Source organism: Amblyomma mixtum, chromosome 2 (assembly GCF_055824585.1).
Source record: "Amblyomma mixtum isolate Tamu chromosome 2, ASM5582458v1, whole genome shotgun sequence".
NCBI lineage: Eukaryota > Metazoa > Arthropoda > Arachnida > Ixodida > Ixodidae > Amblyomma > Amblyomma mixtum.
Genome location: NC_143013.1, coordinates 89,929,093 through 90,217,450, shown reverse-complemented (window position 1 = coordinate 90,217,450; position 288,358 = coordinate 89,929,093). Strand labels below are relative to the sequence as shown.

Sequence of the window (288,358 nt, the reverse complement as noted above, 5' to 3'; positions counted from 1 at the left end):
AAAGTTACCTTTTTGCATTTCTCTAATTATTCTTTCATAACTGCGTGTAGATTGGGTGCTATGGGCAATACTTTTAATAATGGGGTAATTAATTATCATTTTTCTTAGCAAGCAAAAAACGTCCTAGCTACGTCGCAGTCTTCGAGCTTTGCTCCAAGTGAAGAAAACACTTTTGCCAGTAAACCTACTCTTGCGGCATTAGTGTTCCCTCTGGTTGCTATTATACGTGTGCAAGTTGCTAGACAACGTATTTTCTCAATCTTTCATAGCTTACAGCTAGTTTTAAAATGTCAACAAGCGGGCTGAATCACCACAACACACCAAGCATTATTGCTACCACGAGAACTCAATATTTCCTCAGATTGCGCCCTCCCCTTCCAGAACTGTGTCTGTATCCATGACCTTTTTGTAGTGCCTTTACTTTAAAGATGAATCAAGGAGCCCTGACAGAGAGAGATTTTTCAGGACTGCTGAACCTTGTACACATTCATTTCAAATCAACATCTCACTCCAGCTAGAGTATACTATATACATACATATATGTTCACAGTGCGACTGGGTGGGTAAAAAGGACGGGTACGACTAGTGATCGTACTGTTGTGACAAAGAACCATCTTTTTCGCAGTGCTTTTATCAAAAACAAGAAATCTGTATCAACACGCCCCTTCGGAGGACAATAAATTGAGTTTTATATCGACACACCTTATAGCGCGGCAAGCGCTGAAGAACGCGAAAGAATTCCCTGTGATTGGGCAACCAGCACGGTCTTCACCTTGTCAAGCAATACGCGTTGACAAAGCGCTTTTCCAGCAAATCATTAATGCTATCGATTTATGCACGAGTAGCGTCAGAATGGCAGAGATCACTGTTGTTAAATCCTTTCGCGTAACTTTCCAGCGCAGATTTTGCGTGCATGTTTGCGCATTTCAGTGCAACTAAGTTGCAATATAATAATACCTCGAACACATATTGCAGGGTGCCACAGGACTTCGATGAAAGCACTGCGTCTTGTTGAGTACAGTTCCCCTGCACAGAAATAACTCGCGTTCTGATGTTGAAGGTGTACCTCGAAATATTAAAACACTGGTTATGCATGCACGCTTCAGTAGAGCATCCACAACCTGGCATCAGTCAAATCCACGCTGGCATTAAGAATTAAGGCAACGAAGTATTGTTATATCAGTTCTGTTGAAAGCCGTGGCATGTGGTCAAATTCTGGAGCTAAGCGAGACATTTTGTGGCGACTTTGAGTTGATCTGCAAGGAAAAAACTTTGCTTCGCTCGTGTAATAGCTTTCTGCCCCCCAGCTGATTCTGGTGTCTCGACAGCAAAGCCTTATTGCTTTTCTCGCTGAAAATTGGTTTATGGTGCATGCTAAAGCAGTTCAGGCACTAAAATATTACTTGCTTGTTTATTTGTTTGTTTTTGTAATAGCGTAAAATTTACATGCATGGATAGACGTCGTTGAATTCGCATTTGCCCAGTAAATAATCGGTAATCGAATACCCTTCCTGGAGTTATTTTTTGTGTCAATTTAAACAGCAGAACAGTGGTTGTTACGTCACATGAGTTGACGCAACGTAAAACTGCGATATTACAGTTGCGTCACCGTTACTTTTGCGCCAGCCATGCACAGGATCCAGAAAGACGACAAATAAGCAAGCGGCTAATAAATCGCTATTTTTGTAAGCCTTACGTCGGCTCTGTGTTTCGTAACGTCACGGCCGTCGTTCGACTCTTAAACTCAAACAAAAAACATAGGGGAAGAAATTCAATTCCAAAATTTGTACCGAGCAGAGGCGCAGTAATCGTGGCAACCTAAGTGTTTTTCATGCCTTGCACATCGTTGACAACAAACAACACGGAACCGTGCCTTATATTCAATTAAGTAACGCGACAACCCTGCTCCCTGTGGCTAACCTTGTCTTCTCACGATGCATTATCGATGTTTCCTCCCCTGTGCAGAGAGTTCACTGGCCCTGGGCTCGGCTGGGCCCTCACCTGCCGACCAAATGTGACTCCACAATGGAAAAGCGTGAGCCTCATTTCCTCTTTCTTTTGCCCCGCCGCGGTATTTCAGTGGTTACGGCGCTCGGCTGGTGACACGAAAGCCGTGAGTTCGATCCCGGCCGCGGCGGCGGGTTCGATCCCGGCCGAATTTCTATGAAGGCGAAATTCTAGAAGCCCGTGTACTGTGCGATGTCAGTGCACGTTAAAGAACCCCATGTGGTAGAAATTTCCGGAGCCCTTCACTACGGCGTCCCTCTTAGCCTGAGTTGCTTTGGGACGTTAAACCCCAATAAAGAACCAACCAATTTACACTTTTTTGTCATCGCTGGCGCATACTTTTCTGCATACATCATGGCACGGATTGGAACTATGCGAAAAGCAGGACTCAGCTCCTTTCCGGACAACGGAATGGGGCTCCGTTGGCTGCCAGCGATCTTGTCAGATTACACAATATCATAACGTAAATGGCAAAAAATGTTTGAAAACCATATCATCATATATTGTTCATTGTTTTTCAAGAAATCGCGAGTTTCTAAATAAATTATGCCATAACTTTGCTCACAAAAAGTAAAGACCTTCCATAAGAAGTGGTAAAGGGCCATGTCATGTAAGCTTCTGTTTTTCTATGCGCTTCTCTTGCCCCTTCACTGTTGGCAGCACTGTGTGAAGTCAGAGCACGATAGCCGGCAGATAACGTCGCCCTGTGCTATCAAAGCCGGGCCTGCATAAGAGATGGCAGAATTTCAGAAAACTGGAAAAATGCAAGGAAGCTTATCGAACACGAGTCGTGGTCACCACTGCTACTGCTATATCGGATTTCTCTGTTGCACTGTAGCAACAAATTATGGGCGTCAGAGACTATGGCGAGCATATGGTTCACCCGAGCTCTCTTCTGACACTGATGAGGCAAACCCAGTGTCGTACATTCTGAAAAGCTCTTTCAGTCTTGTTAAGACTAAACAATTTTAGATTCGTGAACGTTAGGGTCGCCCGAAGGTATCACGCCGGCAGCTCGAATGTCGGTGTCTATGACATCTTGTATGCAGCGCTGAACAGACTTGTAGATTCGGGGCCAGTGGCACGGCTCGCACCAGCGCACACACCATCACTCGTCAACTTTTGCAACTTCGCTAGCTTGCCGGCTCAGGCTTACCGCGCTTCGTTCATGCTTTCGACGCAGGCGACCCGAGAAATGAGGCAGCAAAGCTTCTGAGTGAACAAAAAGCAAGAGTGGCGCATTTCAAGAAAGCTAATTTCGAAATATATTTTTCTTTCGCTGCCAGAGCAGTACTCCGAAGAAAATCAGAACGTTGCTGAGCTGCAAGCCAACTAAAATAATTTATTGCTTTAAAGACACTCAAAGTAAATGAAGTACTTGAATTATGCAAAGTAAATGAGTGATGCAAAGAATAAATCTATCGTAAAATCCCATATTACAAGATTTCGAAAGTTTGCTTCCAATGTCGAGATTTTTTCAGTATTAATTTATTTACAGTCCTCCCCCATGTAATAACACACCAGAGCTTAGAACATATAAATAAATAAAAACAAAACAGAAATACGCTCCTAGCTCGCACGACTGTCGCTTGAATATATACGACCACATGCATGCCATATATTATATTTCGTTTTCTTTTGCTCTGCATATTTAGTTGCTTGCAAAAACGAGAAAGAGGCATATCAGAACAAGAAACTATGGCTATGAAGCTGAAGTGAAAATTTCTCAACGCACAACAGCGGCAGATGCATTTTAACAGCTGTCTAATTGTTGTTTATTGTTCAAAATGTAAGTGTATAAGCAATGAACAAAAACGAGAAATTGTCATATATGAAACACATGCTACGCATACGATGCTGTCACAGAGACGCTCGTTAGAATTAGCGAACGAGAGGCGAGTTCAGACTGCACGATAGAGGCACACACTGAGCAAAGAGTTCCAACCCTCACGGCCCTTATAAAAATGGTCTATAGACAGTCTATAGACTTCTGATTGACTCTATTGACTTCCTATAGATATTGCTTTTTGTCTATTCATAGTCGATAGATAGTCTATAGACAAAAACGTACTAAAAGTGCATGGCCATAAATCCATAGATTGTTTATAGACTGTCTATGTCATTTGTATTGCCTATAAACTGTTCTCTAGCATCTGTCTATAGACAGTCTATAGACTTTATGGACAGAAGTCTATAGACTTTCTATACTGTCTAAAACTTCTTTTGTAAGGAGGGGTCCCCCTTTAAAATCCTATTCGACTTTCTGCAGCGTTTCCTGCGAATTAAAATGATCAACCAAAAGTACTAAAAATAAAAGCACATGTCGAAGTTTGGAATGAATTTTTTTAGTAGGACAGGTGGTGGGGCGTATTGTTTTTATATACAAAGTTATGTTCACAGAATCGCCGTACAAGTCTTAAAATTTACCGCCCAAAACGTTTTCTTCGCTTTGCTCAGGCTGCATACATGTTTCAGGGCTGAACAGTAAAGCCCACCATTCATTTTCAAACTGCGCGGAACAACGAGGACGGAGGAAGAAAGACACACATACACACACGCGCTCGCACGCACACACGCTCCCAGGAACGTACACAAAAATACTAGTAAAGAGCTGGCAAAAAAAGAACTCAGGTAATCCTTTCGATATCGTCTGGCGCTGTGGGAAGTATTTCCAACGTGGGTTTTTATTTTTTGTGCATTACGTATCCAGCCCGTTTTCTCATTCCAGCTTCAGGGAGGGCAATATGAACTAAGGCTGATATATGTTTGTAAACAACAAAGAATTGAACGTCAGGAAGCGTGTAGGGTAGTCAGAATACCTTTCGACGAACAAAATTTGTGCAATGAGATCAATTTTACAAAATATGCGTCTCATCGATTATGACCATTGTCGTGTTCGTCGACCAAGCGACGCCAGGCCGCTCCAAGAGCCCTTGCCTCCTCCGCGCATACTCGCCGCCCGCTTCCAAGAAACAAGCGCGGGCCGGCCGCTCCCACAAAAGCAAGCAGGCGTCTGTCTCCCCCGACGACGTCTGATCCCCACAGCCCCGTCGACTGGCGCATTCCCCATTTCCTTGCCGTGACCGTCTGCATTCCCACAGCGGCGAAAGTGCTTTCTTGTACACTCGCCCTCCCTCTCTCTCTCTCTCTACAGTAATAAACCACCAGTCTCCACCCAGCAACTGCCTTGAGAGGTTCCTCGCATGCGGGGCTCCCACGCCCCGCACCAACGCCACATTAATAACCATGACTACTCGAGATGAGAAAGAGGGGTGACGTGCACGGGCTGTTCACGTGATTGCGAATGCGCGCCGCATCCGGAGGCGAGTAAGGTATAGCGAGGCACATGCGCGTGGCCGCGTAGTCGACCGCTTCCATAGCTTTGGCAGCGCTTCCCCCCCCCCCCCCTTCCTGTGTCAAACTTCATTCCCCTCTCCTTGACTTCATTCCTAAGCTGGCGTTACTCTGCCTCCTTACTCGTTGCGTTGGCCATGCTTTGCCTCGCCTGTCCGCAAAACAATCTACTGCAGGGCACTGCCGATAGGCAATTACGGATTCCTTTTGAGTGTCGCAGATGCAGGTACTGTCGTAAAAGAGAATGAGACACAGCCAACGCTTGTCATCCGCGAAGCCGTTAGGAACGCATTCGGTCGGCCATGGGAATTCCCCAGCCACTTGCACTTTCTTTGTGCAGCAAAAGAGTATGCTGTCTGTATAACCGAGTGTCCATGAAATGGCGGCATTCTTGACTCGTCCATTTCGGTGCGTCCCATAGTGCGGCGGTAAAGGCCGATTCACACGACGGACCGTTCGCCCGCGGCCCGCGCACTACGTGTGCATGCGTCAGCACATTGAGGGGCGCGCTGTCGGCCGCCATCCATCCATGCATCCAGCGCGCCTCTCAAAGTGCTGACGCATGCACACGTAGTGCGCGGGCCGCGGGCGAACAGTCCGTCGTGTGAATCGGCCTTAACGGGGAAGAAACGGGAGTCCGCGCATTGGCAGCAGCAGCCGCACGGTGGGTGGGGCAGCCGCAGGCGTTGCCCACCCCTCCGTCCTGCCCAGCGCGTTGTTCTTTGTTCACGGAGAGTCCCCGTCGCTCACTTGCTGACTTCCCGCCCTCGCCCGGACGGCGGCACCGGTCGCTCAGGCGACGGCCACTGGCGAAGGCGGGAAGTCAACGAAGGCGTGTCCCCGCGCGGGCAGCGGACACACCCTTTTGCGCCGGCCGCTGCGGAGCCGCCATTGGCGGGAAACTCGAGCCATGACTCGAGCTGATGCTACACCTGCGCTTTGGTGAGACGAGGCCTAGTTTCTGCAGGGGGCGCTATCACTTTCACTTGGATAATTATGTAGTATGGACAGAGAAAGAACACAAGAGGGCGTTTGCAGCAACGCAGAATTATTATCCCCTTGAGCTTTGCAAAAGAGTAATCTATAATTATTTCTACAGGGCAACTTGGGAGGCGGCAGCACTAAGGCGTTAGTTTTTTATGACACTTGTTTTAAGCCAGATGGCTTCGCCGTCATACTGGGTTCATATATCCGTATAGCTTTCCTACCTGGGCAGCACTGCCTCTAAACAACAAGTGAAAAACAATGGGGGGGAGGGGGGGGGGGACACTTTTTGCGTTTTTGAGGTAAACTCAGAAAGAAAGTCTCGGGAGAGCAGCCTTTAAATGTATTACGCATTAAATGTGTGATGCAGAACAAAGCAGTGAAGACTACACGACGGCATTTTATCCCATTGTGTTTTGTTTGGTCTCATGCTGGATGTCCAGCAGGGAGCACGTCAGGGCGCGCAAGTTCCGGTTATTGCGCTGGGCAGGGTGTGGCCTTTCAGCTTCATGTGAGCTGCAGCGATGGTGATCCAGGATGCTGAAAAAAAGATTTTCTTTGCAATTCCGGCGGAAGTCCGTACTAATTCCTCTAGATTGGCTTATATGTTGGCTTTTTTTTTCAATGCCATATCGAGGAATTTCTGTCGAAACCGTGCATAGCCTGGCGGCTTCATAACAAGATCGCATTAATTAGGTCCCACCGTAACCCCCTCCCAAGTACGCTCTCTCATAATCCTGGAAGTCAAACACATAAATTCAGGAGGAGCAAGCAATCAGGGCGGTCCAGAGGTGTCGGCAACCTTTGAAGAAATACAGAGGTAGTGGAAGCATAGCGCGTCCAGCTCTCCACAGGAAACTTACTAAGGCAGGAACTTGGGCTAGCTGGAAATGTTGCCTTGAATGCATAACGTCCAGGGCTTTATAAGAACACGACGGAGAGAACAGAACACAACTTGACGGGACTATCGGTGACCTACATTATGTACTGTTTTATCCTTTGTGCTTTTCTAAAGCGCTGGACGTTATGAGCTTCAAAAGAAATTCTGCGGTTCGGTTCCCCCCTCCAGTGCCACTTTTGTTAAACGCTGATATTGGGAAAAAAATCGAGCCACCTATATCCGTATCTGAACTCTCGTAGATGTACAGTCGGGGACAAAAGTAGCCGGACCACGTGCCCTGTAAACGAAGCCGACACCTCTATTATTAGCTGCAGGCTGGAGACTGCTATTCTGAAGGAGAGAGACAAGATTTTGACTTCGACCACACAAGTGTGGTCTCCTGCCGGAAGTTAATAATATACCTGTCGGCTTCGTTTACAGAGAACGCTCTGCATAGACTTTTCTCATTCACTGTATACCCAATTTACATTTATACTGTGCGTATTGTAGGACGCTATGATTTTCCTGGGTTGAAATATTAGCATTTTTTAATTTGCTCTCGCCATTGATAAAATATATCTAGTATACATGATCTGAAATCACCAGCCTCACTACACCCACTGCAGGACAAAGGACTCTCCCACATCACTCCAATCAACCCTGTCCTTCGCCAGTTGCGGTCACCGTATCCCCCCAAACTTCTTAATCTAATCCGCCCACCTAACTTTCTGCCGCCCCCTGCTACGTTTGCCTTCTCCATGATCTGGCAGCCTGTGGCAATTCTGCTCGCTGCTTGGTATTGTATGTTTATGGGATGGTATTTTGCAATAAAAAAATGAACTTCGAAAATGGGAAACTCGAAGCATCTATCAGTGGAGTTCTGACAGTCGGCCTTATGAATACAAATAACATTAAGATATAGGCAGCTTAAAGCCGATGCTTTCCTTTATTCAGGGTAATGCGGTAAGTTGGTCTTTTTCACCGTGCTGTTCCCTTTCTTTATCCCTCGTTCGCATCGCAGGGGATCGCCTCCTGGACATTCCTTGTAGAGTCTGTGGCGACAGGAGTTCAGGAAAGCACTACGGAATATACAGCTGCGACGGTAGGTATAATTTTTCGCCTGTTATTTGATGCGGCGGGCAACGGTGCGTATGTTGCCAATGGCAATGTATGCATTTTACATGCGAAAGGATCGCCACTAACTCGCACTCAAAGTGTGCATCCAGCAATAAATGTACTCCGCAGCATTGGTAACGCTTTTTATTCACTGTGACGAGTGATATCACAAAAAAACGTGGAACAAAGCACGGCTATTCAAAATGACACTTTGCTGTAACTGCAGTGAGAGCATACACTATGCAATAGAACAATTTTTAGTTTGTCACCAACGGTGCCTCACTGGCAATAGGGTTCGACTCCTAGAGCGTCGGCTCAATTTTGGTCGTTGCTGCCCCATCTGGTTGAAGGAAAGATAGTTATAAATATGATCATTCATGTGCGCAAATTTTGGGGGCTAGGAAAAGGACCCCATGTGTTAGAATTGGCTTAGAGGCCTGCACTACAGCTTGTCTTGCAGCCCGAAGGCAAATTTCAACGTTTAAAAATTCCATCGGATACCATTAACAATTTCTAAACGATCCATACCTGTAGCAAATCACAAGCAAATTGGGCTGTAGTAGCAGACGTGCTGCCAAAGACAGCCGGAGTTCTTTAACGCGAACACGTCGAGGACCGCGAGTGTGAGGATTATAACCAAAATTTCCAATTCCCTGCAGTACACCACAAGAACACAAAGACGGCAGAGCATGAATTAGAGTGATCAGGATTGCTGGTCACTGGCCAAAGTCAATAAAGATGGAAAGACGTTTCGGGAGCGCTACGGCTCCCTTGTTCACTATTGTTGTGAACAAGGGAGCCGTAGCGCTCCCGAAACGTCTTTCCATCTTTATTGACTTTGGCCAGTGACCAGCAATCCTGATCACTATGATTCCTGACCAGACGGTACACTCTTAGAAAAAAAGGTAGTGAAAACGTAGTAACGGCTGCTGTTACAACCTTTTTTTAACCCTTACTACCTATGTACTATGTTGCTACGACCTTGTTACTACCTCGAAAGAAAATTAAGTAGTAACAAGGTAGTAACTTCTGCTGTTACTACGTTTTTTAGCAGTTACTACACTTGTACTACCTCATTATAACCCTGGTAGTATCCATTACTACCTTGATCTGGAAATGGATGATCGGAATATGCACATGTACGTATACTAACATTCCCGGTGACATTGCTACTCAATGCCCCATGTTTTTATATAATGAAAAGGGTTTCCTAATTGGCAGCAAATCTAACAAAATTTCCAGTGCTGTTTTTTGTTTTCAATACAATATACGCAGCGCGTATGAGTTCCATTCTTTAGTTTGATTTCTTAATTGCACTTTTTCACCAACCCCAAGCTATTGTGCCTGACTTGTGCTCATTTTTCCTTCTGGTTTACTACAAGATGCACAAAAATGGGCGTTGAGTTTCTGATGTCATGTTCATGCACTCCTTGTGACACATTAGAAAGTCACCACGAAGTCAGGTATTCATGTCTTTCGACAATAAAAACTCAGCAGAGACTCTTTTTCGTTAACACAGAAGATTTCCTTATGTCATTGGCCATCAGCCACTGAAAGGTCCTTCTCAACAGCATTGTTGTCCCGTGCGAGAATGTAGATGCTGCTGCTACATTTACACGCAATGAAAAGAACAAGAAACAACTGTGGCTGCACATATCACGGCACATAGGTTGACAAGTTAACATCTGGTGGCGTGGCGTAGTGGTTAGCGTGGTGGGATAAAAAGTATAGAAACAGGTTAGAAACAGCTTGACGATAGAAAGTCAAAGGTCAGCGGTTCGAATCCTCCTGAAAGCAGGTGTTTTTTTTTCATTTTTGTTTTTGCTCGTTTTTTTTTTATTTTGGCTCTTATTGTGCACTATTACTATCTTATATGCATAAGATTCTAATGTCAAAAGTCATTAGATTATTTCTTAAGGTGTTTTCTCTCGAGAGGTAGTAAATGTTACTACCTCGCAGTTACTACGTACAGTTACTGAGAGGTAGTAAATGTTACTACCTTGCAGTTACTACGTACAGTTACTACCTAGGTAGTCATATATGTGACAGTCCCTTACAAAAATGCTTCTTGAGACAGTGTTGAAGTTCTCATGAGCAGACTCAACACGGTATGTTGAATTTTTGTTGTGACCAGGATGGGCTAGTGTTGGTGAATTGTTGGGGCCGAGTTGAAACTCATTGGAAAAGTGGCCACTGTGCTAGAGTTGAGCATTCTCAATGAAATTTCTGCTTTGCGTTCATGTTGAATTCATGTTGGAATTACGGGAGTGAATCAACACGCCATTCTGAATCTTGGCTGGGGTAAAAAAGCAAAAAAATCCTGGGAATACATTCGTATTGCGCCAGATGGACCGACTACCAATGCAATTTTCGGCGGTATATTGATATTTATTGCTGCAATTTCTCGTTAACGTGAAGCCGCTCATCCCCTGTGACGTAGTGCTCCACACATACGCACAAACAGGTATGTATATCAATATATATATATATATATATATATATATATATATATATATACATACATACACCTTAGCCCTACACATCCATCAGATAAAGAGCATGGGACAGTACTGCACACGAGGCTATAGAAAGAACTGAGAGAGTTCATCTTACGATCTTAAGTGCAACCTCGGCTTCGCCCTTATATAGTCCTACTCAGGGGTGTCCGGACCTGCGCAAGTTGTAGACTGCCGATCAGCAAAGTTATGTCAGTTACTACTATTCATATTTATTTATTTTATGTGTAGTAGAAGTAATGAAGTTTATATGCAACGGTCTATTATTTGACAACCTTGATTCATTCATAAACAACTTAAATAAAGCATAAATAAGCGCCCTTTTTTATGAGAGCACATACGAATCATCCAAAGTAGGTATGCCTGAATGAGCATATTGTACTTTTTTCTATGCAAGAAAATGACTTTGAGCGGTTTATGAGAGTTTTAACGGGTGCTGCGTGCGTTCTTAATATGTGTAATGTGATCAGGTTCTGTTTACACGATGCATGTCGAAATGATTTCATTTAGTTAGGCTTAGAAACGGCTGCCTTGAGATGATTCAACTTAAGTTCAACAGAAATTGCTCAACAGTAAATCTTTTGACTGCGCTCAACAAAAATTCCGTGTAGCAGGTGTTGAGTAGGCTCAACATACATTGAGTTCATGTGGGCTTCCAGTTGATTCAACAGGAGCTCAACAAGGCGTCAACTGAAGCTCAAAAGTCATTTTTGTAAGGGGTCGTTACTACCCCAAAATGTAGTAACCTCAACTACCTTTTTTTTTAGAGTGTATGCCGTCAAACCCTCGACTATAGCATGAATTAGAGTGGCTTCTCTTCCCGACAAGAGTATCGTGCGGAGAATGCGCACACCTGAAAGCACCGCCGTATGTTGATAGGTCACAGCCGTGCACGCCACTGTCATGGTGTTGTCGGCGGAGCAGTAGTAAATGGGAGAGCCGCGACTGGCGCGAATGCTTGCAGTCCACTTGGCTAACAAGCCTACACCGCACTAACTTCTGTACCGGTGTCGGGGCGTGCAAAATAAAGTTGCGAACCATGCCACTGACACTCACCGCATCACCGCCAGGCTTTAGTAAAGTGCGGCAAAGCCTGCCAACGTCACCTGTGTGGGCTGAGTTCAGGGCTGCGGTATTCGATAATACCATTTCGATTAACACAAAGTAAAATTTCTGCGTATTTATAAGAAAGTGTTGAAATAATTTCTTGTATCCGCGTTCGACGCATACTGGTTCGAGAGTACAAATGCGGTGCATGCAACGCTGGAGTGCGCATGGGTGCTATAAATAAATGAGAGTTTTCACCTTTAGAGCCCCCGTTGCATGCTTTGTTGGCGCAGGCTGTTCGGGCTTCTTCAAGCGCAGCATCCACCGCAACCGGGTGTACACGTGCAAGGCCCAGGGCGAGCTCAAGGGCAAGTGCCCCATCGACAAGACGCACCGGAACCAGTGCCGGGCCTGCCGCCTGCGGCGCTGCTTCGAGGCCAGCATGAACAAGGACGGTGAGGACGTTTCCCTCCGTTTGCACTAGTTGAATACCTCATCATTCGCTCTTATCGGTTCCCGTATCTCATCCATCATCTCTTTCGCCGTGTGTGGAGCTTGTTGAAATGCTGGCCACAATCTTGCTTTCCGTGTGGCATAAAGCCTTCTTTTGCCAAGTGCCTAGTTGCCCCTTCTTCTTACTATTCCGTCCTATCTCCTTCAAGTACGAAGACCCGCGCGTGGCCATGTCACCTCATGATTATTGTTGTAGTGATACTCTCATGAGCACGCCCTTTATATCCCAAGAATGGTAGCACTTTCATGCACTCTGAGCAGAAAAGAGTAAAAAGGCAGTAAGTTGTCCTGCAGTGCACACCTTTTAATAATGGGGTGTGCGCTAGAAAACAGCTTACTTTCTCTTTACTCCCATATAGGCGGATTCTTGTTAAGAGTGTACGATACTTGGCATACATCCTTGTAGTAAAATATTCATCCTTCCTGGAAAGTTTCTAAACTGAAAAGCTGTATATGAGGATATTTTTTGGAGAGAAGAAATCCAGCGTATGACGACACGTATTCTTCGACGAGACCTGCATTCGGAAAGATAGTGAACATGACCCAGAGATGGGCCGGCCTGGAAAAGCTTCTGTGATTTAAAGGAATTTGCAGGCCACGCTGCGGAAGCCCATTGCAGGTTGCTGCAGATTTCATTGCCTATACAACCATCCTTCTCAAACCTTCAAAGGCCAACGTCCTCTCAGCGTCCTACAAGGCCAATGTATTGTACGAGTGCCTTTCCGGCGGTATAGGAGCGGGATGTCTTTCTGATTCATAGCGTTCGGCTTGAGGGCACTATATATTAGAATGACCGGATCCCACCCTTGTGGCCGAATTTCAATGTCCTGGCCAGTGACCACGACGCAGACGCTGAACTTTTTAAACAGACTTATTAGAAATTACAATGACCTCAGTGTTTATATTTGGAAACTCACAGTCTGATACAGGGTACTTTCGGTCGGAATACTTTAGTCTATGGAGGCATCTAAAAGCTGCTGGCACTGAATTTGAAAATGCCAATCATCTGGCAGCATTGCAAGCTATCATATTCTGCACTCGGAGTAATGTTATTGTTTAGGCAGCCCGTTACAGGATCTGTAATTATTCCTGTCTGCATGCTAGGCTGCGGCATCATGAGATGGTCAGGGCAGGGTGTCCTAATTTAAAGTCTTCAAAAACTGCTTCATTTCGTCAATCACATTATAAAGTCTCATGCCTGGTAGTATAATTTTTTGAAAGGGAACTAGACAAAAACGTCGAATTTAAAGAAATCAGCACGTCCTAACAGTCCTAAAGGAAAAATTTCAGGTTTATGTTTTGTTTCTGCACTACAAACTCTCCGCGTGAGGGTCTGTTTTTAAAATAAGCTTAATTTTTTATATCTTAAGTCATATGAAGGAAGGTGCTTTTTCACCAAGTGCCTCTGTAAATCTGTTATATCCATACCCAGCCATTCTGGACAAAAGCAATTTTGAGCGGGAAACCGTTTGCGAACTCAATTTTTTTAGATAATGCAAGATTTAAATATAAAAATCAATACATCCGCAGATCACCTGAAGGTAGTCATACATTTTTTTTCCTATTAACGTTTTGGTGTCACCAAATGTGTTTCCCATAGGTTTTCTATGGCAGTCTTAACTTTTTAATGCGATAGATGCAAATACTTTAAAAGAAAGATATGGCTACCTACCAGAAGATTCGACCATTACTTTCAATATTTCCATAACAGTACCTTACAGTTTTCCACTTTTCTAAAATTTTCCCCAACAAAGGTGCACTTGCTAGAGGTTGGAGTTTTCGATTTAAAGAAAAACGAACAGTAAGCATACACCGAAATAATTCTTTAAAATTTGGTTTTAACCGAAAAAGGTTAGCACCTCTCAGATACCCATAGCTTGCTGGCTCCTGAGTACGAGTTGCAATCGATAGAAAAGAGAAAATTAACAGTATTAGGCAGCCAAGAGCGGGATGAGACAACGGTGTCGTGCAAGTTTTGAAGCTTGGCTTCACTACGTTAAACAAATTCCGGTAGCGGACCGCGACACTCCACTATTTCGTCAAGCTTCGTCTAGCGCTTACTGCTCACAGACTCACCAGCTTATGAGTGGTTTTACTTGTTCAAGAAGTTTTCGCATGGCATGTAAAGACAGTGACAATGTTCGTAACGGTAGCTTGCCACCGTAAACTAGCAACCATGCACAAGCGTAACGGAACAGTGCTATGATCCAGCTTCCGAGACGGTTCAGCGGCCTCCATCGCTACCATCACTTGGACCCCGTGATCAGAGGCCCTCTGTTTTCTGCTGGAATTTTGTTCTTATGAAGCATTTTCTGCTTTCTGAGTTCGTATCGTGAGTGAAAGAGTGAACAGTGTGGCGTAAGCAGCATCAATGTTTGCATTTATCGCTATCTGTTTTTCAAGGCTTCTCTCATATCTATAACGAGCCCCTCATTCCCCTTCTCTTGTTTGCTTAATTGCTTAGCGAGGGCCTCGGTTCTGGCAGCCTTGACGCCATAGGAAGCATAGGAGAGCTCTCACGCAGCTTCCACCCTCGCCGTTCGATGACGTTCTACGTCACACCAGCGGTAACCCAGGGAGTGCCACGTCCGCCGCTTAAGAACGTGGGTGGCGCTGGTGAACACTCCCAAGGATAGGCTATTTGTAAACATATATACCCCCGAAAGCAGAAGATTTGACAGACGTCGCCGTAGCTCAGCGGTAGAGCGCCGGACGCGTAATTCGGAGGTCGTGGGTTCGGATCCCACCGGCGGCATGTCGTTGTTTTTTCTTCTGCTTTTCTAAACAATTAGCATTAAGCGGTAACAGATTCAATAATATTATAAATTGATCAACACCACAAAATAAATAAATTAATTAAATATCCCCTGTACCCCTTGGTTTCTGTGGCTGTTGGCTTCTCTCACATGCCATCCTAGACAGTTTTTCGCATGAAGCACTAATGTTCCTGCTTTAATTATTAAGCACATACCGAAAACCCGAGCTTCGTAATCTTTGTGAACAGGAGCCCCAAGTGTGTGCGTTACTAAAATAGCAATTGCATTTTGCTTAACCTTCAAAACCGGCTACATTCGCATGTGATTTTTTTTTAACTTTGATGTCATTCATTGCAGCATTGCGAACAAATACATACGTAGTCACTATACAGATCCTTAGTAATTGACTGTTTTTAGGTAGTTCACAAATGTGCACAATCCCTACGCAGCATTTCAAAGAGAGGACTTCACACTGGACTCGTAGGAGTGAACTGAGCGTTGTGAATACCTGTGGCGTGGCAGCATATGTAAGAAGGACTATAAAACACGAAGTCATCCCTGAATTTTACCTGATAAATCAGAATGTAGAATGCCTCCTACTTCGCTTAAACCGTACCTTAGCCGCAGTGTTGTACAGACCGCCATGCGGGAGCAAAATCCAGTTCTTTTCTTTTCTTGAGGACCTGTTGACGTATCTGAATAACTCCGGCAAAGCGTTTGCAATTCTAGGTGACATGAATATAGATATGTTGATCGACGACACGTGTTCAAGGCAGCTTAACCTCTTAATAAACTCTTACGCATGTTCAAACGGTATCACTATACCCACACGTAACACCCAGCATAGTTCCACTCTGATAGACTTGTGTATCACAAATGTACATCCCCCAAACTCGTCAGCCGGCGTTATGTCTGTAGACATTAGTGACCATTTACCATTTTTTTTCTTCATTCCGCACCATAATAGCATAAGTAGAAGGGGTGTTTATTATTACCGCCGCATAAATTCAAGTTCACTGGAACATTTTCGCATCCTTATTGAAAATGTTAATTGGGTATCGGTAATAAATGAGACAAACCCAAATGATGCTTACAATAAATTTTTTAGTTATTTTATTACGTGCTACGAAAGAGCTTTCCCTGTGCAAACAACGGCTAGCCAGCATAAAAGAGTAAGGAAACCATGGATAAATGTCACACTGTACAAGAAAATACAAGAGAGGAATAAAATGTTTCATTCATTTATAAAGAGTCGCGATGCGAGTGAACTTGTTCGGTACAAGAAATTTCGCAATAAGGTTAATATGGAAATAAAAACGGCCAAACTTAAATACTATGAGGAACTATTTACGCGTATTTTTAATGATCCCAGGAAAATTTGGCATGAAATGAGAAACTTAACTGGTAAAAATGGGCAGGAACACACATTGAGTGTTACTCAAAATGACCATAGTCTGAATGTTAAAGATTCATTGGTAGCGCTGAATGAACATTTTATCAGTTCTGGAAATTATGTTTGCAGCCTCCATCAGCATACTCTTTCTACTGTCCCGCCGAGAGAAAGCGTGGTAAACTCGCTTATATTGTCCCCTACCTCTCCTCATGAAGTCAGCAAAATTATTGATAAACTAAAAAATGATTCTGCCTCTGGTTTTGATGATATAAAAGCTGTCCCCATCAAACATGTATCCGACATTATTTCACCAGTTTTAACTCACATTATCAATTGTATGCTTGAGACAGAAATATTTCCCGAAAGCCTTAAGATAGCTAGAGTATGTCCTATTCATAAAGGTGGGAATGATAGCTCAGTAAATAACTTCAGGCCCATATCTGTCCTCCCAATTTTTTCAAAAGTGTTCGAAACTATCATAAATTTAAGATTAATAAGCTTCATAGATAAATACAGTATAATGAGCGATGCTCAGTACGGTTTCCAGAAGAACAAATCATGTGAACTCGGACTACTCAACGTCAAGCAAGAAATAATAAAGAACATCGAAAATCGTTTATACACAATAGGCTTATTTCTAGATCTTCGTAAAGCATTCGACTCCGTTAATCATGACATTCTTTTATGTAAACTGCAGAGGTATGGAATACGGGGGAATGCGCACAAACTCTTAGAGAGCTACTTGACCAAACGGTATCAATATGTTTCTTTCAACAAACTGTCCTCGCCACGATCAGCAATTTTAAATGGTATTCCTCAAGGATCGATACTAGGGCCTTTGTTATTTAATCTGTACATAAATGATCTTCCATTAATACCTTCTTCACCTCGAATAGTCATGTATGCAGATGACACTAACCTATTCTTTTCAAATGCGTCACTGCCTCACTTAGATAAAACAGTAAATGATTACTTAGAAAACCTCTCTTACTGGTTGGACACAAATAAGTTACAGTTAAATGTAAGTAAAACCAAATATGTGATATTTAAACCTATAAATAAACAGTCTTTTGAAAATATTGTAATATTATTTCGTAATACGCGACTGCATGAGGTGACAGTTCAAAAGTTCTTAGGCGTATGGTTTCAAAACGATATGTCCTGGAACACGCATGTGAATAAATTAGCTGCAGAGTTAGGAAAAACCGTGGGCTGTATGTATAAAATTGGTAAGCTCATTCCTTTGTGGTTGAAGAAAACATTGTATTCCTCTCTTTTCCTCTCCAAGTTATCATATTGTAGTCTAGTGTGGGGTACTACTACAGCTCATAACTATAACAAACTAACGATCCTCCAAAAAAAGGTGTTGCGAATATTTGAAAATTATCAAGGAAAACCATCTGATCTTCCAACAGACAAGCTATTTATTAAACATGAAATGCTTCCAGCTGCGCAAATATATTATTTGAAGTTATTACAATGCATAAAAAACAATAAATTGTACCTCTCTGAAGCAAACCTCCAAGAACCAAAATACACCTTACGTAAACACACAAGAAGAATACCGCTCACTAGGACCAATTATGGCAGACAGATCTTACATTTCCAAGTTCCTTATTTGCTGAATTACATAGGAGAAGAAATTAAATTCGAAAAACCGGAGTTTAAGAAATGTGTCAAATCGTATTTGTTAAAAAAAACCATTTCTTTTCTTCAATAAGACATTGTTGCATTCATTAATTTCCGGTGTAATCAAGGTGTGTATATATTGTCAGTGTACGGTGTGCTATGTGTATGTAATCTGAGTGTGTGTGTTTGCAATTACATGAGTTGTTGCAGAGTGCCGAGATGTGCATTTAGCGTTTCTTTTTTTCCTTAAATTCTACTAAGTGTTGTCTAATCCCGTATATATATGTGCACTTTTATGTGTTGAAATATTTATATGTTCAAATGTGTTTTTTGTAATTGAGAGCTCTTTCCCTGTCTGTCTTTTCTTTTTATTAAGTGTGCACTGAAATGCCGAATTGTGCTACCTGGGGCAGGAGCCTCTGTCAGGCTATGAGCCTTTAGCTCCTGCTCCTTTTTTCTCTGTTGTGAGAAAATAAAATGAAAGAAAGAAAGAAAGAAAGGAAGAAAGGAAGAAGGAAAGAAAGAAAGAAAGTAGGAAAGAAAGGAAGAAAGAAAGAAAGAAAGAAAGAGAGAAAGAAGGAAAGAAAGAAAGAAAGAAAGAAAGAAGGAAAGAAAGAAAGAAAGAAAGAAAGAAGGAAAGAAGGAAAGAAAGAAAGAAAGAAAGAAAGGAAGAAAGAAAGAAAGAAAGAAAGAAAGAAAGAAAGAAAGAAAGAAAGAAAGAAAGAAAGAAAGAAAGAAAGAAAGAAAGAAAGAAAGAAAGAAGGCGAAGGGTGTCTGTGAGAAGTTTATGTACGGAAGTGAGAAGCAGAGTTGGCCCCGGAAGAAAGTGTCGATGCGCAAGTTTTAGATCGTGTTGAAGAAGAGCACACTAAAGTATTTACAACAAGGTGCTGTTTACGTAGATCTTTCTACTGGCCTGCCGCCGCGGTCGCTCAGTGGTTATGGTGCTTGGCTGCTGACCCGAAAGACGCGGGCTCGATCCCGGCCGCGTCGGTTGAATTTCTTAGGAGGAGAAATTCTAGAGGCCCGTGTACTGTGCGATGTCGGTGCACGTTAAAGAATCCCAAGTGGTCTAAATTTCCGGAGCCCTCCACTACGGCGTCTCCATAACCTGAGTCGCTTTGGGACATTAAACCCCATAAACCAAACCAAACCAAATCAAACCAAACCTTTCTACTGGCCTAAAAGAAAGTCCGCAAATTACAACTGCCACGCGATAGCGGTGTTATACTTTAGCTCCTCTTCATAACGAAATTGGCCCACCTCCAGAGGTCTCCCTAGAGGCAGCTTCGTGTTTACAGAGGCTGTATGATATGCGCCAGCAAGTGCTAACTTGTTGTGGAGCTTTCTTCTTGGGCCGGTAAGAAATAACATCGTAAACTTTACCTTCGTGTAAACGATTTCGCCTGCTGTCGTTCGAGACGATCTGTGCAAGACGAAAAACAACTTGTGAACTGATATTTTTTCTTGAAGGCAGTATTTAAAAAGTTAATTACTTATATTAGTTTATATTATTTAAATAACTTTGAAAAATAAAAACAAGCGGTGCAGACTTGGCTGTACGACTCCTCCGTTCGTTTCAGCACTCAGTTGATTTCACTCCCATTGGACATTCCGCATATTTTACACTTGGTTAAATTTAGCTGGAGAGCCGCCGTGGTATGGCTCAGCGGTTATGGCGCCCGGCTGTTAATCCGAAACACACAGGTGGCCGGCTGCGGCGGCCACATTTAGATGGAGGCGAAATGCTAGAGGCCTATGTACGGGCGATGTCAGTGTGCGTTAAGAACCCCAGGCGTTCGAAATCATCCGGGGCCCTTGAGTACGGCGTCGCTCATAGCCGGAGTCGCTTTCAGGCGTTTAACTCCAAAAGACCAAACAAAACAATTAGCTGGGACACCGCATTTATCATTAATTTCTCTACCATTGCATAATCGGTCCGAAGTCTTAATTGTATCGAATTGTATTCCTAACCATCGCGAGCATAATAAGTTAACTTTTGACAACATAAACATTTCTTGGGGAGGGTGGATAAAACTGCCCAGTGTTTTGTTATCTACTCTATGAGACTAGCATAAGAAGACAAAAAAAAGGACGGTTCTTTTTCGGAATGCTTATGAGACAGACATGAGATTGATTATGAGACAGGAAAATTGTATTTTTGAATAAGGGTTAGAGGTCAGCCGGAAATAATGTTATTCCTCATGAAACGAAGGGGCGTAAAGGAATAAAATGAAAGCAAATGAAACTATAGCCCAGAAGTGGTATTAAGTAAAGGATCGAGGGAAGAGGTCATCACTGGCGTTTTGATTTTCGCCCGGAGCGGGCTAAACTTTTATGAGCTTCCTTGTTGGCTACGTTTTGATATTGTTTTGCTCTGCCGCAGCGATCAGTAAATGCTTCAGTGCGGATCGCTATCTAAAGAAAAACAGTTAATCTTACACAATGACAACAGGCACAATAATTATTGTATCATGTGCTAAGTCAACCAGTTTTGAAAGAGATCCGAATAAATTCGAACAGCGAGGACAAGCAGAATACAAGGTTAGAAACACCAAAAAAAAATCAGGGGCACTTTGGTTCTCTAAAGTGCTGCAAGGCGAAAGCCTTTCCTTGCGCACTGTTTGGAATTGACTGCGAGACTCTTTGTGCTGTACAAGTGCTTTATTTGACTACACACTTAGACTACACATTACAACTACACACAACGACTGCCGACTTTGAGTGCTTCTTTAGCACGACTATCTCTCTCTGCTTTGATGAGTTCGGTTGTATAGATGGCTCTGTTCGCAGTAATGGGGTATGTAATGAGGTCACCCACGGATGCCTTACGCCCCCTGTAGGAGCGGACGACAACTATTTCATTAGTTTCCATGTGCTCCAAAAGGGGGCGTCAGGCATCCGTGGGTGACCTCATTACTTCCAATCCGCGCACTCTGATGTCATAACCATTTCGACCAACCGAAAAGCGTGACACCTCTGCTGACAACCTTCTGTCGACAACGATGAGGCATTAAAGGCTTTCGCCTTAATATTCAAGCGAAATGCGACTTCGCGGGACATGCTTCCTAAATTTTTCAGAGAGACAAACGAGCACGTCAACTTGCCTATGTTTACGCTGCATTCTATTGAACAAAAAAAAAAAGAAAACGCTGTGACGACAAGGGAGCAGCAAGAAGGGAAAGGGGTCGCGTTGTATATGCAGCTGGAAATTGTGCGTGCAGATTAGTTCAGCTAATTTTCAGCGCCCGAAATTGGCATAGGCATCCTCCCGGAGCCACCTATGTTTGTCCACTTTTACTCTTGTGCTTGTTTAGACTACCACAGGCTGGCGACGGGAGTGAAAGCGCCACCCGCGTGAGAGCTCAAGCGCGTTCGTTATTTGCTTAAGCGCGGTTTGTTTGGCAACGCGCAAATGCGGGTGCATGGGTCACGCAGCAGTAAGTGAAATGACGCGTCCCGTTTTCGGTTTTCGATTAGCCGAAACTTAACGCTTCTTTTTCTTTTCTTTTTTCCATGGCGCTTTTCTTTCGTGATTTCGTTTGCACCCGCAGAAATGTTGTAACCACTCGCCCACTTGTCTGAGGTGGCACCACTTTTTAGAGTATTACTTTTTTACACTGTGGTAGACGTTAGATTTTCTCAGGACTAGCTCAGAAACACTGCTAGCGGTGTATGTCCCAGTCTGAGGAAGCAGAGATAATGTCTCTATTTAAAATGTGTTAATTTGGCCCATTTTGGTGGTCCTGGTGTCTGTAGGTCAAACGCATCCCATGTTTGCCGAGCGTAATACACCGGTGAACGTTAGTGGAGGCCGATGAATTTAAGGCACGGCAGTACTTTGAGAATGTTTGAACTTTTATACTTTTTTTCTCGAATGCGGTCGTGTAGAATTCGTGCAATTATAAAAGAAGTATGTTCCTCGTCTGTATATACTTCAGGGAAATTCGCGGTTTCCTGCTTAAGTTGTTGCCTTGTGACGCTGTGTGCACCTCATAACTGCGGAGGAAGCACGATGCGAAGGTTCCCTGCTCACCCGCGTCATATATTTTCTTAGAAGTAGGCTTCTTGAAGCATACCGTTGGCTTTTAGCCATTTTAATATCCCTGTTAGTCGATGTTAGAAGTGAATCGTGTTAAAGGGAAACTGAAACGGTTTTTTGAGAATTCGAGGTTATTCAAAAATTCGAATTTATCAAGCATGCAAGGTATTTTTGCACTAACATTTAAAACGGTGACATACATAAAACCACGACAATGTTTAGGCTGCTCCTCACTACGCTGGAGGAGTGCGAGGAAACTCGGCAGTGACGTCATTTGTTGCCGAAATTTCAGATGTCCGCTGCTTACGCCTGCATGCTGCTGTGTGTCGTCAGGTGGCGCCGAACAATGCATCGTAAGCTTCACCTTCGATTGCGTCGGTTTTCTTTCATGGAATAACCGTTTCTTTGCTGGAAACGCAGTGCCGTCATACGTGACGTCATTATCGGGGCCTCTGCCCGCCGCTGTGCACTTCAGAGAAGCCTGAACACCGTCGACGACTTTATTCGGCGATTACGCCACCATTTGAAATGCTAGAGCAAAACGGTTTCGCAGGCTTTACCTGCACATTTCGCACATTCGGCAACCTTAAACCCATCGAATTCTAAAACCACTTCAATTGCCCTTTAATTACTGAACTGGTTAACTAAATTCCAATAGTTAACATCCTTACAATTAAGGAATAACCATCTTATCAGTTTTTTATAATTACGAAAACAGGGTTACACCTTCACCCTCTTAAAAGCAAGTTTTGAAATTTTCATGCGCCATTTTAAAATTCAGCGCCGGCGATGAGCCTACAGCGACACCTACACATGCACGTCACTACATGTAGCTCGGGCCATGTCACCTTCTCTGGCCCTCCGCGGTTGAAGGAGCGATCACCGCTGCGCAGGTGGTACAGAGGTGGTCACGTTGCATGGCTTGCAGTAACAAGAAGCCAAACATTTAGGACCTCTAAGTGCGCCTCCAGCAACGCTGAAGAATTTTCTACGAGTTTGCTGTCATGTCGGACGCTTACATTGCCGATCAAATTTTTGGCCGCAGGAACGGCCAAGAGACACGCAAATGTTTTCGGAACGCGACAAAAGGTGCTCACTGCTATCAAGGAAGGAAAAAGAAACGGTGTTCTTCTGGCATTACATTACATGATTGTCTTAAGGCGCCGTTCCTGTAGCGTTATGTTAGTGATTTCCTATCTAAGGGGTAGGCCTTACTTGCCCTATTGAGCAAAAACCGCCGCGCGCGCGCGCGCGTGTGAGTGTGCGGGGGGGGGGGGGGGGGGGGGGGGGGCGTGTGTGTGCGTGCGTGTGTGTGTGTGTTAACATTTCATGGTATCCATAAAAGATGGCGCTCCCATGCGTCTTCTCAGGTTGTGGTTAAATTAATGATTCGTCGCGCGAGGTTCAGGAAGAGCAACCTAGACAGCAGTAATTCCACCGGTGGCAGAATCTGCCATCGCAGGGCAGTGGTGCACCACTTAACCGCTGCACCTCTGCACTAGGAGTGGTATGAGGACGCCCTGGGATCTATGAATGTTACGTCAAAAATGACCAATTTTGCATATATGATTATCAAGCCATTGGCTATCGCGTCATATCGTTAAGGCGGAGCGCGGGCCATTGTACGACGGCGACTGCCTCCATGAAACTAGCGCGCAGAGGGAAGGGCTGCGGCGGCGTCTCGGCGGTGGCAGCAGAGCCGTGCGGAGGGAGAAATTCCAGCTGCATGGCATCGGGTTACGTCACGCCGCAGCACGCGGCGACGTAAGCAGTCTTAAGTGTCTCTGCGGACATTTGTTTTTGCTTCTGAACCGCAGTATGCGTATTGCGTTATTTTTTAGAACTCATTGAGCATGCAACGCTTGTTCAAGGTACAGGATAAAAGGAGATGGCGCACACCATTTCTCCATCTATCGCCCCAAATGTTATTTTCTAATTACGCACCTTAACGCCTCGGTAATCATAAAGTGTAATGAATTTAATAAATTGAACGGCAATATCAGTTATAAAAAAAACCCACTGATTTTGGCAGTTCAGTGATAAAGCCATGAGCCCTGTTTGCTTATTTTGTATCCGCGGACCATAAAGTACTATGTTGTGTCCGAACTTATTGCGCATCTAAAGCAACGAAAGTTCCTCTACCTGGCAGCCTTCTGAAGCTAGAGAAAGTGTTGACAAGCGCAATGCGACTCATTTCTCTGCCGGGCGAGCGTCGAAGACACGCCGAGACGTGCAACAGAGCTCAGGAGCAGCCACTGCAGCCGCCGAGCCCGGGTGATGAGACGAACCTCACAAATTCTGCGTCCTGCCCGGCACTTGCAAAATGTCTAAGCCCGGTGGTGACGAGAGCCTGCCGCAGACTGTAAAATGCGAAGGCTGCGGCATAACCTATCAGTTTCTCACAGCTGGCGGTAAAAATAAAGGTTACAGCGTAACCTGTAAATTCAGTTCTGGACGAATGTACTTTCAACGGAAAATTGTTTATGAACGTTATTTTTCATGTCTTGTAAACACTATAAAAGTCAATATATATGCAAATGTATCCTCGGCAGGCTTGCATATTTTGCCATTGAAGTTTTGCCATCGTCAAAAACACCCTATTTGTTTTCTGTGAGAGTCTAACTGCTCGATGTGAGTGAAGGAAACATCTTTTAAAGAAATATTTTTGTACGCATCGGAAGAATGAACCATTACCTTCTATATTTCTACAGAGCACCTTCAAATATTCCAATATCCAGAATTTTTGTCCAAGAATGCTGCGTATGGTACAGGGCAGATGATAAAAGTGAAGGTTGCAAGGTAACCTCTAAGTTAACCACACCTGACGGTCAAAAAGAAAATTGCACTGAAACACGTAAAAAGGTCTCAGGTACAATGTACTTTCCAAGAATAATGCTGCACAAAGCTGAAGCTTTACGCCTCAGGTAAGGGTTACCAGAATAAGAGTGCGGCGATTTTCTTCAAAGGTACACCGTATACGGTAAGGCTTCTAGTTTAAAGTTCGCTATGCACATCACTATTGAGCGTGGCATGTTTCTAACTCACGAAAGAACTTTACAATGTTCGAGCTTGCACGCTCCATATTTTGCAGTTTTAATAAGCGCAATTTATAAGGCGCCTTCGAACTCCCGAAAAACTATTTCCAAATCTTGTTGTTCCACGTAGTACTCGCCTGATCTCCCCTGTTTTGAGTGCATGCCTACTGTGTGCAAGGACATCCTTTTCCGACGACACTTTTAGTCCGCCAACGCAGGCTTGAACGCGCCAGTGGCACGCACCATGCGCCTCGCTTTCGAGCGCGATGCTTTCCTCTCGCCTCCCCTGTCTCCCCTTTCCTCCTTTCCCTTTCTCCCCACAGCCTTTTCGCGTCCCTTCTTGGCGTCGCGATAGCGCGCTAAAGCCTTCCGAACTCGCCCAGCACCGTCCCTGTTGACACAAGCGTCGTCGACAACGAGCACCGAGGGCTTCGCGCTCCGGGTCGCGGCGCGGCTTCGGGAGCGCTAAGTGCCGTTGCCATGGTTTCCTGGCCTCGCCGAGGCGAGAAGCCTCGTCACCGCCGGCGCTCGCCTCGCTTGAGTCCAAGTCAAACAACGTGCGGGCGGAAAGCTCGCTTTTTCACTCTGCTGTCGCCGTCGTCTTCGCCTGCCCTCTCCTCTCTCGTCGTGTCTCGCCAGACTTTCCCTCCACTCTTCGTCACTGCACCTCTTGCTCTCCGAGTCCTTGTCTGCAATACACCGGCTCCTTACCAATCCCATCTAACCTCGGCGTTCTGAGCAGATATCCTTCTCTCCCACATCCCTAGCTCCCCACTCCGTCGCTTCCTTCCCCGTTTGCCTCAGCACTTTGTCGAAATGGTATACGCCTTCAATTGCACGGCAGTTTTTCTCAGGAATGGAAGGCTCAGTTATTTTGAGACAATTTGGGTCCAGAAGCTGCGTCAGCTTGCTTTACGTGTCGGGCGCCATGACAGTTGCGGCTCTGGAAAAACAAACAAGCATGTTCGGCGCTTTCGCGTTTCGTGAGTACACTCTAAACACGGTAACCTTTAGGTAACCTTTGTAAAGGTGCACATTTTCACATTGAAGTATACCTATAATTTAAAAGTTACACAATGTAACCTTTCCACTTTTAACCTTTGTGAAAGTTACAAATGGTAAAGGTTACTTCTTTTTACGCATAGGTTACGTAAATTTTTTAGCGCTGTAACCTTTACAAAGGTATCCTTCATTGAGTTAGCCATAGGTTACGTGCTCCAAAATGTGTAACCTTTGTGCGCCACAATGGCTGGCCTAAAAATGGCAAAAATGTCGTTGCAACTTGCTGAAGGTGATGAAATACAGAGCTCTGCTGGATTTCACTTTGAACAGAACAAAAATTGGCCAAAGAAGAGAATGGTTTAGAAAAGGAGAAAAATGACAATCACCAGCATATGATAGGCAAATTTTTCATTGACTCCAACATCTTCAAGACTACAGGAAACACAAAACAACAAAACTTCCCAAATATTGTCTACATTTAAAAAAAAACTAAGGAATGTAACAGATGCAGGTATGTTCAAGGAACCAATTTTGCAAACTTTTTGCAAACAAATATATCACAATAAATGGGCATGCAAGGCACTGAAATATGGGCCCATATTACAGCATTACTGTTGGCATGCCAAACAGAAACACGTTGAACAAGCAACTCAATTAAGCATGCTCAGATGAAGTCTCGCTTCGAGTAGAGCTTGGCTACAGCATATCACTCGTATTGTAATGGAAATTAAAAAATAGGCATTGTAATTCTAATACCAAAAAGAACAAAATAAAAACTCTATTATTCAAGACCAAGTGCCAAGTCAACTTGTCATTGTGTAAGGGATACAACAGACACAAAATATAAACGGCAAAAATATCAGAGAAGGCAATATTTTGTTCACATATCTTAATTATCACACTTCTAATCACACAATCAGACTTCTAATTATCACAAGATTAAAATGACTATACAATTAGAGATCAAGAAAGGTGGTCCAAGCAGTGCAGATAACACGAGTTCTTTTAAAACATGCGGCCGCATACAAACGTAAACAACAATCAATCGATCTAAACATCTTGGCTAAACAGCAACCACATATATACATGTACCTAACAGCTTTCAGAGGTACGTAACATCAGCAAATTCAGCACAACTTGCCTAGATTATATAAACAAAATCCCTTTGTGACTCCTCCAGTCACTTCATTAACAAAGATGCACAATGACGTGACCAATAACTTGTAACATTAACAGTGCTATAAACCTGACAACACTCGCATAAGTACATCAACTTGTATACTGCAGTTAAAAAAAAACTTGCTCAATTTAGCTGTAGAAAATATACTTAAACATATCAGAAAGTGAACAGTTGAAACACATATCTTTCCAGAAAATTAGAACAAATTATTCTTTTTTAAGAGCATGAACAAGCTCTTAAGTCGGTTCGTCAGTAGTCCACGTGGCACTGAAGTGTCTGGCAGGGCAATCTTCTACAGCAGGATGAGTTTGGCGGAAAATGCCGGTGGATAGTTGAGGTTTTTTATGTAATATGTCACAGGCAGAAGATGAGGGCACGCTCTAGGTTGCCGTTCCTGATGGAGATCACTTCATTACTACTTCCAGCGTAAACATTCAGCACAGGTATATATATGAGGTGCAGTCACTTGCAACTCTTCAGGCAGTGGGATCTGTGGAATGTTAAATTAGAGCCAGTGAGCAACCATTCATACTTAAAACATGGCTGATATTCTCACCAGAGTGAAACATGGTATACAAAGAACATCGCAGTGCCTAACTGATCGCAGCGCCGCTGCTGCGATTGCTGCGCTGTTGCTTCCGCAATTCTACACGGGATGGCCATTGGTCAAACCACAGCCAACTCGCCCAAATCGCATCCTTAATTAAAAAAGTACCGCCGTGCGTTTTAAGCGTGCTATCTTGTACGTATGCAAAAAAAAAAAAAAACGAGCGCACACGCATGCAAACGATCAAGAATTAGCGCTGGATTGCCCCCGTATTATCGCACCTAATGACCCCAAATGACATACGGCAACAATAGTCTAAAACCAATACTCTGGATAACCAAACTTATAGGCACGAAACCCCGCGCAATAGGTGAATGAGGCACTCAAACTACTGAACCAGGTCTCGCTTCGAAGTGGACTCAACGAGGCTCAGAAATGAAGCTGCTTTGGCAAACAAAGAAAATACGCACTTTGACAAGCATGAAATAAATGACTTCGCAGGTCCTTACTGTGCATATCTTAAAAAAAAGGACACTCACCCAGGTCCGTTATTCTTCCATGAACCCCTGGAACGTGATTGCAGTAGTCGCAACGAATAGCGCTGGGCGCGGAGCTGTCTGTCGAGCACACAACGACGTAGCGTCTACAGTCACATTGAGGTTCGTTGCAGCTGCCGCGCAGCGTACCCCACAGGTCCGTGCTGCTTAGCGACATTACTCCAAACAAACCACTGCAGAAACGCCATCAAAAGACGGCGTGGTTCACGAACGGTTCCAACTCTCGGTTCCAAGAACAAAGCAGCCTCCGCAACGCTGCAACGTCCGAGCCTTCCCGCCGTCCAGACTTGCCGGCGTGCCTGCCGGCGTTCAACGATGCCAAGCGTTTTGAAACAGAAGCGCTGCTTTTCATTGGGTGAAGCGCCGGCCGTCTGCGCATGCGCGTCTCACGCATACTGGAGCGGCCGTCATGCCATGTTTTGAGCAGTTCTTTGCCAATTACTCGTTTCTTATAGGCGCCGCCGTTCGTACTGTGGGAGCATTACGTTTTGATTTGTGATATATATTTGCCACCTGAAATGATACAATGGAGGCGTATGTAGAGAGCCACATGAAGAGAAGTCGAATCGCGCACTCGGCGGCCTGCAAATGCGGTTACGTCCGCTGTCGCCTTCCCAGGTGCTGCCCTTCCATATCTCTGCTTTTTTACTATTAATTGCGACTGTTGTTATCGCGTATCGGTTCGAGAAAGATGAGAAATAAGCTCTATGAGAGTCATCGAGAAATTACATGTAATTTGAAATATTTGTTTATTAACGTTTATTCGCGCAATAAAATCGGTAGAGACCATGCTTAGAGAAGTAGCACGTTGGGTTTCTTTGCAAAGCTCATCGATAGGAATCGAACATTCAAGATGTGTTCTCATATATATTCAGCCACAAAATACTGCATTTGCATTGCATTCGCAGCCTTCTTTGGTAAATGTGAAGACAGATATCTGATAAGACGCGATTCAATGTGGCTGCGACCCGAAACAGCAGTATCGGGCTCATGCGATAGCTTACGTTGATGTCTCCGGCATATTAAAGCATCTCCCTTGCGGTCGAAACCGCAGCCCCATTGCATCCGAACAGCACATTCCCGCACATAAAGCAGCATACGTCCTCTATATGTGTATATCTCCTGGCTTGACGACGCATATAGGTTACCGTGCTGACCAAAAGTTAACTGCGCAAAGGTTACTTGGCAATTTTTTCATCGTAACCTTTGAAACGGTTGACTTCTGGCCGTTGTAACCTTTGGGCTCCACAAAAATAAAGAAAACGTAATGAAAACATCAAAAAACATCAATTGTAACCTTTGTGACAAAAGTTACTCACGTCCAAAAGTTACTTTGTAGGTTACTGTGTTTAGAGTGTATAGCTTTAGGCATGCATGGTTGTTTTCTTTGGTCCGTTCGTGGATATGTCATCTTCGCATTCACTAGTACTGAGTATGAAGCCTTGGCAAGGATTTCAGATGGTATTAAACCCAATACCTCTGCCCCCCTTCCCCGCACTGAGCAGTGTGTGTCATTTGTGCCCTCCATGAAGAAGGCGCGTCTGATTTTTGCCGAATTAAAATGCCCTTGTTTGGTGGTAGGCTGTAAATGAAATATTTCATAGATGGTTACTTAAGTGGAGTAAGAGGGGCACCGCTGTCTATAACCTTGCGATAAATATAAATAACTGCATATTTTCGCCTATTGGAAGCATTAAAGCATGAATCAATTAATAAAAGAAACTCTTTAAAGGTTGGTGATTTTCGAAGTATGTTACTGCTGATCATTACATATGCCAAGAGTCTTCGCACAGGTAGAGGTTTTTGCACAGCTATGATTTCGTTTTGTAGCACTGTGCGTACTACATTTTTTATACATGAGCCGGCGAAAGCAGGCTGATCGATATGCTTTTATGAACACCAAAATGCCTGAGGCACAACGCTCATAATCTTCAATTCGTTGCAGTGCGATTATTTTTAGCTTTGAGCATTTCAAATTTCCTAGAATTTCCAACTTTTGTTTTGCTTATCGTAGGAGTGACCCATACGGCTTCTAGTTGCGAGTATACACTAGCGGTTTAAAAGCTGTTGTCTCTGCATTGCTCAACAAATCCCCAAGTATTAAAGGTAATATTACATTTACCGTCTAACCAGACGTTAGCGGTCGATAACAGCACAGTGGTCTCTAGCAGCCTGGAGACGAATCAGATAAAGTGTTCTGATCAGCCGAGAACAACTGTGTAGAACGCATATGAGGAAAAAAACGGTTTTTGAAATGATTCACAGTGGCGTCTTTTACAAAAGAAGGAAACAAAATGTCGAAACAGTTGTTACTCTGAGCCTCGTTTGCACTCCAGTAAAGGTTGATTCTTTAAATGGTACTGTTTTTGTTAGCTACGTATGCATTACTTCACAATATGACTACCTGCCAACAATTTCATATGCGAACTTGGTGCACTACATTTAAATGAAGAAAGCCGTTTTAGTTTTTGCCTACAATACTGCGCTCTTTCATGTTGAATCTCGAAACAATCTTATGCTTGTTATTATTTTTTTTATTAATCGTTTAGCGGCCTAAACACAGTTTTCGAGTTCGAGGCTTTCAATTTACCGAGCTTCGTAACGGTGGCACTTTTCCGTTGCTCGTGTATCTACACACACATAGTACAGGTCAGTGGAGAAATCACAATTATTCCTATTACTGTGAAGGTAACGAAGAAGCTTCTGCCTTTTGTAACAAAAAGATCAATTCGGAAATGCCCACGAACCTGTACTTTTCGTTAGTATCTCCGAGGTAAGCAGCAGGTTAAGTGAATGTCAATGGAAGAAATAACAGCGGCGGCAGTGTAGGTTACTGGAGGAGTATCTTAGCCGCCGCGGTGGCTCAGTGGTTATGATCCTCGGCTGCTTACCCCAAAGACACGGGTTCGATGCCGGCCGCGGCGGTCGAATTTCGATGGAGGCGAAATTCTGGAGGCCCGTGTACTGTGTGATGTCAGTGCACGTTAAAAAACCCCAGGTTCTTTAACGTTAAAGAACCCCAGGTTCTACCACCAGGTGGTCGAAATTTCCGGAGCCCTTCACTACGCCGTCTCTCATAGCCGCTTTGGGACGTTAAACCCCCAAAACCAAACCAAGCCAAACCAAACCAGAGGAGTATCTTATTTCTTGTTTCCTCTTCGTGACGTACTCTCAAGCACATTTGGTCGCCTGTATAGGGTTTCAGAACCTGCACAGTACAACAACCTTCGGGATGAAAGTTACTATATGCGCGCTGCCGCTGCCTAGGCTTAACAAGGCGCTGCGATCCAAGACTCCAACGAGGATTTGCGATGTGAAGACGTCTTTCCCCTCCTCCGGCAAGCCGCGTTGCCATGGTTCCCGTGTGCTTTCGCTGAGGGCCGAGTCAGCGCTGCAGAGTCTCGAACGTCGCTCGCGGGTGAACGGTGAGATTTCGCGCTAAGTCCAGGTCAAACAGACCGCGCTCGCTTCCCGTCGTCAATCCCGCGCGCCTTGAGTGGGACGCGAGCCAAGAGCGTGCCCTGACATCACTCCCGCGGGCTTATGCGCTCGTCGAAAGGGCGGGATTCCGCGATCTTTCAAGTGGCGCGCATAGAAACGTGCCTGCGTAGTCGGGGATCTGTTGCGAGCGACGGCTAACGCATGTTGACACGTCGTGCACGTAGTGAGTTTCGTCTTACGCAATAGAGGCCCAGCAGATGTGCTCTCCCTTCCAACGAGACTGGAAACTAAGCCAGCACAAGCGGCAGAACTACCAAGGCTGCTTTCATAGTAAATCAGCTTTCGGCACCCAATGTTCAGTCAGTTCGATGCATCTAAGGCTTCATCATCTTCAGCTTAGCACAGACAGAGCTTCAGTTTCTGGTTCTTGCATAATGGCTAGGGGTATGAAAATATTCGTTATTTTGAAATAACGAATCAAATATCCTCCGATTCAATTTGCTGAACGAATGAAATATTGCATCAGCAAAGCTTTAAAAGGGACTAATTGGTAGAACGTCTTATCATGTGGGTGCGCTGACTATATTACAGAAGGGACGACGCGACTACAATGGTACCTCTATGTGCTTGTCGTCTCGTGTAGTCCTTTCTGTAATATAGTTACGCCATCCCTATGCTAAAAATACTCCAGGCTCAAAATTATTCCAAACGATCTAATATGTTCTCGATGGTTTGTGCTTTTACGGCGGTTAGCGTCACAAAGTTACTCAGGCTATGAGGGACGTCGTAGTGGAGGGCTAGGGATAATTTCGCCCACCTGTTGTTATCTAACGCGCACTGACATCACGCTGCACAAGGTCCTTTAGCATTTCGCCTCCATATAAATGCGACTGCCGCCGCCGGGATCGAACCTGCCTATTTCGAGTCAGCAGCCCAACACCATAACCACTGAGCCACAGCGGCGTGTCCAGTTATTATATTTATTCTCCAAGGTCCTCCGAGGTCCATATTATTCTCCACGTTTGCGTGGCGCCGCCGTCAAGGCTTCGAGCTGCCCGGTCACTGTTCCGTGGTTCCTGTCGGAATATGCCCGGCGTGCGGGTGGGGACTCTCCCGTACATTTCGGTATTTAGGAGGCGGCTCGTGACATCTATCTTTCTCTTGAATCTTGAATAAACAGCGCGAACAAAGACGAGCACAAAAGACAAGAAAACGGACGACACAGTATACCCCCGTCTTCTTGCAGCAGATCTACAGTCAGTTGATCGCTGGCGCCATACGAACGAAGCAAATATTCGCGCCAAAAATTTATTCCGAGATAAAAATAGGCGACAGCATCCAGCTATCATGAACCCTGGGTATCTTCAGGTGACGGGGACACCGGCAAAGAGCACAGAGGCTCCTTGGAGCCTCTGTGCGCGCCAGATGGAGGCCAGTCGGGCACGCGCTGGACTTAGGGGCCCACCTGCGAAGGATTTTTTATTTGAATAAAGATGATACCCATACTATCCCGTTAAAGCGGGAGCCACTCCCTTTCCGATGAATCTACTTTCGTTTGCTGTGGGTACCTCATGCTGACAAAGCACATACTTTCACTAAACTTTCTGCCATATTTCGTACGCCAGATAGTATAGGGTTGGTTTAAGTCTTGCATGCCAATTTCACCCACTTCCAAAACCATAATCACTCCACTCTAGTCGTTATGGAACTCTGATGTCAAAAGAAGCAGGAAATTTAGTAGAAAAAAATACTGTGTGAAGAAAACAAAGTATAATTGCCGCACACCGCTTCAGCATGGCATGAAGTCAGGGATGATGAAGCGAGTGGGGGCTGACAGAGAAATAGGCGCCGTAAAGGAAAGGGCTACGAATTATTTTCGACCTGCTGGAATCCTATAGCTTCAACATCGCACACTACACGGGGCCTTTTCCATTTCACCTGCATCGAAGCCGGGCCTCCGCGGCCGTATTCCGACCCCACGATTTCATGTTTAGCGACTTCATCCGCAATCATATCTGGCGAGAAGCTTACTTTCATTCCTATTGGAGGTAGTAGCGTTTTCGAATTGCACAATGGTTCTCCCAACTCCAACCATAACGCTGAGAAGGAGGCCACCGGTCGGCTCACCGCTGGCGCGCCACCCTTCTCTTCAGCAGTGCAACACGAGCGTGGGCCCAGGAAGCCCAAGCTCAAGGAGGCCGGGGGCCCCGGCGACCAGGGCACGCACGGGCCCAAGGCGCCGCACCCGACAGCCGGTGGACTCCTCCTGTCCGGACTGTCCTTCCCGCCACCGGGAAAGCCGCCGCCCCAGCCACCCATGTCAGGACACTTCGATCCCTCGGCGGCTGCCATGGCGGCTGCACTGTCCTCTTCGCCGAACGACGGCGGGCCGCCTTCTTCGCCGCTCTTCCCCAAGGACGGACTCATCGGCTCCGCGGGACTCCTGCAGATGCTACTGAACGCGGAACGCTCCCAGGAGATAATATGGAACAGCGTGAGGTGAGCGCCAGTGCCTTTTGTTTGCCTCTTCCCTATGAAGCAATCTTGTAATGCTTCCTGACGTATGTTCCTTGGACAGAACTATACAGTGTCATATGGGTGTCTTTCATAACTGGGGGCTCGTGGCTTATTTATTTATTTATTTATTTATTTATTTATTTATTTATTCAAGTTACTCAGCAGGCTCATTTTACATAAGAGCATTATGTGAGTGGGGCAGCATACGCATAAATTCAGAAAGCGTTAGAACAAAACAACGATTGAAGAGAAACATTATACAATAGTTAGCAAGAGATATTCAACAGGACACAAGTAAATTAAAAAAGGCGTTATACAAGTTTCAAAATGCTCAAAAGTGGAAATGGAACATGATTTTTCACTGAAGATGCAAAACTTTTTTTGCATTTAGTTTGCAGCGACCTTTTTTGAAAGCATTGTTACGACGCAGTTAGTGATACGTGTCTATCCTCTTATATTGTCTACGGTCCTTCTAACACAATAAAAGGAAGACAAGAAATCAAACCGGTGGCAAAATAGCCTATCGCTGCCTCTTCCCGGAGTGAGCTGCTGTCAGTGTATACCTGTTTCTCTCTCAATAAAATGTGACCGCGTTTTAGCAGTATGACTGATGATGATGATGAAAACTTTATTTGAACAAGGGAGTTTTGGACACGTCGGTCCTTGGGCCCCCGCACGGCCCCACTGCACTCAAACGTTCATGTCCTGGAGGCTCATGACGCTGGCAGCCCGGCATGTGGCGATGGTTTGCTTGACTAACGTCTTGAAATTGGAGGTCAAATTCGCCGGGAAAAAGCACGGTTCGTTATTTCTAATTCTTATGACTTCGACAACAGCGATGCCTCTGAGTAAGATACCAACGACATCAGTCGCGGGTATAGTTGCAACCAGCGTACTGCGCTGGCTACTCAGCCCCTTCTCGCAAGGTAACTCCTGCAAAATTTTACTGAGAGCTCTGTCCTGGCTTTGTACAGCGTGCTGCGGAACATGGATTATGAGATACAGCGCAGGGTTGCCCGACGTGTGCTGCCATGGTTATGAACTTCGAACGCGTTATAATTATAGTTGTCTAGTCTTGTATTCAACACAATGCCTGCTGATATGGCAGTAAAGGTCGTACAAGATATTTTAGTGCGTAAGCAGTGAACCGATGAGTACCAACCGCGTACAAAATCGTCCGCTGTCTGTTCAGCTGCCTGTGGTAGCGCGAGCACTACCTCCAGCGGCATTGCCCACTCATCGTCATCTTCTACGTAGCGAAAATCTGTGCTTCCATACTGATTCGAATGTAGTAAACATTCCTTGTAGTTTCCATTTTGGTGCCAGCCACTGGCTCATTTATTGCGCGCGCAGCAGTAGCCACTAGTCACCCTCTGGATACGCCACCACGATGGTGGTCATGGCGCTCGGCTGCTGACCCAAAAGACGCTTGTTCAATCCTGGCCGCGGTGGTCGAATTTCGAAGGAGGCGAAATTCAAGAGGCCCACGTACTGTTCGATATCAGTGAAAATTGAAGAACCGCAGGTGGTCGAAATTATCCGGAGCCTTTCACTATTTCATCCCTCATAGCCTGAGTCGCTTTGGGACGTTAAACCCCCATAAACTATAACCCTCAGGGTACACTAAAACAAAACGCTTCTCTTGTCATTAAGCATTCAGTATTGCCTCAAGGCCCAAAAAATATGTAGTAGTATGCGAGTGGGTAAATATCAACCGAGTGAACATAGTTCTCATGAACAGGGTGCGAAGGTGACGGATTGCTGCCGACAACCTGCGCAACGCCGCGCCCTAAATAGCTGGCCATGAAGTTATCCTCACGTGATGTGTGACTCCTGCTTTGTTTCCACCATTGTCTGTTTTTCTACGGCAGGACTGCCACGCATTAATTTCGGCGGCTCTACAAAACTCAAAACACCTGCGTCAGCGCACGCTGGCGTGGTGTGACGCCTTGCCACGCACTTCCGGTGAACGCGTATGCAAACAGCTACCACGGGTAAAACACTCTGAAGCACAATGTCGAACCTGCGCAGGATGGGACAGGGCAGTGGTGGCGGCGGAGGGAACAACGCTTTCGGCCCACCGTCCGGCCTGTCGGCCAAACTCGGCGCCGAGGGCGGTCTGTCGGCCTTCTCGCTGCTGTCGTCCAGCCCGCACCCGTTCGGGTCGCTGGAGGAGGCCACTCTGCGGCAGCGGCTGCAGGCGTCCGGGAGTGCGCAGTCGTGTCTCTGGGGCAGCACCGGCGGAGGCTCCGTGCAGGAGGTCACGGCCAGGCTGCTCTTCATGGTCATCCGCTGGGTGAAGTGCTTGCCCACCTTCCAGACTCTGTCCAAGGGCGATCAGGTTTGTACGCTTCTGGGCTGATTCCCGCTGTATCCTGGCGTCAGGTTTCGTCGTTCATATTCTAACCAAGCATATAATGTTGTTGTTGTTGTTGTAGCCTACGACAGAATGGCACATACCCACTCTGGGGGATCGGCCAAGAATCGGGTGGTAAAGGTTGGTATTCACCTGTACGTAGTAAAGGCAAAAGGAAAGCACACGGGAGAGGAACACCGGGGGAGTCTACCACAAGAATGCGAAAGCTTTTATGCCTCATCGTTGTCGACAGAAGGTTGTCAGCAGAAGCTTGTCAGAAGAGGTGTCACGCATTTGGCGGGCGTCCACCTAGATATGCGAGAAATTACTGCGTAATTTTCTTTCCTCAAATACGATTTTCATTATCTTCATTACGGCCCCTCTTTCTTCTTTCTCTCCCACTTTCTCCCTTCCTGTACGGCGCGGTTCAGGTGTCAACCGTTGTTGTTGCGACTGAGGGAAGGATGAAAAGGAAACTGCACGGTCTGCCGACTGGCTCAAGCCAAGCCACCACCCCTGCCACGTGCAGCTAGAAGAGAGTTGAAAGATAAGAGGAAAGAGAGAGAGAGAGAGAAAAGACGCGCGTCGCAACAACCGCGTCCGCCGAAATGGATGATGGCTGAAAAAGCAGATAAGCGGCCGTAGCCTCTCCAGGTGTCCACCGCCGAGATGACAGAGAATTACTGTGCCATTTCCCTTCCTCAAAAAGCGTTGCGTTCAAAGGGCAAGGCACCGCGCCGAACGGGTGGTGGCGTTCCGTGGGCTCCCCGGCAGCGCTACAACACGCTGTCGCGTTCCACTCCTAAAGGCGAAGCTTAAGCGTTATTAATTAGTAGTTAATCAGTATTTCGTAATTAATAATTAATTAGCCTTAATGAAGAATTCGTCATTACTTGGTGATGAGTCATTACATACAAGTGACGTCATCCAGTCGTGACGTCACCAGTGCCACAGAGGCAGTCAGAAAGGTGCGGAAAACGCTTTCACCTCTACGCACTTTAGACAGTCAAAGTGCTCCCTGAATTTTTTCGTGGATGAACATGTGAGCTGTGACGCAAACAAAGCGCGGGCGTGATATCAGAGCGCTGAAAGCAAGATATCGGCACTAGCTTTGGGGGATGGCTTCAGAAACGAAACCGGTTGAAGCAATAACGCACATATTCAATTTTTCTTCTTAAAAGTTTCCAGCCAAAACTATTACATTTGGTGCTCTTTTCTGCTACGAAGAAGCCACGCTGAAGATCAATAGGGAGAAATGGAATTGGTCCAGATGAGTAAACGTCATATGTTTCAAATGGGGATGCAGGGAATAAACAGAGGATTACACCTTGCCCCGAGTAATATCACGACAAAGAACAAGACCACACGAGATGCGGTTTCCTCGTCAGAATCAAAATCAGATATTAAAATATATTAGTTTCACCTGCGGTGCATCAGGTGATGCAATATGAGCAAAAATTTCTTGCGTGCGTGGGCGCGCCTAACAGAATGTCACCAATAAACATTGGTTCTTACGGAAGAAGCAGAGTCGGCACGGAAGCAAAAGAATAGTTCGAGACGATCGCTCGCTGCCTAGGAGTATTATGATGACAAGTACAGTGACAATGGCGAGGACAAAGCGAGTAGAAGCGGATAAATTTATGTCCTTCTGTGAGCTCGAAAATATTTATGTATACACAATAGCAACCTTAAACTTTCACTCACCCGAGCAGCTCGTGGATGACTTATCAATGCTGAACTTCTTCAACACATGTGGGACATGTAAGGAATATGGCCGGTTATTGTTCATACGATATATCTTCCACTGTGCTGACGCCACCTATAGAGCACGGGTGAAGTCTAATTTACCAGGTGCTTAAACGAGCACTTTCTAAAAGTCCTAAACTAGGACGGTCGAATTACTCCGAAATTAGGACGGCGCTATAACAACTCAGGTGTGGTTGCTAGAGCACCGGACACGAAATTCTTCATGGGTTCGGATCCAACCTGCGGCATGTGCGTGGCTGTTTTTCTTCTACTTTTAACGATCTTCCATTGATAAAAACTGCACAATTAAAAAAAGAAATCCCCTATGCTCCTTTGGTTCGGTGACTGTTAGCTTCGGTCATTTATGTCATAACGAGTTCTTCTTTCCATTCCCTGGTCCATTTATGCAGTTTTTTGTTCTTCTAGTGTGGTTAAAATGTTCGCTTACTTGCTACGAAACAGCTCGTGACAGTTTGGAGCGATGGTTCATGGTAACAAAAGAGCAGGCAGTTCGTATTTGGTGCCGACGTAATTTCCACACGTCACCAGCGGATGCTGCGCTTGCAGTGAGCTTCCTGTGCACCTCATGCACTCAGTGCCTCATGTAAAAAAAATAAAAAAAAAGATTTCCTCGCTACACTGTTTTAGAGATTGACTTTTTTCTCTTTTCAATGACTGATATATGACGCCGCCTTGTCTGTGGCTACGAATATGCCAGTTGCACAAACCCCCCAGACTGTTATTTAGGAATTTAAAGAATTAATTTATTTATTTTGTCTCCAAATCAAGCTTGTTTTCAAATAAACTGATGTCCGACGCGGCAGACAGTAAATTCCTGAAAATATTCTCTTTCTGTTTCAAGCGTCCAATTTTTAAAAGTTCTTAAAAGTACTCGCTAAACACCCGGCGTACCTGTCACTGCAAAACTGGCCAATAGTGACGCCATCTTTTCTTGAATTGTCAGATGTTTGCACTTGATGGGGAGGGGAATGAGTGAGCAAATCGGCTCCGATTTCGTGAGCGCATTGACTCGTGGAGCCCTCTATGTGCAGTCACGCGAACTGGCGCGTGCGCCGGGCATTTCTACCACCCTCTGTGCGCAGCTGCACCAACAAGTGCCCCAACGCACAATGCACAATGCGTGCTGCACATTTCCAATATTCGCTGCACAGCATGACTTCTCATTGTTCTGAGGTGCAGCACATTCCACGAAAAGTTATCGATAGCATTAACCATTATGGAAGGTATAATTTGCTTCAGGGGACGTGTTCGCGCAGTCTAAAACATTAGCTGTTTTCTGCAGATTCTTTTTATTTTTTATTTATGTATGTTTTGTGCATAGCGCACAATATGGTTTCTATTACTCCTGATCGCTACCTTTGATATTGATTCTATCGCTAATCTAATCTTAAAAGTCTAATCTTAAAACGTACGCATGCTTCTTGTGCTGGGAAATACGCTACAAGCTGGCAGTGGGGACAAGGCTCAAAAGGTGGCTTGGTTCAATTGCGTCGAGCTGCTATAGCTGCTAACTTCCAGACAATTGCCCTGCATGTGGTTCTTTTCTTGAACAGATTCTATCATTTTGCTCTCAATTCCGCACCAGCCTTTATGCTTTTCGTTTTCTTTCTCTTAATTTGCTGAGGTACCCCAACGGACCACGTGTTTTCCGCTATTCGCATTATCTACCACACCTAAGGGGGATTTGCACGTCACAGAAAAAAAACAGACAAATGGTTATCGTGCCGCCTCTGACAGCGAAAGGCGAAAACTACGAGGCATTCCATCAAAGACCACCAACAACAACACGAGGCAAAGCGCTGTGTATTCTTTGTCCTTTTAGTGCGCTGTCGCGCCGTGCGCTTCATGATGCTTCCGAATCAACCATTTGCCCGCCGGAATGTCTCTGCGCAGGTGACCCTCCTGGAGGAGTCGTGGAAGGACCTGTTCCTCCTCTACATGGCCCAGTGGTCGGTGGCAGCGGACATCGTATCCTCGCTGCCTGGCCTCAAGGGTGCTCCGTCGCCGCCCACCGCGCTGCGGCTGCAGCAGTCGCCCGCGGACGCCCTGGACGGGGGTCCGTCTCCCCAACACGCGGCCGAGCTCCACTACATCCAAGACGTGATGCGCCGGCTGAGGCAGCTGTCGCCGGACGACACCGAATGCAGCTGCCTCAAGGCGGTGGTGCTCTTCAAACCAGGTGACTGCAGTCGTTGCTTCTGTACTCAACGCTGCATGAGATCTGGCTTGGCAGCTTAAAGTTACATTCGCGAATATTTTCGCGCGCACATTGATCGCGGCAACCTGAAAATCTCTCTCATTCCTCTCCCCAGTGCAGGGTAGACAACAGGGACATGCTGATGTTGTTGTTGTTGTTAGCCTTTGAAAGGATGGCACATACCCACACTGGGGGATCGGCCAAGAATCGGGAGGTAAGGGTTGCTATTCACCTGTACATAGTAAAGGCAAAAGAAAAGCATATGAGAGAGCAACATCGGGGGAGTCTACCACAAGGAGGGCAGGGAGTGAAAAAAGGTAGGAGTTTGGACTGGAGAGAGAGATAAAGGGAGAGAAAAAAAAGAGAGATTAATTCGAAATATAATAAAGCATAAAAAAGAAAATACTGTAAGCTCTAGCAGGGTAGTCGATAAGATTCCAGCAAGAAATTTTGAACAGCGTCACAAACAAACCTGTGGCTGAACCCAAGCGTGGTGGTGCCAAATGATAGCAAGCTCATACTAAGACCAAGATGCTGTAAGGGCAACTCCAGCAGTGTTCTTCTCAAAGAGGTGACACGACGACAATGGAGCCAAAAATTATCGATCGATTCAGGCTCACGGCAAAATGCACAGAGGGGAGATAACGTTAAACCAGACCTGTGCAGATAGAAATTGATACGGCAGCGCAACCTCGTCAGAGATACTTCTAGCTGCCTTCCTTCTCTCTCCCTCTTTATCTCTCTCTTAAACTCCGTAAAGGTCAGGCGTGCAGAACATCAATATTATTAAAACATAAAGACCTAAGCTGTCACCTGCGACAGGCATTACATCTGTACCGTGGATAAATAGGACGGGACAACGACCCCGGACATGAGGTCTTCATGGAACCAGCTGCCAGTCTTCAGATTTTGATGATGATGACTTTGACACATAATGGCCAGTAAGGCTGGACTTGTGCCTCAGTTACTCCACTTTTTAGAACGTCCGCTGCTGTCTCCATTTTCAGCCTCCTAGGCAACACAGCAATGTCTTAGTGTGATTCCAGTCATCGGAAACATGTGGGCAGACAATCTTAGCGCATAGCCATGCCGATGAAGTCACAGTGTCTGCCTGCCTATGCAGCAACTGCCACATTTGCCTACGTTTTTGTGCAGTGTCCCGAATGTGCCTCCGCCACGTACAGTGACTAAGGCTACATGATCAGCAGAAGCACGTAAGCTCTGCGCACATAAGCTCAGTGTTAAAGAGCTAGAGTTTTGCGTTGTACGCCTCGCATGTGTAACCCTGGACTTTGCAACCAGTTAGCATAGCGACAGCCAGGAAGCGTCCCGGCTGCTTACAACAGTTCTCATATTAACAAAAAGGTGCAAACCATTCAGGATATACTCTCCGTTGGATAATGTAGATAAGTTATCTGTTCTTTGTAGCTTGGCAGAAAAGCGTTGAGTATACTGCCGCCGCAACCAGACGATTTGTCATCTTGTCAAGCGAGACCTTTCAATATACCGTTGCATGCTAGAGCTGAGCAAGTTCCACGAATGATGTTAAAAGGAGTCTTTATTGTGAGGAAATGTTTACTCGCACTTTGTTCTGTTAATTGGCTCAACGTGCGCCATATTGAGAAGATTTCAAACCTCCCTAGCAGACAAGTTTCTTTGACTGCTGCTGCTGCACAGTCGCGAGTCGCGAAAGTTCGCTTCCATAGGCGGCGGTTCCCAGTTGCCATTCAGCGGAACTTAACAGAGGGTAGCGCCCTCTATGAACAGGGCCTTAAGCTATCGGCGACGCTCTGCAACTTTTTTCTCTCTGCTTATAGGATCCAGCAGCACTGAACTGGACACCACTAGTAGCGCTTAAACTCAGCTGTCATCCCAGTTTTGTCCCACTCATGCAGCCGGGTTTCAATATACATGCAACCGCCGGCACATTTTGCATGGTATTATCAAGAAGGTTAGGCAGCTTTGACAGACGCGGGGCAACGGTTTCGAAACCGATGTGCTTGGTGTATGGGAGCGTTAGAACACCGTTCTTTTGGAATCCCACTATTCGCGATTCTAAGTTCCATTAAATGCAAGTCCAGCATTCTTTGACATCACTTTTAATTGTGAGGAACCTGTGAAATATTGTTACGATGGGAATGTCTGTGGGAATGTATTGCAATCTACTCGAATGTCTGACAATGTGGGAATGTATTGATTTGGATAATGGTCCAATCGTCTGATGCATAGCAAAATGTTACTTTTAAAGTTCGTCCTAGGTTTTCACTGAGTATTTGCGACTTTTATAGAAAACCAATGGAGCGCTTTTTTGAAAATAAATAGCACATAACTCGAAGCGTCCCGAGGGAGCATGTTTGGATATACAGATTGTTATTTCGCCATACTGTTACGTGCGAAAAATGGCATTCATAAACAACTTCCTGTTCAATAGTGTTCTCCTCCTGAGTTCCTCGGTACGGTTCTCTCTCAGAATAGATGACCTCTAATTGTTATAAAATATAGAGGCGAAATTCTAGAGGCCCGTGTACTGTGCGGTGTCAGTGCACGAAATTTCCGGAGCCCTTCACTACGGCGTCTCTCATAGCCTCAGTCGATTTGGGACGTTAAATCCCGTAAACCAAACCAAACCTAATTGTTATAAACGCAGGCAGCTTTAACGGTGAGTTCCCCTTTTCCGCCGCGCAGAGACGATCGGACTGTGCGACGTCCACCCGGTGGAGATGCTGCAGGACCAGGCCCAGTGCGTGCTGGGAGACTACATCCGCCACAAGCACCCGCGCCAGCCGACCCGATTCGGCCGCCTTTTGCTGCTGCTGCCTAGCCTCCGAGCCGTCTCGGCCGCCACCGTGGAGCGGCTCTTCTTCCGGGACACCATTGGCAACATCCCCATCGAGCGCATACTCGGAGACATGTACAACATGGAGAAGGTCGACTGAAACCTGACAATTCGAAGAGCTTGACAGGTGCCGCTAGTTGTGGCGCCGACAGGAAGGAGTGCTTCCGACCACGGCGACATTCAAAGGGCAAACATGTCGCATGTCCAACATATCCGTGCCCTGTCGATAAAGGTCTAGAGCTCGCAAGTCATAGGCATTATGACCAGGTGATTGTCGCCAAAAAGAAAACACCATTTGCATGAAGTGCAAACAAGTCAACATGAAGAACCAATCTCTTCCTGGTTTCTCCTCTCCCCGAAGAGGACAGAAAGGACAATGAAAACACATATTATATTAGTGGGGTGAATGACAACGCTAACGAGGACATAAGGGCGGCATCTTCAGTGACAGCAATGAAGACGATATGTTTCCGTGTTTTACTATCTCCGCTTCACGTTTAGTGTTGTGCGCCGCCGTGGCAGCCTGTAATTCTGACGCAGGATGAATGCGAAGAGTTGCTGGCATTTACGGTCGAAAAAAAAGAAACGGATTGCGCGCTCAGACGCGCGGAAGCTGTGGCGCATCACCGGCGCCAAAATAAAGAATGAGTGGTCCGTGTCTGGTCATTACACTTGTTCGCGAACTGTGAGACGTCGAGAAAAAAGCGTCCAAATATAACCGAGCGCCTCTCGAGGCCCCATCTCGCAATCGCTGCTGTTTTAGAGGGTAACGTTCCTTATTGACAAAATAGCAGTCATTTAAACCGTGCTCTATGTTTTCACCCACATTTGTGATGAACATATGTGCACACTAACGTGAACAGATATAGGCGGGAGTGTCCATTAAATGTTACGACTGCACCTTACTGCTGACGAGACGCCACTGCAACTAGAGCTTTCTGCTCGTGACCTATTTAGCATAGCGTTGATCCAACGACTACAAACTAATCCAGTTAAGGAAGACGTACCTGAAGGATAGCACGAAGGCTAAAAGGAGAAATGAAAAATTTACAAGTGAACATCTTATGTAAGAGCAAGTTGTTTAGATGCATAGGTGCCAACGGTCATCAATAAAGCTGCGGAGGTCCCGACGGGAAATTTTAGGTCATTTGATGAGTTGACGCGGTTGGCGAAGATACTTCAGCGAAGGTGTTGGCCCGTTCACGAAGAGCGGCTTTCATATATAATTGTGCGCACGAGGACTTCTAGATTCACTGAATCCCAATACCCCATGGCCTCGCAGGACACCTGCAGGAGTTAGTGTCAGCTCCGTGCGTAGTGCGAAGTGACATCCTAGATTATTCCTTTTCCTGGCACGCCAGAGAATCGGCCAGGTGGCCACCCTTGAAAAACGAATGCTGCCGTGGAACACTTGCCTCCACTGGAGCTGTAGCGTCCCAGTCGGGTGTCGCGGTGAGGTGCGAGGTAACGTTGTAAACACATATTTCCAGATGGCTCGGACTGTCCGTTCCTCAGTTCGTCTATTGGCGACGCTGGGTTGCGATTCCGTCTGCTGCGCAAGGCTATGCGCTGATGCTACTTCACGAGTCAGTTTGCATGGTTTACGTTAGGTCGCACTTTTTTTTCCATGAAACATTTTTCCGAAAGACAGTACTCTTAAACCACGCCTCCTCGCCTCCATCAGCCCACGTGAACCGAGAAATGAAATCAAGACTACCCGCCACTGCTGCTTGTATACAAGACTTGAGTTTTCGGCAGCTGGACTTTGAGAAAAATTCCTCTGCAGAACCTACGGGCCTATTTGGTAGCAAACATCGCACATAAAGCAGCAAATTACTGTCTGCGTTCTTTGAAAAAGACCATGCATTGTCCGTAATTAATGTGAAAGCGCTGTCGGCTGTAAGTACTATCAGCAACGAATGAAACGCGAACAAGAAAACTGAGGTGGTAGGACAAAAGCAGCAATGTATTAGCTCCTCTATTAGAAATACAAGCAGGGTTGAATAGCACTTCTAAAGAACAGTCTTCGTGCCTTCGAAATTAAAGAAGCAGGAGCTAGTATCCAGCTCCCCCTGGCTAAGAGCTGCTTATTTTGCAGTCCATGGTTCAGTTGTCGTGTTCGCGTTTCATTTCTTGCTGATGGTACAGTTTCTAGATAGACCAGTCGAGCAGCTTATCTAAATGCCTGAGCCACATGCCGCACGAAGCAACCGATGACCCGGCTTTGTCGACGTGCGTGTTGCGCAGTTGCTTTGAAGGTTCCTGCGGTGGTTTCGTGGCGTTTTCTACGAAGAGAAGCTATTGTCGTCCTCGTGAACTTCATTGATTGTAAAACATTTTATTCGCCGGGAAGAGCTTGGCAAGAGGTCGCGTTAAGTGGTCGAGAGTACATAGCCCTCGACGATATTGTCAGCCCACTCCACCGCCAAAACTTGCGTTCTGAGGTCAGAGCTAGCCAGCACGGTCTCCCACCGCTCGAGAGAAGGAGCTGTAACTAGATCACCCGGAGGTGGCTCTATTTTGCAGTCCCACAGGATGTGATCGTAGGAAGCACGTTGGCCACAGTGTTTGCAGTTTGGGTTGTAAAGATCTGGATAAATGTGCGCGAGGAGTGATGGGGTGCGTATCGATCTCGTCTGTAGACGACGCCACGTAACCTCTTGTTCTTTAGTAAGTCTTTTGTCTGGAGGGGGGAAAATTCTCCTCTCTAATTTAAAATGATTGGTGAGATCATGATATGTGATCATTGAGTCCTTCGTGAAATTCAGGGAGCCAGACTCATCCACTGCCCGGTCGACGAAACCTCGGGCTTTATTGTGGGCTGCCTCGTTCCCCGGATTCCCCGAATGGGCTGGGACCCATATCAATTCGGAATAATTTGGTGAGAATTTGGTTGCGTTACGGATTCTAAGGGAGGTGTTTGTAATTCGCCCTTTAGCGAAATTATTGATACCCATTTTGGAATCGTTGAGGATGATGCTCCCTTGGGTATGTGCTAGGGCGGGGGCTATAGCCGCCTCTTCTGCCGTTTCAGAGGATTTCGTTTTGATTGTCGCCGAGACGATGTGGTCACCATTCTCGTTCACAACCACAATTGCAAAGGCATTGGTTGAAGGTGAACTTCAAAAGGCAGACGCAAAAATATTTCAAAAGCAGCCGCACAAATCGCCCGTTTACAACGCTGAATCGTTGGTTTCTTCTCCGTCAAGTAGGTGGCGCAGCCTGTTAGATCAGCTTAGGGCAATGGACCAGCGCCGGAGGTGCGGGTCGGCGTCGAGGCACCCTATATCAGTTGCTCGGCTAGCCTGTTTAGAAACTGTGCTGGAAGCCAGCAGCAGTTTATAATTAATTACAGAGGATCCTACCAAGTGCCGATCCTCACATCTCAGCGAACGTAGATCACAATTTTCTGCCTTTTGTATGATGTTTGCGCTGCAACAGGCCAGTAGTTTTCGAACTGTAAATTTTTGTACATCGGGCGCCACATGAGCCGGTCTTTGAATACTTAGCCGTTGCACTAGGCATATCTAGACTGGCGAATTAAAAAAAAATTCGGGGGGCACTTTGGCTCTCTAAAGTGCTGCAAGGCGAAAGCTTTTCCTGGCGCACTGTCTTCTATTTATTTTCTTACTTTTCATATTTTATTTTGTCATTTTTTCATCTTTGTTTCTTTCTATTTTTATTGTTGTTTATTTTTCTTTTATTATTTTCATTTTTTATTCCTTCTACTTTATTTATGAATTCCATGCATTCACTAGATGCGCCTTCATTCATGCTCAAACCTTGAGCCTTTGTGGCGGAGTGGTAGCGTCTCCGCTGCAAATGTCAAATGCCCTGGTTCGATTCCCAGCCTGTACGCAATTTCTTTTTAAGCAGCGACGCCGAAACGCGGACAACTATGCTGACACGGCTGCTAACGACAGTATGAGGCATTATAAAGGCTTTCGCCTTAAAAAATGACGGGCGAGTGGGCCGATTCTGCGTTTCGCGGCGTCGCCGTCGCCGTTGTCCGTTGTAACCAGCAGTTGACACCTTAGTCCCGCTTTAAACTGCGAAACCAATGGAGCGTGAGCTTGCAAAGCAGAGGGAAGGCGCAGAACTGAACCGCGCCGTAGGGAAGGGAGAGAGTTGGGAGTGAAAGAAGAGAGAAAGAGGTGCCGTAGTGGAGGTCTCCGTAATAATTTAGACCAATGGGGATCCGTACGCTGACATCGCACAGCACCCGGGTGCCTCTTGCGTTCCGCCTCCAAAGAAAACCGGCCGCCGCATAACTGCCCCCTTCGAAAAGTGGGCACCTCAATCGTGCTTTAAGCTACGTTGCGATAGTGACAGATGTGCGCTGCATGCGTTGGCATTGACAACATTGTGCCAGAAACGCGGCGCTGAAGCCATAGTGCGCATAAATGGCTCCCTGGATCAATGGACGCCTGAATTGCGCTTATAGGTACGTGGGGTGATGAGAGAGAGATGTGGGCTGCAATTGATTGATTGATTAAAAACATCTTTATTTGTTCAATATTCTTAGAACATGTGGGTGGGCCGCCTAGTCCGGTAGTCCACTGGCTGCTGCTGCTGCGCTGGCCCTCCCCACCAGCCAGTGCTGAAGAATTGACAACGTTGTGCCAGAAACGAGGCGCTGAAGCCATAGGCCGTCGCGTTCATTGTGTTCATTCACGTTGGCGTTGACAACGTTTTACACTACGATCATTTTAAGGAAATTATAGTGAACCAGAATACTATCGTTCACTATAAAGGAAATGAAGCGCGCATAATGGCTCCCTGCATCAGTGGGCGTCTGAATCGCGCTTATAGGTACGTGGGGTGATGAGAGGGAAATGTGGGCTGCATGCGTTAGCGCTGACAACGATGAGCGAACTCTCCCTATCAACCATTAACTGCCGCCTGCCTGGGTGGCAGGGTGGGTGGGGACTTTAATGTACATATAAAGACAAACAGGAACTTCTTAACACTTATGCGGGACAACATCCCGTTCCTCTCGCTCGTACCGCTTCCCACGGCTGTGACAACATTGCGAAATACTTGCACAGACCTCGTCTTTTAGCACCAGGCATTGGTGCAGTAAATCGAGCATATTTCCATGAATTTCTCCGTCCACAAAGCTTCCTTCATGGCAATCAAGAACAGTTAGCGGAGTGTTTCTTGAAGAAGGAATATGCGTTAAAAATAAGTTGTCTGCAATTGTACACACGTCTTGCTCGTATTCTTTGCCTCAATCTGTCGAAAAGCTGAAACAGCTGATGAGCTGTGCACAAATTTCGTATTAAAAAGTAACGTAATCATCGGCAATTTCTTAATTTTTTTTGAAGTAGGTAAAAAAAACCGCTTCTTATCTATAACTCCGGCGGCGATCCTTTATTTCAGACGCCAGACGTTTGCTAAGTAGCCACTAATATTTAAGTTTCCATAAAAGAAAAACACTTCAGTAGCTATGCAACATAACTCACAACAGCACAACAGCAACCAGGAGACACAGTCCTTTTAGATGCTATTATTTGCAGCTGGGACGAACGTCACATTCTACATACTTCAGGGCCCCACCACCGTCTTTGGCATTACGAGGGGGTACCCAAAAGAAACCGGACTTATTTTTGTTTGAACTTATTTGTTCACATTTTAAGCACAGACATTCAATCTCTTTCAAAGTATTCCCCACTTGCAATGATACGCTTGTCGAATCTTTCATTCCATTTTTCAAAACATTGTTTAAATTCATCTTTTGTGATGCTTGACAGTGCCTCCGTCGTTTTTTTTCTTCACCTCAGCAACATCAGCGAAACGCTTTCCATTCACCTATTTTTTCATTCTAGGAAACAAAGAAAGTAGCACGGGGCAAGGTCGGGAGAGTATGAGGGTTGAGGAATAGGGGTCATGCCATTTTTGGTCCAAAATTGTCGTAGAGACAGGGCTGTGTGAGCATGGGCATTGTCATGATGGAAAAATCAGTCACCCGACCGCCACAAATCTGGCCGGTTCCACCGCACACTGTTGCCCAATCTTTTCAGAACATCCAAGTAGAAAGCCTGGCTAACTGTCTGACCCTGCGGAACAAATTCTTAACGGACGATTCCTCTCACGTCGAAAAAACAAATCAGCATTGTTTTGACGTTTGGTTCCACCTGACGAGCTTTCTTGAGGCGAGGTGAGTTTGAAGTTTTCCATTGGCATGATTGTTGCTTTGATTCAGGATTCGATTCAGGAACACTTGAGTTGTCCCCATAGCATCGTCCTTGTACGTCTTTCTTAATATTTCAAGAGTTTCTATTCAACTTTTTTCCGAGCAAAAATCAGAATTTCACCGCCGCACGCTGTTCGCGAAAATCAGCCATTGCAAAAACGACATTCACACAAAACAGTAGTCACTCTAAAACTCTGCCTAAACTAGTCTGACCTCCTTCAACGACGGCACTCCGCTTACTGACTCTGGAATGTTCGTTCTATGCGCTCCTAGTGGCAAAACGCGGTACCACAGAAGTTTTGCCGAGCAAAAAATTTAGTCCGGTTTCTTTTGGGTACCCCCTCGTATACTGTTGCACTTCACAACATTAATTTATAATACCTTTGATTCTAAATTGCATTTTACATAAGAGAGCATGTATGGAATCAGTGTTTTACAGCCGTAAAGGCTGAGAAAGAATTTTTGCCCATAACTAATTTACCCTTGCATTGTTTTCTCAATTCCGTGAAGACTCCAGCTGAAACGATACGTGAAGCGCGTAAAAATGTTTAACGTTTTAAGCACTAATACTCAACAGACAGGATAAAAAGCGTTCCAGCGGAATGGTTAACTTCACCCGCTGGTGGTAGGTGGCACAACGATTATTGGAAATATCCAGAAATTTCTTCAGGGCATAAATTTCATTTAGGTGAAGTAAATACCTGCGCCGCGCCCGTGGATAATAAATTCGCCAGCTCATTTGCGTGTTATAGCGTAGAAGCATACGGGAGCAGTTTCAACGAGAACAAAGCTATAAAGCGACGACAGAGCGTCCTTGGCATGCAGTGGTGCAACCGCTGGCAAGCTGTCAGAATGTGTGTTTTTTAATTTTGAAAACGAACAACCCACCGGGTGCTCTTTCCTAAAGCCATGTGCACACTCTGGAGACCGGTAATAGTTGTGCTTCGATTAAAGGAACATTTGTCTAGAATTGTGTCCCGCAGGCCAACTGGACGGGTAGCTCAACAATACGAACCACTCGACCGCGCTTACGTACTGTACATATATAGATTAGCCCTTTTGCGATGTTAGGCTCTTAAGGAAGGCACAGTACGAGCACAACGACTGATGTCTCGATACGGATGGAGGGCCATGTCTCCTCTGTTGGTTCCAGGTCGAACGAAATCGCATTCACGTCCAAGGCCAGTGAGCACGCGGTACCTAACATGGCAACAGCTCCACTGAACACGGTGTGTACCACTTCGGCCACGGTTGCCTTGAGCTCTTCCTCCTGGAATAAGAGCACCACAGCACCGCTAATGTCACCGAAGGCTTCTCGAACTTTGTTCAGGTGCTTCCACATCTGCAGGACCGTTGTCCATCCTGCGTACTTGGCGACTGTGGCGCGGACGCCCTCTCCGAATGACATTGCACCCCAGTAAGCAGGCGCAGGGAGATGGTACTGGCCGGTGCCCCGTAGAACCCTGAGGCGCGGTGTCCACAGTATGCAGCTGGTCACGTTGTATAAGCTCGGTGGCCTCTTAAACATCGCCCTGGAGAAGGCAGTGGTGGCGTAAATGGCGAACCGAGCGGGGAACCCAGTTGCCCTGTGTCGGTACTCGTCCTGGACAGGAAATGAGAACAAAGTTAAAAGCAGCAGACTTGAAGGGAACTGAAAGGTAGTGTGCAAATCGGTAAGAGAATGTACTATTTGGAGGAAAGAATGCGGTAAGTTTAAAACTAAATTAACCAAAAATGACCACTCACAGTTACTGTCTACGGCGACAACCACACGCCCAAAGCAAAAATAATTGACCTGTGCGAACATCTGCAGGATTACAGAAAGGTTAACCAGTTGTTCAGTGTGCCAAATGTCCAGAAAAATAAGTTATAAGTAAAAGTGTTACAGTACTTCGTTATAAGTTTGCTCATTACGAAGCTCTGAAGAGTATCGCTAATTTTTTTTTCGAGAGAGACCGAAGTCAAGGTAACATTGGGCGAATTTTGTCAGCCGAATTTCATTGTCTTCCGGTATTCCTAAATTAGATGACGACTTAATTCTAGTCTTGCCACGCACTAAGGAAATCGAGGTCTATGACGAGTGCTTCCCCATTTCGTTCCGGCACAGCTTGCACCCAATTTACCCAATTTGTGGCTTGTCCTCAGAAGAACCACCTGTCCTTAACAATAAGTGCGTCCCTCATAGCCTTAGTCGCTGTGGGACGTTAAACCCCATAAACCAACTAACCTTAACAACAAGTATTGCCAAATAGCCTGGTGTAAGCTTCAAGAAAGAGAGCCTTTAGGACGGGCTGGTAGTTTGGACACAGTGTGCTTACATTTACAAACGAAAGCGCGAAAAGAGGTTCTCTAGGGCGTCTTGAAGAACAACATCAGCCGGCCAGGTGATACTTCTCGAGTTCCGCAAAAGACGGGAACCATTCCGGCTATTATAGTACATGCGCGTATATAGTAGCTTGAGGCTATTCTTGAGTCTTACCTCACCGCCGCATTCCAGAAGCGTGCGTTTTAGATGGTCGTAGAGCGCGACAGGAGCGGCTGGGAGTCCGCAGAATGCGTACGGTGACCACTCGCATTCGAACTGGGTATCGGGGGACCCGAAGACCACCAGAAGGCATAGAGAAGACACCCTTCGTTCCTTTTGTCCGCGGCATTGGGCGATGATCTCGTGTCGCACGTCGATCTGAACCACGCTGGTGACTTCGGAGAAGCACGAGGCGACATCGTGAGCTTCTGCAGAGTGAGGGTGGTAAGGCGGAATGCCATATATAAATAGTATACGCGTCTGACCGTCCTCACCTGAAGAGGACAAACATTTACGGTTTACGAAGGAGCTCGGATGTAGCAGGTGATGCATATAATATTGTAGGCGTGGCGTCGAGAGAATAAACGCTGGTTCATTCATGTACCAGCTGAAATTGAAGCAAGTGAGCTGACTGCGGAGCGAATAACCATGTGTTTTTTTTCTTGAGTGACAGACTGCACGCAGAAGAGTGGAGAAGTAGTCGAGAGCGGCAGAAGCTCTGTGTAGTAGCGAGGCTAAGTCGTTTGCTAGAAAGTATATGTCCATTGACTGGAGCAAATGAAAGACAACCGGAGATTACTACTGCAGGCTGTCGCTTTTTGCTGCAGACCGAATTTAGTTGATAATGACGTAGTAGTAGTAGCATATAGGATTATAGGAGGTACGGACACAGGGGCGGCAATCTGCCAAATTCAAAGTGGTGATGCTGTACTGTTGAGGCTATAAGCAGTGTATATAGGATGAAAATGAAGAGCTTAAAAATGGCAAACAGAATGAGGAATAGAGAGATGAGAGGTATTACAGGCAGTTGTGTAGAATGATTGCTCTGTGTACCATGTAGCTTTACTGCACTGCCCGGGTGAAATGTTGTTATTCTAATCTCGCAAACATATAAAAGTAAGGTTGATTAATCTGCTGTTTTCTGCAAAACTTCATACCGGTCTTCTTGAGCTGTGTGCTCTGTTGTTCTCTTTATTATACTAAATCTCTATATGCCCACAACTGCCGCGCACTGCCACTGAAGCATTTCTTTGCTCTTTGCAGAACAGTAACATGTACTTTGCTGACGTGATAAATAATGCCATGATCATGGGTAAATCAAACTGCTTGAACGGCGCCATTGTAGCTGACCACCTTAAAATTTGTAGTCAGTTTGTTAGTAGTAAGCATAGGCGGAAGCACGAAATGCTTTTGCAGGACCGGCCAGCGCCACCAGGTCAATGTTTTTCACGGCTTCTTTGATGACGACAAGCGCAAACATCTGACCTGGGAGGCCGCTGGTTGCATACCTTCGCGAGGCCACGAACAGGCAGTCATAATTGCATTGCCATAACTAAAGGCAAAAAGCAAAGCAGCATGACTGTCTGGGCACATTCAGACCCTCGAACCACACACGCAGCGCGAGTGATTTCGGCTGATTCGATAAGGTTACGAAAGCCCAGAGAATTATAGCAAATGAGCAAAGCGAAATGACATATGCGAATTGGTATAATTTGTCGCCTGTTTTGTCTCGTCGTTCCTTTCATGGTCATATTCCTGGCCTTTCATCGCCTACATTGCCTGATATACATTTGTTGTTGATGTAGTTTAGTGGATTCAGCGCTTTTTCCAGTTAACTGTGAAGTGTGATTTGTTTCAACGTTTTTTTGCTGTTCCTATTTTTCTGCTGCTTTCTGCTAATCTTAGTTTGTAAAGCGCCGCACGCGACTTGCCGCTGCCATACAAGCCCAATGAGGCTTCGGCAGGCCTGAATCTGTAAAACGTCGTTGCAGTGCAGAATAAACTGATTGATTGATTGATTGATTGATTGATTGATTGATTGATTGATTGATTGATTGATTGATTGATTGATTGATTGATTGATTGATTGATTGATTGATTGATTGATTGATTGACTGACTGACTGACTGACTGACTGACTGACTGACTGACTGACTGACTGACTGACTGACTGACTGACTGACTGACTGACTGACTGACTGACTGACTGACTGACTGACTGACTGACTGACTTACTGACTGACTGACTGACTGACTGACTGACTGACTGACTGACTGACTGACTGACTGACTGACTGACTGACTGACTGACTGACAACAGTCGTGCGACACCCGTGACTCGCACGTGGAACGCGCCTTTAAGGAAACGAAAGCCCATGGGCAGAGTACGAGAAGTTGAAGTGAGGTCCAAGCATTGCTAGTGAAAGCTCTAAACGACTTGCGTAAAAGCTTTTAGGAGGAAATATACAAAAGACCACGGAAGGGAGTTTTTGAATGAGCGAAATGCACAGCGAACAGAGTCGTGCACAACAGGGTAATAATTATGTGGCCCATCGGTGTCATATACGTACTCTCAACATAGATTCGCGATCAGCTGTCTATGACCTCGGAGAAATCAGCCCAAGGAAAATGTGCGTTTGGTTTCTTAAACTGTTAACATGACGTTAAAAAAATGTTCGAGAATGAAGACAAATCAATAAAATCATTTACAATCTCTTTTCACTGGCACCTCTATTTGTGGGCTGCAAGCACAGGCAAACATTTTTTTTCTTTAAGCCCAAAACAATTCCGCAGTTACAGTCAACAGTAACGCCAGTCACACGAGGAGATCGAGCAAGAAGTAGCCATACTCAAATGTTTTCGAGTCAGTTCTATTCACTACTATCCAGTTTTGAGGCAAAATTTGGTTGCCTACATCTCACACTTGAAAAACTCAACTAAACCTGCCAAGTATAGGGAAGTAGTACCAGTAGGAGACACTTATGACTGCTTACGTGTGAGAAGGCGTAAGCCCGCCGCTCACGTTATGAAAGCAGTCACAGCGGACTGCGGCAGGATGTAACGCACGCAGCTGGCAATCCTATCTCATCATGGTTCGACGAAGCTGCCGCCGCACCCCTTCTGACTTGCGAGCTAACTTCGTGAAGACACCCGTCGACGTATCGCGGCCCGCACGCCTCCTTAAGGGTAGGATGCGTTAGCTAATGGGTTAATGGCCATATGCGCAGAATTTGTTTTTCTCTACTTAACATGCATAGATACATGGAAGTCCTCGCAGCACTTCTGGTGCAGTGGCGCAGCGGTTAAGCGGTGCGCCACTGCCCTGCGATGAAAGGTGCTGCCACCGGTGGCGCCAGCAACCTCGCGAGAGCAATCATTAATTTAACCTCCACATGCCAGGTTGCACCATATTTTACGTGTGCCATCAAGTGTTAACACACGCACACGCACGCACGCACGCACGCACGCGCGCACACACACACACACACACGCACACACACACACGCACGCACGCACGCACGCACACACACACACACAAGCACGCACGCACACACACACACACTCGCACACGCGCGCGCACACACACACACACAAGCACGCACATACACACACACGCACACGCACGCACACAAACACGCACACACACAAGCACGCGCGCGCACACACACACACACACCAGACTAGTTTTCGCTCAATGGGGCAAGTAAGGCGTACGGCTTAAAAAGAAGTAAAGGATAAGTGGCTTTGCCGTGCTTTTCCCGCCATGTGTGATAAGCTACATCTTTCCGCTTTTTGGGCACCTACAAGTGAACTCAAAATCTGAATCGATCACAAAGTCATCCGAACGGCTGCTTGTGGCGCCAGCTGTTGAGCATCAAAGAACCCGGGGTTCGCGAGTGCGGCACTTGAGCTCATGATTGTACCGCTTGGTGGCGGTACTGTATGCGAAAAGGCGCGCTTCGAACAACTTGATCGCCTTTCAGCAGTCGATGTCAGATATTGTGCCACATACCTGCCACATTCGCATCTGCACAGAGAGGAAATTTCGTGACTGTTTTGAACCCACAAAAAAAAAATGCGTTACAACGTTTGCATAGTCTTTTAAATTTTAGCAAAACTTGCGAATGCCTCAGGAAAAAATAATGAGATTTAAAAGACAATTCTTCTTTCCATAGCTGTTTTGTTATCTGTGCGAAAATTATCAGTTATTGATAATTATCGATGAGCGCAAGTGTTGGGATGACCCATTTATGTTACCTATGGCAGCTGCGCTTATGTGTGTATTTATTGTGTAGGTTGCTCCTTCAGAATGTTTTTGTGTGTAATAGGTTGTTTCTTATGAACGTGTTAAATGTGCGGTTTATGCTATTTCCTGCACGAAGGGGGCTGGGTCTTTCATCAGGCATTCATGTGCCTTTAGTCCGGGTTCTCCTCGTACCTTAGTGATGAAGAAAATGCATTCAAAAACAAATAAGTAAAAATACTGCCAGAACGTAGGCCCTCCCTATGCTATTAAACACACAAGTGAAATGAGGTGCTCGTATGCCGTAGAAAAGAAGGAAGACAGCAGTTGCCGAAACCAAGGTTGTTGCGGTGGTTGTGGTTGTTTCTTCTTCTACTTTCTGATAAAATTTCTTTCAGGGATAAAATCATTGCACTATTAATTTGCCATTTATCCACACCATAAATAAAAAAATAGAAATATTCCCTCTGCTTCTTAAACAGGTGCATGATAAGACTGATTCGTGACAACATTTTGTTGATTGCACAGCTTGATCTGTTTGCAACGTACGTTGTGATCATTACTGCTTTGTTCGCGCAATGCCGTCGTGGCTGCATGAAAGCGTAGGCACTACTCATAAGTTAGTGTGGGCATCCATAACAATGGATCATGCATATAATGCCTTTTAATGCCAGAGCATTAGGAGGGTTCAGGAAGGCGAAAACTGTCCGGCATCGGCGCCTCTGTGCAACCTCATCCTGCCAACCACAGCAGGTGGAGGTGGATTTCCCTCTCCGCTTGTACGGGATGGTGTGCCGGACTAAGAGTGACACAGTAAAAATGAATAAACAAGCGGTAACGAGCAGCATTGGAATAAAGAGAGAATCGGCATGGAATAGAATTAGAATATAATTAGAATTGGAAAAGAACCCCAATAAAATGAGGATCAGAATTTAAACACGCGTTTAGTGACAGACAGTGCAATCCTATTTTCAATACATTGGTGAGTGAAAGAAATACCATCGCATTATCCCCGCATCTATTCAAGTGATGGCTGCTAAATTTCCTTTCATGCGAGAAGTAACATAGTTTCGTTTGTTGAAAGACAAATATTGAACAATAAATTGATTGCATTCCAGCGAAATGAAAACAGGCGCCGTGCACTCACCGTAATTTTTATCTGCGCAGAAGACAATCGCGAATGCTGGATGCTTATTCGCTTTTTCCGCAACCCGCAAGCGTGAACGCAGTTCTTCGGCGAACTTCCTGTTACACTCGGGGTCGTTGATTTTGTCCTACGAAAAAAAAAAGGGACAGAGGTAAGGAGAAACAAGAAAAGGTCATGCAGGTTACCGAAAGCCATGGCATGTTGTGCAATATTTCTTTTTCTCGTTCTTTGTGACCAAAATGTTTTCATTGATCCCTATATTGGTGATTTACTTGAAGAAACAAACGTTCAAGCAGAAAGATGACACATTAAAATCCCTGCTTGACTTGATCCTACTTGACATACGGGGTGGATTAACGATCACGCAGTCAACGACCAATGAAATGCGAAAGAAAAACTTGACAGCGGGGAACTCCATTACGACTAAGACATTATTCTCAGACATTATTCTCAGACATACTTTATGTTGTGTCCCCTTATTGCTTTTGTGTGTGTGCGCCCCCGCGTCCTCCTCCTAACGACAGTTCGCATCCTCCTCCTAACGACCACTCATCCTCCTCCTAACGACCGCTTGCCCCTCGTCGCACGCTGTCGCCGGATGCCCCCCCACGGTGCGCCCCCGCACCCTCCTCCTGTTCTGGGAAGCCACTCCCTGCCGTGGACGCTTCTCCACTCCCTCCTTTCTTCGGGCGGCCAGTTCGGCTCCTGCCTCGGTCGACGCTGGTCGCACCCTCATCGGCTTTAAATAAACGAAGTCTAAAAGTACCGTGTGCGTCTTTCGCTGCATTCAACACAGCGACCGGACACGACAGTGGCGACGAGAAAGTGGATTCGACCCGCGCTACGCAACGCTATTGACAAGCCATGGCTACGCGAGGGTTTCCCAATCAGATACCAGAATTCAACGGCTCATCGTGGTCATCGTGGGTTGGACGCCTTCAGTTCTACTTTGAAGCTAACAACATCACAGACCCAGCCTTGAAGAGGGCCAACCTGCTGACGCTGTGCGGGGAGCAGACCTACGATACTGTCTGCGCCCTTATTCAGCCAAGCACACCAGCGGCAGTGTCTTACGACGACATCGTAAAAGCGCTGCAAAAGCACTACGACCCAAGACCATCCGAGGTCTACAGCCGGGCTCGCTTCCAACGACGAGATCAACTGGGAGGAGAAACTGTGAGCGCCTACGTAGCCGCGCTCAAGAAGCTCGCTGCCGACTGCAATTTTGGAACGCTGTCGACAACAGCTACCGGGCAGGAGGGAGACGCAGCTTCTTCTGCTAACACCACCATGCTTCCCTTGGACGTGATGTTACGCGACAGATTTGTGTGCGGACTGAGTGACGAGTCACTGCAGCAGCGCCTGTTCGCTGAGAAGGACCTCACATTCAGCAAAGCTTACGACATCGCCGTTCGAGCGGAGAGCGCCGGTCACCAGCAGAGAGGGATTCGCCGGAACACCGAGCCGGTACACCAGACAAGCAACCAGGTGCGCAAGCCTTCTGTTGTTGTAAAATCGGTCAAAAAGGCACAACGCTGCTGGCGGTGTGACGACCAACACAACCCCCAGGGATGTCGATTCCAGTCAGCCACGTGTAATTTTTGCCACAAGCGAGGGCATATCGAAAGAGCATGCATTACGAAACGGAGACTTGCCAAGATAAAGTCACCTTCCCAGCCTAATCACAGCGTCAACGCCTCAGAGAATACGCCGCTATCTGATCTCCATGGAACAACATCAGCAACACCATCTGTGTTGTACGACCTGAACACCATGAATCTCGGCACGCGACCGAAGATTTTTACAGAAGTAAGCGTACATCACCAGCTGATTAAGTTCGAGGTGGACTCCGGCGCAGCCTGTACTCTGATCAGTGAGGACACGTTCCGAACTTCATGGCCATCTGACGCACCCGCCCTGCAACAAGACGACACGCACCTGCGAACGTGGTCAGGACAGAATCTGCCACTATTGGGCTCTGCCAACGTGCAGGTTAACTACAACGGCCAGACCCATACGCTACCTCTGCTTGTTGTGAAGGGCACAGGATCAAGCCTTCTAGGGAGAAACTGGTTTTCTCCACTAGGCGTGATGATATGCGGCATACACCAGACGCCGAGCCAGAACATGGTTGAGCAACTGCAAGAGAAATACGAAAGAGTATTCTCGGAAGACATTCCAGGAAACGAAGGGCCCCCGGTCACACTGGAGTTGTTGGACAACGCGCAACCCAAATTTCTGAAGGCCAGGCCGGTGCCGTTTGCTCTCCGAGATTCAGTTGAAAAAGAGTTGGACAAACTGGAGCAGCAAGGTGTCATCGAGCCGACGCAGCATTCAGAATGGGCCACACCACTTGTCGTAGTTCGCAAGAAGAACGGAACCATACGCCTCTGCGGAGACTACCGGAGCACCGTCAATCTTGCGACTAAAGCGTCCTCTTACCCGCTACCGACACCTGAAGAAGTATTCAGTGTACTGCGTGGCGCAAGAGTCTTCAGCACATTGGACCTCACCCAGGCGTATCAGCAGCTGAAGGTGAGCGAGTCAACTGCTGAATTATTGGCAATTAACACACTGAAAGGCTTGTACAAAGTCAAGCGACTGCCTTTTGGCGTAGCTGCAGCCCCGGCCATATTTCAAAAATTCATGGAGACAGTGCTTCAGGGCATCCCAGGAGTTTGTGTCTACCTTGACGATGTCATCATCAGTGGCACTTCCACTGAAGAGCATGCAGTGCGCCTAGAGCTCGTTCTCGAAAGGCTAGCAAACGCTAATTTGTGCATAAGCAAATCGAAGTGCTGTTTTGCGGTGCCAGAGGTGCAATTTCTGGGACACCGAATTGATGCGGAAGGCATTCACCCTACCGAGGACAAAGTGCGAGCGATCACAGAAGCACGAGCTCCAACAAACAAGCAGGAGCTACAGGCTTTTCTCGGACTCTTGACGTTCTACGACCGGTTCTTGGAACAAAGAGCTACCGTGGCCAACGACTTATACCAACTCCTTCGGAAAGATGTGACATGGACATGGTCGCCACGCCATCAGCAGTCATTCGATGCCCTAAAAGACCTGATTCGAAGATGTACAGTCCTCCGCCACTACGACGAAAGGAAGCCTCTGCTTTTGGCTTGCGACGCATCACCGTACGGAGTCGGCGCGGTTCTATCGCAAACTGACGAGCAAGGAAGGGAAGCTCCCATCGCCTTCGCCTCACGTACGTTGTCGCAAGCAGAACGCAACTACGCGCAACTTGACAAAGAAGGGCTAGCCATCGTCTACGCGGCGACACATTTTCACCAGTACATTGCCGGCCGGAAGGTGACCTTTATAACCGATCACCGACCGCTATTGGGCATTCTGGGACCACAAAGGCCTATGCCACCAACTTTGTCTCCGCGAATGACACGTTGGTGCATCAAACTCTCAGCGTACGACTACGCTCTGGTCTACCGCAATGGGAGTAAACATCAAAACGCCGGTGCGCTAAGCCGTCTGCCACTAGACGCAACTGTTGACGAACCATTTCCACCAGGAGACGTTCTGATGTTCGAAGCACTGCCAGAACCTCCGCTTACATCAGGCACAGTTGCAGCATCTACGCAGAAGTGCGCAGCTCTCCGGCTAGTTTACACAGCTGTTCAACAAGGCAACGTGCATAAACTCAAAGGGGACAACTTCGACGCTTACCGCAGGCGAGCTACAGAGTTGAGCACCCATCGCGGCTGCATCATATTTGGGTCCCGAGTTGTGATGCCGAGAGAACTACGCGCACAAGCTATGTCTCTCATCCACGCCGGACATCGGGGCATCGTTGCAATGAAAAAGTGTGCCAGAAGCTACATGTGGTGGCCTGGAATTGACAACGACATCGAAACAGTGGTGCGAGAATGCAAGCCTTGCCAGAGCAGCCGGAGCGCCCCGCCGAAAGCTCCTGTCCCAGAATGGGAAAAGCCAGACACACCATGGCACACACTGCACATTGATTTTGCAGGACCAATTGAGGGCTGCACTTTCCTTGTGGTCGTAGATGCCTACACAAAGTGGCTTGAGATAAGGCAAATGGGACAGACGACTTCGGCAGCAGTCATTGACAACCTCCGATCACTATTTGCAACGTTCGGCCTGCCGCGCAAGGTAGTGTCGGACAACGGAACACCGTTTGTGTCTGCGGAGATCCTCAAATTTTATCGCGACAACGGGATCTCATCAGTTACATCGGCCCCCTACCACCCAGCGACAAACGGACAAGCCGAGCGCTACGTAGCCGAGCTAAAACGCGCCCTTGAAAGAGATCAGACAGGCTCGCTGCAGCGCCGCCTTGCGCGCTTTCTCTTCAAGCAGCACACGACGGTTCAGAGCACAACAGGCGAGACCCCCTCGAAAATGATGTTCGAGCGTGAAATGCGAACCCAGCTCACAGCCATCCTCCCCGAGCCAAAGGCAGAGACGTTCCGGGAAGAAAAAGCAATTCCGCGCTGCGGCACGCTTAATGAGGGGCAGCGCGTCCTCGCCCGACAGTTTCTGAAAAAGCCACGCTGGGAGGAAGCTACAATTGTCAGACGCATAGGCCTGCGCTCTTGGCTCGTCAACATACATGGCACAGTAGCACGCCGACATCTCAACCAGCTGCGTAGATTTACGACGCCGTCTGAGAGCTGTCCGCCAGCGGAGAGAACACGTGCACCATGTTCCCACATAGCCTGGCACCTCTTCCCGGAAGAAGAGACTTCGCCCAGGACAGACCTAGGAGACACAGCGAACAACAGCCAGCCTACAAGTGTTTCTCCCCCGAGCGCACAAAGCCAGCGCGCCTCCACGCGTGAGCGCCGACCCCCTGCACGATACCAGGCAACTTTCTAAGGGGGAAGGAAGTGTTGTGTCCCCTTATTGCTTTTGTGTGTGTGCGCCCCCGCGTCCTCCTCCTAACGACAGTTCGCATCCTCCTCCTAACGACCACTCATCCTCCTCCTAACGACCGCTTGCCCCTCGTCGCACGCTGTCGCCGGATGCCCCCCCACGGTGCGCCCCCGCACCCTCCTCCTGTTCTGGGAAGCCACTCCCTGCCGTGGACGCTTCTCCACTCCCTCCTTTCTTCGGGCGGCCAGTTCGGCTCCTGCCTCGGTCGACGCTGGTCGCACCCTCATCGGCTTTAAATAAACGAAGTCTAAAAGTACCGTGTGCGTCTTTCGCTGCATTCAACACAGCGACCGGACACGACACATCGGCTTTAAATAAACGAAGTCTAAAAGTACCGTGTGCGTCTTTCGCTGCATTCAACACAGCGACCGGACACGACACTTTACGATTCAACTGCACCCAGTGATCGCCCAAATTGCGAATGTGCATGAGGCTAGCGCGAGTTCCGTGGGTGGAAGTGTAGTATGTTACAGATCGTCCGTGTAACCTGAACGAGTTCGGTCACCAGACTTACGCCTTGCAAACTTTCTTCTGTCAAGATTTTTCGGTCAGATGTATTTACGAGGAAACCTTTTAGGATTGAGTATATCTTCACTGTTGTAAATTTTGCCAGAATTGCACTACAATAAAACCACTCTACACAAAGGTCTAGATAAATTCGCCCTCCGCACCATTATTTTGTATGGAAAAAATCTCTGAACTAAGTCGTTTCCATCAACTTGTACCAAGCAGCCAGACCAAGCCATCTTCTTATTAAATTAACGGCGTTTTTCTTCGTCTCGCCCGTCCTCCACATAACTTCCTCCAAATGGTATTTATTGATGTGCGCCGTTCACTGAGCGACTGCACCGAAAAGATCGAGCTCCAAAAAACGACAAACCTCTCTTGAACTAAAAATACTTAGAACGGTGCATTGCTTTTCTTTCTAGACGGGTGGCCAAGTTCAGGTGAATGTAAATGGTAATTACTCCTTTTGTAGATACAAACATTGGCTGGCTTCTTTGTTTGCTTTCACTTCCATCTTATTGAAAACTAGGGACACAAATATGCTATAAACGCTCAAAGGCGCCTAAGACAGTTGCGATGAACAACTGCAAGACGATTTGAACCAGGAAACATGGCGACCTGCGTTTCTGTGCTTGCTGTATGAAATGCTCTTACATTTATTCTCAGACATTCAAAGAACAGTACACTTTAGTAAGATATCGATCTACATTCCCTTGGGATACGCATGATGTTTCACTATCGAGAGAAATCTGAAAATTTGTGTGCGTATATACGAATTCCCTTTTCACAAAAGTAACATGGATTGACGAAAAAATTTGCGAAGTCAAGCACGGCGCACACTTACACGCGCTCGGATTTTAATTTCAGCCTATTATGTCTTTTAGTCAAACACTCCACCGCGTGAAGAGAAGAAAAAAGTTACGTATCCAACATCACTTCTTAGGTGCACTGTGGGGCTTCGTGACGTTTATATTTATTTTTTGTTTTGCAAAAGCAATATAGTATTTCCTAGGCACCACATAGCTCTACAAATCTGTCAAGCAGGTATTTCAAATGACAGAAGCCAGATGTGCCGGAGGCCGTCAGAATAGCCCGCAGGGAACTTTGCCGACAGTTTGACCGCATTGGCTGATTCCGGTCACACCATGGCACGCAGTGAATGAAACTAAACTACCGAAATTTTCCTTTATCAGCTGCTTTGATTGTTAAATATCTACCAGAAAAAGCTTCCGGCAGTCAAACCTAGCCCAATGAATCTCAGAATGCTACTAAAAAGGTGACACGCTCCCAGGGGAAACAAATCATGATTTGTCCCTTTTTTTCTATTTACAATAACAAAAACAAAACATTCCTTCTCAAGAGGGGGGGGGGGATGAGGAGCTTCGCGCATCACGTGACTACAGAGAGCCAATAAATTTTCATTGCCGGAATCCTAGCCTGACTGCTGCGCTGACGGGTGAAGGTGGTGGTGTAGCCACTTTCTCTTTCAAATGTAGCCGTCATCGCTGACTTCGTGAAAACAACTCTAGACGCCTCTAGATGCCATGTCGCAAACAGTTATGCACCGAGAGCAACATTACCTGCAAAAGCACGAAGAATCGCAGCCCCTTGCTGAGAAGCGGTAGCGCCGCCTCTTCCCATTGCGCGAAGCGCGCACCGTTGAAGAGGTCATCGACGTTAGTTCCCGCGACGACATCCCCTTCCGCCAGGCCCCGGCGCACCAGCCCCTCGCCCAAAGTCCCCATCCCCGCTCGGCCCACCCTCGTTTTTTACTTCTTCGAACAGAGTGCCAGCCAGTTCAAAGCTTCACGCGGTTAGCTCGGCCACCGTTGTATAATTATCTCCAGTGCCGCATCAAGTGAAGTCGAGTGTTTATTTAGCCATATTTGCCATATGCCTCCAATTAGAAGCAAAATGAGTGAAGCAAATTATGTTACAAACCAGTAAAACAGGACGCATTCCCACGGCGAAGAAATACACATGGACAGTGCTGGAACACAACTGAATATTTTATTTCCTGAAAGTCTCGAGCAGAGCAGGGCGCACATGCGCAAAAGTAGACAAAGAAAAAGATAAAAATCAAGTTACTGGTTGATCAAGTTTTCTTGCACGTGAAAACAAAGTCCCACTCATATACTGAAACTCTCTAGATGAAAATTTTACCGAAGTGTCACTGACGCAATCAAAGCCTAACTTCTTAATCTTAAATGCTTTCTGCATTTCTGCGGCCGATTTCTGCGGCCGTCTTTCTGCGGCCGATGACTCTCACCTTACTGAACAAGGGAGTGAAGTTCTGGCACTTGTTACAATGCTTTTGTGATTAGCAAAGCAAAACATGCCTCCAGATGAGGCCTACATCCCGCCTTAGATATCAGGACACAGGCGACTAACGGCAGCGCATATGTACTACTCCAAAAAAGACACCTTGCAAAAGAAGTGCCTTCTCTATTGAAAGAAAACTAAAAAACAGGGAGAAAATAGAGTGGTGACATTCAAATTTGAAGAAAACCAAGACTACAGATCGTCCTAACCGAAATGCCTAAGCAGAAAAACGCATGCACAACTAATCAGTAGCCAAACAAAGTGATTTGCAAATTGGAAACGATCACTAGAAAATAAAACATGGAAAGCATGGAGTGAAAGTCCACAACATTCATAAAATCGACGCAGTATCACGGAACTAAAAGAAACGAAAAATCGCCAAACGTAAACGAATGACTTCATTTTTTTTTTCTTAAAGGCAACAACGTTGACAGTTTCTTGAGCTATTTTTGTTAAAAATGGGCCCGGATTGCACAATGCTTAATTTGATAAATTGTACTTTGTGCTCCAAAATTAGTTCTGCACCATGTAGCGGATAGGAAAACTACCCGCAAATCATGTTTCTAGAAAGAAATGTGTTGGGAAAAGAACTGAAATCCTACTTCGTTTTATGGAACATATGAAGAGCTAAGCTGAGTCGTATGAGTCGAGGAAGTTGCGAACATGACAAATTTTGAAAACATTTGTTTCCCCAGTTGTACTTGCATATGAAGCATGCAGGACTGTTTTCTGGACGGAAAATAATTTACGTAAATCAATTTCATTGCTGACGCCCTATACAAGATTACAATACACTAGGTGACAGTTAAACAGAATAAGATATAATTGCTTTTTAGCCTGCTATGGCAGCTAGGAGGTGACTTATTCCATAAATCACGCATAAAATCCTGCCCATTTTTAATCTGCTGTTATTCACGTGAACTGTCGATCCCAAATCGCTTTGGAAATGCACACCAAGACGCCGTCAGCTATGCACTTCTTCATTTTAAAGTTATTGAATACTAGTGTAGTGTGGACATCTATTGGCTTATTTTTGGGTGGAAAAGCATAAAATTCGTATTTAGAGCATCAAACTCATGTTCACTAATAGAGAGCCAAATCAATAACTCTTGAAGCCAAGCATTTGATTGTTTTGAAAGAAAATATTGCCACGCGCCTAACGCGCCGCGCGGCCTCCGCGCTGAATCGAAGACGACGACGAAGCGGCGGTGGACTCTCGCGGCGCGCTTGTTCTGTTTGGTGTCGTGGAAGCTGGCTCTATAATTAAAAGAAGGCTCCCAGTCTTGGGTTCTTGCCGACGCCTACCTTCGCGGCTCCTCTGGTCGTGACAATATTTTCATCATCAGAATACAACACAATGTTAGTAGTTAATAAAATATTAGCAATATAATCAATATATCAAGTTAGCAAAAGAGGTCAGACAAAATTGAGACTTTGGGCGACGTCAAAGTTCACCATAACCGAATCAGATTTTGTATCATGTGTTCTTGTGTACTGTCGCCGTGCATTTAAATAACTCTAACAATTCATTTGCAACTCCACGAATTTCGTATGTCTGATTTTTTACTTATATGGAATGCTGAACCAGCAAATCTTAGTTTCTCAAGACAAGCTCCTGTGAGTAGCATTCTATTGCAGATAGGTTCGAGAGGGTCGGTATTACTACTAAGAACACATCTGACTAAACCGACTTGTCATCACGAGGTGAACAAATGCTCCTAAGAGCATTTGAGTGTGGTACACTCGACTTCATCTAGTAGGTGACCAAAAATATATTAAATCATAAGTTCTTTAAAGCAAATATAAATCTAACGTTCTGGTAGTATGACAAAGAGCTGACCCATGATGAGTTGAAACTACTTTGAACAGATCATTGACTTTATTTTGCAAGTGAAACACCAAGTATACTTGTCCTCATTGACCCTAGAGCTTTTTGTCGCTGTTGTCCATGGAAGAATCCCGACCGCTGCGGCTGCTTTTTTATGGAGGTGAATTGATTGCAAAAGACCGCCGCGTGCTGTGCGGTGCTACTAGATGTTAAAAAAAAAATTCCAGGTTGTCCGAGTTAAACTGGAGCCCTCTATTACGGCGTCTGTCATAGCAAACGCACAGCTTTATGATGACACTAACTGCAACAGCAGAGCGAAACAAAAATGCCACAGAATAGGAGACATGTAGCAACAAAAACGTATCATTCCACCGTGCAGAACAAATATGTCTGCCATTATCTTACATTAGAAACCATACCATACCATACCATACCATACCATACCATACCATACCATACCATACCATACCATACCATACCATACGCTACACTCCACTGCGCGCTCACATCGATGGTGCCGCCATCTTTCGCTCAGGTCAGCACTGTGCCCTTTACTGTAGTGAAGAGAGCAGAACGAAGAGGGCGCCACATACCCGTCATCTGGTGGCTCGAGATCATAATTACAGGAAATACTCGCGCAACGGATCAATCGAAGCAGTGATTGTGGGAAATTTCTCATATAGTGGGAAAATCGGAACTACGAAAAGAAAAAGGAAAATGAATGCAAAAAATGTGGAAAATAGTTGCGAACCCAGTAAAACTGTCGGTTTGGATGGTGCTACCAAATCAAGGTAGTGAAGCCTATCATCTTCGACAAGGTGCGGCGTGTACGATCAGTCGTACTGGTCTCCATATCATTATAGCTGTTGAATAGAAAAATATGCCACTGCATTGCCGTAAGCCGAGAGTTCGGTCTCCATTTTCATGTGCCTCGATGAGGTGCGGTTTCATACCTCACAAAGCAGGAACTTCGAAGACGTACCGATGTGCCCTGACCTAAGCAAGTTGAAAAAGTACTTTTTAACTACCCACACTCAAACGCCGACTCTAAACAAATTTTTCCTCTAATTACTGATGTGAAATTTCAGAAGAGAATTCAGACCAGCACCGATGGCATTACTGTTAAGGCGGCTCTGCGCCTGTCACACACGAACCATGGGCTCTTGAGCAGAGCTGCTCAGCTAACTTTACGGTAACAAGAAAGCGCATGCAGTTCTCCATAAAAGATACAATTCTAGTTCGAAAAGATTGTTTCAGCGCAAAGTGCATCGCAATAAAAGGGACGTCAGAAATCGTTTTATTTTCTTCTTCTGCTTCATTGAAAATTTTGCCCAGTTTTTGTCTATTTGTGGTAAAAAACAGAAGTCTGAATCACAAAATTTTCAAAAGCAACGCCAAGTGATAATTCCATTCATTTTGTAATACTAACAGTTACAGTAGAAACAAAATCTCCGCAAAAGGTTTGTGCGGATGAACATGGATGCAGGCCATTTGAACAGCCGTAAGCTAAAGTTTTGGGTTCATATAATGGTTTTATATAATGGGTTTATATAATGGGTTTATATAATGGGTTCGGGGTTATATAATGACAGCTCCTCAAGTTGAGTGATAGAGTTGAGCATGTAGGCGCCGGAGCGGCGCCTAATCGTTGATATACTGTGCATTTATAATGTTTTTTTTTATGCATTCGTTGGCGTTACTCACTCTAAAATTATCTTTTGTTTAAAAAATATTTTCTGGAAACAAAATTGAAATTGTGTGTCGAGAAGGGGGAAAAGCAAAGTGGGCAATACGGCAACACTCAATCAAAACCGCGGCATTCCGGCTCTGTCCCACTATATAGGGACTACATAGTGTGATAAGTTATAGTTATTTGCCTTATAAACTGCCTAAAAAGTAATGGCTGTGGAGCGATCCTATTGGAAGAAGCAAAACATTATTTTACCAACTTGCTATCATTTACGCAATCGCTCGTGAAACCGGTTACAACGCAGATAATAGAATTTTCTAAAGAAAGTAAGCGTCGCTGTCTACCGCAGGATGCAAAGCATGCGGGCTTCGGGTGAGTCACAAATGCGGAAGACAAAGAAAACGAGTGTACAAGTAACGATGATGGCGGCAGCTTGCAAGCACTGGGCTTCCTTCTCAATATACACGCTCACATTAAGGGTAGTTCGCCTTAGATGTTCCGCAATTTTAAATGCAGCCTGAGTTAGAAAAGCGGTGTTGTCGGCGCTGTGTTTTCAGCCGTGTAGCGCATCAGAACACAACAGAGAAGTGCCAACTATTGTCGGATAGAGATCTAGAACGAAGAGGGCAATGACCTTCAAGGCAGTCTCTCCTGCCAATAGCATCGACGAATTCTCCCGCTTGAACGACTTTCCCCTCTCCGCCTTGACCGATCCCCATGACAGGTGGGGGTAGATGGATGGGGAACAAACACAGCTTAATCAGATTAACGGCGCCATCTTGAAAAATCGGTCGACGCCATTGGGTGGAGGGGCTCCTTTGAGGGGCATCTGCCGCTTCGTTCTTGAGTTGTAACCGACTACAGTAACTTGGTGAACTAATACTGAATGATAAACTTTTTGCAATTACTATTATTCTCCTTACTTATTAAGAGGTGTGTGTAGCACAGCTTTAGTCTTCATATCTTTTTTCTTTTGAATTCCGAAAACGCAGCTACCCTCGGCCGGCGCAATGACCCAAAATATCTGCCCATATCGAGCAAAAATGCACGCGTTTTCACAGTACTTGCAGTGAAAGAAACCCCTCCATCCCATGCAACTCGTCGAAATAGCCAATATTTGGCGAGGAGCAGGGAAGCCCCGAAGTGCGGGTTGGCAGGGAATGTTACGCGAAATGTGAGTCTGAGAGTGGCGCGATTTCACGGACGAGGCTTTGTACTCCCCGAGGGGCGGGTGGTTTCGAAATGGCGCTGGAAAGCCGCTGTTATGAGTTTTACTAGCTGCTGGTTAGAAGTGAATCAACCAAGCAATCAAGCGCCTAAGGGCAATAGTAAAAAGTGAACTATCAAAATTTAGTTAATGACTTCACTAGGTAACATGATTAGCCTGTTTTTTGACGCCCGCAAACACTGGTCACGCCCCGTTAATAAGACCCCCGTTAACATGAACGACTGTAATTATGAACAGTTTTCTTCTTTTTCTATTTATTTCTATCTATCTATGTCATAATCATCATCACCAACCTGACTACACCCAGTCAAGGACAAAGGCCTCTCCCATGTGTCTCCAATTAACCCTGCCCTGTGCCATCTGCAGCCACTGTATCCCCGCAAAATTCTTTATCTCCTCCGCCCACCTAATTTTCTGTCGCCCCTGCTGCGCTTGCCTTCTTTTGGAATCCATTCCGCCGCCGCGGTGGCTCAGTGGCTATGGTGCTCGGCTGCTGGCCCAAAAGACGCGGGTTCGATCCCGGCCGCGGCGGCTAGAATTTCTTTGGAGGAGAAATTCTAGAGGCCCGTGTGCTGTGCGATGTCAGTGCACGTTAAAGAACCCCAGGTGGTCGAAATTTCCGGAGCCCTTCACTACGGCGTCTCTCATAGCCTTAGTCGCTTTGGGACGTTAAACCCCACAAAACCAAACCAAACCAATCCATTCCGTAAGGACAAGCGGATACCTTTCTTTCCCGCTGCATGGCGTGCCCTAGCCCATTTCTTGCTCGTTAAAATGAAACCTCGCAGTCCGGATAATGGACATGGCGAAAATGCACGGAGCTCAGTGGTACTGATGCATCTTGTCCCACTCATATGAAGAGAAGTGAGAATAATATCCTGAGTTCCTCTAACAAATACTCCTCCTCTTGTATTTTGAGAGCAGAGTACCAGAGAGAGGCAGCTCAAAAGTGCAAATTCCGTAGTAATGGCTTTTTGCGTGCGTGTGTGTGCGCGTATGCGTGCGCGTGCGCACACGCGCGTGTTTGTGTGCATGTGTGTTTGTGTGCTTCCTCAGTGTTTATCGCGTTAGTAAACGCGCCTTACATTTCCTGCATTGCAAGAGTGGCTGCAGAAAAAAAGTTATTGCTTGCACTACGCTGAAAATCATGAGCAATCAGCAGCTGTAAGCCCAGTGAGAACAGAGTTCTCGGAACTTTACAAGTCGTAGTATAGGAGCTGCTCCCTCGCACCAAGTGGTGCCACAAAACGCCTTGTGGACCACTACGCGCTTCAAGCCTGCTGGAACCTGCACCGCCTGATTTTAAAGATATTGGCGATCAGTATAATACACCCGGAGCTTCCAAGACTCCCCTTTCCGCTTCAATGCCCGCCACTACGCACAGGAACATTCCTTAATTATACAGCATTTTTTTTCTCGGAAGATTTTTTCTTCACGATTGCGACTCTGTGGACAGTTTTGTTCGGTTACCAGTGCGCCCATATTAACGAGACGCGACTCTTACTGTGGAGAAAAAGCGTCTCGCCCTCAAAAGCCCTATTTTTTTAAAAACTAGTGGTACGCTTTCTTGCAATAGCTGCTGTGTGTGTGCTTCTTCTGCTTTTCTAATCAATTAGCTTTAAGCGATAACATATTCAGTAATATTCTAAATCGAACAACAGCACAAAATAAACAAATAAAAAATCCCCTGTGTCCCTTGGTTTCTGTGGCTGTTGGCTTCTCACATTTATAACGAGCCCCTCATTCCCCTTCCCTTGTTTGCTTAATTCCTTAGCGAGGGCCTCGGTTCTGGCAGCTTTGACGCCATAGGAAGCATAATAGGGTTCTCACAGCTTCCACCCTCGCCGTTCGATGACGTTCTACGTCACATCAGCGGTAACCCAGGACGTGCTACGTCCGCCGTTTAAGAACGTGGGTGGCGCTGGTGAACATTCTAAAGGTTAGGTTATTTGTAAACATAAATACCCCTGAAAGCAGAATATTTGACAGCCGTCGCCGTAGCTCAGCGGTAGAGCACCGGACGCGTAATTCGGAGGTCGTGGGTTCGGATCCCACCGGCGGCATGTGGTTGTTTTTTCTTCTGCTTTTCTAATCAATTAGCTTTAACCGATAACATATTCAGTAGTATTATAAATTGATCAACGCAACAAAAAATAAATAAGCTAAAAAAAACCCCTGTGCCCCTTGGTTTCTGTGGCTGTTGGCTTCTCTCATATATATATAAAACGCTGTGTACGTTTATGTAACGCTGTGACGTTTATATATATATATATATATATATATATATATATATATATATATATATGTGGAGATCAGATGGACCTGGTAGGCAGAACATAAAATTGTGTTGACACACGGTGACAAAACAACTTTATTCCAACGTTTCGGCCAGGGTCTGGCCCTCGTCAAAGTCGGTTTCCCGAAGCCGGTTTCCCTGGCCGAAACGGTATATACATACGGAATTTTCCACCAGCAAAAAAATTCCCGAGGATGGCTTTGCCCATGGATATATATATATATATATATATATATATATATATATATATATATATATATATATATATATATATATATATATATATATATATATAGGAAGAGCTTGCATTTTATTCATACTTTTTTGCAAAAGAGTGTTTCTCCTAAAAGGAAGCAACATTCCATATGCCAACACATTTTTTCGAGAAGATATAAAAATTTTATTGCGAACAATTACCGGACGATCACATATCTGATCCAGTTCTAAGAAAGCAGTTGGATTTACTCCCACTGATTATTTCGATTTTTTTACCGAATGCGTTCACTCTTGGGCGAGGCTTGACACACGCGACAGGTCTTTAGCCGATGCGGTGGAAGGTAGGGAGGCGTCTGTTGGGTGGACATTTTGGAGGGGAAGGAGGATGGTGGAGCTCTTCGCTTGAGCTGTATGCTTTAATTCAACCGACAAATGATCTCCCAGGCGAGGGGGGGGGGTTCAGGAGCTCTTGTTAGCACTAAAAATAGTCATGGGACGTTCAATGACATTCTTTTTCAACACATCCGTATGAATGATAATTATAGAAACTTTCCACGTGCAGGATAAACCGTTCTAAAAGCTCCGCTGTGCACGTAACACCGGTCATGAAATTTTCCACCAGCAATTAAATTCCCGAGGCTGGCTTTGCCCATGGATTAGCTTGAGGAGGGAAAGCGATGCACAAGAGAACAGAACACGGCTCTGTGTCCAGATACACATTTATGCGTAAAGTTGTTTCCCCCTACGAAGTGTGGATTAATACGTGTAGTGAAAGTTATACATAAAGAACAAATAAACAAATATGTGGACAAATAAATAATAAGTGTGCGAAGTGTTCCTGATGATGGCTTCTTTGTCACCATGCCAAAGTGGTGATTCGTTGTGCAATGGAAGACGCCCCTGGTGGCGTCTGAAGATGACGTCGGTTCTGGCACCCCGGAGAGGCATCAGTCCCCGGTGAGCTTCCCCGCACTCACAAGTGACGTGGGCCAGTTCATTCACCCAAACTCCCGGCCGTCAGTCCCGAGAGGTCTCCGCTGTACCAGGAAATAAAATGTTTAAGTAAATGGGGATATAAGAAAGAAATGCCCATAAAACCGCATTGCTGCAGTTGCGGTGCTATACAACTTTTTATGTAGTCATTTGAGCAACAGGAAAGTTATATTGTTGATCCTTAGAGAGAGAGAAAGGAATTTTAATGAGGGAAAGGTGCAGAGGTCGGCCGGTGGTAACATGGCCCTGGCCTGCTCGCTGGTTTCTTCGTTACAGCTGTAGCTTATTTATATCCCATGTTGATCGAGCATCCAAGGGTATTGTCATTTATTCGTTATATCCCGTATTTCCTTATAAATCGTTCCGTTATAACGAATATGGACTGTACTAAGATACAATTCAAGAACGAAGCTGGAAATCAAACTGAACTGAGGGCCCCAGTGAACATCATCAACAGACTGCGACGGTGTCGCGGTTAAACCCCTTGCTACAGCTAGCCTGACATCACAGGGGGCTGGGAGGTGCGAGAGGATTAACTACGAATTAAACGCCCCTTTCTTTTCGAGTTGCTCTAATTACACTGTTAAGGCAACATCTCTACTGAGTGGTTTGACACAGATAAATGTTTGTTTACTCCACTGCACTGGCGTCTAGAACGCTCTCGTGCTCTTTTGACGGTTTAGGCGTCAGTTTAGGCATTTTGCCGCGCTACATCATTTGGGTATTGGCGACAGGACTTAGTTTGAATTACTTAAGTTGGTTTGGTTTGGTTCGGTTTATGGGGTTTAACGTCCCAAAGCGACTAAGGCTATGAGAGACGCCGTAGTGGAGGGCTCCGGAAATTTCGACGACCTGGGGTTCTTTAAGTTGGATTTCTCTGTTCTGTACATCATTTCGAATTTTAGTGGATCTATGGGTAGACGGCATGTTTGGCTAAAACCAATCACAAGACACCACTTGGACCTTCCCATCGTTAAGACCTAAAAGACCATCATCTTTAAGACCAACAATTTCCAGTGTGTTACATAAAGTTGGTACAGGTATAAACAAACTTATCTACAAAAATATCATCGGTAATAATGGATGTTATGCAATTCGAAAATAAACTGCGAATATAATAACAACAAAATTTCGGGACCAGGTCCAGTAAAGTAATTTGCACTCTCTTTGTCTTGTTGATTGAGTCACTGTGACGTAGAGGCGTAACTCCTTCCGGCCCAGTAGCAGAAGACAACAATAAATAGAAGTAAAGATGGTTTGGTTTAAAGAAAATAATGAAGAAAGCTATGAGGTGGAGTCCAAAATGATATACTGCCATTGGTTCGCTAACGGATTTCCACCAATTTGGACAGCACACGCAGTATGCTTGCGATTGGCAACACTCGGGGCCATGCGAGGCCTGATCTGACTTTTTTGATGCTTTTCAAGGTTGATGAATTCACACCCAGCAATTCTGGACGAAAGCACTTTTGAGCGGAAAACTGTTTATGAAGAAAATTTTTTCATGTGATGTAAGATATCACGATAACAATCAATATATCCACAGATCACCCGACCGCAATCTTGCTTTTCTTTCATTAACGTTTTTTGTTCATCATCAAAAGCGTCCCTCATTGGTTTTTTATTGCAGTCTTAACTGTTCGCTGCGAACTCCGAAAAGGCTTTAAAAGAAAGATTTCGCAACATATCAGAGCAACGGACCATTACCTTTAATATTTAAATGACAGTGTCTTACAACTTTCCAATTTTGAAAATTTTTTGTTCGAGAATGTCGGACACAAATATTTCACATCGAAGAACTGGCGCTTATGTTTCTAGTTCATCAACTGACATCTATGTTGACAGCTAGATGGCTAGCCGAAGCGCGATCGACTATATTGTTTGGTTAACTCCCTTAGTAATGGACTTTAATATCGTGTTCCTACGCGGGGGTTTATCCGCCCACCCGAGCTGGTATCGCTGCTGTCGCTTACCGCTGGTTGGCTGCCAGGCCCTCGAACTTTGTCTCCGGTAGCGCGAGCAGTAGCCAGCCGCACGTGAGACTCGTCACTCCCAGCACGAACAGGGGTCCGTACTCGCCACCAGTGACCAAGGCCTGCAGTGTCCCAGACGGTTCTTGTGTCCAATATCCTCCCGCACATAGGCTGTGGAACACATCTGCCAGGAAAGGCTTAGCGGTACATAAGCGAAAGGCGTGACCTAATATGCCGAGGAGCGCTTGCAAAGTTTGCACGGTAGTATCTCGTTTAAGACGGTTTGCCTCCGTAGATTTTTAACATATTAAAAATAACTTTTTAATCTCATCAATACATAATTTCAAGGAGTTTTCGATTTCATCGCCAGTAATTTTGAGGTTGCTTACATGAGTTTTTTTTTTGCCGTTCCTTTACCAGCTGGAAATAAAAATCAACGACGTGCTGCCAGCCATGAATAAAACGCCTAAAGCTCAGCTATTCAACTGAAGTATCGGTTGTAGATCGTGTGCAGAGGATTTTAATGTGATAGTATTCTGCAAAAAATGACAGCGTGTGACACGCAATTCGCTGATTGGTCGAGAGAGGTAATGTGGCCTTGTGATGCCATCAAAACCTGCCTAGCGTGACAGGTAGTAGCCGGCCCACCGGATTGTGAGCAAGCTGTCCATTTTCTCAGGTGGGAATTAAATTAATTATTAGCAGTGAGTGGCCACGTGACCTGGTAGCCTCACCACAATCTGCTCACGAAGAAGAAAGAGGCGGCAGAAAGAGCAACAAAGGGAAGATCAGCATCTAGCCAATCTAATCTCATCGGCTGATTATGCTGTGTGATCGCAGTGAACCTGTCGAGGGCTGAACTGTGTCTCTAGCAACCCGGAGCACATAAAACATTACAGAAACAGCAAAGCAGCAACAATGGTAATTTATAATGGAGTTGCAGTCCATTCTTAACGTGGATAAAGTGTCCCCCAAGATTTTAAGACCAGAACCGCTGCTTGGACCCTGGGGTATTTAAGGGCTTTAGAGAGTGGGAGGGAGAGGAATGTTGCTTCCGTGTTCAAATAGCGTCCTAAGGACAATTGCGTGGACGAGCCTCCGCCGCACAACTGTACAGGAAGGACACCATTGGCTCCGTTGTGTCCGTGCCCGTACCTGTGCGGACACCATACCCATACCCATGGGTACGCGCACCCAGGTACGAATACCGATACCCGTACCCACACCCGTACCCACAAAAAACGTTTTAGACAGTCTATAGAGTGTCTATAGACTTCTGTCTCCAAAGTCTATAGATTGTCTATAGACAAATCCTAGAGAACAGTCTATAGGCAATACAAATGCCATACAGTCTATAGACAATCTATAGATTTATGGCCATACACTTTTAGTAACTGTTGTCTATAGACAGTCTATAAAATATGAATAGACAAAAAGCAATATCTACAAGAAGTCAATAGAGTCAATAAGTCTATAGACTGCCTATAGACGCGTGTCCACGGATACAAAACAACTATCACCTAAACTTCTTAGGCCAGAGGAAGGTGAATAGTCAGCCGGTGAATCTATGATATAGTTGATTGCATAGTACCCTAATTGACGGACTCGGGTCACCATGGCGCAACGCACCTGCTTCCTCACGAAGGGTGCAGCGAGCGCACCCAGCTGTCCCGCCAGCAGTCCGCAGCTGATGCTGGGCGCTCGCAGCGGCGTCGGGTACTGCTCGAGGGTGAGGAGGGGAAGCTGCGCGGAGGAGACGGTGATCGACGACAGGCCCACCAGTGACAGCACCGTCATCAGGTCCGGACGGTCTGCGCAATCCATTTAGAGTTTCTTTCGGAAATGGTACCACTCCGAGCACAGAGTACTTAATAAACTGGTAGGGGTGGCTCAATTATGAAAGGGAACAATCAGGTTGCGCATAAGAGCGAATGCTGTTACTTCGACACCGCAGTTTAAAAGTTGTCATGGGCATTAATCGCCGAGAAGTAAATAGTGAAAAAAATCTTGCTTTCCATTAATACTCAGGGAATAATCATTGATTGAGTCATTGATTGAATGCGGATAGTCTGTTCCCGTTAATAATACAGCTAGCGGTGCGTTGCGTCGTGAACGAAATTTCGCAGGCCAATGAGTGAATTTCTTGAATCTGTGCAGCCGACAGCACTGTATAACTCTCCTTGAAAGCACAAAAAGTCTAGACGGGCTACACTGTCAATAGCACAGAACTTGGCAATCTGCTAAACTTTCAAAAAGGCCGTGAATGTTACACCAAACTCTGATGGCCACTTGAAGGTTTTTGAGAGAAAAAGAAACCATTTAAGACTGAGGAACACTCAGATATGCAGTCATGGACGATGTGCTGCGATGAAGACTTGCAAATCAGCTATCGAAAGCTTAGCCTGCTTGTTAGCAGAGAATTAATGCCTGAAGGCGACCGTCCCACACACCCTAAGATTCAGTGAATTCGCTTCACCTGGTAAAGGGTCACTCTGAGAGTTTTATGCTATGTCGAAAACACGCTTGTCACTTGAAACTGGTCGATGGCAGCAGGCAATACAGATACTACGTGCACTCGAAGTATTTCGTTTGGGTGACGAGCTTTCGAATAATAATATTTTTTCGTCAGAATATAGTTTCTGAAATTTAAATTTTCTATGCAAAAAGATACTTACCACGGTAGTTAGAGATTACGACCCAACACAATCGTGAATCATATATAGCACCCAAGCGAGGGAAATGAACAGGTTCATTGTTTTCTTTTGGGCACGCTCACTCATAAATGCATACGTGCCCCTTTACCGTAGCAGCGCCCAACATGTGTTTAAATAAAGCAATATCCTTAAAGGGCAACTGCTCCACTTTTTGAGAATATCGCGATATTCGGGGATACAAATCTATATAGGCTGCGGGTAAAGCATGACAAGTGTTCTTGCACTAGCGTTTATAATAGTAACAATAGTAACTTAAAGGTAAGCTGAAGAGTTTTTAGAATTCATTAAAATGCTCACGTGTGGATGTGGGAACTTTATAAATCATGCGGGTGAAATTTTTTTACAGATTCATAACCTAGGAGCAACGTAATCGCCGTTTAAAATTACGCGGTAGCTCCGCCCCCCGCGGTCCGCCGAGCGCTGCTGATGACCCTGACGATGCGAGCCAAAACCGGAAACCGCGGAGTGGTGACGTAAACACCGGTGATCCGTCGCTTCACAGCCTCCGCGGCCGTGCTTGTTTCTGCGTGCGTGCCATCATGAGCTGTTTCGAGCTGCCGTCTGTTTATTTATTTGTGCGTTTTATGTTTGTGGTGAGGTACAGAAAGGTGTGCAGCATCGAATGAAGAGGTGGACAGGAGTGCAAACTGCTGGGCTAGTTGGTTCATATTGCATATAAAGGGAACCAGCGAAAATAGACGCAAGACAAGAACAAAGAAGGCACACACCACAACGCTGGACTTACAACTGATTTATTGCGATGAAGAAGTGCACTCAATTTAAAAGAATTTCCTTCCTGCGCACACACCCTACAGACAATACACTTCGCGCACCACATGGTGACATGGCTGTTATAATGATAAAAACTTGCACTCTTTTTCGGTGATAATCACAGACGGCTCACTGATGCATTTCTGCTTATTCTTTCTGATCAGGAATGCCTCCAATAGCTCACGCTCACGTTTAGATTTCCCCCGCCCGATAATGCTGGTAGTGTGAAAACTAGGAGAACATTGGCAGTCCTTTACATGCAGGGCTAGATTGCTGCCTGTGCCAGTGCCCAAAGTTTTGCGATGTTGCCTCAGGCGCTCATTCAAGCATGCTCCGGTTTGGCCTATGTAGATTTTCCCGCATGACAATGGGATTGAATACACCACGCCCACTGCGCATGTGGTGAACATAGTCTGGTGTTTGGTCTTGCAAACACCAGACTATGTTCACCACATGCGCAGTGGGCGTGGTGTATTCAATCCCATTGTCATGCGGGAAAATCTACATAGGCCAAACCGGAGCATGCTTGAATGAGCGCCTGAGGCAACATCGCACAACTTTGGGCACTGGCACAGGCAGCAATCTAGCCTTGCATGTAAAGGACTGCCAATGTTCTCCTAGTTTTCACACTACCAGCATTATCGGGCGGGGGAAATCTAAACGTGAGCGTGAGCTATTGGAGGCATTCCTGATCAGAAATAATAAGCAGAAATGCGTCAGTGAGTCGTCTGTGATTATCACCGAAAAAGAGTGCAAGTTTTTATCATTACAGTAGCCATGTCACCATGTGGTGCGCGAAGGGTATTGTCTGTAGGGTGTGTGCGCAGGAAGGAAATTCTTTTAAATTGAGCAATTCTTCATCGCAATAAATCAGTTGTAAGTCCAGCGTTGTGGTGTGTGCCATCTTTGTTCTTGTCTTGCGTCTATTTTCGCTGGTTCCCTTTATATGGAAGAGGTGGACCGATCATGCCGGCATTCTGCGCAGCCCTCGGCTGCACGAACATACGCTGCCGCGACGATGTGGTCTTTCATTATTTCCCTCAAAAAAAGAAGCTCTCCGCGAAGTGAGTCGCTGCTGTGAAGCGAAGGGATTTCAAGCCGTCAAAGGCAACAGTGCTATGCTCTGGCCGCTTTCGTGATTAGAACTATCACCAGAGCCTGTCGACAATGCATTCACTGCGCCTGTAAACAGTCAGCTTGACTGAAACCCGGTGAAATACCGTCTGTTTTCTGATAATTTCATTAATTTCTTGGCAGCATCAGCAGTCTTCTTCATTCCCCTCAGGAATTCAGCGGACGGAGGAACACCTGTTTATGAAGAAGAATGTTTACAATGACATCACTCAACTGCCAGGAATACATTTCTAATAACGCATGTAGTCGTAAAGAATTGCCGACTGCTGCATGGCTTCATACATTAATAATAATATTATATAACTGTGCACCAAGTGTGCTACAGCCAGCCTTGCGATTCGTCCTGCTCGGTTGCAGCACGAGCCCATCTAGTTAGTGAAAAAATCCCTGTCGGCTAGATCTGAGAACAAGCACGATAAAGGCGGCGCAAACGGATGAAAGTATTCTTACAAGGACTTGTAACATGAACCAAATCGCCTAAACAAGGATTTTAATTTACTGCTAGCTCCCATCTTGGCACGCAAAGCGGAAGGCGCACGTTTGTCACCTAGACGAGTTTTGTCGCAAAGCGCTCGAACTGGTATGTTATGAATCGAGCCGGCATGCAGCTACTATGAAGTGGTGCAAGCATAAAATTTGCGTGCAAAAAGAGCCTGATAACTTCTTGCGCATGCCAATGATCTTTGTGGATTACAAGTAGATTTGCGGCAGCACTGACAAGCGGCAAGACAAAAATGCCGATGATCGCATCCTGTTTACATTGTATTAGGAAAATTACGTCGAGCAGTGCTATACTGCATTTGCGCGCCTCAAAATTCATCCATTGTATCTCTGAATGCAGTTTGGCAAGAAAAGAATACTTACCAAAGTCATTTCCAACACGTGGAGATGCTGACACTTCGATTTCGTTCGAGTAAAAATCACGGCTTGCGCCAGCATCGTTTCTTTCCTGCAGAGGTTTGCTCTTTGCAATCGGTTCCAACATGTAGGGGATGACGCCAAGATACTCCGGGTAATCTTCGATGTGTTCCATCGTCGTATAAGCAAAATAACAACCTCGAACCGCCGAGCCGCGGTTCAAGTGCAGCGGCGGCGGCCGAGCCGACCGAGCCAGCGCCATTGTTGACGTCACGAGGCGCCCAACCAATCACAGGTGGCAACGAGGCGCGCCAGCTCGCCCGAGGCTGCTGCTGCACTTCTCGCCAAAATAAAATAGGTTTGCGCTCTCCTTCGCCTAATTTCGACAAGAAATTCGAATTCCGAGGGTGGAAAACTGTAAAGTACATCTCTCCACTTAATTTTTCTGGGAAACCTTTCAGCATCCCTTTAATTGGCCATTGAATTTCGCGCTTCTCCTCAATTCACCAGGGGAGTGCGGGGAAATTCAGTGTAACGTCACTGAAAGTATGATTTCAAATTACCTGTGTCGTCAGCCACACCCTACTGTGCCACATTGGACGCTGCAAAAAAAAAAAAAAAAAACTCGCGGCAGGATTTCTCTTCAGTGGCATTGTTTTTTTTCCTTCAAAGCTAGCGTTTATGCGTTGGCAATGTACCGATACCTTCTATGACATCATGTGCCCCCTACTTGGCGTTGTGCGCTGTACAGAAGCTTGAAGGATGTCGCGATTGTAATCGGCGATTGCGTCACCATTTCAAATGCTAGCACAAAAAGACTTCGCATGCTTTACGTGCAAGTTTTGCACATTCGGCTCTTTTAAGCTAGTTGATTTCTGAAGCCTATGCAGTTTCCCTTTAAACATTTTAACATCTGCACTCGCAATGCCAATATCGACGCTACGCACGTGAACAGTATTAAGTGTGTTAGCTCCAAACGAAGCGACTTCGCCCGTTCTCTCCTAGACGCGTGCGGTATTCTAGCAATTATCAAAAGATACTTATAACGTGTTCCAACTGTCCCGAACCTCGAGTGGCACAAGTTCAAGTCACACTTTCGACACATGGAATAATTACCCACATTTTCCGCACACAAATGAACAAACACTATGTGCCCACCAGAAACCGAACCAACTACCATAAGCAGCATGCCTAAGAACTTCCAAATTCCAATTAGCCCACAAGTATGAGGTTTAGTTTTTTTTATCGAAACAAACAAGTATAAGGTGTTGCAAGGCAAAGTGTGCTGTGTTTACTTCTGTCCACGCCTATAAGTGGACCTCAAGCGGGGATGCAGACCATTCGCTAGAAACTAGGAGACGGAGCTTGCTTCTTTAGAGCTGTTTATGGGACACCTTCCGCGAGTGGCAGGTACTAACCCAGTCCCGCGCGTGTGAGCAAACGTAAGCGAGGATAGAAGCTTAAAGGGCAAACACGGCGCTTTCGCGCTCTGCTCTCTTAGCATGGATGTGCAGCGAACGCACAGTGGAAGCTGGAAGGAGAAGGCGAGGTTCGGTATCCTTCATTCTGCAGAAGCTGGCGTTTGCAAAATGTCACGCGAGGCCGAAAAAACCATCACAGCGCACATACACAGCTCACACCTAGCTGAGTTTAGCGAATTATGAGACATAGCGTAAAGCTTGCAAATTCTTCAACTCACGCGCCAGGAAGCTGACCAGGATGGCCATGACTCCAGTCGCTGACAGTGCCAGGGCCACTGAGCTCCGGCGACCCAGCGTCTCGACCAGCAGGTAGGCCAACACAAGCGTTGGTGGGCCCCAGGCCCCACGCACGTCGAAGTTGAATATGATGTTGGTCACTCTTATGTAAGAAATCACCACCGAGTAGTACACGAACCCGTTCGTGAACCTGCAGTGAGTGAAAAAGCCGTCGCCTAGGCGTTCCTTCTGATTGAATTAAGGATACAGCGAGCCCGTTTGGTACCTCCTACTTCTGACCTGTTTTTCATAAACGACGGGACTCGACTCGTGGTTGTGATTGGCATCAATTGTGCGTGAGCATATTCTCATTTCTCTCCTCAAAACATCGTCACCCATAACAACCCTCTTTCTTCTCTTTCCCCTTCCCCGGTGCAGAGTATTCATCTTTCCCGCCGACCTCTTTGCCATTGCATCATTAAACGTCTCTATTAGGCATGTCTAAGTATTCTTTGACATAGTTTTGCTCCTATTTCAAATCAGTCGCCTTCCACCGGTTAAATTTTTTTACTGCCTTGTACTTTCCGTCATTTCTGTACTCACGACTTCATCCGCCCTGCACCGCATTTGATATTTAATGTTGTTTGAAATTTTGAATGAGTTAAGTTTTTTTTCTTTGTAGCGTCGCTGACTGCTGTTCGTCGAGTTGTATGCGAAAGGCTCAACCACTATCAAGCTAAGTGCGTGTATGTTTTCGCCTCAGGCTGTTACTTTTTGGTACCGAAAAGCACATTTTTCTCCACACATCCATGTACGCACGAATGCACCTCACCAGGTGGTGAGTAGAATGATCGTGGTCCAGCGCCAGGTAGCCCAGAGAAGCCAGTACAACGATCGGGACATGATGTTTCTCTCCCCGTTGTCCTGAAAGCAAAAAAGAAAATGTCCTGACGGCCGGTCTTCTGGTCGAAAGCACGCATAAAACCTGAGCCTTACAGGGAAAAATATCGGCGTCTGGGCAGGTGTGCTCCTAATAAGGGCGTCTACTCAATTTTGTCCGCGAATTTCAGCAGCCTGTTTTCTGAGCTGAATCCTGTAGACGGCGAGAGTACGCAGCTTTCCCCCGCCAGCCAGAAGTACTGCTGTTATACTTAGTGGCACGGGCCGAGACTTGCGTTTTTTAAGTGTCGCACCGTAGTTATTCCTGAGGGGTTTGTGCGGGTGCATGAAAATCTGCCGGATGTTTCCATCCGTCTGCCAACAATATTTCTTAAAAGCAGACCGCTGTACTTGTTGGTTGATGGACTTGGAAGTTACACAGCGCCTGTACACTCTGTCCTTATCTCATTTTAATTGTGCTGTAAACTTATCTTTGAAAGTTTTTTTTATCCAGATACACACAGTTTTCGTTGATTAGGCACAATTGCTAAAACCGGGCTTTAGGTATGGCGATATTAGAAAGCTAGACGCACCAAGGTACGCTACATATCTCAAAACCATCATAAACGCAAGAGATTCCTTGCTAAATTATCATTGCAATATGAGACAGAAGATTGATAGGATAAAGCGTCGCTTCTAGGCGGCCTCTCGTGAATGTAGTGATCAGATGTTTAAGATTACAGGCGTTGAATACTTTCAAAGATATACATTGTCACTCATTTATCCCCAACACTGTAAGCGAAACGAACGGAATCGTACGCATAGAAATTAGGGCCGGTCCCGAACTTATGACCGGAATCCTTAGTTTCGAATCCACCACCACCACCACACAGTTCATCCACGGTTTTTAGCCGAGCAGCCATGAAAAGCATTACGACAAGCAGAAAGCTTCCCCTTCCTTAATAGAAACCATCAACAGTTCCGGCACACTTGTTCATTAGCGACACATTGGAAGATGCAACATGTTCCAGGCCTTCATAAAGTCGAAAATGATTTGCTTTCTCTCCGCTGCTACAAGGACTATTCAAGGACTACAGGGACTTTGCTGCTACAAAGTATTCCCTGCGAACAAAGGCCATTAATTCCATGGTCTATGTACTGTATCTCTTTCCTAGCAAGATACACAACGAACGTTTCATTAAATAATCTGAAAGCGTGAAAAAGAAAGTTACAATAAAGTCCCTGTTTTGGCTTACCATTTTTGACTTTCTTGGGAGCTAGTGCTCTATAGGTGAAAGGTGGAAAAAAATACGCACTTTCCTGACTCGCTTTGGATTGGATTGACTCGCTTTGGTCGGCTCCTGGTGGCCTGAGCACTTCTGTGAATTTTGTTGGTCTGTTTTGTATTAATTGAAATCTCAATGACTTCCTGCGAAATCTAGCAGATCTGTTAGGTTGCGGCTGGATCGTTTGGGCTGTGCGAAAATCACTGCTAAAAGTATATGACTTGGTGTTGTCACCTTTACATATATACAGGCTGCAGTCTGTGCAGGTGGATTTCAGTGCAAGGCGAGCATTATGTAGATGATATGGATCAATAATTAGACGAACAATTAAGTTATGTTAGCCATTCGGCATTTTTATTTTTCATTTTAGTAGCCAAGGTTATATTGAAAATATAAGGTGGAGAACGTCAAAGGAGAGCCATGTTGATATATTTTCTTAATTGGCAAGGTTGATCGAAATATCGAAAGCTTAAGATACGCATTTGAAAGCTCGTTGAGTTCGCTTTTTTTGTATTGTATATATGTAAGCTGGTGTTTATCGCATTATTTATGCACAAAAAAACAGATGTTTGTGTATTCTATGATGTATAAGACGCTAACTTGATTGTCGTGGCAATACCCTGCACAGAGACGTGAATTTATAAGTACGCAAAGTGAGAAAAATGCGTTTTTTTTAATTTCGCTGTTTCTAACTGCCTTGCCGATAACTAAAATTTCAAAACCGGTTTCACTGTCAATTTGGTGGCCTTTAATTTTGCGCATAGTTTGCAGTCTTACAGTATAAAATAAAAAGGTAATTTTAGGTAAATATTCGTCCAAATCTCGACCTCCAGTACGCACATATAATGTCCAAATTTTTATTTTTATATAGTCTACCTGCACAAAAAAAACTGTAAACGTCAAACAAAAAATGACCAGGTATATGGAAGCTGGAAGAATGCAGCAAAGACAACAGAGGAACAAGCAAAAAGGACCACAAAAAGGGCGTCGGGGCGTTACGCTAGTTTCAAATAATATTCTTTCACTCGAAAGTAACCCAAACTTCCTTTCAGCACCAAACTGCTGCTGTCTTCGAGTGGTGCTTATGAACAACTTTGCAAATCACTAGAAAGTAATACAAAACTCCACAACATTTTAAAATATTTCACTGTGGGACTACGATGCGTGTAGGCGGTTCCACGCGAGATTGACGCAGAAAACATGCGTGAAAAATTACAAAGTACACAAAAACGCCACAAGAAATATATAAATTTCAACGGCATCGCTTAGCTGTAAGATGGAGTAGCCAAAATCTTTTTTACGTGAGTTACTGCGAAAAGGCTAGTTTCGATCATGCTCACCAGCATTTCGAGCTTGGCTCGTGTCCTGGTCCAGAGGTTCAGCGCCGTGATGGGATTGAGGCCGTTCTTGCGCGCTGCGGCCAGCAAAACCCGCTGGGCCCGGTTGTACTCCCGTATTCTCAGCAGCCAGCGGGGTGACTCGGTCGTGAAGCTGCGAAGGCAAAGTGCCATTACGGCTAGTCTAAGGCTCAAAGACGGCGACAATGGCCAGAAATCTGCCCAATGGTGATCAGAACTGTTGTGCATTAGAATGTATGGTATCAATGGTATGGAAATGTAATTGTTTGGTTTAACGTCCCTAAGCGACCCATGGGCTATGAGGGATTGCATGGTATGGTATGGTAGGGTATGGTATGGTATGGTATGGTATGATAGGTATGGCATTGTATAGAAAGATGTGGTGCCGTATTACATAAAATTGTATAGTATTGCGCTGTGTCTTAGTGTATTGCACGCTATGGCATACAGCGACAAATGCTAATTGCATCCAGTGTTGCACCTCTGATGGATTTTAAGTAGAGAAATTTTTTTTACTGTTTATAGTGCACTCTCCGTAATGGGCGGACGCTTATGAGAAGGGCACAGAGCGAACAGTGCATGTGTAAGAGCTTCTGCCTAAACATTCACCACTCGAGTGAACCTGTGAAGCGTGGAAAGCCAGTGAGCTGCACCTGTGGTTCTCTAATCTGGTGGACTGCTTGTAACTGGTGCCCCTCTACACCCCCTTCCTCCCCGAAACCCTTCCCGCTTTCCTCCAGGGTTGAGCGGACATGGCGTGCGAATTTACCACCATACAGGTGCGGCAGAGGGCATCTGGGTGTGACACTACTGCACATGAGCGGCACGTCCACCAGTCGATTGTGGCGCGTTATGTGCATGCCACTTAAGCAAGTAGACTAGCGGAAGGGCGGGAAATCGCCCATCGGGGATAACTGAGCGCTGAGCGAAGCCTCTACACATCATGGCTCCACCGGATCGTACTACGAGCGCTGTGTATGCCGTACAATAGCAGGTTACAAGCTCAGTCTGTGTGACAAGTACTGCTCATGTAGCTGACGTTTAGCTACCCGTGTAAATTAAAAGAGAAATTTGTGCCCACACTGAGAATTGTAAGACCTCAGAGCGCTAGTGTGGACCCATGACGGAAGTAAATTTTGGGGGGAGAGTTAAGCTCCGCCTTTAAGGGGATGACTCGACAGTGGTTCCTATAGCCCACGCGGATGCGGACTCTGTTTGCTCGTTCACAATCACAATCATTACGGGAAGGACCGCACGACATACTTTATTATGAAGCCCCGCTGTAACAAAGCTGTACGAACGTGCCTGTGTGGTGTAGCGGAAGCGTGTCTGACACGCAACACGAGTAAAAAGTTTAATTTAAATCTCGCTTGACAAGTTTTAGATTAGGGTTGAAATTTTTTTTGTGCCTCCTGTCGTTAGAATAGATGGCGCCACCCAACCACTCGAAGAGTGGTGATAACTTGCACAGCTAGATTTTAGTCCAGCTGGCGCACAAAAAACAGGCTGTTTCACCGACTGAGGCAGCACTTTCGTTATGATAACGCGAGTTTAGCAATAATAACACGATTGAGATGGCACCCGCTCTATAAGCTGGACCAACGGAAGTGCCTGAATTCATGCGTGGCGGCTCTTTCTCACAGCTTGCATGTTTGTTTTTTAGAGGAAGACGGCTGACCTTCACGCAACTGAGTGGATAATAGGCCTTTGTTCAGGCGTGTTTTTGCCGACAATACTTTTGCTTTGTAGGTGGCTGTGCAGCGTAACTGCAACAGGAAGTTTTGTTAGTATGCATGTAGATGCATTTTAGCGAATAGCGACATGCGTCTGCGGTACGATTCCCAACATACGGTTGTTGTCGCTCCCACTTCCCCCAACCTCGCTTTTTATGCCATTAGCCAAGAGCTGGACTTTTCGTTCGGCGCGGAATGCTGTCAACCTCAGCGCACTTAGGTCCAGCGCGGAAGTGAGGAATGCGCGATTTATTTGCGGTACAGTTCAGAGTGCTTCAGTGAATGTGGAGGTAGACGCATTTAAAAGGGCGCGTACCCGAACTGGAAGATTAGCAGTCCGACGGGTGCCATGGCGGTGAGCGTGACGAGCCTCCAGCCGGTTTTGGCGCGGTACAGCCACCCCAGCGCCAGGCTGCCGACGCTGTGTCCCAGCTGCATAGCCATGCAGTACACGGCCAGGTCGCGAGCGGTCACCATCTCGGACACTGTGCGCGAGGAGAACGGCATAACACATCACTCTAATCGCCTTGTTGAGAAAAGGCTTATCAGAGAACCGATCAACCGAAAGAAAAAAGCCAGTGAACATTAGCATAACCTTAATTTCATCCGCCCTACTGATCAGAAAAAATTGTGGATCGTTTCCGTTATCGTGTTTTGCATAAATACGTAGAATAAATTATCACATAATTGCGTCCGCTGAACTTTTATTTTTCCACCTTCAAGTGGCAAAAGTTAAAATTGCTCTAGGGCTTCCTCTTCCATTTTATAATTAGTTAAACCTGTTTTATGTACGTATGTGGTGCAGGCAGGGGCTATTATTTCTCATTCTTTTTTCTTGACCCAACCTACTGAATGTTTAGTCATGAAAACAAGCGCCTCGAACCCTTCAGCTACAAGCATAATAATAAAAACCATGCGAAGTTGTGCACATTGTTCTGTTTTTACTGCCCTTGTGGTTGTGTAAAGTTTTATGTGCTGATTTTGTATATGCAAGGATCATATCTGAAGTACTGAATTCCTTTAGTTTGCGAACCATCGCGCAAATCTTGTACTGAGTTCTGGGGCTTCTTCTATTTTGAAACTTGAAGTACAAAACCATGGACTAACGCAAAATAATTCTGATTATGATTCAGAAGGGAATGCTCGCCTCAGGCGTTGTGGTCCATGTGATAACTAGACTATAGTGACATAGGGCTTCGGGAATTAATTGCAGGAAGCTTTGTGCAAAAGTGGTCGGACAGCGCAAAGCGCGTCCGGGTCCTACCAAATTTCCCCGTTCTTCAAACTCAGAAAGCTAACTGCATCTCTGCTATAGTTGCAGGGGAGTTCGTTTAACGATGTTTTCATCGGTGTTTCTAGAACTAGATGCCCCTCAGGAAAGAAGACGAAGAAACGAAAATGGAAAGGACATGTTCTCAGAAGAGAAGATAGCCCATAGTTTCTTAGGTTAACGAGGCCGATTTCATGAAAAGGCAAATTGGTAGAAGGGAACAGCAGAGAACCAAGTAGGCGGATGAGACTTGGAAGCCTGCAGGATAGGATGGCGCTGCACGGCACTGGACCGGGTCGATTGGAGGGATATGAGAGAGGTATTATTCCTGCATTGAACCTATGTTGTCAATGATGGTGAGCAGTCTTTTAACACGCCGTTTATTTTGAGGAAGGACAGCAGCTTGGGCATGTTGGTGCTTGTCTTGTCTTGGTATTTTTTGGGCTGTTCCATCACAAATCTTGCAGAAGTCAGTACGATCGAACAATGCAGACTACCAGGGTTCTACCATGGACTAATCCAGAAAAGACAGTTTTGCACTATGTTCCCCGCAGTCTTGGGCGGCTCACACGGGCCTTCGTTCGCTCGACCTTGTTGCCCGCACCCGTGATGACACGAACTGGCCGACTCGTAAAAGCTAGCCAGCAATGTGGCTCCCTTATCCTCGTGTGGTTCATGGCATCCTCGCAGTGTGTTTTGTTTGTAAGGAGCAGTATGCCTCTTTAAACTGCTTAAAACGCATGACTTTCTACCTATACGGCATTACCGAGCACAGAGCCAAACGTTTGCAACGCAAAAAAAAAGGTATTTTATTCATGCTGTGGAACTAAAATGGTCCGATCGTAATTTGAACAAAATGGCGGTACAACTTTCAACTGCGCACAAACTTTCGACTGCACGTCCCAGGCCGCTATGCGATGCATAATTTGCCGCGTTGCTGATGGAAAGGGCCCTTTTACGAAGCCATATCGTTTTAACTCCGCCACAAGCCGCTGACATCCCACCTGTAGCATACAACAACTCTACAACTCAACAAGCAGCTGACATCAATTTTCCGGTTCTTCGAATGAAGAATGACACGCATTCTTAATAAGATGATGACAATGACAACGATTTCATGTTGACACTCCGTGGCGGCGTAAATGCTTTGTATGGCTATGCCGTGACAAGGTTACTGACAGCACAGTCAGAGGGCGCTGTGCTTTCTGAGCCTGCGACGCAGCAGCGGTGGGGTTTCCCTCACCGAGGACGTACGAGACGAGGGCGACAGGCGTGACGCAGACGGCGACGGAGAAGCGCAGAGCGATGTAGGCGGCCGGCGACGAGCTGGTGGGTAGCGCTAGGCCTACTGCGGCCAACATGAGCAGGCTGATCAGCAGTGAGGAGCGACGGCCCAACCTGCGCGCAGGCAGGCACTACTGTTAATCTCTATAGCGATAGATCTATAATGATGGTCCTGCTATCTCACCAGTTCTATGCTATAAATCAGGGTTCTCAACATCATCTTGCTACGTGGTCAGCGTTGGCAGACTTGTCTGCCACAGACCAGTTGCCGAAAATGAGAGGAAGAAAGGTAGGAAATCATCCAGGAAAAAAAAAAGTTAAACGGGGCAAAGTAAGCAACAGTACGAAAAAATGAAGTAAACTTCAGAGATGAGAGCGAATAAGGCAAAAGCTCTGACAAAAAAAGGGCACTCGATAAAAAAAAAAGGTTTGGTTTGGTTTGGTTTATGGGGTTTAACGTCCCAAAGCGACAGAGGCTATGAGAGACGCCGTAGTGGAGGGCTCCGGAAATTTCGACCACCTGGGGTTCTTTAACGTGCACTGACATCGCACAGTGCACGGGCCTCGAATTTCTCCTCCAAAGAAATTCAACCGCCGATAAAAAAAAAAAGGAATATGTTGCGTGTTATCAGTCGTTTTAATGTCTACTAACATTCAAAATTTATAGGTCCTTCTCATAGAGCTAACTATTCACGCAGGCATGATTCCGAATGCGGTGGAAATGTTACTTCCAGTTCAGCCCGTCAGAAAGAGGAAACGCGGAAAACCGCACACGAGGCGGAATGACTTGTCTCGCGTCTCGCTGTGCTTAATGATTTAGCCTCTGTACTTGAAACGTCGCTACTTTTTGTTGTTTTTTGTGTTTTTTCAGGCAGTTGTTACCGATGAACCATTCTGCCGCCTAATGTAGAGTCTATTATGATGGGACCTGTTAGCAGGTGCCGTCATATACTAGGGTCATCGGTACCATGCAGGTCGTGGAGAGGCTATCGACCAACACATGGCCTTTGGTACATCTCTCGCTGGCCATTAATTGGGTTAGAAATTTATTGCTTACGACTAGCGTTAATACATCGTTGATAGAAATAAAGAAGTACAAGATAGCTCTTCCAAATCAGGCTGTACACACTATTCACACCACGTTTTGTACTCACTCCCAGCCTTTGTAAGCAACGGGAAACCATCCTCAGGAGCTGCAGTTGCTGAAGGCCCGTGCAGCAATAAAAAAATTCTGGTGTTGCAACTTCATCGAATAAGCCGCTGTGGTGGCTCAGTGGTTATGGCGCTCGGCTGCTGACCCGAAAGACGCAGATTCGATCCGGGCCAGGGCGGTTGAATTTCGATGGAGACGATATGCTAGAGGCCCGTGTACTGTGCGATGTCAGTGCACCTTGAAGAACCCCAAGAGCTCGAAATTTCCGTAGCCCTTCAATACGACGTCCATCATAGCCTTAGTCGCTTTGGGTCGTCAAACCTCAATAAACCATAAAGTAAACTTCACCTAATGTTGAAAAAACAACAGCGCTGTATTTCCAGAGAATATGCAGCATTGTCGCGCGCAGGCGGGGAGCCTCCGTTGTATGGTGCCCCATGGGTCCTCTTCAGAGACACCATGACAGTACACCGCGAATAACTACCACCAAGCTTCGCTAAGGCAGATGGTACGCCGTAGTGCCTTGCAGCGGTGAAGCGATATTCCACTGCCTGTGATGGCAGGTGCTCCCGGCTGTGGGCGTTGTGCTGCCCGGGTTGCTCTTCCCAAACGACCAATCATTAATTCAACAGCCACCTTCTACGGTGCGCAGTTTGCTCACTATCCCATGGGCAGTTTGTAACGACGCCACAAGGTCACGTGACATAAATTGGTGGCCCACCTGCCTGCTAGGTTTCTCCCTGAGGATCACCTGCCAGAGGCATGCTCGTGGTTATTCCCTCACAACGCCGACGCCGACCAGCCTGACACTGGATTTTGTGGAGGACCGGGCCTTTAACACTATCGCGTTAAAAAGGCTTTTCTCAAGCTCGCAGGCACCCAGTATGGAGGTCAGTATGAGGCCATTGTAAGGTATCTTTTTTTACCATGCTAACCAGGGGGCACAACAAAGTCATGCGGTCATCATCGCATCCACTCCGAGGCCACTGTAGAGAGTTGTTACCCAGGTCTGAAGTAAAGAGCATTGCTAACAAATTCCGCGCGAGAAGAACGCCCTTTCCCGTGCTTCGCAATGTCGCTTTAAATTGCCGCTGGTGAGCGCGAAACGTAGTAACTGAGCAGCCTGACTCATTCGTACAAGGAAAGCGGTGTCAGGTACACGATTTCGCTGCGTGCTGCTTCAACAGAAGAAAACACTTTCATTTTGTCTATAGCGGTATCTTCCAGCCTTTCAGGTGATAGGAACACAGTAAATTTTCTGGCTTACAAGAAACAATTTCCTTTGCTGTGGAAGGAACAAAATCTACTGCGAACTTAAAAACGCGTAGAAACACATTAAGGGAAGGAAGCAAGATGCACGAAGGATACTGTTTAGGGATTAATTTATGGTAGCTATGACACGGCTCCAGTGAGTTGGTGTTTTCATTTTATTGCTGAGTAAGGATGAGTGAGGTAAAGTGTCTAAAAGCGCTGATTTGTTTACAGACGGCTTCATGACACAGGAACAAGTAAAAAAATTAGGTACAATTGACACCTTGAAAGCAGATTCGAGTTGCAACGTGATATATGAGTTTTTGGTAGAAATTCCACAACGAATCATGGAACAAGGCGGGACTCTTTTTATGAAGACTATTAGCATGCTTTTTATATTATCTAACATTCGATAATTCCTCCTCCCCACAATATGATAGCGCCTCGAGAGTTTAGAGCAGCGAATTTTGACAGGATGCGTTCATCCGTTTTTTTTAAATGCGGAATTAATCGTCGCCACTCGGGAGAGGCGGGCCGGTCACTTTCCAGCCAGCAACCAAGGCTGTTCCGGTCGCTAAAGTTGTTCATGCTTACTACTGACCCGACCTTCACACACCTCAAAACTATTTTCTTCTAGGAGTTGCAATGCCAAAGGAGAATTCACTATGCATGTCCAACGAAATGAGCTTAACTATATACAAGCATGTCACCGCGAGCTGCGCCTCACCTATCGCAGAGTGGAGCTGCCATGATGATGCCCACGATAGAACCAAAGGTGTAGGCGGTCGACGCAGCATCGAGGAGCCAGTCCCGACGGCACACCAGCTCCCACTGCGTGCAGCGTAGAAAAGAAATACGTACTGAGGCATTTGGATGACGAAGGCTGACACTTGAGGACATTGCTTCGGAAGCAACGGCAGGGGTCTCGCATGGTCTTCACAGCAGCTCAAACCTCGTGACAATAAAACAAAAGAGGAAAATCAAAAGAAAATTTTCATCCGCCCATCCTCAGACTGCGACAAGTGACCAGCCCTAGTAAGTTCGGAAAAGGATTCGCACAATGATGACGCCGCACCTGACTACCACTGCCATTGACAGAACACATGTAGCAGCAGTCGCCATGAACGACTATGCGGAATCGTGGCTGAAGGAGAATGTACTCTGCACGACTGTCCTGGTTAGGAACTTCGGTCAGAATCCGGTTTCCAATGTTGGTCTTTGCGAGAGGATGGATACCAAGCTAAAGTTGCCGTGCTGCTTTGCCGGCAGGTTTGCATATCCATGTATTGCTGCCGATATAGTTCCTCTGAGTCTTCCGATGATGGTGCATCCAAACAAAGGCGGAGAATGAGGTATGCGCACTGGACGATGACATTGACGATGACGCGAAACTAAGTCAAGCATAGACACCCCAGCTAAGGCTGTAAAACGGCGAAAAATAACAATAAAATAAACCCAACGAAACTAATTGGCACACACCACCGATTTGCCTCGTATTGGTTAGGGGTGCATGCGATTTCTACGATTTGCAACATATATGTTTTTCTTTCTCTTATTGATTTTTTGCCTTTATTCACATTTTTTGTAAAAAAGTGGTAGCGTTTTAACGTACCTAGTTAACTGAGCAGACTTGCAAAAGCATGTGTTTATCATGGTTGGCTCATGGTTTTGCTTTGCTGGGTTGTCGCCGCGTCTGGCGACGATAATAGTTCGACAGTAGTATTAGTTTATGAAGACCATGATGTGCAATGCACAGTAGAGGAGTGTGTTCCAGTTTAAGACGTGGTGTGATCGGCTGCAGTGATAGCAGAGTGCGCACGTGCCAGCAAAGCTGATATATTCGCTCCGTCGCGGGTTCGAAACCCAGTCGCAGCAATATTTATTTTACTTCTACATAGGCTGTCGCTATTTAAGGTTTGACCAAGGTCATCTTCAAGGTCAAGCTTCGCACAAACTCGGTGCGCCTGTTAGGCCTGGTGAAGTAGTGCTTTCGCACAATAACTGGGATGCGGAAGTAATCGAGTAGCCACACTGGGTCGGGAACCGGCTGCGCAGGTAACATTTTCTATCAGACGAGGCGAGCACGGTAAAAAAAAAGGAAAAAGACTAAACATATCGAGATGCTTACGGGACGCACACTATACCCTACCGAACACGAGAAAGCGCCACCATGCCGTCCGGATGGTATGCCCCATTCAGGAGCAGTTACTGCTCAGGAAAGTGGCGCTGCGTGTACGAGCAGTTTCTTTAATCGCTCTTGACGCAAATCGTGCATAGTTAGCGCGTGACATATCGATATTGCAGCTTTTGCAATTAACTGAACAAATTATAAACATATTGCAATGAGCTGCTCTACAGAGAATAAAATTTATAACACCAAGGCCATACACACAGAAGCAGCGGATTTTGGTGATTTATTTGGATGTCTCTATTTAAGGGAACCGTGAGTTAAAAGTGATGTTTCTCTGCATCAATAACAAGGACACTTACTCAAAACTCTCTTTAGCAGTTAGGAAAGCTCAAAAAATGAAAATCAGGTGCCTCCAACACCCGTCGTTTTTATTTGTAAGATGTGTCAAGAGAGGCTTTCTAGCGCATATCCCTTAGTCTAGGCAGCAGCAATCTTCACTTGGAAACAGATGAGTAGTTTTTGGTCTTGACGTCGCAACTTCGAACTGAGTGGCGAAAAATTTTTAAATCCAGTTTACTCACCAAAAAATGCGTCTTTACATGCTGGCTAAACACCAACATAACCAGAAACGGTCCGTGAATTGTTTTCGCTACGATCAAAAATTGGATGGAGTTGCCCTTAGTGACCTTTAAGAACCATCGTGCATAAATTACGATATAACGGAATGAAGGAACAAAAATGTTACCTGCGCATTATGCTCGCTAATGATCGACATTCCAAATTCAATGTCAAAACCTTGTTAGCGTCGGTGAAGCTTGAAGAATCGCTATGTCGTCATTTAGTAAATATTAGCATTCGGTAAAATTTAAATGCGTCGTCCAAGTAGTGTGAAATACCTTAAAGATTGTGTAAAGCCAGCTCGAAAGTCCAGAGACAATAGACACTGTTTTACCGTGCAAATCTCTTAGTGTTTACCCCGTAACATAGGTCAGAAACTGAGACGAGAAATTGCTGGACTTTGGCTGTTAGTCGATCATTCGAGCTCTTTTAAGGGCACATCATGCAATGCCTCATAGGTGAAAAAAAAAAAAAGCGGCGACGCCCGGCAGCATCCCGGTCCGTCTGTATCTGTTTCCACCCTGTAACGGCCTACGGCTGACAGTATCAATAAATAAATAAATAATAAATAAATAAAATACGCTAATTGGTCGATGCGGTCTGCGATCTCATGAGACTACCTGCCATGGCAGAGTAGGGAGATCCGCTGGCAGGTGCGCGAGCAGTTGGCAGATGGCAGGTGCCTTGGCAACGCGACATGGCCGAGCGTGGTACGCATTTCGGCGTCAGTTGGCCGGTGCGCTTGGTTGTGGGCAAGAGGTTCGAGTCTACCTTAATAATAGACCTCTACAAGCAGAGAGAGCAACTACGGAAGTATGTCCCTGTAGATGGTGTCTGCACAGCTTGCAACAAGCAGCAATGATGAAGGAGGACAGGCAGGCCGACCTGACTTCAGACATTTATCTTCATTTCATCTGATTTATTGAAATTTCGGTAAAAACAGTTAGGCAGTGAAACCGAGGTTAAAGACGACATACAAGTCATGTGACGGCTTTTGGCACAACTGATAGACATTAGCAATGCGTAGTTATTTTATGCATCCCTAAATTTTTCGTTCACACAACTTGCTGATAAGAATTCCAAGCCCACTGACCGGAAGGCGCTGCCTAATTAGTGCATGCTGACATCAGTCTTGGTATGAAAGCTCCATGTTGTAATCAGCACAGAGCGTGCAAACGGGATGTCGTGAATTCCCGACTTTGGGCATTACAGGTCTGAGACAATGACAGACATCCACTGAGGCAACCTTAATGGCTGAGCAGCGGGAAAAAAAAACTGCCGTCTGAACGTCCAAAGGTTGCTTGGCTAATTGCTTTCAGTGCCCTGAAGTTAGATCGTAAGGGAAGCTTCTCGCTGGGGAGGAAAACCATGCAGTTGCATAAAAAGAAAAGTTGTAATCTGCCCTCACTAGCGGATTCGTATAGACCCACCTCGGTGACAATAGAGATGCTCCTGTCCGCCACATCGAACTCGAAGGAGGCACAGCTGGCATTGCCACCAGGTTCGAGGCACGGGTTTTCGTAGTTGGTCTCATTGGTACCCCTGCACCGAAACCCGGTCTTCTGCTCCGTCACCTCGGGGAGAAAGCGTTGCAGCTCCTGCGTCGTTCAACGCCGCCACTCAGCTTCCGTGCCAACAGGAAGCAGAGCTGCCTGAGGGTCTGTTCGGTAGCACGAGTATCGGGTAAAATTTCATTGGCTTAATGCCAGCCCCTAACGTTTTTAATGATATGGCCGCTGCACTGCGAAGCGACGAAAATGATATAAAAAGCACTCAATACAATGATTCCAAGCGGATGCTTTAAGCGTGCACGATGCACGCGCTTGCGTTCGGCAGTGATCTCAGAATTAAAATTAAAATTAAAATCATAAAAATGTTAAATAATAATATAAATTAAAATTGAAACAAAAATTTTAAAATTAAATTTGGAATTACGACGTCAGTGGCTCTTACAAATGCCACTGACGTCATAGAATGAGCTGAACGGCGTGATGGATCAGATAAGCTTGATCATTGCGTCGTATTTTCGTGTTTGAAGACGAGTTCCCGAACGTGTGAGGATATAAATTGGTGTCTACAATAAGCGTGATATAAATGCAACGCAAACGCTCGATGCACGGAGAAGAGTAATAAAAGTTAGTCAGATCAGTGCGGAATGTGAATACTGCTATTTAGGGTTCCGGCTCACAAAAATTTCAGGCAGCCGATGCCGAGATATCTTCTACCCGCTTTTGTGCAGGGTACCTACGGCGCCTTCGATGGCGATTGTAGCTGCTCACAGGAAAGACGAAAAAATGTGACGATGGTCCTTAAGTGTGGCGACGCATTCTAAGCTGCAGACTATCTCAAGACAGGTGTTATCGGCAGACGTACAAGCAGCCCAAAGGACGCAGTCGGAGCGCTCCGTCAGCATTTGTGCTTACAACTGTCTCCGCAGTTGCTTCATCTGAAGCTACAAGGAGGTCCGCTCATGCTTCTGTTACCTGGGTGAACAAGGCGAGCACGCCGAAGAGCAGGCAAGCGTTCTGGTAGGGTCCCACGCCCAAGGCACGCAGGTAGACGTCCTCGGCTTCGTCCACCTGAGACATCAGGGGCGAGCGCTCGACCACGGCCAAGCTTATCCGCTGCGACTGAAGCGCTTGCTCCCGCCCGCAGAGCTCCGCGTTCTTTTCGGCGTTTGTGGCGCGGGGCGTCTTGCTCCCCGGATGATGGCTGACCGCCGCCATACCTCTCCCGGGCGCTGGCGGAAGTCGAAAACACGAGGGGCGTACTGGCTTACGCAGGCTTGCTGCAGGAAAACGAGAAATGCTTTCCCGTCGGAGCACTTTCAACTACCTTGAACGCAAGAAAAACTGGTGGCACGGAAGCAGGCAATAGAAGGGGCGCTCATAAGCGCTCTCTTCAATTTTGTATGCCTAATGCTTCAGCATATCAGGCTAACTTGCCAAACAATGAGTGGTTTTCAAGAATTGGGAGAGAGTGAATGTAACACTTAAAGCGCTGAATTTATATTTTCCTACTTTTTTACGAAAAAATTGCTCGTCTCCTTTCCATCCGTAATTTCAAGTTCATATGTGCAAATACAATTTCGCATTTCAGTTGTCCAACTTCGAATGACATTTAAAGAAAGAATCATCTCGTGTAGATCAGAACTCAGTCCTTTTTCGATTTCTTTTTTCTCCCTAGGAGAGTGGAATGTGAGATTCCTTTTGAGAAGTCGCGTAGCATCTGGAAGAGTCCATTTACGCGATAGTAAGCCGAACAAAGAAGACGAAAATACACATACTCCTTTGGTACGATTATCTGAAGTACTCTATTGCTAAGGAAGTAAATACTCATTGACATCCACCCGAGCGCGGCCATACGGCTTGGAGGATTCCCCTAGACATTTTACCAGTACTCTATTGCTGTTTATGAGTTCTAACATACCAAAGCGACTCAGGCTATGAGGGTCGTCACAGTGGAGGTCTCCAGGTAATTTCGACCACCTGGGGTTCGTTTACGTGCGTTGATATCGCACAGCACACGGGCTCCCAGCATTTCACCTCAATCGAAATGTTACCGCTGCGGCCGGGACAGAACCCGCGTGTTCCGGACCAGCAGCCGAGCAACATGACCACTAAGCTAACGCCGCGGCTCCTAATGTACACTGATACGCAAATTTAAACGAAGGTAGCTTCAGGAAACAACGTCGCCGGGAAGCACAGCCCAGTCGGAAGGCTGCGCACACGGCCGCCAGCGACTTCATCGGAAATGCGAGGCACGGCAATGTCTGCACGCCAGTTCTTTTTGTATCACTACGAATGGGAGCCATTGCTGACGGCATGGCTAAACGACAGTAATGGAAGCTGCAGGAAGGGATGATCAACTCATCGTATGGGCTATGTTTCAGCATAATGTATATCGATTAACGACTGCAGCATCAACACACTGGAGCTCTCGCGCTTGTGACCGGTTTCAAAGAAAACAGTAGAAAATATAGAGACGATACTTATGATCTTAGACCTCTTTCTAGCCCAGAAGCAGGACAGACGTCGGCACTGATCCTTCTTTTTCTTCTTCCGTGACCGCACGCGGGCGCGGGACTGAAGAGCGACCGGCATTTCCTCTCTCTGTCGCTAGGGGCGCTGATAAATTGACTAACCTAAAAAATATGCTTTGTGCGTAAAATATGAATAGCTGTCGGAAGTTTTTTTTTTTCCCCGCTTGTGGTCTGAACGAACATGCTACTGCAAAAGAAATATTTCGGGACGTCAAAATAAAAATGGGCTTTATAATTTGAAGTAAACGTTTTATTTAGACGCAAGGTATCAACACAAAGATGTGGCTTTATCTCTTGCCGTGTGCGATCAAATAAACAGACTGGTTTAACAAGCACTGAGCTATCATTATAAATGTCCCCGACAATAAATTATTGGGGTCAAGGGACCTCGAGATGTGTTTACTTGTTGGCTGACTCTTCTGACTGAAAATCTTGGCCTACTAAGCAAGCCTTGGCCCTAATCGATGTCAGTAGAGTGATTAAGCGCATGAACTACGTAACATCGCTTTAGCCATACCCACATTTCTGTACATGCCGAGAAATTTGCATTCGAGGCGGGCATTTACCGTCACATATAAGCTCCTTTGTCTGCACACTCTAAACATTAATTAGCCCGAACAGGGCTATATATGGCTGCCCTCTCTAAATGGCTGCCCTATATATTTAAAATTTTCATAGCATAGTGCAACCAGCAGCAAGAGATGAAAATCAGGAAATCACCCTGTTTTACTGCCACCACGAAAACAAAGAGTAAAATAGAGCACTCACATGATTTTGCTACATTTCCGAACAGGTGTACGTCCGATTGAATACTTCTTTGGACCGTTAAGAATTTTATGACCTGCTCTCTTAGCGCCTGCGCGCCGCCTAGCGGCAGCTGCTGGTTCGCCGCGCTTGCAAGTGACGACGCCGGCTTCTTCGTCGCTGCTTGACTGCATCTCACCTGCGCTCTTGCTGCTTCATACACGTTTGTCGTGATACAAGACCCGGATTTCGGCTGCCTTGCGCACCAATGCGATGCGCTCATTCTGCTTCTGAAGCCGCCAGCGTGTTCGCGGAACGCATGGTGTTGCTTCGCCTGCGCCGACAGTTCGCGAGAGGCCTAGGGCCTTGCTTCGCCGGGCCAACATGGCGGTGTGTGACACGTCGGCCTCCCCACAGCCGCCAGCTTACTGACCTCTGCTTTACGCACGCTTGTCTTGGTCTAAGAGACTAGAGAACATCGACCTTGGCAGTAACGTACTGCACTAAGCGTCTCACTCGAGGCTGCAATACGCTCGGAAGCAGCGAGCGGCCATTCATTGTCCGCACAGCAATTTTGGAAGCTACCGTTTCGCCGCGACGACATGGCGGTGTGTGTGTGTTACGCAGCAGTTTCCTTCGGGGCCCTCGTTGATTCGCCGCTGCTTCGCGTGCACCTTGTCATGCCGGGAAACCCGCCCGGATTCCAATTCTGCCGGCCCCTAACTTTCTCCTACGAGCGTCCCTTTTCACAAGCCCTGGTGCTGCGCCGCAAGGCACGCGCCCTAACGCTCCCTTGACAGGCCACGATGCTGCGCCGTACGTCAGCAGAGTCCTAAGGAGAAGCATCTGCAAGCAACACGCCTGGACCTGTCGCAAGAGGCCAGACAGCGAGGCGCCAGTTTTCCTTCTCCCCGGACGCCACCGCGCGCGGCAAAATTTGAAACGGTTGGCCCGCGCGATCGCCGATTGGTCCTTTCGGACTGCCGTCGAGTGCTGCCTTTGTATTGGCCAGTTCTGAGGGGCCACCGTTCCTCAGGCTATATAAGCCCCAAAGCTGCAGCTTGGAAGTGGGAGTATCTGTTCTCGCTTCGGCGAGCGCGGCTTCGGCCGCTTCTTTTTGAGCAGCGTCCGTTCCGGCGGACGCAGTTGTTGCTGCGACGCGCGTCTTTTCTTTCCTTTTTCTCTTTCCTCTGATCTTTTAGCTCTCCTCTATCTGCACGTGGCAGCGGTGGTGGCTTGGCTCGAGCCAGTAGCAGGCCCGTGCAATTTCCTTTTCATCCTTCTCTCAGTCACAACAACAACAACAGCTTGGAAGTGGTAAAGGCTAGTCCGAGGAGTATCTGTTCTCGCTTCGGCGAGCGCGGCTTCGGCCGCTTCTTTTTGAGCAGCGTCCGCTCCGGCGGACGCAGTTGTTGCTGCGACGCGCGTCTTTTCTTTCCTTTTTCTCTTTCCTCTGATCTTTTAACTCTCCTCTATCTGCACGTGGCAGCGGTGGTGGCTTGGCTCGAGCCAGTAGCAGGCCCGTGCAATTTCCTCTTCATCCTTCTCTCAGTCACAACAACAGCTTGGAAGTGTGTGACGGAGTGACCGAGTGACCGACCCACCGTGAGTCGAGTGCTGCTCACGAGTGGAGTCGGATGGTGTGACGTGCTGGTGTCTCGCTGATCGTCGCTGTGCGAGAACAGTCGCGTTGTGTAGCTCTCGGCCTCCGTGCCGATGTTGAACTATATTATGCCCTGTACATAATGTATAAAGCGTTTTCTTAGTCTCACCGACGCCTGACTCGGAGTCTTCGCTACCGCTAAGAAAGCTGGCAACGCTCAGTCACGAAACGGGTGGCGGGCGCAACGGGACCACCTCTAGGGCACAACATTGGATGGCAGCTATGGGATCGACCGACATCAGCTACCTCGGCGCGGTGAGTGCCTGAAGTTTTCCTCAAACGCCAGACTTTCTTTAACACAGGTTATAGTAGCTTAGAGAAAGATTTGGTGTGGCATTGTGTTAACCTTGTGTATTTCAAGCCTAGCAAGAATGTTTTGAAAACCAAGGGATGCTGAAGGGGTAAACAAGGCAGTGTGTGAAATTCTTGCGCGTGCCTAACTAGTAGCGATATAGTAGTGTACGGCAAGTAGTGTCTAAAAGGGCAAACAGCAAGAGGCAGTGTGAACGATGGAGAGTTACAAGGTTAAAGAACTTTTCCAAATTTGTGAGGAGTTGGGCATTGATTTGGGCTCAACAAAAAGAAAGAATGCGATCCTTGAGGTCACGAGGACTTCGGACGTGACGGCTGAGGAAGCCGAAGAGGCCTGGGCTGATATCAATGAAAGGCGTGAACGTGTGAGGGGGGAAAGGAACGTCGCGAGGAGGAAATGAAAGAAAAGGAGATGCGAGAGCGCCAGGCGCTTAGAGAGCACGAGGTTAAAATGAAAGAGCTGGAGCTCCGAAAAACCTCGCCAGCGCCTAGTCTTGCTTCGACGACGGTTCCCTCTAACGCTCCAAAAATACGCGACCAACTGCCGCCCTTTGTAGTCGGCGAGGATATGGCTAAATACCTCGTTAAATTTGAGCATGTGTGCGAACGGAATGACATTGAGAGATCCCTCTGGGCACAGAATCTGTTAGCCTTGCTTCCCGGGGAGGCATCAGACGTGATAACTTGCTTATCGAAAGAGGCGTTTGAGAGCTACAGTGATGTGAAGGAAGCGCTATTGCGAAAGTACAAACTGTCTCCCGAAGCTTTCCGGCAGAGGTTCCGGTATGCACAGAAGGGAAGGGAGTCACATGTTGACTTCGCGTTTCGTCTAAAAGCCGACCTGGTTGAATGGCTGAAAGGCGAAGAGGTTTACGACGACCGCGATAAAGTCGTCGAATGCATCGCGTTAGAACAATTCTACCGTTGCATTGATGAGGATGTCAAACTCTGGCTGCAAGATAGGCTAAAGGAGGTTAAGCTAGACAAGGCAGCAGAATTAGCTGAAGAGTATTACCTCCGCCGCATCTTGCACAGCAGGGCAGTGCGTGTAGAAAAAGCAGATAAGAGAGACGGGTTTTCAAGGAAGCCCGACGAACGGAAGCAAATCACGCGTCGCGAGTTTCGGAAAGACGAGTCCCTTACCAAAGAAAAGGTAAAGGAAGGGCAGAATGCATCTCAGAATGCTAACGATGGTCCCAAGCAGCGAAACGATGCGACGCGTTCTTTTGAAAAACGGAAGCCGTTAATCTGCTACAACTGCAAAAAGCAAGGGCACATCGCGGCGAACTGCCAAGAGAAAGTTGCTTTTGCAACGATACGGGAAACAAACAAAAACATGCGACTGTTGGAGCCATACATGCAGGAAATTTAAGTAAACGGCAAGAAGTGCAGAGCACTTCGGGACTCGGCAGCAACTATGGACGTCGTCCACCCGTCTTTCGTCTCCTCTGGTGACTTTACAGGATAATGCGCTTGGATACGGCAAGTGGCCGAGGATGAGAGTGTCTGCTTACCGATCGCAGCGGTCATCATTGAAGGAGAGTTTGGAAAACTTAACACAGAAGCCGCTGTGTCTGCCGCCCTTCCGGGGCACTTTCCTTACCTGTTCTCAAATAGCTCGGAGCAGATGCTGAAGCATCAGGGCAAATCATTCTTTGCCGACGTGGCGTACATGGCCCTCACGCGATCCAAAGCGCGCCAACTGTCGAGGGAACTGGACTTTGAGTCGGTGAACGAACAGCCGTGCGGCACGCGGAGCGATCAAGGTAACTTGAGTGGCGGGCAGACACGGGAGATGCAGAGCTCGGAGACTGGCTTGGGAGAGCGTGGTTTGGACGGGACTGAGAGTGATACGTGCGCTGCTAGCCGCGATCTAGACACGACGCCGCAGTTAGGCGACGCGGGCTCCATACTCGCTTCGGTTTCCGCCAGCTGGCAGAAGCTGGCCGCAGTTCAATTCAATTCAATTCAAAACTTTATTTCCAACGACTCGTTGGGGGTCATGGGGCAAAAAAGCTGCCATTGGCAGCTTGAGGGTGCCTGATGCCCGTACAAGGCAGCAGCATATAGCCAACACAAAATCTGAACACTTTCACATAAATTGACTCATCGAAACACATTCCAAACACATCAAAACACAGCACAAGAAAGTATACAGTACGAAAAACATAAATGCAATGAAAATACATTGAATACGATTAGCTGCACAAAAACTGGGATGAGAAAAAAATTTCACGTGTCTGTTTTCTATTACATGCGCTTAAGTCAAAATTTGCTGACAGTAATTTGTTAAGCAAGCACGGCAAGTTGTGCGTGAGCGACTGTAGCATATAATTTGTACGTCTGCGTGGTATCAGCCATGTCTCAGATCCACGGGTGCGACAATCACTTTTCTGTTTCTGCAAATGCGAAAGGAATTTTATGAGGCTCTTAAACTTTTCATCGGAAAATAAGTGTGAGTACAGTAGACGGAACTCGTAAATTTTTTCGACGCTTATTATGTTATACCGTGTGAACAATGGTGCAGATGAATGTAAATAGGACACATTTGCAATGCAACGAAGTGCTTTCTTTTGAAGAAGGAGCAGTGTTTGAATATTTGTTTGTGTGGTTGTGGCCCAAACAAGTGTACAGTAATTTATGTGAGAGGAAAACAGTGCATGATAAATTTGAAGCTTTGCTCTATCTGGAAGAAAATGACGGCACCGTGCTAGTGCTCCGACTGACGTAGATAGTGTCCTTGATAATGATTGAATGTGATGATTCCACGACATGTCAGCAGCAAAGGTCACGCCAAGAATTTTATGTTTCTTAACAATTTCTATGGGTGCACCCCCAAGGACCAACCTTTCTTCTATCTGTGCTTGCTTCCCTCTAGCCATGAATAATATGGCCTTAGATTTATTGCCATTTATTTTTAAACAGTTCTTACTTGACCAATCCCAAATTATTGCAAGCTCTTTTTTGGCTTCTATTAATAGTTCGTCTACATTTTTACAGGTGAAAAAGATGCTCGTGTCATCTGCGTAGAGCACGTATATTGCATTGCTTTCCTTTTGCACGATATCGCTCACATAGATGTTGAAAAGAAACGGCCCTAAAATACTTCCTTGTGGCACGCCGGAAGTTAGTAATCTGTGTGATGAGTCACTTTCAGCGATAGAGACGCGCTGCTGACGATTCAAAAGAAAGGATTTAAGTAAAGCGAAACCAACTCCTCGGACACCATAACTGAACAGTTTGTCTAGTAATATTTCGTGGTTTAGGCGATCAAATGCTTTGCTGTAGTCAATGAAAATTCCGAGGGTAAGTCTGCCTTCATCAATATTAGAGATTATTAATTCCTTCTGAGTTAATAGTGCTGTTTCCGTTGACCTGCCTTTCCGAAAGCCATGTTGAGCATCTGAAAGCATGTTATGTTTAACGAAAAAGCTGTTCATGCGCAAAAGAATAATCTTCTCTAAACCCTTAGAAAATACAGGAAGCACTGAGACGGGTCTATAGTTGTTAACATCGTTTTTATCGCCCCCCTTAAAAAGAACTGAAACTTTAGCGATTTTCATCCTGTCCGGGAAACATCCAGATGTAAGAGCCAGATTGAATATGTATACTAGATGCGGCGCAATAATATCGATAACGTATTTCATTGCCTTTATTTGAAAGCCGTCAATACCGCTGGCATTGGTGTTTTTCAAATTTATAAATGTGCGATAGATTTCTGTTTCATCCGTTGAGTAAAGAAATAGTGTCTCCTTACACTGGTAGTGAAGCAAAGCGCTAGTCGAGTTGTCGACTGCTGGCTTCGCCACATTGACGAAGTGTTCATTGAAATACTCGGCTAGAGGGATTCCGGATAATTTTTTACCATCTATTGTCAATTCAGAAGTGTTTTCTCGTGTTGTTTGTCTATTTAGGGCTTCGTTGAATATTTTCCAAACTTTGTCCGGACGCTCTTTTCTTGCAGTACTGAAAAGGTGGTTGTAGTAGTATTTCTTTGCTCTTCGCAATTCCGCGTTTAGTTTGTTCCGATACTTCTTAAATATTTCAAGTTTAGCTAGGTCTTTTGTCCTGAGGAAGGCTTGAAAAAGAAGGTTTTTTTCACTTATCATTTTTATGTGTTCTGGTCCTAGCCAAGGTTTCCTTATTTTTTTCTTAAGTTTAACATTCTGATAGGGAAACGACAACTCATACAGCTGGCGGAATATTGACAAAAAGTCAGCGTAGGCGTCACTGCTGGAGACCTTGTAAAAAATGGATGACCAGTCCGCATGGATTATTCGTCTGCGAAATGTTTCAAGGTTCTGACTTGACAAGCATCTGTACTTTAGCTTGTTTGAGCACTGTTTTTGTCGGACTAAATTGGTGGAATAACTTATATATATAGGACAATGGTCACTGATGTCAGTACTGATGTCAGTTGAAAAGGAAACGCTCATTCGCGAGCAGCAGCAAGATTGCTCAATAGCCGATCTGATGAAGAGCGTCAAACTGGGAGTGGAGAAAAAGAGGGTTTCATTTTACCAGAGATCTGGCTTATTGTATCGCTGCTACACCGATAAGCAGGGTCGCAAATGTGAGCAGATTTTGATCCCTCGAAAATATCGCTGTCAGTTACTGGAACTCGCGCACGAAAATGCGTGGGCAGGGCATCTTGGCTTAAAAAAGACCAAGGCTAGATTGGCTCAGGAGTTTTATTGGCCGTATTGTTGGAAGGATGTCGACCAATTCGTGCGATCTTGCGAGACCTGCCAGAGAGTGGGCAAATCCACTGACAAGTGGAAGGCGCCGATGAAGTTAGTGCCAGTCATAACAGAACCTTTTCGGCGACTGGTAATTGATATTGTAGGTCCTCTGCCAGAATCAACGAACGGGTGTAGGTATGTTCTGACCGCCCTGTGTGTCGCGACCAAGTTCCCAGAGGCGGTACCACTTAAGGAGCTAAATTCTTCCCAGGTCGTGGACGCTCTGCTCTCAATGTTCGCACGCGTCGGGTTCCCTTCTGAGATCCAGTGCGACAATGGCAGCGTCTTCACCAGCTGCCTAACTTCTACCTTTTTGGAAAGATGCGGCATTAAAGTGGTGCACAGTTCTATCCATCACCCGCAATCTAATCCAGTAGAGCGAATGCATTCGGTGCTGAAGCGCATATTGAGAGCCCTGTGCTTTGAGCGTCACTGTTACTGGGAGGCCTGCATTCCCGCCGCTATGTTCGCCTTGAGGTCTGCTCCCCATGAGAGCACAGGCTTTAGCCCCGCGGAGCTCGTGTATGGCCGAAGCCTTAGAACTCCGCTGCGTATGTTTCGAGAGTCTTGCGAAGGCAGTGATGACGACCCAAATGTAGTCTCCTACGTCCTCGACCTTCTTCAGAGGCTCGGGAAAACAAAAGATATTGTAGAGAGGCACATGAAGGCGGCGCAAATCTTGTCAAAGGGATATTACGACAAGTCAGCAAAAAAACGCACCTTCGAAGTAGGTAGTGAAGTGATGTTGCTGCGTCCGTCGAAGAAAAACAAGCTCGAGGTTCACTGGGAAGGACCCGCGAAGGTTGTATCGAAGCTTTCCGCTACCAACTACGAAGTGAAAATAGGGAGACGGCCCAACAAAATTTATCACAGCAACTTCATGAAGCCCTACATTCAGCGTCACGCGATTGTAAGCATGATGAAAAATGCTGCCGATGAGGAAGGGGCGGAAATCCTGACGACAGCTGACATGAAAGATTGTGGTTTAGAGCTAATGTTGGAACAGCTGACTTTGGACGCGCGTCTAAGTACCACCCAAAAGGAGGATTTAAAGGGAATAGTTTCCGAGTTTAAGGAGGTTTTTTCGAACCGTCCCGGAAAGACCACGGTCTTAGAGCACGACATCGAGCTAACATCTGAGCAACCGATCCGCAGTAAACCGTATCGTTGTTCACCCGTGCAGAAAAAAATCATGGCTGAGGAGATTCAGCGCATGCGTGACTTGGGGGTTATAGTGCCAAGTGAGAGCGACTACACATCGCCCCTGATACTTGTCCAGGTTCCGGGAAAGGATCCGAGGCCATGCGTCGATTATCGGCGTCTGAACGCGATCACCCGAGATCAGACATATCCGATACCGAACCTGGAAGAAAGAGTGGAGACGGTGTCGAAGTCAAATTATATATCTACGCTAGACCTCGTGCGAGGCTATTGGCAAGTACCCCTTACGCAACGGGCTAGCCGTTGCGCCGCGTTCGTTTCCCCTTTCAGAACCTTCCGCCCACTCATGCTGAGCTTCGGACTTAAAAACGCGCCGTATTGTTTCTCTAGCCTGATGGACAGAGTGCTTCATGGTTTGGGCGAGTTTGCATTGCCATACCTCGACAATGTTGCCAGCTTTTCGGACACTTGGGAAGAACATCTCGAGCACTTGCGAGTCGTATTGTGCAGGTTGAAAGAGGCAGGCCTCACTGTGAAACCAGCTAAATGTCACCTAGGTTGCGGTGAAGTGACTTATTTGGGCCATGTGGTGGGGCGCGGCCGGCGTAGACCTTCCGACATCAAGATAGCCGCTATTGTAAACTATCCCCGGCCAACCACTAAGACGGATATAACGGCTTTTTTAGGTTTAGCTGGATATTACCAACACTATGTGAGAGACTACTCTGACCTTGCCAGCCCGCTAACAGACGCGCTTCGAAAATCAGAGCCCGTTAAGGTGACGTGGGACTCGAAGAAAGAAAATGCATTCCAAATGTTGAAACAAGCATTGAGCCATAAGCTGGTTCTAACGGCGCCAGACTTTTCGAAAGGTTTCATCATTCAATGTGACGCGAGTGATCGCGGAATGGGAGCGGTGCTATGCCAAGAAGATGCTAGTGGTCATGAACGACCAATTTTGTATTTGAGTCGCAAACTAAGCTGTAGGGAAGAGGCATACAGCACCTCTGAAAAAGAGTGCGCCTGCCTTGTGTGGGCAGTTCAGAAGCTGGCTTGTTATGTCTCCGGTTCTAAGTTTGTTGTGGAAACGGACCATTTCCCTCTAACCTGGTTAAGTAACATGTCGTCTAAAAGCGGCCGTTTGCTGAGGTGGAGCATGACCCTCCAGCAGCACAATCTGGTTGTCCGCTATAAGAAGGGAAGGTTGAACACGAACGCCGATGCTCTAAGTCGTGCATTCTAGGCCTCGCTTCTTTCAGTGACCTCCTCGTTACTTACCTTCTTTCGCTTTGCAACAAACTATCATGCTCGAAGGAAGAAAGGGGCAAAAATGAATGACCTCATTTGCTTTCTCAGTAGTGTTTTCGGTCCAAATGATTTCAAGTGGACCATTCTGATTTTCATTATTATTGCTGATTATTAATTTCTCCTGCTATATTGATGTGTTGATACTTTGTAAAATGGTTGTTTGAACCTTGTGTACCAGATCGTACACATGCCTCTTGTTGCAGTGGGAATAAATGGGGACAGCAATTTATTAGGTTCATTTGGATTATGGCTTCGTCTGGTGTTTGATGGGAGACACTTGCTTGTGTTGGGTGTTGCCTTTTGCCGGTCGGTTTTGTAATCTGCAGAAGCAAGGGGATCAGAACGACCACAGCGAAGCTGGTCGAGGTGCCTAGGCGACAACGACGTCAACAGAGCTCCTGGCCTGCGAGTGGGACCTGGTGCTCGTGAAGTTACCTGGACGTGAACTTGGAAGAAGAGCCTGACGAAGATGCGCGCCTGGCATTCGAGCCACGTGGAAGCAGCTCGTCTTCCCGGCGCCTTATCTGATGGCGGGGATGCTTTCATGCCGGGAAACCCGCCCGGATTCCAATTCTGCCGGCCGCTAACTTTCTCCTACGAGCGTCCCTTTTCACAAGCCCTGGTGCTGCGCCGCAAGGCACGCGCCCTAACGCTCCCTTGACAGGCCACGATGCTGCGCCGTACGTCAGCAGAGTCCTAAGGAGAAGCATCTGCAAGCAACACGCCTGGACCTGTCGCAAGAGGCCAGACAGCGAGGCGCCAGTTTTCCTTCTCCCCGGACGCCACCGCGCGCGGCAAAATTTGAAGCGGTTGGCCCGCGCGATCGCTGATTGGTCCTTTCGGACTGCCGTCGAGTGCTGCCTTTGGATTGGCCAGTTCTGAGGGGCCACCGTTCCTCAGGCTATATAAGCCCCAACGGTGCAGCTTGGAAGTGTGTGACGGAGTGACCGAGTGACCGACCCACCGTGAGTCGAGTGCTGCTCACGAGTGGAGTCGGATGGTGTGACGTGCTGGTGTCTCGCTGATCGTCGCTGTGCGAGAACAGTCGCGTTGTGTAGCTCTCGGCCTCCGTGCCGATGTTGAACTATATTATGCCCTGTACATAATGTATAAAGCGTTTTCTTAGTCTCACCGACGCCTGACTCGGAGTCTTCGCTACCGCTAAGAGAGCTGGCAACGCTCAGTCACGAAACGGGTGGCGGGCGCAACGGGACCACCGCTAGGGCACAACAACCTACGGGAATACAAGAGACCGGATTATCATCGTCATTTATGAGCTCAATCACCAAAGCACTCTCCTTTGATGTCTTGACGCTTATGTACTAAACACCTCTCCCTATTCAGTGTGCGGCAATGTGCAGTGAATCCCGCAAGCAATTTCGGTGCGCCGAGACGAAAGGCTTCATTGTCGCCCCAAGGAGCAAATTCACACAGTGGTGACTAAAAAAATCAGAGAAATTTCTAGTTTGGTGCGGCCAAAAAAAGTCAATGGAAGTACAGTCGTGCTTGTTTATTATATACAACTGTAAGTATGGGCTCTTTTTCTGAGGACCAAACTTTCTCCATGTACTTACGCCCCATGATATGGAGAAAGCTGCCCAACCAATGAGCGGGGTGAAGTCCCTTGGTGTCCATTAATTTTTGTCACGTTGCATGCTCCGATTAAAAATGATTACTTTTGATCTTGTGTTTAAAAAGGGCCCTGCGATGAAAACATAGCAAACGGTTTTGTTCTTTGTATTCTTAGCCTAGGACAATGCGATGCCTTAGTGCGCATGGAGACTGACTAAATTGCAACGTATTTTACAAGTCGTTGGCGTCGAGACAAATTTGCAGCAGCGGACATAAGGTGGCAACTATACTGAGTGCTGCCCTTCTGGTTCGTTAGGCGTCTAGTTTCAAAATGTATCTTGAAAGTTCGTTGCATTGAAAAAAAAAAGTGAAAATAAGCATTTCTCTAAGCTACCACTTTCCGAACACCTTCTATTTTTGTGAAACTATCACAGAGGCAAGCCGCCGGACAGTCGAATGGAATGTTTTGTGCCCAATAAAAGTATTGTTTGAAATCAGTCACTGTAATTTCATTGAAGCATTTATTCTGGTACATTAAGCTCTAAAATGAGTATTTCATACGAGTGCTGCATTCAAATGGGCTCCCTTATGTAGTGAAATATACTCATCTGGGCATCATAAATGCTAACTTATAGTAAGAAAAATTGCTTCAAAAATTTCCCGTGATAATTACTTGAAAAGAACAAACACGTACTTCTCAAAAATGTATTATAAATTAATCTCCAAATAATACTTCTATCAACTGCCGTGCTAACTCCTTTGTGAGGTTAACATTTAGTCAAAATAAACTGTTGGCTAGACAGCGGTAACACTTAACTCCTCCTACCAATCTTTGAATACCTCTTCAGAGGAATAGACCAGGTACGCCTTTTCTGAGGCGTATCTGAAACGCCCCTCTAGAAGTGTGCTATTATCCTAAAAAAATTATCTTAAACATGGCACGGTGTGAAGCCGCTCGGCTTGCAGTTGAACACCGCTGCGAAATCCGGCACATTCTGCACAGCGTGGTTGACTTGTAGGCGCCTCGCACGCGACGCATTGGTTCCGCAGTTGGTCAACGCGAACCGCTGGAAGAAGAGGCGGTTGCGTTCTCGGTGCCTGCCATCCTGGCTGGAAGCGGCACCGAAGGCCACGCTGAGTCGCAGCGCAGCGTCGTAGTCCAACTCCTCCTCGCCATCAGCTGCACCTTCCCAGCCCAGCAGCTTTGCGTTGGCTTTGTGGCAGGCCTGAATCTGGAAGTGTGAATTTGGAATTCAAATAATTGCCTTAATTCTAACTTCCTGGAGCACGCAACCCCCCCCCCCCCACACACACACACACCTGCACAAACGCGGGAACGAATATGCACACATAGTAAGGCGTTTCACGTAACTAGAACGAGTTATCAAAACGGGAAATTAGAGTCGTACATGAAAAGGCAATCCTATGTAGCAGCGCTAGCGTTTGCCTGGTATACTAGGTGGAATAGTTATTTTGCGAATGGCTAATCATGAAATGCTGGATGCAAAAGAAAAAAAAACTGGGCAGAAATGCACCGGAACGAGAGTAGCAACTGTTAACAAAGAGCCTTGCCACCGATTGCTTCTTGAAATCCACGCAATATACCGGGTGTTTTACGTAAGATGCTGATCGATATTTAAAAATAGGCTCTCAGGTAGACGATCCCTTTTTGCGCTACAGCTTTGTTAGCGGAGTAGCACCTGAGAGTACATTTCAGGTTTCCTTACTCTAGGGCGGTTAATTATTGCTGAAGAGTTAGCTTTTAACGTTTGCTCTTAGGTTCTTTATTTACGGAGAGGAGTGTAGCCCAGAGTAAGTAATATCCATATGATTCCTGGAATTTCGAAAATGCAGTTACCGGAGGCAGTCTAGCTCACCAATATTTGGCTACTTCGAAAAATTGTATGCACTGCAGGGGTTGCTTTGCCTGCAAGCTTCTCGAAAGGGAATGTATTTTGGCGTGATGTAGGGAAAAGTGTGTGTGTGTGTGTGTGTGTGTGCGTGTGTGTGTGTGTGTGCGTGCGCGCGTGTGTGTGTGTGTGTGCGTGTGTGTGTGCGTGTGCGTGTGCGTGTGAGCACGCGCGTGTGCGTGTGCATCTTGCCAACGACCAACTTGAAAAGCCTGTCCTACGCCCTTTCGAAATCCATCAGCTGCTTTCTTGACTTTCGTTTTAGAGCGAAAAATGATTTGCTTGTCCTTGGAAAAATGAATCCTCGCAGATATAGGGAGGAGGAGGAGGAGAAAAGCATTTATTTGGTAATGTACAGAGAGGTGCTCGGGGAGAGGCCCCTAGTGGGTCTCACCCCTTACAATACTAGTCGGAGTCCCTCATTCCGGGATCCCGTTGGTCGAGACCGCTACACAAGTCCGCCGAACCAGGGCCTGCTGGGCCGATAGTTCCTGGCAGCTGAGTAGGGCCGCCTCCCAGTCCTCTCGGGTAGGGGAAGGGGTGATTGGGGGGAGAGAAGAATTTTTTCTGCATGCCCAAACCATGTGGAAGGTGTCGGCCACCTCCCCACAGAATGAGCAGCGGCCGTCAAAAGAAGGATTAAAGTGCTTGAGAACCGCCGGGCACAGCAGGGTGTTTGTAAAGAGCCTGAGGAGAATTCGTTCGCCAGCTTTACCCAGTCCTTTCATAGGAACTGGGTATCGCCGGTGTTCGGCACGATAGTGCTCAGTAATTTCTTTAAAAGAAAGGAGAGGGCTGTGATCTGGGTTAAGCTCCTCCCAAGGGACGCCTGGTGCCCGGTGAGTGAGTGCGCGGGCTGCCTCATGGGCGGCTTCGTTACCTGGCATGCCTTGGTGGCCGGGGACCCATATGATTGAGCGATGAGTTGGATCGCCGTCGCGAGTACTGCGGTGCAAAATTTGGTGAGCGAGTGGAGTGATCCAACCGAACTCAAAGTTACGACAGGCTCCTCGAGAGTCTGTGAGGATGAATTTAGAGTCGGGATGGGAGGCTGCGAGGGCGAGCGCCACCTCCTCCGCATGCGTTGAGTTGGGCGCTCTGAACGAGAGGCCGTCCACCTGTTTTCCCTCGTGTATGACTGCAGCCGTGTACCATTCCCCCCTGGAGCGGTAGGGGCCTGCAATGTCGACGTAGAAGACGTGTTTCTTTGAGCCATAGTGGCGGTGCAGGGCATTCGCCCGCGCCTGGCGCCGGCCATTATGGTCCTCCTTGTTCATCTTAGTCGGAAGGGGTCGAACGTAGAGGGCGCTTCTCCACAGTTCTGGCACTCGAACCCGTTCCATGGTATGGTGATCATGTCTGATATGTAACCGGTCCAAGAGGCGGCGACCGGACACGGTCTGGGCGAGACGCGTGTATTGGTTAACGAGATGCGCCTCGCGGAGTTCTCGATAGGTGTTCACCACCCCCACCGCGAGAAGTCGCGCGTTGGAAGTGGATATCGGGAGGTCGAGGGCGCTCTTGAAAATTTTGCGGAGTACAATTTCCAAGTGATCTTCGTCATGTTTCCGTAAGCGGAGGTAAGGAGTCGAGTACAGTACTCGACTTGTTACGAAGGCATGCGCGAGCCGCATCGCATCCTTACTTCGCAACCCTCCTCGCTTGTTGGAAACGCGGCGAACCATTCGGCCCACCTGGTCGCCGACTTTGCGGAGTTTGGCAAGAGTTGTGTCTGCCTTACGATGTTGATTAATGAAGAGACCGAGTATTCGTAGCTCCTTCGCTTCACGGATGGGGCCGCTTGCGAGAGAAAGCTGAACGGAGATTTTGCATTTCGGAGAAGATCGAATATGCACAAATTCAGACTTGGACGGGGAGCACTGGAGGCCGCAGTACGTGGCATAGTGGTCAACTATGCTCGCCGCTGCTTGCAGGCATTCCTCCATCTCTTCTATATTTCCCGTAGTGGCCCAGATGGTGATGTCATCGGCGTACAGCGCATGCTGAACACCGCCGACAGCCGCCAGCTGTGCCGGGAGATACATCATAGCAATGTTAAAGAGAAGCGGGGACAACACAGCGCCTTGTGGTGTGCCCCGCGTTCCCATCTCAAACGGGCCGTACTCGGTCTCTTGTATACGTATATAGGCCAAGCGGTCTGTTAAGAAATCTTTGATGTAATTGAATGTACGAGGACCACAGTTAATCTCGCTAAGGTGTTTTAGTATGACGCCGTGTTTAACATTGTCAAACGCACCCTTGAGATCAAGTGCTAGGACTATTTTGTCGTTGTGTGGGTGTTCTATGGGTTCGAGAACCTCGTGATGAAGCTGTAAAAGGATGTCTTGTGCGGACTTACTGGGTCGGAAACCGAACATGGTGTCGGCAAACGAGTTCTTGCTCTCGAGATATTCTGAGAGGCGGTCACGGACCATCGTTTCCATCAGTTTTCCTACACATGAAGTGAGGGAGATGGGCCGGAGGTTGTCTGTGTTTACCGGTTTCCCCGCCTTTGGGATAAAGGTTACCAATGATGTCTTCCAATCCGGTGGCAACGAAGTGTCCCCGGTCCAAATGGCGTTAATATATTCGAGTAGGGTTTCGTATGCCCGATCAGGAAGGTTCGCCAATAATTTGACTGTGACCTTATCCCTCCCGAGCGCCGTCCCCCTGCGCATTTTGGCAAGAGCCGCGCGAAGGTCGTGAAGCTGGAAAAGTTGATCCAGTTCCGGATTATCGCAGCCTGCATACGAATAATCCTGCTCACGCGGGTCTTGATCCTGACTGAGGTATTGTGAGCGCAAGGTGTTCGCTAGCTGCTTCGTGTTTCCTTGAAAGTTGTGTATCGCGCGATTGATGTGTTTCTGTGTTTCCGAGCGTGTTTTTGTGGGGTCTATGAGAGTCCTGAAGAGCCGCCAAGTGTTGCGGCTGGACATATGTCTTGCTGCGCTGTTGCATCGATCTACCCAGTTAGTGTCTGCGAGCTGGGCAGCATACTCGGCAGCTTGCTGGGTGAGGTCAGAGATGCGAGCGCGGAGTTTACGGTTGTGTTTCTGCCGCCACCATCGCTTAGTGAGGCTGCGGCGAGCTTCCCAGAGGTGCATCAGGTGGTTATCCACGTCAGGTGCACGCTCCGTAAGCTGGATATGGTTTTCGTGCAAACGGAGTGTTTGCATGAGTCCTTGTGCCCAAGTGTAGTAGTCCTGTTCCATGAGAGAAGTTACTGGGAGGGCCTGGCGGAAAGCGTTCCAGTCGGGAAGTTTGGCTTGCGCAAGGGGGCGACGTAAGGGCCGAGTGTAGTTGACAGTGTTCAGTATGCAGTGGTCGCTACCGAGGGTGTCCTCGGTGTTGATCCACTCTGCGTGTTGGATGTGTTTCACGAGGGTAAGGTCGGGGCAAGTGTCCCGAGTGACAGAGTTCCCTACACGTGTTGGGTGGACCGGGTCGGTTAGAAGAGTGATGCCCAGCGTAGATATAAGTTCCGCCAACTTACGACCACGCGTCTCTTCCTTGCAATAGCCCCACATGGGACAGGGCGCGTTAAAATCGCCCACTATCATGAGGGGGTCGCGACCCGCGATCCTTAGCGCTGCGCTAAAGATGTTAGAAAAAGTGATGTTTTTGAGTTTCGGGGGGCAGTAGATATTAAGTATGTGTGCGGGGCTATCTGTTCGCCGCAGGGGGAGGACAGAGACCATCACGTACGAATATTCCAAATTTAGATCGAGATCAACCTCCTGCGCTGTGTAACCCTTATGGACTAGGATACAGGTGAACGGGTCTCGTTGAAAAGCGTTATAGCCCGTGAGCTTAACCGCATCTCCGGTTTCTTGCAACGCAAGGACTGCGGCGGGGTGTTCAAGGTTGTCAATGTACGCACTTAAGTGGGCGCGTTTGGTCCTGTTTTTGAAACCCCGACAATTCCATTGCACAAGGGAAAAAACTTGCTGTCTTTGCGGGGGGCGGCGCCCTTTAGGGTGTTGGTTGGGAGGGGACGCAGCCATGTTGATTTGAAGGGAGACTGCCTTGGAGAGCCGGCACACCTTCCGTCACCTGCGGCTGGATCGGTTCCGGCTCTTCCTTGAGTTCGGTTAGATCGATGGGGCGGTTGAATATTGATGGGCGGTTTGCGTCTTTGAGGGGCCCCATTCGGCGTAGAAGCCTGGGGTTTGACTCCAGCCACGTCTTAATATTGGCCGTCACGGTGGCCGTAACCGTGGCCGTGACTGACTTGAACAGGTTTTCTTGAATTTGGCCGAAATTTGACATCTGAGTCGCTAATGCGGCAAAGGCGTTTTCGAGGGCGGTGAAACGCGCGTCAGAGCTAGATGATGTCGGGTCCACCGGCACTTGTTGCATCGGTTCCGGAGCTGCCTGGGCAATAGGCGGGGAGGACCGAGCCGTTTCTAGCGCATGAATTTTGGCCTGGAGTTGAGCATTTTGAGCCCGGAGAGTCTCGAGCTGACGGCGGAGGTCCGCAACCTCAGAGTTAAGGGGGGGGAGGAGGAGGAAGGGTTGGTGGGGAAGAAGGTAGGGGAGTGCGGGGGGACGGAGGAGGCCCGTCTCGGCTGCCTACCTTTGGCTGTGATCTCTTCTTTGGTGTGCCAAGCGGACGGCCCTCGAGAGGCGGAAAATCTCCGTTCTGGAATACGGGTGCGCCTGGACCACGTGACGACTTTTGGCTTGTTGATGGAGGGGACTTGGAGACACGCCCGGGCAACGCGCCCGCTGGTGGCGCTGGTCCGGGTGTGCCTTGCACCAGCTTGTTGCCAGGCGGGGGAACTTTTGGAGTGGTGTCAGCTCCTGGGGGCACTGCACACTGACGCTGCTTTCGTTGACCGGTTGGTTTCCCGGTCGTTGCAGCCTCCGGAATTTCGCTTTGCAGTCTTGCGAGCCCGTAATGTGGCCGCCACCGCAGACGATGCAGGAAGGGGTGCACTCGTGGGTCTCCAAGTTGCCGTCTTCGAGGACTGCGACCGTTTGGCCGCAGTGTCCGCAGCGATTGCGTTGAGGATCCGGGCATAAGTCCACACGGTGGCCGATGGTGCCGCATCGGAAACACGCGGGAATAGTCCGCTTGTATTCGCGTACCAAGGTCACCACACTGTTATAGTGCACGTAACGTGGCACTTTATGCCCCACGAAGGTAAGCAGGGCAATCGTCGACTTCCCCAGCTTGCGGATGAAGGCTATCTCTCCTCCGCGCCACTGGACTTTCGATTTCAGGGTGGTAGAAGTTTCCTGCTCATGGACGGTAATGATCCCCCTGCAGACTTCACCGTTGACTTTGGCGTGACCGACCATCGGGATGGAGCCTTTGGAAGCTTTCAGAGTAAATTCACGAGCGAGCGCGTTCGCCGCATTCACGTCTTGAGTGGTGGCGATAACGATATTCTGGTCCCAGATGGGCCAGATACTTTTGCTTTTGAAGCTGCTCAACCTGTGGGTATGTTAGTAATGTGGGCTTTTGGTAGTGGTACCCTGGTGTTCGGAGCGAATTTTTTTTTGCCTTCTGCTCGGGTGCTACCGGTACTAATCTTGCATTACAATCTCAGCCAAAAATAGGAAAAATTTACCCATTGATCCGGTTTTTAGCACCGTCCCACTTCGATGTTGCGGTTTTGAGGTGTTCACTGATATTTTACAACGAAGCTTCGGGTGTCAGATTTCAGATACATTGAGCAGCGTAAAATGTGTACTCTCTGTCAAACGCTTTAATTCGGTATCTGTAGGGTATTCCGTGTCCTCGATACCCTTCAGTTCGTCGAGTAATGCCGCCTGACGCTCCTCAGGTGTGCGCACACCGTCAAGTACCAAGGCTAGCATGTCACCACCAGGCTTAGTTCGAGCTCTTGGGTTCATTTAAACTTTCCCCGAGAGTAGAACTAACAAGTGAGCCACCGCATGGGCACACAGAACACAAGCTGGTCATCCATATGGTAGTTTTTTCCTCACAGACTCACACCACTCAGCAGGGCTCGACACCACGATGAAACAAGATTCATTACTCTTGACACAAGACGCACACTCCACTTTTTGAAAAACTCTACAAGCTTAATATTGAAAACTACTTCCTGAGATGTACGCGGTTATTTATGTATTGCATGCAGTAGTTCCTGCTCATGTTTTCGAAATCTTATACGCATACGCATGCCTTACCTTTCGAACCCACTCCAGTAGGCGAGATGCGTCAAAATCGTGCATGGTTTTCCTGATCTCTGAGGCCACGTATACTCCCAGCGTGGCAAGGTTGAGGCTGTTCTCGGTGGCGTCCGCGTAGAAGAAATCTTCCATCAGATACATTGGTCCAACCACCGTGTACACGCGCCTGTCACGCACCACGCTGCCCAACGGCGCCAGCGTGCCGAAATGCCCGAAGGGCGACCACAGCGCACTGTCCCTCGTTTGACTGCGCGCATGCAGCACCAGGTTCTGCAGGAAGTTGTCTCGCGTGTATGGCGTGTTGATTTTGGCTGCCTGCGAGTAGGTCTCACTCAAGGGGTCCGCTGCAACGACAATTCATATCGAGTGATGCTCCCGTGAGACATGAGCAAAAGGTAAGTTTGATAGAAATAAGAGAGTACTTACTCATTGACATTCACCCGAGCGCAGCCATAAGACCACTAAGGAAAGCTTGCCGTCCCGGTTAGCGCAATTGGTAGAGCGAATGCTCCGGTGAAGCGATGGTCCCGGGTTCGAGCCCCGGACTAATACGAATTTTTCTTTAACTACGAAGTTTGTGAAAAAGCTGTATAGCATTCCTCTGTAGCCGTATGGATGCGCTGGGGTGATGTCAGTTAGTAATTACTCCCTTATTACAAATCTACTCCACCTTGGGGGATTCCCCTAAACACCTGACCAACACAGTTCCCACTTCGAGTTATTGATCAATTCGCTCTCGCCCTACCATAAGCTTTCCGTCCCGGTTAGCTCATTTGGTATAGCGACTGCTCCGGTGAAGCGGTGGTCCCGGGTTCGAGCCCCGGACCAGGACGAATTTTTCTTGAACTACGAAGTTTCTGAGAAAGCTGTATAGCTTTCCTTTGTAGCCGTATGGCTGCGCTCGGGTGGATGTCAATGAGTAATTACTCCCTTATTACAAATCTACTCCACCTTGGGGGATTCCCCTAAACATTTGACTAAGTTTGATAGCATTAGTGAAAAATTGCCGACGATTACGTTACTTCCTAGCGCGAAATTTGAGCGCAGCCGATAGGTGGCGGTAGGTTTTCGCAGTGGGGAACAGCGGTGGCTATGCGTGTTGGCTTCGGCGCGCGGGAGATGGCGCCAGGAGCGCGCGCAACTTGAGGCGCCCGCTGCCCCGGCTGCGGAGCTGGTTACGAGGGACAACGGCGACGGCAATGCCGCGCGAACGCAGGAACGGTCGCCAAAGAGCTGCGCTCTAAAAAGTAGTCCTCATGGCTGGGTGTCAACATGAAAAGAGCAAAATGCTGAGATAGCGTCTGAGTATCGAGCGTTAGCAATATCGAACGAATAGTGCGTCATTAGCCACCTTCGCTACATTCTATACCAATTTTGGGTAACATCCGGATGTCTACTTTCTTGATACCAAAGTTTCAAGAATGCTTTTCAAAGCTATTACGATAGGCATACTACTTGAGACGGTGAATTCTCTACAGCAGGAACAAAGGAGCACTAATTCCTGCGCCTCAACATTTCAAACGAGACGCTTGTAGCGAAACGATTATTTACTCGGCATTCGAAAAAGACTACTCGCTAAATGCTCTCTGGGTGAAGACTGTTAGGTGAAAGATGTTATTGTAACATATATGTTGGAACAGTTTGAAGCAAAATGGGCGGTTGGTTAAGTATGTCCGGTTTTTCTTACTAGAGCGCTTTTTAAAGCAGCATTCTTAAGCATGGGGATAGCCGAATGCTTGAACGGAAAACTGGAGCACTGAAGAATAGTCAACTGTCGTCATTCAAAAAACACTCCACGAATGACTCTCAAGAGGAAATAAATTTTTTCGACAACAATTCGCTTCTTTGCCAATGGTTACTGAGTTAACTCTCTTCTACTGGGTTTTGTTGCAAATTTAAATTGAGGTACCGTACGTTTACGGCGACATGCAACACGCCAAAACGGAAAGCAACCGCGAGTTACTCGCAAAGTCTCATTAAATTTCCGTGGCCCAATAAATTTCATCTCTTCGTGCACTAAGGTCCGCAGGAGGCTGAAGAATGAGAGCTGTCGGACTGATCTTGCCTGTGGTTTTGGATTTTACGGCGCTTAAGCAGCTATCGCTATCATTTTTCAAACACAGGGTAAATTTCTTGCAGTGTTCAAGATTAAAAATTATAAAAACAAGCAAATAATTTCAGTCCCTTTTTCTACTAACCAAAATACACAGTTATTTTTATTTTATTTGTGTAATCTATGGCCAAGGGGATGTGTTGGGCATGAAAATGCTTGGAATGTTTCTTAGCATCTCAGGTTTAGTGTATGAAAACAAGATTTGTTTCAAAGAGAGGTTTCTGCTGCCCTGAAAGTAAGAAGTTCGCTTTTAGGCGTGTGTGCCAAGTGGAAGAACGAAAATTGGTTACCGGTACGAAAGTTCTTCACTAAAAAGCGCCTTTCTTTTGGGCACTCTCTCACGAAAGATTCACCCTATCGCCGTAAAAATAAAATTCATCAAAAAACACATTTGGTGTTTGCACGACCTCTGCTTTCCAAAAAATTGCTTTTAAGAAGTGCAGCTTGTTGACGTCGTTATACTTTGAAGCCTTCCATTTATTCTTGGATTGACAGCGTAATGTGCCGCCACGGTGGCTCAGTGGTTATGGTGCTCGGCTGCTGACCCGAAAGACGTGGGTTTGATCCCGGCCGCGGCGGTTGAATTTCATTGGAGGAGAAATTCTAGAGGCCCGTGTACTGTGCGATGTCAGTGCACGTTAAATAACCCCAGGTGGTCGAAATTTCCGGAGCCCTCCACTACGGCGTCTTTCATAGCCTCAGTCGCTTTGGGACGTTAAACACCATAAACCAAACCAAACCAGCGTAATGTGAAACGGAGACGGTATTAGGCTTAAGGAGAGACATCATAGGGGAGGAAGGAAATGAGATGGCTCGAAAATAGAGTCGAATACGATGTAAGATTACGGCTCTCTGCGGTTGCATGGGTCCGTTGGGCCGCAGTGCTTTAAGCGTCTTCAGACTACAGAACTCTCAACAGGGATATCCATAGAGCAGCATTAGGTTTAGGTAAGAATACCGATGCGCGAACTGCAAGAACTACGGATGGATCGATTGCGCCAGCCGCAGAAGTGGCAAACTCAACTCGAGACCCTTCAGCCGTTGGCTGCCCAGCTTCTGCACATATGTTTGATTGCATTTCGGCCATTAGACCTCATGACTCTGCCGAAAGTAAGACCGAAAAGTAGGAAGCGTCTTGCGTGATCAAAAGAGGGAATTTCGCTCGAATATTCTCTTTCTTCGGGGAGACGAGTGCATCAGCTTTACTAAATTCAGGGAAGAATGTCATTTACAAAGATTTTTGTTTTTGTTTTGGGGGATTTAAAGTCCCATAGCTACTAACGCTGCATTTATAAAGGAAATATTTGTGATATGAGCCGAGTACGGCAGACAGATTTCATAACCACGACGTCAAAAATGAAATGTGTTGAAGTAATCATCGTTTTGATTAAATTGACATGTGTAACCTAACTGAAACATTGATCTTTTACGCCCACTTTTACGTGCACTGAACGGCCGTCGTGCCTGGAATCTCCCAATAACAAAGTGCTAGTACTGAGGCACAGAGTAGACTGAGCGCCACCAGTTTGTGACAGGTATTGTCCTGAAGCTTTGTACTGTTTGTTTCTTCATGCCTCAAGCCGCCAGCACGCAGCTTGTTCACTTCGTGTGCAGCGCGAGGTGCGACCAGATTTATCTAATGAACGCAGCTATACGCAACTGCTAATGCACAGTTCAAGATGATTGGTACTGCTTTTGGTGCCATCTCTAAGCGGTTCTTAGCTTTTGTCTGAGCGCGGCCTAGATTGGCGGTTATTCTTTTCTTCAACGAGCACCGAGACGTCTGGTGCTATCGTCGCCACAGAGTTCTTCGGTTGCTCAATAAAGAATTCGTATAACCGGCTCTTCTGTCTGCTAGTCCATTCTCCACAGTGTCGTCCCCACCCACGTGTCGCCACCTCGTGACATGTTCTGTCACCACCGCGTCACAATGCGCGATATGCTTGTTACGCATAGACGCATACAAATTTGCGGTGTGTTACATATACTGGGCTTCCAAGGGATATGAGTGGTTGTCGTGAGTTCAAACATATATGACTGTCTAAGTTTTATTGCGAAAGCAATACTACTTGCAATTTCACGCCGTTGCGTGCCGCGGCCGGTGGCCACCATCGTGCCGCGGCCGGTGGCCACCATCGCGCCGCGGCGGTGACCACCATTGACCTTCATTTGACCTTGATTGCATTACATTAGATTAGATTGGATTAGATTAGATTGGATTTTATTGTATTGGACTGGACAGGATTGGATTGGATTGGATTAGATCAGATTACATTGGATTGGATTGGATACGAGTGGATTGGATTGGATTGGAGTGGAATGAATTGGATTGCAATGGATTGCATTGGATTGGATTCAATGAGATTGGATTGGTTTGGATTGCATTGGATTGAATTGGATTGGATTGTATAACCGATGCATCACCACAAGTCTAACCACAAGCACCACCACCAGCTACACTACGAGCTGTACCATGGCGTACGTACGGATATTGCTTTCGCAATTACCGGGCTTAACCAAGCTAAGCCACAGATTTTTTTTCTCCAAACTTCGAGACTGTAAATGCGTCTAAAGTTATTATGCTTTCATAGCGTTATACGACGACGCTTTAGAGCACGTACCGTAAAAGTGGAATGCAGTTGCGTTGAATACCGCTCGAAAATCGTTCGCCACACTGGGTGGTGCCATCCTTATGTACTGGTTCTCGATATAGCTTAAAACGGCCCGCGCCGCGTAAACTGCATACCTGCGAGAGAGCAACAGCCGTTGTTGAAACATAACTCAAACGGAATGCAAAAAAAAAAAACAAGATGACAAAGTTCGGACAAAGTTCATTTCGGGCCAAGATGAAAACGTTGACATAACCAGGATAGTGCTATGGGTAGATAAGATAATACATGTCCTTTTGCTGTTATGGAAGTTGCACTAAGAGATCGACTCTCCAGGCTATCTAAAGTATACAGAGAGCATAGAAACAGTGGCAGGAGAGACAGCGAAAGCGCAGTGTTCGTCTGCTCTTTCTTGCGCCTGTCTTTGTGAGTGCTGTTCGCCCTAAGTACACATAGAGAGGAAAAACGCGTGCAAATGTCGCACAGTAACTGCCAGCCAAATAATGAGGTTCAAAAACATGTATAAAGATTGTTTAATCTCTCGCGATCATTCGAGTTAATGAAAATTGCTGAGAAAGGCATTCCACTGCACTTTACAAGCCTAACGTCGCAAAAAAACTGGAGTAAAGATGGGCTCCACTTCCTACAATAACTGATGGGCACGTTGGTCAGACATGATTTCTTGTGAAACCGCGCAACGGCACAAGGCCAGAGGAAAGGAAGGGACTGTGTATCGCTGTGATCGCAGCGCTGTGTATCGTCCCTTCCTTTCCTCTGGTCTTGTGCCGTTGCGCTCTATCACAAAGACTTCACTTCCTGCACTTATGCCCTTTCGCGGCTCTCCCCTTCCGCCTTGTCTTATACTCGGGAGGAAGAAAAAAAATAGCTGCGGTTCAACTACTGCTGAACGTCGTTAGAGAGCGAAAGCTATGGCGTATCGGGCAACTATAAGCAGCATGGCGACTGCAACGTTGAGTGCGTTCCAGACACTGGATAGACGTTGCACCCACCCTGCCACCCTGGCAGGTGGCAGCTTGGTTGATCGCGAGAGTTTGCTCACACAATGAACGCTGCGACCTATTGCAGCAGATAATGTTTACTACATTCCAATCGGACCACGGCTTTGTGCTGCGTAGAAGACGACGGTGAACAGGCAGTGCCGCGGTATGGAGCAGATGGCAGTTGAGGAAGACGACACCCTCCAATGCACAGCGCAAGAGTGTGGCGCAGCTTAACACGAGGCGTGTTGGCTGCGGCGATAGCCTAGAGGCCTCGCTGAGCGGACCTTAAAGGAGACCTGTTCGCGCAGCCGCGGGTTCGACTCCCAGTTATTCACATTGATTCAATTTATTTTTCCCTTTTTCATGGCTTGACCTCTAACTCAGCTGAAGGCCAAAACTAGGCACACGGCGATCGAAGCACGAGGTCCCGTATAGAAGCTTTCGCTTCAAAAGGTATGCCCATGCCGTGGACCTGAGTGGGGCGCTCAGAACAGACAAAAAAGGCTACAAATTATGACATGTTAGGAAACTACTGGTCGCTTACTAGAAACTGCAGCTTCGTCTGCGCACCGTTAGGTCAACGATGTATGTACAGTCTTTGTCAAAAGTTTAGAGCCCAGGGTGTTTGCTTCTAAGCCTCGCAGTGGGACTCCTGTAATATTCATGGTAGTCCTACCCATTGGAGGAGGCAGGACCAGAAATCTTCTTACCTTCAGCAAATTTGGAGCGCTGGAGATGCATTACGAACCAGACAGTGTGGCTCAGAAGCAAACCCCCTGGGCTCCAAACTTTTGACAAAGGCTGTACATTCTCCGATTAGCCAGTCACATCGTTCAGCTTCACTTCAACGACTGACGATGACTTCTACAACGGCAGCGATGATAATGATGATACTTTTGCAAAGATTGGTGATGTTCTCATAAGACAGGGCGTTGAAGCTATCTTCGACGGGTTTAACGAATTACGCGTGTGCGATTCGAATATTACGCTCCTGCGGTTAAAGAAGCCACGGAGCTAATTATGGAACGCAAATGCTATGGAAAGGAAATCCCAGAACTTCGAATAGACTTCATGAGAATCATACTTGCACATTTCACGGAAAGTGTTCTTTACCGCTCTGCTTAGACGTGAATTTTTGTCCATGTAAGTGTGCATCAGGGCCTACCGATTTTCACACTTGTCTATATAGGTGCGTGATGTGTCTACCCATCCTGCATTCTTTTTTTAATATCCTCCCAGTAAATGACTTCGTTATGCCCGGTGAGTATTTCGTGCACTTGCATCAACAGCTGTCTAATTACGTCTTGTGCTCCGCGCCAATTATTTTATTCTTCTAGCAGAGGAGTTTCCCCTAAGCCCCGTAGCCGTTGTCTGTTCGGTCCCTCTGTGATCTTGTAGAGTTGTGTGCCTAGGTGCCACCCGTGCGGGTAGCAGGAGGGACACCTAGGTCACGTGACCTTGAGACGTCATCACAACCTCTCCAACGGATTGGGAGCAAACTGACCGCCGTGGCAGATGGAAGTTGATTTAATTATTAATATGATTAATCGAGAGGGGATGTTCGGGAAGAGCAAGCTTCTCAGTAGCCTCGCTGCCACACTCAGGGGAGTGGCGCCTTGCTTAACCGCTACATCTGCACACCTGCACCTTTGCGTCAGGAGTGATATCAAGACTTGCAGTGATCTGTGAATGCAAAGAAAAGAATGAACAATTCAGGATGTAGGGGCAATAAACCATTAAAGTTATTCCTCCATGACCTTAAGGCGGAGCCTGAGTGTTCCCGCCACTTATTGGGCACTAACCCGAAGAGCACATAGTACAGTTCAGTTTTGTCGATCATTGTCTCATGCCTGCTCGACCTTGTAAACTAGGCTTCAACTCGAACCCAAGACCGAAGTGAGAACCCAAGTGCTAGCGCACGTAATTCGAATTTGGCCTAGGCACGCTAAATCGTCAGTCAATTTAATTTTTGGTTTCTCATTCTTTACGATTCGTCGATTTTTCATTCTTGACATCCTCATTCGACTTCTTCCTAAAATACGGTGGTGGAAACTCGGCAAGCAGTACATGACCTAGGTTTTTCTCGTATCCCTTATGTCGTTCAAAGCATCAAATTAAAAAAAAAATGACACCTGATCTCGGCAATTAGGCCAAATGCGGATATGTGCGCTATCATGGCGTAAATTGTCGGTTGGAGCTGCCATCTACTATGCGATACCACGGTATCACCAAATTACCACCCCAACTTCTTCCGTTCAGCTACTGTGCGAGCATCATTCGAATCACGTTCTCCTCCTAACCTAACCGCTGCTGCTCATTCCGCTTAGCTCGGTGCGCTTAGGGGCGGTGCCACCTAATTAGCGATCAAGGTTATCACCGGCTACACCTTGGCAAGTAAGACACCGGGTGGGCAGGTGAACAGTGGCGCAGTGGCACAAGGCAGGTGCTATGGCAGGTGTTGCCAACGGTGGTGGGACTTGGGTTGCGACCCACGTTGCCCTTCCCGAGCAGCCTCTCACCGTATCCCCCCCCGCCACCGGATAAGGGGCGGTGTAGTTTCGGCTACTAGGCTTTGTTTCGGTGCAATGCCAGCAGTGGGGATGGGATAGCCGGGACCCATCCTCTGGGGATGCAAACCCCCAATGGGAGTGGCAGCGACTCCCAGACGACTGTGAGGGCCAGTCGTGCACGTGAGGTCCGATGCCTGAGCGGAGGCAGGCCTGGGTTTATACTCAGGTTGGACCCACGAAATCCGGCCCGGAAGGCATGTCAAAACGCCAAAAGGTTTTCAAATACATGCTACCTTCCTCTGCGCGCGGGGGCGTGCAAGTCTGGCTACCGACGCGTCGGTTTCTGGTTACGGAGAAACCAGGTCCGCGCGGGGGTTCGTAGTGGCCAGGCTCTGAGGACCGCCGCCTCGGGGAAGCGGCCTTACGGCCGGCCGCAGGCTTAACCGCCTGCGGGATGCCGGGGGATGAGGGCTTAGTACAGCCTCGTAAGAGTCTGGCGAAAACCGAAGATGTGTGGAGTACCGGTGGAGTAGGCCCGGGTCATCTCATCCTAAGCCACGTTCTTGGTTAGTGGCCCGGTCGCCCAGCCTTGAACACTCTCTCCTCAGTAGGAGAAGAGTAAGCTAGGAGAGGAAATAAGTGCATGGATGGTTGGAGGAAGCACAGATGGGTCCCCCTGGAGCGACCAGTTCTGAGGCCGCGAGGCCGTTGACGTTCTGGACCTCCACTGGCCGGGACTATCACACATACTTCCGGTGTCCGAAAAACCGCGAAAAACCTTCGACGGCTAGTAGCCGGCAGGTGGGAAAAGCCCTCTAGTGAGCAAGAGGAGCCCCAGGTAGCTACTGACCCCGTGTTAGGTTTTCCTGTCTCCGACGGTCGGAGCCCGTTGCGTATGGTGGGTGGTCGGGCATCCCGTGAGTGGGGCCGCACCATTGGGCAATCTCGATGCTCTCCCTGTCCTGGCCAGGCGGGCCAGTAATGGAGTCGAGATAATTGAAGGATCAGAGCAAAAAACTCGCTGTCCCCATTCCCTTCCCACGTCCCACTTCCCTTTCCGCTACTTCCCAGGGGAGGTCAGGGGAGCCTCCCCGGGCCCGCTGTCTCGGCTGTGGGTCGCTAATGTAGCATTTCCCTATTATTTTATTTTTCCACCCACGGGTGGTTAAATTACAACTTGCCTACGGGCCTCCTCTTTTATTTTTCAATTGGGTTAAGCCTGTTGTGTGTAAGCGGTGCAGGCAGGGGTCTATTATTTTTATTTCCTTTTGGTTGCCCCAACCTATTCAATGTTACATTGGCTGCATGTCGCCTGACACGGTGGGAAAGTGAGCAGCACCCAAATGCAGGGGATGACCACCATAAGTGTTAGCGCACTAAAAAAAGTCTTAGGCAATCGTTGGTGGGTCGTGTGAATGCGTTAGCTTTTTCTGTTCCCGCTGATTCAGTTCTAGCTTCGCCTAAAGAGCATGAGGCGATGGCTTTAATAGGTTAATGCCCCAATATTCGGAATTTGTCTTTGCCTACTTTACATTCATAGATCGCTGGGAGTCCTTCGAACACTCCCGGTGCAGAAATGCAGCGGAGAATCATTGCGCCACTGCCCCGGCAGGTGCATGTTTTTAACAATGTCACCGCAGGCGTTTGTGCGACCCAGGTTGCTCTTACCGAGCAACGTCTCTCAATCAATCATTATTTCAACTGCCGCGTGACAAAGTGGACAGTTTGCTCACAATCTGGTAGGCAGGGTGCCTTCCACGGTGGGCGGATTGTGATGACGTCACAAGGTTCGCACCACGCCACGCGCGCCGGCGGTCAGCATTTCCGCTTGTGCAAACAAAGTTGGAGTGTCGATATACCATAAGGGTGACCAGACTCGAACGCCAACTATATTCACACGATGGAGGCTTACCTCTTTCAAGCTGTGCATAAATGCGGACAAGGCGCGGTGGTGGTCTTACAATGCTTCAAAAGTGTCCCAAGAAATCCCAAGACTACGGGACCCCCTTCTGTATAAATTTGTCCACCATTTTCTTTTTCATTAAAATAAACCTATTCTGAAAGTGGTTCTGAAGTTGGAGCCCCACCTGGACTGCAGGGACTGGGCAGCCCAGTGAATGAAGCCGCTGCCGTAGTGGTCGAGCACAGCTTGCAGGCAGCGACTGCTGGTGTTTTCGTGCGACGGATCCGGCTGCTGACGCTGGAATTCGTAGCCGAGCATTTCGGACGCTGCCACCATGTAGCTGTAGACGGCTGCTACGCTGGGCGACTCACCGGCGAGTGCGTAGTACATTTTGTTGAGGAGTTCCATGCCACGGACCAGGATGGTTCCCTCCATTACTTTGAGCTCCGCACCTTGCGAGTGGCTCATGGCTTGCTTGTACAAAAGGTCCAGCTGCGGGAAAAAAGCATTTGAGCGAGGTGGTCAGTTCATGATCTCGAGGACTGAGTACTAGAGCAAGCAAATGACGAGTTAAACACGAGCAGTGAAGCGCTTCACGTGTAGTCAGGTGAGTTCGGTTTGTTTCTTCACGATTGCGCTGGCAATAGTATGGTTCGAGTTGTTATTCGCCGCGCCAGCTGCCAATAATATGCTCCCTTGCTTAATTACAGCCTCCTCATTAAGAGATATTTCAGCCGGAATGCGCGGAAATTTAGGAAGTATCAAAAAGAAAGGTTAAAGTTGTGCCAGCGGACTGTGTTTAACAATTCTTCCGAGAGAAATTGCATTTCATGCCCATTACAGTCACGTTATGCACAGAACCGAGATATAACCGTTCTTTTACTGTTGTTTGTTTACTGCCTGTTTACCCTTGTTTTCTTGTTTTTAGCAGTTGAGCAGCTTCAACCTTATTCTTATATGAGCAGGGCACATGCCTTTCACTTTGCCTTATCATGCTGTGCACCTTGAACCTGTTTGTGTTGTTTGTTATGGGGATACAATATATATTTTCGTGTCTTTCCGGATTGAAAATGGCAAATGACTGTCAACGCTTTTATTTTGCATTTATCTGTTCGTCCAGTCTTCGCGCTGTTACTGACACGATCATGAATACAGGTCCGGTCAAGGCACTTGCTGTTCGTTTCCATGTCCAGGTGGATTGCTTTGAAGGGCACTGGCAGTCGGCAAACGCCGGAGAAGCGTATTGGCTAGCTTGCACGGTATTTTAATGCAGAAGGCCAGGTCACTCGGACATAGTGCTGTCGCTTAGCAACAACAGAAAAAAACAGCTCATATCAAATTACAAGTGCAGCACCCAGTTAACTACATCCCCTGATATCCTGGCAATTTTACGGAAATTGACACCACGCTGCGGCAGCGCCGTGAAATATAGTCTAAGCAGGATCGGAGCGGTTGGTACCATGGAGTTTGCTCCGTTGTGTAAGTGGTTCGTCGGCACATTCAGACAATTTTCTTAGAGCTTCGCTGTAAAACTGTAACTTAGGGGAGCTGTTACGTGCATGCTCGCACGATAACTGGGTAAGAGCCGGTAAGAGCAACCATAAATTTTCGGGTGCCAGGAATACACATAGAGCTTTGCAATAAAAAGTTTGAGTGATGTACTGGAGCACCTGCGGAACAATGACAGCGCTGTTTTGTCGAGAACCGAGTCTAGATTTATAAAGAGACTGTTAATCCGCATTTCAAAGGCCAGTGTAAATTGCGAGATACTATTTGTTAATACCGACGTGCACACATATTTAACGGTAACATTTGTGCACACCTGCGGAAAGGATACAGAGGCGGGGCTCTCCGCACGAAAATCACACAGACCCGTGTCTCGGTGGGCCGTGAATGCCGCAACATCAGCACACGTGGCTCTTTCGACCCGGCTATTTAGAACCTATCGACTGTCCCCAGGAGCCGCGCAAGGAGGTCGAGTACCCGTCGGACCCCTCTAGACAAGTGTGATCGACTATCTTCATCTTTGCACAAAGCACATCAAAGCGATGCAGAGGAAAGCGCTTATATTAGCCAAATTTGCGCCACAGTACGTAATCTACAACATTACCCAGAATATGAGCTAATTTTAAGGAGCAGAGGGAAGGGGAGTGGGTACCCTTCCCTGCAAACTGGAAAAAATTTGCGCAGAACACGAGGACTCGTCCTCCAGTTCTGAGCCCAACTTTCTGCTCTCCCTTCCCTGCAACGCGCCCACTCTGTTATTGAACAGAAAACGCTGTTTATACAGGCATACTGTTGCCAAAAGATTCTGTAGAAAGGATCGCGGGGCATAGGCCGAAAGGGAGAAGAAGTTGTAATGAAATGAGTCGGGGCAGGGTGAGCTAGGAAACAAGCACACTGTTGCATGCGTTGCGACTCCAGGCCTTGTTTGCTTTTAAATATATTACTTGAATACCTTAAGGGCTCCCTGAAAAGGCAATAAATGAAGGATAGCTATAAAAAAGATCACCAGTTCATACTTATAGCACACTCGACAACGCAAAGGGAAGCCAAAAGTGAACCAGAAATAACAGATTTACCGCGTCAAGGGGAGATTTCGTAATTCATCTACAATGAAGTAAAGAAAGTGTCTAATGGTTGTATTACCAGATATCAACGTGTGAAACGGTAAATGACTGAGCAATGTTAAATTTAAGCTAATATAGGACGGCAGGCGCGCTGATTTGGCGAGACTCAACCTCTGGGCTGTTGTTCTTGAATTTCGAAGCAAAGAAAGGGGTTGCACGGTCGAACTGTTTCCGATAGCCCTCCATGTGGGCGTCCAGAGCCACCAACTGCGCCTCGGAGTAGTTGAACGTGGGCTTGAGCTTGCGGCAGATGTAGGAAACGGCCTCGGTCACCGTCACGTCAAAAGGCGCGAGCGATGCGGCCAGCGTAGTGCCGACGTCTATCTGTAGTATGGCGTTTCGCGTGGTCACGTTCACGAACGACGGAAGGCCCGTGTGCATACACAGTTTGATGACGAAATCGACCTGTGCAAGGAGGACGTCGTGTGTTAGCAAGAAATTAATTATTAGATACGCTTACTAAAGTGAATATCAGCGCCGAATAAAACACAAAGAAGAGAAGTGAAGCCTAGGCTGCACAATTGGAAGATAATACATGAGGATGGCAAAGTACTACGGCGGTTTATTTTGGCATCAGAGGCGTATAGATACCTGTTTGGAAGTTTAGGAAAGAACGCCTGTATTTTCCCCGCAGGCGAAATTGTGTTTGATTTTATGTGCTCGCGTTTCAGTTGTTTTGTTAACTTATTCATTTAACGCTGATGATACACTCTGTTCTCTCTTATTCTCGACTAACGTAGATTTCACTGGTTCAGCTTAGATCTTTGTTCCGCATATTGTATTTGCAACTACATCCGTTTAGAGATCGGTCAGGTTGTTTTATGAGGAATACAAGGTTCTTTAGCTTCAGTTTTACCAGGATTAAGTGGAACGTGTTTGTTTAGTGTGGAACAACCACCTTTTCATTTCTTTCCGGTTACACGTGCCATCATCAGCCAGAAGTTTTGGTCACTGAAGAAGCTACTGGCCAGCCGGAGGAAAGCCGGAATGATTAAGCGTGTCACTAATTCAGTGTAAGATGGTTAAGCATGCCGTCCTTTGTTCTACTTATGATATCCGTCTGCCAACACCTGCCAGCTTCTTCGATCACAGACAAGAACCTCGACAAAACATCGATTCAAAATATGTTTCAAACTAGGTCGTATGGGAAGCATTGCCTTATTCAGACGACATGACCTCTCACACAGTACGGAAGAGCTGTTGCGCATTACACTTTCAGCTAAATATAATTCTCCTCCAGACACCACTCTTTTGATAGCCATCATTTGGGCTTGAGACTACCGTCAAAAACATGTGGCTTTCCTCCTTGGCACGCCAGATCGTGAACACTACCTAATGCGAGAAGAAAGGCATACATGAAAGACACGTGGAAGCGCGGGCATGAAAATATTTAAAGCCAGAAAACAAAGTGGCATCTGGAGTCGAGCCCACTCATAACAAACCTGATGGTCAAGCGGGTCTGTTTGTTATATCAAATCTTCGTAGTAAGTCGATCCCCCTTAAAGTTACAAAGTACGTATACGTGGTATGTGGCCTTTTTTTTGTGAAAACTGCATTCTGCGCGGCTACTTGAAAGCGGAAACTACCGCTGCGCTTACTAGGGTCTCCAGGGCGGTCATGATCTCCTTGCCGAGACCCTTGCTGCGAAAAGTCTCTCTTTAGGGACGGAATATAACTAATCGTTGGTCAAGCATCCACGGCAGGTGTCGGCAGGTCGGCCGGATTAATCAGATTCCTTTGTTGTTGGGGAGTGGTTGTAAAGTCAACCCACTTGCATAGAGGCCTCGGACGACGCGCTCTATTGTGGATTTATGACAATCGGGGATGCTTGGTGGGCTCGGTACCGCTTTGAAAAAAGTGGTGATTTAAACATCGTACATGGGATTGTGCATGCGGGATAATATCATAAACGGAGCCCTAGGCCACTCGAAAATTATAGAAGCGTACTCCCCGGTACTTCTGCGTCCCCTTCGGATGCCTTGACCAGTTTGGGCACATGCTGGCAAGGACCGACATTGTAGGTGATAGGCGAGTGCTTGACCGGCTGTTACCGACAGCTTTAAGGCCGCCTTTTTTGTTTTGTTTTTTTTTCGCGGGGCAGTGTCGGAGGGCCTGTGAGACGCCTCTTGATCTCCGTGCTTGCTGGGATTGCGAGTTTTCCAACTTCTAGAGCAAATTTACGACGCCTGCTCGTTCACTGTAACACATTTTTACGACAAGAGATGTTCGCCGTATCTGAGACGAATTGCCATGGTCGTAAAGCATATTTTGACGATAACACCGCAAAAGTTTGTAATAGAAGAGCGTGAGTTTGTATCTGCCGTCGCAATAAGTGGGATCGGCTGTATAGCCAAACTATGAGAGCAGAAATAAGCGCGATCACAAGAATAATAAAATAATTATCCTCGTTACCAAATTAAGGTGAACAATTGGGAGAGGTGGCGCGAATTCATCTTAGAAAGTTTTACGAGGTTACCAACCCTCCATGTGGCTCATACATACGTTGGGCTGCAGTATGTGCAGATAAAGAAAATATGCGATGTTACATTGAACAAAACAACTGAATTTCCGAAAATCCTCTGCAACGTCCACATTTTCACTTCTGTACCAAGGTAAGCTATAAAAATTTAGTTAATGCACTTCTTTGCGCTAACAAAAGAAGTGCATTTAAAAATAAGATTACTTTTTGAAAACGATTGTGTAACCCCGCTACAGACGATCCTTCGCACAGCGCGTTTTTTTTTCTTTAAACCTTATTATTTTTTTCTTTATACCTCCGAGCAACCCACAAAAATGTCCTCATTAGGAGACTCTGCTAAACTACGTATCCTGTAGAAAATTCGTAGCCAACTGCACTTTATTATACACTCACATGGGAGGAAAAAGGGAATCACGTGTCCTCTACTTCTCTTCCTTTTTACTCATTTCTGTTTGGAGTATGGTCCCCACGACACATAGAAACGCATTTCAACTGCTATGCGGCTGCTGCAAGGTAAAGTATTAGTTCTTAAAATAAACTAACCAAGGCTTCGAGAGAGTCGACGTGTTCCCAGAATCCAAACTCTAGGTTCAGTTGCGTGAGAGTGTCGGAGAAGAACGAAGAGTTGGAGCCAATCATGAAGGCGTAGCAGCTCTGGTAGAAGTTACGAATGCTCTGGCTGGTCCAGCGCAGCGCGCCATCCTCCTCTCCTTCCATCAGTCGAAAGAGACGGTTGGAGTAGTTCCGGTACAGCTCGTTCACGTAGTCCGTGGCGCGGGCCTCCGAGTCCAGTGGCGTCCAGCGACCACACGCGTACTCGTAGAAGTCGGAGCACGGGTCAGCCGACTGCAGCAGTCACACGGTAACAAAAAAATCCGAAACGTGAGTTAACTGGAACGAATTCGCCTGCTAATGAAGGACCGGTAAAATGCAGCCTATCATTGCAAAAACTCGCAGAATCATGGAACAATGATGCCGGAAGTTCCGATCAGAACTACGTGAGTGAAAAAATTAGAGAGAAAGTTTAATACAGGCTGAAGAGAATGACGGGATAGCGTCAGTAGCGATAGCGAGTAATGCCTGTGTAGGTTTAGTTTGGTTTATGGGGTTTAACGTCCAAAGCGAATGAGGCTATGAGAGAGGCCGTAGTGGAGGGCTCCGGAAGTGTCGACCACCTGGGGTTCTTTAACGTGCACTGACATCGCACAGTACACGGGCCTCGAATTTCTCCTCCAAAGAAATTCAACCGCCGCGGCCGGGATCGAACCCGCGTCTTTCGGGCCAGCAGCCGAGCACCATAGCCACTGAGCCACCGCGGCGGCTAATGCCTGTACGTGCGGAATTAGCCATTCTTTTCTTTAGATTCATAGATCGCTGGGAGTAATGGAGGAAGGAAAGAACTCAGGAGAGTAAGTTACGTCACATTTTTTGAAGCCGCTACCCTTGCTGCCCTCCCTGCTTAGCCGCCGACTCGGCGAGCTTGCGCATGCGCAGCAGGCATTGTAGCAGACGACACCGCTGCGCTCCGCGTTACTTTTGGCTGCGCCGTCGGCCAAAGTCTCCCAGAAATCCTTGCGGAAGCGCGTCACTTCCGGAATACTTTTTGGCGTGCAGCTCGTATAGCGAGGGCGCCTCCTGAGTTTTCCTTCCTCAATGCTGGAAGTCCTCATACCACTCCTGTCACAGTGGCGCAGCGGTTCAGCGATGCGCCACTAACCTGCGATGGCAAGTGCCGCCGTCGGTGGGACCTGTGCGACACAGTTTGTCCTTTCCAAGCAGCCTCCAGCGACAATCATTTTTTTCAACTGCCACTTTGCCACGGTTAGTTTTCTCATAATCTGGTAGGCAGATTTCTCATAATCTGGTAACATTAATTCATTAATTAACACTTTAGAATCAATTCAGAATAGTTCAGCCTGTTTTATTTTGTCTAACTACTCGCGTTCGTCTAGCGCCACACTCATGAAGAGAACTCTAGACCTTCCAGATCTTTCACTGCGGCGTCATCTTTCTAGACTTTTCACTTTCCAAAAAATATATTACACAAATCAATCGCTAAAACGAAGTGTTTCCACTGCTCCAAGTTATGTATAATTTCGTATTGATCACCGACTCAAAGTGAGTGTTCCAAGTTGCAGAACTGACCAGTATTTTTATTCTTTCCTGCCCAAGACCAGCTCAGACTGGAACCACCTGCCCGCCAGCATCGTCTCCATCTCTGAACCGGAAGCTTTTAAACCTGCTCTTCTTAATCACCTATGTTAACAACTCTCCTAATTGTATTTGATTTTGTATAAATATACTTACCACTCCTATCTGTAACGCCTCAACGGCCCTGATTGTAACGAAATAAATAAATAAATAAATCTGGTGGGCAGATTGTGATGACGCGCCTAGCTTGCTTTTCTGAGGACTTTATGTTCACAACTCCGCCGACGGCGACGACGCCAGATTTTGGGCAGAACTGGAGCATCAATGCAATCGTGTTAAAAACTTCCCGCTACGATCACCGCACCAAGCATGCGCTGAGCGTTCTCCTTTCTTTCCTTCTTCAGAATTCTATTTTTAGTTCGGAGGTGAAAAGAAAAGCTGAAGTCAATTTGGTTTACACGGAGAACGGCTCTGGTTAACGCCTATTAGATTGGCACGCATGAAAACATTCATCACCAAACCTACTAGATTTGCACGTAGAAACACACCCATGATCAAATTGAGGCACGCCATTGTTGACAGCGCCGGAAAAAAATATTTTCAACCATTTTTCATACTGTGGGAGCGGCTCACCGTCAGCTCTGTTCCAGTTTGCTGTCGGAGCCTCAGAGAAACATCAGCTGTGGAACCAAAACCTGCCTCTGCGACACATGTTTTGCAATTCAATGAGAAGGCAGGGCCGCCTCCTTGCCCGGCAATGTAGCTTGTCTTGAAGAAACTGCGTCTTTAAAATATGCTCCTAGTTGAAAGCCGCAGTTAAGTTTCTTTCCTGTACCGATGTGTTTCGTTTTCGGTTCATAAAATCTGGGAACATTCTTATTTTAATTTTAAATTCTTAGTTTGCGGAGATGCCCCACGGGAGCACAAACTTCTCCATTGTTTTCAACACATCCGCCTTCATCATTTTCAACGCTACTCGAAGACGCAAACCATTTTTTATGTGTTTGTGACGAGAGACGTCAACATCAGCAGACCTCAGTCTGGCGATCAGTTCCCTAACTTACTCACTTTAAATTATTCTCCAGGTTAAAGAACCACAGGTGGACGAAATTATCCGCAACCTGCTACTGTACGGCATCGGTCATAGCTTGAGTCGCTTTAGGACGTTAAACCCATTAGAATCATTATAAAAATTTCACTTTTGTATTGCTGTTTGCTTTTCTTTGTGGTTTCAGCAGTGCCCAAATTTATTCACTGTTCCGGGTTTTTTATTGCTGAAGTTTGCTCAGTAATCATAGCGATGTTTCTATGAACTTCAAGACGGCCCCTCTTAATTCTATCTCCTACTGAAATGAATTTAATTGCGTTTATCTTCCTCGTGGCGCTTGGGGAGGGCCAAAGATAAAAGCTGCGAGAGCAGCTTGACGAGTCCATCGACCCCTACAGTGCGTGGCAGCAGACAGCAATGATGGAAAATAAGTAGTACAAAGATCCAAGCAAGTCAAGTGTGTGTTGGATAGCTAAATAATGAAAAAAAAAGATAGAGATACATATGTACACACACACACACACGAAAAAGAATCATCAGTGATGGAGAAGTTTCAATGTAATTAGTGGATTACTGGATGGAGATCAGTTCTAAAAGGGTTTTGCTCGAAATTTCAGCACTGTCCACATTAATAGCATTAACTACGATCAAAGTACGTGTAAATGTGTTTTTACTAGTTTGTGGGCTATATGTAGTACGACATGTTTCAACATACCAGGGTTCAGGACGTCTGCTGTGAAATAGGCGAGTGTTAGTACTGAGGCCTGCTAAGTGGAGAAGGTGGTTGGTATTTTTAACTAGGTCAGTTCTGCATGCCGTGGATGGCATGGCTTGCCCCCGTTTTACTTTTCCAGAAAAAGCAGGAAAAATATCCATTCCTCCTTCGCTTCCGTTACCTATAAATATTTACTCTTAAAAGTGGCAGAACTTACTCTGAGTTGCGAGCTGAGTATCCTCGACATGGCCTTCTCGCAATCCTGCGATGCGCAAAAATGTCGCGCGAGGTCGTCCTCCTGTGCCTCCGTCCTCCAGATGAAAGAACTCCGCCAGATGAGGAACACGGCCATTGCGAGGGCAGCCGACACGACTGCCACGGTGCCTACCAGCCGTGCTGCCTTTTTAGCGAGCGCGAGTTCCTCGTCGTAGGTACCTGCGCACGGATGCGCCAGGTATAATATCATAAGTTACTGGAACGTAACGGATGGCGGCTCCCTGCATTTCTTGTGAAATTAGACCCAGCGATTCCGGTTACGTGCGTCCTAGAACGCAACATAGCAAGCTCCACTATCGAAAGAACTTTCCGTTGGCTTTCCGGCTCGTTTGTGTTTACACTCGGTAACGCCGCTTACAACTCTTCAGGGTTTCTATGCCTGGCCGAAAGTAAGAGGGCTGTTCAATACGTTGAGCCTCCGGGACTAAGCAGCTGTAGTAAAGTGACTTCACGCAGTGACTCTGGACGAAACGTGGAGGCTATTGAAAAGGCTTCCGCTTAGGTTAAGGATTACGTTGTGAGATATGTAAAAAAATGCGAGGACACAATGGCAACTGAAGTTTTGAGAGGCAGCCGAGGACACTATGCCGTGACGACTTCCGGTGGATGTGACATCACACCCTTCCCGTGACTATATCGATAAACAAACTATAATCTTTAGGGGATCTTAAGTGTTAATTGCGCTTAATTACACATTTTTCCATCTAATTTGACACAAATTCGACGTTTTTCCGACCATTCTGTGACAATTTTGACTATGCCGTGACGACTTCCGGTGGATGTGACGTCACACCATTCCCGTCCGCGCTATTTCGACGCAATTTCGACATTTTCGCCTATAATTAATTAACCAATTAATCTACAGTCATCAAACTTGGCTTCTAGGTTCATTTTTTTCCTCCTTTATCTGAGGCAACCATTGGTTTTCTATGTTTATTAGCTCCCTAATGAAACGCGTGTGAAACGCTTTGTTAACGGACGACAGTATGAGCCATTAAAGGATTTCACCTTAAAAATGGCAATGGCTTAGTTCAGCTAGGCCAGAATATACGCAGCGAAAGCAGTTTCGTCTATTGACATTTCCTCTCGTTTTTCGGGCGTCTCGGCCGCCCGCTTAGCCCTTCTCGCCTGGTTTTCACCCTGTCGGCCGGCCTTGTACCATGTGACGACTCCTGGATCGGAAGACTCAAGTTCACGCAGCCTGTACTACTGCTGTCGTGACGAGCGCGGCCGCTCTCCTTCTCCCATGGTGCGCGTCTGAGGAGCGAGCGCATCGCTTCGGCTTATATCCCAGCTGCGCGGCGCGGCTCCTCGCATGCGCAGTGCAGCACAGCGGCTGCGGCACCATGGTTGCCATGGTACTGGTCGCCATGGTAATGGCGCATGCGCAGTAGCGGCCTATGGCATGCTCCGTGAAATGCGCTTCTGCCAGCCTGGTGTAGCTTTCGCTACAAAAAGTGCTAGGTGCCGGAAGCAGGCAGAGTGGGTGCATACATTCTCCGACAGCAGCGATGCTCTTTGTCACTAGACTCTGCCCACCTATGAGTTTCTGTGTGCCTTCGAAGCATGGCTCAACACCAATGACGCGGTGAATTGGCGAGCTTTTCTTAGGACGCCAAGCGCATATTCCTGAGAGGCTCAATCTTTGAACAAAACAAGAGGTGCGGTGCATGATGTCCGTGCTGTATGCAGGCAGAGATGAAACAGCCGTTCTGATTCATCAACGAAGACATTAAAATATAGTGCACCTGGCATGGATCGAAGAAAAGAAGTCATTGAAAAATTTCATCACAATACATAAAATATAGTTCCAATCCTTCATAATTAAAAATGTTATTAGTAGGTAGAGTAGAGCTTTTGACAAATCTGAGAAGCCCGGGATTTACTACGTACAGTACATACCTTCTACCGGCGTCTGATTAGGCGCCTTGTGCGCTGTTGCAGTTTACTTGCGTATGCAACAGTAGCTTGGTTTGGGCTAGTTGGTAACAGTTCTCAGAAAACATAGCGCAAAAAGGACACGGACGACACAGAAGTGGACAGGACGGGCGCTAACTTGCAACTTTATTTTTCGAAAAGCCACCACGTCTAATATATAGGAGCCGATCACCACCATCAAGCGCTGAGCATGCGCAAAGAAGAGCACAATCAGCATTACAGCGGTTGAAAAATAAGCAAAAAATTACGATAAAATAACAAAATGAAAGCACGGTGCCGGGGGAACACTGAAAGAAAAGAGACATCGTGTACTGAAACTTACTGCAAAAAGCGCTTTACAAGCTTGTCAAGGTTAAGAGCCGGCCGGTGTGCGTATGCACACCAGCCGGTCACAAAGCATTACTAACGTGTAACAGAACATCTATGTGAAACCGATGAAATTCTTCATCACATACTTCTAATCTTACGCAGGGCACCTAATGCCAGGTGACGAAAGCGAGTCATATGCGTGGCTCTTGATGCAGACACGCGCGCGAACAGGGGTCCTTGCGGGCGCGCTCTTTAGAAACACGATCAAAGGAAAAACGAGTTCACTACAATTCCTGAATATGCTCAAATAAGCATATATTCACTATTAAAGAAATTGGAATTATATGGCATACGGGGAATCTCATTATCATTAATGACATCATATTTGCAAAATCGAAACCAATGTGTAGCAATAGGCAAACATTTATCGACCTATAAAAGAGTTTCGATAGGTGTACCTCAAAGAAGCATCCTAGGACCTTTACTATTTAATTTTTACATTAATGATATCATAAATATCACCTCGGATGCCAAGTTTATCACATATGCAGATGATGCAACCTTGTTGTTTCGTAGTCAAAGTTATGATTGCCTAGAAAGAGACATGAACAGAACTCTCAAGGACTTAAGTTTTTGGAGCACGTTAAATTCATTACAACTAAATAGGAAAAAAACAAAGGCAGTAATTTTCACCCCAAGACAGTCTACCTTTACAAAAAGTATCAATTTATCTATTGGTCACACAGCAATAGAACTTGTCGATACAGTTAAAACTCTTGGTGTATATTTTCATAAACATATGCTCTGGGATGTGCATGTAAGTAACGTCGTTTCTCGAATTTCAAGGATCGTAGGTATACTAGCTAAATTCAAAAATTTCTTACCTCCTGCTGTTAAACTTCATTTGTTTAATGCGTTATTTATGTCTTATGTGAACTACTGTTTTCTTGTTTGGGGCGAACACTACATTTACAAACTTAAATCAAATTCAAATTCTACAAAAGAAAGCCGTTCGACTAATCGCAGGTGTGGAGGCAAATACACACACCAGAAGCCTTTTCACGAAATTCCAAATACTTTCCATACATATCCTTTATTATTTCACCTTGGCCAGAAGATATAAGCAAGATCCTCATAGCGAGGAGGCTCTTATTCCATCCATAGCAAACTTAAAATTGATTGGGCACGGTGGCACCGCTACTGGCATGTGGATCACGAACCCTTTCGTTTTTTTGCTACAGGCTCTCCCTGTCTGCCTGCTGAATCCTGGGAACAACCTATGTAGCGTCAACTGCACAGCCGAAAGCGCTCCGTTTCTGCCGAACGAGTCGAGTGCTACCTGCAATGCCGTCAGCACGCATTATCAGTGCCTTGACCCACCGCCCGTTCAACTGAATCGCATCGCTCTCGGCCCACTTGGTGACACTCCGGCATCCGCAACATCATCGACAGCAAGCCCTTTGAAAGCAAGGAGTGCGCCCGAACCAGCCATTGAGCACGGTGGCACCGCTACTGGCATGTGGATCACGAACCCTTTCGTTTTTTTTGCTACAGGTGAGCAAACGTTTCGGTCAGTGTTACCGTTGTGATGACGTGTTTTTGGTGGTCTGGCGCAAGATGTTAATTCCATCAGAAATGACACCAAAGAAATCAATGAGTCGTTGGCTGCTATTCAAGCGAAACTTGACACCCTCCCGCAACTTGAAAAAAGGACGTCCGATGTCGAGGAAAAACTATCACTTATCGAGCGCTCATTGTGTGACCTTGCACGCCAGGTCGATGACCTCGAAAACAGAAGTAGGCGATCGAACCTAATTGTTTATGGCGTAAAGGAGGACGAGGATGAATCAATAGACAGCCTGGAAAAGCAAGTGATAGAAGATGTAATAAATACTAAACTCCGTGTGACCATCTCAGGCGTAGAAAGAATCCATCGCATAGGCGCAAAGAAAGAAGACAAGACTCGACCCGTAATATTCAAACTCCTTGACTACAGAGACAAAACCAAGATCTTATCGAACTGCCGGAAAAGATTCCTCGATATCGGTCAGTGAAGATTTCTCGTTGAGGGTGAGGAGCATACGGAAAAAGTTGTGGGATAGCTGCAAGACAAATCGAGATAACAAAGAAAAAGTTTCATTATTGTATGACAAGATCAAGGTGAACGGCGAAGTTTTTGTCTGGGATGATAGTAAAACTGACAAAGTAGCCATAACAAAAAAGTCCGTCAGCCAGTTTCAAGAACGGTACAACTTGAGACAATAGCAAATATAAATGCTCGCAGTATAGTTAACAAAGGACTTGGAGGCCTTCGTTATAGAACACGAACCCGATGTGATTACGCTCACGGAAACCTGGTTGTCTTCATGCATTCCCAACAATCATATCTTCCCCCCGGGCTACATAGTACTACGCAAAGACAGGCCTACACGTGGCGGAGGTGTTGTAATTCTAGTCAAAGATAACCTATCGTGTACACTGCTGCCTGCCGTTGATGGTATAGAGGCACTTTGGTGGAAAGTAGCGCCGGACTAAGCCGCATTCTTCGTTGGCACTTTATACCGTCCACCCGACGCAAGCGCAGACACTCTAAACCTGCTTGTGCAGTATATGCAACACCACGTGCCGGCATTTAAAAAGACTATCCTAACTGGCGACTTCAATTTGCCTGGCATATCTTGGGAAACGCTTGACTGTGGGCCCGCAGATAGGAATAGCGCTGATGCACTTCTTGCTTTGATGTTTAATTTTCCGTTGAGCCAAATCATAACTGAACCAACACGGGTTACTTCGACTAGTAGCAGCATCCTTGACCTGACGTTCAAAAGTGACGCTATTCCCTCAGAAAATATTTTATGGGAAATTGCTGAGGGCATCAGTGACCACAAAGCAACTATATGCTCTATCAAACTCTCTACGTGTCGCAAACCGAAAGAAACACAATCCTTGATTTACGATTGGAAAGGTACCGACGATGCGTCTATTCTAGATCATGTAGCCTATGAGTATACAGAATTTTCGATCCTCTCTGCCGACGTCTCAGTTACTGTAAACGACCCATGGAACCGGCTTAAGCTTACAATAGAACAATGCTTGTCGCTCTATGTGCCCAAAAAACTAAAAAAGTTCGAAAAACAAACCCGTGGATCACCCGACCAATTATTCACCTGAAGCGCAAAATATCGCGATTGAGGAAATCTAAAAACAAGCACCCAGCAATTGCCTACAATAACAAAATGCATGAACTATCACGAGCCCTAAAAAGTGCTGTTAAAACTGCTAAGTATAAATACGTAAACGTCACTTTAAACAACTTTATACGATCAGCTCCTAGTAAGTTCTGGCGCTACCTAAACCCACGCAAGCCCAGACAGAGTGACACACCTGAAATAGAATCGTTACAAAAAGCGAACAGGTTCTCTCATTACTTTAAATCCATTTTTACAGTGGATAATAGCATAAGGCCTCAATTTTCAAGCCGGCAAAATGGCAACAGTCATTTAGGCGAATTGTTGATAACTGAACCAGGCATACTGTCTTTACTGTTAAACATTGATGGAAAGAAATCTAGTGGCCCCGACAATATCCCCAACCAGTTCCTGAAAAGGTACGCAGAGTGGATGTCCAAATATCTTCTCCTTCTCTACAATAAATCCTTGGATACTGGCGATGTACCCAGTGAATGGAAAGTTGCAAAAGTAATTCCAATTCATAAAACTGGAGACGTTAATAACCCTGCAAACTACCGCCCAATTTCCCTTACCTGTACAGTATGCAAAATCCTAGAGCATATTATACTTAAACACATTGTAACCTATTGTGAACAGAATGAATTACTGAACAATAACCAGCATGGCTTCAGAAAGGGTCTGTCCACAACAACGCAGCTATTGGAAACCATACATGACTTGGCATCGACAATTGACATGCGCGGACAAATCGATATGCTTTTCCTCGACTTTTCAAAGGCTTTTGATCGCGTGTCCCATCCCAAACTCATCTACAAAATCGAAAACGTTCTCGGTACTAATACGACTACTGCCTGGATAACAGCATATCTTTCTGACCGCAAACAGTTTGTTCAGTTTGAAGGATGTTCATCCGAGTGCGTAAAAGTTACTTCAGGGGTCCCGCAAGGCACGGTATTAGCGCCGATTCTATTTCTAATATATATAAACGACATAACAAATGGTATTGACGCTACTCTTCGCATGTTTGCGGATGATTGCATAATATATAAAAACATTAACAGTAAAGAAGACCAGATCACATTAAACGCCGATCTCGAAGTAATATCAAAGTGGTGCCAGGAATGGCATATGACACTAAATCTAGAAAAAACAGTTGGGATGACCGTGTCAAGGAAAAAAAGAACACTCACTTTCCCGTATGAAATTGGAGATAACATAGTAACATTTGTCGATAAATATAAGTACCTTGGCATAATCATTTCGTCAGACTTAAAATGGGACAAGCATATAGCATACGTAACATTCAAAGCATTTTCCGCTCTTTGCTCATTAAGGCGCTCCATCAATTTCGCCTCACCCGACACAAAATTGCTTGCTTATACATCCCTCGTGGGACCAATTTTAGAATACAGCATAATATGCTGGTTCCCACACACAAATAATTTAATTACCAAATTAGAAAACATACAACGCAAGGCAGTTAGGTTCATCTGTAACAAATATCGCCGCCACGAGTCACCATCCGAACTTCTCACCCAGGCTGGTCTCAGCACTATTAGTAGTCGCGCCAAGCATACGCGCATCAAATATATGTATCTTCTCTTGTCTGGAGCCTTTAAGGTCAACAGTGAGAGTTACATCTCCCGCTCAGCTCACCGCAGCACTAGAACACAACACTCCAAGCATTTAATCGAATTCCGGGCACACAGCAACACTTTTAAGTACTCATTTTTCCCCCATGCGGTCCGTGAATGGAATGCCTTACCTGATGACGTGGTCAAGTGCCCGTCCCTGGAAAGTTTTATTTCAAAGCTGTCAACTGTGGCCTGGCTGCAGAAAGTTGTCGGTTCGTTACTTTTGCCCTCCTGCAATTTGTTTTTTTTTTTTGTGACTTATGATCTCTGACTGTAGCTTTTTTTTCTTTGTTCCACTGTGCCAACTAGAACTGTATAACAATAATTTAAGTGTACTTTTCTTACTGTTGTTTTCTCCCTTTGTATAATATGCCCCAATCCTGCAACAGCCTCGGCTTGAGGCTAGCAGTATGTACTAAATAAATAAAATAAATAAATAAAATTAAGAGAAAGCAGGCTGACGTCTCGGTCTCCAGAAATTTGGAAGGTTCCTTTTTTGCGTACAAATTTTAGCCGTCAAATGTTAGAGTATTCCCTTCCATCGTTACTTAACTATCTGCACAGTCATAACACCAATTTAGAAGATATTAGCATGTCAATGTTGAAGACTTTTTTTTCGTCATAATAGAGATGGTACCTTCAATAAGAATTGTATAATGATGATGTATTTTTTTCTGCTCTTCATATATGTATTGTGCTTATGCTATCTTCCGACATGAAAATGCAATATTCTTATTTTGTTATTTTGCTTCAGTTCGTGCAGTGGCTTTGCACATTTATTTTTTTTGTGTAAAGTGTGTCCGGAAAATTAATCACTACATATGTCAATACGTTGCGCAACCGTTGTATGCCTTGTAAAGAGGGGCTTGAACCTCGTCAAGTGAACTATTTTTCACTCTTGTTCGAGCCCCTACCGCTTGGACGGAAATAAATCATATCATATATCATATATCATATATCATATATCATATATCATATATCATATATCATATATCATATATCATATATCATATCATATCATGTCATATCATATCATATCATATCATATCATATCATACAGAGACGGGCTGCGACTGGCTCACCCAGCTGCGAGGAACTGCCGCCGGCCTGTTCTTTCTGGAGACTCCGCTGGTAGGGCAAATGCGGACTCAAGGTTGCGTCGCTCCCCTTCCCGTCTTGCCGGGTGGGCTCGCTCCAAATCGGGGCTCCGGAGCTGAGCAGCTGCTCGGGGCGCGGAGACGTCAGCCGAGGGCTGGTGATTCGTGGAGAACCACTCCTGGTGCCGGACATGGGGCTGCGGCGCCGGCGAGTGGGCTGCTGGTTGATCACGCGTTCGTCGATGGCAAGCAGCGACCCTTCTCGGCTGGTCGGAGACTGGGGTCGCACCTGGTGGAAGTGCAGCGGTTAGAAGCGCGAACGCAGTGGCCACAGCACTGCCTCTGCAATACTCATATGGATCGGTGCTGGTCCACTTTCGCTTGCCCATACGAAGCCGAACGACCCGAAAATCAAATGAGACTAGAGTTAAACAAGAACTGCAGGTTGGTTAAAGTATATACCCATGATGTGCAGTGCAGGACAAAAAAGTTGTGGGGCTGCGGCTTCGCAGAAAAAGTTTAGTTCTCGGGCGGTCACGCAAAGCTCAAGGAAGAGCAAAGAGCCATGAGCGTAAGTGCGTAGCCCACCCGCTAGAACCAATCCGACTTGGTGGCTAGCAAGGCAACGAAGAAATAAATTCTGCGTGACTCCCCATCCAGCAGATTTGTCCGTGGCTGTACCTGATATATAACGGTGCGCCAATCTGACGAACGCGGAGGGCAAAAAACAGCGAATTTTTTTTTTCTTTGCCATACTGTCGTGTGGCGAAAGGAGGGGCTCAATTTCTTCACCAAGTTTGGTGTACACCTGAAAAACATCGTTCGGCAAGGTACGAATAAGGAGTCAAAGAAAGGGAGTGTCACCTTAGTGTGTGTTCCGGATAAACTTCGACCTCCGTGGAGAAGTGCTGACACGCCCAGAAAAACGGCGTCTTCTTGTATTTGGCCCCCATCGAAAGTCGCCGCGGCGGCCGATGTTCCATTCCCTGACCTCCCCCTATCTAGCTGAACGCCCCTCAGACCTCAGCCTTAAAAAAAAAAGTTTTCTGTAGAGAATGAAACGTTGGTCTCACCGCCAGCCGCTTCTCATGCCTTTTCCTTGTCCTCCTGTTGCCACCTCGGTTGCCTTCGGGTGGGGGCTTGCCCGTGGGGGAAACAGGGTTCCGAGATCCAGAGCCCACAGCTGTCACGCTTTTTCCAGGCATACCGGAAAATCTAGGATCCCAAAGCTTGCAGGATCGTCCGACGCAGCCAGAGGCCCAGGTGTCTTCTTCGACTTCTTCTGATGACCAGCTTGCATTCGCGTTCCAGCCACGCGAGTACGCTGAAAAAGAACAAGCGCTAGCACAGATGCGAAACGGAAAACCATCTGAGGCGCCATTTAGGCTCTCATAAACGTTGTAATATGCAATTTGTGGCAAATGACTCTGTGTCTCAAACTAAAATGTTCAGGCTTAATTTGAGTTTCGCGTTTGCGACTTTGGGGTTGGTTTGTGTTCAGTCCAGCCTGCGGATTTGCTGACCATACCAAATGCAGCCGCTAGCCTTGGAACATAAAATTTTGCGTGCAGGATAGCAAACCGGTTTTCGGTTAACCTCCCTGCTTTTCCTTTTCCTCTTCCTCCTCCTCTTTCTGCAGGCCTCTGGCATTCAAGCACTGCAAGAACTAACCTGCATAAAGCTCGAAAAGTCTAACAAGTGTGCGAAAACCAATAGATTTTTTCTTTTACATTGCGAACAAAAGATGACCAGTGTCTCACTGCAGATTATAAAACACCTACCCTAACGCATAAAAAGAAACCAATAGATTTTTTCTTTTACATTGCGAACAAAAGATGACCAGTGTCTTACTGCAGGTTATAAAACACATACCCTAACGCATAAAAAGACTAAGAATCGAACCTGCGAACTACCTGCCCAAATCCGGGCGCCGTTTCATTGCGCCACAGTATTTTTTTGCGTGTGTGAACATGCCTAGTATTTCTTACAGTGAAATACTGTTCCGTGTACAAGTAATATTCACAAGTCCTTTAGCAAGCGGTGGCAAAGCGTCTAAAAACGTGGAGGCAATACAGCACCAAAAGGGAGGCAATAAGCCTGAGAACGCCACCAGGAGGGAGGAATACTGTGTTCTCGAGTTCGTCTGGAGAAGTGCATTTCTAAGATGAATAATCATTGGATTGAAATGGGATTTGTTTGAAAAAAAAAGTAACAATGTCGTCTCATTATGCGAGTTTTCCATAAGCTAAGCAAGTAAATACCAAAATAACAAGTATTAGGGTTCGCAAACGTTTTGCAGACCGATGTGGTACAGTACCGTACATTACTGCCCTTCTTGAAGGTCAGCTGTAGAATATCGGAAATTAGTATTTCATGCTCAGAATTTATGAGACAGAGTTTATTTTCAACCAACCGCAGAGTGGTTGATGCTCCGTGGATATTATTAAAAAATTACGGGGACGCTTTAGTCACCTTAAGGGTGGGATGCGACAGCATTAGAAGCAATGGTCATGCTACACCTATCTGTGTATGGGTCGGTTCTTGCGCCACGCACACAATGCGGTAACTGTCATCGTATTTTTAATGCGGTGTCGTATCATGCTGCAAGTATATGTTCGCCCAGTTCCCCTTCACACGTCTCTTCTGTTTCCTCGTCCATGTTGGTGGCACAGATGCCGTCTAAACCTTTCACCCTGCGGGTTCCAACCTGCTTGTCTTGCCCCTCGTCGATTGCATGGGAAGGGGCGAGACTCAGTGACGTCATAAGTCTCGAGAGCAATCATGACTTTTGTTATAACGCAGGGCGCGGAATTGATTTTGTAAGGTGTCATGATGGCGACGTGCCACCTGAATTTAATTTAGTTGGTTACTTGTCATCTTTCACGGCGGGCAGGTTGTGATGACGTCTCCAGGTAACGAGACCTTTTGACATCATCGCTCCCTCGACCTATTAGGAACTTTTATGACTATTGGACACGAAATCACAGAATGTGTAGTCTAATCTTATAGCTTAAAATAATTTAAAGGTGGTGCATGAACTATTGTGTGCTGCCCTTTGGCACCACACAGTCGGAAAGTGGAGTTCACGACGAGCTTGACATACCTGGTTGGGCTAGACTCGCTAGCTCAAATGGTGGCTCTTCGATCCGTGGCTTTGCTTAAGGTGGTTGCTAATTGCTCATTCCGACGCAGCATACCATTCCGTTTTGAAGTGGTTTAATCCGGTTCGTACGGGTTTGGAGCTCCCCTCGTAAGAGAAAACTAAAGAAAAACATATAGCTGAAGCGATGGAACAAAGACCAAGGCAATGGTAATTTTTGAACAGTACAGAGGTTGCACCCTTGGGAGCTTCACGCATTTGCGTTAGCACGCTCCAGCCTCTTCGGTACGTAGGGCCTCTAAAATAAAAGGGCGATTTCGATACCGCTGGTCCCCGTCCTTCTGTCATCATGTAATTATTCATTGTGATACCACCCCCTGAAAGCGAGCAGCACACACAGATCGAGCGACGCCTATTTCTTGCAGTTGGGAGGAAGCAGAAAGTTGTGCGATTCTGGCCCCTGAGCTTGTACTGCCACAGGTAAAAGAAAAGGCTGAGAGGCTGGGGATCTGCGATAAATATCTTCCTTCACTGTTCCATGTACAGTTCCCTTCTTTCGTGTCCGTCGGGAACGGCTGTTAGTTCTTACAGCATCCACATACGCGAGGCCATGCATCGTTAGTTTTCCCCCCCCATTAGTGCGGATTCCTCACGTCACCCCAAATGTTTGACGTGTTAACAAAGTTTCGCTTGTATTTTTCTTCGTTTTGCGAGTCTTCCATGCCACCATCTGTTCGTTGCTTCTGCAATGAAAAATGACCAGCCAGTATAACCGAAATTTAGCCTTGTTTTCATAATCCCACATTTGTCATATCCGCTTCACCCATTGTGAACAATTGCCCCGCCAGGCACGCAATGAACAGAGCATCACATCGCAATCGCCATCGCCACAGGTCTGTTAAGGGTGTCTGTGTGCCAAACATGCTCGCCTTGACGCTCGCTTCTCTGCTGCTGCTCACGGCGCTGGGTGCTCACAGTGCAGCGGAGATCTACGATGGCACGAATTTGGACCACCTTGAACGAGGTATCGTGAAGGTTCTGCATCGCAGTAGCAGCGCTGTTCGGTATGCCTGTCTCGTGCGTGGGCAAGAGCTTGCTTCGTTGCGATCGGACTGCAATGCATATCCACGGCAGCTCAATAGAAAGGCTTGCTGATGCCAGTAAAGAGGCGGCGGTTGGTCACAAAACGCTTAGATTTCAATTTGTGTTCGGAGGTAGAGGGGTTCTCACGACGGATTCTCACTGGGGTCAACTTCGTTGACCTTATAGTGTGTCAGAAGCAAAAGATGCCGCTGGTGCAGCGGCACCTGTCATTCTGTCACTTCTTTCTAGCATGCACAAGTTACCAGGCGTGTGTTCCTCCACCCTCAATTCTAAGGAACCCTCTGTAGCAAGCTCCATTTAATGTTCGCGTCCATTTGCTTTTTCTTTTTAGCTACTTTTTGGTTCTCTCCTTTGGACGCACCAGGTTTCTTGCTTTCTGAATTTTCTCACCTTCTCAAGCTACTGAAGAGGCCGTTCTCACTTAAGCCTTCTCACTGCGAAGTATGTCATGAAAGATACATACCTATATGAATGTTTGGTGCCTTCAGGAACCACTAGATTGCGAAATGCCTGTCAGCGATTTTTGGTGTGCTCAGTAATAGATTCTGAACGGTTACAACTGCTTCATCTATACGCAGGACGGCGGGCGCCATTCAACCTGAGGGACATGGAAGAAGACGGTAATAATCTACTTCTCAACCCAGTTCACGTCTAGAAGGAATGAAACACCCATTTGTCATTATTGCTGCGTGCCTGTCGATGCTGCCACACGCGCAACACCTTCGGATCCATAACTAATACAAATTTCGTCAAGCGGAGCAGCCGGCACCGCCTATATGTAATCAAAGCCTCATCGGAGAAAAAATACCGGCGGTGACTGGTGGTGTCCGACGCCGTCTATCACAAAATGCGCTGATCGGCCGACATGGCGTGTGATGTCATGGGATCACACAACATGGCCGAGCGCTGATTGGGCCACGTCATGAAACCATGTGACAAGGCCGAGTTGGCAGGTGCAATGGAAGATGCGCGGGCAGGTAGAATTTGGCAGATATGCAAGGCCATGTGATATAGCCGAGCGCGGTGGCTGGCTCGGCATCAGTTTGCAGGTGCGCTTTGTGTGCGGACGTGTCTGTCAGCTCCGCATATCAGATTAGAATGGAGCCAGAATAAATGCCGCGTATATATGCTGCAAATGAAGACCCCCTCAAGCATACAGGGCTAGCACGGACGCATGTCACTGAAGATTGAGTATCGGCAGCTCCACACGTTCAGCGGATGCGGCGAGAAACCATAACAGAAAAGAAGCATAGCATACAAACAGAGTGAACTTGAGACTGCAGTACTGTCGCATTTGGAACGTCTCAAGTAATTACTTGACCCCTAAATTTTGTATTAACATTTTCTGTCAGTGCGATCCTTTCGCATCGTATTTGCAAAGTTACTTTAACCATCACTCCTATTAGCATGTTTGCTTCTGACCTAATTGTCTGCAGAAGATTTGAAATAATTTATGCAGTCGATGAAGCCTTCATGACGCCTGCGCAGACCTTGTGCAGTCCGTCATTTTTTTCCACCGCTTGAGTCGGCGGTTACATGTTCTGTACTCTTCTTGTGCTCAAGGCTTCCGCAAGGTGCAAGTCTACCGAAGGCCGCGGAAGAAGGGGACGTACTCTGAAGTGGCTGCAAACCTGGTCATCGACGGCCTCACCTACGTCAAAGGCAGACGCCTGTAACCGAAGTCTTCTAACAGCGAAAGACAGCTGTGCGTTTCAGACTTGTGCACCTGAGAACGGAGACTTCACAGCTCAAGATTTTCTAGCGCTGTTCTATGATTATACGTCAGCGTAACCACTGGTTACTTGGGCCCGCATCAGTTCACTGTTTGACTTAAAAATTATAATAAAATAACAAATCATGTGTCTATCCCGCATCACCTTATTACCGCAGGCTGCCAAATCGAGAGCTAAATGAATGTAACTGAAGAAAAATCTTAGTTTTAGCACCTGGAAACTATAAGCCATATCACCGAAATATTTATGGAGCAAAAAAATTTAAGCAAGTGAGGTGCTGGTTCCTCCACACATATGCAAAGACCCAAAATCCAATGAAACCGAGGAAAGCAAAGGGGAATATTGATTGAATGTGATCAAAGAAAAATACATTTTGTGGTCATTATTTATAACAATGATAGCTTATTAAAAACAAAAAAAAAGCACGCATCCGATGACCCTTTCTAAGGTGTCCTTGAGGCAAAAAAAATATTACACTATTAAATTTATATTTATCGACAACATACAAAAAATTACCTGTGGTTCAACCTAGCTGACCCTAGTTAGACGAAAGAAATCTTTTTTAAGGTAAGCACACGCCACATACTTGTATATAGTGAATGGCGCGTCACACGATTTCCGGCAGTTTCGCGAGTGCCATCCGCTCTGTATACGCAGCCACATGATTCGATAGGTGAGCGAGCAACGTCGGCTCAACGCGCGCAGCTTTGGCGAGGCATGGCCAGTCACGTGGCATGACGTCAAAGCCAAGCCTCCGCTCCTTTTGGTTTGAAGGTCAAATATAATACTCGCATAACCTTCAGCTTTGTGCGAATGGAGGACAGCTTTCGCTCCAAAACGTATGCCTTTTCTGGTTTCAATGAGCGTTGTCTTCATTCATATCAAAGCTATGTGATAAAGACAATATCTACTTTCACAACCTTTTCGTCACGCTATTTGCGGTTTCCTGCAAGATCGGAAGTTCCTTCCACTGGATTAAGACCAAACTAGCACATAGCCGAAGCCACTGACCATCCTATTAGGGAGCCTTCCTCTTCGGCCATAGGACGTCAGTTTGAAGGCCCACAAAATCTTTTTAATAAGGTAACAGTTTTTATTTTTAGTGTTTTACCAAACTATCTTTTCTCCCCTAAATCAAAAAGTTAAAAAAAAAATAGCGAGCCGTCTTGCAACGCATGTTCGGAAGGAGTATTGCGCGTTCATTTTCAGCGTGACACCCCACATCACGTGCCTTGTACGCTATCGCAAATAGCCATGAATGCCAATGTCGTTTCACAAGGCAGAATCCATGAACCAAGTTTGAGCAGTGCTCTGCGTGAAAGATATCGGCGGGAATGACGCTAACGCAGCAGCAGCCGTTGATAAGGGCTTGCTTCACTTCGAAGAAAAACCGGCAAAGCACGGGCTTTTATATCGAAAACTTTACACCGAAAACTACCAGACCGCACGTTCAGTTCAGCAATTCGTGTTGTTGTTTTGATCTTACAAAATGCATACTGATTTGCCCTTTTGAATCTCCCGCACCGCATAGTTTGGCGTGTCGTTCGTTGAGCTTCGCATAATTAGTCGGGCCTGCTTCTGACCACCAGGCCGCTGCACAAGTCAGAAGCATTCATTGTGGAGCGCCTGACGCTTTATTTCAGTGTATGTCAGTAGCCGAGCGGGCAGCATGGATAGTGACCAGCAAGAGCAGCGCCGGACTACATGATAATTGTGGAAGGAGGGTGCGAGTTCTCTGGAGATTCCTGGTGACTTGTGGCAGTGCGCTGCGAGCAGGCAGCATCTCGAAGAACCATCATTTACTTGGTAGAAGGTTGGAAAGCAGGCCGCAGGTGAACAGCGAACTGGGTCAGCCTTTGACGGCCGCCGACTGCGGTGAGGCCCAACCACATCGCGCGGGCTGCTAGACTTCCATCCTGTATAGGAGACGGTGTTTCAGGGTGGTGCCTGTTCGCCACCCACTGCCACACTGCCACACCCTCCCGCCACAACCTCGCCGTCCAGCGGTACCCTGGACGTTCCCAGTCGAGGTTACCCTCTGGACTAGTCACATGCGCAGGAGGAAAGTTCACTGGTAACCACAAAATGGATGCCTCCGATTAGTGATGCCGTCTGGTGGTGAAACATAGTCGCAACTACTAATGATAGGCCCCAAGCAGCACAAATTGATTGGTCCAACAGTGGCAAAAGAGTGGCGGAAATTGGCATGAATAATGGTCCTACACTGGCATTTGAGCAATCCGAGACTTTTTCCAACAATGGCCCTTCATTCATGCCAAGATTGTGCCTATACTCAGCCAGTCTAGCTACCAGCATTGACCAAACATTCAGCCAGTCTATCCACAAATGGCCAACGTTCGTGCCAAGACTATGCCCATGTTCAGCCAATCTATTAATTATGGCCCGACATTCGTGCCAATACTATGCCCATATTCATCCAATCTCACGCCAATAGTATGCCCACATTCAGTCGATCTGTCAATAATGGCCCGAAATTCGCGCCAATAGTATGCCCACATTCCGCCAGTATCAATAATAGCCCCAGGTTCGCTCCGACTTGTGCCCACTTTTCCACCCTTGATCTAACTTTTATAGGTGGCATATCAATTGCAAGGCCAGTGGGAAATTGTATGCGATCGGGGGTCCCACCTAGTTTTGTACCACACCTCTTGCTGGCCAGCAACAATGCAGACATATACCGCTTGTTTTCCACCAGCCGGAGCTTGTATGTGTAACATTTTACATATAAGCAGTCAGCAGACATACAAAAAAGAAAGAACGGATTCAAAGAACGAAATTTATTGCATCTACGGTGCCAGTACATCGCGAAATGCACTGGGCCGGAGCCGCTGAATCGATGAGTCATATCGGCACTAATCGTTGCACTCCTCTTGTAAGAGAACTTTTGCAGTGCCTTGAAACAAATTCCTCGCCAAGCTCTTGCACGATGACGTGGTTGTACATCGCAGCTGCAAAGAGGTGCATGATGTGATCATGAGTGTAAGTACCACCATTGCAGAAAAAAGACAAGAAATAAAATAACACATTGATCTTAGTGGCGCGCAGTGTGCGAGAAGGTACTCGCAACATATGTTGAAAGTATTATTTCTAAATGACTCTTAATATAAATCCCCACACTAATACCAAAATGTTGAATTGAATTTAACAATTTTTTCCCACCGTATTGCTAATTTCTAATCCCAATTTGCCGTGTCACACCCTCAAATACATATTAAAAGTCACAAAAAGATATAAATATAGTATTTAATACAAATCAATCTATTTTTTATATTTCCTGTCAAAATTATATGTCTATTGCGAGCTGGTTGTTTGCCTTTTTGTTCCAGCAAAGTATGGCACAGGTGGTAGCAGCTCCTCCCTATTGAACAGCTGTGAGCAATTTTTTTTTTTTCGCTATGAAATATAATATTCCGTGCAAAGACGGCTTGCACAGTTTTGCGAAATGCGCTGAACGCAGGAGACCGAATACACTTTTTTAAAGTAAGCAGATTATCGATGCCGCTTGGCATGCATGTAACGGGGCAGACGGAAATCTTACTTGAAAACCACACGAAATCACTCTTCCCGATAGTCCATGGGTGATTAATTCCGAGACAACATGGACAAAGTTCGCTGGGACCAGGAATTCCGCTTTTTCTCGTACGCCTGCAACTGGCCAAGACAAAGGCACCCGGCACGGGAATATTACACGCGGCCAGAAAACTGCTGCAGTGGAAGAATAAGCGCTTCTGGTACTCATCTTGCCCAAACGATAGACGACCAATGTCGTAATGAACGCAACATGAGTCGGGCCACACAACACTCCGCCACGGTGATTGAAGAGATAGTCAACGTTCGGTAAATCCAGTTTATTAAAGCTGAAAAATAAAGTTCTCACCATTCTGTGCATGCCTTTGCGCTAGACATTTCGCTGTGAAAGTTGGCATTCAGAAGTTGGCGCCAGTGCTTTGTCGCTTTCTCTTTTCCTGCTGGAGAAAAAAAAGGTGGGCGCTGATTCAAAGCGGCAATTACGCCAAGAACCATATTCATTTCCGAACACATTTCAATATAAAAGTATACGAGGGGGTACCCAAAAGAAACCGGACTAAATTTTTTGGTCGGTAAAGCTTCTGTGGTACCGCGTTTTGCCGCTAGGAGCGCATAGAACGAACATTCCAGAGTCAGTAAGCCGAGTGCCGTCGCTGAAGGAGGTCAGACTAGTTTAGGCAGAGCTTTAGAGTGACGACTGTTTTTTGTGAATGTCGTTTTTGCAATGGCTGATTTTCGTGAACAGCGTGCGCCGGTGAAATTCTGATTTTTGCTCGAAAAAAGTTGAATGGAAACTCTTGAAATATTAAGAAAGACGCACAAGGACGATGCTATGGGGACAACTCAAGTGTTCCTGAATCGAATCCTGAATCAAAGCAACAATCATGCCAATGGAAAACTTCAAATTCACCTCGCCTCAAGAAAGCTCGTCAGGTGAAACCAAACCTCAAAACAATGCTGATTTGTTTTTTCGATGTGAGAGGAGTCGTCCATTGAGAATTTGTTCCGCAGGGTCAGACAGTTAGCCAGGCTTTCTACTTGGATGTTTTGAAAAGATTGGGCGACAGTGTGCGGTGGAAGCGGCCAGATTTGTGGCGGTCGGGTGACTGATTTTTCCATCATGGCAATGCCCCTGCTCACACAGCCCTGTCTCTACGACAATTTTGGACCAAAAATGGCATGACCCCTATTCCTCAACCCTCATACTCTCCCGACCTTGCCCCGTGCTACTTTCTTTGTTTCCTAGAATGAAAAGACAGGTGAATGGAAAGCGTTTCGCTGATGTTGCTGAGGTGAAGAAAAAAACGACGGAGGCACTGTCAAGCATCACAAAAGATGAATTTAAACAATGTTTTGAAAAATGGAATGAAAGATTCAACAAGCGTATCTTTGCAAGTGGGGAATAGTTTGAAGGAGATTGAAGGTCTGTGCTTAAAATGTGAACAAATAAGTTCAAACAAAAATAAGTCCGGTTTCTTTTGGGTACCCCCTCGTAGTGGTACTTACAAATAGAATCTTGCAGGCCAGGCAACTGAATTCCGTCATAATTGTCAAATTGTATCGGGTGCGGATTCTCGACAACGAACGGCGTCAGCTTGAGCGCGCATGCTTCGTCGGCACGCTGGTTGTGTGGCTTTTCGCCGCCTTGCTAGCTACAGGCGATACTCGTTGGGCGAGTGTTCGGGAAACGAGGAGACGACGATGGGACAGGTTTCTTATATTTTTCGGAGAATTTGCTGCAGCAAGAGAAACGGCAGCTGTAAAAGGGGTAGAAGAAAATCTAGGGAGGGTGGATGAGCGGCCTTGCGCTTTGTTGGGCGCGAGGGGAAAACAGGTTAGAGAAGGTCAGTGTACCTAAAATCACAAAGAAAAAAATAACTCCTAGCATGGTGAGGGCCAGCGCTCTTCCAACAAAGAGGCTCGGCCCGGCAAAAGGCGGCTGTATGGGACTTCAAAAAGGGGGTGGAGAGGGGGGGGGGTGAAATGAGTGAAAGAATTCTGGAATGTCCGGAGGATGCGCCATAGGCAGTTGAGCACGTGAAAAGCGGCAAGGAAACGACGATGCGGAGATGTTGGAAGTGGAAACGTGGAGCTTGGGCATGAATTTCGTCAAAACGGCTCCAAACATTAGCGTAATCTCTGCGGTCGTGTGCCTCTTTGGTTGAAGCTGAGATAAATGTGTTACTATGAAAATACCGGAAATATAAAACAATAAATAAAATTAGCGGGAACAATGCGTGTTCTTTGAGTGTTTCATATATGATACTTGTGGCGGACAAAGTAGGATGACATACTTCCAAGCAACACCATTCATCAATATAATCCAATGATTCGCTTCTAGAGCGACGAATACCCTACATTTTATACACACCAGTGTAGGCCGGTCGGTCTAAGCCATAGTCATGCGGCCCACCCGTGCGTGTCTGCGCTAGCTCGAAATGACGCGGCGCGCTACTCAGCAATATACCTGTTATGGCTCATTGGTATTAAGGATACGCGCAAAGAAAAGGGAAAAAAAAACTAGTGAAAATGCGACCGGGAAAAAGTTCCGATCTTTAACTTGATAAACGTGATAATTTAAAGCAAAAAAGTATGCTAGACCCGTCGTTATAGAATACCCAAAAAGCACAGCAGAATAACAAAACAATTTGCGACATTAAAAAAACCTAGCCACCTTAGCTTCGCGGCTTCAGGAAGCAGAGCCGTTTGTTCGCTTATTTTTTTTTTAATTTAACATACATCTACATTTTCTTTCCCGTCTGCTGCTTCTTCACGCAGTGAATGCGCAGCAAGTTGTTCACGTCAACTGTTTATTTGCGATAAAACCAAAATCCCGTTTTACTCAGATCGTTTCTTCTCTCCAAATGCGCCACGCAATAATTTGTGACCTAGTGGAAAAAGCGATTTATTTGTTTTTTTCTAGGCTGAGCATCCTGTGGGTGAGGCATTGTGTTCCGGATTGTGTCATACGATTCAGCGTTTCGTGCAGCGTAAACTTAATTGTTAAGTTGAGCCTATATCTTGAGACACGAATATGAACCGGCAACCTATAATCGGGGGCTGTGGTATATGCGAGGTATGCGAGATATATGCGAGGCAGCACGTTAATTAGTGCGTTATTATACCATTCCTCGAATCGAAATTTCATTTTCTTGATTGTGGCACCTCTTTCTCTCTTTCTTTTTTTCTTTGCATACCATAATTACAAAAGACGCCGCTTTCAAAATTCGTATACCTTCGTGAATGAATCTGACCTCTGCTCACTTTCGCGCGATCAATTACATCGCGCTTTTTATTGTAATTTCGCGTCAGAGTTCGACGCTAGCGCTGTTGTTGGTCATAAAAAATAAATAAATAAACAAGTCCGAATATTGAAAAAAAAAACGGACTGAGAGAAATAACCACAGATAATCACAGGGACATCCTTTGGTGTGTCGTGGAGCGGCACTGCCAATACAGGGAAAACAGCGGACAAGTAGGGCCATCGTTGCGGGTGTAATGAGGCGGCACTGCCAATATGGGGACGACAGCGGACATTTAGGGCCATCGTTGGAGGTGTAACTAAGTGGCATTGCCAATATGGGGAAAACATCGGACAAGTAGGGCCAATGTTGGAAATGGCACATTGTGGCAGTGCCAATATGGGGACAATGAAGGCAACATTGGCCCTGTATAGGGCCACACATAGCCAACAGACTCCCAATATTGGGCCAACGGTTTGTGCTGCCTGGGGCGCAACGAACAATACGGCAGATTATGCGCTGCGGGAGGCAGTAAAGTGCTAATATGACACTCTACTCTTAGATCCCCTCATTTTTCTTTTTTTTTTAGAAAACGCACAAGAAGGCGAAGCCTTTGTATGCCAAAATGACAATGCTTGCTGGCTTGTCATTCTGCTGGCTGCGCAATTTCCCCGGCATGCATTCGCATGAGAGAGGGACACACTTTATTGGAAATACAGAATTAAGCCGGCGGTTCAAAATCGCTGGCTTGCTACTATGCATGGGGGAAGAGAATTTAGTAGGACGGTGCAGAAAATGTAATTTAAAAGAAATAAAACGGGGAGATGTACTCATTCATCACTGTTCGAGCATGGACAAGCATTATTACAAATGAGTTAGCTTATAAAAGTTATTTCTAAAATATTTCCAGACGAACCGCTACCGGATAAGTATCTTCGCCAGCGGTGTTTACATCTCGCTGTAAAATTTGTGACCTTTAATAACGTTGTTATGGTCCTTGCATCGAATAAGGCAATGCGACAAATTATAAGGGCGTAGTTATTCATCCAAAATCATGAAACAACATATAGGCGTGCACGTTCATCTAAAATCACAACGCATCTTCATTGAACAATTTGGTAAACCAGATATCTCGTGCCTGGGGTAAACACTTATTAAACACTATTTATCGGAACATATACTTGCCCGACACCAATGTACGAGCGTTGGCCCGGCCTACATTGTATGATTGTTGGCCAGGAACCCTCCAAAACAGAGCGATGGGTTGAAGGCTCCTGCAACCCGTCATGCCAAACCACGCAAACGCAGAATTAAAGGTAACAATATAATACCGCAGACACCGAAGTAAAGGTAACAACAATATGAAAAAAGAAGAAAACTCAGGCTCATAGGATGCCAACGCGCTGTCCACTTTTGTCTTCATAATATCGTTGGATTTCACATCACGGAATTATTACAATCTGGCGATTAGGCACTAAAACAGTGTGGAATTTCAAGGACACTCATCTATTACCACGAAGCAACTGTACGAGTACGGGAGGAACGGTGGCATCGTGGGCCATTTTAATTTTTCATGGCTTTCTGGCGTTTCATCAAATGCACATGATGGAGGTCTGTAGAATTAAATACTCTACTTCAAAGGAATGTTTAAAACTGTAACGATCACAGGCGTCTCGAGAGTGTCTGACGTCTCAACATCTCCGCCTACTTCGAAAACAAAGACATAACTGCTTTCATCGAGACCGACCGAACACGCTGTTCCCAGAATCGCCGCTGCGCCAGCAAACACATCACGTATTGCTTTCATTACTAACTTATTCAGGCGGTCTTCTTGAAAGACAAGGACCAACGCGTTGTCTAAATTTCCAAACCCACTCCGCACAACTTCCAGGTGCTCAGTCATCTGGGGCACAGTGGTGAACCCTTTGTACTTGGCGGATGTTGCCCGGACGTTCTCGCCGAATGTGACGGCACCCCAGAAGGCGTGCGGCAGGGAGCGGCTCCGGCAAGGAGGATTGAGAACTCGCAAGCACGGAGTCCACAGGACGCAGCTCGCCATGTAGTCCATCCTCGGCGAGTTAATGAATGCTCTCACGGTGAAGGCACTGGTAGCGTAAAAGGCGAAGCGCGCTGGTTCGTTCGTTCTTGGGTGATGGAATGTCACCTGCAGGTTCACGAACAGCGAGAAATTAATTGTAAGTTATTTCTCAGCACGCTTGCTGCAAAATCAACATACGTTCTCGACCTAAGGTAGCGGCAGGATTTATACATGCAGCCAACAATGGCGCGACACTGTGATCCACGCTAAGAGTGCGAGGACATGGCCAGTTGATGTGCTGGAATGGCTTTTATAATTTATCGTTTGGAACAGGTGAATACTAATTTTTACAGGATAGCTCGCCATCTGTTGTTATTCTGGTACAAGATACGAAATAAACTTCGCCGGCCATATGCAGCGCTTGACACGCCTCTGACCGGCTGGGTGACTGCTGGCTCTGGTACACAAGCCGTAATTATAGGCGCCTGATTGATGCGTCACAAGCCGTCATTATGGGCGCCTGGTTGATGAAAAATATTCATGACTTCGTAGAACTGCAACTCTAAATGGGAATACACACAAAGTGAATCTGGTCGCACATAATGTGCATCGCGTGCTTTATCAAATCAAACCAGTTTATTCAAACATCCTAAAATGCTTAGGGACGCGGTCAAAAAGCCCTAAAGAGGCTTGACGGTTCCGTGCTCCCTCCAAGGCATAATGTGGAAAAGCGGGATGATGCAAAAAGAGGAAATACGTTTGCAGAACGCAGCTGCTCACAAACGGAGTGACTTACAGAGAGGCAAAAACGTTGTTATGCAAATAAGAGAGGCAAACAATTTCAGGTTTGGGAACATGAAAGCTCTAGTGTACAAAATATGCTTGATATTAGAAAAAGTGGGATCAAGCAGAGACCATTGGGTTTTAGTATGAGCCGTAGACCTCCGTAAAGCGGCTCTGCGCAGTAGACAAGGCTTTAAGTGAATATAATAGACGATATGCGAAATTGCTTGGTGGTCTGACAGCACCGCGCCCACAACTTCCGGTTTCCATCTTGGTTCGGTAGAGCTCGTCGAGCTGGTGCTAGGCGTAAATTCTTGATATCGGTATAGCTGTCATGAATCTTGCCTGTGAAATTTCAACAGGCAAGCTTCAGCTGCTGCGTTGTTTTCAGTGCTGATCTTTTACCAAATGTAGGTGCTTTCAGTAAGCGCCAACTTCCTCCTACCGCGTCCTGAGCTTCGCTTGAAGTCTGGCGCTGACAGCCAGAATCGCCACTGGGAAATGTGTTGGCAAGTCGAACTCTGCGCCACTGTCATTTGAATTCGCGCATTAAAGCACCGGTCCAAGCATCCCGCATTATCATGGCTACTAATTTATTCCCAGGTGGACGCGATTTCATCTGGTGGGGTAGCGAGCGGTTATTTTGCGCTGAGTGCACAGATGTCTTAACAAACTTCTGTGACAGTGTGAACTTTCGTTCGCGCCAACGCCAGGAGCTTCGTGCATTGCAGTATATTCACACAGGACCCTCGACCAGCTGCGTAATGTGATTCCTTTAGTGCAATGTACTTACAATGCACATCCGCGGTTTTCAACGTCACCGTTTCAGAGCCCGGCGCCGGCTGGTTTTCGCCGCAATTCGTTGAAACCGCGTCTTGCTTAAGACGCAGTTGAAGCGAGTATTGCGATGTTGTCAGTCGATATTAACAAAAGGAAAGTGGGCTCATATAATTCAAAATATTGTAAGCAAACACGCAGTTCTTTTTTTTTCTTCAGATAAGCACTGAGCTACCGCGGCGGCTTGATTAGAGAAAGAGCGTACAGCTGTATAGGTGCCTGCACGGACTCGATACGCTGGTCAAGCTGTGTATGCGGGGGTGAAATTCGCATGTTCGGTTGCCTCCGACACTTAATTCGCTTCTTCCCAAACCTACACAAATTTCTTTGTTTCGAAGCAAGCTGTTGCAGCTTGCCACAACGATAATAAATTGTGATGGCCTGAAGCGTTTTCAGAACAATGTTGCACGAACTTTCTAGCTTCGAAATGCGTTCCGCCTTCACAATAAAGTAGCTATTTTTTTTTCAGACTTTCGCCGACGGAGATATCGAATATATAGGAATCCTAAAAAAATAAAGCATTCGCACCTCAGTTTTTATACGTAGGATGTATTGCTTCACAAAGACGCCTTAACCCGCATAACATATGCGGGCGCGATCACGTACGATTTTATAAGAAAACAATGTATGGGATCTTGCATCAACCCCATGGTCCAGAGAGATTGCTAGCCCTTCCAAAACTAATCGAACACGGGAAAAACTTAACTGAACACGTAACAAACTAAGCAGTAATGTGCATGTGGTTGTTCGAGTGCGCTTATAGTACGCCACGGTATGAGCAATCGAGGTTTTTAGATGGAGCGCACTGAGTGCCCATGGCCGCGATTTACCTGCATACTAATGAACGTGCTTCTGCGCGACTGGAATACACGCTTGAGGAACACAGGCGTTGGCTCGCTCAAAAACATTACCTTCTCTATTACGTTGCTATACGTCTACATATATTCACGCCCGACCGGAGGGTTAATAAATGCACTAAATCGTCTTCTAATTTTGATCAGAGGCAACAAAGGCTGTGGTCCGTATCTTAACGTAAACGCAAATCACCTAGAAAGCTTTGTGAAAAATCAGCGCAGAAAGTGCAAGCTGTGCACTGAATGGCGTGCTGACACACGATACCTCACATGGCATTTGCTGTTACTAAAACGTTGGGACAGAATAAAGAAAAAATAGAAAAGCGAAAAGGTGGAACGCACCTAGTTCTGGCACGCATCGTAGTTTCTTTGCATAGTGGACAGCATAGCGCAACACTGCATCGGCATTTTACTTTTCAAACGAAGCGCAGCCGTTTTAACCCAACGCAGGGCTGCGGTTTCGTTTTCTGTACCGAACCAACATGGAGGACTTAGTTCTCGCAGCGCCGAGAGATGGCGCTGCGCATTTCGCATATCGTCTATTAAAAGACTGATTTATAGTACTCTAATACGAAAGCGATAGAGTATAATTCCGGTTTGAAGTAGTTTTCTTTGAGTAATCCTGTCGTTAACGACATGTAACTTTGTTCGCAAGAATATCAGAAGGAATATGACCAGGAAAGACGGACCAAAAAAGACGGCACGAGAGGGGCGGTACATCTGAATACTTGGCAAACAGTTTTAGAGGGTGGGTACGACAGTTTCCAATGAAACAACTGCTATTTCCTGGTGCTCAGTATTTGCAAATGACTACCGTCTGCTTTGATTTCTCGGTAGCTTCAAGCCTTCACCGAGAAGCAAAGTTTGTTTACGTGGCCTTAACTACTGAAACAAAAATTGACAGTCGCTCATATGGTCTCACGCAGTGAACTGCGCAAGCAGAATGCGCTTTTAGGATCATGCTTTTCAGTTCTGCCGCATCGCACTCCTTGAAAGTCGCCCTAGTTAATTTCGCTTTACATTGGCTGGCTTTCGTGTCATGAATTATAAGACGTAGCATACTATGACCTATGAAACCCATGACTCGTAGTCACAGTCATCACTCATATGACTCAGTAATTCTGCAACGTACCATGACTCAGCCCTTTACAAGTAATGTAATGTAACGTTCTACGGAGTTGCCTGTCGTGACGAGGTTGTTATAGTTATGACTCATCATCATTCAGCGAAGTAGTATGAGTGAACACTTTACAAGTAACGTAGTCATGACGCATGACTCAGAACTACTTCTGCACCGTAGCGTGACTAAATACTTCACAAGTAACGTTAAGGTACACAGAGTTTGTACAAAGTATGCATATGCATGACTCATGACTCATAGTTATTCTGCAACGTAGCACTACTCAGATTTTTAATGGTGTTGCATTTTCGCACGTAAGCAGTCTTAAGTGTCTCTTGAGAAATTCTTTTCAGGTTATTTAAAGACGTTTTGACGAACTGCGCAGGTGTTCGCCAAGTGTGTTGTCGCTCTCTTCATATTTGCACCTATCTTTCTGAAAAAGGACAAAAGTAAGTAGTCAGATAAGGCACACATTTAGGCTAACCTTGTATGTGCTGGGGTCTATCCTCCGTGCTAGTCTATTGAAGAGCACAGCCCTGGTTTCTGGTCGTCTGCATGACACGAACGGCGACCACTCGGTCTCGAACTCTGCTCCCAGGGACTCGAACAATACCAAAACGCAGAGGCGAGCCGCCTTGGTTTCTTCCAGTCCGCGATACAGCATCCACGTGGGACCGCTCACGTCGATGCGAACGACGCTGGTGTCTTTCGGGAAGCAGGAGGCGAGACAGCCAGTGTCTGCAACAGAAGCAGGGTTGAAATGACAGTCGGCCGTGTTTCAGTGGCGAAAAACGCCCGTGGTTAATTATAGTAAACCTGAAGTAGAATACTAATACGAACTGATGGGCGGTTTCTTCTAGGTTCATGATGATGAAAACAGCGACGTGCTACGTACACCCGAGCAAATCATTAACTGGATCGGGTTTTGCATCACTAAATGCACCTTGCAAAAGGTTCTTTTCGGCTACACCACTGGCATATTCATGCTGTAATTTGACGCGTGAGATGTCATTTCGTGGTTCCTTTTTGTTCATATAATGTATTAGTGGAGCACTTGCGTGTTTAGATCAATGTTGTCAGAAATATTCATCTGCCACTACGAAGAGCCGAAACAAGCGGAATACGCAGCAATGGTTCTGTTGTGTCCCCTTATTGCTTTTGTGTGTGTGCGCCCCCGCATCCTCCTCCTAACGACCACTCGCATCCTCCTCCTAACGACCACTCGCATCCTCCTCCTAACGACCACTTGCCCCTCGTCGCACGCTGTCGCCAGATGCCCCCCCATGGTGCGCCCCCGCATCCTCCTCCTGTTTTGGGAAGCCACTCCCTCCCGTGGACGCTTCTCCGCTCCCTCCTTTCTTCGGGCGGCCAGTTCGGCTCCTGCCTCGGTCGACGCTGGTCGCACCCTCATCGGCTTCAAATAAACGAAGTCTTAAAGTACCGTGTGCGTCTTTCGCTGCATTCAACACAGCGACCGGACACGACAGTGGCGACGAGAAAGTGGATTCGACCCGCGCTACGCAACGCTATTGACAAGCCATGGCTACGCGAGGGTTTCCCAATCAGATACCAGAGTTCAACGGCTCATCGTGGTCATCGTGGGTTGGACGCCTTCAGTTCTACTTTGAAGCTAACAACATCACAGACCCAGCCTTGAAGAGGGCCAACCTGCTGACGCTGTGCGGGGCAGACCTACGATACTGTCTGCGCCCTTATTCAGCCAAGCACACCAGCGGCAGTGTCTTACGACGACATCGTAAAAGCGCTGCAAAAGCACTACGACCCAAGGCCATCCGAGGTCTACAGCCGGGCTCGCTTCCAACGACGAGATCAACTGGAAGGAGAAACTGTGAGCGCCTACGTAGCCGCGCTCAAGAAGCTCGCTGCCGACTGCAATTTTGGAACGCTGTCGACAACAGCTACCGGGCAGGAGGGAGACGCAGCTTCTTCTGCTAACACCACCATGCTTCCCTTGGACGTGATGTTACGCGACAGATTTGTGTGCGGACTGAGTGACGAGTCACTGCAGCAGCGCCTGTTCGCTGAGAAGGACCTCACATTCAGCAAAGCTTACGACATCGCCGTTCGAGCGGAGAGCGCCGGTCACCAGCAGAGAGGGATTCGCCGGAACACCGAGCCGGTACACCAGACAAGCAACCAGGTGCGCAAGCCTTCTGTTGTTGTAAAATCGGTCAAAAAGGCACAACGCTGCTGGCGGTGTGACGACCAACACAACCCCCAGGGATGTCGATTCCAGTCAGCCACGTGTAATTTTTGCCACAAGCGAGGGCATATCGAAAGAGCATGCATTACGAAACGGAGACTTGCCAAGATAAAGTCACCTTCCCAGCCTAATCACAGCGTCAACGCCTCAGAGAATACGCCGCTATCTGATCTCCATGGAACAACATCAGCAACACCATCTGTGTTGTACGACCTGAACACCATGAATCTCGGCACGCGACCGAAGATTTTTACAGAAGTAAGCGTACATCACCAGCTGATTAAGTTCGAGGTGGACTCCGGCGCAGCCTGTACTCTGATCAGTGAGGACACGTTCCGAACTTCATGGCCATCTGACGCACCCGCCCTGCAACAAGACGACACGCACCTGCGAACGTGGTCAGGACAGAATCTGCCACTATTGGGCTCTGCCAACGTGCAGGTTAACTACAACGGCCAGACCCATACGCTACCTCTGCTTGTTGTGAAGGGCACAGGATCAAGCCTTCTAGGGAGAAACTGGTTTTCTCCACTAGGCGTGATGATATGCGGCATACACCAGACGCCGAGCCAGAACATGGTTGAGCAACTGCAAGAGAAATACGAAAGAGTATTCTCGGAAGAGATTCCAGGAAACGAAGGGCCCCCGGTCACACTGGAGTTGTTGGACAACGCGCAACCCAAATTTCTGAAGGCCAGGCCGGTGCCGTTTGCTCTCCGAGATTCAGTTGAAAGAGTTGGACAAACTGGAGCAGCAAGGTGTCATCGAGCCGACGCAGCATTCAGAATGGGCCACACCACTTGTCGTAGTTCGCAAGAAGAACGGAACCATACGCCTCTGCGGAGACTACCGGAGCACCGTCAATCTTGCGACTAAAGCGTCCTCTTACCCGCTACCGACACCTGAAGAAGTATTCAGTGTACTACGTGGCGCAAGAGTCTTCAGCACATTGGACCTCACCCAGGCGTATCAGCAGCTGAAGGTGAGCGAGTCAACTGCTGAATTATTGGCAATTAACACACTGAAAGGCTTGTACAAAGTCAAGCGACTGCCTTTTGGCGTAGCTGCAGCCCCGGCCATATTTCAAAAATTCATGGAGACAGTGCTTCAGGGCATCCCAGGAGTTTGTGTCTACCTTGACGATGTCATCATCAGTGGCACTTCCACTGAAGAGCATGCAGTGCGCCTAGAGCTCGTTCTCGAAAGGCTAGCAAACGCTAATTTGTGCATAAGCAAATCGAAGTGCTGTTTTGCGGTGCCAGAGGTGCAATTTCTGGGACACCGAATTGATGCGGAAGGCATTCACCCTACCGAGGACAAAGTGCGAGCGATCACAGAAGCACGAGCTCCAACAAACAAGCAGGAGCTACAGGCTTTTCTCGGACTCTTGACGTTCTACGACCGGTTCTTGGAACAAAGAGCTACCGTGGCCAACGACTTATACCAACTCCTTCGGAAAGATGTGACATGGACATGGTCGCCACGCCATCAGCAGTCATTCGATGCCCTGAAAGACCTGATTCGAAGATGTACAGTCCTCCGCCACTACGACGAAAGGAAGCCTCTGCTTTTGGCTTGCGACGCATCACCGTACGGAGTCGGCGCGGTTCTATCGCAAACTGACGAGCAAGGAAGGGAAGCTCCCATCGCCTTCGCCTCACGTACGTTGTCGCAAGCAGAACGCAACTACGCGCAACTTGACAAAGAAGGGCTAGCCATCGTCTACGCGGCGACACATTTTCACCAGTACATTGCCGGCCGGAAGGTGACCTTTATAACCGATCACCGACCGCTATTGGGCATTCTGGGACCACAAAGGCCTATGCCACCAACTTTGTCTCCGCGAATGACACGTTGGTGCATCAAACTCTCAGCGTACGACTACGCTCTGGTCTACCGCAATGGGAGTAAACATCAAAACGCCGATGCGCTAAGCCGTCTGCCACTAGACGCAACTGTTGACGAACCATTTCCACCAGGAGACGTTCTGATGTTCGAAGCACTGCCAGAACCTCCGCTTACAGCAGGCACAGTTGCAGCATCTACGCAGAAGTGCGCAGCTCTCCGGCTAGTTTACACAGCTGTTCAACAAGGCAACGTGCATAAACTCAAAGGGGACAGCTTCGACGCTTACCGCAGGCGAGCTACAGAGTTGAGCACCCATCGCGGCTGCATCATATTTGGGTCCCGAGTTGTGATGCCGAGAGAACTACGCGCACAAGCTATGTCTCTCATCCACGCCGGACATCGGGGCATCGTTGCAATGAAAAAGTGTGCCAGAAGCTACATGTGGTGGCCTGGCATTGACAACGACATCGAAACAGTGGTGCGAGAATGCAAGCCTTGCCAGAGCAGCCGGAGCGCCCCGCCGAAAGCTCCTGTCCCAGAATGGGAAGAGCCAGACACACCATGGCACACACTGCACATTGATTTTGCAGGACCAATTGAGGGCTGCACTTTCCTTGTGGTCGTAGATGCCTACACAAAGTGGCTTGAGATAAGGCAAATGGGACAGACGACTTCGGCAGCAGTCATTGACAACCTCCGATCACTATTTGCAACGTTCGGCCTGCCGCGCAAGGTAGTGTCGGACAACGGAACACCGTTTGTGTCTGCGGAGATCCTCAAGTTTTATCGCGACAACGGGATCTCATCAGTTACATCGGCCCCCTACCACCCAGCGACAAACGGACAAGCCGAGCGCTACGTAGCCGAGCTAAAACGCGCCCTTGAAAGAGATCAGACAGGCTCGCTGCAGCGCCGCCTTGCGCGCTTTCTCTTCAAGCAGCACACGACGGTTCAGAGCACAACAGGCGAGACCCCCTCGAAAATGATGTTCGAGCGTGAAATGCGAACCCAGCTCACAGCCATCCTCCCCGAGCCAAAGGCAGAGACGTTCCGGGAAGAAAAAGCAATTCCGCGCTGCGGCACGCTTAATGAGGGGCAGCGCGTCCTCGCCCGTCAGTTTCTGAAAAAGCCACGCTGGGAGGAAGCTACAATTGTCAGACGCATAGGCCTGCGCTCTTGGCTCGTCAACATACATGGCACAGTAGCACGCCGACATCTCAACCAGCTGCGTAGATTTACGACGCCGTCTGAGAGCTGTCCGCCGGCGGAGAGAACACGTGCACCATCTTCCCACATAGCCTGGCACCTCTTCCCGGAAGAAGAGACTTCGCCCAGGACAGACCTAGGAGACACAGCGAACAACAGCCAGCCTACAAGTGTTTCTCCCCCGAGCGCACAAAGCCAGCGCGCCTCCACGCGTGAGCGCCGACCCCCTGCACGATACCAGGCAACTTTCTAAGGGGGAAGGAAGTGTTGTGTCCCCTTATTGCTTTTGTGTGTGTGCGCCCCCGCATCCTCCTCCTAACGACCACTCGCATCCTCCTCCTAACGACCACTCGCATCCTCCTCCTAACGACCACTTGCCCCTCGTCGCACGCTGTCGCCAGATGCCCCCCCATGGTGCGCCCCCGCATCCTCCTCCTGTTTTGGGAAGCCACTCCCTCCCGTGGACGCTTCTCCGCTCCCTCCTTTCTTCGGGCGGCCAGTTCGGCTCCTGCCTCGGTCGACGCTGGTCGCACCCTCATCGGCTTCAAATAAACGAAGTCTTAAAGTACCGTGTGCGTCTTTCGCTGCATTCAACACAGCGACCGTCGCCCAGGACAGACCTAGGAGACACAGCGAACAACAGCCAGCCTACAAGTGTTTCTCCCCCGAGCGCACAAAGCCAGCGCGCCTCCACGCGTGAGCGCCGACCCCCTGCACGATACCAGGCAACTTTCTAAGGGGGAAGGAAGTGTTGTGTCCCCTTATTGCTTTTGTGTGTGTGCGCCCCCGCATCCTCCTCCTAACGACCACTCGCATCCTCCTCCTAACGACCACTTGCCCCTCGTCGCACGCTGTCGCCAGATGCCCCCCCATGGTGCGCCCCCGCATCCTCCTCCTGTTTTGGGAAGCCACTCCCTCCCGTGGACGCTTCTCCGCTCCCTCCTTTCTTCGGGCGGCCAGTTCGGCTCCTGCCTCGGTCGACGCTGGTCGCACCCTCATCGGCTTCAAATAAACGAAGTCTTAAAGTACCGTGTGCGTCTTTCGCTGCATTCAACACAGCGACCGGACACGACAGGTTCTGATGGCGCATTTGCGCTTACTCTGTGTAAACGACTTGTCGGCCATGAAAGGAGTGGTAGTTTAACCAAAGGAGGAAGCCATATGGAACAGAACCACTGTTTCGTATGCCGCTTGTTTTGGCTCTTCGTAGATGCGGACGATTCGGATTTCTAATAATTTTATCCAAGCTGGCAAGTACTCCACTCGAATATCACGTGAAAAAAAAGGCCTCCAAATGCTGCCTCAAGCGTCAAATTACAGCATGAATATGGCAGCGGTGTAGCCGAAAAGAACCTTTTACAAGGTGCATTTAGCGATGCAACACCCAAACCAGTTAAAGATTTGATCGGGTGTACCTCCTTTCTTTTTCTGGTGTCTTTGCTCTATTTCATAATCATGGTGTAGAATGACATCAGTGTTTAAAAATACATTTTTAACGAATGCTTCGATTTTTTTTGTAAAATCGATTGTTTAACTCATTCTGACTATGTTAGCTCGCTCTGGCAGCAAAAAACGCATTTATGCCTCGGGAGATCGGACTGAAGAATGTGACATATTTTCTCCATCATTGTATTCATAATCGGCACGTAAAAACCGAGGAGGCTTTTATTATTACAGAATGGAACCGGATGGAAGTGTAGCCTAGCCTCAAAGATCCACACAAAAAAAAAATCACGGGAGGCTCTTAAGTCATCTTATGTGCAGTAAAGCGAAAGCCTTTGTGCTATCTTGCTGAGCTCTCTGGAACGCTTCTAATTCTTCATTGTGTGCATTTGTTGGGTGTTATGCTCATTATAACCGATTTCGAGTTACGACATACACCTTCGTTATAAGCGGTGTGTTCATTATAACCAATATTGAGTTATGGCATACTATATATACCATTGTAAATTAATTATTAATTCATTATACATCTTCGCTATATCCGGTACCAATGTTTCGTTATATCCGGATTACTTTTTGATGTCATTGCATACAGCGTAAGAACACAAATCGTTTCACACCACTTCGAATGTCCTAAGTCAATTAGTTTGGCCGTAATGGATGTTTGAAATTGCTAGAAGTCACGGCTTGGGCAACCTTAGGACGCGGGTGCAACCTGTGGTTCGCACGTTAGCAGAAAGTAGTGCTCATAAAGCGTGTGATATGTTTATGACCATATTCTCTGAGCAAAACATTGCATGTTTCGAAATGAAATCTCTTAAGTAACGAAGATCAATACGAAAGCCTTTAATAGACATCGAAGAGGTAAAAATGATCAAGGAGAAAAGATTTTCTCTTTGTTCTAAAAAACGTGTAACCCTTCCACATTTGCACAATTCAAGAAACTATGCAAAACGAATAACATCGGTGCTGAGGAACGCTAGGGTGCAATACTTTCGACAGCTATTTCAGGATGCGTCGATATCTCGTCGTGATCGAATATGGAAGACTGTAAACGACCCACTCGGTCTGCGCACGGCTGCGCCTGATTAGTTTCACATGAATGTCCACGATGAGCTTGTTATCCTAAGGCACCCTAGCAGAGCACTTTAGCACGCATTACATAAGTACTATGACTAACAATGCTGCTCCTTGTAAAACATCATAGTTCCTTGATTACAACGTCTGTTGTTACGGTGCCAACGATTGCATCGGAAGTTTACAACGTGATTGCGTCTCTAAAAAACAGTCAAAGCATTGACATTGGTAATATCCATATTCTACCACTCAAATATGTTCTTGACGTCATCTGCCCAAGCCCCGTGCACATTTATAACCTTCATTTGCAGACAGGTTGTTTTTCGCGCAGCACCAAACGCGCAAAGTGTCATTTATATTCAAAGGTGGCGTAAAAAATGATGCTGCCAACTACCGACCAGTATCGATTCTTCAAGTTTTTTTTTTCCAAAAGGCTTTGGAAATGTTATTCTGTCTCGGCTTGACCTCTTTCTTTCGAAACACAAACTTCTTCCTGAATGTCAGCATCGATTTAGAAAGGGATGCTCTACTGAGTCTGCCCTTCTGTTACACAAAAGGAATTAATACCCACAAAGATAGAGATGAACGAACTGACGCTAGGGGCATTTGTAGGATATAGTAAACCTTTTGAAAGCTTCAACCATACTGTTCTTCTTGATAAGAATCATCATTATGACATCCAGAGTGTACCTCACTCGCTGTTAAAATGATATCTTCTAAGGTGCCTGCATTGTGTTGTAAATGGCGACAATCTGTCGTCATATGTCATATAACGAAATACGATATGGCTTTCCTCAATCAAGGCAGCACATTAGGGCCGCTTTTCTTTAACGTCTTTGTAAATGGCGTTATCAGTAATTACAAGCGCACGAAATTCGTTTTGTATGCAGATGATACTAGCTTGTTTTCCATATCAAATAATAGTTCCCGCCTGTTGCATACCGTCAATAACACACTCTGCAAGTAGCTGGATTGATCGGGCAAAACAGTTTAAGAATGAACACTTAAAAACGAATAGCTTAAACTGTTTGCTGAAAAAACCGAACCATTAAGTTTGAATGCTCTCCTGTGCATTGGCACCTCTCCACTCGATATAATAGAAGAGCATAGGGTTCCTGGGTTGGTATTATCGCAACGTGTGAGTTGGGATGCGCATATTCAGCAGCTGGTCAGAAAGTTATCTTCTGCTGTTGTCTTGCTACGTCGATCTCGAGATATTTTTCGAGTAAACATTAAACTTCAAATATTTCCCACCCCCTTTCGGCCCCACATTAACTACTGAACGTTACTTTTGGAACCGACTGCTTAAAAAAGAAATTTAACAGCACAACAAAGGCTCAAGAAATAAAGCTGTCCGCAGCATTGCTGATGTTTCATACTTTCACCATACTTGTGACAGTTCGCTTGACTCATATTAGTACACAGCCAATTTACAATTACTGTCTTTTGTACCTACTGGAAATTTCAAGCCTATGCTACCAGGAGCTTCTAAAAAAAATGCACTTTTGTAAACCCACACACATCAAACCAGGTCATCTGAGGAACGGTTAGTGCCGCGGCTGTGCATAAATTATCGTCGACAACCATTGATGTACAACGTACCATTTCTTCTTAATGAGCTGGAAAACACATTTTGCTGCTTCCATTAACGTAATTCGTACACCACAGCATGCCATATTTGTTACTAAGCAGTCTTATTATTGCTCAGTTTTTGCCTAAGTGTAGCGGAGATCCTGTTATTGACTATGCGGAGTGCCTGTGTTATACTGTTTTATTTTATCTGGTCTAAGTACGGTAGTCCTTCGGGAGACGAAGCGCTGTGAAGGCGAACACCCGCACCCCAGCACGTGCTTGCACAGCTTTTCAGACTGTATTTAAACTCTCTTTGGACTGTCTATTCAAATTTTATTAAGAGGCATGTCCTTCATGGCCCATGCTCTACTCTGGAACACCATTTCTGAGCATCAGGTGAACGTGGGAGCATGACATAATACGACACCGATGCAGTTATGCTAGCTAGAAGGATGTGAAGTGAGAAATATTGCTCACCTAGCTTGTAAACAACAGCGTGGATACGGTAGCAAAGCACGCAACGCGACGACAAACGCATATCACGCCGGAAAAATACGCTTCGTTTGCAGCCCACGTGATGGTGCATTGCAGTCTTGGTGTTGCGTATTTTTATGAGTTACGATTGGCTAGGTGCAAACATCTTGCAGAGTTCGCTTCCAGTCGCTAAGGATGCGCTTTCGTTCAATATCCTCGGGGCTTGTGTTTTCGCGCTGTTAGTTTTTCCGAGACCATCCTGCTGCTATATCCAAGCTATCCTGTATCCACTAGCTGAGAACACTAGCTGAGAACAGGTAAGTGCAGGGGGTGACCTACGAACTCGCTGACACAGCATCTTTTGTATCGTGTGGTATTAATTACGCTTAAATTCTTTCAAACTACGTTTTGGAGAATTCATCACGGGTGTATTCAGTACCTAATTGGCGTTCCTACTCACCGAAATGTTTGTCCGAGCACAAAACGATCGCTACTGCGGGATGTCTCCACGCTCGTCTAGAAACACGCAGCCGATTTCGTAGTTCATCAGCAAACGTTTCGCTCACATGTGGAAGGTCGTTTTTGTCCTGTAAAAGCAGGAATAAAAGAATAAGCATTTTAAATGGTATGGTCCCTAAGGACGTATGATATGCGTGCTCGGCAGCATACCTAAGTTTCCAGCTGCATGGAAAAATTCTTCAACTAATTCTGATGTTGATTGTTAGTTCGGCAATAATATTTGTTACTAACTTCTGGAAAATACGCCTCGACACGACGCAACAGGGTGCGTAATTTAGCGCAGTACACTAAGTGCGCTTAAAAACGGGTGTACAGTCAAATGGTATACAATTGCAGAAATAATGTATTAGGTTTGAAAAGGCAGAACTGATCTAAAAAAAATAAACGAATTCAACGCAGGAAACTTGACACATGTTTCTCGAGCATATGGCTAAATCTCCGGAGTGAAACAATGAGCCTGTCCTTCATTATGCTTTAAGCACTGCTTTATGCCATCCTATTTAAATGCATCAGTCGTGCCGTATTATGTGGAAGCATTGTGCTCTCCGAAACGCTTCGTCCTTTCCCTCAGGCTTCACTCGCTGTGTTGGCGCAAGAGGTTAGGCGTTATGACGCACTGCCCAAAGTCTGAGCATCGAAGCCTGGCCGCGGGACCGCAGTTTAGCTGGAGGCTGAATGCAAACACGCCCATATGGTGTGCGATGTCCGTGAACGTTAAATAGCCTCATGTATAGTGAATATTACACAGGAAGTTTCCTGTACGTTCTTTCGGTAGGTCACAAGCTGCTTCGAGACTTCCCAGAACATAAATTTTGTAACTTGTTCAGAAAATTTTGAACTATAGATTCATTGCTTTCGACGAAACAAAATGGTATAGAAAATATCGGCTTAGCAGGCGAAAATCAAGGAGCGACACTTCAATAGGCTCTCATATTATTTGTCAACAACATTTCACCGTTTTCTGCTGTTTCGTACAACCAACAATTACCAATTTCTGCACGACACGCTTCTTGAATTTCACTTCTCATTCGTCGCTCTTACAAAGTCACACCTTGAGGAGGAAGAGTCAGCAAGGTTCAATTCCTTATGCTTCAGACGGCGAAATTACTTTCCTGAATAGACCTCGGGATTCTTAAATATACTCACCTTCGTACTATCACGATCGAAAGAAACGCGAACGCCACGGCGCCTACACGCTTCACTGTTAGAATTTTTTTGTGATGGCGCTTTTGACTGGGTGGTAGGAAATAGACGTTAGAGTAGTCCTAGAATGCATTACAGAAAACTCTAGCATCTTTTTACTACCACCGAAGTAAAAGCTTCATCAAAAGAAATGCGAACAGCGGATCACCTAGGCTCCGCTCTGTTCGTGTCTATTTCCATCATGATAGTACATCATCAGTAACACTGTAGCAATAAAATGTAGCATTAAATTTGTGATTTATAGTGAACACTTGCGGCTTTCAAAGTACCTGATACATTTTCCCGGGAATCAAGCAAAACAGGTTTCTTGGTATGTGTCTATTAACTCTAGCATCAGTAAGCCCGTCCCATTCTCCTGGAGTGTACCATAAAAATAGATTCTTTACAACTCGAAGTGGAACATGCGAAACCGTAAGCCTGCATTTTCTACCCTTCTCTACCCCTGTCCTTTCTACTATCCCCTCACCTCGTTCATTTCACTTCTACACACTGCCTGCTATCCTTTATCGCGGCGTCTGCAGCGATAGAAGACGCCGGGATTAGCAACAATCTTTTTCCTTCCATTTACCATGTTTAATAAAACCACTTACAACTACGCTGGAACTGTCCCTACATGTGGTCAAAATCTACTGTGAACTGTGGTAACACCACATAGTCTTATGGTTTAAACTGGCGCATGTTGATGTGTGAAGAAAAAGAAGCTCTCTGGCAACAACAAGGTGTCTAAAGAAGAAAGATGAGCTAGTTGGTCCTTTTCATTCACTGGCTGAAACGTGTTTACTAGCGCTAAAAAACACTACGGACAGCGTGCGTCCCCGTCGGTATCGTTTCGCTGTCCCTTGAAGTTTTTAGCGGCAGTAACCATGGTTCAACAGGTGCGCTGTAATTCCATTAAAGCGATGAGGGTGTGCTGTTTCGGTCGCAATTGGAATTCACGAGATAATTGTTTTGATATGGGATTAGGCAAGGCGAACAATGTTTCTTCCCCACATCGCAAGAGCTTATACCAGAAAGAAGCGTTCAAAAGTTTTATACATTAAACAAGCATGAGCTGTGAAAAAAGCATGATCACAGGCCTGTCCAGAATTCATCCACTTGGAAGGAACTATACCCTGGACCGTCATTTGCAGGCACCGAAGTCGAAGCGATGATGTCTCCAGCTAATCAGCAGTGAATTTCTCAGATCTGTTATTTGAGAAACTTTACTTGACCATTTCAGCTTTTTACCTGTGAACACGATGCCTATGGCCGTCACGTACGTTCCAATTTCATTCGCCGTTACTACGATAAAAGGTCTGTTCCTATGTTATGCGCCGTTACCACGATAAAAGCGTCTGGAGGGACACAGTAGTCAGTCATTCAAAGTGCCAGACGACATAACCACTTGCATCTTGAATTACTGTCGCTGAGCGCATCTGGAGCTTAACGGCACCGAACTGTGAGACCGAGTATAAGTTGCTTCAAAATCTCGTAGTTGTAGACGGTCATCAAATTAACACTTATTCTAGCGCAAGGTGACCATTTTTAGTGATTCTCGGTGTATACAAAAGTCTATCTACAGAAGCAGTTATTTTCTTTCTTGCGCACGAATTCGTGCGTATAGGCAGCAACTCAAACTCATCTCAGTGACTGGTATTGCACGCTCCAGCATAGGCAACATTTTGCAGACTATTACCGGTAAATATCGAATTTTGAGGTATTTTATGTGGAAGTTTGACAACGGCGAAAAGTTGGAGCTCCAATGAATTACTCAGTGCAGGCCAACGGAAGCAACGCCAGGGGGCGGTAGAGAGTAGCTGTAAAACACATGCATCACACACGACAGTATTTGACCGACTCACCTCAAGCAGCGCGAAGAATCTAAGCCTCTTGCCCAGCAGTGGCAGAGTTACCTCCTCCCAGAGCGCGTCGAAACGCGCGCAGCTGAGGAGATCTTCCACCGGCAGGCACAGAAGAATTTGGTGCACCACTGGGCCGCAGCGCAAGGCCACCTCGGCTGCGGCCCCCATCGTCCGCCTCCGCCAACTTCGCCGCTTTCTTCTTCCTTGGATGTGTTGGCACACAACTCGCGGCTGCTTCTGTACTTCATAGTGTCAAGGTAGTTGTCGAAGGAAAAAAAAAAAGCTGGAGGGGATTACACTCCGCCTTAAAGGTATTACGCAATTGCGTTAAATGGGTAATGCCCATATATACAGAATTCATCATCCTCTTCTTCGCTTTCATAGATCCCTGGGAGTGCTCATGCCATTCCTGGCGCAGTGGTGTAGAGCTTAAGCGATGCGCCATTGTTTTTTGATGGCAGGTGCTCAAGGACTGCCAACCAACCTCTAACCGCGGACACCCAACTCACCGTCTCCGAGGCCTGCGTGCTGGGGGCGGGGATAAACGTCCTTTCTGGTGGAATTTAGCGTTGCCGTTGGGAACATTTTAAAAGGAGCCAAAACTTGAGTTGAAAGTAGCCAATAGTAGTCGTTCCATTGAATCTTAGCGCCAAATTTGTAGGCAAATATAATAGAAGCGGTATTAGTTACATGACTTATCAAAGAACAATAACATTTTAAATCAATGCAAGAAACGGAATAAAGAGCACAAAATTTAGCCCCTTTTCTTTGTCTTCAGGGCATGTTGCAAATAGTTCAGTTATTAAATGCTCTGTGCGTGTAGATAGTGTGATCTTACGTGACTAATTTTGTCACGCTCAAGCCGGAAACCCAGTTGGACATTGAGGCTGTTTTAGCGCAGAAGTCGTGATCGAACTTGATTCGTGCAAATACGGTAAGACCGTCAAGCTTCATTTTGTTGCGCACCTTTTTTTAACCAAGTTATCACAGGAGAACGCGCTCAGCATCAGAGGTGGAAACTGAAAGTGACAAAACTTTTTGCTTTATTGCGCCAGGTGTGGAAAATACCATTTGCTGAAAGTGTCTTTGTACGATCCGGCCACTGCATGCCATAAACTCGAACATGTTGTGAGATCGAGTTCACACTTATTGCATGATGTATGATCAAGTTCACGCTTACTGTTTGCAGTTGCCGCATTTCTGACTCCAGCTCGATGGAGGAACATCCATAAAAAATGCAGCGGCAGCTTCAGTATGCCTTCACTGCTCTCCATGCTTTCTTTGTCATCAGAATTGATGGCATTCAGCTTCCGAAGTGCAAAGCATTTGGAGGCCGGTGCAGGAGTTGTATCGTCATTTGCCTCAAGAAATAGAAGCAGCACTTTACCACGGTTCCTTGGCCTAGTGAAATCTTTTCTCTGGAGATGTGACCTTCTTGAGCATCGCGCCGCGCGAGCATGTAAGCTACATATAGCTAACCTAGCCGTGCATAGGGGTGCCTCGATGCGCACCGACCCTGCCAGCGAGTATGGTGCGAGTTAAAAAAAAAGTGGCTAGTAAACGCGCCAAAATAAAAGTTCAAAGTAGCCAGGAAGTAGCCAGGGAGCCAACCTAAAATTTTCGCCGCGAAACAGGTTTCAAAAGTCGCCAATTTGGCGCAAAGTAGCCACCAACGGCAACCCTGGTTCAACCCAATCCCAGTTTTCCAATAAAAAGAAAAAATCTCACTCCCGAAAAGCATTTCTGTGTACAATATAACTACAGCAATGTGTGTGGCGCCATCTCTCAAAAGGTCACCGAAACAAGGCATCAGTGTGCCCCTCTCCCCAAAAGGCGGCGTCTGGAGCTCAGCTGATGTAAAGCTGATTCTCCTGTAAGTTCATGGAGGTTCATAGAGTTTCGCGTTTGCTTTCCCTGAGCCACTCACGCTTCTATATTGGCCGAACGCGATCACCTGGTTGAAAATCATTCATGCATTCCGGAGAAGCCCACTCTTCTGCATAATTGGGCACCAGACCGTTGCTAACAGTAAACTGTTGTAGCTACAGTTCTCGTGCTTTCCGGCATTTTTTTTTCCAGTGCACATGTTCACAGTAAACGACGTTTTTTTTTTCAATAACACACAATTTTATCACAAGTATTTGTTATTGTTAAATAGAAAATGTTTGTGATTTGTAGCCCTTCCTAGAGATGGCGCCACCCATCCACATGGTGCGTGTTTTGTTCGCAAGTCATTTAGATCTCAGAGCTGCCGTCGCATTACTGTAGCAAGTCGTGTCACTCAGTGCAGCAGTAATCTGACTAGAGTAGAAGAAATTTGGCAACCAGAATCAAGCGGACTGAGCCTGTACTCGCTCTAACCATGCCCGCCCCCTGCATACCTATAGTACCAAATTTCGCACCAGCTGTCGTTTACTGTTTTGCCTTGAAATTTATTGTAGTTTTTTGTTTATTGTGTTGTTTTGTGTTCAGCGAAATTGTCATGAGTGGTAACTACACTGAATGCCTGAATGCCATTGCTCAGCGAGTTTATTTTGCGTTGCTATTAGTGTGGTGTCCTTTTGGGGTATTCGGTTTTGCTTTGAGAAAAATTAAAAAAAAAACTGCATTTGTGATGAAGATCACACTTGCAATAACACAATTTTGCTTGCATGCGTGCGTTGCTGCACCCCTTGAACTGGTGCAACAGGAGTTTTAATAGCGCATGGCCTCCATGTTGGTGCGAGTGGTGCGGAAAAACCATGCTGTGCACTGCATCCCAGTGGTCATGCATGGAAAAAACTTAAGTTTTATATCCTTGCAGAAAATTTATTTAATAAGCGTCTGGAATCATTTCACAAGGAACGAAGCGTTCTGGCTACTTTTGGGATAATTAATTTTTTTTCTTCTGGCTACATTTTGTTAACTATAGAGGCCAATTTGCACACTTAGATTTGGCTGCTGTATTGGTAACATTGGTCTCTACTGCCCACCACCTAAAATTGATCGAACGATTCACTGAATGCCATTCAATACACAATATGTCGATTTTGGGACAGCCGTTTCATCAAAAAGTTGGCGTCCGTGGCATAAAAAACACGCTTTTTCGGTTTATTTGCTTCCTAGGTTGACCATCAATCTCAGGACTGAAGCATGGAGCTTGCTCTCAGTACGAGGTTGTCATTGCTTTTGCTCTTCGGTGGGAGCATTTTGTTAAGCGATGGAATCCAAAGCGGCAGCGTTTAAACAAAAGTTTGGAATAGGATCCTGACTAGGAGTGCATTACTTCCCTGCAAAGTACCGAGCAGGAGTGATGCTGTTCCCTCAGCGTTTCTGTCTGTAAGTACCATGCTATACGACCAAGCTTTTCCCATTAAACCTCTGGGAACGCCAGGCCACGCTTAAAACGAGTTGGCACACTAAGGTAGGCAGCGGCGACGGCGGCGCTGCTGCCTCGATAGACCGCGTGATATAGTGGTAGTAAGGAAGGAAAAAAAAAGCTATGAATAAAATGCAGTAGTGAAAGCTTCTTAATAAAAGCGATCCGGAATGCTCCCTCCCCTCGCCCATCTCTCAAAAATCGGCGGTGACACGTCGCATAGCCGAAATCGTGGGACCAAGGCGGTGGCAGCGGTCTGGATGAATGAATACCTACTTATCAGGTATAAGCGATCATTCTTTATTACATGTCATGTTGAACTTCCCTGCTCGAACGTCGTATAACAATATAAAACTAATATATGATTATGCTAAGGGAAATTACACTGCGATCAATAAAGCACTTGAAGACTTCCTTGACGAATTTCTGGCAAACTTCAACGATAGATCTGTAAGTACAAATTGGCACTTTTTCAGGAACAAGCTTTGCGAGCTGGTCGACCTGTATATTCCTCGAAAAAAGCTTTTAACCAACCGGCAGTGTCCATGGTACAACCGCTCATTAAAACGTCTGGCAAACAAAAAAAGGAGGCTTTTCCGCAAAGCGAAGTCGTCTGGAAAGCGTGAGCACTGGTCAGCACTCCAAAAAACTGTTAACATTTATAAGAAGTCTTTGAAGGAATCGAAGCACTACTACTTTAATGTGACGTTGCCGACGCTTCTAACGAGCAACCCCAAAAAATTTTGGAGTAGTGTCAATCAACGAGACCAGTCACTTGTATCTCTCGTTGACTCTCTATCACACCCTATTCCAAGCACTGACGTCGCTGGCATCTTTAATGAGACCTTTAGTGCAGCGTTTTCAAGTACCGCAACTGACATTACTGATATTAGAGACTATGCATGTAACATAAGCTTTGCAATGGACCCTGTCAGGTTTAGTTATGACGGAATTATTAACATAATTAACAATTTGAAAATTTCCTGTTCTTGCGGCCCTGATAACATTAACACCAAAGTACTGAAGAATACTAAAGTGTACTCCGCAATTTTTTTACTGAAGATATGTGAACAATCGCTTCAAACAGGAGATATACCACACGAATGGAAACTGGCTAAAGTGATTCCACTCCATAAATCTGGCGACAGACATTCACCCCTTAATTATCGTCCAATATCATTAACTTCCATTTCCTGTAAAATCATGGAGCATATAATTTTTTCTCAGTTAGCTAGTTTTCTTGAATCATTTTCGTTTTTCACACCTACACAACATGGTTTCAGAAAGCAGTTTTCCTGTGAAACACAGTTATTATCCTTCAGCAACGAAATTCATTCGATTCTTGATGAAGGTTCAGAGGTCGACGTCATTTTTTTAGATTTTTGCAGGGCTTTCGATAAAGTGTCCCATAGTCTTCTGTTGTATAAGCTTGCTCATCTTCATATCGACCCAAATGTTCTAGCATGGATTCGTTGTTTTTTAACTAATCGCTCGCAGTTTGTCTACGTTAACGGTCTTCAATCCTCTTCTATGCCGGTTACGTCTGGGGTACCACAAGGATCGGTACTCGGACCCTTGTTATTCCTTGTGTACATTAATGATCTGCCTAACAATATAAAATCCTCGATAAAACTTTTTGCAGATGATTGCGTACTGTACCGTGAAATTAAAAACACTAATGATGTGAACTTATTGCAAGCTGATCTTAACTGTATTACAGACTGGTGCATTAAATGGAAAATGGTTTTAAACACATCAAAATGCAAAACCATGCGCTTTTCACGTCAAGGCGTCTCGCCACCAGCCTCTTACAGTATCAACAGTGCTTCGTTAGCCCCGGTTACCTCGTATAAATACCTCGGTGTACATCTGACATCAAACTTATCCTGGAACCAGCATATCACCTACATTACTGGAAACGCTAGCCGCATGCTTGGTTACATAAAAAGAAACTTTTCTAATGCACCCACTTCAGTCAAACTTCTTCTGTATAAAACACTGGTTCGTTCGAAGCTTGAATACGCCGCGTCGATATGGGATCCTCATACTAAGTCACTTATATCTGTTTTGGAAGCTGTTCAGAACCGTGCCGCTCGTTTTATTCTTCACGACTATGGCCGTACATCAAGTGTCACACAAATGAAAAGCACATTGTCACTACCATTACTTTCACTGCGCCGAAAAATTTCACGACTCTGTCTTTTTTTTAAGATTTACAATTTCAATCATGTTTTGAAAAACGCTTTGCTCATTCCACCCACGTATGTTTCATCGCGCATTGACCATCCACGCAAAGTGGGCGTTCCACCTTGTCACACTACTGCTCGCCAAAATTCTTTCATTCCAACTACATCATCCGAGTGGAATCACTTGCCAGCAGATGTGGCAATCACCGACGATCTCGAGCATTTTAAGAAAAAGTTGAGTGCCTGCTTTTCTTGCTCATGACATGTGTGCCCTTAGGTTAGTAGTGCGACATGAAATCTGTGTTCTTGATTTGTAGTTTTGTTTTTGTTGGGTTTTGTTCTCTTTTCTCGTTTTTTTTTCCTTCTTCGTCTAGGCTTCCATGAATTGTTGAAATTTGTATAACTCAGTGCAGTGAACAATATGTAGTCCTGTAACCCGTGATCGTATTCATTTTTGTTATCTGTGCTTGTTCCACTCCCCTCAATAATGCCCTCAGGGCCATGAGGGTATTTGAAATAAATAAATAAATAAATAAATAAATTCCCGGTATGGGTGACACTTGCGATTCTTCATTCATCCTGCGGATTGCGTACACACCCCGGTGCAGGTGGGCCGAGACAGGGGCCCGGGTAATAGCGGTGGTCCAGGGCATGTGCTGGTGACGGAGCCTTATCAAAATGTTCGATATCGAAATAACGGACCTTGAGCACGTGATCTCGTGCATGGAATACCTACCTGTCCAGCCAGCGACAGACACACCAAAGGCATAATAGCGTTAGAAGTAGTCCAACTTTACTTCGCCCACTAAAAGGGCTCGGATTAAAGGGGCCACTGAGGGAAACTCAGAATTTAGGCCTTGTTCTTAGCACAAACCAATTGCCTGCCTCTCTGCGGCTTCTCGATGTTTAATCGGCCCCAAAGGCGCTCATAATAGGATGTGGAACTTGGATTTAAAGGGTGTTTTTTTTTTCTGCCATTCGGTTTAACCTCATGACATCAATACGAGATGGGACTTCGGGACAACCTTTTGAAGAGAATTAATAGCGGCGTGGTCTACCCTCAGAAGACCGAAGAAAAATACATTGACGTCATCGTAGTTTTCGAAAACAGCCTGTGGGACCACAGCCTGCATTTATTTATGTATTTATTTTGCTTTGACTAGTTTATAAAAGTCCCGTTTCACTTGTAGTACCCTATTTGTCTTTAGAAAAAATTGATCTATCGGTACAGGCCGACTTCAATATTTCTATGTCCCTTAAATGTCCTTTTAAAACTTATTGAGCTTTCAGCAGCGGGCAGAAAATGGAATCTGTAGACTGAGAAATGAAAATAATGGCAAGAAGGAGTAAGCAGGTGCAGATAGGGGAAACTGCAGTTCATCCATTATAAAAATAGTCTATAGATAGTCTAGAGATTTCTTATAGACTCTGTTGCGTTCCTATAGATATGTCTTTTTGTCGATTCGTAGTCTACAGACGAAGGTCTACTAAAAGTGCATAGCCATAAATATATAGATTGTCTATAAACTCTACTTTGCTTTTGTAGTGCCTATAGACTGCTCTCTTGAATTTGTCTATTGACAGCCTATAGACTTTGCAGACAGAAGTCTATGGACAGTCCATAAACTGTCTAAAAAAATTCTTAAGGGCAGTAACCTGCAGGTAAACACAGGGGCACGTAGTAAAGCGCACCGCTAGTTCTGTAACTGCTGCTTTGTGGTCCATGCCATCACCTGCTGTAATTTCTAAGGCGAAAACCTTATATGGCCCAATAGCCACAAAACATGGCGTCGTTGTCAGCGACCGGGGAGCATTATTCACAAAACCCCGATGACGTCATAAGCAAAGAAATGAATTCGCTCAGGAGGTGCGGTCAATTGAACCCAGAACCTTCAGATTGCGAGGCGAGCCCACAACCCGTAGGCAACAAAAACAGCATTTCTTTTTGAAGAGCAAAAATGGACCAAGTGTATGCTTTGCCTAACTACTGTATGCTAACCAGTAAGTTTTTCATTAGGAAGGAGCGGAAGAATATGAATTATAATATCCATACTTTCGCCTTCAAATCACCGAAGTAGCCTTAGGTGCCCTCCGTAGTATTTATGCCGGCAGCCAGTCGGTGGAAACGTCCTCATCGTTAAGTGACTATCGAATTCAGTTTTAGAGAAAGATACCAAACGGCTAGCAGCAGGAAATTTGACTTTGATGGCGGAAAGGGCAATATATCAGCAGAGTTCGTTCTGGTAGGCAATAACACAGGCAAGGTGATCACTAATTTTTAAAAATAGTGTTTTAGAGTTAAAGAGAAGCCTTTTGCGGCATAGTAATATCAGTGTTGGCGGACGTCAAAAAACAGGCGAACGATGTCAATTAGACAAGTGATTAAAAATGGTAATGGTGAACTTTTTAACTATTGCCGATAGGCCCCTGATTGCTATTAGAGATTTGTAGCCGGTCGCCAGTGATTACCATTTCAGTTTTTAGAATTTCAAAAACACGATCACCCTCGCCGCTGTTGCTCGACAAATTTTGACTGTTTCGACCAGTTACGTGCATTGGAAGGGTTGCTTTGCCTGTATGCTTTTCGAAGGCGCATGTATTTTGGAGTAATACATGATGTATTACTTTACACAGTACCTTTACACAGTATAAGCATATTCTTAGATTTCAAGAAGGCCTTCGACTCCATAAAGCATGACATTCTTTTCTATAAACTGGAAAGATACGGTGTTCGTGGAACTTCGCTACGTTTAATCAAGAGTTATTTGCAGAATCGACTCCAGTACGTTGGGTTTGGTAACGTTAAATCATGTTTGCAAGTTATAAAATATGGTGTGCCACAGGGTTCGATTTTAGGACCATTACTGTTCCTTCTCTATATAAACGATATTGTAATGATAACGCAGACACCTAACATTATCTTGTACGCAGATGACACAAATGTATTTTTCAGTGGTCCCGACCTTGTGGAAATAATGGATACGGCAAATGAGTGGCTTTGTATTCTGTCGACATGGTTATCCTCAAACAAACTAGCGCTTAATGTAGAAAAAACCAATTACATAATATTCCGACCAAGGAATAAGTTAATTCACAATAATATAAAGTTAACATTTCAGGGCCATCAAATTAATAGAGTGGATATACATAAGTTCCTAGGCGTGTACTTCCATGAACATCTGAGCTGGACACATCACGTATCAAAACGCTTGGTCTCCTCAACAGGTGAAGGTTTATTTTGCCAGCTTAGTTTAAACAGAAACTCTATTACGCAATGATTTTCTCCCGCCTATACTACTGCATACTAGTTTGGGGCAGCACTGGTAAGGGTAACTTAGAAAAACTGTACGGCCTGCAAAAGAAGTGTATTAGATTTATAGCAAATAAATCGCGATATGAACATGCATTCCCTATGTTTTTAAAATATAAAGTATTACCCATTACTTATGTGTTCCAAGAGAGTATGACAAACTACCTGTATTTAAAAATTAAATCACACTGACAAAATTTCGTTACGAGATATAGAAGACCAGACTGTGGTCATATGTTAAGAGAGGAAAAATACGTGAAACAACGCGCTAGAACAACCTACGGTGAGGAGTCAATAGATTATCAGCTACCGTTATTACTAAACACGTTTCCAGAACTGCATTCCATCGCAAATGATTCTAAAACACGCTATTCTTTTAAAAAACAAGTGAAAGAAGCACTACTGCTAAAGGTTGCAGATTATTATCAAATGTCGCGATAATATTTTCATTTTATCGTGACCTCAAAAGAAAAACCTGAAATAAAAAACAAAAAAGGCAACCAATATGAACTGGCTCATATCGAATATTAACTCAGAACCAGGACTGGCCTTCAATCGTTGTTGTTGGCGAGTTATACCCTGATAACGTTTTCAACCTGATGTTACCTGAGACGTCACCAAAGAATGTGTGAAACTGTTTTGTGCTGTTAGCCTTTTCTTGTCGATACTCTGTTCTTGCTTTTATTACTTATGTATATTTCTTTCTTTTGTTTTGATTGTCTTGTTGGCCTTTTCTTGTCGATGCTCTGTTTTTGCTTTTATTATGTTTATTTCTTTTTGTTTTGAATTGACAAAGACTGCGCTTGAATGTGATGTGATTTCTCTAATGTACAAGGTCTCCTTCAGCAAATACTGGCACTGTTCGCCGCACAGCGTGCGTGAAGGTCACGAGGCCCCGTCAGGCGCCATATGGACGCCTTTTGCCTCGTGAACCTCAGCAGATATAAAAACAAAAAATCCCCAAGTATATGTACCCCGATTCTGCTGAAATAAATTTCATTTCATTTCATGTTGGGCTACACGGTTTCATAGTGATTGCCAAAACAACTGCGCGAAGACGACGGGACAAGAGGAGGCACAAAGACAAAGACGCACAGCAGCCCTTTGAGTGTGCGTCTTAGTGCCTCCTCATGTATTTTGGCACGATGGAGCCAGACTTTGTCAAGCCACAGCGGCGAGGGTAATCGCGTTCTCAAAATTCTATAAACTGATATGGATATCAGTAACGGCCGGCTACAAATCTCTAATTGCAGCCAGGTGCCTATCATCATCGTCAGCCTGACTACGCCCACTGCAGGGCAAAGGCCTCTCCCATGTCTCTCCAATTAACCCTGCGCTTCGCCAGCGGCGGCCACTGTATCCCCGCGAATTTCTTAATCTCATCCGCCCACCTAATTTTCTGCCGCCCCCTGCTACGCTTGCCTTCTCTTGGTATCCACTCCGTTACCCTTAAGGACCAGCGGTTATCGTACCTTCGCATCACATACCCTATCTGTAAAGTTAAAAAGTTAACCATTATAATTTAATTAATCACTTTAGTAGTTAACATTGCTCGCCTGCTTTTGACATCAGCCAACATTGGTATTACTATGCCGTAAAAGCTTCTGTTTACCTAAAAACAATATTATTGAAAATTAGTGATCACCACCCCTGAAACACATGGTATAATGATAGAAGTACGAGGAAGTGGCACTGAATGATTCCTACCTTCACATGCAACAATGCGCACACAAAGCCACTTCTTTAAGGTGGACTTCTAGGGAGTGTTGGAACTCTACGCATGCGTACAACCTCAGAGACACGGATTCACTACAATCTCGATGACTACTGTACCGCCCGTTTTGTGGAGGCACTGCTTCTGTGCCCATGCACAAATGAAGCGCCCATTGGACGGCCTATCTTAGGCGCAAATATACGTTTCCTGTCGATGGAACAGGCTTCTTGCTTACTGCGATTCGTTTGCTAGGCCGACGATACCTTGTTTGCGCCATGTTTTATCTATCTTATATAAACAGATGTCACAGTCCATCGTAGCACTCAATGGCAAACGGCTCCGGTTATAAATAAAATAATTAATTGGGCCTCAATGTGTTTTTGTTTCAATGAGGTTGCAATTCCGTGTGCGTGAAAGTGTTAGGCGTGTGTGATTTCCTAATGGTTTTCAGGCATTCATGCAATAAATTTATGAATAAGGCGGTTCTAAGTATACGCACAAATTTTCAGGTTTTTTTTCATACTAGAACTTTATGCGTGTGTTAAGGGGTTAAGTAGGAGCGGGGGAATGGAGTTCCTTCCATTCATACAAATACCTTGTTCCTTAGATGTGTGGCGGAAAAAAAATTATACCTTTGCGATGGTGACACTATGCATTGGCTGAGGCAACAATCAGAACATAACATTACGAATTTGCTATGCTTGAAACTCATGTCTCAGAGAGCGGTTGCCCAAGAAGTCGAGAGTGAACGGAGGAATTAAAAGCCTATGCACTCTTAGAACTAAAGGAGTGCAGAGGAGTGCCCAGAACACACTTTGAAGGAGTATTCGCTTGTCCCATATTCCACTCCTTTTTCCAGAATAAAATTACTCCCTCTGGACAAAGAGTGATCCAACACCTACTCAAGGAGTACTGTACTACTCCTGCAATAGAGTACAGGCACTCCTCCGAGGGAGTAAAGCTACCACATTGAAACAGCATCCTACTACTCTTTCAGGTAGAGTTCCAGGACTCCGTTTGTTAGAGTGACTATACTCCTTCAAGGAGTATCAGCCCAGATCTTATTTTACTCCTTCAAAAGGAGTTTCACGTGTTTTCAATGTATCCTACTAATTTTCTTATTTCACATATTCTTCAGAGCAAGTTGGTCATATGTTTTGCAGGATCCACCTGCGCTACATCTACAAAAGAGTAATGAGCAAAAGGGATTATAATTTTTGCTCATACAACTACTTTATGGCTACACTACAGTTTGCACATTAGTATGGTGCTCTGTCTGCGTTGGGAATAACAATGGTTCAAGAAATAATGACACAAATGTACAACACTGATAACTTTTATTTCTCAAGTCATTGCTGTGATTGCTGTGGCTGCCCAAAACACGCTTGGGAGGCACTCGCTAGGATCAAGCCCCATTAGTGTCTCAAGCAGCAGACAAGCCCGCTTTGTTTTTGGGGTGTACTTGACATTAAATGCCAAGAACACTGCCAAAAGCAAAGTAAACCCATCTACCAAATCCACCGCAGTGAGCTGTAAGCGCTCAAAAGAAACTAAGATGCTGGATGATGCCGTAGCTTGCTCGGCTGAGTGAAGGAGCTTTGGCTATGCGTGCATTTCTCCGGGTGCCTGCAAACATGAATGAAAATAATGCAAGTAAGAGTCAATTCCAATGCCCTTTTCATACTATCCTGCATATAACCCCATGAAAAAAAAAGAATACAACTAGAATGTACTGATCGTGTGTGTCATGTCGCCACTAGTGTGTACCTATATTGTTACCAAGTGCAGACACCTTTCATTGCAAACCTTCATTCAGAGCTACAATTTTATGAAGCCCAATACAATTATCACTATGCTAGTCCTTTCAAAAGCTGTGTGCATGTAAAACAAGCACATATTTACCAAATGAAAATTTTAACATGAGCAACCTCTTCTGCAAGTATCATGATCAGCCTGACTACGCCCACTGCAGGGCAAAGGCCTCTCCCATGTTCTCCAATTAACCCTGTCCTTCGCCAGCTATGTCCACCGTGTTCCTGCAAACCTCCGCCCATGGAACTTTTTGCTGCTTGCTGCTACGTTTGCCTTCTCTTGGAATCCACTCCGTTACCCTTAAGGACCAGCGATTATCTTGCCTTCGTCTTACATGCCCTGCCCAAGCACCCTTTTTTCTCCTGATTTCGACTAGGATGTCTTCAACCCGCGTTTGTTCCCTCACCCACTCCGCCCGCTTCCGATCTTTTAACGTTACACCTATCATTTTTATTTCCATAGCTCGTTGCGTTGTCCTTAACTTAAGCTGAACCCTCTTCGTTAGCCTCCACGTTTCTGCCCCATAGGTGAATACCGGTAGGATACAGCTGTTGTATACTTTTCTCTTGAGGGGTATTGAAAACTGCCATTCATGATCTGAGAGAACCTGCATATATGCACTCCGCCCCATCCATATTCCTCTAGTTATTACCCTTCATGATCCGGATCAGCGGTCACTGCCTGCTCTAAGTAAATGTATTCCCTTATCACTTCCAGTCATTTCTAAAACCACACCTATTGTGCTTGACGGTTTCTTGTCACGTAATACATTGTGCAGTTTAAAATATAGGGTAACCTTATGTATCAGCAGCGCGAACACCACACAGGAAGAAGGAGAAGAAGGTAAAGAGCGCTGAACTTCCAACTTTTATTTGAGCAAAAATTGAACCCGCACTTTTATACACATACCAGGTAAAATCCCACCAGGGGGGTAACCAAGGCGTGCTATCGAATTCGGACCAACACGATGTCCAGGGCATCAAAAAGATAACTACTATCGCACTATACAAAGACTTCCATGAAAAGCACGAATGACATGCGGAAAAAAAAAACAAGACAATGTAAAGAACAGGGTTGAGTGTCCGCAAATGGAAAAATGGAAAAACAGGGTTGAGGGCGCGAATTTTGCTAGAACCATGAGAAGGCAAGAACACGGTAAAAAAGTAAAAACAGGGTTGAGGGCGCGAATTTTGCTAAAACCATGAGAAGGCAAGAACACGGTAAAAAAGTAAAAACAGGGTTGAGGGCGCGAATTTTGCTATAAGAAGAAAAAAAAAACATGAGAAGGCGAGACACGGTAACAACGTAAGCGATGCGAAGGGATGAGCGCCAACAATTAACACGGCTAGAACTAAAACAAGAAGGACACACAACTGACACACAAACGCCACACTGCGGCCTTCTAAAATGAGTGTGGCGTTTCTGCGGATGGCTTCATTGAATTGCTATGCGCTTACCTAAAATCAACAGTGGCAGAGTGGAACGGTTCGAGATTCATACAAAAGCAAGGCATATGTATAGGGTCATGCATCGCCCCCATTTTGAGCGACCTTTTCCTCGCTATGCATGACAGATCCTTGAAGGACAAGCTTGAGTCTTCAAGCGTTCTAAAAATTTTCCGGTACGTCGATGACTTCCTGGTCCTCTTAGATTGCGACACTGAAGCCTTTAAAACAGAAGCAACTCAAGTCCTCCACACTTTTTCTAATACTATATCACCTCTTGAAGTTACTCATGAATTCCCAGAACAAAACGCCATGCGGTTTTTAGAGTTAAAGTTGTTTTTCGGAGAGGACCATGTGTGCTGTTTATTTGAACCAAGAGCCAATAAGCCCATCCTACCCTACGATTCAGCCCATTCAAAACTTGTAAAAAGGAACATCGTGAAGTCAACTTTTAACAACGCACTCACAAAATCTTGTGAACACAGGTTGCAGGACAGTTTTTCGAGCCAAGTGCTGAGGCTGACGCAATCAGGATACCCGCAATCTCTCCTTTCGTCTGTTGCAAAAAAAGTCCTGATAAGTATGAAGCATGAATGTGAAGCCCCGGATGATACGTGACAGCGGAACAAAAAGGTCGCCGTTCTGCCATACCTGCACCAAATCTCGCATAATCTGAAGAAAATTGGCAGAAAAGCAGGCGTAGACGTAGTCTTTTCAGCCCCTCTGCGCCTGTCAAGCCTGTGCAACAAAGTTAATAAAAAGAAAAAGAATAGTAGCTGTACAACCGGGCACCGAGATCCTTTTGTGCCTTGTGCGGAGGGTGTTGTATACTCTATACCTTTAGCTTGCGGTAAGGCGTACATAGGCCAAACAGGAAGATGCTTAAACGAAAGGTTAATGGAACATAGGAACGATCTAACTGGGGCGCCGTTGAGGAACCTGCCCGCCCATTGCAGCGTATGTGACAGCCAAAAGAAGTGCATTCCTCATTTTAAGAAAGCAACCGTCTTAAAGAAACATAAAAACCAACTAACACGCGAAATCATTGAAGCTACCTACTTCTCAGGGCTCAAAGAAGGTTGCGTAAGCACCCCTTCCATCTCATTATCTGAAAAAGAAATCACCTTTCCCTCTGGTTTTACCTGATTTTACCTGGCTTTTAGGGGCACACTGCATTTTAGTTCTAGCCGTGTTAATTGTTGGCGCTCATCCCTTCGCATCGCTTACGTTGTTACCGTGTCTCGCCTTCTCATGTTTTTTTTTCTTCTTTTAGCAAAATTCGCGCCCTCAACCCTGTTTTTCCATTTGCGCACACTCAACCCTGTTTTTACTTTTTTACCGTGTTCTTGCCTTCTCATGGTTTTAGCAAAATTCGCGCCCTCAACCCTGTTTTTCCATTTGCGCACACTCAACCCTGTTTTTACTTTTTTACCGTGTTCTTGCCTTCTCATGGTTCTAGCAAAATTCGTGCCCTCAATTTTTCCATTTTTCCGTTTGCGGACACTCAACCCTGTTCTTTACATTGTCGTTTTTTTTTTCCGCATGTCATTCGTGCTTTTCATGGAAGTCTTTGTATAGTGCGATAGTAGTTATCTTTTTGATGCCCTGGACATCGTGTTGGTCCCAATTCGATAGCACGCCTTGATTACCCCCCTGGTGGGATTTTACCTGGTATGTGTATAAAAGTGCGGGTTCAATTTTTGCTCAAATAAAAGTTGGAAGTTCAGCGCTCTTCACCTTCTTCTCCTTCTTCCTGTGTTGTGTTCGCGCTGCTGATACATATGAATCGCAACCAACTAGCCCGACAGATGGTGTTATTCAGGGTAACCTTGAATCGGGAAAACACTTAAACCAATGACAGTTTTCTTGCTGAAGAGAAATGGCTGTTGCAATTCCTGTTCCTCAGATACCATTAACTGAATTTCATGCTCTAAAATAGTGAAGGAAAAATTCAAAATTTTTCATCTCAAAGAGGCAGACAACAAATTTCAGTTTGGTTTGGGTTGGTTTATGGGGTTTAACATCCCAAAGCGACCCAGGCTATGAGAGACGCCGTAGTGAAGGGCTCCGGAAATTTCGACCACCTGGGGTTCTTTAACGTGCACTGACATCGCACAGTACACGGGCCTCTAGAATTTCTCCTCCAAAGAAATTCCAGCCGCCGCGGCCGGGATCAAACCCGCGTCTTTTGGGTCAGCAGCCGAGCAAATTTCAGTTGCACATTTTTTTTTGTTTTTAATGATGCATAAGGCATTACTGGTTGGTTGGTTTATGGGGTTTAACGTCCCAAAGCGACTAAGGCTAAGAGAGACGCCGTAGTGGAGGGCTCCGGAAATTTCGACCACCTGGGGTTCTTTAACGTGCACTGACATCGCACAGTACACGGGCCTCGAATTTCTCCTCCAAAGAAATTCAGCCGCCGCGGCCGGGATCGAACCCGCGTCTTTCGGATCAGCAGCCGAGCACCATAGCTACTGAGCCACCGCGGCGGCATAAGGCATTACTATGCACGGATAACCACACAGTATTCGCCTATGACTGCTAAATAATTTGTAATTAAATATCTTCTCTCTCCTGCTTCACTTTTAAAAACTGAGCAATGGCAATGGCATCAAAGGTCAGTATAAGCCAGGGGAGGCATGAGGAAAACTGCAATATAATTGCGGCTTCGTCATTCATTGTGATTCAGACTCTTAAGGCAGGCTGGCTTTAGCATTGTAACTAATTAAAACGATGAAGTAGCGATATCGTAGCTTTTTTGTGCCTTCCATAACCTATACTGAACATTGATGTCATAGCAATTGCTATGCTATTGAAACAGGGAAGAAAAGAAATCTGGTTGTAATTATTTAGCGATTGGAGACGAATACTATGCAACAATTGTATGTATACGAATGCTGGGACTGGGACTGGTGCCGGGACGTCTAATAAGAGCTCAGAAAGACTCGGTTTCAATACGCCAGACCCTCCGCATAACATTACCCTGTGCGAAAATACCCCACCCCACCCTAGCTTAATTTCTGTCCACATGCACAAAGGCTCACTGCACCTGTTATAAATATTGCCCTAAATATTGCAATCAAGCTGCCCATGTATGCATAGACTATCTGTGCATGGAGAAAGAAAGAAGTTGTTAGGAATGTTTCACACCAAAAACAGAAAAAAGGCAGCCTGTTTCTCAGAAACAGCTAAGAGCATGAAATGGTGTGTCCAAAAAGATTAGGCTGCTTTGTACTTCTTTATGACAACGAGAACTGTCAGAGCTGCGCTTTCAAAAATTCAGGAGCTTTGTGCACAAATGTAGCTTCCGTATGCACGTCTTGCAGCACCAATGCTTCCGAATTGAAACGACCGATGAATATGCACAGGAAAAAGCAAATAGAGAGCGCTTGAATTTAAAAGAAAAGCTACCTTGCACAATCAGAAATTTCGCGACAGAACCTTCCAAACAGTGACGTGTACTGGTTGCGGTATACGGAATATATACCTAGCAAATAAGTGTGCGCTTTGTTAACGAGCGGGATTCTTTGGCGGCAATGCTACAGCTCCAATTCCGAAAACCTAACGCTGCAAAAATTGAGTTTTCGAAATACGTGCGAATGCACGATACACTTTTGCACGTATTTAGAACTTTCAGTTGTGAAACACAGACAACGAATCTTGTGTATGTGTCTTCCTTGGCTGGTAAAAAAATTCTTCTATAAGTCTCCAGTTTGCCTGTGTACTCCACAAATTCTAGGATCCCTGTCCGCTACACGTCAAATTTCACTGAAGCGAAAGTAATACAACCGACAGCTGATGATCTGCTAGGGCAACAGGATTTCAAAAGTTTGAGAAGGGCAGTGGGAGTCCAATCCAGGTGGAGTAGTGAAATTTGACTAGTAACAGACAGGGATCCTCCAATCTGTGGAGGACACCGGCAAATTGGAGACTTACGGAGGAATTTTTTTACCCGCCAAGGAACACGCATACACAAGAGAACCACAGAGGACTACGGCTTTTACCAGCCCTTGTCCTGTGCGGTTCTCTCTTGTGTATGCGTCTTTTTTGGCTGGCAAAAAAATTCTTCCATAAGTCTCCAATTTGCCTGTGTCCTCAACAAACCGCACGATCCCTGTCCACTACTAGTCAAATATTTCAACTCCACCTGGCTTGGACTCCCACCGCCCTTCTCTGTGGAGAAAGGGTGACAGCAGCTGGCAAAGGACAAGGTTAACTGCAGATCAACTGGGGAAGCATTATCCTGCACTGATTTTGACGGCAGGTTCACAAGACACAAAATCAACTCGAGGAGCGGGGTGCACATCATGCGACTGAATGTCAATGGCCAGTGAAAATGGCACCAGCACTATGGAATGCACATGCAGAAAACGAGACGCATTTTTTTGTCAACTTTGAGTAGCAGTCTACTGCAATTTTAAAGAGCAAAGCTCTCAAGTATGGCAACACTGGCACTTTTTGTTTTACTGGGGTGAGGGTCGTCGTGAGGGTTGAAGTCCATATTTCTTTTCTATCCACTGTGTTAGTTGCGAGCTATGTTTACCTAATAGGGGCTGGGCATCTAACATCACCGTTATTTCTTTGCAGCAGTTAAAACAATACAGCATACATTTTATAACATGCTTAACGAATTTTTGGGAGCAGCATGCTTTTACCCTTCTACTATTTGTTGCTACTGAATCAGTTTGGCGTTGACAAAAGATCTGTAATAAGGAGTAATTACTCATTGACATCCACTCGAGCACAGCCAAACGGCTACAAAGGAAAGCTATACAGCTTTCACAGAAACTTCGTAGTTAAAGAAAGATTCGTCCTGGTCCGGTGTTCGAACTCAGAACCACCACTTCACTGGAGCAGTCGCTCTATCAATTTGTCCAACCTGGACGGCAAGCTTATGGTAGGGCGAGAGCGAAGTGATCAATAACTCGAGTGGGAACTGTGTTGGTCCAATGTTTTAGGACCCCTAAAACACTGGACAAACTCAGTTCCCGCTTCATGTTACCTCTAAAACATTGGACAAACTGAGTTCCCGCTTCATGTTACAATACTGAGTGACATTTTGGTCTATACACCAGAAATACCGGTAAAGCATCATGATAGAACACAATGTTTTTTAAAGGGATAAAGGAATATGTTCGCCCTTTCAGAGGGCACATATGCATAAGAGGCAACATGTGTGAAATAGTCACTCCACCTGAAGCAGTGTAAATTCCATTATGTTAACAGCAGCAGTCAAAAGCTTCATGAGCGACTATTTCATACAGATCATGTAATTACATTCATGTAATTCAGGATCAGATTCATGTGATTATACAGGGAGGTACTGCTGCTAAGTGCACGTAGAGCTCTGCATGCATTTCTAAACCCGGCTGTGAGTCTATGTCTACGAAATTTTTCTAAATAGGCAGGTAAGGTATGCATCACTGGAAAACAATACCTACCACAAACAGCTGAGGAGAGATAGCACAGCCAAAAGCTGGAAGCACGAATGGCCCAGTAGATACTGGCAGCTGGCAACTGCAAATAAATATGTCAGAGCAACTGTTGTCAGTGGCCGTAACAATGTCATGAATGACAAGAGAAGAAATTGTCTACTGCTTCATAAATTAGAATAAGGTATTCACATAGGAACACAAAAAGCAATGAGATGGCCCATGACAAAAGAAATGAACAGATTGTATGTGATGCACAGATATACATTTCTTCAGTAGATTTACATGACTGTCACAACCGCATAGAAAGATGAGCAGGCTGGAATACCACTATTTTTATGCATGATGAAAAGAGCGTAACTATTCGAATATAGCATGCACAGGATTTAATTATTACTACTAGGGTGCTTTGGAGCAGCACCGAAGGTATTTTTAAATTGAACGTAGCGACCAGTAGACCCGTCTGCTTTGCACAAATGACGAGAGGATGGAAAAGGCATGCATTCATTAGCAAGAAGCACGATATCTCACATCACAGCATGAAACGAAAATTGGTATTGCATTTAACAAATCTGCACAGAAATAAAAACTGCCTAGTGGCAATGCAAGTAAGAGCAAGGGAAAAAAATACCGAAGAAAACTGGTGAGTGTGGTGCAGGGAGGTCTGTGGGTAGGGTCTCGTGCCTGGGAATAGTTCCGAGCGCGGAGAATCGCCGGCAGCACAGCTGGTGGCAGTCAACCAAGAATAAATAAGAGAAAGTGAAAATCAATAACAAACCATCACCGATATAGCGAACGACTTGAAAGCGGGCCGCACAAACGAGGGATATAGCAAAAAGCTTGAAATCCTAAATAAGTGCGCAGTTGCATCCCAAACAGTTCTCAAAATCTGAAGGCGAGGAAGCATCGACACCTACACCTCAGGGCAGACGCAAGAACGATCTAACTTTGACATAATACTGTGTCAAATTCTGTTCCATGGGGAAGCACAGATAAAAATTTACAAATGACTAGGCAAGGGATATGCCCCAGCCTTTTACACGCGATCATTGTCCCCGAAAAAATTGTATGACAAATATTACGGCGTAAGCACTAATCCGACGAGTACACACACTGAGCACTGTCTGTTGGCAGCTGGCCTAGCGCGAGTGCTCTGTCGCGCGGCACTGCCGCTCATCGTCATCTTCTAAGTAGCACAAATCAATCCGACGGGCACCAGCCGCGAGGCAACTCGACCGTTGTCAGTTCCCTTGTCTGTCCGCAGCTGGCCTAGCAAGAGCGCTCTCTAACGTGGCACTGCACGCTCATCATCCTCTCCTACGTAGCACAAATCTATGCTATTGGAATGTAGCAAACATTGTCTGTTGTTTTTCGCAGCGCTAGCAAGCGACCGCATAACTCTGTTGTGATAACTGGTGGCCGCGGCCGACAGCGCGCCTGAATACGTAGTGCGCGGGCCGCGGGCGAACGGACCGTCGTGTGAATCGGCCTTAACGCATTATAGCTGAGGCAACCGCACGCAGACTGCCTGCACTGCCATCCCTATATAGGCGCACACTAATAACGCGTGCGAATAGAGATCAGAAGTAAAGAAACGTACACGGGACTCACCGTTCAGACGGCTCAGCAAGGCTTAGCAAAACCGCACATTCTTCTTCGTTGCCTCTCCAGATGACAAGAAGTCGTAGCGCTACCTTTCTTCAGGGCTTTACCCGTTCAAAATCACCAGTGTTGACAGGGCGTAATTCTCGTCGTTGGTTTCCAAAACACACTTGTGTTCTTCATACACGTCCACCGCACGAGCACTCAAACAATGCTACGAAAACCCAAATAACACAAAACGTGACGACGGCTGCAGTTTTGCTTCGTTGAAAAAACCTACAAATGCGCTTTTTTTATTACTAATATTTGAATTGTGTTAGCAACAAAAACAAATTATATTTTTTCATTTTATTTCTTTATTAAATGCGAATACCAAAGCGCTTTTAGATACTTTTGCTTACATGTCGTTTGTAGAAGCTGCGATCCTGTGATCCCATCCCCGGGTGTCCTAGCAGACGACGGCGCAGACGACGCTGTTGACGGAATGCAATTTCGATTGACGGCAGCGAAAATCCCTTAAATGCGACAAAAAACGCAAAGAAACGCACCGTATCGCAAACTGGTCCATATCAAGGATATGTTCGACGCGAGCGGTAGGACAAAGAGCTGCTGCGATGCATTACTCAACGCGACACTGGCATGCTCGACAGAGACATGAAACAGAGCTTAAATGTGACCCGTACAAGCGGATTACTGTGATATCAACTGCGTTACGGAACTACGACGATACTTGCTTCACACTTTAGCTTATATGCAACAGCGGCCCGCACTCGCCGCATCCTGTTCGAGTGTACTTTCACTAGCAAGAGCCCACATGCATGGAAGCCGACAGAAGCAACTGTATTTTCGAGTTCAGATTGTTCCGAGAAATACGAGCAGCTTACTTTAGTACGTACTCGAATTCAAGTTCTCAGCCTGTGTGTCACGTACGGTGACGATGGCGTCGAGGACGAGCTTAAGAATCGCCTTAACGTGGCCGCAACGCAGCCGGTATCCCAAGCATTCGTGCGCTAATTGTTGTTCACCTGTACTGCGAACGTGCGCTCAGTCGCAGGCCAGCCGCTAGCTGCTCGATTTACCAGCCTTGCGAGTACAATTCGCAAGTTTCTGAGCCAATCTGTGAGCGAGCCGAGCTTTCAGCAATGACGCTGCTCGCGAGCGCGCCGCGCGACGAGCTTCGGCCTGCTCCCTGGCTGCCGTATTCGTAGCTAAGCCTAGGAGGTTTCACTTCGATGCCAGAGCTGAGAGCGCTTCGAAACTGGCTAGCGCTGAGGTGCTACTCTTTGCATTGTAAGTACGTTTTATTGTGAACTATGTCTCGTAGTGAAATAAAGATATGCTCGGGTCGACCCGAACGGTGATGATGGCGTCGAGGACGAGCTTAAGAATCGCCGCAACGCAGCCGATATTCCATGCATACATGTGTGCTAAATTTGTTCACCTGTGCTGCAAACGTGGGCATAAAGGCTCGCTCAATCGCAGGCCAGTCGCTGCTCGATTTTCCAGCCTTGCGTGCGCGATTCGCAAGCTACGGAGCGAATCATTGAGCGAGCCGAGCTTTCGGCAACGACGCCGCCCGCGGTCGCGCCGGGCGACGAACTGTGCGCTGCTCGCTGGCTGCCCTTGTCGTCGCTAAACCTAGCTGATTTCACATAGATGCTGTAGCTGAATGCGCTTCGAAACTGGCCAGCACTTAGGTGCTACCCTCGGCACCGTTTTGCTCTGAACCCCGCGTCATAGGGAAATAAATATATGCTCGGTTTCCGCGACCCCTTCAGGAGCGGAGCTATAGCAGAGGCCAGGCGAACTCCAGAGCAGCAGCAAAGCGGCTATGGGAGGAAATTTGTATGGCTGTTATCGCTTCTACCAACAACTCGACATTGGCTAATGATACTCTATCCCAGAGCTTTGGTCGTGAACAAACAATACCAGTGCATTTTTCTGACGCCGGCATCCAGGCTGGCAGGCCGGCCCCGAGAAGCTAGCGCGCCCTTACGAATGTATGGCCGTAAGGGCGGAGGAGTAAAACAAGCACTGAACTCCCTTGAAGTACGCAGGAGTGGAAATGCCATTTTACTCTTTTGTCAAGAGGAGTGAACAGGACCTTTCACTCTTACTCGTTTGTAGAGAGAGTAGATTGAGACCTGCAGGAGTAGCGAGGCTCTTTTACTCTTAATGGAGGAGTAGCAGTTCTTAGAGTGTGGATGACCAGATCTGTTGCATCTGCTTGAAAGCGTAAGCGTAACAGGACCGAAGTCACACCCGCTTCGCTCATGCACGGTGTGGAAAAAAAGTACCAAGGGTGTGTAGAAGGAGGACTTGACTCGCTATTGTTCTCCGTCAAATCCCCATTCGTCTTTTATAATCTGTGGATAGCCCAAGCTTGAAATGCAATAGGGCGTCATCGTCATCCCGGGAGACACGAGGCATATTGACGCTGCCGGGCGGTAATTGAGCGTGACGGCCGGAACTCCCCATTCATATTGGTGTCGAAGCTATACTATACCCACCTGCACAGCTGTGAAGAGAAAATAAAAGAAAGCCGCGCATGCTAGCGAATGCGGCGGATTAATTTCGCCCCCCCCCCCCCCTCCCCCTGCACGCTGAACGGAGACCCCGTGTCGGCTCCTCTTCGAAATGCCAACCAGCGTACCCCCGCTCCTTTCCGCACCATTCCTCCCGGCTCCCTCCCTAACCGTGAAACCCAGAGCATCCGCTCGTGCGCGTGCCACCTCTCCGCTTTCCATACCTTCCTTTTGTGCGGAGCTCTGCACACTCGCCGAGGTGCGGGGCACAATTGAAACGCGTTGCGTCCAGCCCTCCTGTTCTCCCCAGCCTCCCTGTTTGGACCGGAAAACGATAAGTCACGCACGTGCAACCGGTGATTCGATGAACATGAAGCAAGGCAGTCCGTTGGTGATCACGTGGCGGCCATAGTCCAGCCTTTTGCCTACCCCGTGGACAAAGTGAGGAGCGCCTGTAGCGTCCTGTAGTATGCCAGGAACTGTCGCCCCTTTTTAATACCTTATGAAGACCGTCAAAGGAAAGCCGTGGAAACTGATTCGTCTTGTGGTCATGTCGTGACTTAGAGACCTTGCTGCACGCTCGCAGAGAAAGATGTGAACTGCGTTGGACGAAAGGAAGGTTATTACTTTCCTTTTTGTGACAGCGGCAGCCGACTCCTGGTCGGACGATGTGGAACTTACACTCGTCTCTTCCCAGCAGGATTTTGTGGAACAGAGACATCCACTCATACTTATCAAAGCGAAAGTAGTTTGTCGACATCGATAGAGCCACCTCTCGATTCTTAGAGGTTTACTCAGTTGTGCCTCAGGGATTGGTTCTGGGTCCAGTACTATTCAATATCTATATAAACGACCTCACAGGAGCTCTCGAACCCTTTGTGTCCGTAAATATGTTTGCGGACGATTGTAATATATTTAACTCTATCAAATCTGTGTCTGACCAGCTTACTTTGAACGCAAATCTACAATTATTAGCTAAATGTTGTAATGAATGGGAAACGATTATTAACTTTGACAAAACAGTTTCTCTGCATCTGTAAAAAGACCACGCAACTTAATTTTTCTTACCACATTAATAACATTGCAATCAGAGCTGTAAAAAAATATAAGTATCTAGGTGTCACAATAACGTCACGGCTCAAATGGACGAAACACATGGAAAATATATGTTCCTCCGCCCGAACAAAGTTTGGATTTCTGAAGCTTCGGATGAGCGGTTGCCCTAGTGCCCTAAGGCTGAATGCATATAAATCCACTGTAAGGCCAAGTTTCGATTGTTCCTGCATTGTATGGGACCCCTACACGATAGATGACATCCAAAAATTAGAAAGAATGCAACGTCTTGCGGCACGATTCATTTACAACCGTTACAGGCGCCTAGACTCTCCTTCCGCCATGTTGAAACTCGCAGACTTAGAACCACTTGCAGAAAGAAGGAAGAAAGCCCGTCTCAACTTCCTTTATTCATTATACTTTTCTCGACTTGGTATCCGACCTGAAAATTACATCGTTAACGATTCTACACGAGCCTCGCGCCATAAGCATGCCCTTAGCCTGAAACCTATTTTTGCACGCACATATACCTACAAGTTTTCTTTTTTTTCCGAGAACAGTTTCTCAATGGAATGCTCTACCGGAGAACTCTCCGTTGCTTTGTAATCATTTTTGATTTTCACGGTTGGTTTAGTAGCCGTACCGTAACCACGTTTTCAATTGTACTTTTGCGTTGCTTATTTTGTGGTATTTATATTGTCCGGTACTCTCGCACCTGCTTTGCTTTTTCCTCCTGTATGTATTTCCCTCTCCTGTTTGGACATACAGCATGTCCGCAGTATTCAATAAATAAATAAATAAATAAATAAATAAATAAATAAATAAATAATCTCCAACACGGTTCCCGAAGTGCGCCTTAAGGCGCTACCAGGAAGCAGTGAAATGTAAAATAAAAATTAAACGAGCTTAAAGGTCCTCTAAGAGGGTATGAAAATTCGGCATAACGTTTTTTGCGTTTGTAATGGAACTTCCGGCAGCTGCGTCAAATGCATGGGATTTTTATCCGAACTGTTTTTGTTTACTCTTCCTTCTTCACAGACCGATTTTTTCCTGCATTTTTGAGGTGCAGCACATGTCAAACTACTGCTCGTCAGCCGTTATTTTGCGCACTCCTCCATCCAGTGCTGGAGCTTTTTAGCTGATTTTATATTTCCCAATATGTTGCACCGAATTACCTACCATTTACTCTTGTTGAATATTTCCGATGGGTTGCATTACATCTGCTGCGTAACCTTACATGCCGTTGTGTAATGAAGTTTGAAGTCTGTTTCGAGAATACACAAAGCAATATATATTCATATATATTCCAGCGCAGAAAGAGCTCCAACAACATGTCTACGGTAGGCGGACCTCTTACAATAAAGTGGATAAATTACTAACATTTGTTAGCGACTACAGTAACGAACGGGACATTACGAAGAGAAAGAAAAGATATAATTAATGCTTAATGCTGTAATACCGTGTGCTATTTTCTGTTCAGAATTCCTGAATATGCAGGTTAAATTGCAGACAGGTGTCGAGTACAACACTATATAAGCAATCATCAGAAGGATCAATTGGATTCAACTTTTCTGTAATGGTGATAGCTTCGGAAAAATTTACCGACCGGGACCTTTATATCACGAACTTGTTTGTTTGTTTGTTTATTGGGGTTTAACGTCCGAAAGCAACTCAGGCTATGAGGGACGCCGTAGTGGAGGGCTCCGGAAATTTCGACCACCTGGGGTTCTTTAACGTGCGCTGACATCGCACAGGCCTCTAGAATTTCGCCTCCATCGAAATTCGGCCGCCGCAGCCGGGATCAAACCCACGTCTTTCGGGTCGGCAGTCGAGCGCCATAACCACTGAGCCACCGCGGCGGGCCATATCACGAACTTAGATTTCAAAGATTAACCAGAGGTCTGTATTGCGAGCACCAATTAGCAATGTTATTGAGAAGACGCTGAAGTGTCAAGTTTTCCGAGTTCAAACATTTATGAGAGGTTGGTTTGGTTTATGGGGTTTAACGTCCCAAAGCGACTCAGGCTATGAGAGACGCCGTTGTGAAGGGCTCCGGAAATTTCGACCACCTGGGGTTCTTTAACATGCACTGACATCGCACAGTACACGGGCAGGATGAATATTATCAGTAGATAAAATGCATTCAGAAAACATGGCTAGAGAGCTAGGTAGATCGTTGCTATATATTCAAAATAAAAGACCGCCAAGTACTGAACTATGAGAGACAATGATTTTAAAACGCTTTTGCCATAAAGCACTCCGGCGATACCAGCAATTGACTGCAAAGTAACTGCTAAGAAGGTGTAAAGGGTTCCTTGAACGCACAAGTTCTGTGAAAAGAAAGCCGTATATTATCGTGTTGAAAGGTTTTGAAAAATCCAGGAATATCGAATCATCGTACATTAGCTTCATCAATTTCAAATTTTCATTTGTTAGAAAAATTAAAAAAAAACTGATTGGGCAATTAAGCTTCACTTTTGCGGTGAGGCGCTCTAGCGCAAACGGGCTAATGCCCATATGTAAGTATTTTGTCATTCTCTTCTTTACATTCACAGTTTGCTGGGAGTCCTCATGCCACTCCTGACGCAGTGGCGCAGCTAGTTGCCCCGGAAGGTGGTTGTTTCAAGCACAGCCACCGGCGGAGCTTATGCAACACAGGTTGTTATCCCCGAGCAACCTCTCTCGGTCAATCTTCAATTTTACTGCTGTCTACCACGTTTGGCACCTGTCATAGTGGGTAGGTTGTGATGAGGTCACAAGGTGAAGTGACCAAGGTGGCAGGTGGGCCACCTGCTTTTTTTGCTCACGCCGCCGCCGACGACGCCTGGTTTTCTGCTGAACGGGACCTTTAACACCATCACCGTAATAAAGGCGAGGTCAGCCGAATATCGCATTCTGAGTAGGGACATTTTGGATACAAGAAACGATAATTTGTGAATTAGTTTGACTTCCTGTGATGATTTAGCTGTTTGGGCATTCTGTTGAAAAAAAGATAGAATTAAAATTGGTCTATTATTATTCATTAAATATTTTTCATCGTTTATAGCCTGAGTCGCTCGGGGATGTTAAACCCCAAAAATCCAATCCTATTTTTCATCTTTCTTAACTGCCGGGGGTGAGGCGTATATGGCAGGTTCTCACAGATCATGAATGGCAGTTTACCAATATCCCTCAAGACATGGGAGAGGCCTTTGCCCTGCAGTGGGCATAATAAGGCTGATGATGATGATAATCTCAATATGAATACCTCAAATGCACAACGATTCGATGACTAATTTAACATGGCTATAATCTTAATTATGATTACCACAAATGTACAGCTTGAGGCTTAATATCATGCTTTTTATGAGTAATACGATGAATAAAATAATTGATTTTGAGCAATTGATCTGGGCAAGTCAGAAGGCGCCAAAGAAGAACTGGATGAAAAGGCACGAAAAAAACTAAATTCGTTAGCGATATCGACGAGTGTAGAGAAGTTAGTTCGGTCGTGGGCTATTATACATATGACTGTACATGAGGCCTCATCGAGAAAAGGATTATCCAAGGACCGTTGATTTTTGCGGTTGTAACTGTGCAAATTATTTCATACGGATGATTTTTCTAGCCCGTTCAGGTCGTTACAGTATCAATTATAAAGTTTTCTAAGTCGAGTCTTGAATGGCCGTTTTTTCGTTTTCTTTGAAAACGTTCTTCCGTAGATTGTTAAGTAATCCTTGTGAAAGCCACGGACTGTGCTGTGAAGAGTAGCTTTTGCGACTTTGAACAAACGTTATCCAAGAAAACGACCATTTAGTTAGTAACATTAATACACTCTAACAAAAAGGGTTCAGCTTAAGGACAACCCAGCTAGTTATGCAAAGCAAAATGATAGGTGCAACGCTAAGAGACCGGAATCAGGCGTTGTGGTTGTGGGAACGAACGCGGATTAATGACACGTTAGTCGAAATCAAGAGGAAGAAGTGGGCTTGGGCAGGGCATGTAATGCGAAGGCAAGCTAACCGCTGGCGCGGTTCAGGTGTCCGCCGAGATATGTGAGACAGTTACTGCGCCATTTCCTTTCCTCAAAAATCAGTTTACCGAAAACCAATTTATGCGTGGACAGCTGTGAAAACAATGCGCTATTTGAAAGTGATAACAATTAAAGCGTCAAGAGTAGAAGCTGATGGAGGGTAGATAAGATAAGCTGAAATGCGACCTATACGCGTTCGTGGATAATTACAATTCAAGCGGGTGGGCAGGTTAATTTATGATTCCAAGCCATACCTCTAATTGCAGACCACATATCGAATTTTCAATAAGGAGGTAGAGCCTAATAAAATAATGTTAATATCTCTAACTTAGAAAAAAAAATGTTATAAATATTGAGAATGTGAAAACTATTATTCAGACCTTCACAGGAAGCAGAAATGAATAAGTGCGGGGATCGATAAATGCTACTTAATGCAATATTTTTCTAATGATTGCCGAATAGCGACTGGTCAACTTCAGTTCATACTGACTTACATTCAAGATAAATCATGCCAAGATTTATCTTGCTTTGAAACTGAAGCCTAATTATAAACAAAATTATGATGGCTGAACGAGCATGATAAGATGAAATGCAATGACAGTAAGCCCAAGATTTGCAGGCGCAAATAATGAAGAAAACAGAGCGACGGGATGACAACTGCTGCTGAAAGTCACGAGTGCCTGCGGTGACTGCACGCGTTAAAATGTAATTCAGAATGAAAAACTCTACTAAAGGGAGAATAGATGTTAATTGGGGCAATGCAGGTCATGAAGAAGGAAAAAGTTGCAAAGAGAGGTGACCAAATTAAATCATGTCAGCTTCGTTTCTAACGAAATAAATACTGCTCTCAGGTTCCTGGCATTTATAGCGCAGCTCTAGCACCAAGCAGTTGTTTCTTTGTTCCATTGAGCTATCAGCTCGCAACTCAGCGTGATTGTCATTTCCGCTGGAAGGGACTAACGAGAATGAAGAATAGTTATATGGCGTGTGTATACAAAGCTAAGGCCCTCTCGTGTGCGAACGGTTCTGTGAACTTCAAATTCACCGACCAGTTTCATAGTCAAGCCGCGCTGCGCGCCGTAGGAATGAAAGAATTCACGTTTGAATTCCATCCGGCAGTACAAGTTCATTGAGAATAAGCTTAAAATAAGTAATCTAACCCACAATTCGAAGACTATTTCAAGTACTCAGGAGATGCATGTTATATAAGGTTGGTGGCACAACTGGGAGGATTTTCGCGCAACGGAGGCAAGTCAGTCTTATTAAATAACTTAAAGAAAGCTTTGTTATGCTTCCTATACTTGGATGTCTCCCTAGGAAGCATGGTTGTATGTATATTTAAAGGGCACAATCTTTCGGGAGATAAGATCTGATCATTTAACGTTCGCAGTAGCTTCAGCCAACACAAGAGGGGGTGAGAATGAGTGAGCTTGACGTAGGAAAACACCAGGAACACGTGTTCCCACCTGTTCCCACTGTAAGCCTAGCAGGAGGGTCACTCCTAGATGGTTGTCCAGGATATGGGTTATCTTCTAGGATCGATTTACATAAAAGTGAAGACTATAGCTATATTTTTGTGAAGGTTTGTGGGTGTCTGTTTATGATGTGGTGTATTCACAAAGAGCAGTAACCACTGGATATTAACGCAACAGCCTTTCTGGCCTATGTACGTAAGACCACACGATAACGGTGTTCGGTACACATCGCCTATTTGCAACGAATATACCTATTCACGATTCATATCGCAAGTGCTATTCCATTTGAAACCCTCCATACCTTCTCTAATAGCTTCTAGTGGATAGTTTCTATTTTTCAACGGTATCGATATTTTTTCCTTCAATATTGCGGATCCGCAGAGTTTACAATTGGGTGTGCCGATAAACTGCCTCATGCTTTTAATAGAGTCGTCGTGAATTACATTACACAGATAACAGCAAGTCTAGTATTTGTGTCTCCTCTGCCAGACAGAATTTCCTCCGTCTTCTACAACGACTGCGTGCAAGGGGCAGCTCTAGTCCAACTGGAGCAGATCAACTTTCGCACCCGTACAGGACGGTCATTTGCACACAATAAAATGCTCTATACTAATTCCTGCGCAAGGAGTTCGCACGCTACTGCACGCGGCAACTAACGAGCACCCATGCAAGAAACGCGCACACTGCATTCACGCGGCCAGTAGGTCCTCGGAAGTGACGCTCTTCTTATCCTGCCACGTTTGTCGCTGCGGCACGCCGCTGGGAGGACGCGGAAACCCCAGCTCTGGGAATTCACCGGGGTCAGGGCATAATCCGCCGGCGGTCGAGAGATTATCTGCAAACGCTGCAGTGGCAGCCACCACCGAAAACTTTATGGGCTATCAATGCTTCCGCTGTGTCGTATTAAGAGATCACCGCAAGCACAGATCATCGCCCCCTGAGTAGGTTCCAATGGTGGGCCAATACGCGTTTCAGGTAGGGGCGAATGGTTGGCCACGTGCCTTGACGCCACGTCGTGGCAGACGCGTGGCGGAGTGTCAGTATGAACGAGGCGCAGAGGCGGCGAAAGTAAGCCGCTTGCCGACGGAGTGTAATCGCATCGCAGGGTCGCGGAGGCGTGAAGATTAATGGATGTGGCACGCGTACCGAATCCCTCGTATAGTATATATAGGCCGACTCTTTATTGCAACACGCGGAGGCGGTTTGTAAGCAAGAAGCAGCAGGGCGCACCATGGATCAACCTTACTCATAAAAGAAGATTTAAGGGACTGCCGAAGGAGTTATTGACGGCGTGGGAAAATTGGTCTGGGATATCGTAATGATCCGCCGTAGGCGTTGCGCAGGACATATTTCAGGCATTGCACGGTTCCCTGCGAAATGTGGAAGAAACTAATGATCATACACCCGTCTGCTAAAAGAGTGGATATCCCTTTCTTTGGTAAATTTGAACTACGTATGCTTCGCGTTTTATTGCAGCGAGAGAAAGGCTTTTGCGAGCAGCATCCTCTAGTCGCCGTTTTGTGGCAGTGACGGCCCCATAACCGTTTTATAATGCGAGGGGATCTGATTAGTATTCGGTCTTCTTTCATTTTATTTTGTCTCTTTTTCTTTCATCTTTTGTTGAGGTATGGAAATCGTCGGGTGCGGCTGTGCGAATATGCTCTCTTGATTAAGTTAATGAACTGAAATATTTCGCATTTACAATGAGAGTTTGCAATGTTTCCTTTACTAGGAGCTCATCACTCCCACAGCGAAGGTAGAGTACACTTCCGCTGCCAATGCATGGCATACAAATAACGCGGCCAGGTATTCGCGGCTCTAGTTACACACTGCGTTAATTGCCTTCTTGTCAGATTGATCCTCACATTCCGAGGAGGTCGTTGCGCATCGAAAACCAGCCAGAAGTCGATGACGCCAAGCTTTGGCGTGCTCAGAAATTGCATCTTTCTTTCCACAGACATGCACGTAACTTCTGCAGTGCCTGCATGTTGAACGTATTGTTCAGAGTTTGGACACTGTCTAGAAATTGAGCCAGCGTGCGACTTTATTTCTTTGTGCCAGTAAGTGGCTAGCTCCTGGACTTCTCGATATCGATAAGCAAAGTACATTTCCGCTGTCATAAATATGGCCGCTTTGCGTTGTCTCAACTAGCGATTGTGCCCTGTGCCTGTTTCTTGGCTACTACTTCCACAACGCATAATCTTGTGCCCTCGAAGAGATAAAGCAGCGCAAATTCCTGTGACGTGTCCAGCAAATTCAGGCAGCATAGCAATCTCACCTCACAGTTTCAAATCACTGATTCCACGTGCGCAAGGACGTGTCGCCTGAGACAGAAGCTACCTGACTTTCACTTGAAGATGCCTTCTTCCAATTACTTAAATTAATAGAAACTTTAGAACCATGGAGACAGAACTTAATGATTAGCCCTCGTATGACGCACTGTTTGTCCCACAAGAAGGTGCTGCTACTCTCAGCGACGCCCAAACTGTTTTCGAGTCTGGTTCGAATGACAGTTGCGTGAAATACCACACGTTATGTTGTACGATAACGCCGAAAAAAAGGAAACCTTATTCCCGTGCGCCTACAGGAATTGCGAGTTGGGCTGGAGATATAAGCCGTTCTAAGCCTTTTAGAGGCAAGAGTCAAAGGCGTTTAAAAGAATTAACTAAATGATGAGTTTCATGCCTGGTTCGAAAAGCAGAAGGCAGCTAGGCCATGGAAGGTCTCAAGACCACGCACTGTGCCTTCACAGGATTCATCCCGGTTGGAATCATCTCCAAGATAATCGTTGCGGCATGCTAAGGAGGAGAGAGAGGTACGAACCAAATGTAAGGAGAGACATTAATTGTTTGGGTGTTCTTCTCATTAACATGAAATAAGTGAACTGAGAAAATGCAGCAGCGAAAGATGCACATCCCGCGTGTGAGCGAACGGCCAAATACGGGGTGCATTATCAAGAAACTTCAATTTCGGCTGTGTCTGAGGACGGCCTTGGCCAATTTTTTTGGGTGGTCCGGCAAATGTTTACGGTGGTGGTTGCACCGCCGCCGTTTGTGATTCCGGCGAAAGAACTGGTGCCATTCAACATGCAGGCAAAGCAAACCAAGCAGCTGCAGTCAAAATGCACAAGGCTGCTGCTCCCTCTGTTTTGTTTCCGTCCCTCTTATTTTGATCTTATACTGGCGCCCCTATTTTGCCTTGAGCACGTACTACGCTTTGCCGCTAATCTTCTATACCATGTCTTTATATATTCTATGTCTTGCTGAATTATACAATAAAATTTAGCAGTTTCTAATTGAATGTTAGAATACCATAGAATCAAGGATGCAAATTTAGGAAGCATTCAGTTATGTGAATACGGTTAGCTTTTGTCACATCTGGTTGTGCTTTGATTCAATCGGATACGGTGTTTAATATCGGTTGAACAGACAGATAACAATGGCTCCCGTCATACCACGGCACTAGAAGTTTTGAGTGAATAGAATAAGCAATACCTGCCTCGAAAGACAGTGATCAGGGCTACAGTATGTGTAGTGAAAGAGAAAGTAGAGAAATAAGAAAAGAAGGGAGTTAAATCATTGAAATGTTCAAAAAAAAATTCTATCATATCTTCGAGGGACCTGGCGGCCAACGCCACTTCTCGGGAGCTAGTGACGGTGCGACGAAAAGAAACCTCACGTTTCCTCCGTCTTTTCACAGATGGCGGAAACGGCGCTTGCGGGTTAGGCGCCTCAATGCACGCACTCGGCTAGCTCTTCCCTTTCATATTTCGCGTTTTTTTTTTCGGAGCTTTTAGGAAGTTTCAGGCTCACAACCGCTCACATAGAATTCGTTTCGCGCCTTCAAAACTTGGAGTCCAGCCGATAAAGCTCTTTTGTTGTGCTTATTGATTTTGAGGAAACTCGGCTTAATACACGGTGCATGGCTTTTGAGCGTATATATTCTTTTTATACAGACGTATGTATGACCTGGTGCAACGTACCACTGAGCATTCTGCTCAACCATGCCGGACGAGGTATTTCCTCGATTACCATTTGACGGGAAACTACAACAAAAATATAAGTTTCCACCGAATGACTGGTGCCGATATCCATAAGGCTTGTGGCAAAGTAATAGTTAATTTGGTTTTGCAACCTATTTATGGGCAAAATTTCTATGCAGTTATAAATTGGGAGAATCACATGTAGGGGGCGAGCTTTTAGATGTTTATTCTTCGTAAATCTCGGCGGACTTTTGCCGTTGTTTATTTCAAGGCATATTTCGTTTTCTTTTATGCGTAGCATATTGCAATCACTCAGTTCAGCCCTTGGGCGCGGCCGGGCAGCCACCAAACCACGTGACGTGACGTCACGACAGCCGGAGGAAAAACCGTAGGCCAAAAAAAAAAGAAAAAGAAAAAAAAAGAACGGCTGAGCTTGGTGGCGGTTGCCACCGCCCCGTTTCAAAGGGGGCGCTCCTATCCATGAATCCATCCATCCATACGTCACGGAGGAAAAGCTGCTGAGAAAATCGAGTGCCGCCAAGCAATACCTCGCGCAAAAAGACCGCGCAATATGCAACGCATTCTTGGCTTAACCAAGCTAAGCCTGGCCATCTTTTTTTTTTTTCGGCGATATATAGGGTTGCGCTGTGTGCTGAAAATCCACGCATATTTTATCTTGGCTTGTTTGTTAGCAAGTGCAGCTTATGCACAAGTAATTAACGTACAAATGACCATGCTAAGAGCAGTGGCTGCAACATGAAATACTATCGCCGTGAACAAAAAAAATGTAACGGCATAGACGGTAAGTGATCGGACCTTAAGAAAAAAACGTAAGAAGAATTCATTTCTAAAAGCTCGGATGCGCCAAAGCCAAATTAAACCAAATGAAGAAAATTCAGGTGAAAGCAACAGGGGAGCAACACACAAAACACTTGACAGCGTTAGGCAAGTTGAACCAGGCCTTTCTGTCTAGTCGCCTTCATGTCAAGATAGATGTATCTGGTCGTGATATCTATATCTGGTTGTCGCTTGCGGCGCACTTTTCACTCCTGCATTTGGTTTTCACTCCTGGAAGACCTTGCTCCGGAGCTCGGACCCTGCGCTCCAGCTCACCGCCGTCCGACTGGCTGAAGAGGCCGCCGGGATACAAGAAATCCCGGCCAGCATCTGACGCGACTACCCCATGCGGCCGGATCTCTCCTGATCCTCCTCCCTCAACTGAGGGTATGGGACAGGGGAGGTCTGGGTGAGGTAGTCTCATTCTGTTGGACAATAAATGTTTTTCACTCACTCACTCACTCCTGCATTCACGGAACGAACTGTGAAAGCAGCAAGCAATTCGCAAGAATTAAGTTTCGGATTGGAAAGAAAGAGAAAGTGACCATAGCTAAAATCGGAAGGAGCCAGATGACATCCCTCCCCGTATTCGTCATGAGGACGGCAGCGATGTTAAAGCCGATGAGCCATCGCGAAAGCCAAAGCATGAGACTCTCCCAGGATTCGAATTGTTGGTGACTTGCTAGTTACAGACGTTGTTACGGCCCTTACAAGTCACGCGAAAATTCGTGGGCCAAGTAGCGGCTGAAACAAGATGGCAGTGCGTGAGGAGAAGGCCATGACAAGTTGTGGAAGCTGTCGGTCAACCCCCCCCCCCCCCCCCCCCCGCTTGTCTAAAGTTGTGCTTGCAATGCCTCAAAACGTACCATGGCACAACTTATTCGAACTACTGCCTTGTCTAACCACGTTGCGGGCTTCTGAATTTTGCTGTTTTTCTCTCGCGAGCGATTGCAACTTGAGGTCAATGTCTAGTTTATTTATTTATTTATTTATTTATTCAAAATACCTTACAGGGCCCAGAAGGGCATTGAGTAAGGGGGCAAAAACAATAGCTTAAGCACAATAGGAACAATAAGTTAAAAACAACGCGTGATACAAGGCAAAAAGTAAACACAATTATAAATATACATGCTGGGCAAAACGTAACTAGGAGACATATATCACCGCGAGCAACGAAAATTAAAATAGTAGCAAGAATGCACCGCATGTGTCCAATACACATCTAAAGAAAAAGCAGTAGCCATAAAAAACGAACGAATGGTTGAAATTGCACAAGAAACCAAAACTTAATACAATACCGACGAGAAGAAAAGGGAACCAACGACACAGAACAACCTGTAACAAGACACAATGTCGTTAAAGAAAATGTTTGTGCAGCTGGTCTTGAAATGATTGCTGGTTGCCGATAGATGCGATGCAGTTGGGAAGATCATTCCAAAGAATAATGGCACGTGGAAGTGCAGACGAACTGAAGGTTAGGGTTCTGCCGTAAATGCGTGTAATGCTATACTGATTTTGTAGGCGGCGTGAAATGCGTGAAGGCTCTTCGAGGGGCAAGAGAGATGGCCTGGTGCTGTGGCGATATTTATGAAGTAAGCATAAAAGAGCGATGGAGCGACGAATATGGTTCGAGGGAGATATCAAGTTGGATCTTAGTGATGCTGGAATGGGGATGGTACTTTTGTGTGATGAAACGAGCGGCTCTTTTTTGTACGGATTCAAGCATGTTGACTAGGTAATTTTGATAAGGGGACCACGTAGGTGAAGCAAATTCTAGTTGAGGACGCACGATTGTTAAGTAAGCGACTTTTCTCACGTTATTAGGGACGTTTCGCAAGTTCCGGCGCAGGTACCCAAGTGATCTTGAAGCTTTGGCACAGATGGATTGAATGTGTGTGGCCCATGGATGATTATCCGTGAGGTGAATACCTAAATACTTATAAGATGATGCCCGAGACACTACAGTACCTTCAATGGAGTACGAGAAATTAGAATTAGTACGCTTGCGGGTGGAAGAGATAACCTTGCATTTATATGAGTTGAGCATCATTTGCCATTTACTACACAAATTTGAAATTAAGTTCAGGTCAGTTTGGAGAGCAAGGTGATCATCCATAGAATTAATGGGCCGGTAAATGATGCAGTCGTCAGCAAAGAGTCGTATAGAAGAAGATATGTCTGTGGGTAAGTCGTTAATGTATATTAGAAACAATAAGGGGCCAAGAACACTGCCTTGGGGTACGCCAGACTCTACATCACTGAGTGGGGAGGTGAAATTGTTAACTGTAGCGAACTGCTGGCGGAATGAAAGAAAGTTACGCAGCCATGACAGTGTTAAATAATCTAGGCACAGAGCAGACAATTTTGAGAACAAGCGGGAATGTGCAACACGGTTGAAGGCTTTAGCAAAATCTAAAAAGATACAGTCAGTTTGAACGTTAGCATCCATGTTGAAATGCAAGTCAGTCGTAAATTCTAGCAGTTGGGTGTCACAAAAAAAACCTTTCCGGAAGCCGTGCTGATTAGAAAAAAAGAAAGAATTAAGTTCCAGATGGCAGTAAATGTGGGAAGCAATAACATGCTCGAGTAATTTACAGCAAATGCAGGTTAGCGAATTGGGGTGGTAGTTTTCTGGTGAATTTCTGTTTCCACATTTGAACACTGGAACGATCTCAGCAATTTTCCAATCTGTAGGAAGTAAACTAGATGATAATGATTGCTAATAGATGAGGCAAAGAATTTCACTGGAGATCGATACAGTGTTTTTCAATATTTTAGAATTTATGTTGTCAACACCAGCTGTTGAGGAAACCTTAAGATTTGCACTGAGACGAGCGATACCTTCAACGGTAATGGTAATAGGGGCCATATATTGCTAATCATGATCAGGAACAATGGGTATGTTGGAATGATCTTCCCGAGTGAACACTGACGCAAAATATTTGTTAAATGCTTGGGGACATTCACTCTCCGAAAGCTGCACGTGATCGTCGCTGCACAATGGAAATTGGTTGGTAGTACTCTCGGGAGATATCACACGCCAAAACTTTTTGGGATTAGATTTTAGGAGGGCGGGTAGGCCATGAGAAAAATATTTTTTCTTCGGTGCCCGAAGGGCCGACCAGTAAGATTTCAGACAATCGTTGTACTTTTTCGAAGCATCCGATGTAGATACGAACCGAGCCCTTCTGTACAAACGCTTTTTTTGTTTCGATGACGACGGAGAGGTCTATTGAACCATGGATTAGATTTGTCATTTGAAACTGAAACCAAGGGAACATATTTGTAAACTAGATTGGACATCATGATCTTATAAAGTACCCAGTTCTGATCGACGGACCTGTCCGAAAATGTGAGCAAGAACGTTTGAATAAAAAAACAATTAAGTGCAATATTCATATATTTATAATTAGCTCTATTGTAATCGCGAATTTTCCTGGTTGTAAGGCCTTGAAACGCTAACGCGACATTATGTTGTAGATGAATGAGCTTATGGTCACATAAAACCGTCAAGGAGCAAGACTTCGTTGATTGTTTCGGGCGCATTGCAGAAATCTAAATCTAAAATGTTTGAACCGCGAATGGGTTGGTTAATCACCTGAAAGAAATTAAAATCTAACATAATGTTGATAAGCTCTGTTGAGGCGCGGCAATATGACGACAAATGTGACCAATCTATCTGTGGAAAATTGAAGTCAGCAACCAGGCAAATGAGTTTGGTTGAGCATATTTGGATAGCTGAAGTAATACTGCTATGGAGTTTAGAAACAAATGAATAATCTGAATCAGGCGGACGGTAGCAAACACCAACCAGTACCTTCACCGATGCTAAATTACAAGCAGCCCAGACTATTTCAAGCGAAGACCCGGTGTTAATGAGGAATGAATTTAATCCTTTTTTGATGGCGATAACGACACCACCACCTCTTCTACCGGAGCGATCATAGCGATATACGGTATAGTTATCTTTACTGGGTAAAATTTCGTTATCCGCTACGTCAGGGTGCAACCAAGTTTCCTTTAGTGCAACAATATCATCGTCAGAATCATCCAGAAAAGAACACACCTCTTCAGGCTTAGGCAGTAGGCTTCGGATGTTAGTAAATGATAACGATAACCGTGGACTGCAGCCACAAGACCTAGGCAGAGCCTTAGTGGGATGGCTGTTGCTGAGCTATCTGGTTGACAGAATGACAGAATTGGTTGCGCTATCATATACGTGGGTATTTTTGTCAATGCGCAGCTTATCAACGACCAGTTTGCCTTTCTTATCATGGAGCTTGGCGAACTCGAGTAGCTTTTGCCGTGCTTGCCTGGTTGGCAAAGAAAAATCCTCTCGAATTGAATGATTCGAGCCTTTTAGCTTATACGCTGACGAAAGAATCCGCTGTTTGTCCTTAAAAAAAGTTAGTTTCGTGATAATGGGCCTATGCTATGGGCCTAGCTATAGCGCAGATTTCGCTCAGATTCAGATTTCAGGTTATAACCGATTTTCAGGGAAAAAATTCGCGCACGTTAACCTTTTTATCCCCTGAAACCTCCAACCCCAACGCTTCTTAACTGTGTGGTTTTAGTAGGCGGTAGAAATGATTACTTATAGACAGAAATTCAAATTTAGGGTGTTTTTTGGATGTCTAGGAAATGAAAAAGTTAATAAACACATTGAGGGACTGATTCTGCTATAATATGATTACATTACTAATTTCAAATTGATTAGCACCCCAGGTAAAACAAATAGAAACATTCACCCTCGCTTCCTTGGTTTCAGTGACTGTTGGCTTCCTTAAGAAGACTTTCAGTAGTTAGTCATCCCATGATTTACACCAGGCCCAATTCAACAGGCTGAAAGCTCTCGCAAGTCTCATGTCCCAAGTTCTCGGACAAAAATTTTTAAAATTCGAAAATTGTAAGCTATTTTTTTGGGAATAAAGAAATTAATGGTTCATTCTGATGTGTAGCAAAATCTCTCTTTTAAAGTGTTTCCATCGATCGCATTGAGCAGTTAAGATTGTCATAGAAAACCAATTGGGAATGCTTTTGATGGGAGCAAAAACGATAATAGCAAAAAAATATGACTGCCGTCTGGTGATCTGCGGTTATATTGATTTGTTCTTGTGCAATATTACATTATATGAAAAAAAATGGGTTCATAAACGGTGTCCCGCTGAAAAATGTTTTTTGTCTGGAATAGTCGGGTACGGCAACTAAAGAACTTCCTTACTGCGTGCTATATTCGCTTTGCTACTCCATGAATTCTTGAAAAGTCTTCCCTTTATGCACGTGACGCAGGGAGACAGTGCAGTTGGTGTTGACAAGAAAACGCTACTATCTTGTTTTTGCGAAGAAACGTCAAGAACTTCAGTCTTAAAATAGAACCGTGAGCGGAATCCTTCTCAAACTTTGGCACTGAAAAGTGCTTTCGGTTGTTGCCTCAATAGATGTAAAGCCTGCGTGCTGGAATAAAGCTTCTTTATAGTGTATTGATTGTGTATTCAAAAAATTTGGTAATATATGTGCGAATGAAATGAAAAGGATAAGAAAATCACTAAACCATTATACTAACGTCTTCCTTTTCAGGCAGAGCATAAACCTTTCTGAAATTCCTACTTTGCGAAATAGAAAGAAAACAATTGTAATAAAGTTCTTTTGTTTTCACGTATTGCTCCTTAACAGTGCTTTGTAAATGTTCAAGTCATATTAAATTGTTGTAATCACCAGAATACTTAGTAAAATTCAGCAGAAAATAAAGAATTCTGGCGAGGGTGGGAGTTGATGCCCAGGCCCCCTGCTTTTTTTCAGAATTCTTAAAGCCACTTCTTGCTCAGCCCTCGCAAGGGTATACTCCCAACGAAAAGCCTGCAGGATACACTGTTGGCACAAATTCTCCAGTGTTCCAGGCTAACAAAGTGATACACACTGTGTGGGGATTGAGGGAGTTCGTGTGAAGGAGTTGGTGAAGTGCAAAAACAAACAGCACACTATGAAGGGAGACGAGACAAGCACAACTTGCAACTGTTTATTGACAGCGGATGTCAGTGGATATAAAGCGCACGTACAGTGTCGTCTTTACGCACTGCCCCCCCCCCCCCCTCTCCTTTTTGCTACGTATTCGCTCGAATCCTCTGTAAGTAAACAGCAGCAAGTTGTTCATTTCTCGTCTTCCTTCTATAGTGTGCTGTTTGTTTCGTCCTTAGCCTTTTAATGAAACCGAGCTACCATGCTAACTAATCCAGTGAAGGCCAAGCTTTCGAAGAACAAAGCAACCGAAAAGTCCCCGCGATTTAACTTTCACTAACGCAAGGTGAGTGGTGTCAGAAGAACAAGGAAGTGGGCTGCTTAAAAGTAAAAACTAACGGACAAGTCCACTGAGCTTGCAAAACAGAGAGAGAGAAAAAAAGAAAGTAGTATAAGAACCAGCTAGGTGGGACCCTGGCAATAAAAGCGACCCGTGCGCCCCCTCGCGTCCTCTCACAAATCAGCGGGTCAATATTGCTTAGCCGAGAGAGCAGGGAAAGGCAAAGAGCTCGAGTCGGGAGTAGAGGGGGAGGAGGTTGAATGGACGGCCGCTGAGCGCTGACATCGATTTAGGGTGGGCTTTCCGGTCCTTTCACTGAGGCGTCTCCATGATCCGGTGCGGAAGGGGGGGGGGGGGGGGGAGCACGTGGGGGTTCGACTTCAGCGTCCAGGAGAATAGGTTTCTCTGCGTGTGGTGCGAAGAGAGGGAGGGAAGTAGGCATAGGAGGGTGAAGCTAGAAGAGGGGGCTCACGTTGTCAGCAGGGGTGCCCTTTTGGCGGTGTGTTCATAAAGCGCAAAAATTAATCGGCTTGGTCTTCCTACACAACCGCTTCTCCCCCATGATCGGTGGGCGTATTGAGGGGAGCAAGAGTCGGGGAAACAAAAGGCAAAAAAAAACGAAAAAACAGAAAGCAGGCGAAAAGGGATTCTGGTTGTAGATGGAAGGCATGGGCCTCTGCTGCCCGGAACCGCGGCTATTCGTATGTGCCTTTGAACGGGAGGAATGTTAAATCCTCTAAACTATTTGTTTAGAGCATTTCACATATATAACGGAATGAAATAAACGCATAAAAAAGATCGAAACAAAGAAAAATTCATGAGTGTTGCAACACCTGATCGCAATTCCCTCTTCCGGATTTGTATACACCTGGCATTTCATACCGCCCTCAGAAATATAGTGGCCCTCAAAGCCAGTGTAAAACTCCTAAGGGGTTGTTGACGTCATTTGCCTTTTAGCTCGTCACCCACGACGATTGATGATAAAATGTGCCTTATTTACTGTTCTTCAGCGCTTCCAAATGGAGGAGATCAAGAGGTTCCAATATCACATGCTTTGGCGGCTACTTTTATTAGGTGAATATACACTCCAGATACGTTCATTTAGGCCTATGTCGCCGCGGTGGCTCCAGTGGCTATGGCGCTCGGCTGCTGAACTGAAAGACTCGGGTTCGATCCCGACTGCGGCGGTCGCATTTCGATGGAGGAAAAGTTCTAGAGAACCGTGTACTGCGCGATATAACTGCACGTTAACGAACCCCAGGTGGTCGAAATTTCCGGAGCCCTTCACTGCGGTGTCCCTCATAGCCTGAGCCGCTTTGGGACGTTAAACCCCAATAAACCAGATGCGCGCATTTCGGCATCTTACAGTGGTTAGGGATGGTTCAGGCATAAAGCTGTACTCCTTATAACGAGAGGCAGACATTCTGTAACACACACATCACAGCTTTTTACATCCCCGTAAAGCCGACACGCTTTTGCAGATTGCAGCGATAACATATAAAGCGATAAAGACTGAAATGATGCGCTTGCAGCGAAGAGCGAACCCTTCGTGGCGAAATCAAAAAATAAAGAAAAGGAACTTTGTTTCCCGGGAGTTCAAAGGTTATTCTCTTCAAATGAACCAACTAGCCCGCCAGAGCTTCCTACTCCTAAACTAGAACGTTAATTTCCGATACGACTTTGGCCAAACAGAGTAGCAAGCGCATTATTTCTCATTTCTATGCGAGTCCACTGCCTGAGTCTTCCGCTCGAACGAATTCGGCACAGTCTTAAATGTAACCCAGAATAGAGTTGAAATCATTAACCAGAGACTAACGGCGCCACTCAGCATAGCACCGCGTGTGACGAGTGGAGGTCTACGCTTCGGAACTTACCGCAGGTATGTCGTTGCCTTTTCTACCTCTTTCTATAAAATTATTTTCCATTTAAATGATTACACAAGCTTGTCTGCCTCTGATAAGCACTCGCCTAGAACAAAAACGGGATAATTTCTCTGTGATTGGCTTGTTTTATATTACTGTTGAGTTCTTTCATGCGTATCGACCTGGAGAGTACTGCTCATGCCGCACCTCGATTTACTTGTGCCTTCTTTAAAAATATAGCTGACTGTCTCTATCACATTTAGAGGATAATAATAATAATAATAATAATAATAATAATAATAATAATAATAATAATAATAATAATAATAATAATAATAATAATAATAATAATAATAATAATAATAATAATAATAATAATAATTTTATTTCCCGTCAGGCAATGCAATACATTTCGGGGCATGCCAAAGCCATCAGTGGCTTGTTGGGCAAAACCCGGCAGCAGGCGGCAAATCTCTTTTTTACCTACTCAGGAAAAACATTTCAAATTGACAATGTACAAGGAAAAGAAAAAAAACACTTCAAGGAAACACAATAAAGTCATTAACAACAGGAAATGATCAAGTGGTTTGCTTTGGGTTACTCACTAAAACCGAGAAAAAAAGAAGGTAATGAGAGCGTTATACCCTAAGAACACAAGAAAACACATCTGGAGCGCTTCTTCCTTTATACTGTCTTTTCCTTTAAGACAGTGTAGGTTATGAGGGCTTTCTTTATTGCCTTCTTATTCTTCAGTACCTTTATTTCATTGGGTAGACTGTTAAATATTGCGGGGACATAAAAGCAGCGCTGACTTTCTCCGTATTTAGTTCTAGTAATTGGTAGTTCATAGGTGGAGACAGAACGGAGGTTATGACCGATGACCGTGCAACTTTGAATTCGTTAGTCCACATATGTCTGACGGCAGCATACTGAAGAAAGACATTGTTAAATTTTGGGAAACTAAAGCTAAGAAACAAATCCTCCTTAGGCACAGAAGTGTTGTACGCTACACTTTCTAACGCACTCTTTAACAAATTATTTACCCGCGTTTTCCAAAATTCCGCACAGTTAAAAAAACAACAAATACCATATCGCAACACTGAGTAGCCTAATGAGTGAAGTATCACCCTTCTAACCGAGACAGGCGTGTATAATTTGACATTGTATAAAAGGCAATAATAATAATGCCAATAATAATAATAATAATAATAATAATAATAATAATAATAATAATAATACCTTTGTTCTTGCCATACAGGGCACACGGCACTGGAGGCCACCATTAAAAGCTGTCATAAATGACAGCTTGACAGAGACACAGCCAGTGTTCTGGCTGGTTCCCCTATTTTTGGGAGTATGTTAATTCTTTATCATCATTATCATTATCATCCCATGCACTATACAGTAGTACAGCGGAATTGCTTGTTGAAAGAAATATATCAGAAAATAAACGGCTGGTACAAGCAGTCTACATTTTCAGTCTGACACTTGTTTTTTTTTTTTTTTTTTCAGAAATAAATCGCACACACAGCATGTACCTCAGCCCATAATGCACGAGTTGAGACCTCTCTCAAGCCTGTGTGCTCTGCAGCATTTTGCGTTTATACATCCAATCTGCTCTTATTGCCTTGTATTGCTAATAGCAGTAAGAGGGCGTACGGAGAAGTAAGAAAGTTCGGCCTGCTTTGTTTCTTATGAGAGGTAGAATTTTCGAAGGCGTGCGACAAGGGCTCTCTCCTTTTCTCCATGCTGCTTGCGCGGTGGATGAGGAATACTAGCTACGCGCTGACGACAGTCTCCGCTGGTCAGCCCACAAATCTAGGCGCCGTGGACGTGTCTTTTCTATAGAGTGGCACGTTTTCTGATTGTAGAAGGTACAATTGCAGGAACCAATTTTAAAATGGTCGTTTGCAGCCACACACAAGGGTGGACGAATTGCGAGAATACGGACGAGGATAAAAAACAAAGCGCCCCGCACTCTCTCCCCGAAAATGTAGGGCATTGGTACGCGCGCTCGCTTTTTGTCAGACGCGTCACTTTTCACCTTCTAGTCTGAGCTGGAGGAAGTCGACGTCGTTTGATTATCAGTGAAATAAACACATTCTGCGCCAAACGTGCATCGTTACCATTATGCGGAACCATCTTATATATATGGTTTACCCGTTTGTGCGGCTTCCTTTTCAATACTATTATAATAGTCCCACTCCTATCCGGGTGAGGCGCCAGGCGCACTCCTAGCAGGGATCTACATCATACTGTATGGATCCCGGTGGCTGTGAGGACACGTGACACGTTGGACACGTGCGACCGGCGACTGTAGAAGCCGCTGCTGGAGCCCGTTCATGACGGACACGTGTCGGCCTACCCGTGAGTGTGAATGAAGGGCGCCCTTGCGAATGACATGCGCGGCAGGCTCTCCCTGCCTGCAGTAAACTGCACGCTGTATAGCGAGAAGGATACGCTGTTTTGAGCCGCACGTGGCGATGTGCGGTTGTTATACTCAATGGTAGTAGTGCTGTTTCTTTCTATTGACATGCCACAAAGCTAGATACAATAAGTAGAAATACAAGGCAGGCTAACAGAATTCATGGTTTGTGCCCGGGGCTTGTGACATAAACCTTTTGAGGTGGAAGGCTGAAGGGTTGAGCGAGCTCGTTCGTGATCACTAGTAACAACAGGAACGGAAGCAACGTTACGAAACTAAGTAGAACAGCACCAGATGAATGAAACAAAACTTGGCACCAGAAATGACCCACGCTTGTACATCGAAGAACTTTATCTACTAGCACTAATCAAGTACTAATAGATAGGTATCAGTTTCTTAAATTCATAGGCATTGCTGACATGAGTGCATTTATGTGAGCTGTAGATGGGGTACGTTGTAGAAATAACTGGTGCGGCGCGAACAAGGACATGGAGACCATAAATGGCATTCAAACGTCAAACAGAGCCCCGACTTCTAACTATATGTTGTTCTTATGTTTATTCACTTAGTAAATTGCGAAGTTTAACATTCCAAAGCCACTCATCGGCTCTGAGGGACGACGTAGTGGATATATCTAGCTTAATTTAGACCACTTGGGGTTCTTTCACGTTCATTGACATCGAACAGAACACGGGCGGCTTTTTTTATTTCGCCCCCAACCAAATATAGCCGCCATGACTGGGATCTGATACCGCGGCCTTGGGATCAACAGCCGAACGCCAAAGCCACTGAGCCACCTCGGCGGGTATATTAATGCAGATCACGTGAAGTTTACGCATGTGAGGAGGCATTGCTTAATGTCATGTATACGGTCATTTTGAAAGTGCACTGAGCTCAAATCTCCAGCGTGTTGATGTATTCTGCGAATCTGATGTCATTCGTTCCCTCCGCTGGTTGCCTGTGGGTCTTGGCGGCACTTACAATGTCCTTCACTCGGCGCTGTTTTCGCTATATTGCTTTGTTTTTAGATTTTACGATTTGAGTAACTATTCTAAGTATTATGAGATAAATTTAATTTGCCTTTCAGACTATATCTTGATCTGGCTTCGATATTTGACGCATGTTACGAATGTTACACAACCATGTGTGACGAATACTGAGATTGTATACCCTCACTTGACACTCAGGGAAGAAATGCCTAGCCATTTTAGCCATTCCTCCTGCCCTGCCGTATAGTGCTGCCCAGAGGGCGCTAGACCTACCTTCCTCGAGTTGAATGGCGAGATGTCTGCCGTGATTGAACTGCCGATTGGCTCTTAATTATGTTGGTATCCTTTGGCGCAGGAAACTAAATATTGCTGGATAAATATAAATTTTATTTGTCTTTCCCGATCTGCAAGAGTGCATGCTTTACTCTGCGGCGTGATATAATGCTTAGAGATACAAATGCGCTGAAATTAGCGGCTAGACTTTGACATGACAGAACCATCGAAAAACGAGATCACCTGCGAAAGGGCAGCAATGACGAAGCTGGACAAACAGCTGATGTGGGTAAGAAACCAAAAATCATGTTACCCCAGAATGCATGAGCGACATGCGCACATGAAATAGTTAGTCTGCATACATTTGGAAACGATCAAACAGTGTTTGGTGCTCATCATTCTGCCAAGTTATTTTCATGTCTCTAGAAAGAGTTTTGTTTGGCTGAAGAGAGTACCTTCGAGAAAACACCAGAGACTGGCTTACGGAGTTCTGTCAAGAAGTGTTTGTTTCTCCTTGGTACGCCCTTTGTTCAACACAATGACTTTGAAAGAAGCCGCAAAATTGCCAACGCAATAGCGTCGACGGCAACTGCCCCACCACTGCGGGAGGGCCCAAAAACCACCCCGTCGAGCATATGCTGCACACACTATTTATTGCACTCCCGGGGCGTTCAAGTGCGTGGAAATCCCCCGAACACGCCCCTCGGGGGACTTACAAATGCCAATAAAAAGGATAACACCCCATTGTCGCCCGACGTGGGGTGTCGATTCGGGCCACTCCGAACACCGACCCACCCGTCCCGACGGAGCTTCAGGGACTGCCTGATGGCGCATCGGGAGAGGAACTCAATGGGGAGAGCGGAAGCCAAGCGCACGTTGAGGGAAAAACTGGGAGCGCAGCGTGAATCGGGACACGGGAGCAGTGAGAGGGAAAGGGCATGAAAAGAAAACGTTCGGCTTGTTGCCGATTCGGCAGGGTAGCGCCACCTGTGTATCGCTTCCCCAAACATTATTCACTGCCCGGTGGTGAGGCGACAGATTACGCAGAGCCGTGGACGACTGCACCTCTTGCAAAGTCTGTAAGCCACCCCTCTGAAATTTGTCGCGGTTCGCGCAGCTAGCGTCACCAAAAGTCAGCGCACGTGCATGTTGAAATGCGGAAGCTCACTTCCACGCGATACTCGGGGATGATATAAGCTGTAATTTAGGGAACCCGCCAACGTTTGCTGCAGCTCCTTGCAGAAGTTACTTTGCAAGGAACACCTGTCCTTTGAGGCGATCAGTAGTGAAGCTTTGATCAGTTTCAATCACTGAAGCTTGTTCAACGAGCACGGGCGCTTTGTATTGAGCCTCTCAAATTGCGGCCGCCGTAGTCGAAAATGGATAGGACGTCTCGCCTGCCTCTCTATTCTGAACCACAGCCACATGCATGACGGCAAAACGCGAATCGCTGGGCGGTGGATTCTCCCGGACCGAAAAGTTACATTGTGGCCATTGAGGCATCCATTGTCGAATGACAACGTACGTTGTGTGCCTAAATCTTAGTACGGGTCTCTTTCCTTCCGTCTAACTATATTCCACTTTGCCAGAATCGAGCCAGCGGCCGTCACTTTTGAAACCGAATGTTACAGCCACATAGCCACGCTGTCAGGTACTCGAATAGTAAAAAATAAAATACTATTTCAGAACTCCTTCTGTGCTAGCCCAGTTGCCCTGGTTTCTCGTCGTCGCCGGCCCGTCCGCATACTCATGCCAGTGCATAAGGGCAGACATTTATATGCACATATGTACAAAGCTCTCGGCTTGGACGCACGGCCACTACTATATACCTGTCTCCACCTTCCCGCTAAGGCGAACTTGGACAACAGATCTCAAACCGGAAGCCTAAGTCCAGGCCTTAATGCACGCTGCACTTCCACACAACCAACAATCCATTCAATCGCTAACAGCCTTCTCCGGCCAATTGTGTTCCTGCGCAGCCATGTACAATAGGCATAACGGCAGCAGCACTGCCGCTCAGTGAGTAAGCAAAATTTAATTAAATTTTTGCCCCTGCTCAGGCAAGATCTTATGAGAGATCCGATCCGCACCCTTAATTTTCAGGTACATGGCCGACGAGCACCTGGATGATGCTGGAGCTGGGCCGTTCCAGAGGAGCTCAACAGCGGTTGTCTTCAAAGAGGTTGGTGCCCAAGACGCAACGCGCCCTGGGAATGAACCAATTTACGCTTATAGAAAGTCATCAACTAGTTTTTAAATAAGTTACAAAGGCAAAACGGCGAAGCCGCAGCCGGAAGCAGCCACCACGTTAGAGCGAGCCACGCAGTGCTATGATATGCGGACAATCGTACACCTCGTGAAACAATTCGTGAAGAGGGCGCTGGTAATCGCGCGCAATTCTTACAAATATGGGCTTGTCAAAACTGGTTGTGTAACGTGATGACCCCTTCTAGATTTCTATTGCCGTCCTACATAGGTGTAGAAGCCTTTTACAACGGACCTTCATCGCGGACCGTGCATGCCCTCCAAACTGCTCAATCTCCTCGGTGTAGCTCACAGCAGCCTTCCCACTATCCTTTCCAGGAAGGTCAACATTCAGGTATATATTGTTTGACAATAATGTGTCGACCTACAAAGAATGGAACGCCAAGTTTCTGGTTCATCATAACATTTGTAAAGTTTTTTTTTTTCCAGAAGAACGTCTTAGCTGCATAGACAACCTGTTGATGATGACGTCTTGGTTGCATAGATATACTTTTAGCCTGTACAAGACAGCGTGTTCTACGATTTACACCTCAAGGTGATTTTTGTGTCTGCATGCATCCGCAAGTCTTTTCGTTACCCTGCCCGGGCACTCAGTCCGAGGGGCCTGGCCGTACATGTCCATAACATCTCTGCAGTGAAAGTATCCCGCTTACCTGCTCTTCATACCAACCTCCCCCAGCCTCCTCACCCCTACCCCTGGCATCCAACTCCCCTCGGCAGCACTATTCCTCTCTTCCTCTCCCTCTCGCCATCATCACTCGTAACCGTACGCGCAGTGCGGCAAATTTGCTAGAAGCACGGCTGAGCAGTGGGCGCAATACTCGCATGCAGGACTCGCAGCACGAATGGAAGCAAGAGCTCCGGTTCGGAGGGGGGAGCTGCGAAGACGCATTCATCACTTTCGTCGCACCACGTATATACTATGCGCGCTGTATATTGCGCAGCTCTCTTTTTCGGCTCCCCCGGCCCCTACACCAAGCATACTGGAACGTCATCTCGGCCGCGTCCACGGAGTGATCGGCGGAGTATGGGGAGTATAGGGAGGGGTTCGGGGAAGACGGGAACCGCGCGGCGGAGGCATGAGTGCTTTGCCGCATGGTTGGGCGCCGAGTGCGATCGAAAAGCGGCTCGACTCGCGCACGGGAGCAGCGAGGGGCGAGGAAGTGGGGATGGGATGCCTGAACGACCAGAACTCTTGGTTATGGAGTCAATGTGGCGTGCGATACTCGTCATGGCTGGCACCATATATGCATCACCTGCCAGCCCCGACAGAGGCTGCGAAGGGGCTGCTCGCGGGAGCAGAATAAGGGGAGGAACCCGCCTTTTCGTGCTTTTATGCTTTCCGGGTGATGTTCTTTACTAATCTGTGTTTCTTTCGGGACCGGCACGCTCTTCTGCGCCCGCACCTGCGCGATTTATATGATTGCTGTTTCGAAACTTTGCTTATTGTGTTTGGATTATTTCGTCTTTGTGCGCCTGAGCTTCTCTCAACCGCTTCTCTTGGCGGTCTTCTTTGCTCTCTTACCGATGCTTTTCTTTCTTATTTTTGCACTTTTTTTGGTTAATATTTGTACAGGTACATTTTCGTAAATGTATATGTACATACACAATCCTTTTTTTCCCCTCTAGCACTCTTAATAAAATCTTTATGGCGCGCCTGAACACATGCAGCCGTGCGAGAATTTCAGTCTATTTCGCTGGCGGGTTAAATTGGATTTAGTGGCATTAAACAATCTGATACCTAGAGTACTTCTCTGGGGATATGTGCGAATAACTGCAATTTTAAAATAGCGGATCGAATCTCCTATACAGTTCGCTGAACGAATGAAACAGTGCATGTTGAAAGTTGTTCTAAACGATACGAATCCAATTACAAGTGTTCGAATAGTTTTCGAATAATTGGCATGAAACTCGTGTAAGGCAGACCCAATGGATTTTTTTTTGACGACTGTTTCAAAGCCCACGACGCCACACAGCTTGCTGCCGCGATCAGTCTGTGAAGGGAGGAAGGTTAAGCGATGCGCTGAGTATGATGACGATTATTATGATGATAACACATTCATGCCCGATATCGAAAGCTATCACTCAAAATCTCCCTCTCCAGTGAGGTTTATCTCCAGTCCCTTCGCTGTCGTCATGGGTAGCAAAAGGTAATTTTTCGAAGCGTATGACACGATGGTCATAGTTATTTACTGACTTGCTGTCGCGTGTGCCGTAGTGAAGATTAGTCGACAGTTGCGCTTTTATTCCATGAAGCATAGCGCCACCGCTAGCGCTTCGCTGGCTCGCATGAATATTGGTTTTAATTTTTTTTATGAATACTTGTACAAACAGCGAACAGTCCCACATTAATTCGGTTCGGTCCTTTCAGCCCTCTATTATTGCGAAAGCAATACTGCTCGCAGTTTGAGCCCTTCAGCGTCGTCCCGGCGGTGTAACAACGTTTGACCTTTAGCGTGTCCTCCGCTGTGACGTCACGCCAAACGGAGAGAGACTGAGCCCCAACTCGTCTCGTCGCGGTCGTCCCAGCGTAACCACGGTGCGGCGAGCAGCAGCTGCGCGCCGCTGCCGCGAGGAGGCGCTCGCTGTGATGACGCCATGCCAGACGGAGATATATCGGGCTCCGACCCGGCTCGTCGCAGTCGTCCCGGCGTAACCACACTGTGCGTTTCAGCGAGGCCATGTCGTCCGACATGCACAAGGCCAGGCTGCAACGATTCGCTCAAGCTGGAAACGACGACGGGCGGAAGAAACGGTTGAAGTTGCTTTCGCAATTTCCGGGCTTAACCAAGCTGAGCCTCTGCCAATTTTATATTTATTATTCATATTCGATTCGGTTGTGGACTTTACTATTCGTATTCAATAGCAGAGCTAGGCTATTCGTATTCAGTTAGTTTTCGAAAAAGTATACTAGTACACCCACACACTTTGTGTATTCTGTTGCAATCACAGCCGAGTTACAGAGTCGCAGCAGTGCCTCCAAACGCCTTTGACAGCGTGCAGAACTCAAGCCCGACTTCCTTCTGCTTCTTTTCAAGGACTCGCAAAATGCCTTCAACGTGTCTGATGCCTTCTCATTTTCTATGAACGTTCGATTTCTTTAAGCTTCAGATCGACCTTCCTTCCTCACATCTCTGATTCGAGGCTACATTCTGCTGAAATCAGGCTAGCAGATCTCTCGTAGGAAGGTTTCCTTTACTTCAGTGGTTCTCCAGGCTATGCGTTGGATGGTACATCTCTTCCAGAAGAGTGACTCGCAGCAAGCTGAAGCAGACCGATAGCTTATTGCATAGGTAAGTGCTATCTTTGAATCATGGCGCCCGCATTTGAACACTTAGGCTGCACACGGCGGCGCTCAGATTACTGCGGTGTTCGATTCATGGGCTGCGGGGCTGCACATGGTCTCTCATACTTTTGTCCAAATCTGGTGGCTGTCTTTCTGTAAGCCGATGTAAGCTTCTGAGGTGAGCAGGAGTAACTCGCACAGTATATAGCCTCTAGTAAGTGATAAAAACCAGAAATAAGGTTGACCTGAGCGTTATCGAACTTTCCTTTCTATCGAACAGTGCAAGCATCCCCGCCAAGATAAGCCAAATGATAGCATTATTGTTCGCATTTATCGAATTCGCGTTCAGCAGAACAATCTATACATGCCATTCTCGTGGCGAGGAAGAAAATAGCCTTTACCTCGGCGCGCGCAGCGCCACTCCTCTCTGGTGTGTGCGGGCGGCGGTGAAGCCAAGGCGTGGTAAGCAGAATACGTGTGTGCTACGCAGTCTGGTGCGCGACGAATAGCTGCAAAAGGTCTCGAATCGAGACGCACGGTCATCTATATCTGCCACTGTGTTGTTCTCGTCTGCGGTAACAACTATCGAAGGAGGAAAAAATCACCTGCAGAACGATATGAATTGTATCAACAGCCACCGTACACCTGCAGGTGCAAGCTTTTTTAGTTCCAACTATTTCTGTCGGACGAAAACGAGATGCTTTTTTAGATCGTTAGAACCAACCGAAAGGGTTTCGCCCATTGACCGCGTCTCGCGTTCGCTCTGAACAGTTCGTTGATAGACTGGTCAGAAACTTAATACCTATGCTCATAATTCGTGCTATGAGCGGAAGTTACTATCAGAGGCAAAAGTCTGCGGGGTGCCGGTATGCGACAAAAAAATAGTTGAACGCGTCGACTCAAATTTATCAGGTATGACATTGCCTGCATTCTTCATCCGCTGATATACCAATACTCAATTAATTGGTTGACAACTTATTTAGTAGTGAGGTAGCACTATAATAACTAGTTCTTTCTGAGACACGCCGTTGGTACGCGTGAATATGCTATGAGAATAATAGCCGTCCCTAGAAATACTCCAATTTATCCCCCTCAAATAAGCTAGAAAATAGTCGTACACAAAGGCGACTTTCGCTTAGATCATAGTTGGCAAGAGGCGTATTGAGAGGACTCATTACCGTAGCTATTAAAACACTAAGCAGAGTGTACGCACAATCTCTGTGTTCTATCAATGTAGCGCGACTAAAATTGCAGCTAAAACTGCGGTAAAAAAATCATCAACTTCGCTAGCTTCCAACTGCCCACACCATTACCCTTCTTTATCTCCAGAATTCGGTCAACTATGATGAAAATTTGACTGTTGCCCGGAATCACTCATTTCACTGCCTTCGTGACCAACGGTACGCCACCGCCGCTCTGAACCGTTTATATAGTTAGCAAATAACTCGTAGTCAGACTTTACTTCCTTTTGTAAGTCATCAGCATGACGGTGTAAGCGTAACAGGCCCCATCGTCCGTTGAAGTTCCGGTCATTTTTTTTTTTAACGGAATAGCTTCATTGCTATTTGAAAAGCTTTTTTTCACAGTCAGGAACTTTCAGAACGCAATAAGATGAATGCGGAAGCTCCGAAGTGCCGATTTTGGCCACTGTTCCGCGAATACGGTTGCGCATGCCAGCATGACGATTGTTGTCAGCCTATAGGCACTAGAAGGCGGCGCCCGTGAAATAATGGCCGAAAGCGAACGGCGCGCCGCTCACCGGCAAAAGTCGCTTCTTCTAACGAGGGTCTTCGAGCACTTTTCGCTAGCGGAGACGGGCCGGCTGCCTTGCCTTCACCACGTATACGAATGCGCTTGAAGCAGAACTTCGGTCTTTCGTACTCATAGCACTTGTGCGGTGGAGCTAAGCTAACTGACCGAAGCCCGGTGGTGGCCTTTGCCTAGCCTACTTCTATCAGCGGGCCTTCAGCCTTCACGAATTCTAAGGCCCGAAGTCGTGTTTTTATCGGCAGCTCTCGCCGCGTGTGAAAGCGTTGCGTAGTCGTTTGGCTATGTGTTACAGAATGTAATAAATTCCTGTATATAATGCCTAATAAGGTAGATATAAACAGCAGAAAGATACTACGGTAAGCCCTTTACCCCCTCACCCGATCCCTCCGACATGCGCGTGGAAAAAGAAACTGAAATTGGTAGCGGTCGTGCTTACAATCCTGTGCACGAAATGTGTTTAATGGGAACAAGAGCAAGCTCAGCGCAACGATGCCTAAGACGTATTGGTGATCGAAAACAAGCGCTTCGCCAGGACAACCTTCATTCTGCAGCTCGCCTATCCAGTTACTACACCATTGAGTCCAATCAATAAATCTACATTGTCATGCATAAAATTATCATAGGTGATAGCGCACGTATAACACGGCAACAAACGACACGCGAGCGCAGAAATCTGCCTATAAGTACCGATTTCCAGTCCGTACCCTACCTGGCCGACTTCCTTCGGATGTCACGTTAACGAGTAACTGCGCGCAAGATAACCGTAATACTGTCTGGTAAAGGGAAAATGTGAGTATTGATGCACAGCACACACCTTCATACGTTAGCTGATGGAGCGCAACAATGATAGAAATGAACACGTGAACACGCGTTCTACGCGCGGCACCGGCGCGACCCGCAGTCGATCCGGCCGCGCGCGCCGACAGATGGCGACTGGTGCCGAGAGTAGGAGCGCGCCCGCAGCCCGCGTGCGGGGGCAAAATATAATCTGAATTATAAGGTATCGTTCGCATTTTTTAGGCACATTTTTCACCGTGATAGGCTAACGCCGACCAAAGGTTTGGGTCAATAGATGACGGCGTTTCGGCTTCCATACGTAAACCATTGTCGACTGCAAACTAAGCTTGAGAAACGTCCTTTCAATACGTTTCAGTAATCGTCCAAGGCATCTTACATACGTTGGCGGTAGATTGCCTTTGTTGCGATTAACTGTTTCCTTTGGGGACTAAATCACCAGTGACTCAAGGTATAGCCTTGAAAGGCTGGTTCTTTCCTAGGCGATGAGGGAAGCCTCTTCCCATCAGATCTGATGTTCTGCCGATACGGCGTGCTGAGCAAGCGCGCTGGAAACAACTTTCCTATTTTCTTCCTGAGCACCCCGCTAGGACGCCAGGACATAATACGTTCCCGAGGGCAGCAGCGACCAGACAGACCGAGTGAGGCTTAGGATATGCGGGAAGGGGCGATTGCATATGACCGCGCTGACCACTGCAACGGTCACGTATTTAACCTGATCAACCAGTCAAGGCAGGTTCAAAGCAGGACAACAACAATAGTTCTGGTTGCGCACGTTTGCGCTTAGTTTTCATCCCCGGTCAAGTTTTACTCAGGCGAATGAAATCTATATGTGACAGTAGCGATACTAACCCACAGTATTTCTAGTAGAATTTTCGGCCTTTTGTTAAAATAGGACACGCCACTGTGTTCACCGCTGAGCCCGCAGCGAGGCTTTCGTTATACGCATCGTCCTCTTGCAACTTTCGCAAAGGAGGAGACGACAAGAAGTCCCATCTTCGCCAATATATTTTGAGTGTTGCTTAGTTAAAAAATCCATAAACGATCAGTTAAACGATCCACAGTGAAAGTCTATGAAGAAAACGCAGTTGCCTATGTATTCTAGAGAAATATACACGTCATCAGAGCAGAAATGCGTGGTTGTGGCCTTAATAGCAGTTTTGGTTTGGTTGGTTGGTTTATGGCGTTTAACGTCCCAAAGCGACTAAGGCAATGAGAGACGCCGTAGTGGAGGGCTCCGGAAATTTCCACCACCTGGGGTTATTTAACGTGCACTGACATCGCACAGTACACGGGCCTCTAGAATTTCTCCTCCAAAGAAATTCAACCGCCGCGGCCGGGATCGAACCCGCGTCTTTCGGGTCAGCAGCCGAGCACCATAACCACTGAGCCACCGCGGCAGTTGTTTAATCAAATTGCTCGAATGGCCACAGAGTGGAAGCCAGTAGAGCTGTTTTGTGCGAGCGATTACTGTCGCCGACAAAAAATTATGGAATGCGTGTGCTCGAGAAAAAAATTATTGCACTACGTACCGCTGCCTCGCGACCTATAGTCGCCTCGTATTGACACCTTGTATTGAGTGCACCAAAATAAAGTTTCCGCTTTTTATTTTGCTGTTGAGAGTATCATATAACACGGTAGCTTGAGCCACTGATTATTTCGGGTGCTCTAACACACAGATATACATACGTAAGTACGCACACAGCACACACACAGACATTTCCTTGCATATGCGAACGCCGTGAGCATAAACACAAACACAGGGGGCCAAGAGATGATGGACACGACAGCGATACCGGCGCCCCGGCCTAATCGCTTAATCCCAGAAAGGAAGCCGCTGCCAGAAAGTCGCTCTTGAGCCCTTCGTCACCCGAGCGAACGCGGCGCGCGATGGAGAACGAATGCGGCTTCGTTTGACGGTGCATGACAGCCCACATACAAAGACGATGCCTGCCGGCGCTAGCCCCGCGGTCGGAGCGTGCCGAGGGCTTTTCCCACGGTATCTCACCTCGGTGCCAAGAGTCGGTAGCTTCGCGGTGGCTGCGTCAAAGAGGGAGGATTAGCGGGCGCACACGTGCGCGCGGTGATCGCGACGGCCACCGATCACTATTAGAGAGGCCTCGCCAGCGGGGATGAATGAAACGCTAACAGGGAAGGAGGAATGGGAAAGATATATTGAAGAGGCGACCGCATAGAGATGTCAGGGAGGGCAAACAGAAAGAAACAAAGCGCGGCCTTGTCCGGGGGCTGCTGACTTCTTTTCTGCTCTCGGCAAGGCTTCCAAAATTCCAAAAAAGTGTACTTATAGCTCTTAGATTATATACCATTTGCGAAACTTCCAACGTGACAAATGTTTTGAAGTCCCCCGGTTTCAATTAGGTCAAAACTGAGAGGTCAGCTGACTGTCACCCTGTGGGTAGGAAAATAAACTTTGTACAGACTGGGAACACCGTGGCTACGAACCTTGAGGTGGTTAAGAACTCAGGGGGCACCTCCTAACAAATGCAGTGAGAAAGACGTGGCCACAAAAATGTGCAAATATATTGAAACCAAATTAAAGCTGACAAACAACGCATTTCAGCGCTTCCAAAGCCAACTACGATGAACGGCTGTAGTTGTTATTTGCTGCTCTAGTTGGCGCCACCCTCTGCTGACGTCTTTTCTGAACACACAAGAAAAAGCCACGTTTTAAAGCGAAGTTTCTCAAGTGCAAAAATAAAAGCGATCTCGGGGCGCACCCAATGCCTGGCCAACGTGGACCGCGTGACCATTTGTGGCCAATAGCCGACAGCGCCGTTTAGTAAGGCCAGCTGAACCTAATGGCCCCTGTCAACCTCAGGTAAATTTTCTTAGGACAGAATATTAGCCCCGGGTTTTCGGCTACGGTATGCTATTGCGTCGGCAGCAATATTCTGACGCCATTCGTCTGAGAAAAGTCCAACATAAAGTTTTCTTGTAAAAAAAAACATTTAGATTAATTAAAGAACTGTTTGCTTTGGAGAAAACGAGGCGGATTTGCGGGCTTAGTGCATATCGGGATTATAATCTGAAAGATGTGCCATCAATGACACAGTCATAAGCGGCCGCTCACCGTGGCACACTCCGTATATCTCGCTTTCCAGTGCCATATTATTTCTCTGGGGCAGAGGAAGGATAAGAGGGAACGCCACTGTTCGAGCTGAATGGGATGGACGATAGATTGAGCGCAGTCGCCCATTCGCTTTACGCACGCATCAGCTGGTCGGGCGGCGCGCTTTAATGTATTAGCGCCGGCACACAGGGGAAGTGGATACGCGAGCTAATACGCGCTTTTAGCTTTGGCTTGGATAAAAAGCATGAAACGAATTAACCTTTACTGCGCGATTATTTTTTTTTTAACACACTGAAAGCCAGTGTTTCGACACTAGCAAGAGGGGTATCTTAACAAAAGCAGAACTGAAGAGTAAAGAAGGCTGCCATGAAAAGAACGAAAATTGTGGCCCCAAATGCAACTCGAGGCATCTTTTCCAGGAGCAGAAAAAGAAGTACACAAATCGAGGCCACCATCCAACTTAAGGCATCTTCACTTGACAAAAAAGGCAATACAGCTTTCTAAAGAAGCTGCTGGACTCAAAAACAATTCGTGACAACTTATAGCGCCCGGCGACGCTATAAAGCGCCGGCGCTAAGATCGGCGTTACAGAGCGCGCTGGAAAGAGAATAAAGATGGACCGCGCGTGCTCGGGGCGCACGCCCGGCACGGGCAGTCCGGAACTAGAAGCCTGCCACGCTGGTCGTCTCGGTCTGGTGCTCCGCTGCGACCCCGCTAATACCTCAACAGTAGTGACTCCGGCCTAAGACATGACCGACCCCAGCAACCTGCCGCCCTCAGGCGGCCTTCTGCCTGACGCTACCTTGCGCCCACGGGATGTCGCAGCTCTCCAGCTCCGCCTACCAACATTCTGGCCCAAGTGTCCGCAGACCTGGTTCGCCCAAGTGGAAGCCATCTTCCATCTGCACCACGTCACCTCGGAGGCATCTCGGTTTCGTCATTTGCTTTCCAACCTGCCTTCGGAGGTGGCTCAAGAGGTAGCGGACATCATCGCTGCACCCTTGGGCGATACTCCGTACCAGCGACTAAAGCAGGGCATCCTGGACCGCACCACGGCGTCAGAGAGTGCGCGCCTCCAGCAGCTGCTCACCTACGAAGAGCTTGGAGACCGCCGCCCCTCCCAGTTACTCAATAGCATGCGGCAGCTCCTGGGCGAAACCAATGCAGACCTGAACGGCGCACTGTTGCGGCAGCTCTTCCTACAACGCTTGCCGCAGTCCACCCGCCTCGTCTTGGCTGCTGCGGGCGACTTGACCCTTGACCGCCTCGCCCAGCTCGCTGATCGAGTCCACGACGCGGCTTCTCCTTCCGTCACCGCCCTCTCTTCTCCACCGGAGACCACCGTCATTTCACGGTTAGAGGCCCGGATCGATCAGCTGGCCGCTTCTATCGATGCCCTTCGGACGTCCTCTCATGCCCCGCATGGTTTATCCTCAACACCTCGCCGCCTTTCGTCTTCCCCGAGTGGTCCGCACTTGTCCAGTCCTCGCCGTCCGCGTCTCTGCTGGTATCACCGAACTTTCCAGCACAACGCTCGCCGCTGCACTCCACCATGCAACTGGTCGGGAAACGCGCAGCGAGATCACTGACGGCGGCGTGTGACCTCGCTCTTCAACCTGGCCGCCTTTTCATCGTCATGGATCGCATTTCTGGCCTGCGCTTCCTCATCGACACTGGTGCCGAAGTCAGCGTACTGCCGGCCTCCAAAGCAGACCGTGCTTCCAAGTCACATGGACCTACTCTTCGTGCGGCCAACTCAACCTCCATCGCAACGTATGGTCTCCGATCCCTCACTCTGGACATTGGCCTACGGCGCACGTTTCGATGGGTCTTCATCGTCGCCGATGTACATCAGCCCATCCTCGGTTCCGACTTCCTGACGCATTTTGATCTGGACGTCAGCATGCGTCACCATCGTCTCATCGACAGCAAGACGCGCCTTTCCATCACTGGCGTTATATCAGCTGTCGCTTCCACTGGAATCCGAACTCTGCTTCCGTCATGCCCGTATGCTCAAGTCCTTGCAGACTTTCCCGAGGTCACGAAGCCTTGTAATTTACGTCAGCCACCCAAGCACGGTATCACCCACCACATTGTCACGCTTGGTCCACCTGTCGCAGCTCGCCCGCGCCGCCTCTTCGGTGAGCGTCTGGCTATTGCCAAACGGGAATTCGACCACATGCTCCAGTTGGGTATTATTCGCCCTTCATCCAGTAGTTGGGCTTCACCACTCCATCTGGTGCCCAAGAAAGATCCGGGTGACTGGCGTCCGTGCGGCGACTACCGGGCTCTCAACGCTCACACGGTCCACGACAGCTATCCCCTTCCACACATCCAAGACTTCACTGGACATCTGGATGGCTGCAAGATCTTTAGTAAAGTGGACCTTGTCAAGGCGTACCACCAAATCCCTGTTGAGCCGGCCGATATTCCGAAGACGGCCATCACTACACCCTTCGGACTGTTTGAGTACGTGCGCATGCCTTTTGGGCTACGCAACGCAGCTCAAACTTTCCAAAGATTCATCGCTGAAGTGACGCGTGGTCTCCCGGCGGTATTCGCCTACATCGATGACATCCTCGTCGCGAGTCGTACTCCACAGGACCACGAGCGTCACCTCCGGGAACTCTTTCAACGCCTCCAAGAGTTTGGCTTGGTCGTCAATGCCCAGAAATGTGTCTTCGGCTCTTCTGAGCTCGAGTTCTTGGGCCACCACATCTCGGCGCTGGGAATTCGTCCATTGCCTTCTCACGTCCAGGCCGTTAAGGACTTCCCAGCACCAACTACCCTACGCAAGCTTCGTGAGTTCCTGGGCCTAGTGAATTTTTCACGGCGCTTTATCCCACACTGCGCCGAGCTTCTTCACCCCTTGACTGACCTTCTCCGCACCACGAAGTCCTCATCCTCTGCGATTTCCTGGTCTCCCTTAAGCTCAGGCCGCTTTCACGGCTGCCAAACAAGCCCTCGGCGATTCAGTCGTCCTCATCCACCCTAGGACTTCCGCGCCTACTCGCATCATGGTGGATGCTTCCAGCGTGGCCATTGGCGCGGTTCTCCAGCAGAAGATTGACTCCGAGTGGCACCCACTGGGTTTCTTCTCTCGGAAGCTCCAGCCTGCTGAGACTCGCTACAGCGTATTTGGCCGTGAGCTGCTTGCTATCTACTCCACGATCCAGCACTATCGCCACTTCTTGGAGGGCCAGCCGTTTTACGTTCTCACGGACCATAAGCCTCTGGTGTATGTGTTCCGTACGAACTCTTCGAAGTACGTCGCCCGTGAACTTCGTCAGCTGGCCTACATATCGGAGTTCACAACCGATATTCGACATATCAAAGGCACCGACAACGAGGCAGCTGATGCACTTTCACGCATTTCCACCATCGGCGTGTCTCCACCTGCTGTGGACTGGCCCTCCCTGGCGCGGGCACAGCTTGAAGACCCTGAGCTGCACGCCCTGCGTGACCACCCTCGAGCACTCCGTCTGCAGCTCGTGCCTCATCCGTTTGTGCCCGGATCACTCTGGTGCGACATCTCATCGGCTCTACCGCGACCGTTCATCCCGGAGGCCTTTCGTCGTGCCATTTTCCGTTCCCTTCACGACATCTGCCATCCTAGCATTCGGGCCACGCAGCGCCTCGTTACCCAGCGGTACGTCTGGCCGAACATTGACACCGACGTTCGCCAGTGGGCCCGCTCGTGCCTTGCTTGCCAGTCCACCAAAGTGACACGCCATACCAAGACTCCCCCTCAGTCTTTCCTGCCGCCTGGATCACGCTTTGACCATATTCATATCGACCTGGTTGGACCGCTTCCCCCTTCTCAGGGCTACAAGTATATTCTGACGATGGTCGACCGCTTCACCCGTTGGCCCGAAGCCGTGCCCATTCCGGACATTACTGCGGAAACAGTTGCCAGAGCCTTCGTTTCGACGTGGGTTTCCCGCTTCGGCTGCCCCGGCATTGTTACCACGGATCGCGGCCGCCAGTTCGAATGCGCCCTCTTCACTTCGCTCACCCGGCTACTCGGCACTAAACACTGCCGCACCACATCGTACCATCCCTGTGCCAACGGCATGGTCGAGCGGTTCCATCGCCAGCTCAAGGCTGCCCTTACTGCGCGCCTGGATCGCGAGCACTGGGTAGATCACCTCCCTATGGTGCTCCTAGGCCTTCGCGCCGTCCTGCGTCGTGACCTTGGCTGTTCGGCGGCCGAACTCGTCTTCGGTACCTCCCTGCGGCTTCCCGGAGACTTGTTCGTACCTTCGGCTCCCTCGTCCCAACCCCTGCAATACCTTCACCGCCTACAGGACTGTCTCCAGCACCTGCGCCCAGTGCCGCCTCGCTCAACTGCCCATCAAGTCTTTGTGCACCCGGACCTTGCTTCCTCGACGCACGTTTTTCTCAGGCGAGACGCTGTAAAGGCGCCTCTTACCCCTTCATACGATGGCCCGTACCGCGTCCTCACCCGGACGACAAAGTCAGCGACAATCCTGCTCGATGGTCGTCAAGAGGTCGTCTCCCTCGACCGACTCAAACCAGCGTACCTCGAGACACCTCCCCAGGAGCTTCCCTCAGATGTTGCCGGCCCACCTGCAGACCTGCTTGCCGCTGTGGCTAATCCATCTCTGCCCCGTCGGCGCGTACATTTCGCCGTTCCGTCTAGGCGGGGGGCCCTATAGCGCCCGGCGACGCTATAAAGCGCCGGCGCTAAGATCGGCGTTACAAAGCGCGCTAGAAAGAGAATAAAGATGGACCGCGCGTGCTCGGGGCGCACGCCCGGCACGGGCAGTCCGGAACTAGAAGCCTGCCACGCTGGTCGTCTCGGTCTGGTGCTCCGCTGCGACCCCGCTAATACCTCAACAAACTCGTCTCATTGTTTCTCTGCTTTATAGAGAAAAACTGTTCCATAGGTTTTTGTTTTTGCGAGAATTGGAGTCAGTGTCTATTGTGATGTATGCCTTATTTTCCTTGTAGTGGCTAACAGAACGAAAATCGCCAGGTTTACTAGAACACAATTAGACGGACGAGAGAACTTGGCTGATAGACGTGCTCAGAGCTATCCACTTTGGCGAAGGTGCATTTTATAATTATGGTACTATTATCCAGCATCCTCGGATACCTAACCGAATAATTTATTTAATTGCCTGCAGACACACTTGAGCAAGCTTAATTGGATTCTAGCAGCAACGTTTTTTTTCTTTCGTTTTAGGTTTTGTGGGTTCAATGTACCACAACGACTTAGGCTATGAGGGGCGCCGTGAAATATAGGACTCCAAATAATTTCTACCACCTGGGATTCTTTAACGTGCACTGAAATCGCTCTGTACACAGGACTATATCATTTCACCTCTATCGAAATGCGACCATCACGGCCGGGATCGAACCCACGCCTTTTAGCCAGCAGCCGATTACCATAACCACTGAGCCACCACGGTGGCTATATACTTTTTTCTTTTCAAAGAATTCGGGGCATGGACCTTTTATCACCTAAAGAAAGAGCTTTTCATGCCAGTGCTTTGTGCAGATCGGACGACAATGTAAAAATTTGATTAATATTTGAAACTTCTTCTGATTGGGGCATGATCATTTCAGTTTAAAAAAAAAAGAGGGATCGGTTAAGTAGCATACACGAATGAGCATGCGCTGCAAGCTCTATGATTAGGCATGCAGGAGAAAATTGATTAATTACATGCTTATCATAGCAATGCAGCGCAACGATGCTTCCATTGTGCGAATTGATTTTGACGTCTTATTCTCGTTCAGTCAGCTTTTTGAGTGCTGCTGCCCGTGGCGCTTGCAGCCTTGTCTATAGGTCTGCATTCTCAAAAGATGCGGCAAAATGGACAGCGCCTTAGGGCGTCAAAAATTTCAATAATTATAGAGTCCGTCGTCATCATGACTGCAGACACATCAGAGCCCATTTTTCCAGCAGCTACCGGATGGTTTGGCTGCAGACACCGGTGTTATGGCGTATAACGGCTGGCCAAGCGTAGGTACTAACCCAGAGCCGTTTCGTATATATTCGGTGGTAGTCACACATTCACTTGCTGTGAATGCTGATGCTGAGCTTTTCTGCGGTTGGCTTTTTCGGTATCTGCATATAATTTCTGCTGAAGAGGAAAAGAAGGTAAATGGTGATTTTATGTTGATTTTTCGCAATGACAGAACGCTGCGCGTTTAAATTACACCGAAACGATTTGCTCAGACAAGGATAGAGAGATGAGGGGCTCGCTAGAGTTTATACAGTAGACAAATAAAATGTGCGATATTTTCAATTTTTGCGTCCGAATTCAAAAACTGTCTCTAACAAAAACCAATTTGTTGTTCTGCGTAGATTTAGAAGCATAATGATCTCTTTTTCCGCCATCAGTTGTTGCGGGCAGCCATATTTGCCTTCATTTCATTTGTCAGTTTTTTTTTTCCTTTTATACAGGCGCTTCCCATTCCGTTGATTTTTCCGCGTATTATAAATCTTTATTGCCTTCTCCTCATTTTAAACTGCCACATTCTACGGTTACATATATTACTGTGTATTTTTATAAGCAATGCGTCTAGTGCGATGTGTGCGTAATGTCACCGAAATTGTTGAAATAGAAATTATCGGCGGCCACAACTGTGAGATGAAACGCCTACAACTTTTAGTGCAGTTCAAAGCAGCGCAGTCCGCGGTTTCGCAAGATTTGAAGAGATGTGTATTGAGGGGACGTTAGGATTTTTTCGCCTTCATCGCGATGCACCAGATCAGTGAACGAAATGATCGACAAAATTTTCGAAATTTTCGACTCTTTTCGCGCGATTAGAAAAACTGGCATATCTTCCGTCGACATTTGCACACATTGGGCCACATCAGGATTCACCTAAAACAGAAACAGCCGTTAACGAGTTCGCTGTGTCCGCATCTATCAATTTACTTTTCGCCAGGAGACACAAAAATCGCGGGTAAAAACATGGGAATAGTTTGCGTCCGTTTACCCTGCTGATCGCGCTAGTAAACAGATCCCCGGCTCGACGCGAGAAGATGGGCGCCATAGTGCGCTCTCCCAAGCCGCGCTTCTTTCCCAGTGTTTATTGTGCTTTGGCCTGGCTCCTTTCTGTTCTCGCGTTCTGTACCACGGGGTGCCGGGAACGAGAGCTGGTGCTGCTGACTTCCGAGTGGATTAGCGAGCCGCCACCGGAAGAAAGATTGGCATTGAACTGTGGAAAAGGGAAAGGAGGAGAGGGCGGGAAGTTCTGCGGAAGGTCGCGTGTCGGCTGCCACGCGCTGTGAGCTTAGGCGGGGGCTTTTGGAGGATTATGGCTGTGGGATAGCGTATCAATGGCCGACTAATATGGCTTCCCGACATGCGTGGATTACGGGTCATGTTTCCACGTCACACGGAGCTTACGCACAGCGAGGCGTGTCAATTTGAAGAGCAGCCAGACCGCTAAATGGAGTAGGGGACCCGGAAAGGCGGTTCATACCATCAACAGCTTGCGAAAGAGCGGAAATTCGTGGGACTGTCACGGGTAGCTCAGTGTTTGCGCAGGGGGTACGACACTTCGCGCCTCACTCACACAGCATGGTATGGAATTTGTCCGTATCGATCAGAAAGACTGGAAAACAAAAGCCAGAAATAAATGTAGGCGAGCGAGAGAATGCATGAAACGGTTTTCGGCCTTTATCATTCGTGGGAGCATTTTTAAAGCTTGTCACCACTGTCAACCTCTCTTCTTGTCAGCTGCTCTGGAGTTTCGATCATCAAACTGAATCTACCTGCACTTAATTTTTTCTCCTCTATTTCTGCGTTTTAACCATGTTCTATTACTTTGTTTTCATTAGCTTGCTGGCATTGGCTTATTCCAGCTATATGATTCTTTGTTCTTTTCCCAAGTTGCCACTTCGCACAAATCTGAAAGTAACACTAATTACCCCACCTACGGGATATATATCGCTAATATTTGGCTTACAACTGCAGAGCGCCTGCAAAATTTTGTAGCCTTAACGCTACAAAAGCATTAACGCTCTCATATTCATTCTCGCTCTCTGATAATTGAATTCATATCTTTCACATTTCTCTTCAATAAATGGCCAAAATAAATGCACACCCTGAGAACGTTTATTACTCCGCAACTATTGCAAACTTGTTTCTTTCTGCAGACTCCTAAACACTAAGTGTATTTTTAAGATTTTTGAGCCTATCATTGCCATGCGCCTTTTTATTAAGGCCCTAATCATTCGCTATAATTCTTTCCGGGATTTCCTCAGCAGCATAATACCTTCAATGAGTTGAGTTTAGGTTATGTGTGGCTGGGTTAACCTTGAATCGAATGTTGCAGGGTATGTTTGCAGTTCTTGTCTTACCAAATTTGCTGATGGCCTTTAACTCTTAAAGCAAAGAATTGCCTACAATTCATAAAATCGCCTAGGCGTATGGAATGGCTTGCAAGCAACTTTAAAATTTCACCAGCGCTGCGACTAGGAACAAGAAACAGAGAAGGAAGACAAGGACAAGCGCTCCTAACAACTGAAAGTTTATTTGAAAAAACACAGATTATATGCACACAACTGACAACCCAAAGCGCCTGCGCTTCCCGCAAAAAGCACGCAAAAGAAAGTTACGAATCTAGATACAAAATTTCACATTCATGTAAGTTTACAGATGGTGTGCTAACGCACGTGTCGCTGTTCTTGTGAATGTGATAGGCTTCACACAACTCCCTAGTCAGCTGATCTGGATGTCTGAATTTAATCTTTGCCCTGTTAAGCAGTGGTAAGCATGCTTTTTTATTAGACACACCGGGTTTGTTCAGATGACAATCTCTCTGTTTCTTGTTCCTAGTCGCAGCGCTGGTGAAATTTTAAAGATGTACCAACTAGCTCAAACCACCATTTTGCGAAAGCAACTTATGACACCGCCAGTTATTGCAATATGCCGTATAAATTTTCCAGCAACGCTGACTGGGCAAGCTTTGACGGGTAATGCTAAGCGATCCCACACTTTAGCTATCTCAGAGTAGAGGCGTACATGCCTATATGCGCCCCATGATGTAGACGGTCTCCATCTAAAAGGACTCAAAATGGTGCGTTCTCAGACCCAACAATTCTGGACAAAAGCATTTTTGAAGAAGAAAAGTTTATGAGCGATTTTTTTTAATATATTATAAGCTTTCACCGTAACAATCAATGTACCCGCAGATTTCTTGTTGGCAGTGTTGCATATTTCTTTTTTTTTGCGGTTAGCGTTTTTTCTATGGTCAGAAGCGCTCCACATTGATTTTTTATGGAAGTCTTAACTGCATATAATATAAAAGAAAGATTTTGCTACATATCCGAAGAATGGAGCATAAGCTTCAGTATTTCTATAGCCGTATCTTACAAGTTTTCAATCTTCAAAATTTGGTCACGATTGTTGGAGTCGTTTAAGTAAACCCTGCGGAGGTTTTCGTAACGATTTCCGTTGTACGGTGTTCACTGCGCAAAAGTAGCCGGCTACGGCCCATGCTTCCATCGCTCCTGGCATGCGCGTGCCACACTGGACCGAAGAAGCAGAAGAAGAAGAAGCGGACGATGCCCAGACGTGCGCCGCGTTTCCACCATCCTTTGGTGGAATGGCTTCCCGTCGTGGCCGTGCTGGCGGTGTTTGGGGGCACGTACTACGTCTACGTGCACGTCCTCTGCGCCACCATGGTGAAGACCGTTGCGCTCCGCGTGTTCCTGGTGCTTGCCTTCCACGCGCTGTTCTTCCTCTGCGCCTGGTCCTTCGCGCACACCACACTCACGGGTACGTGAGCCCGCTGGCCTGCACTTGCCCGTACAGCGCTGTACGGCAGCTTCCACAACTGAGAATGCACGTGTCGGGTTGTCGACAGTTGCAAGGGTTGGTAGCCGTCACGTCCCGACTTTCAGGGCCGTATGGACAGTAGCAAGGGTTGGTAGCCATCATGTCCCGACTTTCAGGGCTGTATGGACAGTAGCAATGGTTGGTAGCCATCATGTCCCAACTTTCAGGGCTGTATGGACAGTAGCAAGGGTTGGTAGCCATCATGTTCCGACTTTTAGGGCCGTATACATGGTGTCACTGTTGTATATTGTGAGATAAAACTCCAGCGTTTATTTGCTGGCTTTGAATAGTGCTGATCACGTAGGCCACAAAGAAAATGAGAATGAGAGTGGATGAGAGCCACAAGGGAACGTGGGTGAGCTCAGATGGCACATTCGCTCCCGCAAATGCACAAGCTGAGCTTGTGTGAGCCGGGAGATCCTTATATTGAGAGTACGTACTGCTTATAGTCGGCGAGTTCCCCTATCAGCAGTAAAGCCCCTATCGCTTTGCTTCTTCTCCCTTACCAAGGGCACGGAGTCTCGAAATTTTTTTACTATCCATAAATGGCAAAGGGGCTGCCACTGTGCGTGTACTTTTCAGCAAATAAGTCTATGGTAAACTTGGCAGAAAACGACCCTGTCTGGGAAAGGATGGTGAGAACGTTACTATTCAAGTCGGCTAGCTAGAAAATGCTGGTACTGATTTAGTGCTTCTCTTGCACTTATTCCGAGCTTTACAGCAACCGCTATTGCGGCCATGTTTCCCGGTTCTGAACCGTTGGCGTTGGCGTAAAACAATGGCATGCTGATTGGTCCGCATGCGGTGAGGTCACGCGTAACGACACTCGTCATGACTGGAAGCATAGGGACGTCACGCGCACCCTATAGAGAAGACAGTAATGAATAACTAATGTTATATTCACTTCAGCTAACAGGTGTCGCTTAATGTTGCATTACGTATTGATAACCATAATGTATAACGTTCTGTCTTCTTCGCAAAAGTTTCCGTAAAATTCTGATTTGACATACTAACCGTCATCATTTTCCTGCTTTGAGATCTCTTGGGTAGTTATTGCCACGTGTATGTGCACAAAAATTATCTTGCATTGGTGCCAAGCATTGCACTAAAAAAAAAACAATATTTAAGTTTGCCGGTGGTTAGGCATTGTTATATTGTACAATATGGATATGAAGTATCCCACACCTTGCATGTTGGCCAAATCAGACGTGCTCAAAAACACAACGTAAAATTTCACATATCGACTAGTGGCTACAATGGTTATTTAAGCATGCCTTGTGTTACAAAAGACCATGTAGCATTTGAAATATTTTTTGCTTTCATGAAGGTGCCCATGAAGAAGAAACAAGAGTTTGTTCTTATCCGGAACCCCGCGGAAGTTCTGTATACCAAGCACTAGACAAGAGTGTCCTGACTGAGAAGTTAGGTCGCTGGGTTATCTGTGGTTCATGACTCATTTCTTCCAGTAGAATAATTTATCATAATTTATCACAGTTATCATAGCCCAAGTGAATATACCCCGTCCTCAGAATGTAGTAAAAGGCAAGTGTTTGTACTGTGCTTTCTTTTTTTGAACGCCTTTTACTGCTTATTCCATTTTTCAACGGCAACACTTAGCTTGTCGAATTTTCAAGCCATACTGACGTGGCCCCCACATCCACTGCCTCCTTCAGGGAGGCACGGCACTAAGGAGCCAAGAAATAACGGTGTTCGTTTTCTGCACGCTCTGCCGAAAAGAATTCAAGATCTACATGAATGCGAGTCTGTTCTGCACAACGCTATGTTGCTGACCACCCGCGAATGTCTGCAGATTTCGCCCCGATCCCAGTCTCCTTCAACGTCAGTGCGAGCGAGAGAGAGCGGCTGCAGTCACTCCAGGACTTCGACGAGAAGCGGCGCTACCTCGACGAGCTGGGCGACAAGCGAGGAGTTTTGACTCTGGGTCTAGACGGCTGCGTGCGCTACTGCGGCTCCTGTGGCCGCATCAAGCCTGACCGCACCCACCACTGCTCGTGGTGTGGGAGGTACGCAGCCACACAGTCTCCATGAAGTAAACAGCCGTGATCGCTGAGGACAGATATAGAGATGTTTTCGATTTCTAACGCTAACTGAATTTCACAGCAAAGCGAGGCGTTATTTCGACAGGGCCCCATGCCAAAGATGCGAGTTTAAGATGTGGTTAGAAAGATTTACGTTTAATTGCTATGGTTTAATGGAAATGAGCCTGTATTTTTCTAATAATCTACATAAATGTCGACTGCCATGGTTCTGTTTATCGCTGAGATGATGCTAAGCGGAGGTAATGCATCACTGCCTGGCCGAATGCGAAAGACAATGGCCACACTACTGTTGGCCAAAATTAGCTCAGCCGGTGTCCGAAGTTTAGGCTACGCCGACGAATGAATTAACGGACCCCAGCTACTACAAAATGCAAGCTTAACTAGTCCTCCGTAGTCTCTAGTTGTTTATTTATTTACCCTTAGGGCCGTTAGGCGCTACAGAGGGGAGTGGGAATACATGAAAGTACCAAAAACAAAACAGCAACTAGAAAAATTGAATATAGTTACAGCACAAATTGGTATAAAATCAATAACAGAATTAACAAAAGGCAGCATTTCACAAAACAAAAAACAAAAGAAAACAGCAGCTAATAAATTAACAAAGTTATAGACAGATACTTATATAAAATTAATGACAGTGTTACGAAATGCAGCAGTATCAGTAATTACAGCAATATTGTGGGGAAGGTGATTCCAGCTGACACAAGTTCTGTGTATGAATGAATCGTGAAAACATCTTGTACGACAAGGAGGGATCCAAACTTTGTGGCGTTGATCAATGCGTGCTGAAATAGAGGGTCGTCTTTTTAATAACTTCTCTTTAAGATAAGGATTGTGATAAATTTTGTGAAAAGTACATAATGAAGCTATTGACCTGAAATGGGAAAGGAGCTGTAGGGAAAGGTGAGCTTTCATGGCAGTTACACTACTAGTACGATGATAGTTGGAAAGAATGAAGCGACAACCGCGGTTTTGAATTGATTCTAAGTCAGAAATGAGAGATTCGACCCCAGGGTTCCACACTGTTGGCCAAAATTAGCTGCAGGTAGCGGGACGGCTACCTGCAGTCTTTTCACGCAACTCGGTAGGGCCCCACGTGATGTCAGACAGCACCGACCATGTGCCGTGGCCTCCTTACTTGTTACAGAAGCTACACTTCACGATCCGCTGCGTCGCAGGTGTGTGCCGAAGATGGACCATCATTGCCCATGGTTCAACAATTGCGTCTCCTTCACGACCCAAAAGTCGTTTCTGCTGACGCTCGTCTACGGTGCTGTGCTGGCCGCATTCACGGCGACCACGTCCGTGGTGCACGCCGTGACGTCCTGGTTCTCCTTAGGCTTTTCACTTGCCACGCTCAGCGTTAACGGCTTGGTCGCCGCCGGGGTCTACCTTTCTTTCGGCCTTGGCTGCTTCTTCAGCCATCACCTGGACCACCTGTTTCGCAACATCACAACGCTGGAGAACATGCGAGCCACGGTGTTCAGGGATCCCGATGACTCGTTCGACATCGGTCGCACCAAGAACGTCGTGCAGGTATTCGCTTGTGCTCTTCAACCTTTTGTTTCCTTAACCGCGTCAATTATCTGTCTTGCACATATTTAAATACCTGTATGACAAATCTGCTTTACGCGCCAAAGGCGGATGACACTCGTATTGCACTGTTCCTCTACAGAGCTCATCCTTCCCTGGTACAAAGTGTGTACGATATATGTTTCTAATGGGCCGAAGGTGAGGTGAAGTAGAGCAGAGGGAAATAAGGATTTGTAGTGCCCTCGTTTAACTATTCTTGTGTTCAATTCTCACGGTATATGTAGAGGACTCAAGACAGGCTCACAGAAGACTAGAAGATTTAGTATGCAAGTATCTGAGTTTTTTCTCCTTCATGTTATTTAAATGATCCAGATAGAGCAGTGAGGATAAAGTAACCCGTATGGCAAAATCATGTGTGTCTGCAGTATGCCGTCAACCATGCGAGCTTCGATGCGTTCCTTGCAGTAAACGAGGCATTTAGTGGTAGTACTATATTAAAAACTACTGCTACTACTACAAAAACAACAACAACATTGAGTGGAATCTTCAGGCTCCGCTCAATTCAGCTTCTGCCATACAACAGCTGGAGTCCCACAATAATTACCCGTCTCCGATTTCAGGTTGTTTGGGCGAAGTACATTTGATCCCCACTTGTGTTCTTCCTTACCCCAACACGTCGTAATATAACTTCATGCATCAAGATTTCTAAATTGTGCGTCGAACTTGAACGCGAAAGTGCAAGAATATCTTCTCGGAATTGCTTTGTTTTCTGATAGCGCGAGCGGCATTGCTGATGTACAGTCAGGTCGGAATGAAACACAAACAGAGCATGTCAAGAAAACAAAATATTTTACCTGCCTACTTTCAGCTGAAGTGTACAACTTGCCTGAATCATGTGTCTGGGTAAAGGGCCTACTGAAATGCATAATCGAAAATAGATTGTAAAGGAACATCTCGCTGCAAAGCAGAAATGTATTACATATGCGTGTTCGCGTTTCATTCCGGCCTGACTGTACATTTTGCATTCAGATCACAAAAAGCGCAGGCGTGTAAGCAGTGTCGGACATTACTGCTACGCAAAGGAAAAGAAGATTGAAAAAGATTGACACTGCACTCATAGCTGTTTATTCTTGAAAACGATGCTTGACTACATGTGTATACCCTGTTCTCCAGTAACGGTGCAAAAAATAACAAATTGATCCAGCCGCGGTAGATCGTCAGCTGTGGCTTTAAACTGTTCAGCTTAAGATTGCGGATTCGACCCGGGCAGCAGCGGCTGCATTTTGATGACGGTGAAATGTAAAAATGAATGACACGTCATGCTGTGCGAGAGCAAGGTTTGAATGCGCTAACAGTTGACCACACCAACGACTGCTTGGCTATTTTTCAAATCGCTGCAAATACCTTTTGTTGGCCATTGTAAGCACTTTCTTTTGTTCACTCTCAACTACTGCGGAACCATCCTCACCGCTGCCACCACCGTCTTGTTCACACCGCATTATAGGGTGTGAATTTGGGTAGGCTGATGTTAAGACACGCCAAGGCATTGCCCATTTTTTCTGGTCCATGTTTGGCGCGAGGCCGATATGACTGGGCGAGGCGCGGAGGTTTTATAGGCGTTCAGTACGTCAACGGAGGCGGAGTTTGTACACGTCATCCACCTTCTGTTCGCTTAGGATGACACCATGGAAAGTACCGCTGCCACTGCTGCCGCCTTGCCCCTCAGACAGTGTTCTCCTCTATTTATCACGTGATATACCACTCGTCGTGTCTATGACGTTCCGTACTCGCTTCCCCCGTGGAATTCGTGGGTTCGAATCCGTCCTGTGGGACTTTTTTCCTGGTATTTTTTTTCTGTTTGTGTAATGCAGGAGGACCATTCACAGATTGCTGAAATCGCTCACCACGGCCAGTCATGCTAGGGCATTAAACTCTTGTGTACTAATTCCCTGGTGTGTACATTATACATCGCAAGGTGATCGTCATTAATATGGCTGCCCTCCCTGTGCGTCGTTTTTTAGAAGTTATTACCCAGCGTGTTTCTAGTCCACGTAAGAATCCATCAGTCAACCCAATGGCACATTAAAAATTAAGATACTAAACTTCTGTTTTAATCATGAGCACTGTTCTTCTTAACACTCAGCCTGAACGTTATTTCTGGGTAAGAAATATTTATATCGCAAATATGAAATCACTGTGTACCGGTGCTTTATAACAATGTGTTTTACCTCGTAATAGGCGGTTCATATCTCATTCCTGCGCCACAATACAATGCGGTTGAATCCCGCGCGAGTACAATAATCGAACTCGAGTTCGATACCCCTTAATATAAGGGAAGTGCCAAAATGAGGGCCGTTTTGGCAACCTGTTGTCTCAGGAGCTAGCGGCTAGCATTATCTTTGATTTCGGCGAGATAGGTTGCAAGTATTCCAATAACGATTCTGCGTACATGGTATAGCTGAAGACGTGAAAACATAGCGCAGGACCATAGCGTGCAATACTTGACAAAAACATTTTTTAACTGGGAGGAGTTTATGAACGTATCTTTATATATTGCAAGATTTCTCTATATTATTCAATATATTCGCAGATGTTCCTGCGAAAGGCTTGCATTTTCTTACTATTCACGTTTTTGGTATTGTCAAAAACGTTCCCCATTGGTTTCCCATGGCAGTCTTAGCTGCTCCACGCGAGCGATGCAAGAATTTTAAAAAGAAGATATTCCTGCGCATAGGAAGAATAGATCATTACCTTCAATATTTTTACAACAGATTTCAATTTTCAAAATTTTCTCCGAGAATGCTTGACATGAAACAAATATCAACGAAGGCAGGAAGGGCCGCCTGGTGTCATTGCGTCAACGTTCTTAGTGTCTCTCTGGTGGCTACTTAAGTATTACTAGAAGATATGCATGAGGATCCATAGCGCACAATATTCAAGGGACACAACACGTGTTGTGTCCCTTGAATGTTGTGCGATATGGATCCTCATGTTGACTACCCAACAGCCCCAACCCTGGCCCTTCTTGAGTATGGTTAACACAGTTTTATTTTTCTCGCTTGTACGTTGCCCCCATTTCAGGTTTTCGGTCCAGTCAAATGGCTCTGGGTGTTTCCGGTGTTCACGACACCAGGGGACGGAGTTCGTTTCCCCACCAGGCTCCACCCGGACCCCAACAACCTGCAGCTGCCCCTGGTCCGTGCGGAGAGGGACGCCCCGGCTCCCACGCCAGCGGGTGTGTGCACTGGACATACTCGGCGAAGAGGCAGCGCGAAAGAGGCGCGGTACAGGGGAGGAGTTAGTTCGCGGCGCACATCGACACGGAAAAGTACTTGCAGCAATTCCAGTTGAATTTGTACTCCAAGAATGAATGGCGCCTGAAATTGGAATGGCTCACCTACATATGAGTCGGAAAAAGAAATACCCACCCTTCACAGCTTAAGAGAACTAAACTGTAATGGCCCTCCGATAGCAATTACATTGCACTATGTTCATAGCTGTTTCGACTTCCTCCATTCACATTCTGTACTAGGGATGTTGATGTGTAATTATTTTTATGCTGGTCACACATTCGGTGGTACTTGCTTGAGAATCTGAATCTATAAGGAATAAATTCTTTCCTCTCTACCCCCAGCTGTCAACCTCTCAAGAGATTTAAAATGTTTTACAATATCCCAAATATTGTTTTTTCCTGCTATTGTATGCAATAGTATTTCAGTTCTCTTGGATAAAGTAACACGAAGTGGAAGGTATATCGATGGACTGCATGCCAAAATAAATAGTTGCGGAGGGGAGGGGCTGTTCTTAATAATAAAAATAAACTTGTTAGAGGAAAGGAAGGGCGCAATTAATACACATGTACGACTGTAGCAAATGTCCTGGACCAGATGAATCAATGCACTAAAAGAAATACGCACTATCACTGGCAGAAGTGTCCAGGACGTGGAAGTGTCACCTCGAGGCCTGGATCTCTGCAGTCATGGCCGCGTTATAAGCGTTCATTTCTGGCATGTGCAATGTATATAGCAAATTATAGGTCCGCCAGGTGACGCTGCGGTGCATTTCGGCAGGCACTCTTGCGTCTTGGATAGGAAAACTATATATATAATCTGTGCATACTAATATGAGCTAGTCTAGCTGATTTTACTGCACCTTCTGTCTGAACAGTTTCTGTTTATGGACTAACAATACTTCCGTCGCCCGCCACTCAGTTGGCTGGCCCAGTCCGCCGCTGCTTCCGGCCGCACTTCCGGTTTCTCTGGCCGGCGCCGGACCGACTCTTGTGAACAGGCTGCGAGCGCCTGGTACGGTTGTCGCCGACTACCCGCGAATGCAGCTGCTGGTACAACCTGGTGGGGGCCCTGTGCTAGTTGGGTCTAGGCCAGCCGCTCCCCAGCCCATGATCGGCGACCAGCTGAGGATGGCGATGAAACCAACAAGCACGCCGGCTACTAAGGGCTGAGCCCGCCTAGCCACTGTTACACGATGAAAATCTTTATACCCATGTAGCTTACGCATTTTGAATGTCATTAATAGTTCCCAGAATAAAAGTATTAAAGGAGCCAATTTCCCTCATATCACCCCAATCTTCCTTCCTGAAAACGGACTAGAAGGTTCCTGCTGCTTTATGTACTATATTAATCGAGTTCGCAGTAGCTTCTTGCTATACTATGCCCAATATGTGGCTAAGTGAATAATCCACATGTTTTGATGAAACTCTGATTTGACAAATTGATTTGTGAAATACATGGAACAACGTTGTACATAAAAGATCGTATGCGGAACAACATTTTATTTACGTGTGTCTGGAACACTAATCAGCATAATTCTCACTAAGTACAAATTCGTTCCACGCCAGCTGGTTGGAGCGGTTGAGCCTTTAACCAAACCTTAGGTTTCCCTGCTTTCCGCCGATGCTCTGATCACATGTCCAACCACATACAGCGCGAAGCATCTAATGCAGTAGCAGCAACTAAAACGCCCAAAACTGCACTGAGGCTTTCCAGGATCCACGGTGGTTGCTTCGGAAATGGGTGTACAGATGGTGCTGCGAGCTCAAGATCACGTCACTGCCAAGCACGAGGTATATACACCGCCACCCCACGGATATATTTGGCATAGCTGTGCGCTTCGCTTTAATTTTCTTTGAAATCACATGAGATCCGAAATGCCCTGATTTCTTCTTCATTACAGTCATTATGCTGTAGACGACTAAGCACCTGGAAACAATATAGGAAATGACACAGCCTTATTGCTTTGCCTTCTGCGCCTAGTTTCGTTCGCTTTTCTAAGAACCATTTGTGGATAGGCATCTAGGTCAGCTGCTTTTTAGGAATGAAGCACTAAATATGAGTAACGGCGGAACGGAAGTCTCGAAGTATCCTTCGTAGCCTCTCGGCTACTGAGTATGGCGGGCTGTCTACCGCGTGCGAGAGTGCAGAGTTGGTGCGCTACAGCTACATCGGGAGATCGGCGCAAAGCGGAGGGTGGGTGGATGGAAGGGAGGAGGGGGAAAATGCCTTCCTCGCATCGCACTAGAAACGGAATTGCAATTAGGTCATCCCATTACGATTCCGGAGCGCGATCAGCGCCTGGTCCCTGCCGATAAGCGCGCTCGCGGCGGCCACCGCGTTAACTCGAGAACACCGCCGCGAGAACGAATGCGCGGTCGCACACACAAAGCAGCCCGAAGATGGAAGGAACTCGAACGACACTCGCCTTCTCCACAACACGGGATGCATCGCGAAGCAATTTGCCGGAATCGCGACCGTCTTTCACATTCCTCGCGTGCCTTGGAAACAGAGGCGCGTGAAGGCGTGTGCGGATATATATAAGCACCGTACAGCGGCTGGGCCTTTAATGCCGAGTGTACACGAATTACGCTGAGTCGCGTCTTCGCGGACTCGTCTATACTATATACTGCGTCCGCCATCAGAGAAAGCGGCGATGTGCACGTCGCAAGCGAGACGCGGCTCACCGTCGCTCGCAAACGCTCGAGCACCGCTTACATGGAAGTGTCCGATCGCCACTCGCGATAGCGGGCACCGGAACACACCGCGAGTCCCTTTTGTCGCGAAGCGCGGGCAGGAAATGAGAATCTCGTTGGACGGCTCCGTGGGATGGTGCACAGTTGGGTTGCTGTTGCGCGAACGAGGCGGCGAGCGACACAACAATGGCGCCTTGTTGCGGGTCGCCCTGCGACAGCCTGGAACAGTCTGTGCGCCTTCGCTCCACATGTGGCGTCGCATGTCCTGTACTCTCTCCCCCCCCCCCCTCCCCTCCCCCGTCGCTCTCCAAGCCGTACTACATCTTGCATCACTACCAACGTATTGTGAGCGCACGGCGCATGAAACGAGCCGTGATGCGACCGCGGTTGCAGACAGACGATTGTCGCGCCGCGTCGCGGGGGAGGCCTCGGCGCAAGACGTGCCGTTGCGGCGGCTCACTGCAGAGGGATCGGTGCTGTGGGCGGTGCATAGCTGGCAGTCATTAGAAGGATTCGGATTTCCTTTTGTGCGCGTGCGGCGACCGACCAACCTCGCCGCCAGCACCGTGGCCAAGAACTCTGCACCCCCCCCCCCCGTCTCCCCGGTGGCCGTTTATGTGGTACTGGATAAAGACGCCGGCCTGTCTGTCAGGGAGAAAGCGAGGAAGAGGGCGGCCATTTTGACGCGGCGGTCGTGATATAAATAGTGCAGGATCGAGCTGGCGCACAAGGCCCGCCGCCAGTAGGGGGAATGGGAGACTCGATATATATACAGCGCAGGGAAGGCCGGATTGGCTGAGGTCTGAATGACACGGCCCCGAGAGCTGGCGCGTCGTTTTGTGATGAAGATCTCTGACCAACGGCAAACCCGTGTCAGCGATACAAACGGCTCCGGGAGGGGCGGTCTTTCACGAAGGCGTTGTAAGACGGATTGATGGTGGGTTTCTAGAGTGCGTCGTCGGCTCCAACCTCGACAGGATCGCCCTGGCGCTGCTTGCCAGGGAATTCCTCTGCAATAAAACAAAATAACTCCGCACCAGGTGTATGCTGATGCCGTAGAATGAAACTTGTGGATGGTTTCCGTCCCCTAATTTCTTTTGTTCTCGTCTGTATGCTACCCTTTTCTAAGCATCCTCGTCTTCACGCTACGCACCAATTTTCCCCTCGTCATGTTTTTCTATTAATATGTCTCGGGAGAACTCGACTGGCCACGAAGACTTGTGGCTCGCAGTTCATTTTACAAATATACGCAAGCACTGGGGATGATGACCAAGTGATAGCACTCCACGAATCTTTCGGGGTCCCAGGCTTAGGTTTGCTTTCGGTTCACAGACAGAGAGAAGGGGGCAGGAGGCGGAAAATGTTTTTAAACAAAGCATTTTGCATTCTTCGCCAGCTTCATTTGGACATATGCAGACAGCAAAACAATTTTCATTGCCAGTGTCACGAAACAAGAGAATGCTAAAATTATGCAGAATAGAAGAGACGGATGGCTCTTGGGGAAAAAAGAATAGATTATCCGAAAAATTACTTGCCAAGACCACCGAACACAGTGGATGTACTTTAAAAAGGTAAAGTTTTATCTGCGTGTCAGCCATCATAGCGGTAATCAGAGTGCGCCAACGGCGCTCAACTCCCGCGAAGCGTTGCCGCTTTCTGTCTGATTTCGAAATTTTCTCTTACTTCAAGCGTTCTGCTGCATTGGCGGGTACATGAAGCGAACGAACTTAAGGGGATGAAAGACGCATTAGGACATACACATGAAAAAAAGCCAAGAGTAGCAAAACCCAGGACAGCTTAGCGGGATGTGTACTGTGCGATGTCAGTGCACGTTAAAGAACCCCAGGTGGTCGAAATTTCCGGAGCCCTTCACTACGGCGTCCCTCACAGCTTGAGTCGCTTTGGGACGTTAAACCCCATAAAACCAAACCAACCAAACCAACTTTCTTTTTAGGAGGATGTGTATTATGCCGTGAACTTAGTTGCCCGATTGTAAAGACAGATGATCAATTCGCGCAAACAGAATAAAGAGACCACAGCGGGAAACAAAAGTAAGAAAAAGCAAAAAAATTAAATCACTCGTAGTCTTGGTCAAAAGTTATGGCCAAAAACTTTTCGCTTCAGCCCCATATTAGAACCATTACGGCACTATTAAAGACCGAAGGACCCTGAAATGCTAGCAGAAGGTTTCTTCTGGATGTAGAGAAGCTTCCTGCTTGACTGGAGTTTTGAGTGATCTGCTACACGGAACATTCTAGGGACATTCATTTCACTGGAGGTGCACGCTGTGGCCTTAGGATTTTTGAACAAGACTATACTTTATATTCCAGGCGTACTTCTTAGTCCAGCCGGTTCTAACGCGATAGCGTTAAATGGAAACTGCATAGGTTTTAGAAATAAACGAGCTTAAGAGGGTCGAATGTGCGAAACTTGCAGGTAAAGCATGCGAAGTCTTTTTGGGTTAGCACTTGAAATAGTGAAGCAATCGCCGATTAAAATCCGGACGCTCTTCAAGCTTCACCCCAGCGCACAACGCCAAGTGGGGGTACATGACGACGTCATCGAAGGAATCGGCACATTTCCAACGCACAAACGCCTGCTTTGAAGGGTAAAACATTACGCCACCGAAGGCAAACCCTGCCGAGAGTTGTTTGGCAGCGTCTAACGAGTCAGGGCAGGGTGTGGTTGACGACGGCGGTAATTTGAAATCATACCTTCAGGGACATAGCGCTGAATTTCCCTGCACCCCTCCGGTGCTTTGAGGAAAGCGCAAAATTCAATCGCCGATTATGTCACTATTTTAGATGCTAGTGCAAAACCACTTGGGATGCTTTCCCTACAGCCAATATAGATTTCAATCCTTGAATATCGCGAATTTCTCAAAAAAGTGCTGCAGTTGCCCTTTAAGGCTTCCGTTCTGTAGAAAATTCGGCCTCTTCGTCGTCGGCGTTGTGAGCGGAAAATCCCCGGAGAAAAAGCCCAGGTGGGCCACCTACACCAGGTGACCTGGTAGCGGCAACACAACTGCCCCCCCCCCCTCCCCGGATTGTGAGTAAACTGACGACCGGGGCAGGTGGGAGTTAAATTAATGATTGGTTGTGACAGGTTGATCGGGAAGCGCAACCTGGTGGCGGCGGTTGCGCAACCACGGGACAAACCACGAAGAAAGACAAAGACATACACAAGCGCACTAACAACTCAGCCATTGAACTGTTTCATATTCAAAGCTGCGGCTCTTGCTGGTGCGTCCACACAACAGCAGATGACTCTCAGTTTGGAGGCACACCTCTGTCCGTCATACTCCGAGTTCACTGTCTGGGGCTCAGTGATGCAGCCCCAGAGCCCCAGGTTGTGACAGGTTGATCGGGAAGCGCAACCTGGTGGCGGCGGTTGCGCAACCACGCGACAAACCACGAAGAAAGACAGAGACATACACAAGCGCACTAACAACTCAGCCATTGAACTGTTTCATATTCAAAGCTGCGGCTCTTGCTGGTGCGTCCAACACAAGCGCACTAACAACTCAGCCATTGAACTGTTTCATATTCAAAGCTGCGGCTCTTGCTGGTGCGTCCACACAACAGCAGATGACTCTCAGTTTGGAGGCACACCTCTGTCCGTCATACTCCGAGTTCACTGTCTGGGGCTCAGTGATGCAGCCCCAGAGCCCCAGGTTGTGACAGGTTGATCGGGAAGCGCAACCTGGTGGCGGCGGTTGCGCAACCACGGGACAAACCACGAATAAAGACAGAGACATACACAAGCGCACTAACAACTCAGCCATTGAACTGTTTCATATTCAAAGCTGCGGCTCTTGCTGGTGCGTCCACACAACAGCAGATGACTCTCAGTTTGGAGGCACACCTCTGTCCGTCATACTCCGAGTTCACTGTCTGGGGCTCAGTGATGCAGCCCCAGAGCCCCAGGTTGTGACAGGTTGATCGGGAAGCGCAACCTGGTGGCGGCGGTTGCGCAACCACGGGACAAACCACGAAGAAAGACAGAGACATACACAAGCGCACTAACAACTCAGCCATTGAACTGTTTCATATTCAAAGCTGCGGCTCTTGCTGGTGCGTCCACACAACAGCAGATGACTCTCAGTTTGGAGGCACACCTCTGTCCGTCATACTCCGAGTTCACTGTCTGGGGCTCAGTGATGCAGCCCCAGAGCCCCAGGTTGTGACAGGTTGATCGGGAAGCGCAACCTGGTGGCGGCGGTTGCGCAACCACGGGACAAACCACGAAGAAAGACAGAGACATACACAAGCGCACTAACAACTCAGCCATTGAACTGTTTCATATTCAAAGCTGCGGCTCTTGCTGGTGCGTCCACACAACAGGAGATGACGTTAGTGCAGTGGTGCAGCAGTTAAGAGATGAGCGACGGCCCTGCGATGGCAGGTGCTGCCACCGGTGGGGCGTGTCCGCCACCACCAGTAAAACTTGCGTTGGGCCTAGTTGGTACATGATGTTGTGAAGGTGTAGGTTGCGCAACCACGGGACAAACCACCGATCAACCTGTCACAACCAATCATTAATTTAACTCCCACCTGCCCCGGTCGTCAGTTTACTCACAATCCGGTGAGGGGGGGTGCAGGTTGTGTTGCCGCTACCAGGTCACCTGGTCTAGGTAGCCCACCTGGGCTTTTTCGCCGGGGATTTTCCGCTCTGCAGTGGCGCACTAACAACTCAGTTGTTAGTTCGCTTGTGTATGTCTCTGTCTTTCTTCGTGGTTCGTCCCGTGGTTGCGCAACCTACACCTTCACAACATCATGTACCAACTAGGCCCAACGCAAGTTTTACTGGTGGTGGCGGACACGCCCCACCGGTGGCAGCACCTGCCATCGCAGGGCAGTTGCTCATCTCTTAACTGCTGCACCACTGCACCATGAGTAGTAAGAGGACTCCCAAGGATCTATGAATGGAAAGTAGAGAATCACCAACTCCGCATATATGGGCATTAACCCACTGACGCTATCGCGTCATACCCTTAAAACGGAGCTTATATATGTCCTCTTCAAATTTTACTGTTAAGGTTTGAAGGGGAAAACCAGGCGCATCCCAGGCAATTCGAATATGTGGACAACCATCATCATGCACCGGGACGCTGGCGCCTCAAGGAGCTTCCAACCTGCACTACAGGTATAGCAGAAAGAAGCATGATGTCTTTAGAACTTTTGAGAAGAATGGTACGCGTGCGCATTGCCATTTTTCGCAGCTCGTATATACCAGTGTATTTGCTTATTTTGCATACTGACTCTCACCTGAAAGCTTTTTAGAGACCACAGACGCCACATGAGTACATTTTTTTCCCCTCAGAGGCAAGAAGCGACATCTACTTGCACTAAACACCATCGCCTATTGTGCGAAGCGCAGCTCTACTGCAGCTCACTTTGTATGCTCCTTTCTTTTTTTTTACGGGAAGCAAAAGTGAAGGACTAGAAAATATATATCGACCACACAACAGATAAGAAAATCTTAGTACTAAAATTTGAAGAAAGAAGGCTCCAGAAGCAAGTTTTTCGCTTTACTGTCGCCATAAAAGAAACTCTCCCGGATCAAAAGATGCCGCTGCGTTGCGGTCCGTTACTGTCGCTCTTCCCTTCTGATGCGTTTTCGAGACCTATTTCAAGTTTCAAGCAAGCAGATATTGCCCCGCAGGCTGAAACAATCACCATAAAACTTTGTCACCGCGCTGTGTGACTGGAGGCATAATGGTTTTCTCTGCTTTGGCCGTCGCCCACGCTATTCACGTTGTGGTTCGGTGCGGTGCATTGATTTCCTCCTACGCATCTGCCTTGTTCATACACGGGTGCTGTGCTGATGAAATATTTTACGCTCACTTATGAATTGATGCGGAGAAATGAAGACAGTAGGGGGGGAGGGGGGTGAAAGAATGAAATGCGGGCAGATTAACTAAAAGTGAAAATAATATTCCCATAAGCATACAAAATGTTTGTCGTTATCTTCGAGTTAACAATAAAATGAGCTTCGGACATGGCTAGTCCGAAGCCATGTTTGAACTGTTTGAACATGTCATTTTTTCTAATCTGGTTAAATTTCTAGAAAATCATTCGTTCTTTTTCCCTCATCAGCATGGCTTTCGTCAATCATTTTCTTGTGAAACGCAACTCATTTCTTTCACTCATGATTTATTTGACGCATTAGACAAGGGACTTTTCATTGACTGCGTATTTTTAGATTTTCAGAAAGCATTTGATCTTGTTAATCACCAACTACTTTGTTTTAAGCTCGGTAAACTGAACATCGACCCAAACATTCTTTCATGGATCGAAAGTTTTTTGCGTAACAGAACTCAATTCGTCACGGCAAATAACGCTGATTCCTCACCATGCTCTGTTACCTCCGGCGTGCCTCAAGGTTCCGTACTCGGGCCGGTATTGTTTCTAATATACATTAACGACCTGCCAATTTCTATTAACTCCACAATTAGGCTTTTCGCAGATGATTGCGTTATTTATCGAGTAATCAAATCCGCTTCAGACTCATCCATACTTCAAAGTGACCTAAATAATTAAGGTATCTAATTGGTGTAATAGTTGGCTCATGAGACTGAATACTAACAAGTGTAAGGTCATGCGTATTTCACACCGATCTGCTAACGAAAGTCTTATTCCCTACAATATTTCAGGTACTCTCCTTGAGCAAGTTACCGCATATAAATATTTAGGGGTTCATATAACTTCTAACCTTTCATGGCAGGCGCATGTTGATTATGTTGTTAACAATGCTAACCGCATGCTTGGCTACTTGCGTCGTAATTTTTCCATGGCTCCATCTTCTTTAAAGCTACTACTCTATAAAACCTTATTTAGATCAAAATTAGAATACGCGTGCTCTGTGTGGGACCCGGGACATGAAACTCTTACTAATCAGTTAGAGTCAGTACAGAATCGTAGCGCCAGATTTATTTTGTCTAACTTTTCCCGCACTGCTAGTGTAACTGCAATGAAAAATACTTTGAACCTTCCTAGTCTTTCCCTTCGTAGAAAACTCGCGCGAATGCTAACTTTTCACAAGATTTACTACCACAATCATCAGCTAAAACGGGATCTTTTATCTGAACCATCATTCATATCATCTCGCACGGATCATCGCCACAAGGTACGCATTCCATACTGCCGAAGCAATCCATACTTCAACTCATTTATACCCAAGACGGCGAGCGATTGGAACCACCTGCCCACCTTGGTTGCCGATATTTCTGACACCTGTTTATTTAAAAATGCCGCGGAAAACTATGTATTTGACTAGGCTGTTTTGTTACCTAATCTGATAAGTATTTTGTTCAAGCTTACGTTTTTTCTTGCTTTGCTGTATTACATTACATTTTGCATTTACTTTTTGTTTTCATTTTGCTGCATTGTCTATACTTTTTTTAACCACTCCCTTCTGTAACGCCCCACTGGGGCCCTGAAGGTATTGTAATAAATAAATAAATAAATAGTGTTATTTCCTTTTGCGATTTTTTTTACCAGAGAGGATATTCTCCGTCATGCAGTTATTAAGAGATGGTATGCATAGTTTAGTCATTTCTGCCTGGTAATAAACAAAGGAGCTGTTCCTTGCACGCTGAAGCCTGGTGATACGGAAATGCAGTTTGCCGACTTATGGGAAATAAGGGCGCTGATCCTGAATCTAAGCTGACTGATGTTGATGGGACTTCTATCAGAGTGCCTTCTCCAGCATTGACGTTGCAGCCTTGTTGTCGCATTCAGTGCAAGCTACCATAGAACTGCCCACATCTCTAGGCTCGATACAGGTTCAGCGTTGCATCTTCTGTTTAAGGAATTGCGCGCCAAGACACACTGTACCATTGATTATGGCTTCGTGCCGCTTACACCAAAATCTACGTCTACAGGATCGGAGTTGCAGCTAGTCCAAGCCCTTTGCAATGCAATATCTCAGCGACAATGCGCCCTATTCTTTGCAAGTGATCACTGTGCACTGTTGCCAGGAGAGCTCTTGAAACTACCGTCACACTCTTAGGATACCGGCGTCCTCCCGAGGAATATCTCTTGGGCGCCAGAGACAAACTCTGCTTCTTCTCACTGCGCATGCGATATGCTGAGTGCAGTGGCGCCCCGTGGAAGCGTATCAAAGTAGAGGATCGCGCGAGGCTATAACCCTCTATAATCTCAACGTGTACCCGATTTATGGGTCAGCCCCTGGGGATTAATGACCACAGCGACACTCAACACCTATCTGCATCTGCTGTTTTTTTTTTCAACATTGGTGGTTATTTTCTTTGCCCGCCGCTTTTCTTTCTGTGTTGAATAAAGGCATTATAGCGCAGATTACAAGCAAACTTTTAATGGGTGGATTTGGAAAGTCGCGTGAGCGAAGACATAATGGCTTGTAATCCCATCATCAGTCTGACTGCGCCTACTGCAAACAGAGGACTCTCCAATATCTCTCCAATTAATCCTGTGCTGTGTCGGCTGCGGCCACCTTTCCCTGCAAACTTCTTGATCTCATCCACCCATCTAACTTTCTACCGCCCCCTGTTACGCTTGCCTTGTAATGGTACCCACTCCGTTACCCGTAAAGACCACCGGTTATCTTGCCGTCTCATTACATTCCCTGCCCAAGCCCATTTCTTCTTTTTGATTTAGACCAGGATGTCATTAACTGTGTTTTTTTCGCTGACCCACTCTGCTCTATTCCTGTCTTTTAACGTTACACCTATCATTTTTCTTTCCATATATCGGTGCGTCGTTCTCAATTTAAGTTGAGCCGCTTTCGCTAGCTTCAACCTTTCTGCCCCATATGTTGGTAACGCCAAGACACAGCTGTTATACATATTCATGACCTCAAAATACTTCCCAAATGCGCACCACCCCATTCTAATTCTTTTTGTAATTTCATTCTAGTGATACAAATCTCCAGTCGCTACCAGCCCTAAAACAGGCGCATTACCTTACGACTTCTAGAGCCTTGATGTCAATAGTAAACAGCTTATTCCCTTCCGAGGCTTGAATAATACTTTAGTTTCCTGCGTATTAATTTTTAGACCCATCGTTCTGCTTTGCTTGTCTAAGCAGAATGGTGGGTCTGAAAATTCATACTGAGCAATTTTGGACGGACACATTTTTCAACAAAAAATACCTAATGAGCGCAAGTGTATCATGTATTGGAAGATTTTACTATAATAATCTATATATCCACAGATATCCCCTCAGCAGGCTTGCATTTTCTCGCTATTAACGCTCTTGCTTTCGTCAAAAACATACCCCATTGGTTTTCTACTGCAGTCTTAGCTATCCGATTCGAGCAATGAAGAAACTTTAAAAGAAAGATCTTGCTACACATCGAAAGAATGTACCATTACCTTCAATATTTTCATAACAGTAGTTTACAATACTCCAATATTCCAAAGTTTTGCTCAAGCTGGACTTATAATAAGCAGAAAACTATACGATTGTGACCTCCTATAGGATTATGAGCTAGTCGTCTGCTAACGCCGTGTGTGACCACCACCGTCAGTGCCACTTTCCTGTGACACTGTGTATCAAGGACAGTTTCTTGAACTGATCTTGCGCGAAACCAGATGGAATTGTTCATACTAAAGGTTGGTGACAGAGTGTTTGTGTTTCGATATAATACACTAAAGCTTCTGGCGCCAGGCGCTTACGAAGCCCTGAAATACCCGGCAAAGTGAACGACAAAGTGTGCCCCAAGCAGGGATTGTTGCAAAAGCAGATAATACGGCATGCACTAACCAAGAACCTGGCAACCACGTAGCAGGGAAATAATGATGTCGTCCTTTCGACGTATATATGTCAATATTCATTCTCATATACACGTTTATATAAGTACGGCTGCTGTGTTTCTTGAGTACACACAGTTCTTATAAGGCTTGCGACTAGCCCGGTTCTTAAAAGCACGCTTAGTTAAGTAGCGCCACCGGCACTAGTGGTGCCGCTGACTGTGGTCCCGAAACAGGATGTCACGAAATATCAATACTCCTTTGTTCTGGTAAGTGACTTTTAGAACAAATGTGCAAGCTCAGATTCCGATAAAGATAGCAAAAACTTTTCGGCGATTGCCAAGAATGCAACTGTCTGTTAAAAAAAAATGGCAATGGCTTAGCTAAGCTATGCCAAAATACGTAGTGAGAGGTACGGTATATCCCTGGTTACGACTAGTTGTTTTGCTTATCGTCATGGTTACGTGTTAGGTATTAGAGACGAGACATGTGGTGAAGGCGGAACGTGTTACTAAACTTTATTGACAGCCAGAAAGATGGCCCGGAGAGTCTTTCTCTCGGTCGGAGACGAGCGGTAAGGAGCGCGGTGTACCAGCTGCGCGGCTGTGATGTTATTCGGCTCCTCGCGCATGCGCACAAGGGGCGCATGCGGGTAAGACTGCGAGTAAGACGGCGAGACTGTGGGTAATATAGCTCGCGCTACAAAACATCTATTCTGTAGTCAATTAAAACTCTGGTTCATCCCCCCCCCCCCCCCCCCCCAATAGCAACCACATGTCCATCTTATCTATGACGAACGATTGTATACAAACCTAGACTTAACTAGGGAACTACCACCTGTTCCGTTCATTGTTCACTACATTGTAGTACGGCAGAGAATGACTTTTTTTGCCTTCAACACGAGTTAATAAAATAGCTCATTGTTTCGGCAGAGGTCGTTCTTTTTCATTGACTCGTTTTCATAAGCCACAATGAGGATGAGCAGACGTAGTAAGATTATAACTTATAACAAAAAATTTAGAGCTCTGGCGTCTTTCTTTACAGCAGACATAACAATTTCACGTGGATAACATTCGCCAGGTCAGAGATGATACAAAGTGATGATGATAATATTTAAGTTATGGCTGGTTCACAAAAAGCGCAAGCTCGCATAATGAGCATTTCGTGCACTCATTCATGAACGGTCATGTAGGCGGGGCAAAAGAACATTTACGAGCAATCTTAACACCGGGCTTCTTCTTTGAGTGTACGCGATGGCGGCCGTAGTAGCAGTGTAAAGCCTAATATTTAGATTGAAGGCAAATTCTTGCCTTCTCGCCAATACGCAGTGGCTATGTTGTCCTTTTCGTTCACTTTATCGACCCTGTAGTGTTCACCTGCCATTTGATTCTGACGGTACATCGGATGCAGGCAATGGATCTCGCGAAAGTTTTCCAGAATGTTTGAAGGCAAGCTTTAAACCATGTGCAGTGTTTAAATAGGCGTAATCGTTATCATCATGAGATTAACTACGTGTAATGCAGGACAGAGGCCTCTCCTTTAGCACTCCATGTAACCCTGCCCTGTGTCAGCTGAGGCCATCGTGTCCACGCAAACTCAGTAATCTCAACCACTTACAGCGCTTTCTGTCGCCCCCTGCCACGCCTGCTTTTTAATGGAACCCACTCTGTTCTCTTAATCCCCATAGATTATCTTTCCTTCGCTCTTCTTGCCCTGCCTAGCATAAAGGCCCCGAAAATGTTGTAAAATAGTAAACGTGAAACCGTTTCTACTCGACTGAACTGCACTTATATTTCTTTCCATCGACAACAATACATAGCAACCATAGCAATACATAGCAATACATAGCATAGCAAAGAAAGCAGTAGGCCGATATTTTCGTACTATACTTGTTTTTCTTAAATTTCAGCGACACTTCGCCATTTCTTCAAGCACATGTGATACAGCCTGCAGTAGCGGCCTAGCGTCACTACGGTGACAGGCGACGAGTTGCAAAGAATGGCGGATATGCACGACGGGGGCGTGCATGGAGCGCCTGGAATCCGAAAGCTTTCTCCGTCTTGAACGACCATATTGTGCGGGGCGACGACTGACGAATGCTCACTTTAAATATCGGTGCGTCTGCCAGGACCTACGCATAGCGCAGCCGGCACCTACGTACGACTAGCAGGGAGCTCCGCTCTGCGCAGTCTTGAGCTGTTGCAACAAGCAACGATGGTTTCCGGTCAATGTTTCTCGAGCTTCTATATTTTCGTTGCTTTTTTTTCTTCTTGGGGTGCAGATGGGATGCCGGGAGTCGCAGACATAGCTGCAGCTCTTGCTGTAAAAGAAAAAAAAACGATCAGGAAAGTGGATCAGGGTGCGAGAAAAGAAGCGACGTACTCGTAGGGAGGCACGAGCGCCACCTGAATTCCTCGCGTGCGCCACGAACCTCCTGTCACCGGCCCCGGCTGACGGCTCGTCGAAAGAAGAGAAAACGCCACCAGGATCCACGACGCCGCGGGAAGACACACTATAGTAACAGCGTAATAACGCACAAAAAATATAACTGCCAGCTATATCTTTCGCCTCCACTGACCTATTTTTAATATCTCAAGGAGCAAGTAGGAGTGTATGCTTTTGTCACCGGGATGAAGGAATGCGGTGTTGACATCAGAGTTGGGTTGTGTTTTTCTCTTCTTGATCATATTCTGAACTGCTGTGCAGAAGAAAACGAGTGACGTCCTAAACTCTCCGAAGTCTTCTTCATACTGCTATTGCAGTGAAGCTATCATGTTCATTACAATGATTAACTCTATTACAAAATTAGTTAATGAGCCCATAACAATGGAAGCGCTGAGGAAGATACGGGAGTCGAGGCGTCTGTGCAACCAAAGACGATTTCCTATTACTGCAGCGGTCGCACAGTGGTTGGAGTCTTGAGGTGCGGGGCTCGATCCCCAGTAATTCCTGTCCTTTTCTATTGTAAAGCTCTCCTTTTTTTACGCGCTGTTAATTCCCTGATTTCTGAAGGGAGCACGAGAGGTCAGCTCCGGCTACATAGCGCTCAATGACATCCACCGCTTGTTTCAATTCCGGCCCGGACACACAGATCCGGGTTGTTACAAGTCACCGAACGCCACGGGCTCATGGCCACTTGATGGGGCTATAACCCCACACCGTCAGATACATTTGTCGACGAAAATAAAGTTTATCCTCCTCTTTCCTTGATTTGTTTCAGCGTAGCAGAGCGCGCGCGATTCTGTAGTCAATCGCATGCCATGGTACAGGATGATTTCTGAATTGGTGGTCAGAATGAGCAGCCGGATAGTGGTGGGCGAGCGTGCATTTATTTGTGAACACAATTTGTTCCATTAAAGCATCCGTAACTCACGTAGACAATCTCTCGGAATGAAAGCATGATCGCGCGGTTTTTTAAGACTGGAGATGGCCTCAAAAATGACTAGTGTTTTGTATGACGTTGAAGAGCACACTATTTTCTTCTATGTGTGTAGCATGTGACAGCGGGTGACATCGTTGAAGGCGACATCTGTCGTCATTGTAACGCACCTAAGCGCGTGCGAGCGCTCGTCCTGCTTTTTGAAACCTTGTTTTGTGGTATGGAGACATGTGTAGGCTTGGCAATAAGTTCAACAGCTTGCCCTGTCTTGGTGGGTTATGAGGTCCAGCCCTTTTACGCGGCTGAGTTTGTGCCTTACCCAGGTCTTCTGTTAAGGTACATTAAGATAATTAAGGTAATTAAGGTAAACGTCCAGGTCCACAAGAAACAGGCACACTGAATCGTTAAAACCTTACTTTGCCAGAACTAACATATTCAAATTTTCTTTTTTTCCCCGCACTATTACCGAGTGGAATCAGCTACCACTCTCATCAATAGTTGTCATTGATGTCATTGAACAGGCCGTTCATTGAATTGTTTTTGTTTCATGACTTGTCTTGCACTTTTGTTTTAGTAATTTTTGTATTTTGCTTCTTGTGCCCCTGCTGTCAGGGCCCTTCACTGGGCCTGCGGTATGCTCTAAATAAAAAGAAAATAAAAAATTCGAGCAGGCATTGCATCCGTGCTTTCTTGTGTAACTTTTTCTGCCTCTGTGGGCTTCATGCGACATAATGGTTCTGTCCAATGGACCAAGTATCCAGCCTTACCTGGAAGGTGGCTTCGTGGTCGGCTGGAAATCCGTTACAGTGCCACAGGGTCATGATGATGATGATGAATTTTTATGGCGCAAGGGCATCTGGGGCCAAAGAGCGCCGGCACAAGGTTGTTTCGTTTACTCAAGGTGGGGTCAAAGACTATGCCTACACAGTTCTCATGCCTCGTTGTGTCCTTGCCAAACCCGAAACAAAATCGTCCTACTCTCACGCCTGGGAGCAGCTTTACAAATAATGTGACCATTGCGAATCGCAGCTTGAACCAGCAAGCAATAATCACCCGCACTTCAAGGGTGCGGGTGATTAGCACGGGTGCTTCCCAGTGGGTTATAGTTCTGCTACTCTTGTAATGTAGCATTAGTCTTCTGATGCTTTCAAGTGGGATAAGTTTGCTCGGAAGAGCATCTGGCCTCGTATGTCAGATCATAAGACGTTTTTGAGCCTCCATCGTAGTTTAGCAAAGTGTGCTAAATTACGATAAATTACCCCCTGGATCGATATATCCTTCAGGGACCTAAATTCTCCTTGTGCGGTAAAGCTCATTGTGGCCCTTGCTTTTTTTTTTCGATGGGGGAGCAGGGGCCGTGCCTATTCAAGGCCATCGTGACGAGATTTGAAGGCGTAGACTCCTTTGCCCTGCAATGCAACTTGGGAAGCCAAGCACCAGGCCAGGACTTGACATTTAACGGAGTGAATAACAGCGAACTATTCGGCATGACATTTGCACCGTTGCCTTCTAATGGTCTAACGTTCTGCTTCCATACCCGAGAGCATGGCAGGCACCTAAGCTTTGATTGAATGTTTTAGAACTTGTGATCTGAGATGAGGCCGGTAGTCAATGAAAAAAAATATCTGATTTCTGGCTGGTCACCTTCAAGTGCAAACTCGCCGATGACCTCGTTACGCTCTTCCGCAAAAGGAGCCGTTACAAGCCGCATTTTACACGACCAGCCACACACTGGCAACTCAGCCATATCGCTGCATCAGCCGGTAAAACCGACGTCCCGTCAGCGGAAAGGCTCTGCTTGGCACATGTTGCGTAAACAGAGGCCACGCTGTTGTCAGCCGTCCCCGTTCCGCTTGCTTCTGTCAATGGCACGGGGAGAAGAGGGAGGGGCGCGAGAAGTTGGCGATGGCGGAGGGCTCACTTCTGACTCCCGGACGGACGGAGAGGGAACTCATTAGGACCCGAGCGGAACTGAAGTCTCGTTTGGTGCTTGTTGGCTGTCGCCCGCCGTCCCCTAGCGTCACCTACGCTACCGACTCGGGTCTTCGCTTTCCTTTCCCTCTCCGTCTGAGAGGGGCACCCGGGCCCACGGCCCGCAAGCAGATGCTCGTCACAGTCTGGCCGCGGTGCAGGAGGCCATCTATAGCGAGCGTTTCGGGCTCGCCTGCCCGACAAGGAGCCGCCTTCTTTACAAACGTCTGCTCAGCACGGGCGCACGCTGGAGTCGTTTCCACAAGCACTCTGCCGCCTCCTTTCACTGTGCCGCAGTATACGTGGCGTGGGTTATTGAGAAAGGAAATTGCTTCCGCCGTCGTACCGGACAGCAGTTTTTTCCGTGCTTGACTTCTCATCAGCTATGGCCGCCTTGGATACGAAGAACAGCCTTGAGCGCAGTCCATCCCATTCTACACCTGCGCCCTCAGCCGCCTTTCCCTACTGTTCCAGTTCAGGTTCTCGGAAGCAAAATAAAATTGCTGGGCTGGTCACTGCCGATATGAATGAATTAATCCATTTCGAATTATTGAGGAGGAGGGAGGGGGAATAGTTCTCGGATGGTGAGCGGAAAAAGGTGCTTTGAAAGGGTAGATGAAAGGCAAAACCGAAAGTTGTGTGGAAAATGTTTTCACGTTCGCTGTGAAGTGGTTGATAGAAGCTTCTAGACGTTGCCTAGCTATGCTAAAGGTAGCGACCCTCCCTGCTGCACGATACTCTCAAAATAACGGAGCGGAGGTCTCCTGTGCTCCTGGGAAGGAATGAAGGTGCATGCGAACAAACAGTGCGTGAGAGGTACACACATTGCACGCTTAGTCTTAGTAGTTTTGACCTTGTCATCTTTTACTGCTCTTTAGATGGCGCGGCCAAAAACGGAACACGATGGGCGCACCTGTGGTGAACTAGATGAGTTTTGTTTTCTTCAGTCATCGGCCGTGATAAAAAATACAGTAGCATCGTGAAGTGTAAAAAACAAAGGGAGACTAGAAAATGCAGGCAACAATAGCTGATAACTGTCTGCTAGGCGGAAGCAGTTTACTGGTATATTTCTACACGATATTGCTCTTGATAAGACTTTTAGTATGAAGCATTTTTCTGGACGCAAAATTAGAAACTTTGCACCATAGAATTCCGCACCGATTGGGGCATTGTTGCCACAGTCCGTAGGCCTCGCTTCACCGTACATGGTGCGCCATATTTGCTTTTTTCGTCACAAATGCGATCGTTAACTACGACGTCATATAACAGAAAACTATAATACCGAGAACAGATTTGGTCGCGCATCATTCTTCGTTACATGCATACAGATGAAACTAGGCAGAAATTTTTGTTATTACACTCGTGCATGTGCCACAAAATGTATCTTGTAAATAGCCCTGCGTAAAAAAAATAAGCCAGGAATCACAATTGCCATTGCCATGAATCAGCAAGTCTTTATAAAGCGGCGAGTTGAGCGAGTTGGTACATACTTGAAGAAAACAGCGCAGCAACAGGGAAAAGAGAAAAGACAGCGCCTGTCCCGTCTTCTTTCTTGTCCCTGTTGCTGCGCTGTTTTCTTCAAGCAAGTTTCTGGTTCTGTGATTTTCCGCGCTCTTGATATATTTTTCCGCTTAACAATTACGGACCTCCGGTCCTCTTACTCAATACCCAATTTGCAGTGCTTTGTGAGTCTTGACAACTTATTTGAACACAATACGCGCAAACATTCAAACGCACAAAGTGAATTTAATTATACCTCACAGTCACACTCTGCGGTGCATCTAAGACATTGTTTAATGGAGATTGGCGTATGAAACTGACGCTAAAATTGAATGCCAAGAGTTTAGGCTGCACATCACCCAGATCAAGCGGAAGTTTTCTGAGGAAGAGTAGAGAGTTGCGCGATGTTAAGGCACAGTCTGTGTTTGCTTGAATAACGGTGAAACTGATGCGGAAAATGCATTTTCTACCCTTGGTCTGTATTTTTCTTTCTTGTCCATGTCTTATCGCGCAGTTTTGCCATCACGTGTAGGGTATTTTTATCCGTGTTTTTAATTCAAGTTAAATAGACATAGATGAGACTTCTTGTTACCAGTGCACACTATATACGAGCAACTCCGTGTCATATTTGTCGACTGTTTGCAGGGCTACCGTGGCTACAAGAGGTACTTCACCATCCTAACAGACGGGTTGCTGCTATTTGTTGAGCCGATGTGTACAAACTGACTTTTCTCTCGCTTTTTATCTGGGCATTCATGGCACAGGGACATTGCTCGAGCAAGTTGCACAAATTTGTAGCCGACTTTTTCGTTGATAGCATACGTTCTAGCATGAAATGCATTGCAGGCAAAGCGTAACGAATTCCGCGACGACACATCCTCGTAGATAGTAACCGCTATCGAATATTTACTACTGAACATGACCCGTTTCTGCCCGCTTTTGTTCTTCCACATAAGCAGTGCACATTTTGCCCAGGCTACAATTCCAGCCCGGGTCGCAATTACATATTGCTGGATACATCAAGCTGACTAGTTCTCAGGTTCTTGCAGCCTCCAGCGGTTCATTTAAGAGAGCAAATAACACTATTTACATGTGATCATCTTCATATTCATTAGCTTGCTACGGAGGCTCGTTCTTAAACACAAAGAGTACCCATTACCTGCAAAACACGTTCGCTTTCCGTGGCAGGAAGCGGGAAAGCGACTGTTTATTCAAGGAACCGCTGCAGCTGAACAAGCCAGCCAAAATTCAACACCTCCAACGCCAGGAACATCAAGATGCTGCCCAGATACAGTCGAGTTGCCAAATACATGTCTCTGCATAGACATATGTAGCCGCAGGTGCACTCTAGAATGCAGGATACACCGGCCTGTAACCAGACTACAGCACTATGCTATAGAACTAAGCTATGCATGTTCAGATGAAGGACCTGCATTCCGTTGATTCCTTGCATCACTGCGTGCATACGAAAAAGGCCAGTGTCATGAAAAGCCATGAATCTCGCGGAGAGCAAGTGCTCCTTGATGACTGCAATCAAATTGTTTGTCACTAAATTATTCATCGCATGTTCCTAAAAGCTGTTTATTTTAACCCGTTCTTGAACCACGGTAATCGCTTGCTTCTACATGAAAGCAGTGAAACACGTGGCAATTTTTTAAAGAATGCCGGTAGTTATGCACATCGCAGCAGTAGATGCGACTTTTTTTGCATGTCGGGTTTTGGTGCCGAAGGGCATACATATTCTCACACATTTTAACCGCCAATTATTATATCCCTAAAGCATGCCTTCACGCCCTTCCGACATCTATTTTCGCTTCATCGCATGTTTCTCTGGCAAGCTTATTCGGGACTCCAAACACCCCTGCCCGCTCTGTCCCCGACTCAAGCCGCGCGTCACATATGTGGGAGGAAGCGAATCCGGCTCCCGCGCCGACAACAGCGGCCGCAGCAGAAACACACGTTTCTTTCCGCCGCGCAACGAGGGGACTGTCACAACGGAAACGGCTCGGCGCAGGTCCCGTTCTCAGCATCTTCGCCTGCCGACTGCCGGGTGGCAGTTAGACGAGCTGCTCGTTGCTCGCTCGCTGCCGAGCCTCTCTTGACGCGTCCGCTGTCAGCCGCTGGCGGTGAGAAAACGGGGAAACGCCGACCGGGCGTGTCGCTTTCCAATCTCACCCTCCGCGTTCCGTGTCAGCCTCGAGGGTCCGCCCGCCCAGACTTCGCGTTGACGTCTCCCGCGCTCTGCGCCTGAAAGACGCGCTTTCCTGGGCCAACGCCAAGACATCATCCGGGTCCGGTTCGCGTCGCGTACACGTGTGCGTGTTATTTCACCGATTCCGCAGGCGTACGTCGGGTAGGTTGGGGAAAATCTGCTGCCGAGTAGTAGGCACTAAGGCTAACAGATAGAGCTAGTATGGTGGCAAGCGAGATGTTTCGCAGTCGTTTACTATACAGGTGTGAGTGATTTTCTGCAGCGCACTTCTTTCACCAAAAGGAAACAACTTTATTTTCAGAGGATCTGAGTTTTAAGCATGAAATGCTTTTAGCTCCCGTTGTCGGCAGTGTGGTGACGTCACGCCGAGACCGAGAGCCAACATCCGGGCACTGAATCCCACTCATCCGGGCACTGAATTCTACTCATCCGGGCACTGAATTCTACTCATCCGGGCTCTGAAACGAGAACATCCGGGTACCGTACGAGATTTAACGAGTTTCAACGAGACTCTCTAAGCCCTCCTACGGGACCGGCATACAAGCGCCGGTTGCTCTCCAAACGAGTCACAAAAAATGACTGCTGCAAGTGTCTTCTCAATGTTCATCAAGATATCACTCGAGCTGTGCATTTGATAATGCACGGAATTATAATTTCCGATTTCTAATAACGCGTGCGAAAAGCACATAAATGCCACGATACACTTCGTTGTGATACGTGATCTCTTAGCGGCTTCGCGCATCGAAGCAAAGCCGCGCAGGCGCACAGGGGCCCAGGGGAGGAGCTTCGTGTCGTCTGCTACCGCGCTGGCGCGCACCTCGCTTGCACCTCGCTTGAGGTGCGCGCAGCGCTGTAGCAGACGACACGAAGCTCCTGCCCCGGGCCCCTGTGCGCCTGCGCGGCTTTGCTTCGATGCGCGAACGCGCCGGATCCGCTGGCGCTCCGCGGAGCGCGGCCACGCGGAGCTGTGTTCGCACTTAGAGTGGACCACCCTGTACATTCTTGTCAGGCCTGCGTCTCGTCGTGCCCGCGTACGCTTCTGCATCGTCCTGGATTTCAATGCCGCCACCGTCACAGCTGCTTAAGCCGAGCAATGGAGCCTGTGTTAGGCCCGTAAACATTTCATGCTTACTCTACTCTCGGTTACGGGAGAGGCGCAATTTTTTACACATTAAAGTATAGAGAAATATTAGAGCGTATATGGATCCCATGGTGTTTCTGAACGTGCAAAGCACCCTCAGCACGTTGTACCTCTCAGTTTCATGTGCGCGTTATTTCCGTGGTAATGGCGAGGACGTGCAGCCTCCACAAACTCCTTACTGGCTGGCAGCTTTTAATGAAGGATGTGCACTGTGTTTAACGTGCGCACATCGCCGCATGTAGCCTTCGTTATGATTAACACCAGAAAATCGATGCGTGTTTGTTAGTCTGTCTGTATGCAAGCGGAGTGTCAACGAACTTGTCAAGCGGCCCCCGTGCGAGCTGCAGATTGTTCGCCTCTTGTCCTCACTTCAAGCTTTGATGTGCACTTAGGCCGCAATGAAATGCGAATACGCGTATGCCGTACTTCTCTATTCTGCTGGGAGATCATATACCCGACAATCCTGGATTAAAGATTTTTGAACGGGAACGAGTTCATGAACGCAGTTTGTTCATATATTCTAAGATCACTATAACAATCCATATATCCGCAGATCTCCCGTCGGTAGGTTTGAATTTGTTTCCTAATAACGTTTTTGCTGTCATCAAAAGCGTTACCCATCGGTTTTCTAAAGAGTCTCAACTGCTCGATGCGGCGATGGAAACACTCTAAAAGAAGAATTTTGCTACATATCAGAAGAATGCACAGTTACCTTCAATATGCCTATACCAGTACAGTGGTGAGAAGCCTTGTCTAGAGCGCTTGAGCAGTGCGCACTTGGTAACAAAAACCGAAATTAGAGAGCAGCCCCTCTATACAGGGCAAACTTTTCGTGCCTGCTTTGTTTACGAGGCTATCTGGCGCTACTTCCGTGTAAGCGTTGCAGCTGGACCCTAGAGGCTGCCACAAAATCTGGATATGTTTGCAAGGAAGTGCACCGCCGGAGCGCTCTAGACAAGGCTGCTCACCACTGTACCTTACGGTTTTCCAGTATTCCAAACTTTTGTTAAAGAAATTTGGGCATGCTTGTAAATAAAATGAGTACTTCGGTAGGACCTTTAGCCAGAAAAGTAAATCAGGTTATACTTTATACTGCAGCTGAAAATACAGAGGTATTGTTCACAGGCGCCGTTCACGTTTCATTACAGCCTTACTGAACACTTAGTAGGAGCAAGGTCATTCGAGCACTTGGTTCAGCGGATCTGCAGCTCACTCCTTTCCAGCTACGGGTGCATCGCGCACCTGGTGCCTTGTCAGAGTGCATGGACAACATCAGACTTCGAGCTAAGGCTGCGTAACGAGGTTCTCGTAATCGGCGCTCCACCAGCCGCTGCATAAGGGGCTTTCGTTAAGTGCAGTCCACTCTGTACGCATGTCATACCACCGCAGCGGTTCCCTAGCGGTTCCATCATCGGCCTTGCATCATCGATCCACAGTGCAGCTGGATACTCAGCAGTGAAGCAATGGGTACAAGCTTTCGCCTAGCCTGCTACTCGGCTTCTTTGGGGTGAAATGTTCAGAAGATGGATCCTTGACCTTGCCTCCATTAGACGAAAACACCATGTGCCGTGGCACCTTTTCGCCACAGATGCCCTTGGGCCATAAAATTTAGCATCATCACCACATGTCATAACATTGATGCACAAGAACGAGCTGAGACATCTCACTGCGGCCGCGAACAAAAGGCTTCTCCCTTTCTCCCGCCGACTTCTAAGTTCCAGCGCTGCGACTCTCTAGAGCTGGTGGGATGCTTGCACCGAGCAGTAAGGCGAGTCCACACGGGGAGGAGTGCGGGAGAAAAGAAAGCCCGGAAGCCCGACAAATGCTTGGGGAGCTCGCCGTGGGCGGCGTTCTTCGCGTCATGTCTAGCTGTGCGGTCCGCAAAGACTCGGAAGCGGCTCGAGAAAAAGCTACAGCGGCCGCGTGCCGCGCCCGACCGAGAAGACTGTTTCTGTCGACGGCACGCGACGGCGACGACTGTACGTCGGCGGCGGCGGTGGCTGCTGCGCGGCCCCGGAGCTTTGCGGCCGGCGTGCCTGGCATTCCGGGCGTCGCTGAGGTTTCGGAGTGCGGCCAAGTTCTCTCCTTGCCTTCCTGCTGCCTGTGCTGCCGCGCCACCGCGGTTGCGTGCAGCGTTGCTGAACCGCAACCAGGAACGTGAGGCAGCCTTTGCGACACTCAAGAAGTGACGGCAACGCAAGTGTGAATGATGTCCAGGTTATATGGTGGCCAAACTTCGTATGCTTCCAAGTGCTGGATCGGCCATAGCTGGGGTTATTTTCTTCCTTTCCTCATGTCACTGAGTTTTCTAACGGGGACGCATTTGTTTTCGCATTGTTGGTGTATTTAGCCGCTCTCATATCTGAAGCTACGAGGGGAACTTAGGCCTGTTCTCACTCGATGAAGACACATCATGGCGCTCGATAAACACGAAGGCACATAGCACTTTCTTCTTCAATGCACCGGTGCCCTAACATGCGCTTACAGAACCTCACTCCCGAGGAAACACTGGAAACAAACGAAGAATAGTAGGAACCGCGACAGTACACGAGTACTGCAAAGTATAAAGTAACGTCTGGAGGCTTCATAATTGTTTAGCAGTTTGCGCAGACTTCAGGTGCAAGCCTCCGACGCAGTGCACGCAACTCTCTGGGCTGCGTGTTCTACACTTTCTTCACCCTATTTTTTCTCTCTTCTCCGTCTCCATCGCGCACTCTGTCGGCCCGCGAACAGTTTCGTCTCTCGTTTCGTGGCCCGACGTGGCTGGCGGCTGCGCGTATGCGGAATGCGCATTCCTGCAGCCGCCAGGGTGTACTTACGCGTCTGGGCGAACGCCGACATCGCAGGCCGTGGAGACAAAGATTTTCTTTCTGTCTTCCTAGGGCATACAAGTATTCGGGTTGTATAATCTCACTCCTCGTAGAGTCCGAGATGTTCCTGTAGCGGCGAGCGGGTACATAAGCAACTTATAATTAGAAGACACTCTCGGTGAATAGCAAAGCTGGGCGCGTAGATCGAAACTGACAAGGAAATTATTTTCTGGTTATGAACGTAGAAGTCTTGGAACTTTGGGATTTGATTGTCATTTCTGCGGACTTAGCTAGATGGCTACGTTGATATTTGCTCGGTACCGAGAACTTGAGGTCAGACCACGTTTCGGTCTGTGCTAAATTTAGCACAGTGGCTGGCAGGTTCAGTAGCATGCCTAGGCATGAAGCAATGTTACAAACAGCTAATCCAAGGCTGCCCAGACAGAACTCTCATTCTTGAGGTTCCACTGTTATCTCCAGCTCTCTTCCATTTCATTGGGTGGGTGCAGCGCAGGCAGCGAGAAGTCAAGGAGTTCCGCTGCAAGCGATACACGTTTGCTCTCAGTCTATATTGGTGCTGGAACAGCGATGTACACAAGAAGTACACAAGAAGAGGTACTTTATTCTGTCTGCCTATCTGGCTTCAGAAAAATTAAAGGGCAACTTTTAGCCTCACAGCGGCAGAAGGAGTTTTAAGCGCAATGACGTTTCTATTAATATTTAAACGTTACAAGATCTCGGTTATTTAGGGCCGCCTGCCCCTTAAGGCCTCCGTCAAATGTGGCATATCACATGCGTGCCCTGGAAGGGGGACAAAAAATACATGATTATTAGCCCTCTCCTGAAACAATGATGAGATTCACAATCAAAGTGGCACTTCGCCTCGGCCCATATATAAACACAGACAACTCATTCTTGTTGACTGATATTATCATTGAAAATGCCACTGATCAGCACCATATTCGCGGACTAAAGGCGATCTTGTATGCCTAAAGTGGTTAAGTCGAAGGTTTGGAGAACACCGGTCTGGTCGGGGATGGACATGAAAATGACGAACATGGACCACTGAGGAAATCTTTTTTCATTTCTTCAGTGGCCAATTTTTCGCCTTATTCTTCCTAGGGTTTATATCCTCAACTTTTCTGTTGCAATAGGAATGCTAGCACTTACCAGACCTCTGCGCCGACTAAACCTTCAACTATGATAATGAGTCCGTCTGAAGCGTAACTTCCATTTGCGTGTTCGACAGATCGAGCCAGACCAGTAAATTCTCCGCACAGCTTGCTAAATTGCAATGGAGGGTCAAAAACGTCTCATGATCTGACATATGAGGTGTCACAGCCTAGGCAAAGCACAAATAAGTAGCCTATGTTCTGCGGCCGATACAATCGAAATAAAAAACGTTGCTAACAGCACGAAAGGTAGTCACGCTTGTGTCTGCCATTTCGAAAATAAGGTATAAAAGGCGGTTCCGTTGCAATGTGCCGATGAGAAGGTGTTTTCTAGCATGGCGTTCATTGCACACGTCAAGAAATGTGTACGGCAATTGACTGCGAATACAGAAGTTATTTGCAGAGCAGCCGATGCAACGAAGTGCCCTTGAGGATATTATCGATTATCCTAAAGGGGCTCCTTTCAGTCGCCATTGGTGACTCTTTGAAGCCGTATGTAGCGCTTCTCTGCTTTTCCAGAGAGAGTAACATGCCCAAACTCCTCGTTACCTATGCTATTCAGATGCAGCTGTACAAAAAATTGCTGCTGTATCTCGTGTTATCCCGGGCCACTACTTACAGTTATCATTTGTGTATTTCACCTTATTCGATATTTAAGGGCGAGTTTTGGGTGAAACGGGACCCAAAGGTCTGAATTGATTTTTTCCTTTAATGTCCATTTCATTTCACAAGCAACAGCTGACGATTGGAGCAATTAAGGAAACGTCGTAGATTAAACGCCACAAACACCTCACTTAACTTTAAACCTTATCGCACTAAATTTTCTTACTGCCGACAAATCTCTATGAAGGAGTTCGGCTCTCAATGTTTGTTACGACCAGATAGCAACGTTTTCTTAAAGCGTATAAATTACTAGTAAAGTCGCCACACTCGAACTGAAACTCCTCTCGACCACCAAATTCATAACCATGCATGTGATGGGCTACATCGCTAATGAACATTAATTCTTCCAAAACTGTTTCTAAGTCACTCTTTAGAGGCAAGTCTAATTTTTTTGTATGTCCATCCAAAGGCAATTACTTAATAAAAGTATTGCAAAACAAATATCTCGGCCTTGCACTCACACAGGATATGTCAAGGTCTAAAGACCTCTATCTGATTTTTAACAAACCTCCCCAGTGGCCCGCATACTTGCTCCGTACTTCGCGTGTTGCTCCACTAGATAGCAAGTTACATTCAGAACCCTGATCCGCACAGTCCTATAGAATACGACTACGTCGTTCGAAATAACCTTAGCTTGTAGATGTAAACAAATTGTAGTTAGCCATAAAAAAATGCCACCAGTTTTACACTTCACCCATATGAAAGAGATTTTTTCCTTCTTTTTCCTGTCGTATCTGGAGCTCAATGCACGTTAGTTTCGTCAATGTATTGAACGATTAAATTTCATGTGCGCGTTAATTAAATCTCCCGTTCTATTTACTTCGCACATACTTAAAACTCCCTAAGCTCGCTCCACAATGAGAAACTGTCAAGAAATAAACATGCCACCTTTTAATACTCGTAATGACTTGTTTAAATGCAGTTTTTCCGCGCTATATATTAATTCGGAACTCCATTCCGGCTCATGCTGCATGCTGGTGTTCCAACTTCGAAATAATTTTTAAGTTCTGCGATTTCTAGTGAATTTGTTTTTACTTTGTTTGTCCTTGTGCTTTCATGGTATATCATTGCTGCTGATTGGTACAATCTGTTAGTGCATTTTTTTATCAGCTTCTGTCATAGCCGCATTCGAGGCGGCTTTAAGTGAAGATTAATAAATAAATGAATAAAATAAATCGACCCACACCTTGCTACTGCCCTCTCAATACTTAAGGGACCATAGGGTAGGAACCTTCGTGCTCAGTACAAAAAAAAAAGTTAGAACCATTTTTACTGCAACAACTGTCACAAAGTGCACAGACAAGTTAATACGCCGCTCGTGATGAGGCGAAGCCGTAAAAATCCTCCGACTTCACGTTCACGTCTTTCAAGGACGACCTCGTGACGGAGGGATTTGTCTTGCGAGCACTCAATGCGCTCCACTTAGTGGCGCACTTAAAAGGTGAACAGAGTACCGCATTGAAGCCCACGACTTCAAAGCCCATATGCTATTCCTACGCTCGCAACGGAGGGACACCGACATCGCATGACCGGGGGCGTCAATAAACTGCGGTTTATGTGTCTCAGACAGCAACGACTTGAAACCGGACCTTGGTCTCGGGTCAGGCGACCGCTCACGACGAGTGGGCAGTGTGTGTACCCCCGCGGGTGTAATTTACTGTGACATGCGGCGCCGACGACAGGGGACTAACGATCGGTATGCAATGCCCTCGCAATGTGTAGCGTAAATGGCCGCGATCACTTCGGTTAGGCCTAGCAGCAAGAAGGAGACGTCACTCTGCGGTACGCCGTCGCTTAATTATTGACATGCTCTTAAACGCACCACAGGCTCCTCAGACCTGCAGATTCCTTTTAACAGCTTGCTTTGGCGATTGCCATCAGGACGTCTTTCCTGAAGCCCATCCTGCCTATGCTCACCGAGCTTACGGCGGTAACTATATGGGGGATGCTTTTTGGGGTGAATTAATTCACCGCCGCCTGTGGTGTAGTACGTCGTTTCTGAAAACTTTAACGTTGGTCAATGAGAATGCAACCCCTTTAGTAAGGTGGAAAGTTGGGCGAGTTGAATCTTATTCATGATGAAGCTTAGCGCCAAAAACGAGGACAAAGTAGGAGTGAAGACACAACACGAGCGCTTTTTCGCAACTAAAACTTTAATGGAAGAACACATAACATATATACCCATCTCGTGAAGTAAATCAAAAAGAAGAAACATACATGAAATGGTCATGATAAACCTTAGAGGGCGATACATCTGAAGAGTGCTGAGGTGCAAAAGGTAGTTGCGAAAAAGCGCTCGTGTTGTGTCTTCACTCCTACTTTGTCCTCGTTTTTGGCGCTAAACTTCATCATGAGCAACCCCTTTGTCCACATTATCGCCTGATGTGGACAAGGCAAATGTTTGCGATATACGATCTCTAATCGTAAGTTTGCCTGTACCACACAATTTTACATTTCTGCTATTTGTGATTGATCCATTTACAAATGCTATCAGAGTTTGCAGCGCTACAAGGACTCCTCAGTGGAAAGGTGCGACATGTGAATACGACATTATTAGAATGGTATCTTCCTTGCGCACTCCCGCTGTTGTTGAAAACCGCGCTCTGACAAAGAGACGCGGAGTGTCCAAAACGCAGTCTTGCGGCGTAGGTGTACAAGACACTTCCTTTGTGTGCAAGCACTATATATTTCGCGCAGTGTCACCACGCTGGTACGTTTCCTCCTGCAGTGCCTTAAAGGTCGGTGCCTGGCACCTAACGGAAATTACCATTCTTGGTGGGGGATGGAAATTGTGTTATTTTGGTCCCCTTTGCTCTTATTTCCCATTAAGCACCCCTGCAATGCCTATTTGCTCTTCTTGATTTTGGCTAAGATACTGCTCACTCGTGTTCCACCGGAAGCTCTCAGATGTAGGTATATTTCAGTCTTAGTACGCGTATGTTTGTTACGTTCCATAATCTGTGACGCATTTCCGGCACATCTAATGATAGATAATGTAGATATTATTGGTTAAGTATTCTGCCATGTGATAATTATTTGCAAGGCTCAATTTATCCTTAAGTTTTGATAGTAGCAAGTGTAGTTCCAATAGAAAAGTATGCTAATCCTTGTGATTAATCGAGTTTCGACCCGATTTCGTTTTTAGCATTATTAAAGCAAGCTTTGAAAAATTTCTGCCGAATCATGTTTTTAAGTTTTCGACACAATAGCGTACTCTGCCCCAGCAGCATGGCGTTTGGAAGAATTATTGAATATTTTCCGCTGCTCATATATTTAGCCAGCTAAACAATGTACCACTGAAGGATAACAAACCTGCACGCCATGTTCCTAGATCTAAAATAAGCATTTCAATCCATAGATTACAATAACATCGATACGAAACAAACATTATGACTTTCTAGGAAAAAACAAAACTTGTCATTGACATAGCTAGTTTTTTCTCTCGATGTCCACAGGAACCAGAGCAGACACGAGCACAAGAACCAAAAGGATGGAGCACTGAACTTTAAACTTTTGTTTCGAAAGGAAGCGAAGCCAGATTTATGAGCTATAGTACATTATAAAGGGCCCATCACCAAGGCAACCAGAACAATTTCCCTGAAGCAATATACTTTTTCTATTCTTTTAGTTATAATTCATTTAGTTTATAATTCATAATTCATTCAGTTATAATTCAGCGCTACGTACTGCCAGCGTTCTTGTTCTTGTGCTCTGTTTTTTTTTATGGCAAGGTGTTTGATATATTTCCATCCTTTATCAACAACCGTCAATGGGCGGTTTCCGGAAAAAGTAACCCGTCACCACTGCAAAACATCCATACATGCATGCTACCAGAATCTGTGCTAGGGCCCTTGCTTTTCTTCTTGTTAGTTTATGACTGTTCCTTATAACGTTTTATAAGAAAAGAAATAAAACGGAAGGTAGAGATGTTGACGTCCACATCAGCTGCTATAAAATATTTTAAGCATCCTAATGACCTTCGGCAGAATGAAGTGGGCAAGGGGAGGAGTGAGAGGAGAAATACTTAGTTGAGCGATAGCGAGAAAGAGCTGGGGAGAGCTATTTACACCACTTACAAATATACAACAAGTAAGCATGGTTACGCCGTCAGCGCGCGAATATCTAGGCAGAGTTCCAGTTAGTACTGCGGGAACGATTAGTGCACACAAAGCCGAGAGGTCGGAAATGTTCGGCCCCATGAGCTGATTTCGCCCGAGATTCTGATCTATGCAGACCACTCAGCACTCATACCTTCTGCCGACCCTCATCCTGAATAGAAGTTTCCCGCAAACGCAGAATAAGAAAATACATTCTTTCTGTTTCTTTTGACAGCAAACTGATAATGACTTGATGAAACAAAGTACATCGTATGTCACTCGTTAAATGAGCTTGTTAATAAAGATGTCACCAAAATTCGCATAAACGGCAGTTAGCCTGAAGAAATAATTTCAATTAAATATTTTGATGCCAATTTAGATAGACATTTTCGCCGAAGTAATTGAAACCGTCGGTGCGAAGTTATCATCTGGCTGCTTTGCATTATTGAAAGCACGCGAACGCTTCCAGAAAAATACACTGCGAATTCTTTCTCTCGCATATGTTGGATTAGTTCAATGCATTGACTACCTAAAGATACATACAGTACCTACCGGCTACAGTACCTACCCCAATCTCTTTAGACGACTACAAAAAGGTACACAGAATTATAGCTCACACTCCGCTCAATGAATTCAGACAGGCGTTGTTCCAGGAATTACACGTTACTTTCTAGCCCCTTGTGGTAATTTAAAAAAGAGCTGTTTCTAATAACGTTATAGTAAAGCACAAACTTGATTTCCATGTTTCTCTATTTCGCTCATCATCTCGAGTCACCAGAAACATCTCATATGGTGATTTTAATCGGTTGCCTTTTAGTATCGTTTATGGCGAAAGAGTTCCCATTCGCCGGTACTTAGTACTAAAATATGGAATACCCTGCCACATAAACTATACAGACCCCTAGCTCTATCAATGCTGTGGTGAAACGTTTCACTGCCCTGATGGGATAATTTTTTCTCATTGCTTTTCAATTTACTTGTATTGCACTGATTTTCTGCACGATATTTGTCCATTTCGTCACATATTTCTTCAGAGTTTAAGCTATTATATATGTGTGTGTGTGTGTGTGTGTGGGTGTGTGTGTGTGTGTGTGTGTGTGTGTGTGTGTGTGTGTGTGTGTGTGTGTGTGTGTGTGTGTGTGTGTGTGTGTGTGTGTGTGTGTGTGTTGTGTGTGTGTGTGTGCGCGTGCCCTAAACTAGGCTAATGTTATGAGTCCGGTAGTGACTGAACTTCTCTAAAAATATGACGAGCTCTGTTTCCTTCATAGCCTTAAGGTTTTTGCTTAATCATTTTTTACACACCTCGATACGTTGCCCAAAAATTTATTTTGAACCATTTCGTTGGAGTCAACACTTCTGCCCTATGAGAAAGTACTCACAAGGTACAATCATTACTTACTTTTCTCCTCAGGGATATTAGTATGCTGACATTCATGACCTGAAAATATGCCCACGAAATGCACCTAAAGGCAGTCTTAATCTCGAGGCTTTTTCCCTCTCATGATTCGGACCTAGCTGCCTATCGCAAGGTGGGATTCCCCGCCCCGACTACTGAGCATGATTTCAGTTTTTATGAAAACAGTGCTTTGCCCAAACCGTTCTGCTTTGTGCATATAGGTCCTCAATCATGCGTTGCACTTCTGCCAATGGGGCCCCGGAATAGGGGCTCCACCTAGTATTGTTAGGGGAAAGGGCCAATAGGGCCTACCCCAATCACCTCTCTGTAAATATTTATTGTATTATAAATGTTTTTCACCACCACCACCCTGGAGTAATCCAGCAGGGTAATTAATGCCATCAGAAAAAAATCAAGGTTACTAATGTGCTATGAATTGGTTTTTGAGGAAAGGAAATGCACAGTATGTTTCACATATCTCGGTGGGTGCCTGAATTGCGCTGTAGGGAAAGGGATAAAGGAGAGAGTAAAAGAGGAAGGGGAGAATGTGGTGCCGTAGTGGAGGTCTCCGGAATAATTTCGACCTATGTGTCCCCTATAACCTTTTATGACGATGTCTTCCCGACACCAGACAATATACTCTCTTAATATTTGGGAGTTCGTGCCCCTTATCAATGTAGTCTATAGAGCTTTTATAGACTCTACGGCCTTCCAATAGATATTTCCTTTTGTCTATTCATAGTTGATGGACTGTCTATAGACGAAAGTCTAATAAAAGTGTATGGCCATAAATCTATAGATTGTCTATAGGCTGTCTAAAGGTTTGTATTGCCTATAGACTAGTCTATGGAGTTTGTGTGTAACTAGTCGATAGACTTCATAGACAAAGGTATATGGATAGTCTATAGAGTCTCAAAAAATTTTTCTAAGCGCTGTGTTGCCCAAACAAAAAGAAGCATGTGCGACACTACAATAAATGTTCAGCATTCGCGTATACTTCCGACGAACGTGAACAAAAGACAGAAAAATAAAAGGCCGTAGCTTGCAATTCATACACACTGGGTGCGAGGGCTGGGGCTGGCAGGCAAAAGTTCGGCAAGGAGCCGTTCATGTGGCACGAACGCTCCGCGAGCTCCAAGCGCTTTCGCTCTTCCTTCTACATGGCTGCTCGCGTCTCCTCTATCCTTTTTCTTTTTTATTTTTTCAGCCCAGGAGTCAGATCTGTCAAAAGGCTTCCCTGTCCGTGGGCTCCGAGGAGCACCGGGAGAAGCTCGTGAACGCCAGGAAGAGCTGCAGCAGCCGAGGCCGACACGCAGAGTGCGGAGCAAGCAGCACGTCTAGTCATCCATCAAGCTGTCCCTCGTTGGCCCCACGTCCTCCCGACGCCCAACAGCGCAGGAGGAGCCTGCAGCCCGGCGGCACCTTGCGTCTCGGTTCTTTTTTTTTTCCCTCTGCGCCTAGAACTTGTATATGGGCCTTCGGTGCGTAAGGCTGCTACCTCGGAGAGCCAAGGTTCTCCTCGGATTTAATTTGGCGTGACTCGTCCGCAGAGCGGAGATGCGTTCATCTTTCAAATTAGGACCGAAGAAAATAAAATAAATAAATCAAGGATTGATGTATTCTTACTTTGCTAAAACGGTAACACAGTGCTGAAGAAGGATGCGTGCATAGTGCGGGGCTCCAGACAGACTTCAGCAACCAGGAGTTCGGCGCGAAACAAAGTACCAAGAGATACGGGCAAGAATCATTCCTATCTACGATATCTTTGTTACTTATTTACATTTTTCTCTTTACTTTTTTGTGTTACATTTGCAACGTTAGTCTAACAAGCTTTGCATTTCATTCCCACTGGTTCCAGCTTTAGCTTGGACACATGGTTCAAAGCAATTTTTGACGGAACTCATGACGCAAACTTCGAAGCAGAAAGCTAGCATGTGACCTTAAAGCGCTCCATGTTTGACGAAACAGTACCATTAGTTCACTGCGCTGCGAAAAGTTTTCCTGGTGTTTAACTACTCGACAGGTTTAGCGTCGACTGCGGAGTCCTGAAGTGTCAGAGTGACCAAATATGAAGTTTCAGGTGAGAAAAATTGTAAACCCCCACTGCATATTAATGCCGCCGAATGGTGATTCTTCCGGGCTGCCTCTGCTTCTCGACGCCAATCTTCAGGAAGTCAACAGTGAAGATTCCTACGGGCAGAGACCTGTGACGTGCTACGCCATGCACCCTCTGAAAATGATTAGCATTGTCCGAGTTCGAGTTCTTAGAGTTGCTGGGTTCGAACCCGAGAAGGTCGACTGATTGATTGCATCAGACGGAAAGCGGTCATTAACATCCTTTACGGCAGCGGCGCGAACATTACGATTACAATGAAAGTTGCAGTTAATGGTAGAATAGATGATAGGCGTGAAAATAATGACCGATGGACTTCA

The 288,358-nt window shown here is 46.4% G+C and overlaps 8 protein-coding genes and 1 pseudogene across 17 annotated transcripts in view; 4 read left to right on the top strand and 5 right to left on the bottom strand.

Moving 5' to 3' along the window:
• dsf (nuclear receptor dissatisfaction) overlaps positions 1-44,330 on the top strand; it is a 183,791-nt gene extending 139,461 nt beyond the window's left edge. For 9 of the 10 annotated variants that reach the window (XM_089572169.1, XM_089572173.1, XM_089572178.1 and 6 more), the window contains 7 exons: positions 1,966-2,035; positions 8,247-8,327; positions 12,198-12,359; positions 34,153-34,498; positions 36,548-36,857; positions 40,533-40,818; positions 43,522-44,330. In XM_089572169.1, coding sequence (XP_089428295.1) covers positions 1,966-2,035; positions 8,247-8,327; positions 12,198-12,359; positions 34,153-34,498; positions 36,548-36,857; positions 40,533-40,818; positions 43,522-43,772 — 1,506 coding nt within the window. In that variant the 3' untranslated portion in view covers positions 43,773-44,330. The remainder of the gene's footprint in view (positions 1-1,965; positions 2,036-8,246; positions 8,328-12,197; positions 12,360-34,152; positions 34,499-36,547; positions 36,858-40,532; positions 40,819-43,521) is intronic. The other variant, XM_089572170.1, reaches the window with a different exon arrangement.
• Positions 44,331-50,269: 5,939 nt separating this feature from the next.
• On the bottom strand, positions 50,270-64,732 carry LOC149360106 (uncharacterized). Its single transcript, XM_089569195.1, has 4 exons — positions 64,568-64,732; positions 57,564-57,690; positions 52,348-52,601; positions 50,270-51,471 (listed from the first exon to the last, which is right to left on the bottom strand). The coding sequence occupies exons 1-4, from the start codon at positions 64,730-64,732 to the stop codon at positions 50,944-50,946; spliced, it is 1,074 nt and encodes a 357-aa protein (XP_089425321.1). The 3' UTR covers positions 50,270-50,943.
• Positions 64,733-86,137: 21,405 nt separating this feature from the next.
• Positions 86,138-98,396, bottom strand: LOC149360105 (solute carrier family 22 member 13-like). Its single transcript, XM_089567787.1, has 6 exons — positions 98,154-98,396; positions 97,101-97,268; positions 93,649-93,752; positions 90,477-90,631; positions 88,280-88,448; positions 86,138-86,363 (listed from the first exon to the last, which is right to left on the bottom strand). The coding sequence occupies exons 1-6, from the start codon at positions 98,394-98,396 to the stop codon at positions 86,138-86,140; spliced, it is 1,065 nt and encodes a 354-aa protein (XP_089423913.1).
• A 4,232-nt stretch (positions 98,397-102,628) lies between these two features.
• On the top strand, positions 102,629-106,401 carry LOC149360104 (uncharacterized; annotated as a pseudogene).
• A 5,368-nt stretch (positions 106,402-111,769) lies between these two features.
• Positions 111,770-119,547, bottom strand: LOC149360103 (uncharacterized). Its single transcript, XM_089569194.1, has 2 exons — positions 119,284-119,547; positions 111,770-112,446 (listed from the first exon to the last, which is right to left on the bottom strand). Exons 1-2 carry the CDS (start codon positions 119,425-119,427, stop codon positions 112,144-112,146), a joined length of 447 nt encoding a protein of 148 aa, XP_089425320.1. The 5' UTR covers positions 119,428-119,547; the 3' UTR covers positions 111,770-112,143.
• On the bottom strand, positions 119,484-148,095 carry LOC149360102 (uncharacterized). Its single transcript, XM_089567786.1, has 7 exons — positions 147,964-148,095; positions 146,876-147,179; positions 138,663-138,880; positions 135,075-135,377; positions 132,164-132,457; positions 129,607-129,914; positions 119,484-119,630 (listed from the first exon to the last, which is right to left on the bottom strand). Exons 1-7 carry the CDS (start codon positions 148,093-148,095, stop codon positions 119,615-119,617), a joined length of 1,575 nt encoding a protein of 524 aa, XP_089423912.1. The 3' UTR covers positions 119,484-119,614.
• A 13,153-nt stretch (positions 148,096-161,248) lies between these two features.
• Positions 161,249-178,873, bottom strand: LOC149360101 (uncharacterized). Its single transcript, XM_089569193.1, has 4 exons — positions 178,658-178,873; positions 175,555-175,681; positions 165,735-165,988; positions 161,249-161,782 (listed from the first exon to the last, which is right to left on the bottom strand). Exons 1-4 carry the CDS (start codon positions 178,823-178,825, stop codon positions 161,249-161,251), a joined length of 1,083 nt encoding a protein of 360 aa, XP_089425319.1. The 5' UTR covers positions 178,826-178,873.
• Positions 175,310-253,831, top strand: LOC149360099 (palmitoyltransferase ZDHHC20-B-like). Its single transcript, XM_089569192.1, has 4 exons — positions 175,310-175,411; positions 248,083-248,296; positions 249,511-249,868; positions 252,947-253,831. The coding sequence occupies exons 3-4, from the start codon at positions 249,524-249,526 to the stop codon at positions 253,214-253,216; spliced, it is 615 nt and encodes a 204-aa protein (XP_089425318.1). The 5' UTR covers positions 175,310-175,411; positions 248,083-248,296; positions 249,511-249,523; the 3' UTR covers positions 253,217-253,831.
• On the top strand, positions 245,930-248,321 carry LOC149360100 (palmitoyltransferase ZDHHC15-like). The gene is made up of 2 exons (XM_089567785.1): positions 245,930-246,212; positions 248,083-248,321. Exons 1-2 carry the CDS (start codon positions 245,930-245,932, stop codon positions 248,319-248,321), a joined length of 522 nt encoding a protein of 173 aa, XP_089423911.1.
• Positions 253,832-288,358: the final 34,527 nt, after the last annotated feature.

Excerpts from the sequence above, each read along its gene's own strand:
- LOC149360106 (XM_089569195.1), bottom strand. The coding sequence starts at position 64,732 with ATGGGGACTTTGGGCGAGGGGCTGGTGCGCCGGGGCCTGGCGGAAGGG. Across the intron at positions 52,602-57,563 it reads CTGCGCAGATAAAAATTACG|AAGCTCACGATGTCGCCTCG; the intron begins GTGAGTGCACGG and ends CTCACTCTGCAG. Across the intron at positions 51,472-52,347 it reads TTCTGGAATGCGGCGGTGAG|GACGAGTACCGACACAGGGC; the intron begins GTAAGACTCAAG and ends TTTCCTGTCCAG.
- LOC149360105 (XM_089567787.1), bottom strand. The coding sequence starts at position 98,396 with ATGGCGGCGGTCAGCCATCATCCGGGGAGCAAGACGCCCCGCGCCACA. Across the intron at positions 97,269-98,153 it reads TGCTCGCCTTGTTCACCCAG|GAGCTGCAACGCTTTCTCCC; the intron begins GTAACAGAAGCA and ends TGAACGACGCAG. Across the intron at positions 90,632-93,648 it reads GCAGCTCCACTCTGCGATAG|GTTGGGCCGTCGCTCCTCAC; the intron begins GTGAGGCGCAGC and ends GCCTGCGCGCAG.
- LOC149360103 (XM_089569194.1), bottom strand. The coding sequence starts at position 119,427 with ATGTATCTGATGGAAGATTTCTTCTACGCGGACGCCACCGAGAACAGC. Across the intron at positions 112,447-119,283 it reads TACTGGAGTGGGTTCGAAAG|ATTCAGGCCTGCCACAAAGC; the intron begins GTAAGGCATGCG and ends TCACACTTCCAG.
- LOC149360102 (XM_089567786.1), bottom strand. The coding sequence starts at position 148,095 with ATGCCTGGAAAAAGCGTGACAGCTGTGGGCTCTGGATCTCGGAACCCT. Across the intron at positions 132,458-135,074 it reads TCGACTCTCTCGAAGCCTTG|GTCGATTTCGTCATCAAACT; the intron begins GTTAGTTTATTT and ends CTCCTTGCACAG. Across the intron at positions 129,915-132,163 it reads TCAAGAACAACAGCCCAGAG|CTGGACCTTTTGTACAAGCA; the intron begins GTTGAGTCTCGC and ends TTTTTCCCGCAG.
- LOC149360101 (XM_089569193.1), bottom strand. The coding sequence starts at position 178,825 with ATGGGGGCCGCAGCCGAGGTGGCCTTGCGCTGCGGCCCAGTGGTGCAC. Across the intron at positions 175,682-178,657 it reads GATTCTTCGCGCTGCTTGAG|GACAAAAACGACCTTCCACA; the intron begins GTGAGTCGGTCA and ends CTGCTTTTACAG. Across the intron at positions 161,783-165,734 it reads TAGACCCCAGCACATACAAG|GTGACATTCCATCACCCAAG; the intron begins GTTAGCCTAAAT and ends GTGAACCTGCAG.
- LOC149360100 (XM_089567785.1), top strand. The coding sequence starts at position 245,930 with ATGCTTCCATCGCTCCTGGCATGCGCGTGCCACACTGGACCGAAGAAG. Across the intron at positions 246,213-248,082 it reads CGCGCACACCACACTCACGG|ATTTCGCCCCGATCCCAGTC; the intron begins GTACGTGAGCCC and ends GAATGTCTGCAG.
- LOC149360099 (XM_089569192.1), top strand. The coding sequence starts at position 249,524 with ATGGACCATCATTGCCCATGGTTCAACAATTGCGTCTCCTTCACGACC. Across the intron at positions 249,869-252,946 it reads GCACCAAGAACGTCGTGCAG|GTTTTCGGTCCAGTCAAATG; the intron begins GTATTCGCTTGT and ends CCCCCATTTCAG.